This window comes from Dipodomys spectabilis, unplaced genomic scaffold (genome assembly GCF_019054845.1).
Source record: "Dipodomys spectabilis isolate Male_0828 unplaced genomic scaffold, ASM1905484v1 ptg000157l, whole genome shotgun sequence".
Classification (NCBI taxonomy): domain Eukaryota; kingdom Metazoa; phylum Chordata; class Mammalia; order Rodentia; family Heteromyidae; genus Dipodomys; species Dipodomys spectabilis.
In genome coordinates this window covers 7675839-7964196 of record NW_024870834.1, presented here as the reverse complement: position 1 = coordinate 7964196, position 288358 = coordinate 7675839, and the positions used below count along the sequence as shown (strand labels likewise).

The window sequence follows — 288358 nt, the reverse complement described above, 5'->3', positions numbered from 1 at the left end:
TGCTCTACCACTTGAGCCACAGCACTTCTGGTTTTCTGGTGGTTTATTAGATATAAGAGTCTCATGGGCTTTCCTGCCTGGGCTAGCTTTGTACCAAGATCCTCAGATCTCAGCCTCCTGAGTAGCTAGGATGTCAGGTGTGAGCCACCCACACGTAGATTAAATCTCCTTTCTGTGATTTCCACTGTTACTTGTCTTTCTAGTGGATGTTTTGCAGTGAGGGGCCAGGTTTGGTCTATGAAACACCTATACCACCACCGTACTTTCTTTAACTTCCATGAACATCACAAACTAATTCAAGGTATGAGTAGCATGTAATCTTGGGAGGTCTTGGTGGTAAAGACCCGCGGGAACCACAGGGAAGTAGGAGACAACCGGTAAGGAAAAGTCATCAGATTTGGAGATGACCGTTTATAATACTCATGCTCTGAAAGCTTGGTGGGTGTGGAGGGAATGAGGTGGGTGGTTTTTTGGTACATCCAACTGGGTGTTTACTGTTAGTGAGCACGAGAATTGACTGGATGAGACCCCTGAGTGGAGGGCTCTTGGAACTGCTGATAAAACCCACAAAGAGCTGTAGGGAGGGGTCAGGTAAGACAACTTTGCTGTTGATAAATGCTTTAGAAATACAGTACTTATGAGGGTTGATAGGCTTTTTTCCCCCTTTAAAGAAACACCAGCTAATGTGCATGGATAATTATTTTTAAAGCCTTAAAAAAAAACAACCCCTGATGTGATGCTTTTTGCCTATCGTTCTGCACTAAAAGATTCATACTCCGTATTGATTTTTCTTCCCCCCAAAGACATCTCAATTTTCTACAAGCCTGAGGCCTCCTTTTTCCTCTTCTTTCTGGCTTGGCTAGCTCTGGCCTCTGGCTGCCTCTCCAGGAAGTCCATTTCCCAAACATGGATGTTCTCTCTCTTTCTCTCTCTCTCTATATTGGTGAATGTATCTTGGTCTGAGGCCTTGTATTGCTTGGCTATTCTGAGAGGGACGAAGAGCTGAACATGATCACGGGGAGTCAGTACCATGGCTTGAGGGTGTGGTAAAATTAGGAAGAGAAAGCAGGGGAGCTTGGGTGTCTTTTTAGGGTATCCCCAGTGAAGTCTGTCGTCCCTGAGTTGCTCCTCCCTGTGTGGTGTTATTCTGACTCATTGGTCTGGGCAGCCTTGTTTCTCAATTCCAAACATCTAACCCTTTCAGAGAGCTAATTTTGTTTCTTCACATGTCAGATTGGAAAGCAATTCCCCATAGAGTGTGAGTAAAACAAATAGCCAGCCACAGTAAGAATAACAAAAGAAAACAGCCAGCACAAAAAGTCTCCTAGAGGTATTTTTTTTCTTCTTGTGCAATGTGACTTATTTATTTCCTCAACCAAGAGCTGCTAAACACCTATGATGGGGCAGGCACTGGCTCAGCAAGGGAGACGCCTGTGCACGGCTGAAGGCAGCATCTTAGGCCGAGACAGGTGTATGCACAGGTGCCTGTAGGCTACAATAGCAAGGCAAAGCCAAACCAAAGCACTGTCCCTTTGCTTGTTGTTCTCAAGGCTAGCACTCTACCACTTGAGCCACGTCTCTACTCCTAGCTTTTTGCTGACTAATCAGAACTAAGAGTCTTACAGACTTTCTTGCCTGGGCTGGCTTTGAACTATGATTCTCATATCTCAGCCTCCTGAGTAGCTAGGATAACAGGCATGACCCATGCATGCATGAGCCATGTCATTTGCTTCTTAAAAGATATAGGCAATCCCCGGTGCTGGTGGCTCATGCCTGTAATCCTAGCTACTCAGGAGGCTGAGATCTGAGGATTGCAGTTCAAAGCCAGCCGGGGCAAGAAAGTCCGTGTGACTCTTACCTCCAATAAATCACTAGAAAACCGGAAGTGATGCTGTGGCTCAAGTAGTAGAGCACTAGCCTTGAGCTGAAGTGCTCGTGGACAGTGCCCAGGCCCAGAGTTCAAGCCCCACGACTGACCAAAAAACACCACCACCACCACCAAAACAAAGATATAGGCAATATCATTTCTTCCATTGCACAGGGAGGAAACAAGGAGGACACACAATGGTAGAACCTGTGATGTACCTGACCCTAAACCCACATGCTAGCTTGTAACCAGCTTCTTTCCTGTGTCCAGACGATGCACTTGAACTCAGGACTTAAAGCAAGTGAAGGAGAACATTCTGGGCAGAGCACAATCAAGGGAGTCAGGGCATCTTCAAAGAGTCCCTTAGCAATCACTGTGGCCCAGAGGGTTCTAAAGAACCAAGAACAAATATGGAGAGTTCCAACATTTTAGGGTACTGGGAGAAAAAGCAGCTAGAATAGCAACCTGGGTAGGAGCAAACCATGAGAAAGTCATGCCACGGAAGATAAAGAAACAGGAGGGAGCCAGGCACCAACGGCTCACGCCTATAATCCTAGCTACTTAGGAGGCTGAGATTTGAGGATCATGGTTCAAAGTTAGCTCAGGAGAGAAGTCCATAAGACTGTGGCTCTAATGATAGAGTGCTAGCCTTGAGCACAAAAGCTCAACGACAGTGCTCAGGCCAACCCAGAGTTCAAGCTCCAGGACTGGCAGAAAAGAAAAGAAAAGAAGGAATGAAGGAAGGGAGGAAGGGAGGAAGGAGGGAGGGAAGAAGGGAGGAAAGAAAGAGAGAAAAAAAGAAAGAGAGAGAGAGAGAGAGAGAAAGGGAGAAAGGGAGAAACTCAACATCCAAGCCTTCAGGGAGAACAAGGTAGGACTTCAGGCACAGGAATCCCTAAGTCTAGGAATAGTTCCTTAGCAGAGACAAGATGCGTCCTTAATTCATAAACAGACTTCACAGTTGTCTTTTTGCCTTAACAAGAATTGAGGCTGAGTGGACCAGCTGATGAACTCTAGTTTTGACTCAGGCAAGGGATACTTCATTTTCATGAGAAGAAATGAGGACCTAGAACTCTCAGGGACTTTTTCTTACCCTGAATAAATCACTAGGGACCGAGCTGTGAGTAGAGGTTAGATCATCTGGCTCCACGTCTAAAGGAAACACTCCTGACATATGTTCTATGCAGCAGACACAAATGGGCAATCCACAAAGGAGGTACTAACATCCAGCAAATATGGGGGAAAAAACCTGCCCAATTTCACTCATAATCAAGGAATCCTGGATCATACAAAGCAACAATCATACTTACATATTGCTGGGAGAAATTTAAACTAGAATAATCTTGGTTTTAAAGATGATTTTGGTAATAGAGCATAATGATAAAAAAAAAAATCTTGAAGTCAGATACACTCAAGTTTAAAGACAAGATCTCCCATCAATGTGCATTATTAGCTATGGTCTAGGCATGAATCTTAGTTTTTTCTAAAATAATGTTCTATTACTTTACAACTTGCTTATAAGGGTAGAATGAGATTACAGTGGCCAGACTAGAGGATTCAATAAATGTACCAGTACAATCACCTTATACACATAGATGTGTATTTGTATATATATGTATAATTTTACAAATATTCACATTTATTGGCTCAGTAATTGCATATCCAGTCATCTCCTTACAGAAATGATCAGTACATACTTATGTGTGTTTAGCTAGGCACTGATGATTCACATTGTAATCTTAGTTATTCACGAGGCTGAGATGTGAGGATCACAGTTTAAAGCCCAGCCCATGTAGACAAATCCAAGATACTCTTATCTGTAATTAACTAGCAAAACTTGTTGGAAGTTAAAGTGTGGTTCAAGTGGTAGAACACTAGTTGTGAGTGAAAAATCTAAGCAAGAGCATGAGACTCAAAGTTCAAGCCCCAGTATCAGCACAAAAAAAAGGGAAAAAATAAATCTTTATGTATTGGTATATTCATCAAAACATTATTTATAATAGTGAAAAAATGGAATCACCCATGGTTGAGCATAGAGCACATCAATAAACAATAGTTCATCTGGCTGATAGAATACCGTGTGTCTGCTAAAATTTAAGCTGCCAAGAAATACTTCATTATCTGAGAAAACAACCATATTAGTGACACATAATGCCAATTTTGTAATAAAACATACTCACATACGCATTCTATACCTGTAGAAAATACTGGTTAGCAATGTGGTGGGAAGGTAATCATACAAGTGAGATCCCTGGCCCCTGAATTAAACCTATTTCAATTATGTTTGATTATGTTTGTTAGCTCGGTAGCAGAATAAGAGAAACAGAAAGAGATGCTGGGAAAGTGGCTCAGAGGTAGAGCACTTGCCTCTCATGCATGAAGCCCTGGGTTTGATTCCTCAGCACCACATAAGCAGAAAAAGCCAGAAATGGTGTTGTGGCTCAAGTGGTAGAGCGCTAGCCTTGAGCTGAAGAGCTGAGGGACAGCACCCAGGCCCAGAGTTCAGGCCCCACAATCCACAAAAGAAAGAAAGAAAGAAAGAAAAAAACCCAAAAATAATGGCATGAGGTCCTTCTTTCCTGACACGATCAAAACTACATAAATATTTGAGTTTAATGAGCCATTCTCAATGTCTCAGGTTTGAAAAGATTAGAAAGGAAATCATATTTTACAGTTGTAAATTTATCTCAGCATGTTGGGACTTCATACTTAATTTCTATTAATGTGTTTCCATGCCAGCATGAAAATATATATCTTAGACAATCTTCCTCTGTAGTATTTCTTATAGAGAGCTGATTAGACTAAATAAAATAGGAAACGAAATAGGCCAATCCTCTATGGACAAACCCTGAAAAAGAATGCTAGAATTGTTTACTACTTTCTTGTGTTGGATGCCTACAGAGGAATTTTAGTACTAGCACAGATGAGAAAAATATAATCCCGGAAGGAAGGAATTTTTTCCTCCATGTGATTCCCAATTATTTACTTGGGTAGAGTTTGAGAAGATGTGTGTGTGTGTGTGTGTGTGTGTGTGTGTGTGTGTGTGTTGAACTTTTGCATAGCTTTTTTTGCCCAACCCTGGTGCTCTACCATATGAGCCACACCTCTGCTTCCAACTTCCTGGTTAATTGAAGATCAGAGTCTCTCAGCTTTGTCTCTCAGGCTGCCTTCTATAATCCTCAGATCCCAGCCTTAAGAGTAGCTAGGATTATAGGCATGAGCCACAACTGCCCAGCTAGTAGGACACGATTTGAATAAGGTTCAGAATATACACACTGAGCAGGGTTCTATAAATACAGAGACTCCATCACACATTTTTTTGTGCCTTAATTTATAATTAATTATAAATGTTATCTTAAGAATGTGTTCTTGGTCAAATAATTGAACTTTTTAATTGACTCGATTTCTAAACATGTAGGATCAAAGAGATTATTTCTAAAATTCCTCCTAATTCTAAAATTATACAGCAAACTATATAGCTCATATGAAAACCCCAGCCAATTAAATCTTGAAAATTAGCCTTTCCTGGGAAAAGTCTATTGAAATCTGTTGAATCTGTTAAATCTGTTGAAATTATAAACTGCCTTGGGTTTTTAAATTTTGTTTTGGGGGATTAATATATACATTTCTGAGTATTAGCAAAATTTCTGGTTACAAAAATATTATAGATGAGTTACAACCAACATATAAATTAGTTACAACCAAGATATACATTATTCAAGTGGTAAGTGTAGTAAAAAAAAAATCAAAATTCTTGTCACGTTTTGTGGGCCAGCATTTGGGTAAACGCATTTATATTTTGGTTGTGATAGTAACACTCTATTTTTGAAAAAGATTTTCTAGTTTCAGTGTACATTTTCATGCATCGTTTTACTTAAATACTGCAGCAATTTTATAAGTACGGTTTCCACTCTGTTTTTCTCTTTTTTTTTTTTTTTTTTTTTGGGTCCGGTCGTGGGGCCTGAACTCTGGGCCTGGGCACTGTCCCTCAGCTCTTCAGCTCAAGGCTAGCGCTCTACCACTTGAGCCACAGTGCCACTTCCAGCTTTTTTTCTTTTTGCTTATGTGGTGCTGGGGAATCGAACCCAGGGCCTCAGGCATGCAAGGCAAGCGCTCTACCACTGAGCCACCTTCCCAGCCCTGTTTTTCTCTTTATAAAGATCAGAGATTAAATGATTTTCCCTAAATAGTGTAGTTAGTTGAGTAGCAGAACTAGAAACGGAAGCCAGACCTCAGACTCCAAAACTCATCCTCTTTTGTAGCATCTCATTGACTCCAATTGGATGTGGGGGTCCAGGTATCTTTATGGTGGTTTGATATATAGCCTATGGAGCCTAGCTGATTGTCTGGGTGCATGTATAAATAAAGATTTATTAGAACACAGAGTGTCTGTTCACTTATGTATCATCTGGTGTAATTGTGCTATTAAAATTGAGTTGAGGCCGAAATGGAGGCTACAGGGAGCCCACCAAGCTTGAGAGATTTTTTTTTTTTTTTGGGTCCAGTTGTGAGGCCTGAACTCTGGGCCTGGGCACTGTCCCTCAGCTCTTCAGCTCAAGGCTAGTGCTCTACCACTTGAGCCACAGCGCCACTTCCGGCTTTTTTCTTTTTGCTTATGTGGTGCTGAGGAATTGAACCCTGGGCCTCAGGCATGCGAGGCAAACGCTCTACCACTGAGCTACCTTCCCAGCCCCTTGAGAGATTTTCTATCTGGTTCTTCACGGAAGAAGTTTGTCCATTCTTGTCTTAGATCTTATTATTCTATATGTGAAGCTAGTAAAATTTCACAACCACTTGCAAGGAGATTTTTAAAAACTCAATTAAAATTCCTTAAACATTTTAAAGTACACTTACACATTTGATGTATTAGATTTCCTTTATACATTAAAAGGAAATTTTCACATTGAAAGGAAATATAATTCATCAAAGGAAATCTAATACATCAAATGTACAAAGTAATAATAGACCTCTGAGTGCCTATCTTACAAAAAAACTTCCCAAGTGTTTATACTTTCTTGCAAATCTAATCTTTGTATATATGGTTTGTCACTAATTTTATAACTGTGTTGGGTTTTAAGTTCCTTTAAGTGTTCTTATACTTTGTTCAAATGCCAAAAGACTTGTTTATAAATCACAAGCCTAAATCAATTATGAGTTTATTTGGAATAATAAAACTGGCCCATTTAACTAAGAGGCTAAAATATCAAACAAAAAATGAACACATATGAACAGATTTTTTTCTTGACATAGCAGTCATGTTGTACTTTGGCTTGGGGTTGAGATCACAGTTGATGGACTCAAGACAGGCATGTTTCTGCTGGAAGACACATGTTTCTACTGGGATGGAAGTTGAGATTGTCCTGGGAGCCGTGGGAGCCTCGTGGTTGTTCTTCACTAGCACAGACAGTGAAGTTTGCTAAGGACCCATCTCTTCTCTGAAGTATCTTCTTTCTATAACTACCACACCCAGAAGTAAAAGTTAGAAGAATTTTGCAATCCTAGAATTTAAGAGGCCTCAGGGATAAAGGTTTAAATCATTTTATCAGGCAAAGAAATCTAGCTCTTTGACCCAGTAGGTAGGAACAAAGTCTTGCCAGGCTTGTTTCCTATTACTTGGAAACTACAATCTAAGAAGTAATCTATATATGAACATTTAACAGCCAAGTGTCTTGTCTGCAGGGGACAGGGAGAATTAGTGCTCATTCACTTTTCCCTATTTTTCAGCATTGCTTGAAGTAAAATTCTGCATAGATTTCAGTTTCTTGCTATAAGAAATCCTACCTTGGGCTGGGAAAGTGGCTCAGTGGTAGAGTGCTTGCCTAGCATGCATGAGGCCCTGGGTTCGATTCCTCAGCACTACATAAGCAGAAAAGGCTGGAGCTGGTGTTGTGGCTCAAGTGGTAGAACACTAGTCTTGAGCTGAAGAGCTGAGGGACAGCGCCCAGGCCCAGAGTTCAGGCCCCACAACCGACAAAAAAAAGAATCCTACCTTCACTGATGCAGCTTTCTGTTGTTTCCAATGCAAGTCTCTCCAAGGAGTCACTGAGCATTTCTTCAACTTGGCTATGAGTTCCCGGATGTAGTCACTAGCCTAACGGGTGCTAGGGTGCTTTCGGGATGCCCATTTGCTGTGGGTATGCTAGGCGTCTAGAGCTGGCTGCTTCTGATCCCAGTAGCTTCCTGATGTGGGTTTTCCAATGGGGCCAGATGGAAGTGGCTATATAGCTCCCACATCAAAAATTTCCCAGTAGATACATAATTCAGCAGGCATTTCCCTGTTGCACAAAAGGTGAGAGTTCCTGCTGTGACCTGGCTCCATGAATCTATCTGAAGCTCAACCTGGTGCTCAACCTGTAGTGCTTTCCTCAGCCCTGAGAACAAATATGGGAGCCATTTGTTATTTCCTTCTGCTAAAACACCCTAGGGATTCTGACCTCTGCCTGGAAACCCCTACCCCTTCCCCCCCCAAACAAGTCTCTCCATCTAGGAATTAAACCCTTTGAATTCATTAGAATTCTTTATTTTCTCCTATTTTTCCTATATGGTAAGTCACATAGTCTTACAATTATTTCAAGTTCATTTTTTCCATGACTTTATGTTATGACTCTATTTATTTGTGTTTTGTGCTGGTCCTGGAGCTTGAATTCAGGACCTATGCATTGTCCCTGAGCTTTTGTGCTTGAAGCTAGTGCTCTACTACCTTGAGCCACAGCTCTACTTCCAGCTTTTTGGTACTTAATTGGAGATAAGTATCTCTCAAATACTTTCTTGCCTGGGTTGGCTCCAAACCAAGATCCTCAGATCTCAGCCTCCTGAGTAGTTAGGATTACAGGTGTGAGCCACTAGTACCTGGCTTTGCCATGACTCATTTTTAGGAAAATTATTCTATAATCAGCTCTATTTTTCATTCCACTTTAACCATGTTAGGCTCCTAAAGGTCCATGCTGTGCTTTTAACTTCCCAAGATATCTGTGTACAATGCCCTCCAACCACTGATCAATGTTCTAGACTTGCCTTCTCCTTTACTCCTCCTTTCCTTAATCAAAACATCTGTTCTATATCCTGTCAAAGTCCTGTTCCTGTGTGCGTGTGTGTGTGTGTGTGTGTGTGTGTGTGTGTGTGTGTGTACCAGTACTGAGACTTGAACTCTGGGCCTGGGCACTGTCTCTGAGGTTTTTTTCTACTTAATGTTGCACTGTACAACTTAAGCCACAGCTCTATTTCCAACTTTTGGGTAGTTAATTGGAAATAAGAATCTTGGGGTCTTTTCTGTATAGGCTACCTTCAAACCACGATCCTCAGATCTCAACCTCCTAAGTAACTAGGATTGTAATCATGAGCCACTGGTATCTGGCTAAAATACAATTCCTTTATGGATCTAGTCTAGTATACTAATTCAGGCTAGGTTAACTGGTGACAGTGAAAGCAGTGCTTTAATATGGACAATAATGATCATTTTTTATGTCCACCACTGCTGACATATTGACTACACTCTAAGCACAAGAATTACTATTTTAGTAACATCAAAATCCTCCAACCTAGTGAGCTAAGTGATGCTATCTCCACTTTACAGATAAGCAGCCTGAGGCCCCCAGAAGTTTATGATTTAGATATGAAGTGCCTTTCAACAAGTTCATTTGCAGTACAGCAAGGTTGGGAGGTGGGGCATTGGGGAGATGACCGAATAAGGGCTCTGACTTTGTGGGTGGTGGACTCACAATCTCATGACATTATTGGGAGGTCTGAAAAGTGGGAGATGCAGTCTGGTTGCAGGAAGTAGGTCACTGGCAGGGAGGGGTGTCTTTGAAGATCTATCTTTTCTTGGGAATTTTCCTGGTTTCTCTTTTGCTTCCTGGCAGCCATGAGGTGAACAGCTTTGCCATCCCACACCCTTCTGCTGAGATGTCCTGCTCCACCGTATTCTCAAAGGTAATGGAGTCAGCCCACCATGAACCAAAACCTCTGAAGCCATGAGCCAAAATAAATCTTCGCTCCCTGTAAGCTGCTTATGTCAGGTATTCTGTCCCAGCAAAGAAAGGCTAGCCCAAGAGGTTAGCACCATTAAAATCATACAGGTAGTAATTGCTACAACCAGGACTTGAATCCATGTCTGAGTCTAGAGTTTAGTTACTTAACTACCACACTCTTGTGAAAGAAAGGTTTGGGGATTGGGAAATTTTCTAGTAACAGAGGCATTTTACTAAATGAGAGACTTCTGAAATTTCTGGCAAATAACCACTCCTGTGCTAACAAGATAAGCATTTTGATTTATTTCATTGTATGTCAAAAAGAAACAGAACTGGGAACCAAGCTCTGGGGGCTCACACCTGCAATCCCAGCTACTCAGGAGGCTGAGATCTGAGGATCATGCAGGTCAAAGACAGCCCAGGAAAGAAAGTCTTTGAGCTTCAATTAACTATCTCCAATTTACCACCAATAAGCCATAAGTAGAGCTGTGGTTCAAGGGATAGAACACCAGCCTTGAGTGGAGAGCATGAGGGCCTGAGTTCAAGCTCCAGTACCAGCATGAACCTCTCTCCCTACCCCACAAACACACCATCCCCACAGAAAGAAAGAAAGAGAATTGGGAAATCCAAATAATGAAAGAAGGATATAGATATATAAGCAAATGAGCAAAAGTAGAATAATGTGGACAAATCAAGACAGCTAGGATGCTCTTAGGATAAATGTACTTTATTAAACAGCCCATATTATAAGCCTCCTAAAGATTAAAGTGTATAGATAAAGTAGCAAACCGACCTTCATGCAGAATTAGATAAGGGGCTGGTTGTTTGTAATAATGATAAGATGCTTAAAGTTTAAGGTCATTGATTCTTTGGGAAAAGAAAGGTGAGTGTGCAAATTGGGCCTAGTGTTTGCTAAATATTAGGTTCCCTAGGAAACTATAACCATAATGATAAGACAGAAATCTTATAATCCTGGAAACTAACCTCAACAACCTCACGGAGGTCATTTCCACATTAGCAAATTATGTGAAAAATCTAGGAAGGTTCTCAATGCTCCAATTAGGAACAAAGTAGGGCATAAGCCAGGCACTGGTGTCTCATGCTTGTAATACTAGCTACTCAGGAGACTGAGATCTGAGGACTGAAGGCAGGAAAACCCATGAGACTCTTATCTCCAATTGCAAAATGCTAGAGATGGAAGTGTGGCTCAAAGAGTAGAGTACCAGCCTTGAGCAAGAAAGCTAAGGGGTAGATCCCAGGCCTTGAGTTCACAGACACAAATAAGTAAATAAATACATAAAATTAAGGGGGGAATTTAGAAATCCTGCCAGCTCCTTGGGTGTCTGTGTAATTCTCCAACGTTGTCAATAAAGAGGAGGAAGGAAGGTGGGGCCAGCTCCTGTGTGTATAACTCAGCCTGTATCTAGAACAAACCATCCACCAGTTAACGAGCTGGTCTGGGCAGTTCTATTTGCCAGACATTTGTGGACCCTTTCCAATATCCTACAGTCAAGTGGTTCTGAGTTCATTTTGATGAATAACCTTGGTGAAAAGAACTGTAGGCTAATGAATGGATAATCAGAAGGGCTATGAAAATGACCAAATAAAAATTAATGTTCACAAGTGCTAATTTAATTTTATGATGAGATTCATTGTCATTGTTTCTGCCATGGTCACATTTCAACTACCAAATCTGAAATATAAATTTAGCAATTTGCCCTTTGCACAAAAACTTACTGTATACATGATTTCATAGATTTTTTTTTCCCTCAGTAGTGATTTTCAGGCTTTTCATTTGGCTTTCAATATTTATCCTCTCCTCTCTACCTTTCATGCAAATTATAAGGATCTGCTTTGATACTGGGGTTGGGGGGCAGAAAATGATTAGAAGTAAAAGGATACACCCACATACATATATATCCTCACTCATGGGTGGTCATGCATATACACGAATATCTGCATGTTAGTATATAGCATGCACATATTAGCATATGATATATGCATACACATCATATATATCATACACATTTGTATGATCACGTATGCCTACAGTATTTGCACATCATACTAGCATATAATATATACGTATTATACTAGCATTTATCCAGACACAATGACATTATCAACCTAAAATGTGTGTGAAAGTGTTTTGGAAGGGATTCAGTACTCTGACAAAGTGAAGAATAAGAAAAGTTCCAAGTGAATGATTCTTTGGAGTAGAAAGAGGTTAGCTGTAAACATGCTTTTGAAAGGGACTCCGGAGGATTGCCGCTGTGAGTATGCTTGTTCATGCCTCAGGTTCAAGTGCGCCCAATCAGCAAGGTGCTCAATTCGCGGTGATTGGCGTGCATTTCCTTGTTGATCAAGAAAATGCATAATCTCCAGCCCAGATACATTTAACTGCACATTTACCATAAAAATGAATATAAGAAATAGGGTTTTGATTTAAATTTTCCAGCAGCAGTAGCTCTAGAAAAAAAATACCTATATATGTATATATGCAGGAAAAGATTCCATTTGCAAAGCTCTGGTTCTGATCAAACCAAGCATGTTTTTCTGTATACCTAATGTCTTGGAATTAGACAGCAAGCTTTTCTTGCTCAGAGCCCTTGTCAATTTGATTAAGCTCCCCAGCATGTGACTGACCCCGCCTTGGTTAGGAACACTGACTGCCGGGCGTGTGGTTTTGTTTGCGAGCGGGTGCTTTGGCAGAGCCGTCCTAACGCCGTCTAGAAGGGGGCAGCTCACGAGTCAAACCCTTCAGCTGAGTTCTCCGGGCAGGGTTGATCTAGAATGCCAACTCCAGCGCAGAAGCACGTTTCCCCAGCAGAAGGGGCCTCTTCAGGTCCTGAAGCCCTTAGGAAATACGGCACGTCGGGGTCTTATTTTGTAAAGCGGAGTTCGGTGGCGGCTCCGGCTCCTGCACATTAAGATTAAAGATCCTTCAGGAGGAAACACGTGGGCTGCAAGACAGGTGGCCCAGCCCGGTTCCAGACGAACGAGTGTGTGTGCATTATGAGGAGGGGCGGGGCGGGGTGCAATCGCATTTCCAAAGCCAACAACAACAACAACAATAGTAACAAGAACTTCTTGAAACTATTGCTCCGCCCAGGAGCTGCCCCGACGGCCTCCTAGGTCCCCAGCACACCAGCCGGCCTGGAGTCCGGGCCCGGCGTGGGGACGGCTCGGCTTCTCCCCACTCTAATCGCAAGCACGTGTCGGGTTGGGTGGGGAGCACAGAGCCCGCGACCCCGGGCTGCTGCCCACCTGGTGCAGGGGGGTGGGGGGAGGGGGGGGGCGGAGTCTCGTGTGTCTCCCACAGGCGCCAGCCCAGGCGTCCGTCCGGCGAGGAGGCGGTGGCGGCGGCGCGGCGGCATTGCCATGGCAACGGCGGGAGCCCCGCCCCCTCCACTTCCTGGCTCACCCAGCCTGGCAGGGTGGGGCGGGGCTGGCGTTGCTAGGAGACGGGCGATGGGCGTCCGCCGGTCTCTCCTCCCCCTCACCCCCCCCCCCAGCTTCCTCCACCCTTCACCTACTTCTGCCCGGCGGAGTTGGCGGTGGGGGAGGGCTGGGGGGGGCACGGAGCAGCCACGTGGAGACCGGGGCTGGCCTCGGGCCGCCTTCTCCTTTGCACCCTCTTGGGTTGTGCCTGGAGGAAATGGGCGCTCAGCAGAGTCAAATACAGAAAATACTTAAGCGTGGCTCCCCCGGGCCCCGGGCCCGTCCTCCCCGGCCGGACGGTCCGGTCCCAAGCCCCGCGCAGGGCGCCTCCCCCAGAGGGCCGCTGTCCTCAGCTCTGCCCCGGAGCTGGTCTCCTTTCCATCCTGTGCAGTGGGAGCCTGGTAACTTCATCGGAACAAAAAGAATGGGCCGGGCTCCTGCAGCTGGCGGGAGGCTCAGGGCCCGAGGCCCAGTCTGGCTGGAAAACTTCAAGGTCTCTGCTTCTGTAGCAAGTTCTAGGTTCCTCCCCAGGGCGGCCCCTTGGCTACGCATCATCCCCTTGGCTGTGGGAACTCAGGCGTACCTCCCCCCCCACACAGTGCACACACACGGACACACACGTACGTGCGCACACACCGTGCACACGTGCACACGTGCGCACACGTGCACACATGCACACCGCACACACGTGCACACACATGTGCACACACGTGCACGTGCACGTCCACACACGCACACACTGCACACACGCACACATGCACCCCGCACACACGTGCACACACGCACGCGCACACGCACACGCACACTGGAACACAGTCTGACAGGATTGAAAAGCTGGTCAGAGTTGTAAAAAAAAAAAGGGAACAAAAATCTTAGACAAACGGTCTAAGTGGATGTGTTTAAGTTGATGTGTCACTGATAATTCACAGATGGCCCCTGTGTAATGTACAACTGCAGCCACTGCGAAGGATCTTCAAACTCTTACTAAAGAGAGAAAATGAAGCAAGGATTGTATTGACTCAGGGTGGTATCCCATGCTGAGCTAGACACTGTGGGAGATTTTTAAAAAAAGAAATTTTTTTTTTTTCCTTCTAAACTGTGTCTGTCTAGAAGTTTATTTTCTGCTAGGGAACTGCTTTGGGTTGCCATGGTTGTGTGTGCAAGCTATTTACTAAGGAAATATTTCCAGGAGAAAATAGTGAGGGAGAAAAGGAGAAGCAGAATGGGGAAGAAGGAAAGAAGGGAATAACAATGTAAGGCGGTTTAAATCCTGTAATCCCAGCAACTTGGGAGGGAATGATTGGGGAATGGTGGTTCAGGACCTGACCTGGCAACAAGTTTATGAGACTCCATCTCAACTAGCGGCTTAGTGCTTAAAGGTATGCCTGTCATCCCAGCTATACTGGGAAGCACAGATTGGATTCCCCTCCAAGTCTGTGCATAAAGTAAAACTGTATCAAAGACCAACATAAAAAGGGTTGGTGGAGTGGCTTAAGTAGTGCAACACCTCTCTAGCAACTGTGAACCCCTGAGTTCAAACTCCAGTACTACCAAAAGTACATGTTCTAGCCCCAGTTAATCCCAAAGGTAAATGCTGGAACTCAAATTATACAGTGAGTGTCTAACAGCCATTGGCTGCATCCTACCTGGAGGAGATAGGGGATGCAAATACCTAGAACTTCTGCTTCCAGGGCAAGCCTTGTGAAATGGCTCCTCCTGTATTATTAAGGGAAGTCACTTCTCTGAAGGCAGTTGGAGGTCCGAGCCACTAGAAGTAAAGCACCTAAAAAGCCAGAGCAGGACATAGCAAGCGGGTAAAGGGATGTGACAGGATGGGGTAGAACTTCACGACAGGGCACCCCTTGTTCTGCCCAGATACACAGCTTCTCACATCACAGTAAGTCCACTTCCAGCGTAGTCGGGGTTAGAATTGATACCCAGATCTAGTGAGAAAAACCACAGCCATTGACGCTGTTAGCCCCAAGTCAGTAACTAACATCATGTCCCTTTTCTACCCACGATTATCATTACTCCCAGCCAGCCCTGCAGCCAGTCAGAATGGCCTGCCTAGGAAATGACCCAAGGCTTTGTCCTCGAGGAATCTGAACTCAACAACCGTGTAGTAGAAACTGGGCATAGGGCAGCTAGAGCCTTCCTCCCCCTTTATACAGCAGCCCAACCACCTCATGAGGCTCATGATGAGTGGTATTTATTCCTGCCTCTATGGTCACTGCTTTCTTCTGTGTTCATGGATTGCAAAATTCGCTTTAACGTTGATGGGACTCATCTTGTATGCCCTGATACAAAATAGTCTTTATTTAGGGAGCTAGAACCTCCAGACCCAACGGCCTGGAGTTATAAGGATAGGAAACATGCATTCTCCAAGATCAATTGGGGATGACCGTGAACAGGACAGAGTTGGTTCTGTCTGAAAGCAAAGCAGGTATGTTTTTTTTTTTTTTTCCTTTCCTGGAACAGTCATTGCTACAGGAGATGGATGGGGCTTGTAAGTTCCCAAGATCACTTGGTTCTAGAAGCATCTAATTGAAGTGATTCTAGGACACAGGGGAGTTCTTTACAAAAAAAAAAAAAAAAAGTGGCAGATAGGAACTCTTGGTAGCAACACCTAAGAAAATCAAAGGATGGGTACACCAAACCCACCTGGGAGACATCAGGATATCCACAGAGAGGACCATACTGCTAAGGAGTGAAGGTTAATAGAAGAGTAACCGGAACAGAGCTTATTGACTGCTGAGAAGATGATAAACTCTGTAGAGTGTCTGGCTTTGTTCAGGAATGCAGGGCTGAAGACGCCACCAGGGAATCATAAAGAGACTGGGCCACTGTTTAGTTGGTGGGACTCAGGCCATCTCAGCATGCTGCCCTTACTCTCCTGAGCAGACCATAATCACCTGTGCTTGGATATGTGAGATTGTACCGCCCATCTCACTGGCTGAGTCTCTGGGTTGCATTCTTGGATTTCATTCTTGGATGAAATCATCCGCCACTCTCTCTAGAGGCCCACACATCATGGAATCTCTCCAGAGGCCTTTAACCAATAGCCACCAAGGAACCAAGGCCCTTGATCCTACCACCTCCCCCCTTCCCCACCCTCCACCCCCCAGAAACTGATTTTTGCCAGCATGAGTTTGGAAGAGAATCCTTTCCCATCAAGCCTTCTCATGAAAACACAGCCCTGAGCAGTGCCTTGGCTATAGTCTGTTAGTGAGTCTAAAACAGAAGCGCTGGCTAAACTATGTTCTATTCCTTGATTCATCAGCACTATGGGGGAAGAAATGCATCACTCTAAGCCACTAAGTTTGTACAAGTTTGCCGGAGAAGCTTTCTGTAACTGTACTACAGGCTGGAGTATACCTACGGTGTACATTTTTATCTGTATAAGTCTTATCTACCTGGTGAGCTATAATGTCCACCTGGGAGTCCTCTTCCATCCACAGAGTGTTGCTCTGCCACAGTAAGCACACAATAAATGATTCCTAGGCAGTAACTCCATGCCTAAACTCTAAACATTTGTCATAATTGTGATCTATGATTATGACAACAGCAGTAGCCACAACACAAATTGATTGAACCCTTGCTGTTTGCCAAGCCTTATTCTAAGCTACAAATTTTAATCTATTTCTTCCTTATAGCAATGGTATTAGATAGATTTTACTAGGATTTCCTTTCCCTCCCTCTCTCCCTCCCTCTCTCTCTTCCTTTCTTCCTTCCATTCTCTCTCTCTCTCTCTCTTTGTGTGCCAGTACTAGGACTTGAACTCAGAGCCTTACATTCTTGCTTGGCTTTTTTTCTTTTCAGTAAGGGAAAATTTACTTCTGCAGAAGAATACACCATCATCCAAAAATCTGGCAAGCAAGCACACAGAGTAGTCAACCTGCTCAGGTATTTATTCCTAATGCAGCAGGCCCCACCCCTCTGCTCAGATTGGTTGAGCTCAGGTTCACAATCTGCTCGTGATTGGCTATTTGAACAGGGTAAAATGTATTTACGTAAGGGGATTCTGAAATAAGATCAACAGGTAATCTTAAAATATACCCACACTCTCTGCTATTTCTTTCTTTCTGTCTTCTTTTTTTTTTTTTTGTCGGTCGTGGGGCTTGAACTCTGGGCCTGGGCACTGTTCCTCAGCTCTTCAGCTCAAGGCTAGTGCTCTACCACTTAAGTTACAGCGCCACTTCCAATTTTCTGGTGGTTTATTGGAGATAAGAGTTTCATGGATTTCCTGCCCGGGCTGGCTTTGAACCGAGACCCTCAGACCTCAGCCTCCTGAGTAGCTAGGATTACAGGCGTGAGCCACAGGCGCTCGGCTACTCTCTGCTCTTTCTTGAACAATTTGGGGCCTGTCATAATTCCATCTGGAAAAGAAACCAGTTTAAGACAAAACTTTACATTTTACAAAGCCTTTCTTATCCCAAGGCAGTTTCTCTTTTCCTTAAGAACAGCCATTGCTTGACTTTTTCCTTTTTCTCAAGCTTGGTGTGGTGCTCTACCACTTGAGCCAAGCATTTCTATTTCAATGAGAAACGCAAGGCTCCTGGCAAACAAAGATCTTGCCAAGAGTGAACACTTGTGAGCTAGGATTCGAGCCCTGAGCAACCCAGCTTCAGAGGCTGTGCTGTCTCTTAGAACTGAGAGATGAACAGATGAAAAACAGTTTATCCCTTACATTGTCCTTTTCTGAGACACCATTAGACATGCTAACTTCTCAGTCTCTTGCCACTTGTAGGAGAGCAAAATTATACGCTATTTGACATGAAATCCCCCCATTAATATTCAAAATAAGGGTAATGGTTAGAGACTTTGAAATTGGTTAGACACGTGACAAGCTGTCATGAGGATGTAGGGTACAAAAAAAGGGAAGATAGCTGTGTGTCAGGGTTTATACCTGTAACTGCAGTTGCTTAGGAGGTGGAGATGTGAATATCATGGTTCAAAGCCAGCCTTCTTATGTCCAATTAACTAGCAAAAAGCCAGAGCACCAGCCTTGAGCACAAAAGCCAAGTAAGAGCAAGATGTTCTGAGTTCAAGTGCAGTTCTGTTGAAAGAGAGAGAGAGAGAGAGAGAAAGAGAGAGAGAGATGAGGGAGAGAGGAAGGGAAGAGAAAGAAAGAGAAGGAAGAGAGAATATATAGCATTCTCTATGTCTTGATATTCCAAAGAACCACATGGCCTATTCCAGAATATTTCTATAGTTGCTATAAATATTAGCTCTCTGGTATTTATCTGATAGCAAGAGTTAGGAAATACGTTGTGCTTTTCTTGACTTAGAATTGAGAGCAGAAATAATTCATAAGAGAGAAGTGAAGTGGAAGCAATTTGATATTGTCCCTCACAAGCATGACTGTTTCTTCTTGGTCTGCACACACGTGCACACATGGAGAGCTCTGGATATATCGAATTCTTGCCTTTAGAGCCATTTATTACCTGCAGGGATAAGTGAGGTTATATAATGGGCTTTAGTTCAAAGAATGTACTTGCTTGTACATGCAAATATCTGTCTGAATTGCTTAAAATAACAAGTTGCTTAACACGATAAACCCTGGGAATTTGGTTTGAAATGTTCAAACATCATCCCTCATTAAGCTTGCCTACAACAAGTATGCGGAATGAAAGATGGTGCTGTTCCGTGCCAAGCACTTCTGCCCCACAATGAGAGCTCAAAACCAGCTCAGCCCTCATCTCCTACTTTGTTCCTATTACAGGGATGAGAGTCAGGATGATAATTCTGTGTATTAATAGCTTTTTATGTTTAAGTTGCCCTGACCTCTTATAGTTGCTCCGGTAGAGTCCACTAACGACAGGGTCGTTCTTTACTGTAGTGAAAGGGGACACGATCCTTTTAGGTACTATATTTTGTTCCTAGGAAAGACAAGATACCACTGAGCTGTATTTCCTGAACCTCTCTCCAGTTCCCTCAAGAAAAAGGGCATGCTTGTATGGCCTGACATGCAAGGCCTTTGTCATCTTCCCTTTTCCAGGAAGAAGAGGCAGGGTGACAATAATAAAGCCAGCCCCCCATATTCCCACTCCTTGCTCTATTTTCAGTTTCTCAAATTTCCTAGGATTTACAAACATTGTAGGTCTTACATATGTGGTTCCTTCTGTCTCGTCCACCTGCCTTGCCCATTTCTCTCTGAGTCTTCAGGCTCTGGCTAAGTTATCACCAGTTCTGAAGCTCTGGGCATCCTCCTTAGGATTCCAATGGCTCCAGCATGTCCCTCTTCCCACACCAAATTCCCAGTATGTGAACCTTGTCGGGTTCTCTTGCTGTACTGACAGACTCCAGAGAGCCAGGACTTAACACTGCCTGTATGTAATGTCTCCTAGTGTAGTATAGGGTTGTGGTTCACAGAAGAAACTATTTAAAATAATAATACAGACTCTTGACACAAAAGGTCTCAGATGTTGGAGGCTTTAATGAAAATAAATAGTAAAGTCTGCGGAATGAATGTTCTGATTATTCTGCTGCAGCCTTTGTGTCTACACTTTGGGTAGGTGCAAACTAAAATTAATATACTTTTACAAAGTTAATAGATTTTTTTTTCTAAATGAGTGGCCATGAAGTAAAATACAAGCTGTTAGCATAATAGAAAATTTCCTGAAAACAAAATCAGTTTGTGAAATTTGAGCCACATGAAATTAATTTCTATTATTCAACGCAGAAAATTCAAAACCAGCTTCTCAAGTTTCAAACCCCAGTAATGCCTTTAAGTCAATCTGTTTTCAGTTGTGTGTGTGTGTGTGTGTGTGTGTGTGTGTGTGTGTGTGTGTGTGTGTGTGTGTGTGTGTGTGTGTGTGTGTGTGTGTGTGTCCTGGGACTTGGATTCAGGGCCTGAGCACTGTCCCTGAATCTTTGTACTTATAGCTAGAGCTCTACTACTTGAGTCATACCTCTACTTCTGGCTTTTTGTTGGTTAACTGGAGATAAGAGTCCCATGCTCTTTTCTGCCTGGGCTGGTTTTGAACTGCAATCCTCAGATCGCAGCCTCTTAAGTAGCTAGGATTACAGGTGTGAGCCACAGTACCAGTTCCTGCTTTTAGTTCTTATAGAGCTTTATCACCAAGTAGACAATAGCCCACACAGACCTTTCTACCCCTACCTCCCCCCAAACTTTAGAAAATATGCTGCCTTCTTTTGTGCTGGTGTAATAATGAAAGAAAGGGCAAACACCAGAAGATTTTTTGCTTCATGTAGACCTAGTATTAGATAGAAAAGTATACATAAAAGTCTAGAGTTCTTCTAAAATACAGCATTTATGAACAAAGTTTTAAAAACCATATTTATCCCCCCTATCACTCTTTCTTGTCTACCCTCCACACTTTGCTCTTTTTCGCCCCCCCAATTCTGGGACTTGAACTTGATCCTTGGTACTTCTGCTCATTGGCTTGCGTTCTACCCACAAGCCCTGCCTCCAACCCTTCTCTCTTGGCATTTTTATTCAAGATGAATGCTCTCACAATTGAGCAACAGCTCTACTTTTAGATTTTTAATTTTTTGGTGGCTTAATTGGAGATAAAAGTCTCACAAACTTTTCTGCCCAGATGGGCTTTGAATTGTGATCCTTAGGTCTCAACCTCCCAAGGAGCTAGGATTACAGGTGTGAGCCACCAGCACTGTGTTCAAGAGCCTTGGTGAGGTATTTAAGATCATTTAAATATAGGATCATACTATCTGCAAGTAAAGATAATTTGACTTCTCCCTTCCTCTTTGAATTTTGTATTTCTTTCTCTTACCTTGCTGCACCAGCTAAGAATTCAAGCACTATATGGAGTAAGAATGGAGAGAGTAGATACACAGGCCTTGTTCTTGACTTCTGCAGAAATGCTTTTTGGATTTCCTCATTTAGTAAAATGTTGGCTAAAAGTTTGCCGTAAATTATTTTTAATGTTGACTTTCTTCACTTACCATCAAGGGATGTTGAGTTTTGTCATGGGCCTTTTCTGTACCTACTAAGCTCACATGCTTTTTGTCCTTGGGTCTTTCATGTGTTGTATTACATTTATTGAATTGTATATGTTGAGTAGTCTTTGTTTCTCTAGAATGAACCAACTTGATCATAGTGCATAATCATTTTATTTTCTTCCATTATTCTTTTCTTCCTTCCCCCACTTCTCCCTCCTTTCCTTTCTTCCTTCCTTTCTTTTATTTTCCTTTTCTTGTGCTAGTCCTAGGGCTTGAACTTGGGTCCTGGGTGCTGTCTCTTAAGATTTTGTGCTCAAGGCTAGTGGCCTACTACTTGAGCCATATTACTACTTTCAGCTTCTTGGTGATTAATTGGAAATGAGAATCTCACAGACTTTCCTGCCCTGACTGGCTTCAAGTCACAATCCTTGGATCTCAGCCTCCTGAGTAGCTAGGATTACTGGAATGAGCCATCAGTGCCCAGCTGTATGATTATTTTATGTATGTGCTGTTGAATTCACTTTGCAAGTATTGTATTGAGAATTTTTATGTCTATGTTTGTCAGGAATTTGGTGTATAATTTTCTTTTTCTGTAGTATCTTAGTTGGTTTTCATATCAGCACAATAAAAACTTTATATAATGAGTTTGGTAGCGTTCCTTACCATCTATTTTATGGAATAGCTTGAGGAATATTGGTGATAGATCTTTAAAGGGATAGGAGAACTCAGCAGTGAATACATCCCATTGTGGGTTTTTTTTTGTCAAGAGATTCTATGGTCGCTTTAATCACATTGCTTGTGATAGATCAGTTTATGTTGTTTGTGTCCTCTTGGTTCAATTGGGTAGATCATATAGACTTATCCATTTCCCCTTACATTTTCTAGTTTATTGGAATATACATTTTGAAAGTTATTTCTTAAGAATCCTCTAAATTTCATTGGCATTTGCTTTGATAGTCTTTTTTTCATATCTAACTTTGTTAATTCAGCTCCCCCCTCTCCCCCTGGTCAGGTGGTTGGTTTGGTTGAGTTTCTTGATCTTGTTTCTTTTTTCAAAGAACTCATTCTTTGTAGCATGGATTCTTTGTATTGTTCTTTTAGACTCGTTTTCATTAATTTCTGCCATTATCTTTATTATTTCTTCCCATCTACTGCTTTGGGGTTTGGCTTGCTCGTTTCACTAAGAGATTGAGGTGAATAATTAGGTTATTTATTAGTAATATTTTTTTACTTTTTAAAATATAGGCATTCTTGGCTATAAACAGCCTGGATTGTTTCTCAGTAACTCTAGCAAGTTGTTTTCATTTTTATTTGATTCTAGAAATTTTCTTACTTTTCCTTTATTTCTTTGATGACCTTCTAGAAGAATGGATCTAAAGAATGGGATCTCTATCTCTCTCTATAAATATGTCCAGAAAAAAATATATATAATGGAGTTTTACTCATCATCATTTGCAGGAAAATGAATGGACCTGGAAAAAATTATGTTAAGTGGAGTAAGTCAGGCTCAGAGAGACAAAGGATGCATATCTTCTCTCATATGTGAATATTAGTTCTAATTTATCAATGTATATGTAAACACACACAGGGTAATATGCACATATACCCAAATGAATTAACTAAAGTATGATAGAAGCAGGGAAGGATTCTAATGATGTAACTCCTTTGAATAATTTATAGTCTAACAAAATACGTACCAGAAAGCTGGAGCTTGGGGTGTCAGGGAGGGGTGAAGTCAAGGGGAGATGGGTAGACAAATGAAGACAGGAGGCTGGAGAAAGCAGTAGTAACATTCAATGTGTGCGTGTGAAAATGGAGTGGGTCAGTGGGGTGGGGCGATATGGAAGAATGATGAAAGAGAGGACACTGATCCAGACACGTTGTATTCACCAACTGATGGGTTGACCTGAAACCCCTTTCTCTTGCTACTTACAAATAATAATAATAAAGAATACCAAACTAACTAAACTGCTTTAGATACATGCATCCTCTTCACAGCTCTGCTTACTAAGGCAAAGAGAAATTAACAAAATGCTCATGTCCCTCAGCCATAAATGGACAGCTTAGGGGTTTTGCATTCAAGTGGTTCCTTAATCAATAATGAAAATGAATATTAATTGAGGACTTACTATGCCCCCAATGCTGTGTAAGAATCTTTCCAGCACTCAACAACTCAGAGACGATTCTCATCCTTGCTTCCATACAGATGAGGGGGGGTGGGGGAGGGAGGGGCGGGGAGGATTTACTAACTCACTCAAAAATCCCCAAAGCCCAGAACTCCACCAACTCCACAGTGACTGCTCTGCTCGGCAGTTGGGCGCGATTGCCAGTTCTAAACGGCAGAAAGACATGTTCAAAGCTGTGCTTTTGGAGAATTAATCTGGCAGCCGTGTGGAAGATAGACTGTCTTTTCGCAGCCCAGCAGCACCCGTTGGAAGGCCTCACCCCAAAGCTGCAAGTGGCAGCGCTGGGGTGAGGCTCTGCCCCTGAACGCTGGGCCCTCTCCAAGCCTCCCACCAACCCGCCCCCCCCCCAATCTGGCTGTCTGAAGCTAGATGAAGGCCTGGGGCCTCTCGCGCTCTCTTCGTTGTGAGTGCTTTAGCACCTCACTTCCTCTTGTTTTGAACCCTGCACAGGCCCATCTCAGCCGGCAGAGAGTCCCTGTAAATAGAATCTACCCTGAAAACCCAGCAGCAGCCGGAGCTGCTAGGGCTGCACTACTTCCTGTTGAGCAAGGTCCTGGGGAGCAGAAACCACATTGTTATTTATACCCCAAGCTCTTTATTCAGGGAGCTTTACAAAACACAAAAGGGGCAGTCCCCGGCCTTCTGGAGCCCACAGACCCCAGACACCGAAGACAAGGAGAATAGCAACCGCCCGCCCCTTTCCTCACAGAAACCTTCCATTTGGGGCCCTCCACTGGCCCTCATTTCTTTTATCTTTTATTACCTTCCTCTGAGCAGTCTTATTATGGAAATAGACTCCTAATTAACACATCAGGTTCCCTGTTTTTTGGTGTTTTTTTTTTTCTTTTTTCTTTTCCAAAACGTCTCTGAAATGTGCCTGTTCATGAGGCCGCTCGCTCAACACACCCCCTACTATCTTTATTTTGTTCTGCTTTGGGTTCTGGCTTGGGTCATTTGTTTCTTTGTATTGAAAGCTTGTCAGCTCAAGGGACCTGGCACGTATTAATTAGGAGGATGGTCTGGAGCCCGACACAGCTTGATGGAAAGGAAGTCAGCCAGGAGAGTTAGGCAGAGAATCAGAAAGGCACTGAATGGAGCTGGGGGGAGGGGAGGGGAGGGGGAGGGTCAGCTTAAGACCATGACCCAAATTTTAGACTGACCAGCAGTCAGTCTGCCGGTCAGAATTTCCGGTTGCAATTCTTGACTTCAGCTAAACCAGTTTTCAACTTGAGTGGTAAGAGTGTATGTCTTTTTAGTTTTTACTGTTTGTTTTTTTTTCCTTCACATGTATCTTGTCTCAATTTGCTTCTCTCTGCCTGGAGGCCCTTTCTTCTCTCTTCCCTCTACCCCTATCTGAATTCTACTGGTTTTCAAAGCTAAAATAAAGTTTCATCTTCTCAAAACACAAAAAACAAAAAAAAAAAAAACCACAAAAAACCTTCCATAGCTTCTCCAGTCCTAATTAACCTCCCTTTTCCCAGTGCTGTGATTGTATTTCTAGCCCAGATTGAGTCTTGGACTAAAGTCTCTTCTTGATGAAAAATGTCTAGGTCTGCCATGGAACGCAAAAGGACATCAGGCAAGTCCTAGTGGCTTAAGGACGCTCATTGGCTGCTTCAGACCCATCCAAGGCTAGCCAAAGGACAGGGACAAGGTCGGCAGGCACATGCCCACTACTCTTCAGAAGCTATCTTCCTGGCACCAGCCAGGGCAGCCACCTGGCACGTGTGAGAATCTTACTGCGTCTGGGAATTTCAGCCAGCAACGGTTAGGCAGCTGCTACAACCTGAAGACTCTGTTCTCAGAATTTTGGACTCCTATCTAAAACCTCTACTTATTCTGTTTTCTGGCCTTAATACATATGGCGAACACTGTGTGGGCTCTAAGCCAAACCCTCAACAATCCTTTATCCATTTTGGAGTGTCTTTTCTTGGCTGTTGGCTTTCAATGGTTCAGCACCAGTGACTCTCTTTGAAACACTGAAGCCAGAAGCACCTGAGAACTGAGGTTTCCCTGCAGATTCGGGGTCAGTGAGAAGCAGGCGTAAAACATGAAAGCCCAGCTTCTTGCCTGAAGTTGGAAGGAGGCCCTCTGTGTGAACTGTAACTCACACCCCATCGTTTTCTATGTGGTTCCGAAAGGCTTAAAATGGCTCCCATCTAGCTCCACTTCCTCATCCTGCCTTTCCTCTTTCTTCTCCTCTCCCCAGTCTCCAAATTCTTTTTAGCACTTCCTTCATACATCCTTGCACAAGAAATCTTCAACTTTGAATCCGTTTTGGGGAGCTCTTGTATCTCTGCATTGGCAAGATCCCATATTTTAGACCCTTTATTTGGCTAGGTTTGAACTCAGAGCTTGGCTTGCTTGCTTGGCTTGCACTCTGCCACTTGAGCCACACTTCTGGTTCAGCTTTTTGCTGGCTTACTGGAGATGGAGTCCTGCCCGCTTTTCTGCCGTGGCTTTTCTTCACGTGATTTATCCAAGTCTCAGCCTTCGGAGTAGCTAGGATTACATGTGTGAGCTAACAGCACCTGGCTAGACCCTAGAACTCAGCCACCCAAGCCACATTTCTACTTCCAAGACCATATTTTAATCTCTTATCTGAAGTCCAAATGCACACTGAAAATCCACCCAGTAAATTCAATGTCATGGTTCATCTTCCTATATCTCTCATGCAACTTTGGATGCTACCAAAGGTAGACATGGATAGCTTCTAGTCATCTTTCTAGACTTTGCCATCTTTGTATTGTAGCTCAAGAATGCTTCAGGATCACTGGCCCGGCTCTAACCCTTCTCATAGGCTTCCTTAAATGACCAATGGAAAATAATGACCTGTCTTTTATTTGCACTAAACCGATGATTAAAACCTCAAAACCCCAGCCATGTGCCACCTCTTTGCTGCTGTGTGCCTGTCTTCCAACTCAGGCATAAGGCCAGAGCTTGTGATTCAAGAGAGCCAGGGTCACACCTGTCAAATTCCCATCAACACCTGGGAAATGAAAGTCATAGATGACTTTCAATCAAGCCAGGCAAATAGGTTTTGTACAAGATTCTCTCCCCACCCCCCATCCCCCATTCATGGGTCCAGGCACTTTTGCAAACTAGAGCACAAACTGGCAACTGCAATGTAATTTCCTAAAGGGTAATTCTTCAAACTCTAGCTATCTGCCCTAGGGTTCGTGTGAGTTTTCTTTCCAGCTCTATTGTTCTGTAACGACATCTTTTTTTTTTTTCCCTTGCATCTCTGAAAAATTCAAGTTTTCCTGAACACACAGTTTGTAGTGCTTTACATTTCTATGAAACCCTATGTTTACTCATGTATGCAGTGAGGTCCCAGTTGGCCTACAGACTAAATGGGATTCCTTGAAATTCTATTCTAAGCTTGGGCTGCAGGGAGCTGAAGGTAACATTTTGTCCTCGGGAGGGTAATTTAGGTTCCTTCTTTTCCACTTGCCTGCTTAAGTAGGGACTGGTGTTCATGCTTGTAACTCTTCAGAAAGGGGAAATACCTTTTCACCCTGCAGAGCATGCTCAGAGGGAAAGAACCACCTATTTATTTCTTGCTTCCTGGTTGTCTCCTGGCTTGGGGGTTTAGGCACAGGAACTGGTCGGAGGCTTTTGATTTTTATGCCTGCCACTCGGTAATAGTGTATCAGTGCTATCGGCCCTTTACCATGTGGGATTGAACGCCACGTCTGGGTGGTGTTATGTAGGTATTTGCAGAGAAGGCAAGGTGGCTTGTAGGGGACATGCAGGGGAACTGTGCTCACCTCACAACTTAACAATGCGGCCACCCCTCCACAGCAAGGACTTGATACAGAGATGTCTAGTGGGGAGGGAGGAGGGGCTCACTCACATGAACTTCAGAACTCACAGACACAGCCCCAGTGACCTGCCTTTGCCGATTCAGGCACCGTGATTTCAGCCCCACTCTGTCCTTTTATTCAACCGCCAAGCCTAGCTTCGAAATGCCTGAGAGCTTCACCGACACATTTGGCCTCACGTTTTTTCCTAAGTCCTGATGAAAAAAATGTGTTGTGCCCCCTAGGCTATGTAGTTTCTCCAGGGATCTGAGACCATTTTTAGAGAAATAGCCTAAATGGTCTTTAGATAGAGTTATCTAAAAGCCAGCATATTGTTTGGTTTCTCTAGCATTTTCTTCACACATATATAATTCTAATAAGATTTGGCTTGAATAGGTTAATCAGCCCCTCCCCCCACCCCAACTAGGGCAAGGAAAGCTTTTCCTATTCATACTAAAGTTGTTTTCAATAATGTCTAAATTATTTCCATTGGTAGAGCTGAAATTGGTTACAATTTCCCTTTTCAGAAAAATAGATGCTGGGGCCAGGCCTAGGGACTTGTGTCTGTAATTCTAGCTACTCAGGAGGCTAAGATCTGAGGATGGCAGTTTGAAGCCAGCCCAGGTAGGAAAGTCTGTGAGACTTTTACCCCCAATTAATTATTGAAAAACCAGAAGAGATGATGTGGCTCAAGTGGTACAGCACTTGTCTTGAGTGAAAAAGTTAAGGAACACTGCCCTATCCTTGAGTTCGAGCCCCAGTACCAACATACACACAGACACACACAGACACACACACACACACACACACACACACACACACACACAGATACATTCTTCTGTAAAGAAGATCAAAAGGTGATCTACTCATGTTTTTGAAATGTGTGTGGCTTCTGCCTATAATCCTAGCTACTTAGGAGGCTGAGATCTGAGGATCGCAGCTCAAGCCAGCCCAGGCAGGACAGGCTATAAGACTCTTATTTCCAGGGGTGGAGGATGGGGGAAGATGGGAAGGGGTGGGAAGGGGAAGCAAAGGAGGAGGCAACAATGTTTGATAAGAAATGCACTCAGCCGGGCGCTGGTGGCTCACGCCTGTAATCCTAGCTACTCAGGAGGCTGAGATCTGAGGATCGCGGTTCAAAGCCAGCCCGGGCAGGAGAGACCGTGAGACTCCTATCTCCAATAAACCACCAGAAAACCGGAAGTGGCGCTGTAGCTCAAGTGGTAGAGCGCTTGCCTTGAGCTGAAGAGCTGAAGGACAGTGCCCAGGCCCAGAGTTCAAGCCCCCACGACCGACAAAAAAAAAAAAAAAAAAAAAAAAAAAAAAGAAATGCACTCATTACCTTGCCCATGTAATTGTAACCCCTCTCTACAGTATTTTTTTTTTTAAAGACTCTTATTTCCAATTAACTAACAGAAAACCAGAAGTGGAGCAGTATCTTAAGTGGTAGAGCACTAATCTTGAGCAAAAGAGCTCAAGGACAGCACCCAGGCCCTGAGTACAAATCCCACAACCAAAAACAATCACTCCAATCATGATATAACAGCTAAAATCCCATCTGTACACTTGTGTGTACACTTGTGCACATATGTGACTGTGTGGAACATCATCATCCTCTTCTATATGAAGTTTTACAGGTTTTACAAAGCAACTCCAGTGACAGAGTTTAATGGGAATGAAGGAGAGAAGGCTGACAGTTTTTTTTTGTTGTTGTTGTTTTGTTTACACATTTCCAGCAAAGCATCTGTCAACACCTTCCTATTTGGGAAATATACTTCCTGTTGGGTATAATGCTTTGATTGAACATAGCATAAAGATTCTATGAAAATGGACATAACCATCTAAATTTAAAAATACACTGATGGAGTACTGGGCATTACCGAGCATGCCTGTAATCCCAGCTTCTCAGGAAACAGAAGTAGGAATTTTTGTATACTGATCAGGTAAAAGCATAAGACCCTATCTGAAAAACAAACAACACATAAAAGGATGGAGGTATGGCATAAATGGTATAGCACCTGCCTAGTAAACCAAGTCCATGAGTACAATCCCCACACTCATTCACACACACACACACACACACACACACACACACACACACACATACTGATAGTTTGTGGTGTGACCCAGGGTCTGCAGGCTTCTTATATGTAGAGCTTTAGAATGACAATCTTTGCTTAATTCAAAGTAGGATCTGGAAGTGATGAGCATGAATTGCGTTATGAACATCTTGTATCTTCTGGTAAGAAATTGCTCAAATTTCTGTTCATCCTCACATTACTTTATGTGAGTCTACAAATGCATCGAAAATGAAAATGACACCTCGGAGATTTTCCCCTGATCCAAACTCTCAATTGAACATCACTCCTTAGGAGTAAACTAAAGACCAGATCACCAGAGCCAAACCCAACAACATGGTGTTTTCTTTCATATATGCAAATCAAACCCTGCATTACTCTTATCGTAAACTCAGTGTATCAAATATGGCAGAGAAGCTTTGACAAGAACCCAGTAGTCCAAATAATTCTTAGCTAATACCCTCACACTTGAGGCAAGGGATTTCTAAAAACCAGTGGGGAGGAGCTGTAAGACCCTTTTCTGAGACTCACCACCAAATTCTCAAATGTCTACATAGAACTCGGTTGTGAATTCGAAAATCAGTCCTTAAATATGCATCTGAGATTACATCCCTGCCCTGCCCCAAATCTTACAATGGCTTCCGATGAAATTCAGAAGGAAGTAACATCAGATGCCTCTGACTTCTTCCATTCCTGGGCTGATCTCTGCCCTCACCTGGGGCATCTCTCTGCCCTTCCCCCCCCCCCCCCCCACCTGCTTGGCTCTGTTTCCATGGCCTCCTCCAGCTCCAGTTTCCTTACTCTGTTCAGATGTTGTCCTTCTTCAGAGAGGTCTTCCCTGATCCATGGTTGGTTACCAAAGTATGTCCCTTTGAATTCCTAAGTAGAAGTCTTAACTGCCTGGACTGCATTTGGAGACTGTCTTTCAAGAGGTGGCTTGTTAGGGTTCCTTAGGGCAGTCCCTAATCCAATCTATGTCCTTTTAAGAAGAGAGATTATGAGCTGGGAAGGTGGCTCAGTGGTAGAGTGCTTGCCTTGCATGCATGAGGCCCTGGGTTTGATTCCTCAGCACCACATAAGCAGAAAAAAGCTGGAAGTGGCACCGTGGCTCAAGTGGTACAGCACTAGCCTTGAGCTGAAGAGCTGAGGGACGGTGTACAGGCTCAGAGTTCAGGTCCCACAACCAACCGAAAAAAAAAGAAGAGGGATTATAGCACATGCATGGGCATGCACGTGCACACAGACACGCACACAGAGACACATACACTCAGATAGGCAAGTGGACACATAGAAGGCAGCAGTCTTCCAAGGAGATGCCTCAGAAGCAACCAAACCTGCAAACAGCTTGATCTCAGTTTTCCAGCCCTCCAGAACTGAGAGACAATATATTTCTGTTGGTTAAGCTCCCTAGTCTGTGAATTTTATTTTGGTCGGTTGTGGGACTTGAACTCTGGACCTGTGCACTGTCCCTCTACTCTTCAGCTTGAGGCAAGCCATAGAACCACTTCCAGTTTTCTAGTGGTAAATTGTAGATAAGAGTCCCATGGACTTTCCTGCCCTGGCTGGCTTTGAACCGTGATCCTCAGATCTCAGCCTCCTGAGTAGCTAGGTTTATAAGTGTAAGCCACTGATGCCCAGCTGATATTTTATTATGGAAACTTTATTGAACTAGTAGACAATCTTCCCACCAATGTAAGAGCCATTCTCTGACGCTACCTATTTTTATTATAAACCTACACGAGACCTACCTACACTACTTCTTCACCACAGTGAAAGCTCCTGACAACAGAACTTTGCCTTGTTCATGGCCCGATTCCCAACTGGTTCTAATTGGTCCAGAGGAGTGACTCAAGTGGTAGAATGCTTCCTAGCAAGCCATGAAGCCCTGAGTTCAACCCCCAGTACCTCCAAATATATGAAATAAAGTATATCTACTGATGCTTATGTAGTAGGTATTCAATAAATATTTGATTAAAAAATACTCCAGAGATATTAAATGACACACAGTAGACCAGCTGTAAAAAACCAGCACAATAGTAACTTTGAGAAGCTTTGAGAAGATACTTAGGTCCTGTGTTTATATGAAATGAACCAACTTACTCCCTAAATGTGTGGGAATATATATTGAAATGACTTTACATCCTGGCAACCACCTCATAAATGACATTCAAATAAACCTAATAACTAGAGAGGTACTAAGTAGAAGCTGTGAATATGAAATCAAATTCAAGAACATAAAATGTGGTTTTTTTTTCTCTCCTGCTTTCATGGTCATTATACTATATTTAGAATAATTAGAGGGAAAAAAACATACCAAAAAGAAGCTACTATTCAAAAGGCAGTGATACTTAAAAGTCTTTGAACATCTCACTAGAAATAATTTAAGCAAATAAGATTAAAATGCCAGATCAAAGCTAGGGAAAAATATAGAAAGGGAGAAATGGCAGTTGTGAGATTCACTCTCGCATAACGTTTAACACCAGGCAAATAGAAGACACAGGGTACTCCTGAGGAATCCTTTCCATTTCCAAATCCTGTAGTGAGGCACATTACATCACTGTTCTTGGAAATGCAGCTGGAAGATTCCATCATTCATCATCTGCTTGGTTTAGGAACAGAGAACCAGGAGAGAAAAAGAATCATGCATGCAGGTGAAACTTTATGCTCCTAATAAATCAGCAACTATATATTGATTACCTGTTACTATTTGAGGTTCTATCCATGGTGTCCAATGAAAACCCAACAGTAGATGCAAAAGTTGCCTGTGATTTATCTAGGCAAGCAAATTTACATTAAAGAATTGCATTGGATGGAAAGCTTCACTCTGGAAATGTAAGCCAGGGTCATAACTCCCAATAATCCAAGATCATTACATGTAATTAGTGCTCATCAATCTTTGTGGAATGAAGAAATGAATATGAACTCAAAAGTAAGCACATGGCAGCCTTCCAGAAAGGGCTCTGTTTCTTGAGCAATCCATGAGTTGGGTATTCAAAGTTAGGACTTTCTTTGGTCAACAGTTTAGTAGGAAAATGAACAACTGGCTGTTGGCCAGCCAATCTAATGAAACAGAAACCTCCTACCTTGAGGTCAGACAGATATCCTGTATTTGCAGCTGCCACTTCTCCGGCAGAGGCAGTCTGTTATTTTTATCTGCTCTGTGTGTGCTTCCTCCTTCTTTGGGTAATGGCACGTCAGTTTCCCTTTCCACACTCAGTTCACATGGGTCAGATGGACCTGAGTCCTACTTCTACCCCAGGTGTGGAGATGGCACAGGTCAGGCAAGGCTGAGGTGGCCTTGGCCTTCCACTCGGCCACAGGGATGGGCTGGGCATACCAAAACAGGCCCATAAAATGCAACCCCACAACTCATAGGAGACATGTGTGTCTGTGTCTGTGTCTGTATGTGCGCACGTACACGCATGTGTGTTTGTGCGCCTGTCCTAGGTCTTTTGAACTCAGGACCTGAGCATTGTTTTTACTTAAGGCTGGCTCTCTACCATTTGAGCCACAGCTCTAATTGATTGTTATTGAGATGAGCCTCATGAACTTTCTCGCTTGGGCTGGCTTTGAACCACTAGCCTCAGCTCTTAGCTTTCTGAGTAGCTAGGATTACAGGTGTGAGCCACTGGTGTGAGACTCTTAAAGGGAAAATAAGCCTTATCTTCCTGTCAGATTTTGTTTTTAAGCCTGATGTCAGCAGAGATGTAAGCAACTTGACAGGAGTGTAGGGGTGTGGGGGGGGGAGGGGAGAAAGTCAGAGAGACAGAGACCGAGAGAGGGAAAGACCGAGAGAGTGCGAGAGAGCGCGAGAGAGAGCGAGCGAGAGAGAGATTGAAAGAGAGAGAGAGAATATGAAAGAGATGAGAGAGAACGGGAAAGAGGGGGTGGAACTTGGGTTCAGCTGTGCTGGAAACCTGAGACATGTTCTCTTGGTCACACCACCAGTAATTTCCTGCCTTGGCAAATGCGAGTGGACTTCCCATGGTTTGAAAACAGAATAATGTGAATAGCAGTAACCCAGAGCAAGCGGCAGCTCATCAGCAGCTCAGTAGAGCATCCCAGGGTGAAAATCATCAGCTAGAAAAGAAGCCCAAATATGTGCATAAGCCTGTACTGGAAAAGCGGCCTTGCCTCCTTTCTGTGCCTGACTAACTCCACCTGTAAAATGGGAAGAATCATGATACAGTTTGCCTTACAGCATTACTGTGAGAATTGGATCAATATGTGAAAACTTCCTCCAAATGTCAGCCAGTCTTGTGATTATTACTGTTACTCTCTCCTCTCTCTCTCTCCCTTTCCTTCTCTCTCTCTCTCTCTCTCCCTCTCTCTCTCTCTCTGTGTGTGTGTATGTGTGAGTGTGAATGCTTGAACTCAAGACCTAAGTAGTGCTATCCCTTAGCTTTTTCACTAAAGACTAGTGCTCTACCACTTGAGCCACAGTTCTACTTCTGGTGCTTTTTGGTGGCTAGTTGAAGAGTCTCATAGACTTTCCTGCCTGGGATTGGCTTCAAACTACCATCCTCAGATCTCTGCCCTCTGAGCCACTGGTGCCTGGTGATCTGTTATTCCTATTTTAAGCATTATGTTGTCAGTGCCCACATTCTCTTTCTCTAGTGAAGATGCCACTTTAACATCAGCATTGTGTTGATACCACATTGCGATCATTATCCATGGGGCCTATTCATGCTTAGACAGCTTGATCATTCCAGCCTTGGATACGAGACTCAGCTAGGCCTGACATCCGGGACTGTGGAGTATCGATATGGACCTGTGGGGGCTTCTTTCGGGGACCCTGTCCCTAACCCCAGTACACAGAACCCACGAGCCCAGGCCCACACGGGGCTGTCTGCACCCCTGGAATCAGCCGAAGTTCCCTTCTCAGAATGCAATAGGGAGCTGAGTATTTTTAGAGGAACTGAAGGAAAAGGCTAATGGTAGCTTTAGCTTGTATCTTGAGGCTGTTACGCGCGAGAAAATAACAGTGTTGGTAATTTCTCCTTCCTGTTTAAGCACTTTAGTGAAGTGCCTTCCCTGAAATTAAACTGGGAAGTCAGAAAAATCGAGTTCCCATGCCAGACACAGACCCACAGGCCCACTTGGCCCGGGATTTCTAGCACACAGGAGTTCTCTAAGAGGGAGCTGAGGAACTGGGCCAATCTGCAGTGGAAGAAGTTCCCTCTGCTCGGGAAAAGACAAGAGAAAGAAAAATCTCCTCAAACATAGGCTAAGGTTTCCCTCCTCAAACCTCCTATTATGCACCTCTTCCTTACCCCCTACCCCACTGGCAGTAGGGCTTGAACTTGGGGTCTGGGTGCTGTCCCTGAGCTCTTTTGCTCAAGGTTAGCACTTTACCACTTTGCACCACAGCTCTATTTCTGGTTTTCAGGTAGTTTGATTGTAGATAAGCGGCTCACAGACTTTCCTGCCAGGGCTAGCTTTGAACTGCCATCCTCAGATCTCAGCCTCCTGAGTAGCTAGGATTACAGGTGTGAGCTACCTACCTCTTCCACCTGACCTCTTCTTCTCTTTTTATTTCAGTAAAATAAGTCAAGTTTGCTACTATAACCATTTTCAGTGCACCATTCAACAGATTAAATACATTTGCATTAATGTGCAGCCATCATGCTCAGTAGTGGCAGTCTAGGGAAAGTGAAACTTTGGCCCCATTAAAATATAACTCCCTCTTTTGGCCTGAGTGCATCTCCTTAGAAACTACTGCACCACGAGAGACACATGGAGGAAGAAGCAAATGGGCAGGCTGATGCACAAAAGAAGGGAGAAGAGGCAGAGGTCCAAATAAACCAGCTTGTGCAACAGGCCAAAGGAGCAGAAATAAGGAACGCCAGAGGCTGGGGCGCTGATACCAATTGTTGGACCGCATGCCGCTATGATTTTCCCAATGGATCTAGGTTTTCCATCGCTAAGACCCCATCATAAAGACATTCATCTTGCCATAACCAATGAGCCCCTGCTGGTCCTGTGCCCTGGACCTGTGACACTCTGAACAGGTTCTGTTCATGGTTGTGGCCAAATGTGACACATACACAAACTTTTGCTGTTGCAAAAACAAAACAACAACAAAAACCCTCCTTGGTGGGGTACTGGTGGTACACACATAAAATCCTACCTACTCAAGTCTGAGATCTTAGAATCACAGTTCAAAGCCAGCCAGGGGCCAGAAAGTCCATGAGACTTTGATCTCCAATTCACCACCAAAAAAAACCCCATAGTGGGAAGCTGGGAAGGTGGCTCAGTGGTAGAGCACTTGCCTTGCATGCTCGAGGCCCTGGGTTCGATTCCTTAGCACCACATAAGAAAAAAGCCAGAAGTGGTGCTGTGGCTCAAGTGGTAGAGCGCTAGCCTTGAGTTGAAGAGCTAAGGGACAGCGCCCAGGCCCAGAGTTCAGGCCCCACGACCAGACCCCCCCAAAAAAAACAAAACCCATAGTGAAGCTGTGGCTCAAGTGGTAGAGTGCTAGCCTTGAGCTTCATGTCTGCAATCTCCACACTATGGAATATTTTTCTTTATCAAATCAGTGTTTAAATTAGCAATTACTCATTATTCTTGACCCCCCCTCCACGATTAATATCCATGATACTGTATAACAGGGAAGAAGGGCAGTTCCACAAAAGGAGAAGCATGGATAGTTGACTGAGGGGAAGTTATCTATGTAGCAGATTCTTTCTACAAGAGGTCCAGGTCTCTGGAGGCTGTGGGGTAAGGAGAACTTTATCAATGGCCAATGACCTCCTGCCACTAGCTGATTGGCCAAGGAGAGGCCGAGTGCTCACAGAAAGGTAGCTGCTGGAATGAATAAACCCTGAATGTCAGAAGCTAAACCCAAATAGATGTTTGCTTCTTGCATGCAAGATGGTTTGGCAGGGGCGTTCCTATACCAAAATCCCTCCACATAGTCATTCGGAGCCCCAGGCTGCGAGGAGAGCAGGAGCAAGGAGAAGTGCCAAAGCAATAATTCAGGGAATTACTATGAAAGAAATCACCCGACTCCACATCCATGCGATGCTTCCTGAGTAGCAGGCACTCACTGCGCAGGGTCCAGGCATCTCATTCCTTCTGCACCAACAATGCATCAGGAAGAAACCCGGTTTCGGAAAAGCTCCGCTCCAATTCAGGCTAACCCCAACCAGATTCTTCATCGCTCTGCTCTCCATCAGCCTCTTGAGTTATGCTGATGCTGCAGTGCTAAGAAGGGCCAGTTCATTTAAAAACATGTAGAGCAAAATGAATTTCCCCATACGAACTGAGAGCAAAGCAAGAGTAAATGCTCTAGTAGGTTGCAAAAGATTCTAGTCATGTAAATGGCTTTGCCATATTGCATTCCTATGAGCAGTAAATAAACAGTTTATGGGGGAAATGGAATATATTAAAATTTATTCATGGAGTAACAACCAGAAAGAAACAGCCATTAACTGATGGAGTACTGGCCAGTGAAACCCGCAAGGACTCCGGTCTCTATTTGCTACTCCAGAAGCATTTTAATAGAAGAAATGCCTCATCAGATTAGTGGCATTCCCAACCAAACACCTCTGGTATTCTTTGTGGCTCTGCTTGAACTTGTTCTTAGCATTCTGTCAGGGTGACGCATACAGCAGGAGACTGTGATCATCATCATAATAAAGAGTAAACACTGAACACTACGTGCCAGCGCCTCCCCAAATACTTGCATCGGTGAATCCTCTCTTCCAATTCCTCCAAGAGGATGGGATTTGCCATTAGCTCCAATTGATGGGAAAGCGATAAGGCATAAAGAGATTGAATAACTTTCTACGATGGTTATTTTTATAGGTCAACTTGGCTGGCCCCGTGATATTTTGGATATTTCTGGGAGGGTATTTTTGAACATGATTCTGGATGGTTTGGGGGATGAGATTTAAGTCAGCCGATTGCGAGTAAAGCAGATTAATCTCCATAATGTGTGCAAGGCCCATTCTGTTAGCTGAATGCTCGCACAGAACCAAAGACTGCCCTCTGAGCAGGAGGATATCCTGCCAGAGGGCTGCCTTCAGATCTCATCTCCACACTGGCTTTGCCTGGTTCGCCAGTAGACTGCCTTTGAACTTGAACTGCGATTCCTTCTTGGGTCTCAAGCCTGCCAGTCTCCCAAATCGGATCAGATTTTAGACTTGCCAAGCCTCTATGCATATTTGGGCCAATTAACCAATTACTTAAATCAACTCTCTCTCTCTCTCTCTCTCTGTCTCTCTCTCTCTGTCTCTCTCTCTGTCTGTCTCTCTCTCTCTCTCTCTCTCTCTCTCTCTCTCTCTCTCACACACACACACACACACACACACACACACACACACACACAGACAGGTTGGTTCTGAACCATACTGGTTCTGACTCTCTGGAGAACTCTGATTTATACAGGAGTAATGCTGAGCATGGAGTGTGGCCATTGTTTTAGCTGGGCGAACAGAAAATTGTAAAAAAAGAAAAAGAAAATAAATGACTGAAAAATTGGCTACAAGGAGGTCTGGGGAAGAGGCATGGCTAGATCTCTGAATGGGTGAAGACTATGATGATCTTATGTCCCATGAGGATGCTCACAAAAGGGTGGCCTCAACAGAGAAAGATGAGAGTGATCGAGTGGATAAGAGGATCTGTTTTGTGGGTGCCAGTCAGCCAACCTGCCAAGGTGTTCCTGCCACTGCCAATAGCTCATAGACAAAGCTGACATGGTGGCAAGGATGGAGGTGGTGTGTGAACTCAGTAACAGACCTCTGCTCACTAGGACATCTAGTTATAGCTCTCCTGGATGTCTAACCCACTGCAATGGAGACCAATGCTAGGCCACAGTAAGGAACCAGTCTCCTAGCTGGTGGCAGGTTGAATACATTAGATGTCACCTACTGTGCAAAGAGCAGCATTTTTTTTTCTTACTGGTGTAGACATTCATTCTCGCTGCAGTTTTTCCTTCCACGAGTGCAATGCTTCTGCCCAAATCACCCAACATGAGCTTGCAGAATGCCTTTCTACCATCATGGTATTCTACAGAGCGTGTGTTACTGATCAAGGAACTCTTCTCACAGCAAATGAAGTATGGCTGTAGATCCCTGGCTCACACAATTCACAGGATGTTTCCTGTAATGCTGAAGCAGCTGGTTAGACAGAACAGCAGAATGTACCTCAGAGATGCATATGGATGCCAACTGAACCAGAGACAGACTTGGGATGATGAAGTGTATATCCAACTTGGCTGGGCCACAGTGCCCAGATATCGGTTGCACAGATGCTCTGGGAGGGTGTTAGAGGGTGAGATTTACATTGAGATCAGTATATTTTTGAGTCAAGCAGGGTTGGTCTCTATAATGTGGGTGAGCTTCGTTCAATCATTTGAAGGACAAAATAGGATTAGCTTCTCCAGAGCAAGAGGAAATTCTGCCAGCAGCCCGTCTGTGGACCTCACCTGCTACATACACGCCTCCTAATGGACCAGAATGCTCCCTTGGATTGCCTTCATGTCCTAGGCCTTCAGCCTGGCAGCTTGCTACTTTTCTCTATTAGATTTTGACTCTCTGTGATTCCATAATTTTGTGAACCAATTGCGTAAAATAAAACTCTTTCCATAGATAGATACATAGATAGATGATAGATAGCCATTTGGGGTTTATCTTAACAGAATACATTCAATTCTAATTCATATGACTTACATTTATTAATTTATATATACTTAAAAGTAAATAAATATAGCTTGATTAATATACTTGCCAAAGACTATATAATTACCAAATGGTAGAACTGACAATAACGCTTGTAGCTTGGTGTAAGTATCCATACATTTTTCTTTCTTCTTAATTTTTTTTTTCTTTCACCGGGTGCTGGTGGCTCACGCCTGTAATCCTAGCTACTCAGGAGGCTAAGATCTGAGGATCACAGTTCAAAGCCAGCCCAGGCAGGAAAGTCCGTAAGACTCTTTATCTCCAATAAACCACTACAAAACCAGAAGTGGCACTGTGGCTCAAGTGGTAGAGTGCTTGCCTTGAGCTGAAGAGCTGAGGGATAGTGCCCAAGCCCAGAGTTCAAGTCCCACGACTGAAAAAAAAATTCTTTCAATGCCAGTACTGGGGCTTGAATTCAGGATCTCAAGCATTCTACCTCTTGAGTCATATGTCTACTTTCAGATTATTGCTGATTAACTGGAAATAAGACTGTCATAGGCTTTTCTATCTTGACTAGCTTTGAACCATGATCCTCAGATCTCAGCCTCCTGAGTAGCTAAGATTACAGGTATTAGCCATAGCACCAGGCCCAGAATCATACCTCTGATGTATACTGTCCTGTTGGCTTTGATCAGAGCAGTAGGTAATGTCCATTTTGAGGTCAATTCTAAGAACGTTTTTCCACATTTCTTTATATTCACTGACCATATTGCTTTCCTATAGAATACAAATTGTCTATGGATGGTAGCTGCTATAAAAAAAAAAAAAAAAAAAAAAACCAAAGGCTAAGCATATTGGGAGTTTATTTCTTGCAAATGCAAGTTTGACAGGGGTGGGCTTGGTTGTCAGATGACTGCATCATGGAGTCATTCATGGACCCAGGCTGCTCTGCTGCCTTCAACAAGCAGCTTCTAAGGTCATGCTGGGGCTTGACTCTGGTCCAGCCAGCCAGAAGGGCAAAGAAGCAAGTCAAATCATCTACAGGAAGCTTTTATATTCACTACTACTAGAGAACTTGTTGGTTTTTAAAAAAAAAAGACAAACAGCTTAAATTGTGTGATTCTACAATTTGTGTGTGTGTGTGTACTTGTGTGCATGTGTGGATATTTGGTGTGTTTCTGTGTATGTATCAAGTTGCTAATTTTTCTTTCTTTTGTTTTCACATTCCTTGAGAGGCAGATCCTATGACTTAATGAATCAGCTAGACTCAGAGCTGATTTCCATAGCTATTAAGAGAAAAGTTTAGAGACGAGGTTAAGAAAGAAATTTAGGGCTGGGAAGGTGGCTCAGTGGCAGAGTGCTTGCCTTGCATGCATGAGGCCCTGGGTTCGGTTCCTCAGCACCATATGAGAGAGACAGAGCGAGAGAGAGAGACAGAGCGAGAGAGAGAGAGAGAGAGAGAGAGAGAGAGAGAGAGAGAGAGAGAGAGAGAATTAGAGATAAAGTTAAGACTAGATTGTAGAAGGCCTTGAATGCCAGACCAAAGAACTTAGACCTTATCCCGTGAGAGAGACCCTTCGTCTTTCTCTTCTTCCCCCAGGGATCCCATCAGATACAGCAGCTCGTGTAGGTACAGCTTGTGAGCAGCACAAACAGGACTTCCAGTTACCATACTCTATCACAGTCCAGGTGAATGATTATTTATTTTATTTTATTTTTGCTTGTCCTAGAGCTTGAACTCAGGGCCTAGGCACTGTCCCTTAGCCTCTTTGTGGTCAAGGCTAGCGCTCTACCACTTGAGGCCACAGCACCACTTCTGGCTTTTTCTGAGTAGTTTATTGGAGATAAGAATCTCATGGACTTTCCTGCCTGGGCTGGCTTCAAACTACGATCCTCAGATCTCAGCCTCCTGAGTAGCTAGGATTACAGGCGTGAGCCACCGGCACCCAGCTGAATGAATATTTTTTAAGCAGCTAAAATTCTCTTTTTGTTATTTTAACTTAATATAGTTAAAATTGTGTGGGTATGTGTGTGTGTGGTGTGGGGGGGTGGAACTCAAAGTTTTACACTTGCTAGACAAGTGTTTTTACCACTCCTCAGGCCTTTTATGCTTTAGTTTGATTGTAGACAGGGTCTCATGGTGTTTTGTTTTCCTTTTTTCCTCTAGATTGGCCTCAAACTTTAATCCTCCTATCTTCACCTTCTAAGAAGCTGGGATTACAGGTATGTACTACCATGTCTGGCCAAAATTCTCCTATTTAAAGAAATACATTCTTTTCAGTGTTGTCACTAAGACTTTATGACACGGCATACGTCTAGCCCTCATAGAATCCCACTTCCAAGTATACAGAGCCAAAGACCAGAGTCTAACATGTGGAGACTCCAGGCAAGCCATGGTACTCCCATCCACAAGGCTTCCTTGGGGACCTGTGACCTGTGGCTGTATGGTAATATACCTAACTTGCCTGTAGAAGCAGAGGAAGCAATCTCATCAGAAGACTAGCCATTTCCTAAGAACACCTCCAGAAACACGTTGGGAGAAGCCAGTGATAGACCAATGGAAAACAACTAGGCGAAAGTCTTGTGATTTTTGCCTAAGAAAGAACACCAGCAGCAACTGATTTTCCCCCAATATAATGGGCTAAAAACATATATACATCTCTATACAAATAAGAAAAGCCAAAGGGAGTGCGGCTGCCATCCTGTCAATAATTCCATCTGAAGGAGCACTGCTGAGATTGATGGTGATAGCCAGTGGTCACTGTGAGGGGTATTTGTTGCCCCTGTCTATCTACACTCCTAGACATGAGAGTTCTTAGCAGCCCTGCATATGTTTGTTTTTAATTAAAATGTGCTGAATGACCCCGTTAGCTTCTCTGAAATAATAAAGAAAAGCAACGCAAGACAAATGGACTAACTGACAATTCCAAACACTTCATTTTATACCCTTCAGTTAATGTTAATGGAGATTTCCAATATGTTCTCATTGAAATAATAATTACACCAACACACTGACATAATCATCTAAGAGGTAGATACATATATAGTATAAATAACGACAACAGCAAAACCCACAAATGGGTCAATGAATTACAAATTCACTCTCTCAGTCCTCATTTTAAAGAGCATGTATTGAGGGTTTCTTGTTTATTAAGAGCAATAAGCTTATTAGCTTGCAGACTAATGCCTAGGATGAGATCACCCCAGGGTTTTTAAGTATAGGGTTTTTTTTTGGGTAAGACTGCATGCTCTGAGTGTATCGAAGAGCTATGTAGAGAATGTCTTCAACCACATGTTGAAGCAACACAGCAAACAACTCTTCAAAAGAAGAGATCATTTTTTTTTAAGTCATTCCAAAAGCGAGTTTATGTGACAGCAGAGAATCTGGCCAAGATGCTGACAACATTTCATTTTATTCAGTACATACAAAGCTAGCACAGCTGCTGTAGGAAGATGTGCCCCTGGACACAAGGCCAAAGGGAAGCCATGTTCTAAGTGGACGGTAAACAGGGAGTTTATTGGAAGCCTTTTCAAAAGATAATGGCAGGATTTCAGCCATGAGATAACCAGAATTCTGGCCAAAATTGGGAGTCATTGCAACTGTTCAATGTCTTGGGATATTTCGTGGAGATGAATCCCTTGGGTTGAGGAGTCTGTAATGAGTGGAGGAAATAATTCAGTCACTGAATGCTCCTCCCTTCACTGGAGGGGGGTGGGCAGCAGGATATCAATGAGATAAATGAACTCCATGCGTTTGGAGTTTATTTACAACGAAACTGCAAAGCTTCAATCTCATCCATATTCAATCAGAGAAAATTGTGGCTCATCCAAGACAAGACGGGAGCCAAATTTGGGGCAAGGCGAAGGGTGACATCATCTAAAGGGCTGGAAATGAAGTGTAAATTTGAATATCATCTGTCTATAAGTGATAATTAAAGCTGTGAGATTCAATCCATGCCAAGAGAGAAAGTCAATAAAAACGAAGAACAACAATGGCTTAAGCCACGTGTCACTCTTGAAATAAGAGTTTTGTGTTTTGTTTTTGTTTAAAGTTCTTGGGGGTAAGATTTTTCTTTCCTGCAGTGTGATGTCTAAAAACAGACACCAATTACTTCCAAGAAGTTTAGGATCCCATTTAAATGGTGCCTGGGTTGCCTAAATGTTGAACAAAGTAGAGGGTTTTGCTCGAAGATTTGCTTTCATGGATATAGGAAATCATTCCATTTAGTTGGAATTCCATTTAGTCATTCCATTTAGAGCTCTCCCCTGTTAATAGATCACTTTAGTAAATGCTTATCTAAGAGAATCACTAATTCAATTGTAACCTGATTCCCAAGACTATGAAAATTAAAACTCGGATGACAGCTGTCTCCTCTGGGAGAGGGCCTGGCACATGGTGGAAGTTCAGTATAAGTTGCTGCTATCACGGGGCACCTGTGGCTCATGCCTTTAATCCCAGCTACACAGAAGGCTGAGATCTGAGGATCAAGGTTCAAAGCCAGCCCGGGCAAAAAAAACCATGAGACTCTTATCTCCAATGAACCACCAGAAAACTGGAACTGGTGCTGTGGCTCAAGTGGTAGAGCACTTGCCTTGAGCTGAAGAACTGAGGGACAGTGCTCAGAGTTTAAGCCCCACAACTGAAAAAAAAAAAAAAGAAAGAAAAAGTTGCTTCTATCTTCTTAAAGCACAAGCCCGCTAGTCACTTGCACAGAAAAGTTGATTGCTTTGGATATTATCCTCATTCATTTATTTATGTTCCCTCTCATTTAAAAAGGATTTTAGAAAGCACATAAACGCATCTCCGGAATAAATTAGTCCTGCTAAGGAGGAAATAGTATGAAGTAGTCAAAGTAATCATTAACCACTTTCCTATAATACATTCAAAAGGGAGTTTATAGGGGTGGTTGCTAAAGCATCCTACATTGTATGAATCTGTAATACAGTAGGAAAGAGTAACATTTTTCTAGGTCAGGAGGAAATAAGCTCCGCTGTGAGGCTCCTTCAGAGTGAACTTCACTCCAAGTATGTTTAAAGTATCCCATACATGGAAGACTTCACATTTTTTGTTGTTGTTATTGGTCGTGGGGCTTGAAATCAGGGCCTGGGCACTGTCCTTGAGCTTTCTGCTCAAGGCTAGCACTCTACCACTTTGAGCCATAGCTCCACTTCTGACTTTTAGGTGGTTAATTGGAGACAAGAGTATCATGAACTTTCCTGCTCAGGCTGGCTTTGAACTGTGATCCTCAGATCTCAGCCTCTTAAGTAGCTGGGGTTTACAAGCATGAGCCATCAGTACCTAGCCCAATTAATTTCTTTAAAAACTAAAAAACACAAAAAAATACAAAGCTTATCAAAATGACGTTCCCAGATCTACTGCTCAAGAACAACCATGCTTCCTTCCCATTTTAAGTCTTGTGGAACTAAGCAACCTAGAAGCAACAGCTAATGTCTTTGAACTGATTCTTTTAGACCATTCCAATGCTTATGTACTTACGGAAGGTGTTGGTTGGTATGGGTGTGCATGTGTGTTTCATGCCCGTAAGCGGTCACAATGACATGGTATATGCCATTATATGTCATGCTTTTTCAGTCTGACATTGCTTTCTGAAATGGAGACTCGATGTCATGCATGGATCACATTCATTCTGTGAAGGGGCCATGTTTTGTGCAGTGTCCCCTTCCTTTTTTTTTTTTTTTTGGGGGTCCGGTTGTGGGGCTTGAACTCTGGGCCTGGGCGCTGTCCCTCAGCTCTTCAGCTCAAGGCTAGCGCTCTACCACTTGAGCCACAGCGCCACTTCCGGCTTTTTTCTTTTTGCTTATGTGGTGCTGAGGAATCAAACCCAGAGCCTCAGGCATGCAAGGCAAGCGCTCTACCACTGAGCCACCTTCCCAGGCCCCCCCTTTCTAACTCTTGTGTTGAAGTGCTAACTCTCAGAATCTCAGACTGTATTTTGAAGACTAGATCTTTAACAAAATAGCTAGGTTAGAGGTCACTAAAATGAGCCATTATCTTGTGTGAGTGCTGTGCTTACACAAAGGGGGTGGGGTGAGGATACAGATGTGCACAGAAGCTGAGCTTGGGAAGTCACAGAGAGAAGACAGTCATCCCCAAGAAACCCACCCACCCAACCCCTTGACTTTAGCTTTCCAGACTTCAGAACTATGAGAAAATAGATTTCTCTTGCTCAACCATCCATGGTACTTTTTTGATAATCCCAAAACAAACAAACAAGAAAACCAAACCTAGTCTGGGCAATAAAGAATTCTCCAGATTTCAAATATCACAGTATTTTTAGCCATTCTCCTCAACGGTAAACATTTAGATCCACACTAAGCACACAAACATGGTTCCTATTGCCCTGGGAATGACTGACTGGGAGTTCCCCTAAGGGAAACCTCTAGAAATGAACTGTCTAGATGGGTATGGATGCACATTTTCAAATTTGCAAGATGCTGCCTAACTGCTCTCTAAAGAGGCCGCATTAATTCACACTCTCAGCAACAGCAGCTGAACAAGTACCAGCTCCCACAGCGCCTCACCTACATTTGATAATCTCAGACTTTTTGTTTCTTGCCAATGTGATTGGGAGGAAAAAAAAACCTTTAAGTTGCTTGAAAGCTTTTCCACCATTATGTGCGACGTTGAGTATTTAATTTATTGTTTTTTAACTAGTTTTTTTTTTTTTTTGGCGGTCATGGGGCTTGAACTCTAGGCCTGGGCGCTGTCCCTCAGCTCTTCAGCTCAAGGCGAGCGCTCTACCACTTGAGCTACAGCGCCACTTCCGGTTTTCTGGTGGTTTATTGGAGATAGGAGTCTCACGGTCTCTCCTGCCCGGGCTGGCTTTGAACCGTGATTCTCAGATCTCAGCCTCCTGAGTAGCTAGGATTACAGGCGTGAGCCACTGGCGCTCGGCTTTTTAACTAGTTTTATTGTTTTTATTATCTTGTACAAAAGAGGTTTGAGTTCAACATGTTAGTTAACGAGTCTAATGCCTCTTCACCAATCATCTTCATCAATGTTACCATTTCTATCATTCTGGGTAGGTTTTATTTATTTCTTTTTGTTGTTGTTGTTGGTTGCACTGCTTGAACTCAGGGCCTTGGGCACTGTCCTTGAGCTTTTGTGCCCAAGGCTCATGCTCTACTACTCTGAGCCACAACTCTACTTCTGGGTTTCTGGTGGTTAGTTGGAGATGAATCTCATAGACTTTCCTGCCTGGGCTGGCTTTAAATCGTAATGCTCAGATCTCAGTCTCCTGAGTAGCTAGGCATGAGCTACTAGCACCCAGCTTCATTTTGAGTCGTTTTAAAATGCATACATTGTCTTTTCTTATTTTCTCTTTTATAAATTCTCAGTTCATATATCCTTTGCCTGTTTTTCCTGGGAGTTTTCTAGCTTTTTCTAATATATATTCACAATGGTAATCCTCTATCTGTTAGGTAGTCTGCAAATAACTTTCTGCACGTCTTTCACGTCTTTTGCTCTTGTTCATGTGTTATTTTGGCAAAAGATTTCTAATTAGCGATAATCAGATGGACCTCTATTAATAGTTTGCATTTTTTAAAGTAAGGTTTTTATTGTGAAAATACTGTACAGAGGAGTTACAATCACATGAGCAAGGTAATGAGTACATTTCTTATCAAGCATTGTTGCTGCCGCCTCCTTTGTTTTTTCCCTTCCATCCCTTCCCTCCCATCTCCACAACTACATCCACACCCCCCCCTCCGTCCCGCTGCCACCTAAATTGTAAAGTTCGTTTTTCAACATAGTGTCATTGTTGCAATGGATTAACCTGTATCCCTATCTAAACAATTTTTTCCCTTCTGTTCACCAAATTATACCAACATCAAATACAGTGAAAATGGGCTATACCGTGGGGGAGGGACACACAAAGCAACAAAAAAAAAATCACATGATACCTTATAAATATGTTAGAAACAATAGCAAGAAAGGAAAAACCACTTGTGTCCTTATCTTGGGGTTCATTTCGCTTAACACCATCTTATCTGACCTTTTCTGCTTGTCTCAGACATATACTAGTTATTGCAAATAAGGGAAACCATGGGACCTATGTTTCTTTGGGCCTGGCTTACTTCACTTAATATAATTTTTTCCAGGTCTTTCCATTTCCTAACAAATGGGTCAACATTATTCTTTCTGATGGAGGCATAGAATTCCATTGTGTATATATACCACATTTTCTCGATCCATTCATCTACTGAGGGGCATCTGTGTTGGTTCCATATCTTAGCTATGGTAAATAATGCTGCTATAAACATAGTTGTACTGGTAGCTTGCTAATCAAAACACTGAGATACTATCTCACCCCAGTTAGAATGGCTATCATCAAGAACTCTAATAACAACAGATGCTGGAAGGGATGTGGACAGAAGGGAATCCTACTGCATTATTGGTGGGAGTACAAACTTGTTCAACCACTTTGGAAAGTAGTATGGAGGTTCCTCAAAAGACTCCACATAGAGCTCCCCTATGACCCAGCGATCCCACTTTTGGGCACTTACCTGAATGATCAAAACAGTTTGCATTTTTATGTTTCTTAAAAGAAAGCTTCTTATCTGCAAAATTCACAAAGGTGCTTTCCTCTCATTTCTTCTGGTAGTTTCAAAGTATGTTTACATCTTTAGTATATTTTTAATTCATTTCCATGATGGAGATAAGTAGGAATTTTTCTTTTCTTTCCCAATTGAGAGCAAATTGTTTCAATATCATTTACTGAGATATCAAATACTCATTCTAAATCATTAAAAAAAATCACTGAAGCATCCATAGTACATCTTATTTTTAGGTAGTGTAACATTCAGATGAATCTTCCCTAATGTATTAGGAGAAGAATGTACCCCTAGGTAAGCAATCTGACCTAAATGAGCATTTGGAGAGAAGCCAAGCAAATGCTAGAGGGTGTCTGCCAAACACTGGTTTTGATGTTGGGATGCTAAGCCCTTCTTCCTGACAGGCCCTGGATGGCAAGATCAGGTATCTTCCAAGGCCGCTCTGAGCTTGTGATGATTGAGCTGTGTGGGTGGCTCTAGGAGATGACTTGTCCTTCCGTTGTCTTCTCAGGGAAAGTGCTTCCTGACCACCAGAGTCTAGCTCTCAGGAGGGCCAGGCTGAAGCTCTATGTTGTCTCTGGAGAATGGGGTGGAGGGCTTGAGAGGACTCGCTCATCACCAAACTCCTTCCCTGCTTCCCATGGCTTCTCGTGACCAGACGTTTCTATGACTGGTCCAAAAGCCAAAACAACAGTGGCAGCAAAAACTAACCCTGATATTTCACTAAGGAAAAATAACCATCTTGATACCATTCTTCAAACAGAAAAAAGAGGTAGAGGAAGAGCAGCAGGAGGAAATGCTACATTATACATTACACATGACCTTAGTTGTTCAAATAATTTAAATCATTAGTTTTCAAATATTTCTTAGGCTCAAAATGCTTTGTTTAAGCCAGGTTATTATTTAGAGGAACAACACACGAGACAGATGACATAACAGTATCTCTGCTTCAAGTGAGAATCCTCTGGTAGAAACCCAAGGGCTCTCTGGGGATGGCAACAGGCCGAAGGGGATTTCATGGCGGGCTTGTAGTGCAAAGGATACTGGCGGGAAACCCTGCTTGTATGTTTAAAGATACACACAAGTTCAGGAGTTGAAAGACAAAAGTCCCTGTATGTGCTTAATGAGGACATCTCTGGATCCCTTACCGGAACTGCCTAAGTGTTTCTTGTTTTTGTTTTGTCATCTACCCCTTGACTGTGCCCTTGTGTCTCTCTTGTAACTCCTTTACGTTTTCTCTGGGCTAATTCAAATGTTTATTATAAAATAGAAGATGGGGGAGAGAACTTGAGCTTAACCACCTATGTGGATTAAGTGTGTTCTTTGGCCCATCGTGATCATTGGAACATAAGTTATTTAATACAATCTTTGTAGATACCACTGCATGGGCATTTCTTCATCCCTTGCCCTGGAATTTTCTGGATGGAACCAGCATCCTCTAAAACATCCAGGGTGCTCTGTGGGAACCCCAGGGCTCCCCATTGAAAAATCCTCTTTAAAGTCACTGCAAAATTAGCTGCGGTTACACGTGGTAATACTAATCCTCACGCTGAAACCCGCAGTACTATCAACCCACTCATTCTGTAAACCTTCCTCGTACACCTGCTGTTTTCCAGGCCATAGGATGGACCCAAGGATGAAGATGAGGGGAGCTGAGGATGGTGAACTCTGAGTATAAGTTTGAAATGTGAACAGGTCACTATGGGAAGCTAGAGAAGCCATTCAAGGTGTTGTGGATTGCAGGGAAGGTAGAGGAAAGCAGGCTGGCAGATTGGGGTTGGGGTGGGGGCCTACTCAGGGTGCTGAGACTCACTGGGCATCTGTTGCCCATAGCAGGTGCTGAAATGGGAGAGGCAGGGAGGGGTGAGTTATTATTGTCTGGTGGACCTTTCTAAGTTTGGCCTTGGAAGTCCATGGGGAAGGGTTGTAAGCAGTAGATTGACACTGTCATATTTCTGCTTTGGAATGATCACTCTTGTCAGCGTATTGAAATGGGACATGATTAAGTTTAGGAGACCTTGGAGAAGATTCTCATAGTCATCCAGGGAGGAGATGCCTAAGGACTGGCCAGAAGTTGAAGTAAAGTTGAAGCAGAGAGGATTGAGTAAAGCAGCATGGATGCTTGTAGAGGGAGGCAAAGGAAGGGAAAAGGAGATCCCTTTAAGTTGAATAATTGGTTATTCAATAAATCAAGGAACATGGAATAGAGCCTTAGAGCAACAGATGATGATTTCCATTCGGAAGTAGGTTTTGCTTAAGGTACCTATAAGAAGTCAAGGTAGAAATGCTCACAAAGCAACCAGATATTTGGTTTTGGAGCTCAGGAGATAGAGCTAAGAAGACAATTTCAAATGAGAGGATAACAGCAAGTAAGAAGGATCTGGTAACACCTAGAAAAGGGGATCAACAAAGAGGAGAATCCTAAATGGGCAGAGGAAAAGGCCAAGAAGTAGGCTGGGCTGTGTCAGAAGAGAAGAAGAAAGAGGGTTGAGGAGGAGGAATCATACAGAAAGAGACAGGAATTGTCGATGAGCAAATGCTGTGCAGACAAGAGGCCCACAAGGCCCACATAGAACATGATAATTGGTAGTTCATTGGGGATAAGGGCCACAGGCTGGAGTTGTCATATGACAGGACTTTGGTAATGAATGGGCAAGTGAGAGGCTGGAGACAAGCAGAGAATAACCACTCTTCCAAGGCCTGTGATGCTGGAGGAGATATGAGCTGCCTTGAGGTGAACCTGCTTTGACGCTCTGCTAGTAATCCATGGGATGATGGGCCATCCAGTCTTAGTTCTAGTGATATAATAGAAGCACCTAGGGAATTTTCCTCTTAATACCAAAGGCTGGACCATGGATTTAATCGGTCCAGGGTGGGGCAAGAACAAGGATATGTTTTTGAAGCTCTATAAGGCAGTTGAATATCTAGTCACAAGTAACAGGAACCTTGTTCACATTATTCTGTGTGTGTGTGTGTGTGTGTGTGTGCGCGCGCGCACGCGCATCCTAATACTAGGGCTTGAATTCAGGGCCTTAAGCTGTCACTTTGCTTTTTCACTCAGGCTGGTGCTCTACCCACTTGAACCACAGCTCTGTTTCTGGCTTTTTGGTAGTTAATTGGAGAGAAGAGTCTCATCAATATTCTCCCTTCTAAACCACTTCCAACCACATCCCAATGCCATCTCTGCTTTTGTTTCTTTCAGTGATTGCTGGGTAGCCTCAGGCAGTGGGATGAAGTGGCAGGGGTGGGGGTGGAGAGGGTCTCCTTGGCAACTGCTTTGAGGTTCAGTGTCTTTCTTTGCCTGGTGTGCCTCCTTTTATTCTATGAGTGTTGTTTCCCAAAACATGTCCCCATCCCGTCTTCACCCCCCCCCCCCCCCCCAACCCCTGTCTTGCAACATCTGTCTCAAGGCATATTTCCCATTCCTATAGCCACACATTTGTCTCAGCCCCACAACGGTAATATAAGATCAAGATCACGGGCTTGTGGGGAATACAGAGTTGTTGTGGAAGGTGATTGCTTCCTAAACAGGAGATGGGATGGGCAGGATTTGCTCCAAGGTAGGTAAGAGGGACTAGGATCCAGGATACCAAGGGATAGGAGCAGGAACTAAGCTTGGTCAGTGACAGGAAGGAGGGGGGTAGAGAGAGATACAGATGACTATAGCTATTGGGCCTAAGAAGTGGTAGTGTTGGTTGTGACTGAATTTGTATGCAGGGAAGAGCTCTAAGTCCAGTTTTTCCTAACATTATACATGTTTCCTAGAGATCCTGCTGGGATTGACATAGACAAGAGAGAGCAGCAATCGTACCATGTAATGGAATAATCATCTTGGCGATTCACCTAAAGTAACTTTATGTTCCTATTCCTTTTAATTAGAATCAGTTTACATGAAATCTATACTGTAGAGAAGGAGGTGGGAGGTGTCAGTTTTCTGAGGTCCGTATGACTGAGATGTCAGTCCTTGCCAAGATAGCTCCATTTAAGTTCAGTTAATTTGGAAGGCCAGAAAACTCCTAAAGGGTAAATAACTTAAACAAGATGAGAAATAGAGCTGTTGAACCAGGCGCTGGTGGCTCATGTCTATAATCCTAGCAACTCAGAAAGCTGAGATCTAAGGATCCCTGTTCCAAGCCGGCCCAGGCAGATGCATTCATGAGACTATTATCTCCCATTAACCACAAACACTTGAGCTGTGGCTCAAGTAGTAGAGCACCATCCTTGAGAAAAAGAGCTAAGTAGCAGTGCCCTGTCCCTGAGTTCAAGTCCCAGAACTGGCATGTATGCCCGCATGCAAGCACGCGCACGTGCACACACAGAGAAATGTATCTATTGAATATAAACCAACTCTCGTAGTGAGCAGAGCACAGCAGGCCTGATGTGTGTTGCGATCATCAGGAAGTCAGCCTCCATTTACGTGCGTGCTTTACCAGTCCCAGCAATGGCATCCACCTCATGATCCCAAATGGCTGCCAGAGTTCTCGTCTTTGCACTCCTACCAGAGCTTAGAGGCTAGGAGAAAAAAATGAGACACAGAGCTGTAGGGATGACATGTGCTCAGCTAAAACTTGAAAGTTCTCATACCAAGAAGAAAGGATGAGCTGGCTTCAGAGACTGTCTGTGCTGCCTGAAGAGGCACCTGCCTTCTCACCTTCCACCCTCCCTCTGCCCACTCGGCCCTTCTCATGCTGACCAACCCGCACATAGCGCCACCAGTGAGCCACCATGGCCACTGCTAGCACACTTCCGCCTGGCATTTCTGTGGGTGCATGCCAGAGAGCTAGACTTCTCAGTTTCTCCCCAGCAGCCCTCTTCCTATTTGGATCTTGCCAATACCCTCTTTCAGGAGTCTGGACTCCCCCTTCTCTGTCTTCCGTGCCTTCCTTCTCGCTTATTGTGGACTTGATCCCCCAATGCCCAATCCTGAGGCTTTCAAAGATTGCCATCAAAATGTACCCGAATTTGAAACGCCTACCAGTACCCCACCAAGGAGAAAGGTGAGACCACCTTCCTCCTCCCCACCCCTATCCAAGGACGAATTCTCAAGCAACAAGGTTTTAGGAGCTCTATTTTATTCATTTAAAAATGAAAATTTGAGCTAGGCACGTGACTCACGCCTGTAACCCTGGCTACTCAGACGGGGAAAGCTAAGGATCACAGTTTGAAGGCAGCCTAGGCAGGAAAGTCCATAAGACTCTTATCTTCAATTAACCACCTGAAAACTGGAAGTGAAACTGGGGCTCAAAGTGGTAGAGTGCTAGCCTTGAGCAAAAAAGCTCAGGGATAGCACCCAGGCCCCGAGTTCAAGCCCCACGACTGACTATAAGTAAATACATAAATAAGAAAAATAAATAAAGTTGTATCCTCCCTCCATCACTCCCTTTCTCCCTGTCATTTTGTCTCTGCCCTTTGTTGCTTTTTTCTAACACAATTGTTCTTCTTTTACATATTAAATATGTAACATATGCCTTATTAAAGACAGAAAAGCAGAGATGAGAAAAGCAAGTAAATATTGGTGTGTATCCTCCCAGTACACTCCCTTTACACACATGCACATGCACACCCACATAATTTTTATTTTCCTGGAAATAAAATCATATACTCCTATCTGCTAGACCAGTGATGGTCAATGAGAGCAATTTTTCCCCCACAGAAGACATTTGGGAACCACTGTAGACATTTTGGATTGTCAAAAATGGTAGGTAATGCTACTGGCATCTAGTGGTAGAGTCAGGGGACACTTTGGATACCAGTGCACTGGACAGTCCCAACAAGTTATCTAGTCCCAAATGCCAAAAGAGCCAACATTAGGAAACTCTTGTCTAGACCAAGGTTCAGCAATCTGAGCTCTCTGGTTGGCTGCCTGATTTAGAAGTAAAGATTTATTGGAACACAGACACACCCATTCATTTACCTATTGTCTGTGGCTGCTTTTGTTTTACAAGACAGTTGAATAAAAGAAACTATGAGATCATAAGCCTCAAATAAATGTAAGTTGTACACTTTCTCTAGATGTATGTGCGTATGCATGTATTGCCAGTACTAGGGCTTGACCTCAAGGTCTTGTGCTTTCCCTACACCTTTTCACTCAAGTCTGGTGCTCCACTTCTGGCTTTTTGGTAGTTCATTGGAGATAAAAGTTTCATGGAGCCAGGTACCAGTGGCTCACACCTGTAACCCTAGCTACTCAGGAGGCTGGGATCTGAGGATCATGGTTCAAAGCCAGCTCAGGCAAGAAAGTCCATGAAACTCTTATCACCAGTAAATGACCAGAAAACCAGAAGTGGCGCTGTAGCTCAAGTGGTAGAGTGCTAGCCTTGAGCTGAAGAGCTGAGGGACAGCACCCAGGTCCAGAGTTCAAGCCCCACGACTGACCAAAAAAAAAAAAAAAGTTTCATGGACTTTCCTGCCCAGGCTGGCTTTGAACCTTGATCATTAGATCTCAACCTCCTAAGTAGCTCAGATTACAGGTATGAACCACTGGTGCCTGGCTAGATTTTTTTTCTAAGTACAAAGATGCAGGGAACATTAATTTTAATGTGTCCAAAATATTGTCATTTTCACCTTGGAATCGATATAAAAGCTGTTAGAAGCTCACATTCTTTTGTCTTCCCATACTTAGTCTTCACTGGAGGTACGTCTCAATTTGGAATAACCATATTTCAAAGTCTATGTGGCTGGTGGCTATAGGACTGGATGACAGGTCTAAACTATTATAAGCTAATTATATATCACTCTATTTAATGACTATTTAAAGATCCCTTTTTTCTGAGCATTTATATTTCTTCCAAGCTTCATAATTATGAATCATGATGTCATGAACATTCTCATATATAATTTTATACTCCATCTTTAGTTATCTCCTTAGGATCTTAGGATAAATTTCCAGACATGTTTCAAGGAGCACACATACATTTTTAAGTCTTTTAAAATACATTGTTTAGCTGGGCATGATGGCTCACAGTTGTAATCCCAGCTATGCAGGAGGTAGAGATAAGGAGAGAGTTGCTGTTTAAGGCCAAAACCAGGCAAAAAGTTAGTGAGATCCCATCTCAACCATCAGGTGGGTACACCTGTCATTCCAGCTATGAGGGTAATGAGGGGGAGGGTAGAGAGGGGGAAAATTCAAGATCCTATCCTAAAAATAATAAAAGCAAAAAGGCTTAGGATGTGGCTAAAGTGGTAGAAGGCCCGCCTAGCAAGCATAAGGCCCTAAGCTTAAACCTCAGTATTGTCAAATTAGACTGCCATCAACAAGGTCTGAGAACACCAGTTTCTCGTACACTCCTTCCAATGCTGTGATTTGTATAGTCCTTTCAGAATCCATACGCAACAGTGGCTTCTTGTTACTGTTGGTTTAATCTGACTGTAGCCCATTAGCTTTCTTATATTTCAGATTCACTTTTCTCAGGTAGATTGGTCATAAGCTTAGTCAATATTCACATGCCCACAGAATGAGACCATTTTTCATTGAGGTATTCAGGATAATTAGTGACCATTTGTATCAGTCAGCTTTTTTTTTTTAAACCAGGTATATGGTTGTAACAAATAAACTGACATCTCCGCAACCTACAATAACCAATATGCGTTTTGCACATTACACACGAGAACCCATGTGAACCCTTGCTTCTGCTACTGAAGCATGTGGTCTCCTTGGCACATACCTTCTTAGCCAAGTCATGGCACACCAAAGCCAGGGAAGAGGAGTATATACTTCTCCCAAGGGAGACCCCACGAGCCCCAAGTCCTACATGGCAGTGTGTAGGAAGAGAAATAGAGAGGAGAGGATTGAAACAATAATAAAACCTTTTTTGTCAGTCAAACCAATCCAATTACATTAAATCAGTGTGTCTCTGTACCCACTGAAGTCAGACACACCCGACCTGATCCACTACAGTCCTGAAAGTATTCCTGACCCCTTGGGGTCCAGTGCTGAAAGACATCTCAAGGCCAACTGGGTGATCCATGGAAGGAATTTTCCACCCAAAGAAATCATTCCGTTAATCACACATCTAAGAAGTAATGAATCCCTGCAGGTTCTTATAGCAGCATCAAACCACCTTGATTCTGTGTTTGCTTTGGCAGTGCTAAGGGATTGAACTAAGTGTCTCATGGATACTAGACAAGTGCTCTACCATTGAGCCACACAGTCGGTCTAGAACCTTGATTGTACAGAAGACAAGTGAAGATGATATGTCATCATCATCATCATCATCATCATCATCATCATCATCATCATCATCAAGAGGAGCAGAAACATGATTGTCTCCCTTATCTTCCACCACTGGGAAAGGTCCAAGCCAGCTACCAGTCTCTGAAGCCCAGCCAAAAGCAGCCTTACTCAGCTAGAAAGACATTAACGTAAGAAATGAGCGAGAACTGTAATGAAGAATAGAGCCACAGGCTCTGGGAGCCTGACTGGTTGAAAAATTATTCAACTATTTGAAGGCTCATAAAACTGTATCTCTAAAATCCTGACAGTAGACCGTTTCAGAATTGATTTTAAAAATATGCAAAGTACAAGCTCTTCCACCTCAAACTTGAAAGAAACCATTCTAGAAATATGAGAAACAAAAAGGAGCAACATATGTTTCCTAGGGTAAGTCACTTCCTATTTGAATCATTTACTTACATAACGAGCCTTTCTGTACTGATTAGGGGAGCTGCCACTTACGCTTTGCAGCCATGCTTCAGGTGGTGACGCTTCCTTCCTGTCTTACGCAGGAGTGTCCGGGCTATAGATTCTTGTCCTCTTGACCATATCCTTCCTCTGTAGGTCATGACTGGAAGGACTTGATGCCCAGAGGGAAACTTCTCATCCCAGTCTGATGACAAGAAGAAGAAAAACAACATGGCCCTTTACGTTCTTTGGGCTGCTGAGTTTGTTGAGCCTTTGGAAATAGTCAAGAAAGAAGTTAGGGTATTTCCTTCTTTTGTGTGTGTTGGTACTGGGGCTTGAACTCAGGGCCTTGTGCTTTTCACTGGGCTTTTTCACTTAAGGCTGCCACTCTACTACATGAGCCATAGCTCCTCTTCTGGATTTTTACTGGTGAATTGGAGATAAGAGTCTCTTAGATTTATCTGCCTGGGCTGGCTTTGAACCATGATCCTCAGATCTCAACCTGCTGAGTAGCAAAGATTGTAAGTGTGAATCATTAGTGCCTGGTGGGATTTGTCCTTCTTTATCCACTCTTAAACTCTGTCTTGCAACATCTGAGTTCAAATTCCACCTCTGCTGTGAAGCTTTTCCTACCTTCTCCAGTTGAGAGTGTTTTTATTCCTCCGAATACTGACTGAGACATCCTGACCTCCTCTCACTGGCTCTGTCCTGCCTCTATTTTGGTTAACTTTGAGTGAGACTATACCTGCTCTCAACTCCAGGTTGATTCCTACCTCCTCTCTTCTGGGCTTTGCATAGTTGATCTAGGGGTAAGTCTGTGACCACAGCAGGACCGTTCACCTTTGCCCTGTGCAGTGGGGGAGACATTGGGAGAGACCATTGTGTTCTTTAGGCCATGAGCCAGAAGGAAATTGGAAGCCTGGCACTTCTCAGCTCCCTCCTTTCTGCATTCCTTCACACAGCTGATGTTGAGAGAAATAGACATCTCTCAGTGATACACAACTATTTGAACCCTGACATCTACCTACACCTGCAACTCTTACTCTACCACATGTTCTCTTTTCTACTAATTTGAAGTGGATTTAAAAAAAAAAACTTGTCTACAGGAACTCACAGACTCACCCAGAGCTCCTTAAACAAAATGGGTGCTTATGGGAAAGACATCTGGACTATGGAACCTCCAGGGTTTTTTTTCCGGCTTGCTGCTCTGCTCCTCTCACCATAAGTTAATGCTGAATCGCCCCCATGTGTGGAGTTCCAGCTGACAGCAAGGGGGCAGAGCACATGGAAGAATGTGCAGCTGGGTCTGAAGGTACAGCACTGAAACTGGCATGTTTGCATGCCTTCCCATAGATGTGAGAGGCTGTCAGTGGCCACGTCTAACGCACAGACAGCTGGGGCATATTCATTGTCTGGGCAACGCACAGCTAGCAGAATAAGTGATACTCACAGTGTTTATAGATTGAACAAATTAAGTATTGTGCTAGTCAGCTCTCCATCCCTGTGATGAAATACTTGAGATCATCAACTTATAGAGAAGGAAGGTTTTCAGTGATCGTTTCAGAGGCTTCATGGCCTTTGAGTCTGTGGTAAGGCAGCAGAGCTTGATGGGAGTATGTGTCCAGGGAGCTGTTTACCTAACGGCTGCCAGGAAGGAGAGGAAGAAAGGCGGGCTGAGGTTCTGATCTCTTCCTTAAGGACATGGCCCCCAGTAACCTAACTTCTTCCCATCTAACCATCCCACCAGTAACACGAGAGGCCACTGACAGCCTTGTACACATGGGGTTTTGGGACCCATATCCTATCAAACTTAAATGCATGCAATGTGAGGAGGGAAGCGAAGAAAACTCTGTTTTCTGTGTGGAAAACACTAGTGAGCAGAGATCCACAGGGCCTACTATGGTGGTCTGTCCATTTGCCAAACTACGGCTATGTTTTCTAACATTCCCTCCATTGTCAAGTTCCAAGTGCAGGTTGACCAGGAATGGAGCAAGTGTGAGATTCCGAAGGCAGAAGTGAAGCCCCAGTCTTTGAACTCTGTGGGGTGGGGTAAGACACATGCAGGGGCGGGGCTCGGGGCATTACTGCAGACCCACTTCCACTCCTGCTCATCCAGGACAGAGGCCAGGTCCCCTCTCCTCAGTGACCACACAACCCCTCTCCTTCTGGGTGCTAGCTGCTCCCAGAGGCAAGCGCAGCTCCATAGCCACGGTCAGCCACTCTTTCTTCAAGTCGTCCCTGACCTTGGATGGACGTCTAGAGATAAAAACCTTGGCTCAAGCTGGCCTTGCAGGATGCAGCCTCTCTAACACGAGCGTGTCCCATTTCTGGCACCACAGACCCATCGGGGGTCAGATGATTCCTGTGGCGGGGCTGTCCTGTGTGAGACAGGACATCTGGCAACATCTCTGGCCTCTGCCCGTAAGATACGAGGAGCAGCTGAGCCCTTGCATGATCTCTCGAGACAAAGCTAGCCAGCATTGAGAGCGACCTTCATCACGGGCCTTGCAGCCCACAACAGCCAAGGGGCCTGCTGCCGCCTTCCCACAGCACCCACAGCCACAGCCACAGCCACAGCCACAGCCACAGCCACCGCCGGCCAGTGTCTGTGTCAGTCCTCTGCTCCGTGTTATTGAGGTTCTACCCCGGTGGGTTATGATTTCGGTGGGCCAAGACACTTGGCTTTCCTGCACCCTTTTTGGCATCACACCCTTATTTTATAACTGTCCAGTATAAAAACAAATATTACATAGGCTGAGTTACAGTTACATAGCCCTGATTGTACTTATATTCAACCTGCTGTGGACCACTGTTAAATTTCCCTGAGTCCCTAGTGGACAAGTCTGCTGCTTCTACCCAAACGCTTAAGTCTTCACATCACACCATTAGCCCTGTGATCAGAATACGCAAGCGCGTGCACACACACACACACACACACACACACACACACACACACACACACGTACACACACATACATGCAGCCATGACTAGCTTCTTTCAAGACTTACCTGGGTCGAGGGCGTAACCCCAAATACTTGATGATACATGGGGTGGAGTGAAACTGGTTGAAGATCCTCCTTGAGCTTGTTCTCAGCCAAGTGGCACAGTCCACAGCAACAGAAGGTGTGGCTGCTTCTTCCGAAACTCGTGGTGGAAATTCAGTCGCCCGTGTGGCAAGACTGAGAAGATTTGTTATGCCCTAGTCAGAGGAGTGGGTCATGCTCAGGAGAGTAAGCTTGGCCTCTTCTCCTCTCTTCCCCCTTCCCTCTCCTCCCTTCCCCGCCCTTCCTCTCCTCTCTCTTTGCAGCTCTCCCCACCCCACCCACCCCCTACTATATAATGTTATAACACCATAAGAAGGCCTCCCCCAGGTGCAACCCCTCCACCTTGTGCTTTCCAGCCGCCAGCTCTGTGAGTCAAATAAACTGCTGGTGTTTATAATGTACCCTGCCTGCAGTATTTTGTTATAGCAGCAGAAATGGAAAAACTCGGGGGGTGAGGGTGGGAAATGAGGGTGGAGGAAAAAACTCTTATAAAGACACATCCAAAAGAAAGAGAGTGCGCCCTCCCCCAATGAAATTGCAGACATGTGCCTGCTATGTATTTCCCATTCGATGGTTAATAATGCGATGTAAATCATCTGGAGGCCTCAGATGGACCAGTTCCAGGCCCAGCCCTCCATGGATGGCAGCTGTTTCTGATTAGCTGGGAACCCACCACTGGAGACCAATAAGTTCCGCTGGGGGTCGGTGGAGGACAGGAAATGAACCACCCAGCCTCTTGCCTATTCTTTCCATACATCCCTCAAGCTGTAACTCCATCAGGTATGAAAAGATGCAATAGCAACTGGACAAAGTGAGAGGAATCTGAGGATTTGATTTTATTCCACCTCCACATCCCCCAAACAACTTTGTCCGCTAATGGTATATGTTCATTCACTTCCAAATCAAAACACCTGCTTTATGCAAGATGTTTGATAGAGAGGTGACATTATGGATGGCAGAAAGTTGGTATTAAAGTATGAAATACTTCCTTAAGCAAGAACTCTGATTGCCGCCTCCTCCCTCCCTGTGGAAATATCAGGAAACCATTTTGCAGCTGAACAACCAAACCAAAGGCAGTGAAGTTTAAGATAAGTGTAAGGAAAATTGCATCAAACATTCTATCAAAACCCTTGGCAGCCTAAAAAAAAAAAAAAAAAAGCAAGAGTTTCTGAATCCAGTGAGTAGCTGAAGAAGAAAATTCAATTTCATTTTTTCACTTTGTCTGCCAATTTTTTTTTCTAGCACTTCATTTAAAATGAAATCTCTAAAGAATCAATTCAAATTAGCTTTACAGTTTTCCCCAAAGAATCCACTTTCAAATAAATTGAATTGGAGCATGTGACATAATAAGTGAGCATAAAATTCATGTTAACTAGTCCGAAGGCAAAACTTCACATAATCAGGAAACAAATAATCTCACATGACTGAGCTAAAAATAGTCTGTAGATTGTCAGTTTCAAAATTGAGCAAAAATAGAAAGGCTTGTTCTAATAATGATATGGCGTATTTCCCCCTAATGAAATGGCCTTGAATTTTGCAATGAATTACACAAATAGAATTCTTTTGGCAAAAGGAGATACCAGACATGAGTTGTCTTAATAGATAGAGTAGCAACCATGAAATAACTTCAGCTGGGACCAAGTAGCTTTGATTTTGCCCTTGAAAGCAGAGTGAGGTAGCAGGAGCGGAGAGTTGACTGTCCTCTGGGTAGAAAACAGCTTTTCCTTCTGTATTTGTTTGATGTGGTCAGGTACATATTCATTTGAAGTCTAATTATAATGCTCATTTAGACTCTGAAGCTATTTGAGGAAGTGACAATGTTCTACTTGACTTTGTAACTACTTAATAGCCTGATCCAGACAGGACTCCATAAGTGTTTGAAGGAGGGACTCAAGAATGAATGAATGAATCCATCAATGTATTGTCTAAATCAGGCATAACTTAGTTTTGAGATTATATCTGTGTGTGTGTGTGTGTGTGTGTGTGTGCTGCTACTGGGGCTTGAACTCAGGGCCAAAGTGTTCTCCCTTAGCTCCACATCTAGGCTTTTGGTGATTAATTGGAGATAAGAATTTCATGGACTTTCCTGCCTGGGCTGGTTTTGAATGTGATCCTCGGGTCTCAGCCTTCTAAGTATCTAAGATTATAGGCATGAGCCAGAGTGATTATATTGTTTTGTCTGAATAGTTAAGTTGGAAACTGTCTAGTCACTTTCCAATGGGTGGTGGTCGTCCTATTTTTTTTCTCGGTTGAAGAAACACATATCTCTCACTTGTGTATTGATTTCTTCCAATTGCAACAATGTTGGATTTACATTGATTTGAGGAGATTTGGACCAAAAAAGAGAGTCTAAGTGTGATAGACATAGGAAAAAAGGGCGATGTGAGGACACTTTGAGAAGATGATCAAAGACAGAGAACTAGGAAAAAATCTTGATCTTGGTCTTGTCACTAGGACTCTGAGAAATGCAGTTTCTGTGTGTGAGTTGCACAGAGTGGGGTATTTTGTTATAGCAGCCTAATACTCGAATACTCTCTTTCACAGAAGCTATCACCCTTACAATCTGCTTCATTAGCCGACCGCCAGTGAACTCTGAGAGGACTCAAACTACGTGGCTTGCTTTCCCTCAGCCAGGTGTCCCTGAACCTGGCCCAAGTGCTCGGTATATAATAAATGCTCAATAAGTATCTATCAAATGAATGAGTGCATAGCTAAAATCTTTGACTGAGTGATGGCAGTGGGTGGGTATTACCTCCAAAAGGACTTGCTTTAGGCCTGGGCTGCCCCCAGAAGCAAGGACACCTTGGATTGGCTGGGTATACACATTAGCACGCATTTATGTAATTTCATTGGATACTGCCAATTCCTGGGACTTCAAGATTTCAGTTCCTCAGAGAAACACAATTCAATGAAATTTAATCTCATGGATTTTGTCTTTACAGAGACAAATATATCTCTATGGGGTTATGTTTTTTTCCCCACAAAAAAAGGATCATTCTTAGAAGTGTAAATTCAACATTGTTGCCACTGGAAAAAATACACAAGTGAGAGAAATGTTCTCATTTGATTAATGGCACACTTGATTTCAATCTGGAAAACATTGTCGCTGCTTTCTGCAACGACGATGACATGGTACGGATGCCCTGGAACTGCCATGCGGGAAGGAGGCTAGGAGGCTGGGGAGGTGGGGACGGGCAGGGGCGGGGGGGGGGGGGGGGGGGGGGGGGAGGATTTCTGTCAAAGTCTTCAGAGGAATCCTCTTTTCTAGGAAACTCATTATTCACTTAATTATTCATTCTGTTTATTTACTGTATAGTTATTACACATAAATATGGTGCAAATCCCCAGAATCCTCAAACACCAGATGCCAGTTTCCCTCCGCAGTCCCGAAAGACATAGCCAAGCCATCACTGTGAGAATTAAAACAACAACAACTAAAACCCAATTAAAATCGTGCCAGAATGTTCATTTCCAAAAGAAAAACCCTGCAAATGAATCAGCTTTTAGTCACTTTCCTGACTGCTTCTGCAAAGAGACAAACAATACCACCACCACCACCGAAGCCCCTTACAACTAAAACTGGGCCACCACTGGTATTTCAATTGTAATTTGGTTAAACTTTGTGTCCACCCTGGAAAGGGGCATTGCTAAGATAGCTTTATCTTATTTCCGGATAAGTCGCCATCGTACATTGTATCCTTGCTGGCTACGCCCACTTTACGTCCTTCGTCCCATTTTCTAAATCCACTGATTTGGAGAAGAATGTTTTGCCTTTCAATCTGTCTGGCAAAACCCAGCCATGTGGGGAGAGAGCCAAGTGGCGAGAGATGATTGTTTAGGTCTTGAAATCTCGGGGTGATAGGACCGCTCTCTCCTGTTGATCTGAGCAGATGAAGCCCTGCCTGAGCCTTGCACTACTCTGGGTCTGACTAGCATCCTGAGGAAGAGAACATGTGCCTGAGCTCTTTGAAAGGGCACTGCCCAGGGGACAGGGGGCTAGCCTCCATGAGGGTGTGGTACAGAGTAACTCAGCAACTGATGGGAGAGACATGCAGGGGTGTGTATGTGTTCCCAGGGAGAAGCAGGTGTGTGAATAATGGTCTACAAGTCTCCATTCCTGTGGTCCCTATCCATGAAGAAAGTTGTAGTTGAGTGTGTGGCTGTGGCCAGCTCTACGAGGAGTCTTGATAGGGCAGGAAAGTGCATGGAGACTGCGTCTTCCAGGACTCCAGAGGTTCAGGCCCTCAATTCCATTCCTGAAAATGTTCAAATCTTTTGGGGGACTCAGCCAGAGAAAGCTGCTAGTATTTCCTCACATCCAGCCCAGGGGTCTTCCCTCTCTCGGTACCTGTGGGTCTGAAGTCAGCCTCAGGGACAGACTATTGACACTCAAAATTCCCACCTTGGTCACTTCCCAGTAGTGGCATCATTTCTCAGGAGAATTTCAACTCTGCCTCTTTCTTCTACTGCAAGAATCAAATGCGAAAGAGCGTGGAAAGCATGGAGAACCCTGAATTTTAATACCGCTGTTCCTGAGTTCCAGTGTGTGTGGGGGGGGGGGGAGGGGGCACTAGAACACAGTACAGGGCAGGGCTTTGACTCAAAGCCCTGCTTCTTCTGCTTCTCCTTTGCAAAGCAATACCTGGAATCACTTGTCTCTCTCTCTTCAGCAGCGACAGCATCCCTATTTCTGACACCTTACGTGAAAATTAAGTTCACTGCCTCCTATTCACCAATGCCTCATGACCATTTTTCTTACCTGTTGCAAATATTCCTCATCACATAGCCTGATTTCCAGGGCTTTGTTGCTGAGAAGGCAGGGACATTTTCTTTTTCTTTTTTTTTCTTTTGGCTCCAGTTGTGGGGCCTGAACTCTGGGCCTGGGCGCTGTCCCTCAGCTCTTCAGCTCAAGGCTAGCGCTCTACCACTTGAGCCACAGCACCACTTCCAGCTTTTTTCTTTTTGCTTACGTGGTGCTGAGGAATTGAACCCAGGGCCTCAGGCATGTAAGGCAAGCACTCTACCACTGAGCCACCTTCCCAGCCCGGCAGGGCCGTTTTCTAAATCCATTCAGCAATCACATATCTGACTTACCAAGATTGTCTTCTTTAATAATATGTGCAATAAGAACTTTGTATGTCATCTTATTTCGTTATTAATGAAATGTTACTAATCTGTTGCTGCTTTAAGAAGTCTTGTGTATGAAAGCCTGGTGTATTCAGTTTGGAAACCCAAATGAGATCTATTAAATAGTGACACCCGTGATAGCATAAAAGAAACATGGAGGAGGTGAAAAAAATCAATTTCAAATTAAAGTAAAAATCATCTGTCTTATGCTTCGATTTCCAAAGCAGCTGCTCTTTTAGATTAGCATTGATGTTACTTCATTATCAGAGATCAACGTTAAACGTGTGCACACCCCACCCCTTCTTCCATGATTGGAATCTTAAGTGGAGGTGTTCCAATGTCTTCTTTTGGGGTGTGAAGGGAGGAGATGAAGGAGGGACAGCTGAAGAGCAGCAGATGGCTCTAAGATGTCAAGTCATAGCAGATCTTGCCAGGACGACTTTGGACCGTGTTTTCATAAAAAGTCGTAAAAACATGAATTGTAAGACACTGGTAGGGACTAGTGAATTGATCAGTTCTCAAGGTTTGATCCTTGGAGCATGAGTTTCTTTTCTCTCTCTCTCTCTTTTCTCTCATAGTTCCATGGTGCATCAATTAAATCTGAGAAACTGAATAGATATAATGAAGAGTATTTGAAAGGTTCTGTGAACCCCTATTATCAAGAAAAAAATGCCCATTTATCATCTTTGACCAAATAATTACCAAAGCATACCTACGGCATGCTTTGTGCATAGAATACTAACTCATGTATGATGTGCAACAAATAAAATACATTGAACTCATGCATTGAAATCCGAACCCTCACTGTGATGGCATGGGAGTGGAGCCCTGGGGTGGTAAGTAAGTCATGAGGGTGGGGCCCTCATGAACCCATTAGTACCCCTGTAAGTGCACTTGAGAGAGAGCTCTCATGTCCTTTCCACCATGTGAGGATATAGCTGGAAGCTCATCTATGAATCAGGAGGTGTGTCCTCCATTGACACCAAATCCATAGCTGCCTTGATTGGGTTCCCTGGTTAGCAGAAATCAACGCCTGTGGTTTAAACATAGTCTGGAAATTTGTTAGAACAGTCTGAATGGACTTTATAAAGCAAATGGGCCTTGAGCCACATTTATCTAAGTGGATCTCCTCACTGAAATTGGTGACAAAGAGGAAACTGAGGCCCACGAAGAGGGGTTGCTTCCTAAAGAGCATAAGAAGTACGTGCGGAATGAAGAGTCATCAAACATGTCTCCTGATTCTTAGGTGCCATGCCACATGGCCTCAGAGAAATTTCCCTCTAACGATATCTATACCATCTATATCTATATCATCTATATCTATATTCTCTCTCTCTTTTGGATATAAAAGAAATTTTTGCCTCTTAAAACACAAGAAAGAAAAATTTGAAAATGTAACTAGTATATGATCATGAAAATGGTCAAAATAATAAACATAAAACTGACACATTGATATTTTGAGATTAGTAAATCTCTAGAGCAATTTTTTTAAAAAATGACTTATTTTTCACATGTAGTTAAGTACACAGAAACATACCAGAATTGTAAAAGTCACTTTACAGGGTTAAATATGATTGTTTAGACTTTTAAACAGAATACTATGGTCTGTATATGAAATAAAAGCTTAGAAGGAATCTAGACCTTATGCCAGCTAACCTCCATGAACAGAACATTAACTTGGTGAAACCAAACTAGTCCCTGAGCAACCACCTCTCAATGACCATACTACAACTCACGGCAGAGCTGATGTAGAACCACTATGACTGCAGGAGAGCAATGGGACATGGGCCACGCTCCACTGTTTAGTGCCAGAGGGAATCCATTAACTACACCTTCTGGGTTCATTGCTCCTTACAGTCTTCTCAGCACTGAACAAATGATCAGGGTCAAAAGAAATCGAAAGCGTTTTCTTTTCAATGGTCTGAAGCAAAGGGACTTCTTTCCTTGGAATGCATATGTAGAGTCCCTCATAGAGGACTGGGAACATTTTCCTTGTTGTTTTGAATATTCTTAAAAATGTAATCTACAAACAGGTACTTAAACTACATGAGGTCTCTTCATTACCAGAGTCAAATCATACACCAGCCTGTGAGCATACTTCTCCTGCCAAAAGCCTCACTCCAGGAGGGCGTCCTCAAGAGCTCACACACTAAGCTAGGAAGGCCCAGAAAGGTCCCATTGAGTGGTGGTTAATCAAGGTTTTGAACAATTATGTACTACCTTTGTAAGTTTTTGACATGTTAGCTTTCAGTATACACTTAAATAGTGACAAGGGCTTACATTTCCGCCACAGAGACTTTTAGTCAGGTGCTGGTGGCTCACACCTATATTCACAGCTACTCAGGAGGCTGAGATCTGAGGATCACAGTTTGAAGCCAGCCCAGTCAGGAAAGTCTGTGAGACTCTTACCTCTAATCAAGTACTCAGAAAAATCTGGAAGTGGTGCTGTGGCTCAAGTGGTAGAGTGTTAGCCTTGAGTATAGAGGCTCAGCCACAGTCCGCAGGCTCTGAGTTTAAGCCACAAAGGCCAACCAAAAAAATAAAACAATTAGTTAATTAACTTTTAATTTGAGAAGTCACAAAATAATTGTGAGGACAGTGAAGAGAATTCCTTTGTAAGATGTACTAAATTCCCCTATTATTAGCATCTTCCATTAGTATGGTAAATTTGCTACAGAGAACAAACTTGTATTGGTACATTAGGATTTACTGAAGTCTGTATTTTACTCAGATTTCCTATTTTTACCTCATGGCCCTTTTTCAGTTCTAGGATCTCATCCATCAGATTGAATTTAGTCTTGCTTTTAGCTTCCTCTTGGGATCAAGTTTTCTTGGCTTTTGAGGACCTTAACAATTTGAGGAGTACTTCTTAAGTATTTTGCAGAATATCATTCACTTCTTGGAGAGGTATCTTGGTTGCTTCCAGTTTTTGACAACCAGAATAGTTGCTATAAACATTCATATGCATGTTTTTGTATGGATATGATTTCAAGTTAGCTGGGTAAAATACTTAGGAACTTGAGCTCTATGTCATGCAGTAAAACTACTGTTTATTTAGTTTTGTAAGAGATTGCCAAACTACTTTCCAAATGTTAGACCATGTTGCATTTCTTTAGGTGTGAATGAGGGTGAATTACTCCCTGGAACCAGTGAGAGAAAGGAGGAAAAGGAATGTGAAGAGGAGGAGGAGGAGAGGAGGAGGAGGAGGAGGAGGAGGAGGAGGGGGAGGAGGAGGGGAGGAGGGGGAGGAGGAGGGGAGGAGGGGGAGGAGGAGAACAAAGGACAAGATACATGTCAGCTAACATCACTGACGTAGAACATGTGCAATTGGAGTCTGACAAGACATTCTCTTCACAGATGTGGTAAAAACAGTATTTGAAGAGAAGATGCCTAAGAAGTCCCTATATGTGATCAAAGCTATCAAGTGCTCTGGAATTTTGGTGGTAAGAAGAGAAAAATTCTGCTGAATATATGTTTGGATATCAGCCAAGAAGCAGGTCAGACTGACTCTCAAATGACTGAGTGCATGTAATTCTATTTATGGATATGATACAAGGGAATAAAGGAGGGAGGGAGTAAAAGAGGAAGGGAGGGATAAAATAAGGGAGATATAAAGAAGGAGGAAGGAAGGAAAGAAAAAAGGAAGGGAAGAAGGGGGAAGGAAAGAAAAAGTAAAAAAAAAAAGGAGGTAAGGAAGGGGAGGGAGGAAGGGAAGGAGAGACAGAAGGAGAAAGGGGAAAGGATGAGAGAAAGAATGGAGGGAGGGACAGGGAGAAATGAAAGAAAGAATGGAGAATGGGAAGAAGAAAGGGAGAGAGGGAGGGGCAGGAAGGAAAGAGGGAAGGAAGGAAGAAAGGAAGGAAGGAAGGATGGAAGGAAGGAAGGGAGGAAGGGAGGAACGGAGGGAGGGAGGGAAAGAGGTAGGAAAAGATTGGACAAACCATATGCTATGAGCATTGCAAGCTCAGTAGCAGTAAGGAAAACTTGGTAAAGAAATTGATTCAAGCACTATCTCTGACACGTTTGACCCTAGAAAAGTCATTTAAAAATCAAGCTTGGCTTTCTTATTCAAAGTAAAAAAAAAAAAAATGCCCAAACCGACTTCTGCCTTACAGTGACTGTTGCTATGACAATATTTGTAATATATTTCTAGCCCCTTGGTCAAGTTCTTTTTCCTCATAAATTTAATATTATTGCAATTGCTCTTACTGAAGTCACATATTTTAGCCAACTTAACTGTTTTACTCTGAGTTTTCTTTTTCAAGGATCAATAAAGCATAACCTAGGGAATATGTTTGAATTTCAGTTTATGTTTTCATGCAAATTAACCTGATTTTGTCTGAAAATTTTTTTAAATTCACATTTCTGAGTTATTTACTTTATCAGCTTAACCTAAGAGAAATTTAGATTGGGCACTCTGTATTTGATTATGGTAAAATGTGTAGGTGACTTTTCAATCCATGTGGCCAATACATTTTCAATTTCTATCGTAAGTCAGGTTGCTTTGTAAGCTGATTAACCCTCAGGCCACTGAATTGAAGTCTATGGGTTTTATTTTAACTGCCGGACTTCACAGTTCCAAATAAATTCTTCAAAAGTTACAGGCTAAGCAAAGGTTGTTAAGGAATTTATTTTTATGAATCTGAAGTTCCAAGTGTATACGTATAGTGAGCATCAAGCTGAAGGATCGGTGGAGAGTGTTTAGAATTTCTGTGCCCGAGTACTTCCTGCTGATAATGAAGGCCTCTTCAAAGATGGCTCTGTTATACAGACATTTCTAGAACTCAGTGTCTTCAAATAGGGCTTGTAAGAGCCTGTAGCATATTTTAATCTTTTGTCTTTTGAAGTTGGCTTTGAGTAACGAAGGAGCTTGGTTTCTGGCTCAGGTGGCAAGACTATGTTTAGCTTTGTTAAGAGACTGCTAAACATTTTTTTCAAAGGCTGGGCCATTTCCCACTTCCTTAGGTGTGAGTGAGAGTAGAAATTACCCACCGGAACCAGTAAAAGGAGGAAGAGGAGGAGAAAGAGAACAGAGAACGAGGCACATGTCAGCTCCCATCATTGATGCAACACGTGCAATTGGAGTCTGACAAGGACATTCTTTTCGCAGATGTGGTAGAAGAAGTGTCTGAAAAGAAAATGGCCAAGGATGATGAAAGGAAGTTTGGGTAATTTCTGGTGGTGTGTAGGATGAAACCAATGATTGCTGCCCGCCATGTGACTGAGGGTTGGTCCATGAATGTGGGTAAAGGAACCTGCCTTGCTATCCCAAGGCAAGTGGAAAATGCAGACAGCTGTCATGGTTGAGGAAGAAGGATCTGTCTGTGAGCACGCTGGCAGGTTTGAATCATCACCCCTCATCCCCGTCAATCCCCAGCCTCGTCACCATCAGCCCCAACACTGGGCCTGAACTAAGACCTCTGAGCCAGTTTCTTTTATTAAAAAGAAAAAGGGAAAGAAGAATGGCAAATATTTCTCTCGCTAGTTTTGAGAATAAAATAAATATAAAAAAGATCCAGCATCATTAGTCTCCCCCCCTTCCCCCTTCGCGTCTTGAGGAGACAACTGGGAATGGAAAAGCTTCATCAGGATGAGGTGGTCCAAGATGTCATCTAAAATACACTTTCTTTTTTGCATGAATGCATCTTTGTATTAGCTCCTCAGCTCTTCATTCTAAGGCTGTTCCTTTTCTGCCTGCCATTGTGGTATATTTAGTGAAAGGACCACTTGGTGGACGTCTCTCTCTTGGTTGTGTGGTAAGACAGAGGTAGTTGTGAAGGACACTGGTAATGTAAATTGACCTCCCATTGTAGAGGGCTTTGGGCTGGCCTGTTAGAGCTTTAGACATTAGCCAATGGAAAAGGAGGCTGCTGAGAGCTTTTGAGCAGAGAGGAGTAATTTTGTCAGTGCCCTGGAAAGATGAAAGTTTGACACCAGAGCCTGCTTCTTACTCACTCACACATCTACTCATCTTTGGATACACGAATAAAGAGGAGAGAAGCAATGAGTCTTTACGCAAAAAAAGAATGACTGGATAGAAGGGCTGGAAGGGAAAGGAGGATGCTGGCCGAAATATCTGGATGCAATGGAGGAGAAGGTTGTGAATGTTTTACTGGGGCAGGCTCAGAGGGATTTGGTGAATGGCTGCATGTCAGCTGAGGAAGATGGAGACGTGAAAAGACTTGGAGACTGCTGGCTCGGATGATAGTCTGGGTTGAGGGTGGGGTGGGGGTGGGGTGGATGGAGAGATTGCCACGATGAGAAATAGAAAATGCAGAATAGGAAGCCAGTTTTGAAAATGAGAGGAGCCATGCGTCTTTGGACTTCAGTTCAGTGAGTTTGTACTGAGGTGGAGATACCTGATGGCCAGATGAACAGACAGGCCTGGAGTTGAACAGAGGTCAAGATCAAAGGCACAGACTTGTCTGTGGAGTTCTATCCATCAGAGCAATCGCTGAAGTCTCGGCTGAGTGAAATCATCTTTGGAAGAATGTGTTGGAAAATACCAACAACCACTTATGAGGTCGTTGGGGGACAGGACACTGGAAAAGATGGGAGGAGAAAGGGACACAGAAATGCCACACTAGACCCATGCCACGGAGGTTGAAAGGATTCCAGAGGTGCAGCTGTCCGCTCGGACTCAGGAGAAAGCAGTGATGAGGCTTGAGTTCGGGCTGGTGGGTTGAGGCCATTACTAGCTTACAGCTAGCACAGGGAAGACAGTGCTGAATCACAGTGAGGGGACAGAGGCAGGGGACACGGCAGCTTTAGCTTCCTCTGCCACCTGCAATGGCTCCTTCCTGGTCTCTAGAAGACTCTTCTGTGCAGCCCTGGTAAAGGTTAATGTCACGGAGGACTCTGCCTTTGGCTGTATGTGCCCCCACAGAGGATTCTCTTGGTTTCAAATGACAGAAAGCAACTGCAGCTGGCTGCAGCAGAAAGATTTATTGGACGGATGAAGGGGTTACCTTGCAGGACCCCAAGGGTCATGCCTGGGACGTGTATAGAAGCTTCCACAAGAACCCCAGGACCACAAGGCTACTCTCTCCTCGCTTGCTCCTTTTTCACCATCTACTGTTTCTCTCTGCAATCATCGCAAACCAGCTGCCTTGGATCTCCACGCTACGTGGCAGAGAGCATGTCTACCACTTGCTCCTGAGTCAGGTTCCTTGCTCAGCCAGACATGCAGAGCAGTCTGCTTGTGCCAGGGTCTTCTATCCACTTGCTAGGCAGAGGCTCTACTATATGAGCCACACCTTCATCCCATTTTGACATGGTAGTTTTGTGTGTTTGGAGGGGGGAGTTGGTGGGGCTTGAACTCCGGGCCTGGGCACTGGCAAGGCGAGCACTCTAGCACTTGACCCACAGCACCACTTCTGGTTCTCTGGTGGTTAATTGAATAAGAGTCTCATGGGCTTTCCTGCCCAGGCTGGCTTTGAACCATGATCCTCAGATGTCAGCCTCTTGAGTAGCCAGGATTATAGGCATGAGCCACTGGTGCTGGGCTGCCATTTTTTTTTTTTTTTTTGGTCTGTCGTGGGTCTTGGGCGCTGTCCCTGCGCTCCTTCAGCTCAAAGTGAGTGCTCTACCGTTTGAGCCATAGCACCACTTCCGGTTTTCTAGTGGTTTATTGGAGATAAGAGTCTCATGGACTTTCCTGCCTGGGCTGGCTTTGAACTGTGATCCTCAGATCTCAGCCTCCTGAGTAGCTAGGATTACAGGCATGAGCCACTGTGCCTGGCTTTGCCATGGTTATTTTTGAGATTAGGGTCTTACTTTTTACCTGGACCACAATCTTACAACTTACACTTTTCATATTGGCTCGGGAAAGGCACATGTCACGATGTCCAGCTTGCTCGTACTCTCTCTTTTCCTCTTCCTTCCTTCCTTCCTTTTTCTTTCCTTCCTTCCTTCTTCTTTCCTTGTTTCTTTTCTTCCTTCCTCCTTCCTTTCTTTTCTTTTTTGTTAAGATCCTTTTGGGGGTGGGGTGGGGAGAGGCTGGGTTGGCCTTAAACTGTGATCCATCTGATCTCTGCCTCCTGAGATGCCAAGGTTTGGACTTGAATCACCATGTCCAGCCTCACTGACCTTGAGTTGAATAGATGCTCATTCTTGGAACCATTCAACTAAGGTCCGACTAACAAGGTCACAATGAACAGAAAACAGCTTGAAGACTGGCAACTGGGATCTGAAAGTGAGAAGCGGTGGAAAGAGCTTGCAGATTATGGGTTGTGCCTAGGGAAAGAGAGAAGGAGAGGAAGGAGGCAGGGGCAGTGCTTTGCTTTTCCTCTTCATGTCTTTGTTCTGAGAACCTGAATCTTCCTAAGCAGCAAATCCCAAGCGTCCTCTCCCTTCTCCATGAGGTAGCAGCTGTGTTTTCTTCTAAGAAAGAAATGGGATGGCTGCCTGGGTCTACAACCGGCCCTGGCTACACCTGGATGAGTCCTCAGTGGCCAGGTCCATGTTGTGTAGGTGAATTATAGTGGACTGATCCGAAGGCCCAACACAGCCTCTCTGGGGGTCTCTAGACTTGGAGCAGGACAAGCCATGGGCCAGTCCCTAGGGTAGTGTGCGTCTGTCGGTGAGTGTGGAAGGAAGCTGCAGGCGCTGCAGCTGTTGGCTCCTGAAATCTTGCCTTCTTTCTGTTAGGTTCCATCACATGGAAACATAGACATGTTTTCTAACAAATTCTCTTGTGGTCTAAGGTAGTCTGGGTGGTTTTCTGTCGTGGAGAACAAAGCATCTTGCCTGGTCAGGGGTCAAGGAGGTTGCCCAGAGTATCCAGCCTTGCGTCTGCCTCCCACATCCACTGTGGGAGAAGACCCCGTCTCCCCCTTCCTACCCATACCTCCTGGGAGCAATGACACTGATAGGGTATTGCAATTCCAGCACTGGCTCAAAGAATGACACTTTATTAGCATGCTCTGCAATATTTTGTAGTTAAAAAAATCTAAAATCTACCCGAGTTGTGAAATGGTAACTCATCTGAACCATACCTTAAGAATGACAATAAAATTATATTTAAAAGAAAAATCTAGGGGCTGGGAAGGTGGCTCAGTGGTAGAGCGCTTGCCTTGCATGCATGAGGCCCTGGGTTCGATTCCTCAGCACCACATACACAGAAAAAGCTGGAAGTGGCGCTGTGGCTCAAGTGGTATCGCGCTAGCCTTGAGCTGAAGAGCTGAGGGACAGTGCCCAGGCCCAGAGTTCAAAGACTGACAAAGTTCAAAGAAAGAAAGAAAGAAAGAAGAAAGAAAGAAAGAAAGAAGGAAGGAAAGAAGGAAAGAAGGAAAGAAAGGTCTAAAATCTGTGTCATTTCAGTCTTGAGATAAGACTCAATGACTTAATTATTCACTTTATGATGGAAATACTTGCTGAATTAAATCCTACCCAAAATCAGAAAAGGCATTCTATCAGAGGGAATAATTTGTACCAAAAAACCCCCACATAGGTTAACTTAATGATATCATTAATTCATTTTGTGTTTGCAATAATATTTCATCTTCAAGGCTTAATGATTTTTAGTGTTTCTTCAGCTTAGATTGAGTTCAGTTTATTAATATTTGAATATACTCCCATTTTTAAACCAACTTCTAATGTGGGAATAATTTTAAGTATTTATAGGAAAACCATGAATTAGTATAGATAATTCTCTACTTTTCACTCAGTCTCTCCTACTGCAGACATTTTATATGGGTGAAGTATATTGTCACAATTGACGAACCATTACCAACACCTCTTTGGAGCTCAATTCTTGCACTGGCTCTACCTTATGTCTCTTTCTACTCCAGGACACCAAATTACATTTAATTGTTTTATCTCCTTGGACTCCTCTGGCTTATCACAGTTTAAAACTTTATTAAAGCTATCATCTGCTAATAATCTCTATGAGAACAGAACTTGCTTAATATTTCTGTTTTACACATTTACATTCTACTTGACCTTTAAATGCTTAATACTTTAAAGTATGAATTATAGCAAAGATTGTTTCACAAATGTTGTTAAACGTTGTGAATGGCGAGCTGAACCCTGTATGAATGTTGATACTAGTAGCCTGGAATAATTTTAAATAAATGCCCCATGTCCAGTACAGCTATCACTGGTGCTTACAGACAGGGTCTGCAAGGCACAGAGATCTGAATCTCAAGATGGACGGCTGAGGTTATGGAGAGCTTGAATCATGTTTGATGGCAGAACATACCAAAACCAGAAATGTGCATCCCAGGCATTCTGTTTCTCAGAAAAAACCCAGGCCAGGCCAGGCCTTACAGAGTTCTACAAATGCATCTTCTGCCCTCCAGGACCTCTGCTACATCCTGGTTTCTTTGTCTTGTTTAGCCAATCCTCTGCACCCAGAGTGTGGTCATGATTTGAACTCTCAGTACATTTTCTTAGAGAACTTCAGTCTTTGTTTTCCCAACACTTTGCTCATTGCTTGAACACAGTAAGCAATAACAGGAAGAATGTTTTTCCTTTTCAACCAAAGTTGAATATGTTACTGGCAGGATAAAGGGTGCCCCCTCCCCCACCCCCAGCCCTTTGGAGCTGATGAGCACCAGGGATCTAGATGGCTAGCGAAGACTAGGAAACGAGGCAAGTGGAGCTCTCTACTCTGCAGTGTGTGTGGGGGTATGTGTATGTGGGGGGTGAGGGTGACAAAAAGCAGAGTTTCCCCGATGTCTAGGATTCTGAGACCAAGAATATGATTGGCCTTCAAAAACTTGAAGTCATCCTGGCTATTCAGGAGGCTGAGATCTGAGGGTTGTAGTTTGAAGCCAGTCCAGGTAGAAAAGTCCCTATGAGACTCTTATCTCCAATAAACCACTCAAAACCAGGAAGTGGTGCTGTGGCTTAAGTGGTAGAGCACTAGCCTAGAGTACAAAGAGGCTCAGGGACAGTACTTGAGTTCAAGCCCCACGACCAACAAAAACAAAAATACTCCCCCCCCCCCCCCCCCACACACAAAAGTTGAAGAATTTAATCACACGTTTATGGCATCACATTGTGAGCAGAGCAGTCTGTTTGACCGTCAATCTATGGATAACCTCACAAATGCCCACCCTAGTTCACAAATGTTAGGATTCACTTTGTCCATAGTTCATGGCGTATTCAAAGTCTCTGAAGCTGACATGACCGTCTGAGTCTCGATCCACCTCCCTGAAACACAAAACAGAAAAATATTTACACATTATCCTCATCAGTGATTTCACATCAAGAGCACACTAGGATCTTTATCTGCATGTTTCTCTTTTTTTTTTTATTGTGAAACTACTGTACAGAGGGGTTACAATTACATGGGCAAGATAATGAGTACATTTCTTATCAAGCATTGTAGCCTCCTCCTTTGTTTCCCCTTCCGATCCCTTCCCATCCTCCCTCCCCCGCCCCCCCCATGAACCCTCCTCCCCACCCCACCAAAGTTGTAAAGTTCGTTTTTGACATAATGACTTGTACGTCTCACTGTTGCAGTGGGTCCACCTGTATCCCTATTTAAGCGATTTGTTTTTCCCCTTCCCCTCCACAAATTATAGCAACATCAAATACAGTGAAAGCAGGGGTTATACCATGTGGGAGGGACATACAAAGCAACAAAGAAATAATCTTATAAATGTGTTAGAAACAATCGCATGAAAGAAAAAAACATTTGAATACATATCTTAGGGTTCATTTCCCTAACATCAACTTATCTAACCTTTTCTGCTTGACTCAGACATATACTAGTTATTGCAAATAAGGGAAACCATGGGACCTATGTTTCTTTGGGCCTGGCTTACTTCACTTAATGTAATTTTTTCCAAGTCTTTCCATTTCCTAACAAATGGGGCAATGTCATTCTTTCTGATGGAGGCATAGAATTCCATTGTGTATATATACCACATTTTCTTGACCCATTCATCTACTGAGGGGCATCTGGGTTGGTTCCATATCTTAGCTATGGTAAATAAGGCTGCAATAAACATAGTCGTGCTGGTAGCTTTAGTGTGGTCTTGTTTGTGAACATTTGGGTAAATGCCCAAATCATCTGCATGTTTCTGTGTGAGACAGAAACCTATCTTTTGTCTACATTGAGAATAAATATAAGCTGGAGTCATTATTGAAATATACAGAAATAATACTCTAAATTTATTTAGAGATGAAGCCAATTGTATATATTATAAAAGGAAAGGAGAAATAATTGTTCCTCTAGTTGTTCTGCACTTATCTATGACAAAACACACACACACAAACATTTAATCAGAGAAATACGCCATAAACAAATAAGAAATAAGCCAGGCACTGGTGGCTCACTCCTGTAATCCTAACTACTCAGGAGGCTGAGATCTGATGATCGTGGTCCCAAAACTGCCAAAGCAGACAAATCTGTGAGACTCTTATCTCCAATTATTCAGCAAAATGCCAGAACTGGAGGTGTGTCTTGAATGAGAGTGCCAGCCTTGAGTGAAAAAGCTAAGTAAGGCCACAAGGTCCTGAGTTCAAGTTCCAATACAGAAGACAGACAGACAGACACACAGACCCACAGACCCACATATAAACATAGTGCATCTGAAAGGAGAAAGGAAAACTCATGGGTAGTGGTCCAGATTCCTCTAGGAAGACATTCTAAAACAATGTGTAACATACCTTCGATAGAGCTTCTGTGGTTGAGGTAAATTACATTCTGTGGCAGCAACAAATAGCATCGGCCATGACACAGGACTTTTGAAAGCAAAGACCAGCCCAAGCAAGAGAGCCACTAATCACAGTAATAGTTTTAAAGCAGGCTTTTAAAATATTGAATTCTAAAATAAACTTTCTGAATATTTCATGCCAAAGTCTCTGAAGTCTGTAATGGTGCTGGCTAAGAGTGGTGATTATTTTTCATTTCTTTTGAAGTAGAGAAAAACCCCTACTTCTCTGCTCCAGGGCAAAACCATGTTGCAGTGTGTTCGAGTAAAACGATTGTAGACTAAAGGGGTCATTATTCTTGTTACTTCCTTTGGTGAAATATACATGATGATTTCATGCTATATCTTAAGGATAGCATGTCAGATCTCTTCTAACGGATTAGAAGTAATCACTATCACACATTACTGACTGCAGATTATAAATCATCCCTTTATAAAATTAGTGAGTTGAAGGTTCTTAATATTGCCTAAGTATTTTCTTCCCAAGGAATCGGATTAGATAAATGGCCTTTTTCTTCTTTCTACTCCGAATTCGTAAGGTTGAACTATCAATTTCAGAGGGTGAGTCAAGTGAATATCCTAGAAAAAGTGATGTTTCAAATAAACTGCTTCTGAGAACTTTCTGGGTTTTTTGTTTTGTTTTGAGGCACTGGTGTTTGCAGAGAAGGGACTCCAATGTCTTGTTTTCTCTGTAAATAATCTCTGTTGTCATCGTATTTAGCTCAAATTTTAGATCCGATTCAGCTTGCTTGGCTTATCCAAGTTCCAATCAGAAAATGGGCATAGTATGCCCAAGAAAGGATCCAAAGGGGGCAGCTCATGTATATGACCTGGTGTGGCTTTACACTGACGTCATGCAGAGTGGGATGTCTTATTTATATGAAGAAGGAAATACACTGAAATCGTTTATGACTTGTGACTTTTCTTCCCAGACATGAGCAGATCTGGTCAGGTAAAGAAGAAACTCAAGTCTCAAGGCTATAATTGTAAAAGCAAAAAAAAAAAAGCAAAAAAAAAAGGTGGTTTTCAGACAGAAATATGCCGTGAGGATTTCACAGCACCCACACTGTCACAGAAAGGAAGGAACAGATGTGGCTAGTGGGCAGAGCTGGAGGTGTGGAGATGAGCACAGGAAGATGGTGACATTAGGTAAACAGGAAGTGGCTCATCATTTCTGTTTACACAGTCCAAGAATGGCAGCCATATGCAATCAGTGCCAAAACACTCTGCTACTCTTCACTACCCGCCCCCCCCCCCCCCCCCCCCCCCCCCCGCCAGCTCCAGGAGGGTGTTCCCACCTCTAAACCTGTGGCAGGCAACAGCATGCATGACTCTGGGAAATAGATGACAATATTAGGAAAATTCTATCCATTCCCAAGAGGTTCAGGGGATTGAAGAAAGTGAATCCTGTCTACAGAGTCTTCAAAAAAAAAAGTAGTGAGGTAAAACCCAGAGAAGACACCACCCTTGCAACCACCTATCAGGAATCTCAGACTCTGTCTCCCTCCTCAACTACACTTGCCAAACACAGACTAGGGACAGGAGGCATCTGCTGACATCTGAAATGTGGTCATGGGCTGGGCCTGATGGCTCATATATGTAACCATAGCTTCTTGGGAGGCTAAGATCAGGAGGATCATGGTTCAAGGCTAGCCTGGGCAGAGTTCTTAATATCCCATCAACAATAATGACAACAACTATAACAACAAACCTGGGCATGGTGGTACATGTCTGTCATCCTAGCTACAGGGGAGGGGGAAAGTAGGAGGATCACAGTCTAGGTTGGCCTGGGAGAAAGTGAGACCTGATTTGGAAATAATATGGCCATTAACAATAAAAACTGCTTTCTAAAAATGTAGCCTCCCTCCCTCCCCATTCAAGTTAAAGGTGCTTTTTGTTTGTTTGTTTTTGAGACACATAAAAGAGACCTGGAATTGGCTCTGGGGAGTAGGGTCTCCAAAGACCTGTCCGTTCCAGGTAATGCAGTATGAACAAGCGAGGAAGGGAACGGGAGGAGCCCCGCTGTAACACCCCAGGGTCCTGACTGACTGCTCCGTGTTCTGGGTCTTCAGAGCTGCATGTGCTGTGCATTACGGCCTCCCCAAGCCTAGACCCTGGGCCCTGACGGGCACACACACCATGGGGAGATGATGAGCTTGGGGTATCTTATTGTCAGGGGCTGAGGCCTGATTTAGAGATTTTTTTCTTTTCTGAGCAGAAGCAGAAGAGAACAAGAAAAGCAGGTGGGAAGCAAATGGTACCACCAGCCACCAACTCTATTCGCAGACAGCAGGAAGAACTGAAGAGCCACAAACCCTCTAGGAAAGTGTGAGGAGCTTGAAAAGAGAACCCCACAGAGTGTGGACTGGGGGTTCCAGGCAGCACTGTGTGAGCCAGCCAGGGCAGGAAGCCCTCGGCTGACACTTGAGATACCCCGAGAATTGCAGTCGGGACTAGACAATCCGTTCTGCTTAATTCCCACAAGTTTTCTATCTGTGAAAATACAAACATTTCCAGACCCATTGTCCTCAAAAGTAGTTCCGGTTACTATGACGAGTGCAAGGGGAATGGTTTTTTTTCTCTATTCATCTGACTTATTGAACAAGGCCATTTTCTCTTCCTGGTGATGGGGGCTGTGTGGGGTTCAACAGCCCCGGTTGCATTCTGCCCAGTGACTCCACGCTGGCAGCCCCTCAGGAAGCCACGACCACAGCATTCCCTCCCTGTGAGGCTCTGAGGGTGAGCGGGGGTGGGGAGGGGGCGGGGGGGGGGGGCAGCGATTGCTTTACTTAAATGGTGAGCTATTCTCCCAAGGCGTAACTGTTTCTTGTAGGAGAAGATTTCAATCAGAACAATTTTCTTAGAATGTTCCAGAAATACTTACTTCTTGGAAGGTAGTTTTTGTTGTAAAATCATTTGCAACACATGGCCAGGATTCCAAAGGCAGAGAGAAACATATTAGCTTTTGGCAGGGTGTAGGGGCTCAACTCTGTACTCCTACCTGTTTGGGAGGCAGAGATGGGCGGGCTGGGGGGGGGGGTGGGGAGGGGAGGGAATCATGGTTTGAGGCTACCCTGGATAGAAAAGCTGGTGAGAGTCCAGCTCATTCAATAGGTGGGTAGAGCAGAATGGGTCTATCATCCCAGCTCTGAGACAAGTACAATGTCTGGGTATAGGGGTGCATGTTTGTCATCCCCAACAACCCAAGGAAATCCAAGTAGGATATTCACAGACCAGGCTGGCCTGGACACAGAGTGAGACCATACCTTGAAAACAGTCTGTAAAAAATGGGACAGGAGGAGTGGCTCAAGTTAATAGAGCATCTGCCTAGCAACTGTGAGGTCCTGAGTTCAGTCCCCAGTACTAATGAGAGAGAGAGAGGAGAGACATGAGGGGAGAGAGAGAGAAGAGGAGGAGAGAGAATAGCTTATAGATTTTATTCAGTCCCCAGTACAGACAAGAGAGAGAATGAGAGAGGAAAGAGGAAAGAGATGAAAGAAGAAAGAAATACCATTTTCAAGTAGAAACAAGAATGCAAGTTGGCATCTATCTACACTGTAATTGCAAGACTAGCCAACATGGATGGTCATCTGGGCATAAGTTGAAGGTTATCTGTCAGAGGAGACAGAGATGGTTGGGTTATGGGGAATTCTGTCTTCATATGACAGATTCTCTCTTTTAGTCTGAATTTCCCAAACAAGTGGCTTTGTTTCACACAGTCCAAATCCTCAACAGCTGAGCAGGGGCTCCCAGCCTGAGCAGGCTTGTGGGAGGCCGAAGGGCTGCCCGGTGCACGGTGGGGTATTCAGCCGCTAGATGGCAGTAGCACCTCTCCTGCGCTCTACCCTCTGTGACAGCCAAAAATTGCCAGGTGTGTCCTGGGGGAACCAGACCACCCCGAAGAACTACTGAGCCAGAGGAGCCATGGTCTGAGGCAAGCCTTGGGTATATTCTAGTAAAAAAAAATATTTTTTTTCTTTAAAAGACTTTAAAGACAAGTGACTTCCAGGGTGCCTAGGGCGCACGTTTTGCTGGATGGATTATGCAGATAATCATCCTTGCACCTTGCCTGGGCAACAGTGAAGCTTTTTCATTGAGCTTGCTGGGTCTCGGTCAGTACCACGCACCTGTGTGTCCCAGCAGACAGACTGACAGACAGTAACTCTGATGAGTTGCTGGCATGGTCACACAGTGGGTCACCCGCCGCATTAAGGAGAAGCTAATGGGGGGAGGCGATGATGTCAATGAGAAGTTTTGCTAGTGGGATTTTTGTAGTGGGGAAAAGAGAGAGAGAGAAAAAAAGAATCTCTCATTCCTACCTAGAGTCATTTCAAAGAAAATAAGCCGCCATTGTAAGGGCAAAGTGATTTAAAAAAAAAGAAGAGTAAAAATCACCCCACAAGCAAGGCGCTGGGGACCAGGGGCCCCGCAGTACAGGGGCACTCAGGACAGCACCCCATGTGCAGCCTTGTCTCCCACAGAGGAGCCCGCTGCCGTCTGCACTGCCAGCCCCTCTCCCTGTGCTGATGGGCGTCTACAGCAACCACTTGCTTACGTGTCTATTAACTTTTACCATCTGAGAGACGCGGGCTGAGAAGAGCTACTCAGCTTCTCAGGGACGATGGGAGATGCCGAGTTTGCCTCTCCCTGTGGCGAAGGAGTGCCCTTTCCTCCGCATTGGGCTTCCTCTGTGAGCATCGCATACACTCTACCACCAAACTGGACCTCGGCCACTGCTGAGAGCTCCTGCTTGGCCACATCTTGTGCCAACTCGTTTATTATCTTTATTTTATTTAGTTATTTTGGTGTTGAGACTGAAGCTTGAACCCAGGGCATGGATGCTGTCCCTTTGCATTCAAGACTGGCACTCTACCACCCGAGCCACACTTCTGCTCCTGGCTTTTTGGTGGTTGATTGGAGATAAATGTCTCCCAGACTTTTCTACCTGGGCTTGCTTTGAACTGTGATCCTCCAATCTCAACCTCCTGAGTAGCCAGGATTACAGCTATGAGCCAATGGCACTAGGGTCATATTATCTTTCAATAGTTGTACAAAGGGGTTTCATCAACATATCAATTTATGATTACAATGTATCATCGTTCCTCCCAATCTCTCTCAATCCCACGCATCCCTCGAGTTACATCAACTTACGCTATTTTCCCAGGAACATGCTCTTACACATTCTCATTCTCTCCCTCCCCCCATCTCTCTCAAAGTAAGGAAAAAGAAGACATTAAGACCCCAGAGGGCAACCTTTGACCAACAAGGTAGTGATTCAGTGGATAATTGCTTTCTCCGTCTGCCCCTCAGGCAGACAGCTCTGACTTCCTTCTTTTTTGGCTCAGTGCAGGTTCTGATGGGATCAAACTCCAGTTGCTCATAGCTGTAATAAACTTGATAGCAGATACTTGAATTGATTCCCCCCTCACTCCCTGCCATTCTCTGTTTCACACAAGTCCTCATCACTGGCTCTGTTGCCAAGAGGAACCTAGGTTAAAACACAGTGGAAAGTTTATTCTGAGAGATGAGGTTCACACGGAGAATTTAAATAGCCACCAGCAACAGTACGTCACACCGTATTCTCGTTCAGTTAACAGGGATCTCACTATCTGAAATAGATCAGAGTCTTCAGCTATTCGAGAAATGCTTTTTAAAGCAAGTTAAAACATTGTCTTTAAGAAGAATGTTGAAGCTAGGCACTGGTGGCTCATGCCTGCAATCCTAACTACTTAGGAGCCTGAGATCTGACGACTGTGGTTTGAAGCCAGCTCATCAAGGAAAGTCTGAGAAACTCTTCTATCTTCCAATTAACCACCAAGAAGCCAGAAGTAGAGCTGTGGCTCAAATAGTAGAGTTCCAGCCTTCAGTGGAAAAAGCTAAGGGTCAGCGCCCAGGCCCTAAGTTCTTGAATCCACCACTCTCCTTAGAAAAGTGTTGAGGTTCTGGACAACTGAAATGTTAAAGGTAATTTCTCTCTTCACTATCTAATACACATCTTACCTACGAATGTTTAACAAGTCAACAAAAGGTAGACTAGATTTTAAGTCTAGTGAAGAAAGTAAGTTCCTGAATTTAAACTCCTTAGAGGATCCTTTTGGGTGCAGAGGTCCAGCTAAGAGCTGATGATAAGTTTAGACTTAACTATTTAGGATGGACTGTAAATAATAAAAGGAGATCCAGGTCAGACCAAGCAGGCAAAATGACACAAGCAGTCAAAGTCTGCCCTTGGTAGAACCATATCCAGCCACAGACACTGATGCAGTAGGTAGTGTTGGTGGATACTGTTACTTACTTCCTCAACATCCACCCCACCCACTCTGGGCTGTGCAGTACCTAGGTGGCTGGGGGGAGATCGATCCCCTCCTCCAGCAACCTGTCAATCACTTAATCCCGCCTCCATACCACAGTGACTGGCTAAAGACTGATTGACTTAGGCTAACGGGTACATGGCATTCCTCCCCTGGCCTCTAATGATGGGTAAAGGGTTGGTCCCAACATAATAAAGTCCACAGATTCTGTTTGCAAGTTAAGAAAGGAGCTCTTTGAGTGTGGACATGTGGTATGCAAAGGTGAGTGTTGGTTTTACATCTGACTTGTCCTCCCATAAGACACCCACTCCGCATCAGTCCTGTCATCTAGTGGCACACTGATCCAGGCTTTCAAGGGGGGTAATTAACAACCTCAGTCAGAGCTGTGCACATGGGAAGGGAAAGGCTATCAATAACTGGGCAAGCTGTAGTCTAACCAAACCAAGCCCGAAGCTTGTCCTATGTCAAGACTCTTAGCCACTGATCCATTAAATCACCTGTGTTGTTTAAAGGGATCTGCAATGCATTTCCTGCTCTTGCTGGTGAAATCATCCTCACGGACTAGGTATCCTGCCTGAGACCTTGCTATATCTGCAACTTGGTAGCGAGACTGTGGATGCTCAATAAATGTATGTTCCCAGACGCCAGCGCATGCCTGAACTGTGAATAATACCAAACCCTATGGATACGCTGCTTCTTCCTATGTACCCATCCTTAGGATAATTTTTAAGACATACATGAGGCACAATAATAATTATGACAAAAATTAGGATATAACAACATAGTATGATGATTCACTGGCATCATGAATTCCATTCACGATTAAGAAAAATGTGGGTTTGTTGAACAGAAGCAATGAGATACCCTGAAAGTAGATTTGCTAATCAAGACAGCTGCTCGGTGACTGAAGGGTTCATAATGGTCCTGAAGGACCAGTGTGAGCCTCCCAGGCAAAGGGAAGATGCCCACACCTCCCTGGACAGAGCAAGATGAAATGCTCCTCACAGTCATGTGCTTGCTATTAAAACTTATGATCATTTATTCCTGTAATTTCCATTGTTGATTGAGTAATTAAAGCTGGGAAAATAAAAAAAATAGATGAGCAAGGAGGGGACCTATTGTGTGTGTGTGTGTGTGTGTGTGTGTGTGTGTATGTGTGTATGTGTGTTTTGGTCAGTTGTGGGCTTGAACTCAGGGATTGGGCACTGTCCCTGAGAAATTCAGCTCAAGGATCATGCTCTACCACTTTGAGCAGCTCCACTTCTCATTTTCTGGTGCTTAACTGGAGATAAAGAGTCTCACGGACTTTCCTGCCCAGGCTGGCTTTGAACTGCAATCCTTGGATCTCAGCCTCTTAATGGCTAGGACTTCAGGCATGAGCCACCAATGCCTGGCTATAAATTTTGGGAGGGAGGGTAATGATTTCATTTTGAAAGAAACCTTAAGAAAATTCAGATTTCTCCTTAGATCCCAAGATTCTGAATTATTTGCTTCAATTCTATATTCAAAAGGAGGAACTTGCTTATACTCATCAGCAATTTCTGTTTATGCTGTCTTTAAGCATGATTCTTGACCAATATGTGTTTTTCTCTCACTATGGAGTGACTGATTGTCCAGGTCCAAAAAAAAAAAAAAAAAAAAAAAAGGAGTGGGGAATGAGATGTAAAATGCAGTCATAGATGGTAAAATGATTACCCGTAAGTAATGACTCACGTTTCCCATTTTATACATTTGAAGCATGAGGAATCTTATTTCAAAAAGCTAGATATATTTAAAAGGAAGAAAGAGTATAATTTCAGCATGCCTAAATCTCAGGAAGCCACAAGTGTGACAGCTTGTGGGCCCAGAGACAAATGCAATCCACAGACAGCCTGAGTCTCATTTCTGCCAAACAGTCTGATTATTTCTTCTCTGGCACTGATTTGACAGAGCTGTTACTAAACAGTGATGCGATCTTCATTTTGTTTGATTCTCTGGTAGAGAAGTGACAACAAGAAAATAGAAGATTAGACAGCTGTAAGGATAAGGGGTACAGGTCAACTCAAACATCTTTACACTTGCTATTTAAAAAAAAAATCTTTTGCCTGTCATCCTAGCTACTCAGGAAGCTGAGACCTGAGGACTGGGGTTCAAAGCCAGCCTGGGCAGGAACACCTAGGAGACTTTTATCTCCAATGAACCACCAGAAAACCAGAAGTGGCGCTGGCTCAAGTGATAGAGAGCTCGCCTTGAGATGAAGTGCTTAGGGATAGTATCCAGGCCCAGACAGAGTTCAAGACCCATGACCACCACCCACTACCACCACCAACAAAAAAAAATCTTTCCTGTACTTTTGGGTCGTTAGATCTTCCAGTCTTCCTCCATGCAGCGTCTGTGCACCTACTTCAGGCCCAGCTGAGAGTGGCAGGGGCAGTGGCTTAGGAAGGAGCTTTGGGCTCAGGCAGGAGACGCAGCTTTGGAATCTTGGGTAAGTCTTTCAGCTGCCTGGAATTTTCCAGTTTCTCACTTGTCAGGTCGAATGGTTTCTTAGATTTGATTAAGCTCTGAAATTTGATGACGCTAAGTGATGTCTTACAACGAATGCCTTTGTATACAGAAAATTTAGAAGTATAGTCGGGTGCCAGTGGCTCATGCCTGTAAACTTAGCTGTACTCAAGGGATTGAGATCTGAGGATCACAGTCTAAACCTAGTACTAGCAGAAAAGTCCGTGAGAAGACTTCAGTGATACCATGAGTCTTGAGTGAAAAAGCCAGCCGTGAGTATAGGCCTCTGAGTTCAAGCTCCAGGACTGGCATTAAAGAAAAAAAAAAGAGAAAGAAAATTTTAAAAATGTAAACCATTTCCTGTTAACCACTTAAACCACTTTAGCCTTTTAAAAACAGTAGTTTGAGTCTTCGACCATGTGGAACTATAAACATATATAAATGCAAGAGGAAAGAAAAAAGATCCTGCTTTAGCAGTGTGAAATATGAACAGAGATAAGGCCATTTCTATTCCAAATGATCACTTTTGCTGAGATATCCAGTATCATCTTGAACTTGATTATGAGATAAAAGAAATGGGACAGAGATGGCAATCATTTAATCTCTTAAGAACAGCTATTCTGAAGAGCTTTTCACTCTGGGCTCAATAGATTTCTCACAGGTTATGATCTGGCTAGAAAGAAAGCATAATGATGAGGAAAATTATGTTTTCAATGACACATGCTTTTACAGTACAAGTCTGTCCACAAAGAAGGCAATAAAATGAACTCTGACCACGCTAACAGATGGCGTAATGGCTGAGTACAGAGATGCGGCCTCTTGGAAAGCAACAAGTTCATATCCTTGATTGGAGGTTTAGGAATGAGGTGAACTTTCAAATGTAATGCAGGAAAGATGACATACTTCTAGACAAGAAAGCTGAGTGTTAGTGGGTTCAGGAAGGCTTGGAGAGATGGACTAAAAGAATAACGAGCTTCATTTTTGCTAATGCAACAAATAGAGTTGAAGTTGAAATGCAAACTATAAACATTAAGCCATTTGTAAATGCCCTACTAATAACATTGTTAGCCACTGTTTGGAAGGAAGCTTGCTTTTTAAAAGGCAGAGTGCCTCACAGCCAGAAAATACCAATTGTCAAATAGTGCTTATTTTTCTCTGATGTGTCAAATAATGCTTATTTTTCTCTGATGCGAGAGAAGAATTGCAGAGATTATTTGCTAACTTGTTCTGCATGTGTGAATGTGTGTGTATGTGTGTGTGTGTGTGTGTGTGTGTGTGTGTGTATGTACCAGGACTTGAACTCAGGATCTGAGCACTGTCCTATAGCTTTTGTGCTCAAGGCTGGTACTCTACCACTTGAACCACAGTTCCACTTCCACTTCTGGCTATAAAAGTGGATCTGTGGCTCAGTGGTAGAGCTGTTTAAATGATGATTAGTGTTTCATGGATTTCCCGCCCGATAGGCCTTAAAACTTGATCCTCAGATCTCAGTCTCCTGAGTAACTAAGGATTACAAGTGTGAGCCACTGGTGCACAGCTATTTGCTCTTTTCAAAGGGAAATTAAAACACGTAAGTCTAAAGTTGATCTGAAAAACAAATCTGCTATAAAATTCAGAACATAAAAAATGATGTCAAAAAATAAATCATCGGAAATTAAAAGTACTCAAAATCAATGATCAAGAACAGAGTCCAGAAATCTGTATGACCAAACAAGTTCAACCAAACTTTACTTTCATCTCCTCCCCGTCTCCTTACCGTACAGCCAGGAGTTCTGGGAGAGAAACGTTAGCAACATAATGATGTAGAACAGAGAAGATTTGTGGCTCTCACTAATTAAAAACATAACATTTCAAAGGAGGGTACAGGACATGACTGTCACTCTGGGGACAATGATAGATTAGGCCAGATTCTGAAACTGTCTCTCATCTGGGGTTAGCTAAGACTTAGCAGAAATCCAAGTCATTTACTCTTTATATCTTGGTCATAGAAAAAATATTTTAAAATCTTGTGAAGCTAGGTGCCAGTGGTTCAAACCTCACTACTCAGCAGGCTGAGATCTGAGGATCACAATTTGAAGCCTGTTCAGGCAGGAAAGTCTGAGATTTTTTTCCCCAATAGACTATCAAAAAGCCAGAAGTGGAGCAATGGTTCAAGTGGTAGAGCCCTAACATTGAGCCCTGAGTTCAAGCCCCAGGTCTAGTACCACCTCCCACCCCCTAATCCTGTGAAGTACACTCCCCCCAATAAATGAGAATTCAGGAATTTATAGAAATTAAAAGAGTTCCAGCCGTTTTTATTTTAGTGTTAAATAATACATTCAGGGAAAACAGATCTTCCATCCAGCCCATTTCTCATTGATGTGTATCACTGAGCTAATAGCAAATCTGGCTTTCGATCAATATAATTATAATAAATTACGAATGTTTCATTTATAGTAAATTCCTAGCATTTAAAACTTCGAGACCTGTGGGCAATGACCATCGACATAAAAAGTGAATAATATTTTATAATGTAACAATTGCCTCAAATTATCAGAAGTACTCTATTAGTAAGAGTCTTACCTATAATCAGAAAGTCACACCAAATGGAATGACCACAGGCTTTTAACAAGAGACTCTCAATCTAAAGCGATGAAGGTTCAGAGGGCATTATAAGCATTTAGAAAATTATAAAATGCCCAGGAAATGGGGACACGGCCAAAGCAATAACATTCCAGGGTTAAAGCAAGGGACTCCAAGTCAAAGGCCAGAAGGGACATTTGAAGGCTGAATAAAAAAAAAATCTGCACATACTTCTCCATTTAGTAGCTAGAAGATTGGACTACAATAATTCTCAAAGCTGGTATGGAGGCAGGGAAAGGAAAGCCAATGGATCTAGGGGCCATCTCGCAGATTGCATATGACATCCGGGCATCTCAACTCCAGACAGGCTTCTCCCCCCTGCAGCTCAGCACTAAACCTTCCTCCCCAGGAGGGGGGCTCTGGGCCCAAGCTGGTGCAGCAGGCAGGCTACAGACACTGGCTCACAAAGGGGTTTCAAGAATGCGTAAATCACTCCAGGGACATTAGAGACATGGGGGGCTTTCCCTAGCCCTGGGAAGAAACTGCTCTCCTATAAATTGCTACACTAATACCGATTTCAGGGATTCAAATGACTGGCCCCATCCAGCATGACATTTTCTGCCCATTATCTAGTTTCTCCTGCCTCTAGGCAGAGCTACATCATTGATTACACAGCATTTCAGCCACTAAAAAAGGATCACGCTCATCATTAAAGACATTAAGTGTTGATCTGTGCTGGCTAAGTGACTTAAAAGGTTCGTGCCCTCCTAGTAACAACTCAAAGAGGCTATTTCGGGATATTTATTAAACAAATTAAGTATTTACATTATGCTGGAGCACGGAGGCACACAGTCATCGAGAGCACAAGTATAAGACAAAAGCAAGACAGCCTACACAGGGACAGACTGCTCCTTCGGTTTCCAGCAATGGGGGCGGAGGGGCTTCCAGTCTGAACAGGACAGAGACAGTTCTTCTACCCCATTCCCACTAATGGCGTCCTCGCGGCCACCGGCCTAAAGTTCCCCTCACCTCTAGTTTCCTTCTGGAGTACAGTCCACCTCTCTGTAAGAATTGGTCTTCCTGGAGAGAAAATTTAGGAAATCTCTTTGACATCCTATAGACAAAAGGAAATGGGTATAATATACCTAAAATCTTCCCCTAAATGTAGTTTGTTTGTGGGTGGGCTTTGTATTCTTTCTCGGCTTGTTGCTCAAGGCTGGCACTCTGCCACTTGAGCCATACCTTCACTTTTCCAGCTTTTATGTTGATTAACTGGAGATAAGTCTCTGGGATTTGTCTGAGTCGTGATTCTGATTCTCCGATCTGTCTCCTGAGTAGCGGAGATACCTATAGGTATGAGCCACTGGTACTGAATTTCCAACCTAAGGATTTAGTGTCATAACAAAGACAGATCTGACCTATGAAGTGTTTTGTGTAGCCTGAAGTCCACACTATATGGTAATCTCTCTCCCCCACTTGCCCTCTGTCTCTACTCCCCCCCTCTGTGTCCCTTCTTTTAGTATTGGGGGGTCTGAACTTAAGGCTTTGTGCTCACTGAGCAGGCATTCTACCACTGAACCATGCCCCCAGACCATTGTTGAGTTGATTATTTCTGAACTAGAGTCTCACTTCCTGCCTGGAGTTGTACTTGGACTATAACCTCCCAGCTTCTGCTTCACATTATAGTTGGGATGATAGGTGTGTGCCACCACTCCCAGCTTCTTCTAGTGAGATGGAGTCTTGTGGACTTTTCTGTCCTGGCTGGTCTGGAACTATGATCTTCCTGATCCTAGTCTCCTGAGTGCTGGAATTACAGGCATGAGTTGCCATGGCCTAGCTTGTAACTTTCACTTTTTTTTTTGTTTTGCTAGTTCTGGGGCTTGAACTCATGAACTCAGGGCCTAGGCACTGTCCCTGAGCTTCTTTTGCTCAAGACTAGCACTCTACCACTTGAGCCACAGCACCACTTCCAGCGTTTTCTGTTTATGTGGTACTGAGGAATGGAACTCAGGGCTTCATGCATGCAAGGCAAGCACCCTACCACCAAGCCACATTCCCAGCCTGTAATTTTCACTTTTAATGGCTATATACCTTTTTATCCAATAGTTTTATACCATTTCTTGTGTTTTGACTTCTCCAATCTTATTTATTGGTACAAATGTATCAGTGAACATATTTGTTAACAACTTTTTTTTTCTTAGAAATACCTTCCATGGTGGGTGAAAACAATCATGCTGTTTAATGTACGTATATGAAAATGGTGGGGTTGGGAAAGATGGGGGTAATCTGATTGAAGGGAAGATGCATACTAAGATTCATTGTTCTCATAAACTGACACGTTGAAATGAAATTGCCTTGTACAACCACTTCAAGATAACAAAGATAAAGATAAAAAAATACCTTCTATAGTTCATTTATTCATTCACTAGATAAAGAAGAGCTGTGGTGAACTATTGGACGCGGAATCCCTTTGAGTTTGCAGTATAGCCAGGAAAAGACTTAAATTCTTCTACAAGCAAAGTGCAACGGTGCATGTGTTGGTGTCCTGAAAGAGTGATAGAGGAGCTGGGGAGGGGGAAGTGGGCAGAAGATCAGAGCAGCCATCCCCGAAGGAGGAAGGACTGACGTGAGGTGGGAAGAACACTCGGGGAGCTAAGCAGGGAGGTGCTGGTGAGGGGCGAGCTTCCAAGGCAGAAGCAGTGCCGGCCCGGGCCTGTGGCAGGAGTAAGCAAGACACTGCAGAACAAGAAGGCAGCTGTGGCTAGCACACAGGCTGAGGCTGTGCATGGAGCTAATAGGCTGGATGATGGAGGAAATGAAGCTATTCAAGACTGGAATTCCTTAATGGACTCTGGTTATGGTCTGAAGAAGAATGGGAAGCCACCACAGTTCTTCTTCAAGGAAGGAGCTCATGTTCTTAGATATAATTTTGGAAGGTCATCCATGTTGTGCTAGGCAGAAAAATAACCCCTCCTTCCACAAAATATATATTTAAGTCCCAGAACCCCGGGTAATACATAAGAAAGGACATTGAGCATGCAATGGAGTGAAGTTTGCTGTTTTGAAAATAAGCATAGGGGCTGGGACGGTGGCTCAGTGGTAGAGTGCTTGCCTTGCATGCATGAGGCCCTGGGTTCGATTCCTCAGCACCACATAAGCAAAAAAGAAAAAAAAGCTGGAAGTGGCGCTGTGGCTCAAGTGGTAGAGCCCTAGCCTTGAGCTGAAGAGCTAAGGGACAGCGTGCAGGCCCAGAGTTCAGGCCCCATGACCGGACCCCCCCCCCAAAAATAAGTATACTAGCTGGGCATGGGAGGCTTACACCTGTAATCCTAACTACTCAGGAGGCTGAGATCTGAGGATCTGGGCTCAAAGCCAGCCCAGGCAGAAAAGTCTGTGAGATTCTAATCTACAATAAACCACCAGAAAACTGGAAGTGGTGCTGTGGCTCAAGTGGTAGAAAGCTAGCTTTGAGCTGAAGAGCTGAGGGACAGCGCCCAGGCCCAGAGGTCAAGCCCCACAACCGACCAAAAGAACCACAAAAGTATCCTAGATTATCTGACGTAATCGTTAGGGTCATTAAAAGCAGAAGAAGAGAAGAGCAGAGTCAGTGGGATTGAGATACAGAGAGAGAGAGAAAGAGAGAGAGAGAGAATAGGAATGTGAGTGTGTGTGTGTGTGTGTGTGTGTGTGTGTGTAGAAGATGCTAAGCTGTGCTTGCCAAGGGAAAAAAAAATAAGGCAATCTATTCTTGCTTTGAGCCTCCAGAGGGAAATGCAGCCCTAGGGGTGTCTTGATTTTAGCCCAGAGAAAGCCCTTTTGGATTTCTGAAGTGTAAGGTGATATACAGATCCCTGAGTCATTCTATTCTGGGTACCAATGTCAAGGTGGGATGGCTGTTCCTCTTGTTTGTACAGGTAAGCAAGCATGTTGGCAATAACCAGATGAACTTGTATCAGAATGATCAGGACACACAGCAGGATGAAATACAACTGCCAGATGTTGCACACAATGAATGTATTTGACTCATCAGACTACACTGGAGACACATAGAACACATAAGGCATTCAAGAGTAGCACAGCTCCCTGACCTGACACTGGCTATCTACACACCACAACCTCTGCTCAGGAGATAACCAGGTGGATTCCTGACTGCTCCTAGACTCAGCGTGATCCTTTCTGATGACCACGCTGCCCACCACAGTGCTGTCCAGTCCCTCACCTCTGCCTCTCTTCCATGTCTTCATCCCTTCACTAACCTACTATCTAGCCTACCTGGATTGATACTTTCGATTGCTCCTTTAACTCCTGTAAACTATTAGCTCTTTCCCAACTTTCTATAACCTATACATAACTGTATGAAGTGTGATGTGGGGTTGGGTGTTACAGATGTTAGTAATTAAAATGGGCGTGGAACAATGAAATTGTGATTGCTGTGGACACAACTTCAGGTAAAACTGAGGGAGCTCTGCAAGGTCAATCACTCACTCAGGACAGGTGATACATTCGTCTGGCTTTGAGCCCCTAAATTTGTGCTAATTTGTTCTAACTGCCAAAGCAAACTCATACACGGAGGGAAGATCCTAAGCTTGGTTTTGGATATCTTAAGTCTTATAAGGCCTTGACAGAAAGAACATAAAGATTTGGAAATATTCATCTATAATTGCTCTCCTAACAAGTTATATATGCTTAAAATTATTTGACCTTTCATAACCTCAGTTTTTTTTTTTATCACATGTAAAAAGAAAATACATCAAAGGCTGGTGCTAGTTCTAAATCTCAGAGTTTATAAGCTTGCAAAGGTATGAATATACGTTGCACTCAAATTCCTTTTAGTTCTTGGCGAACCTGGAGGAAAAAGTGATATTAAAAATAGTGATCTAAATGAAGGGGGGTGGGGACAGGGAGACAAGATTCCATTTTTTAAAAGTCCTCAAAACATAAAATAATGTGGGAATACCTTAATAAGCAACGTGTTGGATTTGCAGAGAGAAAATGACAAAATTCCATGGAGACACATAAAAGGATATTTGAAAATATGGAGAGACGTGCCATATGTGTACTCCTGGATGGGAAGACTGTAACATTGTAAAGATGCCAGATCCTTCCCAATTAATTTATAGGTTGAATGCAATTTTCATCAAAACCCCAATGGGAGTTTTTGGAACTTCACAAAAACTGATTCTACCATTCATCTGGAAAATAAACAAGCAAGAAGAGCTGAGAGCAAATTGAAAACAAGAAATAGCAGGTTTTTGGAATATATTATAAGAACTGGCAAGGGGGAGTATGTCTTTGGAGTAGGAAACAGGAGACCAAAGGAAGAGAAGAATCTGACAAGAGCTTGTATGGAAAAAAGTTCAAGGAACTTCATGATGAGACCACATCTGGGGGAAAGAAATCCTCAATATAGCATAGGATAGTGAAGGCATTTTATGGAGAGGTGAAGATTATTTAACAAATGATCATGGAAAAACCGGCAAGCCACTTGGAAGCAAAATGTTTGACACCCCATGCTACACACTGAAGTAATTTTCAAACACATTAAAAGTGCCAAACAGTCTTAGGATTCAACCAAGGTAACTTAAGTAGATATTCATATAGTCTCAAGATAGGGCAAACTTTTTTTTTAATATAAAAGGGAAGAAATTGTGAAAGCAAAGAGCGCAGACCAGAACAAATGAAAACTTAAGATTCCTGCACCACAAAGTTATTGGAAAAGAAAACAATAAACTGGAAAGAGAGTTGTAATAAAAAGAGCAAGAAGTAAAGCTGTACTAAGGAAAGTAATTGGGCAAAGAAGAAGAGCTAATTTACGGGAAAGGAAGTAGGAAGAGCTAGGAAGCATGCATAGAAATGTTAAGTATATCAACGATCACTAAAATAAAACATGAGATACCATTTTCCCCCTTACTAGATTTGCAATGCTTTGAAAAATAAATCCTGTTACATCATTAACACAGACACAGTAGAGCATACTTTGCTAGGGGAGTGTAATTTGTGAGGCAGGCAACTGGGCGAGAAAGTTTAAGAACCATAAAAATGATTAACAACAACAACAAAAAAGAATAAGTTCACAGCTTCTAAGAGAGTGGTACCTCAACATCTAGGAACTTCTACAGAACAAATGTGGAAACGCAGAGATGTCTGTTTATTGTAAAGTTACCTATAAAACAAAGTTTACAAAATGATTGAAGAGCCTAGGATATAAGACTCTCGCTTATTTGAACTGCAAAGAATACTTGGCAATAGAAAAGAATAAAACCCAGAATACTAAAAATAATAATAATAGTTCAGTAAGAATATAGTTGGTTATTTTCTTCTTCAGACCTTTTTTTTTCAGAAAATTCTGTAAGAAGTATGTTACTTCAGCAGGTATTAATCTCAGTGTCTTATCTTCAGCATGCGCTCACGCACGTGCGCACGCACAGACACAGACACACAGACACACACACCCCTACCTGGGCCTTCTTTTGCCTACTTCCTAGTGCCTGCAGTTGACAGCTGAGAGAAAATTCCTTTTGGACAAAATCATCTTGACAATGATGGCCAACAAAGGAAAAACATTTAACATATAAAGGGCTTACAGAACATGAGCTTATACAAAAGGAATGGAAGTCAAGTTCTGGGCAGTAGAAGCAATGCCAATGGATCCAGGTCTGTACATTCCTCAGTGGCAGCTTCCTCATGACTGCATGGTCTGACTATTTGACACTCTTTGGTAATGAGTATAACCCCATATGGAAGTTTTCCTAAAAACAGCTTCTAGGTAGAAGGGGAAAAAATAAGTTTTCCAAACTTGGAATTAAACTATAGGTGTAAGATAATCCTGGACTTGGTTTATTGGTGCCACAGTCTCTGAAGCATCATGGAAATAACATCCTGAGATAAGACCTTCTTGTGTCTTCTCTCTTCTCCTGTTGCTTCTCTGCTCCCATGCTCTGCTTTTCTGCTAAGGAAACTGTGTTGATTCATCAGATCCACCTACCACCAGCCCCTCTAGGGCTGGGAGAAAGGCTGCTGTGAACCTGCCCACCCTGCTCCACATTCTAACACCCTCTCCAGAACTAGGTACAGAGTCATGTTCTCCTTCAAGGGACTACAGAAATCCCTCACTCTTCTCATTTTCCAGATGAGGAAATGGAGGCTAAAGAGAAGAAAGTGACTTTCCTAAGTAGAAGAGAAACATCAGGTCTCTGGGTTTATGACCCAGTCCTATGGCCAGCTAAAAAGAACTCCAGGCTTTCTAGATCTTGAGGGCCTTAGTAGAAATTCCATTTTTTTTTTCATAGAAAGAAATGCTACTACTGCCATCTTGAAGCCAAGCTTTCTACTAAAAGCAGTGCTTACGATAAGCCAAGAGGACTTTCCACATTGTCCACTTTCTTCTTTAAATATAAAATTGCCTTTTATTACCTTTGACTAGTTGGACAAAGGGGTTTCAGTTCAACATGTCAATTTATGTGTACAATGCATCTTGACCAGCATCACCCCCTTCCATCAGCCCGTCTACCTTTCTGATCGCTTACAGCTAATGTCAGGACATGAGGTTAAACTGTGGGTTCATTTCACTTTGTTGTGCAGACAGCCTGAAGCTTTTCCCTACCATGAAGGACTCCAGGCTGAATGAGAAATGAAGTTCTGGGCCTGGACTGTAGCCATCAAAACCCCATGCCAATGTCTTCCTCAGAGGGCCACTGAAAAGCACCAGAGCACATTCCAGTAATTCAAAGGGTGGAAGTGAAAGCACAGATACATCTCAAAATATCAGGGCTTCAAAATCGAAGTATACATTTGAAAACTTGCCATTAAAGTTCTTAATTATGTTTTTGCCCCACAGATGCTGGGTTGTGCTTAAGAAAAGAGCCCTTAGCAAATTTTGAGTTTAATAGAAGCACTAATATCATAATTAGAGGAACTGCATTATGAAATACTTTTTAATTAATACCACTTAGAGAGCTGTAGACTTGAGTTTTGAGCAATGGTGAGGAAATTCCCTGAGAATATCCCTAAGATTATAATTTGGACTGATTTGATGGTTTAATTGGAAATGTAACAATCAAGAAAGATGGTTTTATGTGTTAACTGGGCTAGGCTATGGCCAGTCTAGCACCAGACAAATACATATTGCTATGAGGGAAATTTCTGGGTGTGATTAACACTGAAGCAACTGGGGTAAAGTGTTGATTGACTGCTGCAATGTAGGTGGGCCGCAATCATATGAGGTCTTGAGAAGAAACAAAGAAGGAGCAACTCTGCCTCAAAACTGTATCACCAGATAGGTCGATGGCTCATACCTGTAATCTCAGCTACTTGGGAAGATGGCAGTTTGAGTCCAGAATAGGTCTCAAAAGTTAGTGAGACTCCATGTCACCCAATAACAAAGGTATAGTGATATAAACCTGTCATCCTAGCTATGCAGGAAAAGTTGAGATAGAAAGTAGGAAGAAAGGGAGTAATGAAAATAAATAAATGACAGTAGAAACAGGACAATAATTGTGAAGATGGTAGAACTGAACCCAACCTTATCAAGGATAAGGATGCTGAACACTAATAAAACCACAGACTGTTAGAAAGGATAAACATGCTGATCCAACTATAGGCGGTCCACTTGAAATACAAAGATATAGACAGACTAATTATAAAAGCAAAAAACCATCATTGAGAAAGGAGGGCTTACACCAACATCACTGAAGAAATGTGAAGCTAAAAAAGATTTCCTAAGGTTAACAGGGGGGATAATTAATCAAGAATCCTTAACAATCCTAATATGTAGCTAAAAACAGAATTTTAAAACTATATATAGCAAAAAACTGCAACTGCTAAAAGGAGAAACAGAGGAATCCACTATTGTTGCTGGCTATTTTTATACTCTTCTCTTGATAAATGGTAGAACACAAAGACAGAAAATCAGTAACAACAATATGGCTAAAAAACACCATCAACCATCTGGTCCTAAAAGACACTTACAGGGCCCATTCCTGACACCTAACAGACATTTATTATCCATTCAAGTGCTCATATCACACTCACCAAGACAGACAGGGGGATGTCAAAAAGAGGAGAGTTCACAATAAATTCAAAAGGACTAAAATGAAAAAGATAAAATAGAATTAGTAATAAAAATAATTTTAAAAACTGGACAACTTTCCAAAACTATTGAACAGGAAAAATTACCTGTAACCATGTGCATAAACTAAAAAATCACTGAAGAATTAAAATTATATTTCTTAACCTATGGGTAGAAGAATTCCAAACTGGAAGACAACGGAAAAACACAACCTATCAAAATCTGTTGGTTGCCGTTAAAGCAGTGCTTAAGACAGTGTTGTGTTCTGTCTAAGTTAGGGGTGTGGCCCCTGAATTCATGTGCTGAAGGTATGGCCCCAATGTAGCAACATTCAGAGGACAGGATAAGGGGAAGTGACTGGACCCTGAGGGCTTTGACCTCTTCAATGGTTTCATCCTTTGTTGGGTTGGGAATGGGATGGGCTTGGGAGATGGTGGGAACGGTAGGAGGTGGGCCTAGTTACAGGAGGCAGGTCATTGGGAGCATGTCCTAGAAGGGTTGTATCTTACCCAGCCACTCCCTCTGTCTCTCTGTCTTTGCTTCCCGGCTGCCATGAGGTGAGCAGCTTTCTACCACCATGTGGTTCTTCCCATGATGCTCTGCCTTATCAAGTGGAGCCAGCTGACCACAGACAGAAACCTCTGAATCTGCAATCTCAGATAAATCCTCTTTTGATATCTTTCCTGGGTATTTTGTCACAATGACAGTTGGTTAACACAGAAGGAAAGAGTTTTAAATGTCTACCTTTGAAAAGAACAAATAAAAATGAAAATAAGACAAAATTAATGACTAAAACACCCACCCTAAGGCCGAAGAAAAACCCAAGTAAACTCTAATAAGTACAAAGAAATAATAAATACTACAGGAAAAAAAAATCAATGAGCAGAAAATGAAAACACAATAGAGAAAATAAATGAAACAATGGTAGTTCTTTTAAAAGATCAATAGGTAGATAGATGAGGGTACTCACAAGTCTGTATCATGAGTGAAAGACAGACAGATCTTAGTCATTAAAATATCAATGAGAACACATAATATAATTTACCCTAATGATTTTGAATTTAAAAATGAAAAATTTTTATTTTACATTCCATTTCTTGAAACATGAAAAAGAGAGACAGACAGACAGAAGAAAGCTCAATGGGACTTAAGTAGGACAAAATGTCCAAATCTGTTGTTTGGCAGGTATCTGGATGTTTCTTCTATTTTCTGGATACTTAAAATGTTTCATAATTAAAAGTATAAATTAACTGAGGGAAAATTATTTCTCAGGATTACCCAATCAACAGCATATTTATTGGTCATCTACTATGTGACAGATACTGGTACTATGTCCTAGAAATACAGTAGTTAATAAGACAGGTCTCTGTCCCTGTGGAGTGCAGTCTGATGAGGAAGGCAAGTAAACAAAATATAAATAACAACAAAGGAGACAATACACACCTGTATAACTAGGTTGTGAATGTGCTAAGAAAGAAATGAGTACACAACATCACAGTCACTAGCGGAAAGGGTGGCGAGTTTGCTCTAGGAGGGTGTGGGAAGTTGGGGAATCAAAGATAGGCATAGTGAGAAGTCACATGTACACCGGAAACTGAAGTCTGAGAAACAAGAACAACATGGGCCGGAGCCAGAGCAAGCTAGAAAGATGAGATCATAAAGCAGAGGAAAACGGCTGGAGAAGAGGTTGACTGGGTTAGACTTGATTTCAAGGGTGATATGGTGTGGTTGGAGGTGTTAGGGTCTTTGGTCACTGTTTAAGCAATGGATCAGAAGCTAGGAAGAATGGCAGCTGGGAGTCTGGCACACCTTCAGCTGTGAAAAGTGTGGGTTGGTGACAGTGGAGATGAATAATGTGAGACTCAGCACATGTCTGGAGCTGTGTGCTTGGACGTGGGCTTGTCATTTTTCTTACAACATGGCAGTAGGGGTGGAACAAGCCAACCCATCCCCACTCCTCATGACCAACACTACACGACCACGGTCACTGTTACTCCCAGTGGCCACATGGTCCCGCAAGGTACCTGCTTCAGGCACTTCATCACCATCAACCCCAGGGGACAGTCTGATTAATCGTGATGTCACTGCATGACACAGATTACTAACATTCTATTTTGCATTGGCAAGCTGCTCCGTATGGCATTCAGGGCCCACGATGCTACCAAACCACTCCCAGAACACCTGGCACAATTTATTATGTCGGCTAGGATCCAGTCAGGAAGTCAGAGATGATAGTAGTTACTTTAGGAGAGAGAGAAAATGAGAGAGAAAGAGAGAGAGAGAGAGAGAGAGAGAGAGAGAGAGAGAGAGAGAGAGAGAGAGAGAGAGAGAGAGAGGGAGTTTTAGTTTCATACCAGGAATTAGAGGACTAAAAAGGCAAAAGGGAAATTCTGCAGCTAATAAAAAAATAATAAAAAGGTGACCTCTACCTTTGGAGGGTCATTTTATGAAGCCTCTACCATCCTTAGGGCAGAAGAAACAAAGGAAAGAGACCCAAGGTCATGAGAACTCGCAAGACTGCAGGAGGGTCAGAGAAAGCTGGAGCGCAGACTACTGAGGAGGGGGCTGGAAAGCGAATCCGAGCTGTTCAATGGAGTGGAGCGTGAGAAAAACTAGGAAGTCAGACCTGGCTGCTGACAGCCAGCGTGTAGACGTGTTCCTGGGGTGACTGTCAAAGAAGAGCAAGTGGACATGGTCCTGTGTTGTCTTTGCTTCAGGAGAGAAGATCTAGTGAGAAGTCTTCGGTCCCCACACAGAACCTGAAAGGGTATGGTTTGATGTAGGAACAATGGCTTCAGAACAGACCCACAACTGCTTTTTCCACAACCATGCTCTTTTTTTTTGGTTGGTCATGGGGCTTGAACTCTGGGCCTGGCTGGGTGCTGTCCCTCAGCTCTTCAGCTCAAGGCTAACATTCTATCACTTGAGCCACAGAGCCATTTCCGGTTTTCTGGAGATTTATTGGAGATAAGAGTGTCATGGACTTTCCTGCCTGGGCTGGCTTTGAACCTTGATCCTCAGATCTCAGCCTCCTGAGTAGCTAGGATTGCAGGCGTGAGCCATTGACACCCGGCTACAATCATGCTTCTTGAGGCAATCTGGTGACCCTTGTCCTATGCTTCTCTATAAATGCTCCCATTAGTTCTGGAGTCACTTTGTGAGTCACTAACTCTTATCCACAATGCATCATCACCGTATCTGGTAAAGCCTGGAATACATGACTTTGGGTCCACACCTGGGACTGATACAAGAAATTTTACCCTTAAGTTACAACTATGGTCTAGATCTGATTTGTCTGCCAAGAGTCAGGTGCCTGTCCCATGGTGACTGTACTGAGAGGTAAGGAACCCTTAGGAAGTGAGCCCACAGGAAGGAAATTAGGTCCAGGGGAACCATACTCAGAAAAGATGATGGCCCATCTTGATGGCGGGGGTGCTGTGTGATGGACCTTGTTCTTAGCAGCACAGTCTGCTGCAGAGCGAGGCCCCCATGCACACTTGGTCTCTCTGGTGTCTGAAACGTGCAGCTCTCACATGCACCATCACACAGTGCCACCCTGTCACATGATACAGCATGGGGCCGTGGGCGGATGTAGCTATCCAAACTTGGGACTATTCATGAACCATGAACCCAAATAAACCTCCTTTCCTTATATGGAATCCCGTCTCCAGTACTTTATTACAGCAATGACAAAAGGGACTAGGACAATCACTTAGGGCTATTTACATTAACGTCTTATTTTTTTTCATTCAATTTGAGATGCAACAGTTGTGATCTCCAGTATGTGACCACTAACTGTGTTGCTTTCTTGAATGATTTAGAAGCTTATTTATAGTCATAGTGAATATTTAAAATAATGGGTTTGTAAAACTAAGCCTAAGACCTTGATTAAATGCTTGCTTTTTCTTTCTTTCCTTTTTTCTTTCCTTCCTTCCTTCCTTCCTTCCTTCCTTCCTTCCTTCCTTCCTTCCTTCCTTCCTTCCTTCCTTCCTTCCTTCCTTTCCTTCCCTCCCTCTCTCCTTTCCTCTCCTCCTTTCTTCTCCTCCTCCTCCTCCTCCCTTTTTTCCCTCCTCCTTCACTTGCCTATGTTCTCAGGTTACCTCCTTAACGGTTTCAACTACTATTTTCCATTTGGAATAAAGTAACTGAAAGTATGTCTCATAGTAGGAGCTCTTTTGTAAGATACATAACTATTTTCAGGGTGATACGTTTTGAAGAAAAGCTTCATGTTAAATTCTATATACTATTAAGTCATATAAGGCAATGCTACATAAAATTTGTGAAAAAAGATTACTTCTTGTAAATTTCCAGTCCACTGTAAGCCGATACTCTATAAAAGTTAATAAGAGTAGCTAGGTGCCGGTGCCTCATATATGTAATCCTACCTACATGGGTGGCTGTGATGTCGGGATCTTAGTTTGAAGCCAACCCAAGTAGAAAAGGTGATGAAATCTCTTTTCAGTGAAGAGCTGGATGAGGTGGGCCAGGCCTGTTATCCTCACTACTAGGAAGCCTAAAAGAGATGGAATGTGCCTGTATAGGAACTCTCAAAAATTACCAGTAGCAAACAGGAATGGAGACATAGCAGTTAAGAATGCCTGCCTAGTAAGTATGAGGACAGAAGTTAAAACTTCAGTGCTGCCAAAGTAGTAATAGTGTAGTAGTAGTAGTAAATTACTAAGCCTAGTACTGCTAACTCCTGACTATAATCCTACCTGCTCATAAGGCTAAGATGTGAGGATTGTGAAGCCAATCTATGAGTTTTAGTCTATGAGTTTCCACCTTCAACTCACTAGCAAAAAAGCCAGAAGTGGAAGTGTGGCTCAAGTGGCAGAGCATCAGCTATAGCAAAAAAAAGATTAAGTGAAGTCAGCCAGACCCAAAGAAACACAGGTTACATGGTTTCCCTCATTTGTAGTAACTAGAATATGTCTAGAATATTCTTAGCAGAGGACCACAATGGCTCAATGCCTATGTGCATATAACCATAGAAAATGATGCTTATCGAAATGAACTCCAAGAAATGGAAACAAGAGGGTTTTTTTTTTTTTTTGGTCGGTCATGGGGCTTGAACTCTGGGCCTGAGCTTTGTCCCTCCACTCTTCAGCTCAAGGCTAGCGCTCCCACTTGAGCTACAGCGCCACTTCCAGTTTTCTGGTGGTTTATTGGAGATAAGAATTTCATGGACTTACAATAAAAGACCCCAAATAGCAAACATGATCCTCAACAGAAAGAACAGTGCTGGAGGAATATCAATACCAAATTTCAAACTCTACTATAAAGCCATGATAATCAAAACAGCTTGGTACTGGCACAAGAACAGACCTCAGGACCAATGGAATAGAATAGAAAACCCAGAAATGAACCTACAGACCTATAGCCATCTAATCTTCGATAAGGGAGCTAAAAAAATAGAATGGAAGAAAGACAGCCTCTTCAGTAAATGGTGCTGGCAAAATTGGTTAACTACTTGTAGAAAACTAAAGTTAGATCCTTATATATCACCCTGCACCAGAATCAACTCCAAATGGATCAAAGACATCGGAGTCAAGTGGACACTCTGAAAACATTACAGGATGGAATAGGAGAAACCCTAGGTCTTGTTGGCACAGGGCAAAATTTTCTTAATAGAGACCCAGAAACACAACAAATCAAAGAAAGGGTGGACAAATGGGATTGCATGAAATTGCAGAGCTTCTGCATGGCAAAGGACATAGCTAGCAAGATCAATAGAAAACCCACAGATTGGGAGAAGATCTTCACTAGCCATACATTGGACAAGGGTCTCATATCTAAAATATACCTGGAACTCAAAAAATTAAATCCCCCAACAACAAATCTTCAAAGAAACAACTGCCCAATAAATAAGTGGGCTAAAGACTTAAAGAGAAACTTCTCTGAAGAGGAAAGAAGGATGGCCAATAGACACATGAAGAAATGTTCAACCTCCCTAGCCATAAAACAAATGCAAATCAAAACAACATTGAGATACTACCTCACCCCAGTTAGAATGGCTATAATCAAGAACTCCAATAACAACAGATGCTGGAGGGGATGTGGACAGAAGGGAACCTTACTACATTGTTAGTGGGAGTGTAAACTTGTTCAACCACTTTGGAAAGCAGTATGGAGGTTCCTCAAAAGACTCCACATAGAGCTCCCCCTATGACCCAGCAATCCCACTTTTGGGCATTTACCCAAATGTTCACAAACAAGACCACACTAAAGCTACCAGCATGACTATGTTTATTGCAGCATTATTTACTATAGCTAAGATATGGAACCAACCCAGATGCCCCTCAGTAGATGAATGGATCAAGAAAATGTGGTGTATATACACAATAGAATTCTATGCCTCCATCAGAAAGAATGACATTGCCCCATTTGTTAGGAAATGGAAAGGCTTGGAAAAAATTATATTAAGTGAAGTAAGCCAGGCCCAAAGAAACATAGGTCCCATGGTTTCCCTTATTTGCAATATCTAGTATATGTCTGAGTCAAGCAGAAAAGGTCAGATAAGTTGATGTTAGGGAAATGAACCCTAAGATATGTATTCAAATGTTTTTTTTTCTTCCATGCGATTGTTTCTAACACATTTACAAGATTATTTCTTTGTTGCTTTGTATGTCCCTCCCCCACAGTATAACCTTGCTTTCACTGTATTTGATGTTGATATAATTTGTGGAGGGGAAGGGGAAAAACAAATTGTTTAAATAGGGACACAGGTGGACCCATTGCAACCATGAGATGTACAAGTTATTATGTTGAAAACGAACTTTACAACTTTGGTGTGTGTGTGTGGGGGCGCGGATTGGGTGGGGGGGGGGCGGGGGGGAGGATGGGAAGGGATGGGATGGGAAGGGGAAACAAAGGAGGAGGCTACAATGCTTGATAAGAAATGTACTCAATATCTTGCCCATGTAATTGTAACCGCTCTGTACAGGATTTTCACAATAAAAAAAAAAAAGTTTCATGGACTTTCCTACCCAGGCTGGCTTTGAACCGCAATCCTCAGATCTCAGCCTCCTGAGTAGCTAGGATTACAGGTATGAGCCACCGGCGCCCAGCAAGAGGGTTTTTTTAAGTGTACTGTTTTCAGTTATTTCTTTTTTCATTCTTTTTTGTCCCCCTAGGCTTGTTCACTGTTGACACTGCTTTTGATCTGTACCCATTGTCTTGCATATAACTTATCTGATTTGGGGAAGGGAACGGGAATCACAGAAGAGGTGGGACAAAGGGTGAACCAATGCAACAATGATACTCACTAGACACTAGGTTGGAAATGATCTTTACAACTTGGGGGAGGGGAGAGGGAGAGGAAGTGAGAGAAAATGAGGGAGGGGGCAACACTGTTCAAAAAGAAATGTACTCATGATTGCACTCATTACCTTATGTAACCGTAACCCCTCTGTACATCACCTTTACAATAAAATTTTTTTTTAAGAAAAGCAACTGACAGCACAAGGTCATGAGTTCAAGCCCCAGTACTGGAAAGGAAAATTACTAGAAAAATGAAGTAAAAAGGATAGAAAAAGCTCTGGTTTTGCAATATTAATGCAACAAACAGGAAATCTAATTGCAATAAATATTTGCAGGGCAACCATAACATAGAGGAAAAAGTATAAAAATTATACATGTTATTAATTCGTATATAGAAGTATGTAGGTGAGTAATTCCAGGCACACTGTGGGAAGAAAATGATTTCCTATATTAAGTGTCTGTATCTATACTTTGAATGAACACAGTATATATAAATACTTTAGGTTTTTAATGTCACAAGCTGACTTCTTCTCTGTTTGACAGTTGATCTAATCAAGGTAAAATCACTATGTGCAGTGAATAACATATATCTAAAGTGTTTCTGTGCTTTATTTTAGTAATAATAATAATCAGAAGAATAAGAAGTAGTTAAAAAAAAAAAAAACAGCCTCAGCTGGGCATCGGTGGCTCATGCCTGTAATCCTAGCTATTCAGGAGGCTGAGATCTGAGGATCATGGTTCAAAGCCAGCCTGGGCAGGAAAGTCCATGAGACTCTTATCTCCAATAAACCACTAGAAAACCAGAAGTGGTGTTGTGGCTCAAGCGGTAGAGCACTCGCCTTGAGCTGAAGAGCTGAGGGACAGTACCTAAGCCCAGAGTTCAAGCCCCATGAACGACCAAAAAAAACCCAGCCTCACAGATGAGAATAAAAGGAGGGAGTTTAGAGTAATTTCAGTGGGCTCAGTTTTATCTAAAAACAGAGTAAATGCAACTATGTTTTCAAATTCCTTCAATCCTCATAGAAATCAGTTTCAGTAATGTATCCTGTAAATAATAGTTCCATTCATCTTTGGAAGAAAAAATGAATTCTAAATCCATGAACTTTTTTAGGCTAAGGTCTACCTTTGGTGGAAAATAAGGTTCAAAATGCTTTGTCAAAGTTGGAGGAGTTTGGTGACAGCTCTGCACAAAGGTGCCCTGTCACCTGTGTCATTGACAATTACAGTGTGTGTACCAAGCTGCCAGCCACACTTGGAGAAGCACAGGGATGAGTTGGTACCAACACAGAACCAAGGGTATTTGATGATGGAGGCTGTGTGAGTCTCTTTACCATAACTGTAACAAAAGACCTCAGATAACTGACTTAAAATGAGGGAAAGTTTGTTTTTGCTCATGGTTTCAATCTATGGTTGGACCCATGGATATGAGCCCATGGAGAAGCCACACATTATGATGGTAGCATATGGTTAGCATGTGGTGGTGCAAAGCTACTTGCCTTGTTACCGGGAGGAAGGAAGAGACCCGTGTCCCACAATCCCTTTTGAGGATGTACCTCCAGTGAATTTTCCACCACTTTCTGATGGTGCCAGGCTGGGGACTAAGTCTTTAACACATTGTCTCTGGGGGCCATTCTAGACCCAAACTACAGCAGGGGCCAATACAGGAAAGGGAGTTTCTCCAGGAAGACTTTTGGACAGTTTTTAGCTTGAGACAGTAGTAGGTGGATGGCTATGCCATATCCTGAATTAGTAGGAAGAAGCACACTGGGCTATGTTAAATCTGGGGTGCTATTGAGTCACTTGCATGGAGATGGATGGTAAGTATGGTGGGGGGGGGGGGGGAGCTTGGAACCTAGGGAATGAAGGCCTATCTGCAATTCACGAGCATCCAGATACAAAGTGTTTTGAGGAGAGCATATTATGTGTGTAATGTAAGAACTAACAAGATGGAAAAGCTTGAGGAAGTGGTTGAAATGATGCTTGGCTTCTATGCAAACTCTCAGCCATGGACTAACGACACTGTAGCTTCTGTAGGAGGCAGCAAGCATCTGAGACAAGGGGAGGAGAGGCCAGGCATCAGGGAGTCTGGAGGAAAACGAGGCAAAGGGAGGCATAAGCCAGCGACCAAAAACTCACCTTCTTGACTCATGGTCTTGTTTGAATACTGCAGTGCTTTAAAATTGCACTGTGGACAACCTGAGGAATCTGGGTAACTGTCACATTAGCTACACACCTTATCTGTCAGAGACTAAGTCGTAGACCTGTGCTTCTGTAGATGACAGATAGATAAATTGATAGACAGACAGGCAGACAAGTTGGTAGAGTCATCTAGTTAACGTAATTTTTATTGGATAGACAATTCAATATATTCCTTGTGACATTTACTTATCTCTTTTGAATTCTTTTCCAAAGTGCCCTTCAAGATGAAGATGGCTAGGGTTTGACACTAAAATTCTGATAACAGAGCATGCACTCAGAGAAATTTTGCTAAGACACAGGGAAGGGCAAAGGCTACAATGTTCCATCAAGAGCCTCTAGGGGGAAGAAACGTGATTTTTTTTTTCCATGGTCATGGAACACATGTTGCCTTTTAAAGATTTGTTTTATGAACTACAGACATTCCTTAATCTAGGAGACCATGGTGTGGCATAATTATTATTTCTTTTCTTTAAAAGCAATTTTTTTTTAGGCCTGAGACTGGGATTCAAACTTTTGCTCATTGGCTAGCACTCTACCCACTGAGCCACACCTCCAACCTCTGGCATATTACCATCATTATTATTATTATTTCTTTTCCAGATTCTCTGCTGAGAGTTACAAAGCAACATGAAATGAGTGTTGAGCGACAGCTGCTAAGTAATCTCTTCCGTGCATTTTGAATGAGACAGTGGCACCATTTCTGTGGCTAGCAAACAGCCACTTTCATTTTTCAAATGAGCTCTTACGGTTTCTCCCTCTCACCCCGGCGGACTCCACTTGCAGCTAAGTCATTCATCACTTACAATGAGATGCGTGTACCCCTCGAAAAAGTTTGCTCCTTCTGGCAACTTTGGAGTCCAAGGCTTGAATTAGAAACCAACAGCTGGATTTGCATGCATAATTTGATAGTGACTGAGCACCTTTTATAGGCACGGAGGTTTTAATGACTAACAAGAGGCAGCCTAAGTCGGAATTCTGAGGAACACAACTTCCTTTAAGAGAAGAAGAGTTGAAAACTGGTCCTGAAAGCAGGAAGGACAGGGCTGTCAAAGGAAAGGAGCACGCTCAGAAGACAGGCTCAGAGGCTGATCCCCAAGAGATGGGCTGAAGTACCCACCGGCTTCAGCAACCCAAAGGTCACCGCCAAGGCAAGCCAGAGCAGTGTCTGCAGTTACTGGAGCAGAAACAAGATCACAGTGGATTTGAAGGGGATTTGGATCTAAGTAGAGAAGTGAATGCAGCTTAGGCATAAAGCTTTAGACAGAAAAGAGAATGGCAGAGTGGGATCTAGAGGAGGCAGAATACAAAGCTCTGGTGGGCAGATTTTCCGAGTGGGGGTTGGGGGAGACAGCACCCATGCCACATGGACAGGAGGGGTGTGGCCAATGGTGAATGCTCTGAAACAACCTCCATCTCCTCATCCATATTGCGCACGAAACAGGACGTCAGCAGTGCACAGTAAATCCGCTGAGGAGGCAGGTAGTCGAGGATACCTGGTGTTTTGATGCCTTCGATTTTCTTAGAGAAATTTTAGGAAGCAAAAGCCATTTTCTGAGAGTGGCAGGGAAGACTGAGGAGGAGGAGCCTGGAGAAAGTAGCAGAGAGATGAGAGAATTTCTGAGGGAAGATCTCCTTGCGAGAACGGAGGGATCCCTGGTCCCCAGGGCTCCAGCTGGGATGATGTATTGTACACCGTGTGTACTGCAGCTACTCGGCAACCTGCACATGTGGCAAGAAAGATAGAAAGCTGGGCTGATCTAAGGTTTGAGATGATGCCAGGGCCCTGTGGTGAGCTTGTGACAGGCACTGGTAAGAATAGGATGGACCATGGGCTCCAGGCTGGATAGGGAAAGAAGAGGGGGTATCTCAGAGTCTTAAAGTCTGAAAAAAAAAATCAAAGCAGACTAAGGGACTGGAGACCTGGGTCAAACCTACTTGAGTGTTACAGGATCTGCATTAGACCTGGACCATACATACATCGCCACTAGAACTTGTACTTTTTTTAAAAAAGGTAAACAGAGTAACTTTATTTGAAAATAAAAGCCATGAGAGAAAATAGCGAGACTCTCCATCTTGAGAGGAGTGCAAACAGGAGCCCAATGAAATCTTCTTGGAGAGCATCTATTATAGTAGACCCTACTTATGTGTGTGTGTGAGTATGCTGGTTCTAGGGCTTGAACTCTGGGTTTGGGCACTGCTCTTCAGTATTTTTTGCTCAAGGCTAGCACTCTACCACTTAAGCCACAGTTCCACTTCTGGCTTTTTTGGTAGTTAATTGGAGGTAAGAGTCTCGTGGATTTTCCTGGTTGGCTTCAAGCTGTGATCCTCAGGTCTCGGCCTCCTGAGTATTCGGGATTACAGGCATGCGTCACCAGCTCCCAGCTTAGATCTTGCATTTTTAAGGGCTCCACTTTGGTCCTTTGGCTACACCCCTCTCTAGAGAGCAAGGGGTTTATATGCTTCTCCTCTTAGACAATATTCCAGGTACCTGGGACTCTAAAATTACTCCCCCAAACAGCCTTGTGTACCCTTAGTTTCTGTTTCCCTCGAATAGCCTGCCAGCCTTTTGTAAACATTCCCTCCAATAAAATCTCCTGAATTTAAGTATCAGAATAACATTCTATTTTCTGCTAACTAAGAGGATGAATAGAAAAGGATACTAAGCTCATGATAGTAGTGCTGATTACAATTCTGTAGCTAGGCTATTGCGAAGAAAGCAGCAGATGACGGAAGTGTTAGAGATGAAGGTCACTAGCTGGAGAAACTTTAAGAACTGAAGATCTAAAGTACGGAGTGGCTTTGATGATGGCGGGGCTCTGAGGACCTAAGAGACACCGCTGACCCAGGAGGACATGGAGGGCAGGCAGTGAGAGAATGGTCACAAGAGCAGGTCTGTAGAAGAGTTGGCCACGATGCTCTCCCTGCCTGTGGAGGAGACCCCTCCCACAGGCCAGCTAGGAAATGCTCTCAGGGAGGAACCCTATTTTCAGTGGAAACACAGCAGCAGCTGCAATGTCTTACCGTCCAGGTCCGAATGTAGAAAGGGATTCCAGGACGCTCTCAAAAAATCTGGGATGGGAAAAGAGTAGCGGCTGAGGCAGAATACATCAGGACCCAAGTGGAATGGATAAGGGGCAACTGGAGAGAATGGAAGGGCTTCTGTTTCCAGCAAAGATGATGCGGCCAGGCCTGATGGGATTTGTAGACACTGAGGACAAGGGTCTTGCTGTTATTCTGTCACAGACTCAATGATTTCCAGGAGACTTCATTATATGAGTTAAGGAATGGGTCTCAGGCTTCTCTGAGATGACAATGGGAAAAATAAAAAAAGAAGAGAGAAGATATAGGGGGGAGCCAAGATGTGGAAAGGCTCAGCAAGCAGCTCAAATGGCCTTGTTCAATCCAAAGGCATCACGCAGTCCTGCCCTCTAGATTAGATCTGCTCAGCATTGCCTGCGCCTTTCTCCTTTATCAGGACTCTTGTACTATACTGCAGTCTATGCTATTATATATTCATCACTGGGTATTAAATCCATCAGGATTAGAAATCTAGGAAGATTACGACATAACACTAAAGTATATATCCGAAATAAACACCCAGGCCTTAAATGTTTAAATAAATATTTAAATATGTAGACAGTTACGAAAAGTCATACAACTGGAATCCAGTGTTATTGAATGACTTATCTATCAAAGCTACTTGAGAGATCTCCTTTGGTAGTTTCAACAGAGAAACTGTTTCATATGGTGCATGATTTAACTTTGCAGAAATAGATTGTGGAGGCCCATCAGCTGCTCCTCAAAAACAACTGCCTCCATTGTGTCTGCCTCACCATTTCCCTCGTGCTGAACACGGGGTGTTCCAAGGCTTGGGAGGCCTCTGTTTCCGTAACAACCGCTGAAGAACAACGATCAAACCCGGCAAGAATTGGCATCTGTCAGCTATGAATGTGGACCGTTAATTATGCGAGACAAATATGATGTATTCAAGAAAACAGTACTCATTCATTGGCCTTTTTCAAAAATGGAAAAGCACCACATTTAATTTGTGGTTCTGTGCATTTTGAATGGGTAACTCAATGAAGCAATAAATGTATTCCTAATGAATAGATTTTTCTACGTAGGGGCACTCTTGATGGCAATGGCATAACTGAAGATTTAACCTGGTGAATAGAAAAGGAAGTACGGAAACATATACCAATAATTTGAATTGGCCAGAAAATGATGTCTGGGTTTCTTTAAGAATCACTATGGGCGAGGGCTAAATTTTAGGTTGTAATGGAAATGCGGATGTGTAAAGAAATCCGATTGCTGTAATTAAATTACCAGTGTCTAAAGTCTGATACAGACTCAGCTCTCTGTATGTCCTCAACACCATGTCCCTCTATGCTGCTTCTCCTTGCTCCCAAACCCCCTGGCTCCCCTCCCAACACAGTACCCTGGGCACCATGGTACTTGCCTTTTGAATGAAACTATATTCCATCCTCCATTTTTTCAGCTAGTGCTCTTACCTCATGCTTTGACAGAACTTGGTTCCCTGTTGAAGACATGGCCTCCCTCCACCTTTCTCCCAGCTCCTTGGCCCTCCCGACTCTTCTGGAGCATCTCATCCTATTGATTTCCCCTTTCTGCTCATGAACATGCAGCCTTCTCTGTCTACTAGCTCCTTCTCGTAGAGACACAGTATTTGCAAATCACTCCATCTCTTCCTTTCTTCCTCCTTTCCACATCTGCCATTGCCACTCTTTCTCTGCCTCCTTTCTTTCTTATTTTTCAACCTGTGGGAGCCAACTAGTCCAGACCCACTGTGGTGCGGACAGTGAACACTCAACAACCATTTCTTTGTTGTTAAAAAAAAATTTCCTCAGATGCCAGGTACTGGTGGCTCACATTGTAATTCTAGCCATGCAAGAGGCTGAGATCTAAGGATTGCAGTTCAAAGCCAGGCTGGGCAGAAAAGTTGTGAGACTTTTAACTCCTATTAACCACCAGAAAACCAGAAGTAGATCCGTGGCTCAAAGTGGTAGAGCACTTGCCTCAGAAAAGCTCAGGAACTGTTTAAGCCCCATGACCAATAACAGTAACAACAACAACAAAACCCTCAGAATCATCAGAAGACTGAGTGATGGACCTATTTAATCCTAACCTCCTTCGTCCTCCTTTCTCAATCCTCTATTCCCTTGGCCTCATTGGGTTTTCTTAATTCTGTGGGATCTTTGTTTAGCCACCACTGCATGCTCTCCTTTCTTTGCTTATCCCTTGAATATTGGTACTGTCCAGGCGCTCTCTCTCTCTCTGACAGTCTGCTCTTCTGGTTTGGTTCTCTCTCTGTGAGCGCACTCATCTTTCAGTGATGATTTATATGTGGAGGACTCTCCAGTGGATGTCTCCAGTCCAGCTGTTCCTGCTTAGCATCAGAACCACATAACCAATGCTGACCGGGCAACTCTTCCCGTGTACCCCTTGGAAGGGAACCAAATGGGATTCCTCCTTCTGCCCTGGAAATCTGCACATCCTGTGTTCCTTCTGCCAGGGAGTGTTATCTGCCTTGATGCCTACCCTTCTTAATCACACCCAGTGTGCTGACCTGCCCTATACATCAGTATCTTTTAAGTCTACCTACATCACTCCGCCTTTCAGCCATACTGCAGCTAGGTCCCATCCTCTGTATTAGAGTCTTAGAGGGGCTCTCATCTAACTGCAAGCTAATGTCCCTCTCCTGCCTTCAAACCCTCCACACACCTATTTCCCCTAGAACAAGGCCCTTCTGGCTGCACCATCTGCTCTCCGTGTCACACCACCCATCCTCCATCCTGGGTTCTAGTTAAGCATCACTTCCTCATTTCTACAACCAGAGGATTTTACAGATGACTGCTCACCTGGTTCTAGTGCATGTATTAGTAGCCTGAATGACTCTTATTCAGCCTTTAAGAATCAGCAGACGCACTAATTCTTCTAGAAGTCTCCCCTGGGTTCCCTTATCACTTTGTGCTTCTCCCATGACCATACTTCACGAGAATTAGTTGTTTAATCGTAGACAACTCCTGACTCCCTGGGCAAGGCCCGTATCTGACCAGTCCAGCATACTCTGCCTTCTCTACCCCAGGCCAGGACGTATGCCCTACAGCTGAGGTGCTCAAAAATTTTGGCCTTGGGGCTCCTTTACATTCTTTTTTTTTTTTTTCCCCAGGGCTGAGGACTAAACCCAGGGCCTTGCGCGTGCCGGGCACCCTTCCGCTGGGCTAAACCCCCAGCCCCTCCTTTACATTCTTAAAAACTGACTGCAGGGGCTGGGAATGTGGCTTATTGCTTGCTTAGCATGCATGAAGCCCTGGGTTCGATTCCTTAGTACCATATAAACAGAAAAAGCTGGAAGTGACAATGTGGCTCAAGTGGTAGAGTGGTAGCCTTGAGCAAAAAAGAAGCTCAGGGACAGTGTCCAGGCCCTGAGTCCAAAGCCCCAGGCCCTGAGTCCAAAGCCCAAGACTGGCAGAAACACACACACACACACACACACACACACACACACACACACACACACACAAACATATAACTCCACAAAAACAACCTGTAACAAATTCTCTCTCTCTCCCTCCCTCCCTCCTATCCTCCCTTCTCTTCCCCCCTTCCTCCCTCCCTCCCCCCCTCCTCTCTCTTTCTCACTCTCCCTCTATATCTGACTGTCTTTCATGCCAGTACTGGGTCTTGCCTTGCACTCAGAGCCTAGGTATTGTCCCTTAGTGTTATCACTCAAGATTAGTACTCTACTACTTGAGCCATACTTCCACTTCTAGTTTTTGGTGGTTAATTAGAAAAGAGTTCTATGGACTTTGCTGCCCAGGCTGGCTTTAAACTATGATCTTCAAATTTCAGCCTCCTGAGTAACTAGGTTTATAGACATGAATCATCAGTGCCTGGCACAAGTTTCTTTTGATAAGGTTTGTATTTATCAAAATGTATCATACTGGAAATGAGTTAAAACTGGGGATGTTTTTTAATTTTTTTTTTTTTTTTTTTTGGTCATGGGGCTTGAACTCTGGGCCTGGGTGCTGTCCCTCAGCGCTTCAGCTCAAGGCTAGTGCTCTACCACTTGAGCTACAGTGCCACTTCCAGTGTTCTGGTGGTTTTATTGGAGATAAGAGTTTCATGACCTTTCCTGCCTGGGCTGGCTTTGAACTGCAATCCTCACATCTCAGCCTCCTGAGAAGCTAAGATTACAGACATGAGCCACCAGCGCCCAGCTTGTTTTTAAATATTCACTTCAAAACAACAATAAATCCACTGCATTTCAGCGCATTTTTATGAAAACTAATTTCACAAAACAAAAAAATAGCAAGAAGACTATCATGATTTTACATTTTTTAGGTCTTTAAAATATTGTGTAAGTATTGAAAATATTGCATAATAAATTATAGTTATATTTGCATAGCTGCTTCTAAATTCCCTTTGAGCAAATATGGTTATGATATGTAGCAAAAAGTATGGCCTTCCACAGATATATAGATGGAAACAGTATTTTAATAGTCTTTTGACATGATTGCAGATATTCTTGTCAAAGAGTATGGTATACTTGTTGGATATGGTGGTTCACCTTCTGCAATCCCAGCTACTTGAAAAGCACAGATTAGGAAAGTCCAGATTTGAAGCCACGCTGGACAAAAGTTAGTGAAATCCCATCTTCATAATGATAATAATAGTAATAATAACAATAATAAAACTAGGCATAGTGATACATGTCTGGAATCCCAGCTACATGGGGATCATGGCGAAGTAGAGTGTAGCCCAAGGCCAATCAGGGAAAAAGCGTATGACACATTATTTGAAAGCAAATAGCTTAAAGCAAAAAGGGCTGGGAGCGTGGCTTAAGTAGTAGAGTACCTGCCAAGCAAGGGCAAGGTACTGTAGTCAAACCTCAAAACTGAAAAACAAACAAAAAACACCTCACAATACTGTACACTTAATAAGTTACATTTCCTTTAAGGCTGGCTGCAATCAACACATGAAGCAGTATCAATTAACCTCTCATATTTTATTACATTATATGGATTTTTGTCAGTACTTTCCATGGATTTTTCACCTAACCAAGATGTGTAGCTTCTGTAACATCATACACTGGACATTGAAATATAGGTATTCATTCATGTTATAGATCTTCTAAATGCTAACACATTTCCTTACACAATATAAAAACATGCTGTTTGTTAATATCACTACTGAACTCATCACAAAAGTCTTTATTGAGAAACTGTCAAGTTCACCAGAGGAAATACAAGCTTCCCAAATTCTAATTATCACTTGAAAGCTCAAATTCTGTCATTGGCAACAAATTCTATCAGCTGTTTTTTTCCTTGAGATGACAGGCTTATTTCATTCACTTCTGAGAAAATGTCCACCAAATTACCATCGTCCGAGCCACGGCAGTCTGTCAGTCATGACAGTGCTCCGCTAAGGGGAGGCCGGCTGGGAGCTCACGAAGGCAATGCTGACACGGTTTTCCTGGAGATACACATGAGACCATGGAAGGTGATCAGAATGGCATATGAATACTCCAAAGATGAGCATTTGAGGAGCTAATCAATTTTTTTGTTTCATCCAAGACATTCTCATATGAAATGGAGCCTTCTTTCTGTGTGGGAAAGGGAAAAACTACAGTAGTTCGGTCCAACTGTCTTGACACGGCTCAATTCAGTGAAGTAACCCAGACAACTTTACCTGCTTCTGATTTTGTGCCATCCATGCAGATGCCAACAGAGGGGAGCAAGGTAAACATTATCTCCATGATAGGAAAAGGTTTTGGTTATACAAAGTCCACATGTACAGCATGTCTAGGAAGATAACTAACACCAGGAAGCCCATCTGTCACAAGCAATTTGGATCACGGGCCTCCTGATCTGAAATCTCTCTTGAGCATCTTCTGCATGGCTAATCCCACCCCCATTCTTCCCTCTCCGGCTGCCCAGTTGCTTCCTGTCGCTCTCCAACTTCCCATCCAACACATAGTTGTGGTTCAAGCCCAAGAGTTAACACCTAGGCCTTAATAAATATCTCTATGGAACTAAATTTTTCCAGCTTCACTTTTGTTTGTTAATTCTGGGACCTGTGTTTCTGCTCTCTGGCTTCAGGCCCCATGATCTGATCAAGAGCAAGGTAAGCTCTCCTTGGTATTTTGTTTTTCTGGACCACTGTGAGGTGACCTGCCAGGGTGCACCTCCCACTAGTACTGTCTTACAATGTGTGGGGGACAGAGGAGACAATGGGAAGGAGATTTATAGCAATTAGCCTTATAGCTATAAAGCTGCAGTGCTATAGAATTATAATGATCAGAATCAGTTTGTATCAACTGAGCAACTAGAGATTTGGAATCAATTAATATTGCTTAGGAACATATCTAGCTAGAATATAAAGTACAACTGTTTCTGTTGTCTTACAGCTTGTGAGACTAGGTGAAACAATCTTTCAGTCTAGGGAAAGAGTGAAAACAAGATTTCATCTGGTCAAGGGGCAGTTGCTGAAGTGAGTACACAGACTGACTGTAGTTGGCTGTGTGCTCATCCACTGCTATTCACACAGTACTTTCTGAATATGCATCTGGAGTCCATGCAAGGGGGAGACCTTGGCAAGAGCATTGTTTAATTAAAAAGTTGGACTTCGGTGTACACAGGACAAGTTAAACATATCATTTTCTGAAAATAGCTTTCAGCAAATAACAAACTAATTTAGAACCAGAGTAATATGATTTTCAAGTTACCTTATTAATTCATTTCTTAAATCATGAAAGAAGTTTCCTTCTCCTTGTACACTTTTTCCTATATCCCTTTTGTGAGTGTCTTGAATTTGGGTTTTCACATCGGTACAACTCCCTTGCACTCTAGCCAGCTGAGCTCCCTCATGGATTGTATGTGGGAAATAACCTCCCAATGGTTTAAGAATCAGATACAGAATGGAAAAATGTCCTGTGTGCCTTTCTTCAAGGAAAGCCCAGGAAGGTCTGGGAGACTTGGAAAAGATGTCTCATGCTGTCCCAACAGTGCAAGGCAGCACTGTGATGGAATTCTAGGAGATACCACAAGTCTCTGCTCTGTAGAAAAAGGCTGAAGATGGACAATAAGAAAGCAAAAGCCCATGAGGACTCCCCATTCTACTGGCAGGTCCCCGGGGCCAGGAATCCTCAGTGCAGCTACTCCCCTTCTTCACAAACAGGAACATACCTGGTCTCATGGCCACCGAGTAACAGTTCTTCATAGGATCTGGGCAATGCATGCACACTGGTCCAGATTAGAATATTGGTCCCATCACTTACAAGCCAGGTGACCTGAGGCTTAACCTCTCTAATCTTCAGAGACCTCGTGTATAAAATAGAGTCAGAAAGGAGACCCATTTTATGAACTTTTATTGTAAGACTGGAGAGAGATGGTCTGTATAAAGTGCTTAGCCAAATGCTGGTATGCAGTAAGTCTGAAATGACAGCATTACACTTCTGTAAGCACAAGCCATATGTTTCCTAGGAGAAGAAAGGAACCTGGGCCTTAGATATATTCTTAGATATATTTCTAGATTCCATGGCACTTTTTTTTTTCATTCTTCAAGACAGTATAGTTCACACCAGTTTTCTCTACTTTCTTGTGTGTGTGTGTGTGTGTGCGCGCACGTGCGCATACTGGGGCTTTTACTTGGCTTTTTCTTATAGCGATAAGAGACTGGACTCAGATTTGGCTGTCCAGGCTGGCTTCAAACTTTGATTCTCAGATCTCAGCCTTCTTAGTAGCTAGGCTTTGCTCTACTTTCTAATTGCCAATTTACCTCAGGGCCTGCCTCTGTCCCTACTATTTCATTCATACTGCCATCGTGAACTCTCCATGTTTGCATTATTGCCAAATCCAAGGGATCTTCAAGAGCTTACACGTAGCCATCTCCTGGTGGTGTTAAAGACTATGGATCATTCATTTGTTTTCTTCCTCCTCCTCCTCCTCTTCCTCCCCACTCCTTCTCCTTTTTTTTTGGGTCCGGTCGTGGGGCCTGTACTCTGGGCCTAGGTGCTGTCCCTCAGCTCTTCAGCTCAAGGCTAGCACTCTACCACTTGAGCCACAGTGCCACTTCCGGCTTTTTTTTTCTGTTTATGTGGTGCTGAGGAATTGAACCCAGGGCCTCATGCATGCAAGACAGGCACTCTACCACTGAGCCACCTTCCCAGCCTCTCCTTTTTTTTTTTTTTTGGTAGGTCATGGGGCCTGAACTCTGGGCCTGGGCACTGTCCCTCAGTTCTTCAGCTCAAGGGTAGCACTCTACCACTTAAGCCACAGCACCACTTTCAGCTTTTTCTGCTTTTATGGAGGAATCAAACCCAGGGCCTGATACATGCAAGGCAAGTACTCTATCACTGAGCTACCTTCCCAGTCTCCATTCACTTGTTTACTAAAGTCTTGTCTTTCAGCTACCAGTGATACAGGGCCACATCCTTGTTTCTGCTTTTTTCATTCTATAGATCTTCTTGTGTGACCTCAACATACCAACAATTTCAGGCACCAAAGACTTTGGGTCACCAGTTGATTCCATCTGGCTTGTCTGTCTGCAGAGGAGACCCTGCATGTACACTGCATGTAAGAGAGTGGATTCTAAAGGCAGACAAGCCTAGATTCCAGACACTTCCCTGTGCTTACCAGGTGTTTGGCTATGACAATATTCCTTGACTATTTATTTATGTCTTGGTGCTGGTTCTGGGGCTTGAACTCATGGCCTGGATGCTGTTTCTTAGCTTTTTTTTTTTTTTATTCAAAGCTAAAGCTCTCTCATTTGAGCATGCTTCTTTTTCCATCTTTTTGCTGGTTGAGTGGAGATTAAGAGTCTCATGGACTTTTCTTGACTCTCAGATCTCAGCCTCCTGAGAAGCTAGGAATAAAGGCATTAGCCACCTGTACCTGACCTTAACTTAGTTCAGATCACTTCTGTCCCAGGATGTCCGACCATACGCTTAGTTTTGAAGTTTTGATCTCACCTGCTCCCACTCCCATCATCCTTCACTCTCCATGACCCAGACTTAGCACACATCTTCCTGTTCCTCCTCTCTCTTGGCCTGTGTCCCAGCATTCCTTCTACCACAATGTCCATAGCTCCACCCCCCCTGTGTCTGCCAGGATGGCTCCTCTTCCTCAGCTTCCAGCTTGAGCATGGGACTAAATGTCCAACAATGGGAATTAGGTTGGGATAGTTCCAACAGCCAACAACTGACAGATTGCTTAGACAGACAATGCTGGGTTTAAGACATATGTTTCATAATCCTATTTTGGTAGGGAAGAATGAATATATACTCAGAAAAGGATTTAAAAAGTTAGTCTAGAGGTTTCAGCAGTGATTTCTGAAATGTAAATGGGATTGAAGCTTGTTTGCTTGTCTCTATAGCTTCTGTAATAAACATTGCTTCTGTAACTAACACTCCCCCTCCCTTATTTTCAGTATGATACTTTGTTTTACCTGGGCATTTTAGTGGTTCATTAATACAATAGATTTAGACAAGGATGACTGGTACAGAAAAAGCAACTTGGAAAGTAACATGAAGTAAGTAATAAGTAGTAAAAAAATAAGTACTACTTAAGAACATGAAAATGGTCACATGCTATAAAAAATGAGCAGGACAGAGAAAACAAATACTCAAGAGATTAACTTTCAACCAATGTGTGATTTCAGCAAGATTATTGGGTTCTACAGTGCTGGTACTAGGGCTTCAACTTTGGGTCTTGCGCCTGCTTGGCTTTCTTGCTCACAGTTGGTGCCCTATCACCCAAGCCACATTTCCACATCTGGGATTTACTACATTGTATTTTCCTGAATTCAATGTTATTATTAACTTTACCTTCTTCTTTTTTTGTCGGTCATGGGGCTTGACCTCTGGGTTTGGGCGCTGTCCCTCAGCTCTTCAGCTCAAGGCAAGTGCTCTACCACTTGAGCCACAGCACCACTTCCGGTTTTCTAGTGGTTTTATTGGAGATAAGAGTGTCACAGACTTTCCTGCCTGGGCTGGCTTTGAACCACGATCCTCAGATCTCAGCCTCCTGAGTAGCTAGGATTACAGGCATGAGCCACTGGCGCCTGGCTAACTTTACCTTCTTGACAACTGATTTTCTCTTTGCCACATTAGGAAAACAACTGAACTCCTCAGAGCACATCGCTCCTTTCTTCTGATCACGGATCTACCTACCTTGCCACAGGTCCTCTTTCTTTGTACCTTCCCAACAGTCATGTGTCTTTGTTCTGGTAAAGCAACTCTGTGGCTCTGGAGCTGTCACGTAGTTTCAGTTTTCTATGCCTTTGCATTTGTGTTCTCTTAAATGCCTCTTAGCCACATGCATGTGGCACATCTACTTGCACTGATACAGTGTGATTAGCATCATCTTCGAGTATAGCACCAGTACAAGTTCCACCTGCTTTATGGACCTGGATGTGTTTTCTTTGCCTGGTCCATTCTAAGCATCTCACATTGTGTGCTCTGTACATCAATATCATTTTTTTTTGTGATGTAGCAAGTTGCAAGAGAGTGTTTTGAGGGGTGATGCTGGGATTTGAACTCAAGGCCTTCTACTTGCTTGGTGGGCACTTTACCACTTGAGCCACAACTCCACAGAAGATGCCAACATTTCAGGCTCCACCACAATACCTGTTGAATTAGAAACTCCGAGAATAGGACCAGAAAGATGTTCAATGTCCTCGCTCTACTCACCTCCCCTTGGTAAAATATGAGCCATTCTTTCCCAAACTCTACAGGTGATTCTTCTGCATCTAAAGTTTGAGAGGCATTGGTATACGGGCCAAGAATTGGTCACTACTGCCAGAATGCATTGACAAACAATTGGGACACTCCTTAATGTTATTTTTTTTTAAATCCAGTCCTTCCAATCTTTGGCTTTTGTACATGTAAACTCAGATTTCATATACATAGAAAATAACCAGTCATGTCAAAAATGTCCAGAGAAGCTCTATTTAATTGTTGGCTCCCTGAAGAACATTTAACTTCCTCTTCTAAAAGGAGGATATAAACACTAGACTTCATTTGACAGGGCTTTACTTATTCCTGGTTCTTTGTTTCCTAACATCTTGAGATTCCTTAAAACTAAGTTTGTGTTATAATAACTCCTCATTTGGGATGGGAAATGTGGGCCCATATCTTGCCTAGGACCACAGTGTAGTTTAGTGGTGGAGGAAGGGGGGGAGGGGTTATGGATTTAGCCTGAACACCCTCCAAATTTCAATCTGCTACTCAATGTTCTTTTTTACCTGGAGTTTTATCACAGGAATTAACTTGAGGTAGAGACCAGGGTGGGCTCCACCCAACACTCTATTTTGTGATGAGACTGTTTAAAGTACAAAACTCCTTACCCTCTAGCCTCATGGCCTGAAGGACATTCTTATTGGGCCAGAAATGATTTGTTGGCTTTGTAACATAGGCGGCCTTTTTACATCTCCTTCTGTAGCGGCTGAAATCTTGGCCCAACTCCAAATGCCCCACTTGGGTTTTGTTCAGGAACGATTTCTTCCAGCTGCTTTATTTGTTCCACAATTACATGTATGAGCTTCCAGAATGTGCAAGATCACAAGTCAAATGAAAGGCTTCAGTTCTCAGTTTGCATAAAGAGATAAAATTTGAAACCAAGGAAAACAACAAAACTTGGCTAAATGAAGGGCTAAGTATAAATGAGACAATAGTATTCCCACTAAAAGGTCAGCACAGGCTAACATGCTGAAGGAAAACAGACCCTGCAGAGAAATCATGGGATTGTTGTACTGCATTTATGGTCAGTCACACTAGCAAAAGGGGGTCTTGGCTTCTCCTGAAGCACTCACAACTTGAGGGCTCAGAGAAAGGAAAAGCACATTGGTATCTGACAAGAAAAAAGACAAAAGTGGCAATATAATACAGGGTTCCTTAGTGGAAGAATTGGAAGGGAATATCTAAAAGTAAATTTGGGCACTTATGATCGGCCATGGTCTTGGGAACCATGATCCAAAGATTGTTGGTGAATACAGTCATAATGTTCAACATATATATGTGAAAATGGAACCAGGTAGGAGGTGAATGGGTAGAGTTGGGAGACACGGGGGAGAAAGATGGCGGAAGTGATATTCATTAAGATGCATTGTATTCATGCACTGATATACTAGATGGAAAATTCTTCATACAAAGATAATTTAAAGATAGAATGTTAAAAAAATGAAGAGTGCTGGATACTGGTAGCCCATGCCTATAATCCTAGCTACTAAAGAGACTGAGATCTGAGGATCACAGTTCAAAGGGAGCCAGAGCAGGAAAGTCTGTGAACCTCATATCTCCAATTAACTATCACAAAGCTACAAAGAGCTGTGGCTCTAGTAATAGAGCACTAGCCTTGAACAAAAGAGGTAAGGGGCAGTGTCCAGACCCTGTGTTCAAACCCAAGGATTAGCACCAAGAGAGAGAGGGAGAGAGAGAAAGAGAGAGAGAGAGAAAGAGAGAGAGAGAGAGAGAGAGAGAGAGCCAAATTGTATCATCAAATGCCAAAAGGGACTTTAGATACTTTTCTTAAGCAAAAATCTGAGATTAGTCTTATGAATGTCAACATACATACTGGAAAGTATTTAACATGGATGGAGATCTGTCATCACTTGGGCCTCACATACATAGACACATCTTTTGACTATGGTGAGAGCACAGTGGTTGGTATATTGTAAATGGGCTAACTGTTGTATATAAGGAAAATCAAAGGCAAGGAAGCCTTCAGAAGACTGGGTATAAACAGTGAAGATGCTCCATCAGAAGCAATCTGAACCAAGAGCCAACAGTTTATTTCAAAGTCTCTTCGTAAGAGGGAAATACACACAGTCATGGAACCTGTTGGACCCCTTGGATCTCTCAGATCCCCCAGCTGCTAGAAATCCCCTGCTGCCACTTCATAGCTTTCAGTCAAAGGCAATGACCTTGCTCCTCCTGCTCAAGGTTATGCCCCTCTCCCTGGAATGTCTCTGGTCAACAGAAAACAGGGAAAATTGCGGAAGTCTCTACCTCAGAGTGTGTTTAGGTATTTAATTTTAAACTGCACACACACACACACACACACACACACACACACACACACACACACACACACACACATTTTCCTCCCTTTGGGATTTGGATCTATGAGGAGTTTGAGGGCTGGTCTACTGAAAGCAGACCTTGTTCTCTGCCATGCATAGACACCTAAAATATATGAGTTGGAACTGCTTATTGTGCTTTCCTATAAAATTTTTTTTAAACCCTTAAAGACCACTGAAACATAATGCAGACAGGGAATACCTCTGGATACTTTATTCCTGTTCCCAATCTTGAAATGTTATCTTACCCATAGCTAAAGTGGTAGAATCCATAGTGACATAAATGTATCACCTTGACTCATATGTGCACAGTCACATTAAGTACTCCTGTAGTGTATATACACAACACAATTGTTTATCCCCAGGTTCACACCCAGTACACAACTAAAGCTCTGGACCCATTAAACAATCGCTTCCCGGTTTTACTTTCTCTCCTGCCCCTGGCAGCTGCCATGCAGCTTCTGGTCTCCGTGAATTTGACTATCCTGGGAACTTTACCTTAGTCATCTGTTAACTCTTACCCAAACTCCCAAGTTAACATTTGCAGAAGAAAAGCAGCTGGCTTTGGCACTTATACTTCATCTGCTTGCCTAAGAGTTAAGTACAATTTATGATCATCATAATAATGAGTTCAACTGATATAAATAGATTGGGAATAAACATCAACAAGAAACACGAACAGGTTTAGGTTGATGTGGAAATGCATGAGCATACTAAAAAGGTGCCTGTCACAAGTATTCAGTTTGCTGTGGATGTTCTCAAGAAAGCCTGGCATAGCAGCTGGAAGTTCCCTTTAATCTGGGGAACTAGTTAAGAACTCTTCTCATATAAAAAAGGTCACCAGCATTGAATGCAGACCAATGTGCCAGACTCTATGCTACACCATGTGTATAACCCACATAGAGACAACTATTATCATCACCCTCATTTCCTCCTCCTCCCCCTCCCCTTCTTCTTCCTCTTTTTCTTCTTCTTCTCCTTCTTCTCTGGTTAGTTGTGGGGCCTGAACTCAGGGTCAAGGCTAGTGCTTTACCATTTTGAGCCACAGATCCACTTTCAGTTTTTGAGTCGTTAATCAGAGGTAATAGTCTCACAGGGACTTTCCTGACAGGGCTGGCTTTGAACTGTGATCCTCAGATCTCACCCTCTTGAATAGCTAGGATGACAGGAATGAGCCACTGGCACCCAGCTCTTCATTTTCTTTTAAGAGACAGTGTCTAGCTATGTTGCTCAGGCTGGCCCTAAACTCCTAGGCCCAAGAAATCCCCTGGCCTCAGCCTCCTTAGTAGTTAGTATTACACACAGCAGCTACCCTGCCCAGCCCACAATCCTTATTTCATATACAGGATACCTACACAGAGATTAAACAATTTATCCAGGGTGACACTAGGCTGAAGTTTCCAACTCAGTGTGACTCCAAGGCTTGTCTCTACTTTACCTGCCACACTGGTTCCAAAAATGAGTATTAGAATAAAAAAGGTCTCACAAGAATAAAAATGCAAAAATGAGTCTTTGTTTTCCATTGGCATCATACAAAATGACAAAATATGTCACAGCTAGTGTTTTTTAAGATGAATTTCACACACAATGGATGCACTTAAATCCTCACAACAACAGAAAGTAGGTTGTATAGTCTGCAATTGTTATTTGTTTACACAAGAATGATTTCAGCTAATTAAAGACAGAATAGTGAGGCGATATTTGTAAGGAAGAAGTAAAGCCAGGCATCTTAATTATGCTCCCAGAGTACCACAAAAAAGAGGATAAGCTGCAAATAAAAAATAGGAACTTTCAGACTGCAATAAATGCTAAATGTGTCACATCTTAAGATAACTCTGAATAGACACAGAGGCAGAGAGAAAATTTTAAATAATTCAGAGCCAGAAAGCAAGTGACTAATCGGGGAGATCTCATGACAACTATCTGTGGAAACACCCATGGAAAAGCCAAACTACAGTTCTATTAGAAAATAAAGCCCAAAGCCAAGTGCCACTGGCTCATAGCTATAATCCTAGCTACTCAGGGCTGAGATCTGAGGATCAACTGGGGCAACTGGGGCAGGAAAGTCTGTGAGACTGTGGGAAGGTGGCTCAGTGGTAGAGCGCTTGCCTTGCATGCCTGAGGCCCTGGGTTCCATTCCTCAGCACCACATAAGCAAAAAGAAAAAAGCCGGAAGTGGCGCTGTGGCTCAAGTGGTAGAACACTCGCCTTGAGCTGAAGAGCTGAGGGACAGCGCCCAGGCCCAGAGTTCAGGCCCCACGACCGGACCCAAAAAAAAAAAAAAAAAACTACCAAAAAAAAAAAATCTAGAAGTGGAGCTGTAGCCCAAGTGGTAGAGTGCTAGCCTTGAGCAAAAAAGCTCAGGGACAGCACTCAGACCTAGAGTTCAAGCCCCAGGCCCGGCACACACAACACATACATATACACACATATGCAGACATATATATATATATATATACATATATATATGTATATATATATACACACACACACACACACACACACACACACACACATATAGCATTACCTACATGGGTTTGATCACAGAAACTAATATTCTCCAAACAATGCAAAACAAATGCATGAATGTGTGGTTCGCTATTAAAAAGAAATAAAGTTAGATTTCAAAAGCAATTAAAAGGCAGGCATTAAGATTGCCAAATGATCATCAGAAGCAAGCTCTGTGGAGTAGCCTGGAGAAGCCATGGGAAGATATCCTCATCTTAAAGGATTATGTCCACTAGTGACCTCTGTTGCTCATTGTTTCAGGACACGAGATATAAAAACAGCAGCAGAGATCCCAAGAGGGCAGCTCCTAACCAGGAAAGGCTGCCTGCATCTTCCTGCTCCTTCCTCCATCAATGTTTCATGAACTAACATCATTAGACACCAGCTGTGCTCATCAGACTTTCATCGCTGTGACAAATACCTGAGAGAAACAACTTAAAAAGAAGACAGGCTTTATTCTGGCTCATGGTTTCTGAGGTTTCAGTCCATGATTGGCTACTGGGTCCATTGTTTTTGGCCACGCAGACAAAGAACAATGTCATGGCAGGGAGGACATGACAGCCAAGATGCAGAGATATAGAGGTGGAGATGGAGAGAAAGAGAGAGAGAGAGAGAGAGAGACATATAGACACACACAGAGAGAAAAAGAGATGCAGAGAGAGAAATGAAGAGAGAGATGGAGAGACAGGGATGGAGACAGATGGAGAGAGAGAAAAATGGAGAGCGAGAGATGGAGAAATGGAGAGGGAAGGAAGTAGGGAGGGAGAGAAATGGAGAAAGATGGAAGGAGAAATAGGAAGAGATAAAGGGAGGGAAAGAGGGAGAGGAGGATGGGAGAAAGGGGAGGAGGGGGAGGGGTAGGATACCCTTCAACCGTATAACTCCAATGACTTACTTTCTCCAATGAGGCCCCACTTCTCACCACCTCACAATAATGCCAGCAAATTATGAATCCATCAGTGGATGAACTCAGTGGTTGTGTCAGAGCCCTCATGATTGAATCACTTTTCAATGACTAGATCTACAAGCTGGGATCCAATTTTTCATTATTTGAGTCTTTTGGGGGAGGGCTCCCCTTCCCATCCATACCATAACACATGCCTAAGATCCGGACGCTGACCCTGAGATCTTGGGAACCTTCTTACCTCAACACCCTTATACCCATTATGATACAGAACACCTGTAACTGTTCTATACTTAAAATACACCTGCCATGTTGACATTACCACCAGCCCAACACCTGTTTCTCCTTTTATGTCCCTTGTCATACTGAATGAAGCCACGATTCACTCAGAGGCACAGACCAGAGGCCTAGGATTCACCCTGAACTCTGCCATATCCCTCCTGTCTCATTCTGCCTCACCACAGGCCAGTGAGTACAGAAAGCAAGCATCATTTGAACACATCTGCTCACATAGGCTTTGTCTTTCTTTTTATTGTGATTAGGAGCTCCCAAGAGTTTGGCCAAGGGGTCTGACATACAAGCTCAATTATTGAGCTCCAACTTCAAATTTAAATACCATGTTCAATTTCCAAGGTAGAATCATTAGAAAAATGAATAAGAAAAAGAGGTTTTCTTTTTCCTTGAGCATTTTAAATACTGGAAAATTGTAGTATGCTGTTTAGAGGAAGACGAACACTGATTAACATCAAAAATTCTTTTTTGTTGGTGAATAGTCCAGCTAGTTGTCCAGCTTTCTTTTTTCCTTTTCATAAAAAAAAAAAAAAAAAAAAAAGATGGGCCAGGCGCCAGTGGCTCATGCCTGTAAGCCTAGCTACTCAGGAGGCTGAGATCTGAGGATCATGGTTCAAAGCCATCCTGGGAAGGAAAGTCCATGAGACTCTTATCTCCAATAAAAATCACCAGAAACCTGGAAGTGGTGCTGTGGCTCAAGTGGTAGAGTGCTCACCTTGAGCTGAAGGGCTGGGGGACTACGCCCAGACCCAGAGTTCAACCCCCAAGACCCACCGAATAAGAGACGATCTGGAGGCCTCACCCAGCAGTAGAACACTTACCTAGCAACCATGATACCCTGAGTTTAAACCTCAGTTCTGCCAAGAAGGAAAAAAATATATAATACAACATGATGTTATGGGCTATCTATCTATCTATTCATTGAACAAATGTTTCATTTGATTGTGTGATTTGATTTACATCTCCCCATTTCCTATTGTACCCCATCCCACTTCTGATAGCCTTTGTTTTATTCTCTATCTCTAAATACCTGACTTCTTTCTTTTTTTAGAGTTCACATATGAGTGAGATCGTGTCGTACTCTTCTTTCTGTGACTGGCTCATCTCACCTACACAATGCTCTCCAGACCCATGCACAGTATAGAAAATGGCAGGACTGCATTCTTTTCGAAGGCTTAATAATATTCCTTCTGTGGACATACACACCACAGTTTATTCTACCAGTGGACATGTAAGTGGTGATAAGGGACTGTGAGTAATGCTGCCATGAACATGGGAACATTGGTGAGGTGATGATTTCATTTCCTGAAGAATACATTAGTTAAATTTCTCTACCTTTCTCCCGACTGTTTTCCATAATGGTTGCACCACCCTTCATTCCCACCAACAGTGCATAAGTTTGCTCTTCTTCACACCATCACTGCTGGAAATCACTGACTTTCTGACAACAGCCCTCCAAATGGGGTGAGATGGTATGTCAGTGGTTCTGACTTGTATTTCTCTGACATCATTCTATGGACTTTATGGCCATTTTGTGTCCTTTTGGCATGTCTACTCAGGTGCTTCCTTTGCCCATTTCATTTGTTTTTCTACTCCCGTTTGTAGATGGTCTTTATAAATTTTGAATGTCAATCCAGATCTATGGCTTGCAAAAACCAGCTTAATTTCAAGGATGCTTTGATCCAATCAAAGACTTCCTCGTGATAGTCTCTTAAACTGTAATGATACATTCTGGGCAAACCCAGAAACACCTCCTAAGTAATTTCTCCAGCTTGAGATCTACAAGGATGGGGCTTTCCTTCCAACAGTACCTTCCTGGCAGCATCTGATTTGAAGTAGCAAGAGAGATATGAGTTTGAATCCAAAACTTACTAATTGTGGGGTTATAGTCAAGTCACCACTCCTCTCACTGTTAGCTTACTTTCAGAGAAAAAAGAAGGTAATGCTGTTAACATATGGGCTTCTTAAATTCAATAGCAAATGATACTAATAAATAAGGGCTAGGTATTGCTCTAGACATCTGAAATTCCAACAGACAAGACATAGCTTTGTCCTTTAGCTCTCCTAGTAGGGCTGGCAGATACAGACCAAAACTTGTAACAGCATGACAAGATATACACTAAGATCAAGTTGCATGAAAGCAGAGAGGCTGATGGGACTGAAGGTGCAGGCAAGAACCAAAATGAACCAGCCTGATGCCTGGTTCATGTAATAAACATCTTTTTGTTGATTTCTTTGCCACCTTCCTCCCCCAAAGTCCTGGGTTTACAGCTGCTTGTTAGTGACCTGGTCTTTCTCTTGTGTCTCTGAAAGCTCATATTTCATACTGACAATGAAATGTCTGATGGTCTCAGGTTCTGTCTTTTGGTAGAAACTCTAGTTTACCTGTCTTTTGCAGATCAGGAATTCCTTGTGCCTGCTCTTATAATCATACAAACAAGAACCTTATGCAATTGATATTCATGGACTCATTTGGAAACTGGACAGATTGCTTAAAAGGTTCCCCAACTACCTCTCCTTCATTAAGGTTTTGCAGAAAGGCTAAATCCTGAATGGTAGGCTAGACAGGAAAAGTTTGTAGTCTGGAACACAGACAGAAAAAAAATGACATCTTTTGATTCTAACACTTCATGTATTTTACCACTGTAGCTCATTATCTTAGACAAGAGAATAAAAACAAAGTAGACACTAGGAGTAATAAAGTGGAACCCAGAAAGTCTGGTATACGATTTCTAGTCATGGATAAAGAAGTAAACAAATGATTTGGGTCATAGATGCTTTAGATCCTGGGCAGAACAGCTGAGGTAGTGGACAGTGTTTTACATTAGAATTTCTGGATGTCTGAAACTATAGCCATAGATTCTTTTAAAAAAATGTTTGTATGATCTTTAAGCCGTTTTACAAAGGAGTTGTCACTTCACAAAGCAGTTTAAGAAGAGAATACGTCTCAGTCGCTGTGACTGCTTTCCTCATCCCACCCCCCCAAATCCACCCTTTCCTCCAATTTTCTTAATTGTGGAGGATATGCATGGAATATTATGATTGCATTCTCACCCTTTTCTCTCTTCATTCATCGATTCCCCTCTTGATCCTCCCACTTTTGAGTACTTGTTTCCTGGTGTTTAATTTTGTTGGAATATGACTTCACTTTTTTAAAGAATTACATCATCTGAGCTTTCTCCTTAATCTAACATAGTTCAGTTAGTATAGTAGATTTGTGTTTGCTTGTATACCACCCTGGAGTGTTTGTTTATATATTTCTAAATTAATTCTAGCTTCTACTTCCATATATCAGAGAAGTGGGTTTGTTTCTTTTGTCCATTGTGGGGCTTGAACTCAGGGCCTGGGTGCTGTCCCTGAGCTCCTTTGCTCAAGGCTAGTAAGCTATTACTTTGAGCAACAGCACCACTTCTGGTTTTCTGGTGCTTAATTGGAGATAAAAGTTTCACAGACTTTTTTTCTCAGACTGGCTTTGAATTGTAATCCTCAGATATCAGCCTCCTGAGTAGCTGGGATTACAATGTATGCCATGGGTACCCAGCTGAGAAATAGATTCTTTATGCTCTTCCCTTTAAAAGGAATGTACTTACATCCCTAAATGTGGACACAGGGCTTCCTTGAGGCTATCTCTCTTAGATCATTTACCTTTTGGAGAAACCCACCCACCAGCCTGAGAAGACACTAAGCAGCCCTAAAAAGCAGGCCATGGTCAACCAGGCATGCATCGGAGACTAATCCTCCAGCCCCAGGCATGCCTGAGAGACAGGAACTAGGATGATCGAACTCAGCATGTCCAGATCCATGCCCTTCAGATAAATGGGAGATACCCAACACTTATTATTTTAACTAGCTAAGGAGCAGGGCAATTAGTTATTTAGTGATAGATAACAGGCTATCAGGGTATCAGCCATAGGTGTTTTTTGTTTTTGTTTTTTGGTTAATCATGGGGCCTGAACTCTGGGCCTGGGCACTGTCCCTCAGCTCTTCAGCTCAAGGCTAGCATTCTACCACTTAAGCCATAGTGCCACTTGGCTTTTTCTGTTTATGTGGTGCTGAGGAATTGAACCCAGGGCTTCATGCATGCAAGGCAAGCACTCTACCACTGAGCCACCTTCCAGCCCCAGCCATAGGTTTTTGTATTCTCAAAAAACAGTTCTTTCAGCCAGGCACCAGTGGCTCACAACTATAATTCTAGATACTCAGGAAGCTGAGATAGAAGAATCAGGGGTCAGAGCCAGTCCAGGCAGACAAATCCAAGAGACCCTTATCTCCAAATAATCATCAAAAGGCTGAAAGTAGAGATGTGGCTCAAATGGCAGAGGACCAACATTGAGTGAAAAAACTAAGTGAATGTTAGGCCCTGAGTTCAAGCCCCACTACACACACACACACACACACACACACACACACACACACACCCTCTTAATTTCTTCTCATGGAACTGAAAAATACAATATATATAGCAATGAAGTGGAAGACACATTATGACCTCACCTCAAGAGACTAGAGTTTAAAACACTAGATTTACATGATAACAAAGTGTGTGTTCTTCTTAAGCAGCAGTTTCAAACAAGGTCAATGGCAAGGTTGTGATAATGAAAGCAAGTAACTTCTCAGAAAGCTACAAAAATTAGGCAAAAAAAAAAGAGGAAAGCTATCATCATTAGATTAAAATCAGAGCTGTTTTTGCTAGAACTGGATGCCTAAATAATTTATTTCCTTTATTAAAAAACAAAATTTTATATGGATGGTGAGAATTATTCTTTAAAGGTCCAAGGTGTTAAATCTGTAAACAGAAGAAAGGGTATTTTATTCACAAACACTTTGTGTATATCTAATTCCTGCCAGAAATTACCCTAGGCCTAGAGAATAAGATGACAGAAATGATTCTGGATCTTTCAGTTTCCCTCTGTAAAGAGGGAAACTAGTGCTTCTCACAGGGACATGACCTGTGTATAGGCTCATTTCTAGGAGGCTGAACACCAGAGTGGGAGGTGCGGTGTCTGGGTGCACATGATACTAAAATCATAATTCATTCTGAGGCTTCACCAGAGAGCTGGCAAGGAGGTCGACACCACAGCATAAGCCATTCACTCTACCATCAATACTTACTGAGCACCCAACCCGTACCAGGGGTATGAGCTATTGAGGATACACTCTGGGCCCCAAAGCAGGTAACATGGTAGAAAAATAGCAGAGGCAGCCAGACAAGGGGAGAGGGGAGGACGGAGGCCACACCCAGGCAGATGTACAGGTGAGGAACACCCCAGTACGTCTTTATTTGTTTATTTATTTGTTTATTGCCAGGCCTGGGGCTTGAACTCAGGGCCTGGGCACTGTCCCTGAGCTTCTTTTGCTCAAAGCTAGCGCTCTACCACTTGAGCCACAGTGCCACTTCCAGTTTTTTCTGTTTATGTGGTACTGAGGAATGGAACCCAGGGCTTCATGCATGCTAGGCAAGCACTTTGCCACTAAGCCACATACTCAGCCGCCAGTGTATCTTTATTTTTTATTATTAGCTTTTTATTTTTTATTTTTAAATAAGTCTTTAATTGTGAAAAGTACTGTATAGAGGGGTTACAATTACATGAGCAAGGTGATGAGTACATTTCTTATCAAGCATTGTTGCCTCCTCCTTTGTTTTTCCCCTACCATCCCTTCCTTTCCATCTCCACAACTACACTCCCCCCTCCCCAGTATATCTTTAAATAAAGAATCATACCATGTGGTTGGCTTGATTAGTAAATGAAAGAATTAGTGTTAGTCATGGATTCTAAGATTTTTTTTTCTTTATTTGAAAGAGATCTAATTGCCCCTTTAATACAATCTTCCCATTTCATAGCTGAGAAACTCTAGAAGCTGCCCTCTTATATTCATACAGTGAAGAAGAGAACAGCACTTTGGTGCTGTGAATCCTGTTCTAATAGGCTTTTTCCTTGGTTCATTCCTCTTAGGTCTAAAAGATGTCTTTAAGAACCAGGACAAGGCCAAAGTATATTTCTCAATCGATTCTAGAAAGCTTGTGTCATTACAACAGGCTACTGTCTCAGGGCCCATCAATCTAGGGCTTTTTTTTTTTTTTGAAAAGATATAATCAACTGAGAAAAAAATAAGGCAGATATGAAAAATGAAAAATGTCTTTGAAGCGACTGTAGTTGTTACTGCTGGAAAATGTTTGAATTTCAAGTCTAGTAGGCATAAAATAAGCTCAGAGAAAACACCAGTTTTGGAATCTGAATCAATGACCTAGAAATAAATCTCACAGAAGGATAAATGAAATTTTGAAAAGAGTAGAATCAAAGGACATCAAAATGTTATTTCCAAATGGTTTGTAAAAATAATGTTTTTGTGCTACAGTGGAGAAACAAGTACATTTTAAATCTACAGGTATTAATAATATACTGGCATTTTGTTACATGACGCTAGTCACTTGAGGACTGAATTTTCTTGAATGGAGTTTATTACTAGAAATGCCTGAGGACCTTGAGCTAACACAAACTCTTCTCCCTCAGAGTTTTGTTTTGTGTTTTGTTTTTCCATTTGGGGACCACTTCAACCACACTCTGAAATGTTTAAAAGGACAACATTTTATTCTTCTCCCATGGAGAACTAAGCTTAGACATCTCATCTCTTGACCTCTGTTTTTCCTGTCATGTAAAACACTTCTCTTTCCATGGAAATGGAAGTTCATGGCTCTTCTGTGACCATTCCTCATGTTCCTCTCTCCTAATCACTTACATCTTCTGAAGACTCTGCCCGTTACCCTTCTCTTTCCAATTACCTGCTAACACCAATATGGTGCTCTGACTCTCCAATTGCTGATGCTTTCCTTCTTGAAATACAAGTCTCTTTACAGTATACCTCAATATCAAATCAACTTTTAGAGATTTTCAGTAGTTTCTGTGTCAATGTTTGTAAGATCTGGACTTGCCTGCACGTGTCCACCTCCTTTACTTAAGCAATCGGACATATCAATTAGACCTTGGCCAGTTACAATGGCTCCACACGAACTAGCCTCTTCAGTCTCAGCAATATGCTGCGGCCTGCCACCTGATAGGGACCTTTCTTGCCATGTCACTTCCTTGCCTAAGAATCAGTGCATGCCCTATTGAGTCCAATCCCCTAACTCTTTCCTAGAATGGCTTTTCCTATTGCAAGTCAAGTCTATTGAATTGCCCAAGGTGCAGCATCATGAAATTCTTCCTTGGAGAATGCCTTCCCAGCTTGATTGCCTTATACAGTGGATTCTCCCTTCCCCAGTAAATCACAACTGGACCCCACCATCTCTTGTAGAGGTTAGGACAATGTGGGGGCAGAGAGGAGAGGGAGAAGAATCTCCATAGATACCTGCTAAACAGAACTGCATCAGACTGTAGCTCTACCAAGGATGAATTTTAACGATACACAGATTGCGAGGAAAATATAAAGCACATCTCATCTCAACTATAATTTCTTAAACAGGAACAGTAGAAATGGATACCAAAAAGCATCTTTTTCTTAAATCAGAAAAATCACAAACAAAATCCTTTAAGCATTTTTTGGAGGGTAGGTTTCTCTCTTTCAATGCTCTGGCTAGATCTTATCATTCTGAACATAAACATGTCTTTTTGGCATCTGAGAAGCTAAGGATTGATGACAATGGGAAGACTCAATATGTGAAGGATGAACTGTGTCCAGAAAACCGTGGGTCAGAGAGATATTTTCTAAATGGGAAATGAATTCTGACAGGAAGCTGCCTACTGGGAAATGAAGGAAGGCTCTGAAAAGCTAGTAATCATGATCAAATTTTAGTTTTGTGACCAGTGGAAATATACATGTAGAATCTACAATATGTAAGTTATTTGGAAAAGAACTTTATTATGCAGAAGAGAACCCTGAAAATCTCTTAAAATCTGAGCAGTCACAACGTCAAACATGTGAAAGTGTCCCCTATCAGTCTTATAATATAATTGATATTCAAGTACTTTGCTAGGCTTATAAATCTTATCTCTTCCACATCAAGGTTAGCTTCTGGCTAGGTAAAACTAGCAGCAAGTTGCTATGAGAATTGTGCAAAATCTCATGTGAGGAGTCAGGAGGCAGGAATTCCAAGATACCCCAGCACTTTCCTGAGCCTCCACAAAGCTCATACAAAACGTATTAGGTGTATGGCTTATAGTCAGAAGGTTGACGGTAATGGAAAGACCAGGGAGGGCAACAATAAACAACAGACAGAGCCTAGGGGTAATCCAGAAATATTGAACTGTACATTTATAAGAGAAGCACAAGGACCAAATCGTAGAACACTACGCAAAATGGTAGGGAAGGAGAAAATACTCCCTTATCTCCAACTTCCATGGACTACAAGCCAAAGAGAAAAGCAAAGCTTTCTTAGGAGACCTTACAAGGATACAAACTGGCCCTCTGCAAAGTCAAAAGCATAAGACTGGAGCTCTATATCCCGTCCAGCAAGCAGAAGTTAGAGAAGGAGCCTTAGACACTTCTAAACATCTTGGGAGAAGATTTATGGAGAGACTTCTTAGCCAGAGAGGGCAGAAGGGTCCACATTTTTGTTATCTCTGAATCCCAGAGGCTTCTCTTCCCTATTAACTGGACAGAGGATTACCCCGAAAATCAATGGGGACCCAGAAATCTGGTAAGCAATTTGGATTCTGACTCATGGATACAGAACTACTTGGACAGGAAGTGCAGGACACGATCAAGAAGACACTGTGTCTCGGAGAAGACCTGGGAAAGCCGAAAGCCAGAACTGCAGTACTGTAGAAGGGATCACCTCAGGGGAGTACTGAGGAGCTCCAGAGGGCCAGCTAGCTCATGAGGAAAATAACTGCTGTGCTGGTGGGACTCGGCTTACAAACAGTCCTTCGTGACCCAACTTCACTGGACATTTATTTAGAAAATCACTGCCAACGTCTTTATCTTGAAGTGTTTCCCCTGTGTTTTGGAGCAATTATTTCAAAGTTTCAGGTCTTGCATTAAAAAGTCTTCATTTATTTTTGAATCATTGTGTATAGGGTGTGAGAGAGGGATCTAGTTACAGTTTTCTACATGTGGACATCTAGTCTTTCCAGCACCATTAGCTGAAGATTCTTTTTCTCCTACTCTTATTTCTCACTGTTGTAGATGAAGGGGTGAAAGTCTGGATCTTCTATTCTCACCCATTGGTCTACATGCCTGGTTTCTGTGCTGCTACCTGCTGTTTTTGTTATCATAGCTCTCAGGCAGAGTCTGAGGCCAGGTTTTATCATTCTTCCAGCATTGCTGATTTTGCTCAGGATGGCTTTGGCTACTGGGCTTCTTTGCTCTTCCATGTAAATTTTAGATTTTTTTTTTTTGTTTCCGTGAAGAATATCATTGGAATATTGAGGGGGACTGAATTAAATTGATTGATTCTGGTAATATGGACATTTTCACAATATTAACTCTGCCAAATTGGGTACATACATGAGAGGTCTTCCATCCTTTAGTGTTCCCTTCATTTTTTCCTCCTCAGAGTTATTTTATCATGTTAGTTAGGTTTACTCTTAGGTTTTTTTTTTTTAATCCTAAATTCATTTAAATATTAAGAAAAACCCAACAACTCAATGTTAAGTAACACCAACTAAAAAGGCCGCCAACTCGATTTTAGTCACGTTTAGATTGCTGAAATTCTCATGTTCACTCTACCACACCAAAAGACAACAGTAATAGCTGGGTATGGTAGCTCACACTTGGTAATCCTAACTACTCAGGAAGCTGAGATCTGAGGATCATGGTTTGATGCCAGCTCCAGCAGGAAAGGCCATGCGACTCTACTTGCAAACAAAAAAGCTGGAAGTGGTGGTATGGCTCAAGAGGTAAAGTGACAGCTTTAGTAAAATAAGCCAAATGAGAGTGCAAGGCCTGAGTTCGAGCCCCAGGTATTGGCACCAAAAAAAGAAAAAAAAAGACAACAGCAACAATTTCAACCATAACAAGGCAAGTTAGTAATTTGGCTGATGACATTAGGGTAAGAAGCAATCAATAGGCCAATTTCCTACAGGAAATATTACTCAAGAAGGAAAATGTTGGAATTAAACAACATGTTCTAATAATCATTTTAGGGATACACAGGTTAACTGAAAAAAAAAAAAGCAAACTTGCTTTGACCTCTTGGGATGTTCTACTTTGCTAACAACAGAGTCTCTCCTAGCCTCTTGAGCCCCTTCCTTCTCCCCAACTCCCAAGCAATTGTTCCCATTTCTGAACTCCTCATTATCCCCCACCTGCCAGCATTGGGACTCAGTAACATGCTGCTATTTATTTTCCATGCATTTGTTTTTCTGTTCCCTAGGGAAGGAAAGAGAAGGGAAGATGCTTTTTGATAAGACACACAGGCTTGCATGTGTGTTATCTGGGGATATTAACAAATATGGTTAGTGGAGAAGAACAAACCTCGAATTCAAATTCCTAAATGTTATAAAAAGTACTTGATTTGGAAATATTTCTGAGGCAACCAATAAGCCTCTTATTATTTATACAAGTAAACTCTAAAGAAAAAAAATCTTAACTATTCCCATCTAAAGAACTGAAAATTTCACCCTGAATTTGAAAAGGTCTTTAGACTTAAAATTAATAGATAAAGAACAAAAGATTGTCAAATTTTCCTTTAATGAAATTTCTTTATTTGTGACTTCTTCCTTTTCTAAACTCTAGTCTAAAATTATTCTAACACATCTAATGAAGAACAGTTTAGTGTTAGTGGGTAAGAGTGGAGAGCCAATTGTGGGTACCAAACTCAGGGTCTGAACACTGTCCCTGAACTCCTTTTTTGCTCAAAGCTGGTACCTACTACTTGAACCACACCTCCAGGCCTGGTCTTTTAGTGATTAACTGGAGATAAGAGTCTCATGGACTTTCCTGATGAGCTGGTTTCAAACCACAATCCTCAGATCTCAGCCTTCTGAGTAACTAGAATTACAGATGTGAGCCACGGGCACTCATTAATTTCAATTAGTTCTACAAGTTGCATAATTGTCCTAAATAGACAATCAAGATCTATATCTTTATTGAATTCCATCCCATACTTCAACATTCACTCTCCTCTGAATTTCCCAGACCCCCAGATTAACTTGCCACAGGAAGAGCAGAGACAAAAGCCGCTGGACAATGAGGTCACACAAGCAATTAGTATCTCTATGAATGAGTACCACCAGCAAGGCTGGTGTGGGAAGCACAAGTTTCAGAGACTCCTATGGAACCCAGCAACTACCCTAGAACAATTCCTTCCCCAATGCTGGTGTCCATTTTCTTTTTTTTACCATGATCCTCAGATCTCAGCCTTCTGAGTAGCTAGGATTATAGGTGTGAACCACAAGCATTTAGCTCATTTTCTTTATCAACACTAAATGAAGAGTATTAGGGTTCAAACCATACCTCCCCCCCCCCCCCCCCCCCGCTATCATTGTCTATGGGCTTCCCTACAACCTGTAGGGCCAAACTTTCATTTTTGGCTTCTGGGACCCTATGATTTAGGAGGGAAGGGTTCCCATCCAGGGCTCCAGAGGTGCACTCTGCTAATCAGCAGGATACCACCACCTTGCCCTCCCTGACTTCAGATATGTGAGAGAAAGCCTAGAATCTGACTTCCTGAGCAGGGTGCTGGGTGCTGTCAGCTCAGGCTGGGGAGCAGGAGGGAGGGGAGGAAGATGCCCTGGAGCTACTGGAGTCAGGGTAACAACCTTAAGCAGAGTCAGCCCAGATCACAATAAAAGGCAAGGGTGAGGCTCAAAGGAAACAGCAAAGTGGAGCCAAGGGTCCCCTACAATCACCAGAACAGCCCTACCTCTGCATGGGTCAAGCTGTGAATCAACCAAGTCCTTTACCATTTCAAGTAACTGAAGTTAAATCAGCCATGTGTTGTAGCCTGAGTGAAGGCAACAGACTGAGTGAAAACTGTGACATTGTCTACGTAAGTCCTATCAGCAGAGCCTTTCTTTTTTTTTTAAAACCAATTCACAAATCCTTTAGTGTCATGCTATATGCAAAGAGAAAGTGCTTCTTCCTCTAATAGATAACATTAAGAAATTTCACACCTTAAATTTAAAACTTACTCATAGACAATTAAGAATAAGTTAAAACTGCTGACATTGAAGTTTTACATATTCCATGGAAACAAATTTCATTTTTAAAAAGACATATTAACCGTGGTGGATAAATGTTTTGATAATAATGGTTAAAAACACCTACGCTCAAAATATAATACTCCCAATTACTATTTAGGAACGCCTAACAATAATCTTTATTAATTAGTAAAGAAAATCAGAAAGTTTGTTTCTATAGTATTAGGAATTTTCAAAGTTATACGAAAAAAGAACTACATCAAGTAAATGTTTACAAGAGAAAATTGAAGGTGAAAGATTTTTTTTTTCAATTGTGCTGGTACTGAGGCTTGAACCCAAAGCCTTGGGTTTTCTCTTGTGTTTCCACTCAAGGCTGGCATTCGACCACTTGTGCCACACCTCCAGTTTGCGGCTTAAACAGATAGTCTCGAGGACTTGTCTGCCCAGGCTGGCTTAGAACCATCCCATCTCAGCCTCCTGAACAGCTAAGATTATAGGTGTGAGACACCAGTGGCCCAGTTTGAAAGATTTTAATACATATTCTAAAAAATTAAGAAAAGGGAAGGAAGGGGTGGGCGGGAAGGGGTGGGTGAGGAGGGGTGGGTGGGAAGGGGTAGGTGGGAAGGGGTGGGTAGGGAGAGGTGGGCAAGAATGTTGAAGGGAGTGACACTGATCAAGAGGCACTGTAGTCATAAGCTGTTTCGTTGGATGGCAACTCCTTTGTACAACTACTTAAAGATATTAAAAATATTCAAAAAAGGGACCCCCCCCAGGCTCCCACCAAAACTGTATTAATAAAGACCTAAAATTTAAACATATTCTCAATTCAGTACCTAAGCCATTTGGTCTGTAAGAGACGTGCTGCTCTGAAGGCCCTCTGGAGTCCCGACTGAAAAGCACATTGCCAGGCCCACCATGGAGGTGATCAGGATTCTGCACCCTACGCTCCTAACCTAGGAAAACTGCAATGCTTCTGACCATCTTTAAGAAACATGAATGCACAGAGATGATGCATATGTCTGGAAAGTCAGAGCTGATACCTACAGATATCAACAGATTCTGAATTGCCAAATGATTCTGTGATTTCTGGTCTCTGATTGGTGCAATAATGCCTTTACCTCCGCCTTCAGCTCGGCATCTGTGCCTCATGGGGGCCGCAATCTAACCTTACTACCCTCTGGCTGATACTTAATTCAAATCTGAAATTGGGCCTTAATGCCTCACTTGATGCCCTCACCCTCTCCAAACCTCCCTTCTGCCAGTAGACTTTCTATCGCTGCCATGTCTTGTTAGCATGTAGCCTTTTCTAGAACCTCATGTTTATCAAAGTACAAGAAACAAAAAGCTGAAAAAGCATGTTGGCTTGGAGAATGATCTCAAAAAGAACACACTCCAGGAGGGCTCTTTTGCCTCTACAGCGATGCTGCATCCTACAGAACTTCCTTTGCTTTTTCTTTTGTGACAGGATAGCCTCAAACTCATGTATTCCAGGCTGATCCTCCTGCCTCGGCCTCCTGAGGGCTGGGATTACAAGTGTGGTTGCTTAGCTTATCCTCACTCTTTGGATTTCATTTTAATCTATGTGCTGAATAATCTCTGCTTGCTTGATTTAATAAGCATTCATTTTCAATAACTCATGTGAATTAAGAAACTTCCATTCATGCACATGTTAGTATGACTTAGTTAAATCAGATACTTCCCTACTAACATCTGAGACCAGCTCAACTGAAGAATGAGAGTTTTGATGGGTTGGGAAAAGGGAAGAAACAGCTCATGGCTTTTGGCAGCATTAGAGTTTAAATTTGAGGCCAGGAGCTCTCCCTTGGCATTCTCACTCATGGCTAGTGATTTACCACTTGAGCCACACCACTCCTGGCTTTTTGCTGGTTAAATGGAGACGAGAGTCTCAAAGACTTTTCTGCCCAGGCTGGCTTCAAACTGAGATCCTTGGGTCTCAGGCTCCTCAGTATCTAGGATTCCAGGCTACCAGTACCCTGTGCTGCCAGTAGTTCTGAAGTGACATGCTACAGGATATTGGGAAGCTCTGAGACAGGAGAGGACTGATGAAAAAAGTGGCCTTGGGGCTAGGAAGGCAGAGGAAGCACAGTTACACCAAGTTATACATGAACCACAGGAGGCTTCGACGTGCCTTTGGGCTAGCCGGGAGAAGTGAGTGTCTTGTCTATCACTTCAAGACATTTCCGTATAGATTCCAGATTCAACCTCCCAAACATCTGGAAACCAGTCAACTCTTTAACTGAGGACGGTACTTCCTTTGTTCCTTCTAAAGAGGGAAACAGTGAACTAGCCCCTAATAAATAGGTAGTAAACACTGACAGTGTGCAGTTAAAAAAAACGTCCCCTGAAGAGCAACTCTGGCATGATCCAAAGGATGAGGTATAAGAAAGACCTCCTGAGCCGGGCACTGGTGGTTTACTCAGGAGGCTGAGATCTGAAGATTGTGATTCAAAGTCAGCCCAGGCAGGAAAGGCCGTGAGACTATATCTCCAATAAACCACCAGAAAACCAGAAGTGCTGTGGCTCAAGTGGTAGAGCACTAGCCTTGAGCTGAAGAGCTGAGGGACAGTGCCCAGGCCCAGAGTTCAAGCCCCATGACCACCCCCCCCCAAAAAAGGAAGAAAGATAGACCTCCTGTGATAATCTGCCAAATATATCAGGATGAGTTTTTCAGGTTGGAGTGGTGGGCACTTTAAATCAGGCATTATATTTCATCTTGTATCATCTATGGGAGAGTGTGGTGCCCACAAGAGTTTATTCACACACACACACACACACACACACACACACACACACACACACACACACACTTTCCAAAAGGAGAGATATTTTTATTTGCTCTCCAACCCCACCAAATTAAGGTGTTTACAGTAGACATCAAGATACAATGCCCCATAGAGATAGACAACAGAAAGACTTCTGCTAAACACTCTTCTAAAAACATTGTGACCGGGTCCCTGAGTCCCTGGGCCCTGGAGCACAGAGGAGATGTTGCTGGATGATCGCATGCACCCTGGGTTGGCCTGGGGAAGTGGCCCTCCTGTGCTCTCTCCTAAGGGCACTGGAAGTCAGAATTAAGTATTTCTTTCTTTCTTTCTTTTTTTCTTCCTGTGGCTGAATAAAGACAAGTCCACAAATACATTTGATGCTCTGCCTTGGAAATCCATTTCACATTAAGTAACTGATTTTCAGCCAGGTGCCAGAGGCTCATATCTGTAATCTTAGATGTTCAGGAGGCTGAGATCTGAGGATTATGGTTCAAAGTCAGCCTGGGCAGGAAAATCCATGTAACTCATCTCTAACTAACCATTAAAAAAATATGGAAGTGAAGCTTGGCTCAAATGGTAAAGAACCAGCCTCGAGCAAAAAAATAAAAAGCGCAGCAACAGCATCTAAGCCCTGAGTTCAAGCACAAGACACACACACACACACACACACACACACACACACACACACACACACACACACACACACACACACGGTATTGATTTTTTTCCTAGTAACCGATATAAACTAGGAGGAAGAGTACATTCATACTTTCCTCAATCCTTATCTTAATCCATGGAACCCTGTATAACCCCTGCCTGCCTTCTAACAGAAACAAACATTTGTACATTAGTTCTCATTCTAGGTACAGGGTAAGGAAATACAGAATGGCTAACAAAATACAAACATGTTCCCTTCTCATCACATTTCAGAAATATTAAATCCAGCTTATCAAAAAAAAAAAAAAATGATCAACCATCAGATAGCCATGATTCAGTTTGGCGGGGAAGAAAAATATATGGAATACATTTTTAAAAAGGGTACTCAGAAAGATGTCAGCCCCCGCTAATGTGGTGCCCCCTCCCATCTGGAGATCAGAGAGCCTCGCTCACTTATCTTTATAGCGTAACTTCTGATTATAACGTGTGGCAGGCTGGCTTTCATAAGCCCAGAGAAATAGAATTCTATATACTCACACATTGTATTACTAGAATTAAAGGATTAAATGACAAGGATCTGGCATGGCTAAAAGCATGAGTTTTTTAAAATCCCACAGAACGGAGTCTGTGTTCTGGTTAAGGGACCATGAAAAGATACTTCGCTTCTCTCTCAGTCCCTGCTTCTCAAACTAAATGGGGGCGCTGATAACAACCACCTCGGGGTTGCTGGAGAGTAAATAAAACAAAGCATGAAAAAGCACTTGGTCCACAGGAGATGATAAAAATATTAGCTTATATTCTTTATACTGACAACATGCCTGGAGACTTCACAGAGAATCAAGTGTCTTCAATTCCAAGGTCAGCCACACTGAGCAACAAGCTATTCTCCCACATCTGATAAGAGCTGAAAGTTCCCAGAGGCCTTCTTTTACCCTAAGCTGTCAGCAAGCTTCCATCATTCTCAGGGGACATAAGAATCACGAGATTTTCCTTAAGACTTTTGCCACCTGAAAAAACTCAAAGAACTCTTCTCTCTTGACTAGATGGAAGTCAGACTGGTATGTCAGTCAGCTTTCCACTGCTGTGACAAAAGACCTGAGCCAATCACCTCATAAAGAGAGAAGGTTCGTTTTGATTCATTTTTAGTCCATACTCTCTTGGCCATGTTCTCTTCTAGGCCTGTTCTGGCACAGTATGTCATGGTGGCGGGGAGAGGAGTATTAGACAAACTCATGTTGTCTAGGAAGCCAAGGGAGAGAGGAAGGTAGCTGGGTCTCAGTATTTCCTTCCAAGGGCATACATCATCCAATTACTTATCTTCCTCCTAAAGGTCCTACTACATCCCAATAGCACCATAGTCTGGCAACCAGGGCTTCAGCCATACATTGGCCTTGGAACACAGTAAATATCCAAGCCATAAAAATTGGGAAAGGCAGTACGTTGGACTCCCCTATTTCCCACAGATAGAGGTGCTGGCAGAATACAGAGGATATTAGTCCACATTTCTCAATTCTTGGGCAATAGCATTTCCAGCACTGTGTGTGTGTGTGTGTGTGAGTGTGTGTGTGCGTATGCGCATTCATGTGTGTGCAAGCACCAGTCCTGAGGAGTAAATTAGGGCTTGGGTGCTGTTTCTTACCTTCGGTGTTCAAGGACTGCACTCTACCATTTGAGCACTACCTCTTAAAGGCCCCCCCCCATGGTCTAATATCAATACACTAAGATATATATTTCCAGTACAAATCACATACAAACCATAGTGTGAGTAGAAACCCTGCCTTTGCTCGGGGAGGGGACACCATCTCTTGTCACTCCAGGGCCATCCAGTTTGTGCTGCTCTGGCATAGTAACCAATAAAAGCATGAATCAATGATGGTGAGGGGAAAATTAACTAAGACATATGAGTGGAATATTGGAAGAATGTGGTTGTAAGTGATCAAGAAGCAGCACTGACTGAAAGCTTCCTGGAATGGATAACTGGTAGATGGTGATATCATGAACCAAAAATAGTAATACAAGAAAGAAGTGCCAGTGAGTCTGAGGTACTCATGGCTATAATCAGGTCTGTATTGCCTGTGCCGATGCCCAGATCCTGCTAACATGGTGGCAAGATTGAGTCCACTGGTCCTCACAGCTAATGTCTACCTCCTCTCCTAGTGCCAGGATGGGTTAAGAAGGATGTTTAAGTGAGATAGTCAAACAAAACTCTCAGTGTATCTGACCAAAAACTGTATAAGTTATGTTCAGAGATACAGGTAATGGGCAAAAAGATGGATGGGATTAGTACTGGGTGTGCAATATAAGAGGACAATCAGAAGTGTGTATTTTTCCATCTCCATCCTCGGACGTTCTTTTTCCACAATGTATAAAATCTAAAATTGTAAAGCATCTTATAAAAGCAGTGTGTCATAGCTTCTCAGGCAGAATACTTTCTGTCACTAATGGTACTATCAAATGTAAATATAATAAATATTATGCACGAATATGATGTATTAATATAATTATTGTATATAGTATATAATTAGTATATTATTGTATTAATAATAAATATTATGAATAGTAAATACATATGATTATACTGGGCCACTGCTGTCTCAAATTCTAAGGTATTTTGACTCTATGGGAGGGTATGGAAAGGTTTTGAACTTCTGTTTTAATTAGTACCGTACAGCTTTACCAATGGTTGATTTTAGGTGTATCTAGATATTTAGAGTATCTAGAAAGGTTCCCTCGCATAATAAGATGCCGTCATTTTCCACTCTCGATCTAGGAACACTGAGCTGTGGGAGTTCTTCAACTGTCTTGCCAGTTCTTCTTGCCAAGAATGCATATATTAAGTTACACCATGAGTCATGACGGGTCCAAAATTTGGTAATCAGAGCCTAATCATTAACACTTCTATTGAATTGTTTCTATGCTGTAGTTATTAAGTCAGTGTCTTTTCTCCAACACTGTGAAATGTTTCTTATATTTACTTAAATGACTGGGGGGAAAAGACTTCAGCTACATGAGCAGGAGGAGACTTTGAGCTTGGGGAAGGAAGACACTGAAAGATGTGAGGAAGGCGTGAGACGGTAATCCCTTCCTCAGAGACTTGGTGCTCACTGTGGTATGAGAGTTTCACATTCTTACAGGCCTTACGAGGTCAAACCAAAATCCATATACTGGAAAAGTATTCTATTTTGACTGCTGAGATGAATGAATTGCTTCTTATTTATTTATTTTTGTCAATCATGAGGCTTGAAAAGCTCAGGGCACTGTCCCTGAGCTTTTGCTCTCAAAGCTAGTACTCTACCACTTTGAGCCATAGTGCCACTTCTGGCTTTCTGATGGTTAACTGGAGACAAGAGTCTCACAGACTTTCCTTCCCAGACCAGCTTGAAATTGTGATCCTCAGATCTCAGTCTCCTGAGTAGCTAGGATTACAGGTGTGAGCCACTGTCTCAGAATACTTATTTTTAAATACATCCACTGGCCTTTAGAAACTAGTATTTAAATAAAGGTACTTTTTGAATTTTACCAACAGGTTGAGTATTCACTACTGTCCAAACATTTAAAGTAAGGTATTAAATGTGTGAAGCAACAATTCATATACAAAATAGGAAAAGATGGCTGCCATAACATCTTCTTAAATCATATTTTTATCATTTTTACAGAGTTGTCCTTATGCACAATATTAAAAATATTTTATGCTTAAATTATTAAATCACATGAATATCAAAATACATTTTCCACTGCTGTACATGAAGAGTCGGAGGTACGTTTTAAATAGCAATCACTATCTTTACTTTGGGCAATGATTTTAATGCTCATTACAACTCAGTGTCTAACTTTTGAAGAAACTGACCTAGGAGGCAATCATAAATGTAATCATTTATCTTAAATTTCTTGGAGGTCTCAATTCCCCTTTCCATCTTGGCTTTTCTCATTTTCACCTCGTGTCTGATTACTTTACAAGGCATATGTGTCTTTCTTCCTTTAATTGCTTTTCCTACTTCCTTTTCCATTTTTAAATTGCTTGTTGCTAAGCAATGTGCATAACATTAGGCTATACATTCACTATCTTTTTGAACATCGTCTTTTTGGTATTACTTTCCTTATTACTTTCCCCTCATGTGAACCAATCTCAACTGTATTTTCTGTCCTCTTGTGACCCTTCTTTTGCCAAAACATATCCACTCATCTTCTTGGTGTTTGATCATTACTCAATAGGTACTGAATTCAATATCTAGGTGTTATTGTTAAGATCTGGTAGATAGACTTCCATCATATGTCTACTTTTATTTTTAATCCATTTTCTTTGTCTTTTTTGATTTACATGAAAGGATAACTGAAGATATCTTGTCTTTTATGAAATTTAGATCACTTCCTATTAGCTTCCTTTGATCACTCTTGCTGTTACAGACATCAGTTTCTTCCAGTGACTTAGCACAAGTTATTGCTATTTTCTTGACATGTCTTACTTATGTAGTGGTTATAATATTAACTATAGTGTAATCCTATGACAACCATAACCTTTATTCAACTCATTTGCTTCAAGAGTTACAATATAACTATTTTCAATGCAGCATAATGCAATTAATTTATTTTGATATGATAAGCTACCAAAATAATGTCTCTATAAGAGTGAGACAAAAACCCAAATACCTTAATTACTCATAAACACATGCCATAATTTTCTTTTATACATGTCTGAACAAATATTTTTGAAGAACACTAAGAGCACACTCTGCTTTTGCCAAATGAAATTAATTTTCAGGCTAACTTGCACAGCTGGGCTCAGTCTCTTGTTCCTATTATTATAATTGGAGACAATAATTTGTATGGATGCAAGAGGGGTAAAAGGGCTTAGGACTCAGGATTTCTTGATTGTTGCTTGTCTCACTCTGCAAATATCCTTATAAAGTCTTATTTTTTTTCTGATTACAGAATGTGCCAAATGACACTTCTACCCTTCCAACAACACAAGGATGTTACAAGTCACAGGAAACCTGAAGCAGAAGTCATTAAGCACAAATTCTCTGGAACACAGCTGCTCTGTCAGAAATGTCACATTTTGACATAGGGATCTGTGATAATATTAGTATATCCTCTTTTCAGATTCAGAATATTAAAAATGTTTCCAATTTCCATTTAGTCTAAATATTGTGTATAGACCTTCCTTAATATTATTGTATGACCCTGCTGTCGGTTGAAATCTAATCACTAATGTGATGGAGACTGTATTAGGAGATGCTGTCTGTATTCAGGAGATTAAGTGTTGGAGCCAGAGTCCTCCCGAGGGGATCACTGCCCAGAGAGCTGCCTTGTCATGTGCAGACACAGCACGAAGGCCCTATCTATGAACCGGAAGGTGGTCCCTTTCCAGATTCTAACTCTGTTGGTACTTTGACCTAAAACTTACCAACCTCCGGAAGTGTGAAAGATACATTTCTATGTTTCTTGATTTTTGTTTTGCTTTGTTTTTATTTTTCTGCCAGAGCATTCTTCCTTGGCTTTTTTGTTCAAGTCTGGTGCTCTACTGCTTGAGCCACATCTCTACTTCTGGCTTTTTGGTGATTACTTAGAGCCAAATTCTCTTAGAGTTTATCTGTCTGTCTGTCGGTCTGCCCAGGCTGGCTTTAAAATCACATTCCTTTAAATCTCAGCTTCCTGAGTAACTAAGATAACAAGTGTGAACCACTAGTGCTCAGCTTACATTTCTATTGTTTATAAGCACTCAGTTTATAGTGTTTTGTTATAGCAGACTGAACAGACTAATACTCGCACTTATTCTCGCACTTAAAATATTAAGCTGAACACTATTCACCACAACCAAGATATGGAATCAGGACTGGGAAGGTGGCTCAGTGGTAGAGTGCTTGCCTTGCATGCATGAGGCCCTGGGTTTGATTCCTCAGCACCACACAAGCAGAAAAAGCCAGAAGTGGTGCCATGACTCAAGTGGTAGAGCACTAGCCTTGAGCTGAAGAGCTGAGGGGCAGTGCCCAGGCCCAGAGTTCAGGCCCCACAACCGACCTCCCTCCCCCCCGCCGCCCCTCCCTCCTCTGGCCTCACACACACAAAAAAAGGTATGGAATCAACCCAGATTCCCCTCAAAGAACAAATGGGTCAAGAAAATGTATTAAAAAATACACAATGGAATTCTATTTATCCATTAGAAAGAATGATGTTGTACTATTTGTAAGGAATGGAAAGACTTGGAAAAAATTACATTAAGTGATATAAGTCAGGCTAACATGCAATAAAGCTTGCATGATTGCCCTCATTTGTGGTAGCTAGAATTTGTCTATAAATCTACAGGTAAACAAGTTGAGTGATATGCAAGTGGTTATAAATGTATTAACTGAAATATGATAGACTCTAGGAAGAACTCAAATAAGGAATTCCTTAGAATGACAAAGGCAAAACCCAACCAAAAAGAGCAGCAAGTAATGAACACTTGCAAGAGGGGAGGGAAGAGGATAGACAAATGAAGAAAAGTAGGGTAGAATGCTACAAAATTAAGAAAAAGAAAGGAGCTGGTCAAGGGTGGGGTGAGAGTGTTAAAAGGGGTGGAAATGATCAAGATGTATTACATTCATAAAATGTTTTGTTAAATGGCAACTCCTTTGTACAACTATTTAAAGATAATTTTAAGAATATACTAGGGTGCATGGCCAGATGAAAGGGCTCATATGAACTGTTATCACATTAAACCGATTTCTAATTTTTCAAATTGATCCTAAACTACAAATTTGCTACCATTTTTGTTTGCTTTTTGCAGGTGGTTTGTAATTAGTTGAGAAAATAATGTAATAATAAAATGGAAAATTATTAGTTAATAGAAAATGAATAATTTTTTTAAAACCCTCAATTCTATCACATGGCTTCTTTTGTGAAAGAGTGGTTAAGAGTACAGACTTAGAGGCTAGTCATCCTTGGAGGTTTCACGAAAATAAACAAGAATGTTACTTGTGGATGAATGACAAGATGGACCACCAATGCGGTAGGAGAACGCAAGTTCTGTAGCCAGACTATTTGGGTTAGAATCCTTACTTGACCACTTACATTGCAAGCTCAATGAGATCAGAAAGTTACTGATCTCAAACCAGCCCGCTATGAAGTGGAAAAAAATATTACTCAGAGGATAAAGGAAGAATCTTTTCCAGAACCTTTCTTACCCTTGACCCTAAATGGCATCCTCTTCTGAGAATGTAATTCCTTAGGGTCTACTCATGGGTCAGACCCATGAGCTGATACTTGAAGTGAAACTTGTTCTCGTAGCTTTCACACATCTCCTCCCTGTTTCTTTCTGTTTATGTGGCATCAAAGAATCGAACCCAGGGGCTCACTGCAAGCCAGTCAAGCCCTCTACAACTAAGCCACATTCCCAGGCCCCAAACTTTCACCACACACATATTAAGAGAATTATGAGCATCAAGCCACTAATGATGTTGAGATTCTATAGTTCATTTTTAAATGTCAGCATTTATAAGATACTGGAAGTTATATGCTTCAACACCATTTAAATTACTTTGAGGTTTCAACTATCAATTTGGAACATGGACTCTTTTCTGGGGAACGCAAAGACCACAGTTCCAGTGCACAGTTTCCAGGGCAGGGCCACCGCTGGCCTACAGGTGTGGCGAGACATATGCCCAGAATCTCCTGGACAGGCAGGCAGTTTCTCTTCTGCCAAGAGCAATTTGTCTGTTTGCTTCAATGTACTTTATAAATACATTCATTGACTACAAGTGCTTTAGGGCCCCAGGGAAATTCTAGGAGGAGGTAGCTTGCTGCAACATCAATTAAAATGTTGAATTAACTAGAAACAACATAAACATCCTTCCAAAAGAGACTAGATAAACCAAATGTAGAATTAACTTCCAATAAAAATTAACACAGCAATGAAAATGAATCAAGTATAAGAGTGGCATGTATCAGTACAGATGGATTCCAAAAATTGACTGTGGAGAGAAAAAGCTCAGGTGCTTGTTATATATAAAATATTACCATGCATACAACATGCAAATACATGTCAGAGAAGTCAATATCTTTCTGTAACTTTGTATACTTTTTTTTTTTAGGGGGGGGTCCGGTCGTGGGGCCTGAACTCTGGGCCTGGGCGTTGTCCCTCAGCTCTTCAGCTCAAGGTAGGGCTCTACTACTTGAGCCACAGCACCACTTCTAGCTTTTTTCTTTTTGCTTATGTGGTGCTGAGGCATCGAACCCAGGGCCTCATGCATGCAAGGCAAGTGCTCTACCACTGAGCCACCTTCCTAGCCCCTTATACTTTTTTTAAAGAAAAAAATATCAATGCAATAAGCTAAGCCCGTGATTGATAAATACTGAAATATGGTCTGTGATTTTTCTCTAAAAAAGGGAAAAGGACTCAGGGAAGAAAACATAGGCCTTGTACATACTATTACACATATTATTTATACATACTATTTTATTTCTTTAAAAATGTGAAGGAAATATGGCAAATGTTAAAACTGGGTAAAGTTGAGTGAAATCCAAGTGTTATACTGTACTTTCTTCTGCATTCGAAATACATCTAATAGACACAAATAGATCAAGGTATACAACTTAGTAACTTGAAATTAGTCAGGAGTCCTGAGTCCTATTGCTTTTGAAGAACTATGGCAAGTACACAATCCTCAGATGAAGCCAAAAGAATCTTAACACTTAATCAAGTCTAGATTAAATATACTCATTGTTAACTTTTTAGTTAATTATACCGAAATGGAAACATAAGGTTTTTCTGGACATTTTCCTTCCAAGTCTGGATCCAAAGAAAATCTCATCGATTTCAATTAACAAAGATCAAATCTCATTCTAACACAAATAGCCTGTTTTTCTACAATCTTTAATAAATTAATTGACTCATTTAACAAGAATTAAATGACCATGTTCTAACTTGAACATCCAGAGAAAACCAACACAGAATAAGCAATACTCCCCCCACCCACTTCCAGCCCCTGGCACTGGTAATTAAAATCAGAACCTGTGTTATTAACTATGCTTTTTCACTCAAGGCTGGAGCTGTATCTCTTGAGCCACAGCTCTACTTGCTTCTTCAAAAGATGGTTAATTGGAGATGAACGTCTCATGAACTTCCCTGGGCTGACTGCATGTGATCCTCAGATCTCAGCCTTGTGAGAAGCTAGGTTTATTGGCATGAGCTATCAGTGCCCAGCTACAATATGGTTTTATATAACCAGAAAACTTTATAGCCTATTATGTGGAAACACATAATAAGCAAACAAAGAAAAAAAAAGATCCTCTCCAAGACTTGGTATGAACTATGAATGATTTCAAAGCAGGTAGCAGAGATTTGCTGGGGGGTGCACAATGGAGTAAAGTTGCTTTGGGGAGGGGAGGCCTCTCAGATGAAGTGATGCTTAATTGGGGAATTACCTATTCAGACATCTGAAATAGAAGGAGGTCTCTCACAGAACTACCTGCACATGACCACGTGAGCATAAAGAAGTGGTGGTAAACTCTCTACGCCTACAGAAATAAAGGGACATTTACCATCCTGCAGTAGCTTGAAGTTTGGAATTCTTTTCAAAAGATCACAAGTAGAACTTACTTTTTGCCCCTCTATGAATATTTTGCATTAAGCACCACAACTTGGTTATTTAACATGACTTCTTATATTGGAGTAAAAACAGTCTCAAGGTATTATGTCGAAATACAATAGCACAGAAAAGAAAATAACAAAGAACTGTTAAGGTATTTACTGAGAGACACAGGTAAAATGCCATCTTTTCCTACCATATGTACCAACCACTTAGAAAAGACAACAGACTGTAAAATATATTCTTAGGAACAGGTGCTACGAAATGAAGAAAGCAAAGAGGCAGGGATCAAGACAGCAGGTGATATGAACAGCAAAATAATATCACGGGAAGACATTAGACATCTGTATCATATTTCAGCACATGTGCTAACACTCAAGACTTTTCTTGAAGCTGTAATGTATTGTCTTGAAAATAGATATCATAGATAATGAATCTTTTCATTTCAACCAGGGGGGGAAATTGTCTTAGAGTACCTTCATTGAGAACTGCTAGTTATGAGTCCTACCTCAGATGGCTACCCAGGAACATGCAGAAGACCTGAAGCCATTGTCACCAAATAGATGATATGGCTAATACAATGCTGAAACTCACAAGAAAGGAAATGAAACAGAAAATGTTGTGAATGTTTATATTTCCTCCAAAATTCCTATGGTGGTGCAGCTGGGCCTCTGGGAGGTTATTAGGCCATGATGGCTGAGCCCTTACCAATGAGATCATGAATGTCCACAGGGCTTGAGATGAGTCTCCCTTTCCACTTTGTAAGGACACAGCTAGAAGGCAAGCACCATCTATGAACCAGAATACAGGCCTCCCCCAGATTCCAGAGGGCTGGCTCTTGCTCCATTCTAGCTTCCAGAATGTAAGAAACACATTTCTGATGTTTATAAGCCACTTGATTCATAGTATTTTTGATACAGTGACCTAAATGGATAAAGACAGCTGTCTTGTCTTTTTGTTTAGACACCATCATGCCATGATACTTTCTGGGTTTACAGGTCAAATTACTACATTCCAGAACATAGCAACTGGAAGGAGACACAGAATAGTGGAAGTCAATTAGTGATCAAGGACTAAACAACCCCTCTGGGAAGATATGGGGAAAAAAATGAGATTCTCTAAGCCAGAAATACAAAGTCTAACAAAAGCCTATCAGATCAGGAAAGGTGAGTCCAGGATAATTAGAATGATTTTCAAATCTGAAAATCAAGATCCATGAACAACACTGGAGATTAAAAGAGGATTTATGAAGGCAATTTCATTCAATCACAGTTTTACAGAAATGGGCTAAGTATCTTATTCATACAGAGAAACAACATGAAAATAATTCTTCTTTTTAAAAAGACCAATAGAGCCCTGCATAAAATCAGGGGTAGATTTACTACTTAAGCAGCTATGTAACCTGGACTACATTTCTTCAGTTCTCCTCATCTGCACAACTATTGTGGGATGAGGTAAATAAAGCACTGAGAACACTGTCTGCAACATAGTAGGCGCTTTAAAGACACTAGCCAGTCAGGTGCATGTGGCTCACACCTATAATCCTGGCTACTCAGAAAGCTGAGATTTGAGGATCTCAGTTCAAAGCCAAGCCAGCCTGGGCAGTAAAGTTCATGAAACTCTCATCTCCAATTAGCCACCAAAAAGCTGGAAGCAGAGCTGTGGCTGAGTGCATATTACATCAAAAAGCTAAAGAGCAGCTCTTTCAGTTTACGCCCCAGTTTGGGGGCGCGCGCGCACGCACACACACACACACACACACACACACACACACACACACACACACACACACACACACACACACACACACCAAACCAAAGCAAAATAAAACAAACAAAAAAAGAAACACTAACTAGAGCTCCAAATGTCATGCCAAGGAGTCAACAAAGCAGGCTGGACTGCCCCCTGCTCACACGGCTGGCTATGATTGACATCTGGGAGCCTGGTGTGCAGCATTAATGTGCCTACCACTGTGTGGGCTAACAATATGGCTTCTGTGGAACACTTGCTTTCCTTCCAGAAGTCTTGATACACACTGGACATAGAATGCCTGTGTGATCAGCTCACAATAAAAACTCTGGACACTGAGTCTCTACGGAGCTGCATGGGTTAGCAATGTTTTATATCTGTTGTCACAACTTGAAGTTGGGGAATTAGGTATATTCTATGTGATTCTACCTGGGAAGTTTGTACCTGATCTCCCTAGGCCTTCATCCCTTTGCTGACTGTTTCTTTCACTGTGGTAAATCAGAGTCATGAGGATGATCAAATGCAGAATGCTGGGAGTCCTCTTCACCAGCCAGCCATGCTAGTGGTAGAGTACGGGGAGTAGGGGCCTACTGAGACACTTGGACATAAATAAGCAGTTGTTCTATACTATGTATAAAAGTAAACATGGCTGGGAGTCGCTGGCTCAAGTCTGTAATTCTAGCTACTCAAGAGGCTGAGATCTGAGGATCATAATTCAAAGCTAGCCTGGACAGGAAAGTACATGAGACTCTTATTTTTAATTAACTACCAAAAGGCTAGAAAAGTGGCTTAAAGTGGTAGAGCACTAGCCTTACTAGCCTCAAGGACTAAAACCTAGAAATAGTGCCCAGGCACTGAGTTCAAGCCCCAGGATACACATACATATATGGCACTTTAGGTCAAGTTCAAGAAAATAGATTTTTACATACAATACCTTGATGAATATGAGAAATATTCCATTTCTTTTCATAAAATAATGGATTCAATAATAAAGATGAGATTCAATGACATTCATTAAATTACATCCTATTTCCTGATACTATTGCTTTTATGACATGTGAAAATAACTAGCGTACACCTTCTAGGTGATATTCAATACATGAACATTAAATAACATGAACTATTTGACCTCTGTACCTTTCCAAAAGCAATAGAAGGTGCTATGCACATAAAATGCCAGAATGCTGAACTTCAGAAATGCATTTTCTACATCTCTTTCAAAGAAGGGAGCCAGTCTTTTCCAATACTTAGCAAATCTAATAGTCTACCCAAGAAATCAATACTTGGAAAATAGCATTTTAAAAGAAAAGTTGGGAAGAAAAAGCATTTAATAATTCATGGTACTTTCTGTTTTTCAATATTCAGATCAATTCCTACGAACTACAAATGAGAGATAAGACACTCGATACACAGCCACTCTGAAGAGTTACAAAGGTAAATGGTGAACTGCTAGGCCAAATTTTTGGAGCAGACAGAACCCAAAAAGATTAGCAGAAGCGACCCCTGCTGCCCTGAAGGCAGCAGGTAAGACCCAGAGCCTGACCAAGATGGAGCATCCCATAGGATAGCTTCTCCACATTAAACTGAAACCCAAAGGGCCATGAAAGCTGCTACTAAGTAAAATGGAAGGAAAAAAAGACAGGAAATGTTGGGGAGAAAACAAAAGAACAGTCAAAACCTATCCCTGAGGGGTTTTCAGTGTTCAATGGTCACACCCTCCCATAGATCCAAGAAAACTTTCATGAGTACCAAAACTTGCACCTATAAACTAGTCTATATATATATATATATATATATATATACATACAAATACAAATACACATATGTATGTATACATTTATATATATGTATACATACATATGTGTGTGTGTGTGTATATATATATATGTATATATAGTAAAAATACATTACAGAGGGGTTATAGTTACAAGAGTAGGGTAATGAGTACATTTCCTATCAAGCATTGTTACCTCCTCCTTTGTTTTTTCCCTACAGTCCCTGCCCTCCCCACCTCCCCAACTCCTCCCCCCCACATACATTGTAAAGTTCGTTTTCAACATAGTATCCTGTACATCTCATCATCACAATGGGTCAACCTGCATCTCCATTTAAGCATTCTGTTATATCCCTTCCTCTCCCCAAATTACAAAAATGTATATACCAGATGCAGAACACTGGAATCTGGTCTTGCTCTGAGAATGTACCTAGCCATCTGACCAGAACACAAAACCACCCTGAGAAGTCCTTTATTGCAGGTCCAGGAAAACTAGTTTCTTTTCCAAGACCAGTGAGCTCTGGAAAGCTGATATAAACAGAAGTATGCAAGAAGCAAGTAGCCATGAACAGTCCGGGCCAGTCTGGATATAAAGTGAGACCCCAACTCCAAAGTAACGAACACTAAGGGGCTGGTGGTGTGGCTTAAGTGGCAGAATGACTGCTTAGCACGCATGAGGCCCTGAGTTCAAATCCTAGCATCTCAAAAGAAAAAAACATTCAGTATCGAGTGTGGGTGAGAAGATAGAAAGGAATTCACTGATGGGAGATAGTAAACAGACGTATCACTTGAGAAGCAAGTAGAGCTGCTATGACACTCATTCATTTCAGGCCTGCCCGTATGTGCCCCACGTGAACAAGGAAACCACAGAACAGTACAGCAGCACTACATGTAATAAAAAAAAAATGGTCCACCAGTAAGACACATGAATCATGGGATATTTATATACTGGATAAAATGTTCTGGGGGGAAAACTTCCTTTCTCTGTTTTCTTATTTCCCACAGAGAGACCTCTTTTGCAGTAACACCACCAACTCTCTTCCTCAAGAAGTGTCTTATCTAACTGTCCAGAAGGACCATCTGATGGTGAGGACCTATGCACACATATCTTCTGGTCTCCAGTCAGAAGGGCAAGCCTTCCTGGGGGGGAGTCCTGGGTAAACTACACAGCCTATGACTGGAAAGGAAATCTGGCTGAAATTAGAGCTCTATTTTAGCCAGGCCAACCTGTTTACTAGAGCTACCTCTCTTATAAAACTGATATAGTACTGTCTAGCACTCTCTTACACGACAAGTCCATTTCTCATTTGATTCAAGATGGTAAAAGAGGGTACTAGTTGTTGTGCCTTGTAGAGCCCCAGTATACAATCAATCAGAGAGAACAAATGAAAGATGCACAATGTATCACTGCAGATAACTCCTAAAAACAGGATAAAAGAAGAATCAATTCACATTTATATAAGGCAAAAAGAAGCACAATAATTCTATATATTATTTGAAATATATAAATCTGTTTCATAAAAAGCAAAGGTATATATGAATGATGCTAAAAAAATTCAGGATATGGCCAAGTGCTCACCTCTGTGCTCCCAGCTACTTAGGAGGTCGAGATCTGAGGAATGCGGTTTAAAATCAGTCTGGGCAGGAAAGAATCTTAGCTCCATCTGACTACCAAAAAAAAAGCCAGAAATGGAGCTGTGGCTCAAAGAGGTAGAGCAGTAGCCTTGAGCAAAAAAGCTCAGGGACAGTGCTTAAGCACTGAGTTCAAGCCCCAGGTCTGGCAAAAATAAAAAATAAAATAAAAAATAAATTTAAAAAAATAAAAAATTCAGGATATTCTCATCAATGGAGCAAAGGAAAGGAAATGTAACCAGAAAGGTTTAACCATGGGACTTCAACCATAGCTGTGGTTGGAAGAGACTTTTGTTTCTAAATCCAAGAGAACATTTGAATGGGTTTTTGGTATCTCAGAGATTTTCTGTATGTGGCTCTGTACTTACATGCTACACAGGCATCCCAGAGAAAACAAGAAATGGAGGTGAACAGCTGTGAAAGCTGTCTAAAAATTGCTACCTTGTTACATTGAACCTTTGTCTGCTCCACTCAGAACCCTCTAGAGGACAGGCATGGGGAAGAGAGACTGGCTGTATTTGGAGAGAGACACCAAGTGTGATGCTGATGTCTATGGTTTTGTTCTACATAGGAGGGAAACGCATGAAGCTGCAGAATCAGGGTGAGGCAGAAAGAAAAAAAGTAAAGCTAGCAACCCAGGTTCGAATCAGTATCAGCAAATCCAGGAAACGTTTCTAGATCTTCAATTTTTTTGCTATGATGAAACCTAAACTATTGCTTTATTTCTTCTTTATTTTAATAAGAAAGTCTTTTCATTAATTATCTCTGAAGAAGATTCAATAATTGCTCTTGGTAATGCATTTCAATGAGATATAAATCACTGGAAAGTTTAATTTACTGGAAATTTTAAGTCAGTATATTATGACTACATATAGTCTGAAGACAAGAGAAAGGAAATTATCTATGTTATTTCCTGATGTCCTAGTCTAACTCAGAGAACCTGAATCATACCATAACAGTCTCCAGCTCTGTGTTGCTTCATTTAAAAGAATATATATGTATATTAAACTATATATTTTATTAAATTGATGTTTTAAAAATTCCTTTATTTCTTCCAAAAGAGAGGTATTCGAGTGATAAACATTTTCTGCTCTGAGGCCTAATGCAGGTCTCAAAATCAATTTTTCACGTTCTGCATCCTCCAATACAGAAGACCAAATGAAAATTACATTCACCTTATGAATCACTGACATTTAGATATTTGGCTGTGAATATCATTTGACTCTTTGTAATCTAAGGATAAATAAGGTGCTAGAAAAGACAGATGCTCCTTGATTGAAATAACAGATATAATCCAGGAAAGTTACCGTACAAAGAAAGCAGATCTTTACAATTTTATGGCACACATCTACTATAGCTCAGGGGATTTGCGGGTTTCTAATGTCCAATATGTACCCAGAAAGTATCTGTTGAACTGAATTGGGCTGGTAAATATAAAGAAAGATGGGGGGTTGACGGGGACTCAAGCTAAGATAACAAGAAAGCTACTAGCACAAGTCTGCATGTTGGGTTGCCAGAAAACCTGCATGGCCTTGAGGACACTAAGAGCCTTCTTGGACCTTTTATCTTCCTGATTACACAACTAGAAACATAAATATGTAACACAGACACAGTAAAAGTATACAATAGTATATGGTCTTTTCTATTACGAGAATTCTTTTATATTGTTATATGTCTAATGTGGTTCTACATATTACACATTACATATGCATATATATATATATATATATAGGTAGATGTATATCTGTGTGTGTATTTTTTCCAATAATGTAAAATACATAATACAAACCAGACAGGGCAGCGCATGTGAATAACACATCATCTGGCTCCCATCCTCCTTTCAAATTTCAGTCTGACCACACTGCCTCTTGCTTACTGCAATCGAACCATTCTGGTTTCTTTTTGTTTTCCCAGTCCTTCCAAGCTCCTACTTCAGAGCCTTTGCAACTGCTTTTCCTCTGTCTAGATGGCTCTTCTTCTATATGGCAGGCTTTTTTGTGTCTGTGTGTTTTGTTTAATCATTTACGACTCAGTTCAGATATCACCCTGGAGCTCGTCTCTTAACTTCCAGATCTGAAACCATCAGTAATTCCCTATCATTTATTTGTTTTTGTTTCATTTGTTTTTGTATGACAATACTGAGGCTTGAACTCAGGATCTGGATGCTGTCCGTGAGCTTTGTCACTCAAGGCTGATGATGCTCTACCACTTGAGCCATACCTTACTCTGTCCTTTTGCTGGCTAATTGGAGATAAGAGTCTCACAGACTTTCCTGCCCAGGTTAGCTTATGAACCATGACCTTCAGTTCTTAGCCTCCTGAATCGCTAAGGTTACAAGTATGAGCCCCAAGCACCCAACTTATTTATTGTTTTACTTTCCTTATAGGTCTATACCCTTCTGAAACTGCTTATTTCCTCAGTTGTCTGTCTCTTGGCAAGGAAACCATGAACTTCACAAGCAAGGGTCTTGTTTGTTTTGTTGCTCTGTCCTTAGTCCCCAGGAAGGCACCTGGCACGCTGGCAATGCCCAGGCACTTCCTGAAAGGAGTCCTGGGCAGGTGCCCACCCAATTTATAAGCCTTTCAGCCCAAGGCTTCTGAGGATATATCAAGTATATTCTCTATTTTCTCATATTTCAAATTTTGAATACTAGCTAAGATATAAAACTGGGAGAGCGAGAAAAAAGTGGAGTGCTTTATGAGTAGATGATTATTAATACTTAAGATTAGACATTCGAGGTCTGATACCAGAAGGAACACCTCTGAAGTGAATGCTGATTTAATTTATGTGTTTTAATCATACTGATCTGACCCAGGAACAATGAAAATCCTTTCAATATTTTTACTCTAGAAACTAATTTAATGATAGTTGGCTACATTATTTCCTACCCAAATTATCTTGTACACTTCTAACAATAATGCTAGCCATCCCAATATGTCACGGGTATTGAAGCATGAGAGAAAGAAAGAGAGAGAAGCAAAACACAATATGAACATATTGCTGAAGAAAAGTGTTTATAAAAATGGGATCATTTTCTGGGTTAGTAAAAGAAAACCCCATACATTAGGCCAGCTGCTAGGAGTCAAAGCCCCAGGAACAATGTTGTATCTGTGGTTTATAGGCATCAAGCTCTTGTATGGGTCTACTGGAGTCTGAATCACTGTTTTCCTCATCACCCACTTAAGAAGAAAGCCATTCCCTTAAAGAGTCGCTCAAACACAATGTTACCAGCACACTTTCAGAATCTATTCAGTGAGGTATTTTATCCAAGTTAAATTTAAACCTCATTTTTCAAGCTTTACAACTAACAGGCTTTAAAATAATGAACAGTATGGACTGTAAAAAAAAATTGTTCATAAAACCAAAGATCATTCTGTCTGATAGAAGTTTCATTTTTAAAACTTCATGCATTTGAGACAAAAATTACAAAGTCCTGGAAGAAATGGTCATTTTCCATGAAAGCAAACATGACTGGGCTATAGCTTTTGAAGAGAACTACATAGATCCTGTCAGGAAAAGGGGGGCTTGCCATGTGATAAATCCAGAGCTTATTTCCATCTAATGGGTAGAGGAGAAAGAAGGGAAAAATTCTGAGTGTTTGCAAACCAAGCCGGTACACTTTAAGATATTTTAAATGAAGTCGTTAGCTGTATCCATCACTGGGAAGAGAGATCACACGCAAGAGCTGGACAGCCACACCAGGTGTGTAAAGCAGGTGCTGGTGGCTCACACCTGTAATCCTATCTACTCAGGAGGCTGAGATCTGAAGACTATAGTTAAAAGCCAACCAAGGGAGGAAATTCCTTGAAACTAAACTGCCTAATTGGAAGTGGAGCTGTGTATCAAGTGGTGAGCTAAGGGATAGCACCCAGGCCCTGATTTAAAGCCCCACTAATGGCACGCACACACACACACACACACACACACACACACACACACACACACACACACACACACACAAAGTATATATGAAGTTGGGAGCATATTGAGCCTCTCTAAGCTCCGTTTTCTTATCTATAAAACAAGAATAAGTTAACAGCAAAAGTGTAGACCTCATTAGGTTATCATAAGGATTCAATTAAATAATGGCTGTGTCTAGCAGTTGGTAAAGCATGAAAAAGTGACAGATAACTTTTGCCATGATTTTCTACTTTATCATTTGACAAATAGCCCTCAAATTCTTTTTTGTCATTTCAACCCATAATACCTGAAGTACCTTTTATCAGGTCTGGCTTTAGTTCAGTACAGCTGAGATGATTGAAAAGAGCTGGTTGCAATGACAGCATTTGGACTTGGGTGCCCAATTTATAACCTGAAGACAGCTCCTGTTCCATGACAAATTCATTATTACAACTCATTAAAACTAGCCTGCCAGTTAGGTGCCAGTGAATCATGCTTGTAATCCTAGCTACTCAGGAGGCTGAGATCAGAGGATCACAGTTAGAAGCCAGCCTGAGCAGGAAAGTCCAGAGACTCTTATATCTAATTAACCACCAAAAAAGCTGAAAGTGGAACTGTCACTCAAGTGGTTGGATGCTAGCCTTGAGTGGAAAAAAAAAGCTAAGAGGTAGTACTCAGGCCCTGAGTTCATTACTGACACGTGCACGCACACACAAATTAATAAAGACATTAAGTGTATGTTAATATTAATTAATAATATTACATTTAGACTTACATTACAGTGCAAACATAGCTCTTTTTTATGCCATTAAAGGGGCTTGAACTCAGGACCTGGGCATTGTACCTTCATTTTTTTTGCTCAAAGTTGACACTCTACCATCTTTCCCACTTGTGAGCTACAGGTCCACTTCCAGCTTTCTTTGGTAGTTAATTAAAGATAAGAGTCTCGGGCTGGGAAGGTGGCTCAGTGGTAGAGTGCTTGCCTTGCATGCTTGAGGCCCTGGGTTCGATTCCTTAGCACCACATAAGCAAAAAGAAAAAAAGCCGGAAGTGGCGCTGTGGCTCAAGTGGTAGAGCGCTAGCCTTGAGCTGAAGAGCTGAGGGACAGTGCCCAGGCCCAGAGTTCAGACCCCACGACTGGACCACCCCCCCAAAAAAAAGATAAGAGTCTCATGAACTTTATTGCCCAGGTTGACTTCAAACCATGATCCTCAGATATCAGCCTTCTGAGTAGCTAAGATAACAGGCATAAGCCATCAGCACCCAGCTCAAACATAATTTTATATGCACCACAAAACAAAAAATTAATGTTACTTTGTTTATTGTGACTATGATTTAACTGTCTGCAACTGAAACCACACTATCCCTGAGTATAAATGTACCAATAATTATATTAGAAAAGTAAGTAAATAAAAAGGCATAAAAATTGAGAACCAGGTTCGCTAAAGTTAGAAGTTCTTTTTATTTAGGGGACAATACTGAAATTTGAACTCAAGGCCTCATACTTGCTAGGCAGGTACTCTGCTACTTGAGCCATGTCCCCAGCTGTAGCTAGAAGTTCTTTAGTAGAGGAAAGAGAAAGCAACCTGTCGGATGCCTGCTATTATGAGAAACAAACTTTTAAGAATTGGCCAAAATCCTAGTGCATGCATGATCCACTCCCCACAATGGAGAAGAATTACAGAAACATTCAAACCAGCCAATTCTGTGATTTGTTTGAAGTCTAACAAAGGTTGAGATAGTGAGATGGTGTGTAAGAAACATGGACTTCAATTATTTAAGCAATGAATATTTCCCATTATGATGGTTACACAGTTCACAACAGTCTGCTAGGGATTTTTTTTTGTTATTAACACCGTCACATTTTATAGTGTCATGGCATGAGGTTTTTGATATTTTTCTATCAAAAGATTTTATGACCAAATTGTCAGAAATCAGGGAATTTTCGAAGGACATACAATCCAGCTGAAGTGTTTTCATATTATCCACAACCATAAGTCTATGAAAAGGGTTATGGGTACAGATTAGACAGCTCTATTTTTCACTATGAAAATTTATATGCTGTCGAGATCTTCATTGTATTGAAATTGCACTGGGAATGGTCCTTAAATCTGTGGGCTATAATAGACCTGATTGATAGATTCAAAATCCTTTTTCAAGGGTACACTTGAGAAGAAGTACCAAGGGGAAAGGTGGTAAAGGCCCTCCCTAACTGACGGGAGAGAACCCATTGCATTTCCATCTGGTGTCAGATGGCTGGGTCAGTGGCAAAGTCTATCAGTTATGTGATCATGTTCAAGTTATTAGCCCCTTTGTCCCTCAGTTTCCTTACCTGTAAGATGGAGAAGTCACAGCATCTGTCTTACACAGGACTATTGAGAAGATCAAATTAGTTAATGCAAGTAAAGCATTTTGAACAGGAGTGGGTATACAATAAGTATTACACATGTGTTAGCTATTTTGTTTTGTTTTTATCATTCCTCCACACATACTTACGGTCATAGCCCGCCAGCTGGACATAGAATTTTCCCCTTATTCATAATGGAGAGGGAGAGTGGATCTTTCAAGATTAATATCTATCTGTAGTGGTATTGGGGACTCATGCCTGTAATCCTAGCTAGCTACTTAAGAGGCTGAGATCTAAGAATAGGTTTAAAGCCAGACAGGTTGGGAAAGTCCCTGAGACTCTTATTTCCAATTAACCAGCAAAAGGCCAGAAGTGGAAGTGTAGCTCAGTGGTAGAGCAAGAGCTTTGAGCAAAAAAAGCCAAGGGAGAGTTCAAGTCCCAGTACTGGCATAAAAAAAAAAAAAAAAAAAGATTAATACTTATGTGGCTGTGCTCAATTACTCCTGAAGTCATAAACCTTTTTTATATTCCTGCTCTAGGGTAAAATCTAGACACTTTAATAAAAACAATAAACAGTGAATGCTCACTGTAGGGTAGGCATCCTGTTTGTATATGCAGGCAAACATTTATTTATTCCTCTGAACAACTCTAACTGTTCTACAGTGTATAGATGAGGAAAGTGATACACAGAGAGCAACTTGTCCAAAATCAGTTAGCTAGTTAAACTCATCCTATTTCATTCCTCAAATGTATTGCTCTATAAGAGCATGCACTGGGGATGGATCATGAAGTACCTGGGTCCTCAACTTCTTGTGGGAAAAAGAGGACTAAGAGAATTCCCTCAGCTTCAGGGCTGGCCTGGCTGGGCAGAAAGAGCCAATCATATGAACCGCACTGGTATTCAGAAGAAGAAAAGATTACTCAACTCTGGCTAGATTCAGGCTGCCACACAAATCCTAGGGGATCCAAGCTGGTAGGTAAAAGAACAGACTCTCCCAGCAATGGGAAAAAAATGAGGGTTCAGGGGGTACTCCAAGTGAAACACTGATTTTTCCAGCGAGAACAACCCAGAAGCTCAGGAGATGTCAGAGTCCTGCCCTTCACAACATGGAACTGAAAGCAAAGAGCTAAAGTTGGGGACAAGCTCTCATGCTAATTAGGAAAATGCCAGATTCTAGACATGCTCAGCTGAATATACACAGTGGGGTTAAAGAAAAGGCTAGATCTGAGAAAGTGTTCCTTAAGGTCAATCCAAAGGGACAGTTTGACCTTGCCACAATTTAATCCATTCTCCACCTTCAACAGGTAGGTCTCAGTCTGATGATATCACTTATTAACTTAACACATGTCAATGGCCTCCCAGTGTCCTCAGAATTAAATGTCAAACTTCATAATGAGGGCTGGGAAGGTGGCTCAGTGGTAGAGCACTTGCGTTGCATGCATGAGGCCCTGGGTTCGATTCCTCAGCACCACATCAGCAAAAAGAAAAAAGCCGGAAGTGGCGCTGTGGCTCAAGTGGCAGAGCGCTAGCCTTGAGCTGAAGAGCTGAGGGACAGCACCCAGGCCCAGAGTTCAGGCCCCACAACCGGACCAAAAAAAACCCCAAAAAACAAACTTCATAATGAGTCTTATTAGGCCCTTCATGATCTGCACTTACCCACCTCTCCAGGGTGACTAATCTGCATCTGATCCTCTGGCTCCACCCACCCAAATAAAAACAAATATATTCCAGGCAGACTAGCTGCTCTGATCTACCTTCAGTTATACATGCTCTGCTGATGACCTTAGCTAGAAAACATACTTCCTCTAGACCTGGTACTTTCATCCAATAGTTCTCACTTTGATGATGTCTTTCTCCTAAGCCACGTCTTCATTAAGCAGCCTTCCTATCCTCAGGGCTCTAAAGCCATCTTTCAGGATTAGTCCTCTTAGATTCTAAGTACCTATCTCTCCAAGTTGCCTGGAATCTCCTACAGGAGGAGGGCACTGTCTGCCTTGTTTTCTACATAGCCGCAGTGTCTTCAGTTCACATGTTAACAAATATGTGTGTTTAGAATAAACTACAAGACAAGCCTAAGAACAGACAAGTATAGGGCACAAATACCTCCCACAGTGACAGAGGGGCAAAGAGAAGACAGGAGTTCATGTGGCGCTAGGCCTCAGTGGCTACGCCTGTAATCCCAACTACTTAGAAGGCTAAGGATCTGAGGATCATGGTTCAAAGCCAGCCCAAGATGACTAATCCATGAGACTCTCACCTCTAGTTAACTAGACAAAACCAGAACTGGAGGTGTGACTCAAATAGTAGAGTAGTATCTGTAAGCAAAAAGGCTGAGCAATACTGAAAGGCCCTGAGTTTAGGACCCAGTGTGCATGTGGGCACTCTTGCAAGCATGCGCACGTGTGCACACACACAAACACACACACACAAAAGATAAAGATCACCTAGACAATCAAGGTTCTTAGGGTTTAAAAATGTCTATAGAAGATTAAAGTTTCTGTCATTGATTTTTCTAGTCAAAAAGGGGGTGTCTATAGAATACCCAAGTCAGTTAGGGCACTGCAAGCTTCAACTAAGAGTTGGGAATCAGCTATGAAGTACCAGAGAAACTCAGGTGAAAAAGCAAGAATGACAAAGGGAGAGAAAGAACAAAAGGATTCGGAGAAGTTAGACTACTTCTATCTCCTTAGAACTGATATGAACCTGTCCAATTGGATGTTAAGGAAAAAGAAAGACCTAAGAAAAGAAAGCCAGAAACAATGTGATATACTGCTAGAATGTGGCAAAGAGCACACTGTAAACATAGGCACTTTTGCTTTAATCATTCACAAAGCTTCGTCTAATACACGCGCCACGGATCAGACTTGGGGCGGGGGAGACAAATTAATCCAAGACTATTATTCATTTTATGACAGCTTAAAGCAAACAACTTTTAGCAATACTATAAAGGAAGTTGGCAAAATAAATAGAAATGAAGTCCAAGGGATTTAAACATTAAAATTTGGGGGGAGAAGAGAACTTTGCAAAGCAAAACAGACAAAAATACAAGCCTAACCAAACAAAAGCTAAATCATATAAATAGGAATTGCAGTGTGCCCTGGAAGTCTGCCAAGGAGAGTGAGTTTCAACAAAGAATGCTCGGTCGCCCTTTCAGAAAACTTCTAGAAAAGATGAAGGGTACTGCAATCACTCCCAAGTGACACAGGGGTGCGAGCATGATACTGTAGTCATCAGATGCTATTCCAGGCTCTATGGACAAACACTAGAACATTCTACAGATGTGCAACCCACTCCCTCCCAGCGTGCTCCAGACACAGCTTCTTGTAAGGCTTGGGTGGGAATAGCACGGGTGAGAATCGGCCCATCAAGGACTGCCTGCAGCAGGCAGAAACACCCCAGTCAATACTTCCAGCTAAATGTCCTGTTATCCAGAGCATTGCAAGGAAACGATTCCATGTAACCCAAGTAAAACAAAACAATCATCTTTTGAATGCAGAGCCTGGGAACAATCTTCTCGCTTAGGGCTGGAATAGATGTAGGTCGTGAGTCTCAGTCTCTTAGCCTTTAGTTAGCAATAATAATCATCCCACCATGAAAACAGTCCTCACTAACTGTGCATTTACCTTGCTCCAGGCAAGAATCCTTGGTATGAGCTATCATCATCAAGCTCCCCGGCAGACTATGATCTTAAATGCGTAACTACTTTTATAGATGGGGAAAGTAAGACAAGCCCTTCAAAGACCCCCCAGTTAACATGCAACAGACCAGAGACTGAGATCCAGTTGTTTCAGAACCTGATCTTTTTTTTTTTAAACAACAAAGGCCCAACGAAAGAAGGTTGTGGGTAAACAACACCCTTTTATGAACTATTGTTATAGTGTCTACTATGAATGATGTGAGATAAAACTGGACTCAAATGGAGAAAAAAAGGTAAGAGCAACCAAGCATTGTGGCATATTCTTAAAATCCTAGCACTTGACAAGGTAAGGTAAGAGCATTATAAATTCCTAGCCATCCTGGGCTGTATAGCCAAAATCCTGATGAAAACAACAACAACAACAATAAAAATAAAATAAAACCAAAAAAACAGTTGGGTACCAGTGGCTCACACCTGTAATCCTAGCTATTCAGGAGCCTGAGATCTAACAATCTAGATATAAATCCAGCTTAGGCAGGAAGTGCCATGAAATTCCCCTCTCTAATATTAACCAGCAAAAAGCCAAGTGGTAGAAGGCAAAAAGCTAAAGAAGAGTTTCCAGGCCCTGAGTTCAAGCCCCAGTATTGTCACAAAGGAAAAAAAACAGTGTGTGGGGGAATAATTAGATTATTTTTATTTTCTCTATATAAAAAAAAGTCTTGAACTTTATTAGGCTTTTAATGAAATAAAGGAATCCCTACTTTTCAATATCTACAATACCCTATCCAGCAAATATTAGGTAATTTAAATCATTCAGGGGAATAACAAACAAAGGAGGTTCATTATATGTAACATTACCCAAGATGCAGACTTATGTAGAGCCCAATAAGTGTGGGGGAACCTCAGTTCTGAACCCCCTAAGGTTTCCCGGGCTTTTCCTTCAAATGTCTATATTGCTCTCTTTATTGAAATTTCTGTACATTGATATGAGCTTTGCTTTTCTTTCTTACACGACCTATTTCTCCAATGAGACTGTGAAAGGAAATTACAAAGGCATGTTGAAGGCCACAAGAATCTTTAAATTCCTTCTATTTTTGCCATACACGTCCAGTACTTTCTATGTACAATGAAAGATTGAAAAAAAAAAACCTGTGTGCATGATTAATTGTACTGATGAAAGAATGCCAGGCAGTTGCTTAAGAAACAAGAACAACAAAGGAATAAACTACTGCAGACATCACCAGGACTGGAATGATACTGCTCTGTGTACGCTGTTTCCATGGCAACCGGCAACCGGGGAAGATGAATGTTTCATAGTCACTCTGCTCTGCAGTACACGTCTATAAATCAAACTTGCATAAAGAGCACAAGATTTCTGCTATGGGCTGTGCTCAGAGCCAGTCTATTTTCCTGTTACTGTATAATTATGGAAAAGAAGCAAAAAAACAATGAGGTCATTTTTTAGTAGGGAACAAACTCAGAAATTACTAATACACCTGCGGCATATGCTGTCATCCATCCAGCAAGAAACAGGCAGCAGGAGAAGAGGCAGTCTGAGTGAATGCCCTGTCTGCTTCTGTGGGCTACAACCAGCCACTTGCTTGTCCTTCCTGAGAACTGCCTGGTAGGGGCTCCACGCTGCTATCTCCTTCCGCTGTGCTATGGAGAAGCTGGATGAAGGAGTCCCTTAATTAACTGCTTCATGAACAAAGTTTATTGTGCCAGTTCTAGGGCTTGAACTCAGTGTTTGGGCACTGTTCCTTAGCCTTTTCTGCTCAAGGCTGGCACATGAGCCACAGCTCCATCTGTCTTTTTGCTAGTTAATTGGAGACAAGAGTCTCTTGGACTTTCCTGCTGGGGATGGCTTTGAACCATGATCCTCAGATCTCAGCCTCCTGAGTAGCTGGCATGAGCACCAGTGTCCAGTTATGAAAAAATGTTTTTATTGTGGTAACTGGGCAGAAACGGACTTCATACTAAGCATGAAAATGCATGAAAGGGGTGCTGGGAAGGTGGCTCAGTGGTAGAGTACTTGCTTGCATGCATGAAGCCCTGGGTTTGATTCTTCAGCACCACATAAGCAGAAAAATGTAGAAGTGGTGCTGTGGCTCAAGTGGTAGAGAACTAGCCTTGAGCTAAAGAGCTGAGGGACAACGCCCAGGCCCACAGTTCAGGTCCTAGGACCGACAAAAAAAAAATCATGGAGGGGTACACTTCTTTTTATTTACATTGAAAATGGTTCATGACGAAGAAATCAGGACAGAAAAACAATGAAGTTGCTGAGAATTGGAAGTTGGGAAATCCAAGTTTGAGATGCAGCTCCACATGAATTTGGGTAATCCATAGACATCAGTTCAGCCTCCTTTTTCTCAGGTGTACATGACTCTTCAAAGTCTCCTCTATGATCTAATCCCAGGATGAGATAATCTGTAAATCTCATAAATCTGAATCCATCAATAGGATCTAAATAACCAAAGATATTAGTTGTGCTACTCCTAAATAAAATTTTATTTGATAAATTGTAGTCTGACACTCTTTTATCATATGAAGCTCCTTATTAGTGGTATTTATGGTTCTACCACAAGACAGAATCTTTCTTCCAACTGGCTTCAGCTCTCCAAAGACAAGCGATGATGTGAAAATTCAATGACATTATCAGTTTAAAAATCTAAAAAGAGCCAGGCACTGGTGGCTCACGCCCGTAATGCTAGCTACCCAGGAGCCTGAGATCTGAGGATTGTGGTTCAAAGCCAGCCCGGAAAGACCATGAGACTCATCTCCAATAAAACCACCAGAAAACTGGAAGTGGCTCTGTGGCTCAAGTGATAGAGCACTAGCTTTGAGCTGAAGAGCTGAGGGACAGCGCCCAAGTACAGAGTTCAAGCCCCATGACCGACCCCACCCCCCCACCCCCGCAAAAAAAAAGAAAAAAGAAACAGCCCCGATACCTTATAATAGATGAATGAATAAAAAATATGGTACTTACATACAATGGAATTTTACATAGCCATTACACAGATTAATATTATATAATTTGCAGGGAAATGGATGGACCTAGAACAAATCATGCTAAGTGACGTAAGCCAAGCTAAGAGAGACCAAGGGCACATGTTTCTCTCACATGTGGAAGCTAGATCTAAAATACACTAGGACATGATAAATGATATAGGACTCTAGGCCTACACACACAGTGATCTCCAAGGAGGACACTCTTAGGGGAGGAACTCAAAGGTGCAATGCTTCTGTGCTTCTGATCAGATTAAATAGTATTTATCAAAAATTCAAAAAAATTAAGAATTTTTTTGCAGACAATTTTTGTAATTGATTTTTATAATATTAAAAATACTGTTCTAAATGTAGGCAATAAAAATTTGCCTCTCTTGGGCTGGGAATGTGGCTCAGTGGTAGGGTGCTTGCCTAGCATACATGAAGCCCTGGGTTCAATTCCCCAGTACCACATACACAGAAAAAGCCAAAAGTGGTGCTGTGGCTCAAGTGGTAGAGTGCTAGCCTACAGCAAAAGAGGCTTAGGGACAGCACCCAGTCCCTGAGTTCAAGCCCCAGAACTGACAGGAAAAAAAAAAAAAGAATTTGCCTCTCAATTCCTACCTAGCAGGAAACATCCTGGCTGTGGGTGTCCATGGTACTCAGACCTGTTTGGGCTCTCCTGGAGGACACGTTGGCCTGCTGAAGACCCCTGAATAATAATGCTCAATAGAAGTTTGTGGGACAAATAAATTTTGGATGAACCAACTCACAATGACAGCTCTGAGATGTTTCAAGCACCCTTCATCATCATCTTCAGCCTTAGATGTTTGGGCACCATCAGGCCAACTTACCCATATTCCCAGGAAGCACATGCAACTATGTGTCTCTCTTATGAATCTTGACCAAATCCTTGTATAGCTTTATGACCTAGCAATCACTTTTCAGGCATGAAGCACAAGGTAGCATCAAACAGAAGGAGGGTCTCCTATCCCAAGACCCTCGGTAAGTCATGAGGATAATGCTAAATACTGCAAAAGGATTGGATTTCTGCTTCAAAACAGGGATGTGTAAGAGGAGGACAACACCTTAGGAGTATCTACTATCATGTAGGATGCTTACAGCAACTTTGCGATAAAGTTGGGCAAACTGAGCCCTAAATCAAAGTAACTAAGGGACAGTTCTGCAAAACCTGCCTCTGTAACTTTAGAGTCTATATTATGTTGTGTCTCAAAACACGGTCATGCCGGGTGCTGGTGCTTACACCTGTAATCCTTGCTACTCATGAGTCTAAGATCTGAGTATGACAGTTCAAAGTCAGGCTAAGCAGGAAAGTCTGTGAGACTTTTGTCTCCAATTAACTACCAGAAAACTGGAAATGGCACTGTGGCTCAAAGTGGTTGAGCACTAGAGTTCAAGCCCCACGGCTAACAACAACAACAAAAGGACAGTCATGTAATAGATCATTCCTCCTCCATTTAGACTACTTTAGGGCTTAAAAAAAAAAAAACTAATAAGGATTAACCAAACAAGCTCAACCTCTAAACAGTGCAATGTCCTCTCAAGAACATATTTACACTAAAATAAACAAAACAAAAAATCACGGTAATAATTACTTAAGTCAATATGTTTAAAATCTAAACTTGGCACATAAACATAACTGTGACTACCACTCAATTTTCCTAGCACACATTCTTAGCCACACCCCCAAAACCCAGACAAGCAGGCTAAAGGCCATTCCAGGAGAAGTCTGCTGTTACACAACCATGCAATTTCCAGCATGTGGAATATTAACACAGGCCAAATACATCCAGCCAGGAATTTACTAGAAAGGTATTCTGTTGAACGTCTGAGAGATTTGGTTTGTTTCCTAACCTTAGGAAATGAAACTATTTCGGTAGATATTTTTTGGTACTTATTCTTCAAAAACTAATAAATGAACATTTATAAAGAAAGACTCCAGGTTATCGTCTTTTTCTTCTAGGTTCTTATCAGAGTTTTTAGCACCACCAACTGGAAAAAAAGATTCACTACAAATGTCCTGGATATGCAGTCTGTTTTGTTCACTGGGAGAGAATCATACATTTATTTCACATTTAATTTATAGTAAAGTAATTTATATCAGTCACTAAATAAAATTAGAAATGCTTTTCTTTGTCAGTTAAATTAATAACTATCCACCTTTGTTTTTTTCACACAAGGAAGAGGGTATATTTTGGTTAGGAGAAGTCATTAGAGAAAACTAAATCTACCCACTAGAGCTAATTTGATTTATTGTACCATAAACTCATACTCAAAAAAAAAAACCATAAAAAATAAAAAAGCAAAGACTAAGAATCACAATGAAAATTAGAAACAAAGAGAGTAAATAAACTAAATGGTATTGAAGACCATGCTAACTTACAATTTTTTTTTTTTTTTTGTCGGTCGTGAGGCTTGAACTCTGGGCCTGGGCGCTGTTCCTCAGCTCTTCAGCTCAAGGCGAGCGCTCTACCACTTGAGCTACAGCGCCACTTCCGGTTTTCTGGTGGTTTATTGGAGATAGGAGTCTCAAGGTCTCTCCTGCCCCGGCTGGCTTTGAACCGCGATCCTCAGATCTCAGCCTCCTGAGTAGCTAGGATTACAGGCGTGAGCCACCAGCGCCCGGCTTAACTTACAATTTTTATACCAGATATTGGTTTAATTGGAAACCAAAATGACTGACGAATAATTTACTGCCTCAAAGATAGCTACTGCTATCTGGCGTATGGACTTGCCTTTCTATTTAATTGAACCATACCTAGTCAAGGAGACCTATGGAAAGACGGCAAACAATTGAGCCCTGGGTTACAAGTGACCTCCACACAATAAGACAATCTGTAAAAGCAAGTATTCTGGAAATAGTAATTTTCCCTACAAAACAACTTGATTTACAGATACATATCATCTTTGAAAAGTCCCTCAAGCTACCAGTTGTCACCTAAAAAGTGAATGGCATAACACCAGTGGCGCCAGACAATGTACTAGAAAGAAGCAGAAAGAAGGTTCCGTCTAAATAATCAAATCAGGCTCTGATGCCAGCATTCCACTAGAAGCTTCCTGATAGCTTAAAAGCTACTGGATGAGTAGTTTAAATCTCTAAGGTAAACAAATGTGTTCATCAGTTCCATATTTTTTTTTTAAATGTCCCTCAAGTCTGAATTTGTAATTGAAAGCCCGACAAAGAAGATCATCGGTTAATAGGGCCAGACGACAAGAAGGCCCAGCAGCTGCTCTATCTAATTTAGCCCATGATTTGGACATGTACATTTTGATCAAATTGGCTCTTTTTCTTATTGTTGTGCTCATGTGATTGATTTATTCATTCGTATATTCACTGAATACTCTCCCCAACAAACATAGGTCAGTTCCTGTGAGGAGGGAATGCAAGGAAGATCCTTCTATCTCCTCTTCTTGGGAGCCAGGCAATGTGCTATCTCCACAGCTGTGGGTGAGATTTTTTTTACCTGGAGTCACAAGTGGATTACAAAGAACCTTCATGGTAAGACTTGTGTTAACAAGGACATGTGTATCTTTTACTTATTTTTGTTGCTAAATACATCCCTTCAACATGATCCTGAATGTTATGTCTATACTGGCCTCTTTTTTCGGTATGACTAACAAAATATAGCGTGTATTTAAGTTACACAGTGTGGTGTTTTGAGGTATCTTATGTACCTATCCCCACAATCAAGCTAATGGATAATTCATCACCTGACACCATTCTTCTGTGTATGTTTGTGTGGCGAGAATATGCACTTTTCCCTTAGCAAATTTCAAGCACATAATATAGTATCATTAATTATAGATCAAGTTGTACCTCAGCTCTAGAACTTTTTTTTCCATTTCGTAACTGAAAGTCTGTCCCTTTGACCGCTTTCCCTTCTCTCCCATTCCCCAGCCCCTGGCAGTCACCATTTTATCCTCTGTTTCTCTAAATCTGACTATTTCAGACTTCACATACAAGTAACATTATGCAACATTTGTTTTTCTGTGTCTGTTTTATTTTCTTTAGTATAATCTCCTTCAAGCTGTTGCAAATGACAAAATTCTCTTCTTTTAAAAAGAAGAGAATACCATTGGGTGTATATGCCATATATATTATATACCAAATTTCCATTTGCCTGTTGGTAGACACTTAAGCTATTTCCTTAACTTTGCTACTGTGAATAATGCTGCAGTGAAGATAGGAGTACAGACATTGTAAATGAAGGTTCAGTTTACTCTATCATTATTACTAGGAAGTTGTATTCCTAAATAGGAAGATTAAACATTGGGGCAAGGCAAAAACACTTGACCATTGTAGGGCTCCAGTGGGTGGTACATCCTGTAACCCTAGCTACTCAGGAGGCTAAGATCTGAGGACTGAGCTTCCAAGCCAGACTAGGCAGGAAAAGTCCACGAGAGTCTTATCTCCAATTAACCACCAAGAGGCCAGAAGTGGAGCTGAGGATCAAATGGGAGAGTGCTATTCTTGAGCACAAAAGCTCAGGGCCTGTACCAAGGCACTAATTTCAAGCCCTAAAGACCAGTGTACACAAAACCACACTTGACCATTAATAAGGGCCAGGAACATGATTATATCAATATATATGATATATTATATATAAATACATATTATATATAAATAAAATATATTAAAATGTATGTAAATTCTGAAATGTCATTTTCCTATGAGATTTTTCTTTCACCAAAATATAAGTAATTGAGAATTAACTCTAGTTTGAATTGAATTTAGCAACAAAGGGATCTTGGTTTCACTGTAAAATGAGTAGAAATACAAGATGACGTGAAGGGTCATCCCAAGGACATAGTGTATATATTGTAGGTGTTCAATGAACAGGGGCCACAGTCACTGGCTGTGAACTGCACAATGCACCGAGACTGGATAGAATCCCCAGGCAGAATGCTTTATGTTTTGAGAAGCTGGTGGCAATAAGCCCTAAGAGAAAGGACATGGGATAATTGGGGAAGGACATAGTTGGAAAGAGTAAATATGAAGACTGTGGGTAGACTAAGTAGGTCTGCAGACAGGGATGGAAGTGATAAATGGATTAGGTATGGCTGATGGAGAAAGGCCAGATCAGAAGAGAGTGAGAAGATGAGCCTTGAACAAAAGTGAGGAAAAAGAAGCAAAGAGAGAAACAACAGAAGAGGGAATGGAGAAGGAAGAACTGGAAAAGGAGGAGGAAGGAAAGAAACTTTTCTCTTAGCAACAAAAGTGAAGACACACACACACACACACACACACACACACACACACACACTTTGGAAGTGGAGAAAAGGCACTGAAGGTAAGACACCATGACCTTCTCCGAGAAGTGGAAAGCAAAATCATCTCCATGTAGAGAGGAGGGAAGTTTTGTGACCATCAGAGAACAAGCCCCTCCTGGGGGCACAAATGGTGACAACTCTAATGACTTGGCTGGGGGCATGAACGCTGAGGCTGGGAGGGACAGAATGGCCACAGTGGGGGGGGGGGGGCACAAGCAATGATGGGCCAAAACCCTGTGTTAGAAACATGTTCCCCAAGAACCATTGGAGTCACAACGATAGACACAGAAATGATAGTCTCAGCAAGGCAAACTTTACTTCTGCAGAACGGTGCGCCATCAGCCAAAAATCTGGCAAGTAAGCACATAGAACAGGCAGGGTGCTCCGTTTATCCCTGACACAGCAGGCCCCGCCCCCTGCTCAGATTGGTTAGCTCAGGTTCACAAACTGCTAGTATGAGCAGGGTAAAACGAAGTTTGAAATAACACCAACAGTACCTAAGTAATCTCAAAATAAACCTCCACATTCTGCTATTTATTGAACAATCTGAGGTGAGTCTTCCATCTTGAAAATAAACCAGTTTAAGACAAAAACCTTACCTTTCAAAAACCCTTCCTTATCCCAAAGCAGTTTCTCTTTTCCTAAACAAGAGCCAAGCCACCAGACTAAAGCAGCAACCTTTTTTTTTTGGTCCACTGTGGGGCTTGAATTCAGGGTCTGGGCAATGTCCCTTAGCCTCTTTGTGCTCAAGGCTAGTGCTCTACCACTTGAGCCACAGCACCACTTCCTGTTTTTGAGTGGTAAATTGGAAATTAGAATCTCATGAGGACTTTTCTGCCAGGGCTGGCTTTCCTCAGCTCTCGGCTTCCTGAGTAGCTAGGATTACAGGCATGAGCCACCAGAGCCTCACCCAAAGCAGGAAGTGTTAAGAAACACACTTTGATTTAAAAAAAAAAAGTTTTTCTCACATCCGTAACAGGTAACTAAAGACAGATGAGTTAAAGCTGTCATTGCTGGCAATAGAGGTATGACATGGTCTGTGGTACAGACACACTAGACCTCAGCCTAGAAAGGGAAGCGTTCTGGAATTACACAAGGCTTGGAGAAAGAAAATGAGTACAGAAATTGGGGGTGGAAATCCCAGACACCTTGGTGAATGAAGACCACAGATGGTGTGAAATGGGAACGTGACCCCATGCTGGGTTCCAGGCAGGTAGCTGTGAATCCCTACAGCAGGTGAGAGCAAAGTTCACAGATCTCCCAGACATCACACTGGATAAGAGATGTGTGCATGGATTGATTGTAGAACAGATGCTTGTACTAGGGAGAAGGTGCTTTGAAGAAGGCAAATGGAAAGTGAGCTTCAGATCTCTCTTAAAGGTCCAAGTACTGGAGCGCCCACACAAGAACTTAGGCCCTGTAGCAGAGTGCAGAACTGAGGGTTCAGGCCTTGGACAGAGGCCTGAGGTTTACATGGAGATAAAAAAAGGCAGGGGCTGGGAAGGTGGCTCAGTGGTAGAGCGCTTGTCTTGCATGCATGAGGCCCTTGGTTTGATTCCTCAGCACCACATAAACAAAAAGAAAAAAGCCGGAAGTGGCGCTGTGGCTCAAGTGGTAGAGCGCTAGCCTTGAGCTGAAGAGCTGAGGGACAGCGCCCAGGCCCAGAGTTCAGGCCCCATGACCAGACCCCCCCCAAAAAAAAAAAGAAAGAAAGGCAAAATGGTGTCAACATTCCTGGGGTTTATTGGCATCTAAGAGAAAGAGAAGTAAATGAGGAGAAAGAAGGGTGATGGCGAACCACAGAAAGAGTCCAGGACGCATATGTAACAACCAGACCCCACTTCTGAGACCCTAACTTCCTAGCTCCAAAGGTGAGAGTATGTAGGAGTGAGTGATAAGCAGAGGTGTGGGACAGAGTAAGGATGTGTTCTGTGTCTCTTGCTGTTGGCTCAGGAAGTGGGTAAGCCTGGTACCAATGAGCTATCAGCAGGTCCAGGAGCTGGGTAGGCAGAGCAAGAGAAAGAGCAGGAACTAAGGTACATCAAACCAACCCTTTAGAGGATTTCACTACTACTCTGGCTTGATTTTTCTCTAGCAGCAGAAGAGAGAATAGGAGCAAGCTAAGACTTACCAATGTTTAACTCATAGCAACCAATTAAAAGGGACCTTAGAGTGAATCAAAGTATAATTTTACCATTTTGTGTGTGTGTGTGTGTGCACACGCACACTCGCGCATGTGCGCTCATGCACGCAGACACAAACCATTACTGGGGCTTGAATTCAGGAACTGAGCTTTTTTTGTTCCTTAGCTTTTTCTGTTCAAGGCTGGCATTGTATTAGTTGAGCCACAGCTCTCCTTCTGGCTTTTTGGTGGTTAACTGGAGATAAGAGTCTCATAGGCTTTCCTGCCTGGGCTGGCTTTGAACTTTGATCCTCAGATCTCAGCCTGCTGAGAAGCTAAGATTATAGGCATGAGTCATCAGCACGTGGCTTAGTTCGGAATACTGGGTCTGTTTCCCCATGACGTTTTAAAGGAATATTAATGTAGATATCACCTAAGATATCGTTGTTGTTGTTGTGTAGTGAATATGGATTTCTGCTATTTTCTAAAACCTATAATATTATTAAAATTTCCTTCCAGAAGCTCAGCATCTATTACGAAGGAAAAACACAAGAAATTGGCTCCACTTTCTAGAAAGGAAAATGGCATGAATACATTCATGACATGTGGCTATTAATAACACCAAAGATGACTGAATGGGTTAGCAACATTTGGTCATAGAAAGCAACCATGGCGGCAGTTTCTTATGTGACAGTTGAATTAAAAGAAAAATAGCCCCCATGCTATTACAGCAGGAACAGTGAATTCAACCCTACATGTAAATGAGGAACTGGATACGCAGCCATAATACTTGTTATAGTGACATCTCAAAAACTGAACCCAGAGTTGGATGGCTGTCAAGCCCAGCAATTTCCTCCCGAGAACGGTCTTTGTCACATTGACAGACCCACATCTGTATTCATGCTGTGGTGGCTTCTGAATAATATCTGTAGTACACTCAAAAAATAAAGGAGTCTGCAACGCCACTCTCCATAATAAATAATCCCACCAGTGAATTTCAGAACTGGAGGCCTGCCAGACCTTAGAACCCAGCACCCTTTCTTTGGGGATGAGGAGAGCAAACCACAAGAGGCTTGGTGATTTAGAGAAAGCAGGATCCGTGGCAGAACTGGGACTGGAACTTGGATCTCCTAATTTCCCAGCTTGGGCCTTGCCTGGATTCCAGGACCCTTTGATGGCACTGGTGTTGCATTTGCGGAGAAAAAGCAAGCAAGCCAGCAAAACCCATAATGAAACACATTCTCTACTTAGCCATTCATTTACATAAAATGCAGCCAAATGTAATACAAAACTGCACTGTGGGATGGGGCTTTGGGCATGAATATTCCACTGTGTCTGCTCCAGTTAAGTACATAATCTAGGTCTGGAAAGAATATACATCAACAAGTAACTACATAAAAGCATGAAGAAAAAAGATATGACGGATGAGTTAAGGTGGTATGTAGAGAAAATTTCTTTTTGGTGGAGTTGGGAAAGTGAGTGGGTTGAAGGCAGAGTAAGGGCAGCATTCAGGATGAGAAATACCTGAAGACGACAATTTACAACTGCGTGAGTTTCACATAAGAGAGGAATATACAATTTTAGCATCCTAAATGTGAAAGAGATTAAGTATTCCTTCTTATCAGATAATATATCCTTGATAACATAAACTAAGTTGGCGTCACTTAAGAAACCAAAGTAGCACATTCTGTTTGAAAACCTAAGTAATCAAGGACCCATCTTTTCACTTATTCCCTAGTCTATTTTCTTCTCTTCCTCTCCTACCCCCATTACCATATTATGAACTTGTATTTCCCAGTCTAGTTTCTAATCTTCATTATTATCTATCATCAGTTCTAAGCATCATATGGGTAAAAGGACTGTCTCTCAAGTGTAATAAGTAATTTTTATCCATGGGAACAAAATCAAGAGCACTTTGAAAAACTGCCATTTGTGTGTGTGTGTGTGTGTGTGTAAATGACTAGCATATAATTATTTATATGGTTGAATTTACATTCTAGCATTTCTAATTGACACATAATGATTACACAGTAGAAAGGAAAATGGCTAGCCTCCTGTTATCTACCGGCAGGAGACAACCATTGGGGAGCATGCTCTAGATGCATAGTTAAGTCTTATACTGTGGGTGCTTCAAGCGTTTTTCCCCCATAATGCCACCCAACTTCAACTAACGACTCAACCTTTCCACAAATCTCAAATCTCAAGTTTTCACTGTACCACTTCACATATTAAACACATTCACTTCTATCTTCAATTTGTGTACCATTTTCTTTTCTGGAGGCAGATTTCTACAAAATTAAGGGCAGGGAAACAGTTGATGACACAACAATTTAAATACAACTAAGTATCATGCAAAACTAAGAGCATACCCCATCAGCTGAGCTGTGTAACATGCACACATGTATTTCCACATAGTACATACTACATAGAATATGAACCATGCAACTTATGGGCAGGGACAAGACGGGAAAACTGGGGGAAACCCAAAGAAGGGATGACATCCGGAAAGAAATGTACTCATTTCTTGACTGACAAATGGTAACCCCTATGTACAAAACCTTAATGATAACAATAAAATTATATATATATATATATATATATTGTTTTTCTTTTAACTGTATTTTTTTTCTCTTTCCTTTTGTAGTTCTGGGGATCGAACCCAGGACATTGCACTTGCTAGGCAAGTTCTTTGCCATTGAGCTACATCCCAGCCCAATAAAACTATATTTTTTTTAAAATAAAAAAAATTACCGGGCGCCAGTGGCTCATGCCTGTAATCCTAGCTACTCAAGAGGCTGAGATCTAAGGATCGTGGTTCAAAGCCAGTCGGGGCAGGAAACTCTGTGAGACTCTTATCTCCAATAAATCACTAGAAAACAGGAAGTGGTACTGTGGCTCAAGTGGTAGAGCACTTGCCTTGAGCTGAAGAGCGCAGGGGCAGCACTCAAGCCCATAGTTCAAGCCCCATGACCAACAAAATAAATAAATAAATAAAAACAAAAATAAAAAATAAATTAAAAAATTTGTTTTGAGATATTTGTTTGACCACGATCAATCAACACTTCATGTAATCTAAAAATAAAGCCACATACCTATTTACAACATACAGTGTGATATTTTAACATGTGTGCACATATGCTGTATAACCATCAAATCAGGATAATTGGCATATCCATCACCTCAAAAATGTTATCATTTTATACCTGAGTGAAAAAATATTAGTGTATACCAATTGTGCAAAGGGGTCTCGTGATAGTTCCATACATGTATATGCTCTGCTTTGATCAAATTCTCCCTCTTCTCTTGGTCTTTCTTGTTCTCCTTTCCTCTATTTTGACTATTTCATTATTCTGTTTTCATACATGCCTATAGAGTACTTCAATGACAATTGACCCCAGGACCCTCTTCTCACCATTCCCTCACTGATTTTCCTCTCCAAACTTCCCTTCTTTATACAGATGCCATTTATGGCTACACTTTTGAAGTCCAGATTTATTCAATATATGACATGTAAAAGTCCCTACGAATCCCTCAGAGAAATTCTGAGGTCAGATGAAAAACTTAGGCATATTTATCTTCTCCCTATCCAGTAAGCACTACATGAGGGTCATCAGGAAAAGGTACTTCTGAAAGAAACAACTAAACTAAAAATGCATTATCATGGAAGAGAAGACACAAAAATTCATGAAATGAAAATAGAAACCCAATAAGCATATTTCTTTGGCCAGGACAGTAGCACCGCAGGTATACCTGCTGATCATTGTCTGTGTGTGGCTATACAGGATGAGATATACCATCAAGTCTTCTTTTGAAGCATGAAGATACTTACAGATCAATAACCATATTCTCCCAAATGATTACCCACTGTAATAACTGTGATCATATTGAGGTCATATGACTATACTTAGACTCATTCTGATGCACAAAATGATGACTGGGAATCTTTATTTTATTAGAGATTGTCCAAGAAAATGGTATGTAACAAATTGGCTGCTTATAGAAAGGAATTACAGGAAGTTACGTAGTGAGGAATACTAATTTTTGAAAGAGATGCAAATGATTTGAAGAAACAAATGCTGTCTTATAACATTCTTTTTAGACTCCCTGTCTCTGTCATGACTCTTCTACCTAATATGCTGGAAGCACTTGCTTCATTCATTCTACCACAGCTCATACCATTCTGGCCTCTACTATGGCCAGGGCATGAAATGTACATGGTCCTCCCAGAATTCCCTTTTAAAAGTGTGTTCCAGTGGAGCACTGGTGGCTCACACCTGTAATCCTAACTCCTCAGGAGACTGACATCTAAGGACCGAGGTTCAAAGCCAGCCCAGGCAGAAAAGTCCATGAGACTCTTGTCTCCATTAACCACCAAAAAGCCAGAAGTGGTAGAAATGTAGCTCAAGTAGTAAAGCCACCAACCTTGACCAAAAAACATAGGGACAGTACCCAGTCCTTGAGTTTGAGCCCCAGGACCAGCACAAAATAAAATAAAATAAATAATTGTATTCCCAAACCTCTGCTGCCACTAACACCTGACATGGATACTATTTCATGGCATTCTTGTTTTCCACCAAATTTTAATATACCAAAAAGAGGAGCTAACTGTTCTGTGTCCTTTCAATGGCCTCCACGTAATAGTGAATTCTTATACTAGAATTGTCCACGCGACTGGAGCGTACACTGCTGGCTCAGTATTTCCAGGGCACACCAGTCGATGCCAACCCACCTGTGCATTAGGAATCCTGGGGTAGAGAAGGGGCAGGGCACTGGCCTGTGCATGACCACTTTTCGTTGCTTGGCTGGGAAGCAGAAGAAGCTTCACAGAGCTTTTGCCAACTGATAGGTGGTGGGAACAGACACAGATCAGTGCTTGGAATAAGGTGACCTCCAGGCACGGACACATACATCTACCCAGGAAGAAGAGAACGCCAGCCCGAAATACACAGGTGGCTGACGGCAGGCAAAGTCAAAAAGAAGTGCTCAGCCAGCAACTTGTTGACAGCTGAGGCCAAACCAGGAGCTGAAAAGTCCTCAAAACAGGAGGGGAAGGGAAATAACAAAATGCTGAGTAAGGATACAGGATGACCCATTGTAACAAGGAGATGGACGAGACAAGATGTGGGGAGCAAAGAGATGGTAGGGAAAAAATAATGGACGGGGTAACAATGCTCAATAGGAAATGGACTCATTACTTTGTTCGTGTAACCGTAACCCCTCTGTGCAGTATCTTTACAATAAAAAATATAAAAAATTAAAAAGTCCCCAAAACAAAGTACAGACAGTGGTCAGATTAATTCATGAAAATCAGGTGTAGGAATAAAACATAGAAAATGAAGCTACATGTGATTACAAAAACTGATTGCAGCTTAAAGTACTCGTTCCTCATTTATAAGAAATAAGCCATTAAAAAAAAAACCATAAGTGAGAAGTTTACTGCCCTTCATAGCAAGAATAAATGACAATACACCCCTAACATATTTATGTTTTTATTAGCCACAATGCATAAGGCAACCATACCAGGGACAGAGGAGATAAATCTATAAATTCAAGAGCTTGTGGTATCATAGAGAGATGCACACCGTATTTTATTTATCAAGTAACTAATTAAAGCAACATATAACAATAAATATCAACATTTACAAGAAAGTGACAAGCTCATCCAACATAGAAGGGGGAAAAGGGTTTTTATTTAGCAGGATAGTAAAAGAAAATTCAAATTTGGATCATTGGGATAGGGAAAACCAGGACCAGCTTCCCGCCCCCAACCCCCCCCCCAAAAAAAGATGTATAAATGTGATCAAGGGAACTATGCCACAAGAGATACAGGGGTTAGGATTAATGCAAGAAACTCTAGAAGAGACCAGTTGTTGGAGAACCATGTTAAAGAGTTTTAACTAGCCTTATTAGAGTCACTAAAGATTTAAAAAAAAAATAGTACAAAAGTCACAACACGTTCTATTAGAAAGAAAAGATGTTTCTTGTTTGAATCTTGGAATGGTAGAACCAGCCTCTTATCTGAAATTCATTCCACAGTTACAAACAGTACTATCCAGCTCTTAAACTCTCTTATATTTCTACCATTTTTAGTAGAAAAGAAAAATATAAAAAGAGCAGAAAAGAATAAACTAACAGCCGGGTGCCGGTGGCTCAGGCCTGTAATGCTAGCTACTTAGGAGGCTGAGATAAGGGGATCGCGGTTCAAAGCCAGCCCGGGCAGGAAAGTCCATGAGACTCTTATCTCGAATAAACCATTAGAAAACCGGAAGTGGCACTGTGGCTCAAGTGGTAGAGCGCTCGCCTTGAGCTGAAGAGCACAGGGACAGCGCCCAGGCCCAGAGTTCAGGCCCCACGACCGACCAAAAAATAAAATAAAAAAGAATAACAACTCCTGAGTACCAATAAAGCATCATCTTTGATACAATCTGTCTAATTTACTTTTTTATTTTTTTTTGTCTGCTGTGGGGCTTGAACTCTGGGCCTGGGCGCTGTCCCTCAGCTCTTCAGCTCAAGGCGAGCACTCTACCACTTGAGCTACAGCGCCACTTCCGGTTTTCTGGTGGTTTATTGGAGATAGGAGTCTCACGGTCTCTCCTGCCCCGGCTGGCTTTGAACCGCGATCCTCAGATCTCAGCCTCCTGAGTAGCTAGGATTACAGGCATGAGCCACCAGCGCCCGGCCAATCTGTCTAATTTAGTATACAGATAAACAAATTATGGATACTAGCTCTAAGAAGAAAGTAAAGTTACAAGTTTTAAACATTGAAAGGCATCTCCAACTTTGAAATACAAATTTTAAATTGTTTATGATCTTTTTTTACACAAAATATCCTTCAACCAAGAAAAGTAATTTGTTCCTCATAACTCTCTCCTTCAGTCCAAAGTTTGCTTTCATTAATTTAGCACAAGAGGGGCTGGGAAGGTGGCTCAGTTGTAGAGCGCTTGCCTTGCATGCCTGAGGCCCTGGGTTCAATTCCTCAGCACCACATAAGCAGAAAGAAAAAAGCCAGAAGTGGCTGTGTGGCTCAAGTGGTAGAGTGCTAGCTTTGAGCTGAAGAGCTGAGGGACAGCGCCCAGGCCCAGAGTTCAGGCCCCACGACCCAAAAAAAAAAAAAAAAATTTAGCACAAAAACAAAATAATTTGTATGCCCTAAGCAAGCACCCACTAAAAACAAAAAACAAGGCTCTGAGTTAAAACCGCCTAGTACCAACAAAAATAAAAGAAGTAATAAAAGGTTATGAAAAATTGGCAGCTACAATTCAAGAGCGAAATCTAAGAGGAAAAGAAAAGAAACCCAAACAGGAGAAAGGCACATTGAACACAGCACAAAAGAGAGGAGACATGAAGAAAACACACTGCGTAGTAAGTAAAGCAGGCAACTGATAAAGCAATTGACAAGAATACTTAAGAGTCTTATAACACAAGAATTACTCAGCATTTCAAAGGAAATGGTGACTCAGAAATATCAGCATTTGATCCATTCTATAATTTAAGTGCAATTGCCCAGATGAGTGTATATGTGCATATATAAAAATATGAGAGAGATATATTTAAAACAAAAGGTCACAGAGGCTATGGTACTTATGATCACCAGAAAAGGACAAGTTTCAGCTCAACAAAAACTTTGGAGGTAAGCTCTGAATTCATTTAACTCTAGAACAAAGATGATACAGAGAAGCAACTGTTATCACAAGACACAAAGTGAACATTATCAACCCTGAGTATGTACACACACACACACACACACACAACTAAGTGTATATGAGTTTGTGTGTACATATATACACATAGATATAAGCCATATTGCATTTGACCAAAGTACATTCTGTGTATATAAGTATCACAGTGAAACCTCTTTGCACAATTAGTTTGGATTAATAAGAAATAAAACTGGCAAGGCACTGGAGGCTAATACCCATAATCATCTCTATTCAGGAAGCTGAGATCTGAGTTAGAGGTGCAGTTTCTTCAGTTAGAAATCAGCTGGGGTAGAAAAGTCAAGACTGCAAAAAGTGAGGCTGAAGGCATGGTTCAAATGATGAGTGCTGGTCATTAGCAAAAAAAGTAAAAGGAACAAGGGTTCAAGGCCCTAGCGTTAAAGGCCTGGTACCAACATACATGCATGCAGACATACAGGGCACACTGCTTATTCATGATAAAATCACTAAATATCACCACAATATTTAAGCATTCCACTACCTTAAATATTTATGTTTCTTTGGGTCTGGCTTACTTTGCTTAATATAATTTTTTTCCAAGTCATTCCATATCCTTATGAATGGGCAATGTCATTCATTCTGATAGAAACACAGTATTCCACTGTGTATATATACCATGGTTTTTTGATCCATTTATCTGCTAAGGGGCATATCTGGGTTGATTCCATATCTTAGCTATGGTAAATAATGCTGCATTGAACATGGTTGTGCTGGTGGCTTTAGTGTGGCCTTGTTTGTGGTCATTTGAGTAAATGCCCAGGAGTGGGATTGCTGGGTTATAGGGGAGCTCTATATTTAGTCTTTTGAGGAACCTCCACATTGCTTTCCAGAGTGATTGAACAAGTTTACACTCCCACTAACAAAATATGTAGTAGCAATCCCTTGATAATGGCCATTCTAACTAGGGTGAGATGGAATCTCAATGTTGTTTTGATTTGCATTTCTTTTATAGCCAGAGATGTTGAACATTTTTTCATATGTCTATTGGCTATTCTTATTTTTTCTTCAGAGAAGTCTCTCTTTTAAGTCTTTAGCCCACTTCATGGGTTGTTGGCTGCTTGGATTCCTTCATTTGTAATAACTAAAATCATGTCTAGGATAGCTTTAGCAGAGGATTAAAAGGGCTCAATGGCTACGTGCATATGATCATATAAAATAATACTTATTGAAATGAACTCCAAGAAATGGAAACAAGAGGTTTTTCTAGTATACTGTTTGCAGTTGTTTCTTTGTCCCCCTTTGGTTTATTCCCTGTTGTCACTGTTTTTGATTTCTGTACCCTTTGTCTTGTGGATACATTTATCTGACTTGGGGAAGGGAAGGGGAATCACAGAAACAGTGGGACAAAGGGTGAACCAATGCAACAGCGATACTCAGTAGACACTATATTGGAAATGAACTTTACAACTTGGGGGGAGGAGAGTAAAGGGGAGGGAAAGCAGGAGAGAACAAGTGAGGGGTAACACTGAAAAGAAATGTACTAATTACCTTACTTATGTAATGGTAATCCCGCTATAAATCACCTTTCCACTCAAATAAATAAATAAATAAATGTATGTCTTGTTTAGTTATTGTGACACTCTGAATTAATGAATGATGCATCATTATTGCTCACATTAGAAAGCGAAATGACTCTTTGATGCATAATGTCCAAGTCTCTTTGAATCATTTATTACTTGTTTGTTTATTGTTTTATTGAAGCTTGATTTGGTTTACAAAATAAAACACAGTATGAGGAATTTCCTCAATCTTTAGAAATTTCTTTGGGAAAAAACTTGTAGTCATTGAGTAGAAGATGGTAAAGATTAATTTTTTTTCAGTCATTCAAACCACAGAGGATTTGGAGTTCAGTTAAAATTTCCCTTTCTAGTTGCCTTCCTACAGAGTACCTTTAGAGATTAGCTTTCTTCTGGGTGCCTCTGGGCCTGGGAAATGAACTCTATTCACATTGGTAGATTAAGCCAAAGGCTACTCCAGGTTCTCAAAAAGTGAGTTTAGCCTTGCTGGGCACGAGTGGCTCACATTTGTAATCCTAGCTGCTCAGGAGGCTGAGATCTGAGGATTGCGGTTCAGAGCCAGCCTGGGCCAGAAAGTCTGTGAGACTCATATCTCCAATAAACAACCAAAAAAGCTGGAAGTGGTGCTGTGTCTCAAGTGGTAAAGAACTAGCTTTCAGCAAAAGAAGCTCAGGGCAGTGCCCAGGCCCTGAGTTCAAGCTCCATGACCAGCAAAAACAAACAATGAATGTAGACTTGAAAACAAACATTATCAAAGTTTACATCACTAAGTCTCAAAGGCTGATTCTTATTTTCTTATTTTTAAAAACTGTACAAAAAAAATAGGGCTTTGTGTGTTACACATCTCTATTTCTATAACAAATATTTGCTCTCCTTTTTGAGCTTACAACATCACTTAATATTTTTATTTATCATTTATTCTGGGTTTATGATGTTAATATAATTAAAAATATGTAACAGTTTAAACTCTGAGAGTCTATCACACTCTAGTTAGATTGTCCAACATTGTGAAATCCAAATAAATGTTGGTGGGGATGTGGGGAAAAGGGAACTCTATTACACTATTGGGAATGTAAACTAGTACAACCACTCTGGACAGCAGTCTGGAGGTTCCTCAGAAAACTCAATATTCTTCCCTACAACCCAGCCATACCACTCCTGGGCATTACCCAGAACATCATAAGATAGGATTCTGTAAAAACGCACATCCACGTTCACTGCCACACTATTCACAATAGTCAAGTTATGGAAACAACCCAGATGCCCTACAATAGATGAGTGGATCCAAAAAATGTGGTTCCTATATACAATGGAATTTTACGCCACCATTAGAAAGAAGAATACTATGTTATTTGCAGGGAAATGGATGGACCTAGAACAAATCATGCTAAGTGAAGTAAGGCAAGCTCAGGGGAACAAACAGCATATGTTTCACCCTCATATGTGGAAGCTACATCTAAAATAAATTGGGACATAATAAATTATACAGGACTCTAGGCATTAACACACAGTGAGACCAAAGGAAGATACTCTTAGGGGAGAATGCAAGGCACAATGCCTCTGTGCCTCTGATAGAAAATAGTATTTATCAAAATGAACTTTAGGAAACAGGAACAGAGATTTTTTTTCTTTTCTTTTCTGTTTTGTTTGTTCCTTTACCTGTCTTTGGGAGGGTAATGGAGGCACAGAAATGGAGTGTGTCACTAGAGATTTCTAGTAATATTCATTAAGAATAACTGTTACTTGATATACTGAACATCTTTGTTTTAATCCTTTGTCAACTTGAAGTTCAACTTGTTTTTATTTTTGTTTTATTATTGTTTTGTGCCAGTACTACAGCTTGAAGTGTGGGTCTGGGTGCAGTCCCTTAGTTTTTCTGCTCAAGGCTGTTGCTCTACGACTTGAGCCACAGCTCCATTTCTGTCTTTTCTTGGTGGTTAACTAGAAATAAGAGTCTCACAGAGTTTCCTGTCTAGGCTGGCTTTGAACTTCAACTTGTTTTATACTTAGTTTTAATGGCTATCATAGATGTCTCATGCAATTATGTATCCCTGAATGAGAAAAGGCCCTAACGATCTCAGTTTTTAATTCTATCCTTGAATAATGGTTTACAAGATTTTCAAACATTATTATTGTTGTTGTTATGTTATTATTATTATTTTGTCATAGCTAGCAAATGTCCATCTTTCCTTATATAACAGTCACTTATGAAAATTTAGTAGTTATAAAACTTTCACATTAAAAAAAATGTGATACAAGCACAGTAGCTCACACCTGTAATCCCAGTGGAAATGGTGAGGATCATGATTCAAGATTGGCCTGGGCGAAAACTTACAAGACCTCCATCTCAACCAATAAGCTGGGCAGGTGGTGCACACTTCTCATTCCAGTTACACAAGATGCATAAATATGAGGACTATGATCTAGGCCAGCCCAGGCGAAAATGCATAAAGGACTCGGGGCATAGCTCAAGTAGTAGAGCATCTGCTAGCCTGCATAAAGCTCTGAGTTTATACCCCAGTACTACCAGTGAGTCAAAAAAACACAACAAAACACAGAAAAGTACCCTAAAACCATTGACTCTTCATGAGCTTTTCTGAGTCCAGATTAGAACCTTCGCTTTCCAATTTAGTGAGTATAGATGTGAAAACTTTTAATATATGGCATCTACCATTTTTTAATATATTCACATTTTCAAATATCTATATTAAAAGGAATACATTCTCATTTTTCACTTGTTTCTTCTGGGAATGGATACTTTTCTCACTCATTGTTAAAACACTGCTTCTACTAGGAAAGGAAGTATATTTTTCAAAAAATCTCTACAATGCAGTATATATGATAACCACTGAAACATATAATGGTCAGTAAATGTGGACAGCTTAAAAGGCAAATGGTTAAGATTTTCCATTTTCCTTGTTAAAACAACCTCTAGAAGGTAGAAATACATTGCTATTCAATTACCCATCTCTTCAAGGAGTATATAAAAAGATGCTAGTATGCTTAAAAGAATTGACTTTCACTGAATGAAGCAAGTATAAAGTATAGCCCTTCTCTGCCCCTCTTCAGTAGCTTGTACAGGTTTGTTTGCCTGTGAACTGTGCAGGTGCAGCAAATGAATTTCAAATATATCACTGTGGTAGTGATGATGTTGAGTCCTGAGTCAACTAACCTGTTCAGTGATTTCTACTGAGCAGGGCTGGCTCATTAAATTTTCTCTCTAATGAGAATATCTGATGTCTCCCATTATCCGTTCCCTCCCCTTTCTCAGCCTTGGAACTTCAGCTAGTGGGTACATGATAACTTGTTCAAAGCAGAACCTACCTTTTCTAAGCTCCTCTACCTGCTCCCTTGCAGAGGTACATAGCCTCAATGGAAATACTGGTCTCTGGGATATAAGAAGGAGTAATAAATATACAGCCTTTTAACAAGAGTGCAGATCTGCCTCCTTTGCCACAAACTAGCTGGAATTTAGATTTGGTGACTGTAACTTAAGCAGCCATCTTGAAGCAAAGGGCAGCCATGTATAAGGAAGCTATAGCAACAAGAAAGGGAGACCCAGGTCCTTTACAACTATGTTACTTTCATGCAGATGTGGGTTGCCATTCTTATACATGAGAGAAATGCATATACATCTTTGCTGAAGTGACTCTCACCAAACCCTAACTAACACACATGGTGACAGTTCATGGCAGATGTCAGAGATGAAAGAGCCCTGCCATTTTCCCATATCCACAAGAGCTTGTGCTATTAAGATTATCTTCAATCTGTGGATTTCTAAGAGAAACTACTTTTAAGCCACTTGTCCATTTTGTCAGGATTAGTTCAATATAATTTTTTTTTTTGTCTGTCATGGGGCTTGAACTCTGGGCTTGGGCACTGTCCCTGTGCTCTTCAGCTCAACACAAGCACTCTACAACTTGAGCCATAGCGCCACTTCCTGTTTTCTAGTGGTTTATTGGAGATAAGCATCTCACGGACTTTCCTGCAGGCTGGCTTTGAACCATGATCCTCAGATCTCAGCCTCTTGAGTAGCTAGGATTATCAGCCCAGCTGATAATGATATAATCTTTAAACCACTTTATCAGCTATCTGTGAACTGCAGCCTGCAGAAAGCAGCCAGCTTAGAAAGCAAACAAAGGCCATCATTAGTCACCCTCATCATCTTTCTCCAGACAATTCAAGAGCCACATGTACCCTGCACCATGGGAGAACGTCAGTACCCACATTCAAAAATATATTTTCACACTTTTTGATTGATAATGTAAATATACCAAGTGCTCACTGGAGTCACAGCTGACTACAGATTGCCTTTCAGGAGCTATGAAATACTGTGTTGAGATGGAAGTATCCAGCCGCAGAAAATTAGCACAGACTTCCCCATAAAACTATAAACTCACAGAGACAATGGTCAATCAAATAGTGAAGACTGACATCAAGATTTTAAGAGCCTTACCTGAACACCTCAATCACAGTCCTCTCTGACAACCTGGGAGCCACTTGTCTAAATGCCTTTTTGAAATCTTCCAAAGTTAAAAATCCACGATCTATTTGAAAACATATGACATTCACTTACTTCTGTAAACTCTATGAACTATTACTTCAATCCAAATATTTATTTAAATATGCTGTTACAAAGAAAGTAATGATTTATAGGTGAGCTTACATTGAAGGTAACCTGAGATGACCTCGGTGGGAGAATTTAAGAATCTAGTGAAATTCTCCCCTTCAGTACATTCCCAAATTACTCTGAAGGTGATTGCCAGCACTGCCCTTTGGCTGGTTCTTTTAGTCCTGGGGAAAAAGACTATCTAGAGCTATGGCTGCCCTAATACCATTAGGCTTTGAGTCTGTGAATTGCCAAAAACATTTCAGTCATTCACTTAGTTTCTTATTTAGTATTAGATTTATGATACATTAATATACAGAAAGAAATCCTCACAGCAGTCAAGACACAGAGTCTAGAAACCCCATTCATCTTCTCTGGGTGGATCTGTGGGGTTGGAGATCTGTAGACACCTTTTCAGCCACAGCCAGTATGGGAAACAACTCCCCAGCCACGTGTGGGTCAACGCAGGAGCTGTAAGCAGAGTCTCCTATCCTTTCACAAGTGCCCCTAGCCCATATCCACCCATGCTGTCACCACAGTGCAGGTACAATATGTAAGTACAGAGCTATAGTCTATGTTATATAAAAGTGCAAATATTATCTCATCAATAGTCTATGCCGAGAACTTAAGATCACAATAGAGGAAACAAAATTCCCACTAATACCTAAGATATTAGCAAAAGAATACAGTACAATACTTCTCCAAGTATATGTTGCATATCTGACTCCCTGAGTAGTCATTTCTATTTCTAATTCCTTAACAGCAATTTTCAGTATCAAAACATTTTAACATTTTAAAGAGACTTACAGTGCACATCAAAAGCTGTGAAGATGTGTCTTATCTCATTCCGATACAGTTGAGCTTCCTTCTTTTTCCGAACAATATTTACAAATTCCTCAAGTGATAAACCTAGAAGTCGGGGGAAAAAATTCATTGTGAGGATGAGTATCTCTCAAAAAAAAAAAAAACAGACATGAATAGTAATAAGTATCATAAAGAAACCAATAGTCTTAAGTTCATAAATGGTATTTATTCCTAGAGTTAAAAAAAAAATTGTGCAGGGAACTGGTGGCTTACACCTGTAATTCTAGCTATTCAAGAGGCTGAGATCTGAGGATGGAGGTTTGAAAGCAGGAAAGTCAGTGAGACTCTTCTCTCCAACTAACCACCAGAAAACTGGAAGTGGAGCTGTAGCTCAAAGTGCTAGAGAGGCTTGAGCAATAAAGCTCAGGGACAGCACCCAGGTCCTGAGCTCAAGCCCCATGACTGACCAAAATAAAAGACAAAGAACAAAACAAAACAAAAGACATTCGGCTACTTGCTAAGTAAGTCCAACCCTAAGCAATCCATCGTGAAAATGGCAGACACCCTTCTGTTCATGGAGATTTTTCTAAGGGATAAAGGACTGACGACCTTGAGAAAGTTTGAACTTGGCCTCTAACAGATCTAAAAGATGGGCATAAAGCTACTTATTAAATAGGGTTTCTCCTAATTTTCTTTCTTTATGCTACTTTGATCTCTCTCTCTCTTTTTCCTAAACAGATGTCATTTCAGCAGGGTGCTTTTTTTTTACTTCCAACTGGGAGATCAGGTCAGAGAAGTAGTTTCTCAAAAGTCAATACCAATTGCAACCCCCAGATAAAGGTGGAGAGAATATTCCATAAACAATAGAGCTGGCTCTACTCCCAGCCCTGGCTACACCCCACAATGTGCCCAGCAGCTTCGGGCTTAGCTTCCTGTGACTCGCCTAATAAAAGAGCCCAGCAGGATAATGTGAGATTGGATACTGTGCTTACAATGTCTATTAAACTGAATTCTAATGTGATCTTTGCAGTAGGTTTAAGAAGCAGAGCCAAGAATTTAAACATGTAAGTGAGTTGAGCTCAATATGTGTGTGTATATATATTTAGAGAGAGAAGTTCATTTTTATAATGCTTGATTTCCATTTTTAAAAAGCTATCATTCTGTTTTAAAAATAGACCAAATCATGTAATAAACCACATGGGACATTTTGCTTTGTAGTAAAGCCACGGGTGTTCAGCCTATCTTTCCTAAAATAGACTTTTTTTTGTTCTAAAATAGATTTTTTGTGTTTTTTGTTGGTGGTAGTGGCGGTCATGGAGCTTGAACTCTGGACCTGACGCTGTTTCTCAGCTCTTCAGCTCAAGCCTAGTGCTCTTATCACTTGAGCCATGGTTCCACTTCCAGTTTTCTAGTGATTTTTTTTTTTTGGGGGGGGGGGTCCGGTTGTGGGGCCTGAACTCTGGGCCTGGGCACTGTCCCTCAGCTATTCAGCTCAAGGCTAGCGCTTTACCACTTGAGCCACAGCGCCACTTCCGGCTTTTTGCTTTTTGCTTATGTGGTGCTGAGGAATCGAACCCAGGGCCTCAGGCATGCAAGGCAAGCGCTCTACCACTGAGCCACCTTCCCAGCCCTTCTAGTGATTTATTGGAGATAAGAGTTTCACAGACTTTCCTGCCTGGGCTAGCTCTGAACCATGACCTCAGATGTCAGCCTCCTGAGTAGCTAGGATTACAGGCATGAGCCACCAGCAGCCGGGCTCTAAAACAGTTTAAAAATGCCAAAAATAGGAGCTGGGAAGGTGGCTCAGTGGTAGAGTGCTTGCCTTGCATGCATGAGGCCCTGGGTTCAATTCCTCAGCACCACATAAGCAGAAAAAGCCAGAAGTGGCTCTGTGGCTCAAGTGGTAGAGCACTAGCCTTAAGCTGAAGAGCTGAGGGACAGCACCCAGGCCCAGAGTTCAGACCCCACAACTGACAAAAAAAAAATGCTGGGGCTGGGAAGGTGGCTCAGTGGTAGAGTGCTTGCCTTGCATGCCTGAGGCCCTGGGTTCGATTCCTCAGCACCATATAAGCAAAAAAAGAAAAAAGCCGGAAGTGGCGCTGTAGCTCAAGTGGTAGAGTGCTAGCCTTGAGCTGAAGAGCTGAGGGACAGCGCCCAGGCCCAGAGTTCAGGCCCCACGACCGGACCCAAAAAAAAAAAAGCTAATGCTAATAATAATAATCCCCTTAATTTGCCTAGGTTCTCTTATTCAAAGTCAAGGATTTAATTTTAAAAAGTCAAAGATTTAATAAAAAAAAAAAACCAATTCAGATTTATGTTTTTTAGGACTCTCTGGAAACATACAGGGAAGAGAAGGACATGAGTCTGGTTCCAAGGAAAACACTGGCTCAGTTGGGATATAGAGGGTCTTTAGGTAAGGGCCACATTAGCACACTAGGCCACAGAAAGAGACTGGGGGAACACTTGGAGCACAGCCTAGTGAGGGAGAGAGAGGCCTCTTACAGGAGATACTTAGATAAGACCTAAGCATCAATGAAAGCAGTCTGTGCTAAGACCACCAGTTGGGAAGGTGGGAAAATGAAAAGAGGCCACGTATGGCTGGAAAACCTGGAAAACCGTGAGAAGACCAAAGAGGGAGAGAGTGAAAAAGGGAGGGGGAAAGTGGGAGAGAGGGAGGGAGAGAAGACAAGTCTGGTAAAGGAGGCAGGGTCAGATCTGACAGGACCTCTTGAGCCAAAAGGGAATAATCTGGGCTTCATTTAAATTGCAACAGGAAGCAATAAAAGGTTTGAGTTGAGAATTGACATGATCTGATTGCAATTTTTTTTGGGAGGGTGCCAGTATTGGGGTTTGAACTCAAGGCCTGGGTGCTTATCCCTGAGTTTCTTTTGCTCAAGGATAGAGCTCTACCTACTACTTGAGCCACAGCTCCCCTCCCAGCTTTTTTGGTAGCTAATTGGAGATGAGAGTCTTACAGACTTTCCTACCCTGGCTGGCTTCAAACCATGATCCTTAGTTGTCAACCTTCTGAGTAGCTCGTACTACAGGCGGGAGCCACCGACGCCTGGCCTGATCATCTTTATCACAGAAGTGATCTGAAAAACATTACTTCCAGTCCTACAATTTTGTTGGTTCTCTCAGTCCCGGAGAAATGACTACCTACAGACATGGCTGCCACAATAGCTTTAGGCTTGGAATGTTTGTGGTGGGGTGGAAACAAGATGGCAAGCATAACCTATAAATTCTGAGTTGAGGGGTGCTTTAAGGAGAGGAGAGTTGGGTGCTAGTGCTCACGCCTGTAATCCTAGCTACTCAGGAGGCTGAGATCTGAGGATTTTGGTTTGAAGGCAGGCTGGGCAGAAAAATTCCCATGAGACTCTTATCTCCAATTAACCACTCAAAATTCAGAAGTGGCACTGTGGCTCAAGTGGTAAAGTATTAGCCTTGAGCATAAAGAGGCTCAGGAACAGTGCCCAGGCCCTGAGTTCAAGTACTACAAGCTCAAAAAATAAAATTTAAAATAGAAGTTAAAAAAAGATGAAGTCTGGATAAAGAGGAAGACTGGTGGGGAGGAGTTGTGACTGGAATATGACGAGCATCCAATGCTATACAAACAACTAAGGGGAAGCTGCAGGGAGGCAAGCAAGGCACATTTCCCAGCATCCACTGGGGCAATCTGGACTATGTCCAACCAACACCTATCCTGCCAAATACCTTAAGTCATCTCACGATGCCCAATAGTGATATAAGCTATGTAAATAATTGTTAGTGTTAAGGGCAGACGGACAAAGTCCGTGTGTGCATGTTCAGTACTGACACCATGTGCACGTGGCTGAAGCACAGCACCTGTGCTCCATGGGGTGACTGCACTGTACTAAATTAGCATGGGTAGCCCTTCCCCCTCCCTGTAGATGCGAAGGATAGCAACTGATGATGTAGGTCCACTGCCATTGAGTCGCCCAGCGACCAGAGAACATACTTTAAAATGCTAGCTGAAGTTAACATTGAAGTTTAGTCAGCCACACTGACAGAAGAGCATATCCACAACATTAATTTCATAAACCTCAAAAGCAAATAAATTAAGTTGCTTCTGGAGCTGTTGAAATTCTTAAATAATTTCTTTTCTTTTCTTTCTTTCCTTTTTTTTTGACAGTCAAGTGGTTTGAACTCTGGGCCTAGGCACTTCAGCTCAAGGCAAGCATTCTACCACTTGAGCCACAGTGCCACTTCCTGTTTTCTGAGTGGTTTATAGAGATAAGAGTCTCATGGACTTTCCTCCCCAGGCTGGCTTTGAACCACGATACTCAGATCTCAGCCTCCTGAGTAGCTAGGATTATAGGTGTGAGCCACCAGCACCAGGCTTCAATTCTTCATTAATTTCTTCATTGATGATGGTGGATTTTATGGGACTAATTATAATCTGACCCCAGCCTACTTCTCTGGTGGTCTCCCTAGCAAAATCCCCAGTGCTCTGAGCACCTGCTACCTTTGGTTATAGAAGCATACCACCTGAAAAGCACTTTCTCCTTTATTTCTGCTTATATCTCCTTCCAGATGTAGCTTGAGCATCATCTCCATCTTTGAGGCTTCCCTGATTTCTCCTAGTCAAGTCACTTTGCTGTGATGGAGTCCAGTGTCTGTGATTAGGATCTGTGGTAATTATCTGTCCACACTTGCAGGGAAAGTAGTTTGCACTGTCCAGAATTTCATCTCCAAGACTTTGCCTTGTGTTCCACATGTTGTGGACAGCTATTACACGTTTGCTGAATAAGTAATATGCAATGAACAAATAAGAACAAATAAAAGCTGAGCATGGTAGCTCATATCTATAATCCCATCTACTTTGGAGAAAGAGATCAGAAAGACCCAGGCTGAAGGCCAGCCTAAGCATAAAAGTTAGCTAAACTCCATCTCAATTTAACAAGCCAGATATCCTAGCTATGTGGGAGGCCAAAGGTAGGAGGACAATGGCCTGAGGATGGTTCTGGGCAAAAACACAAGATCCTACCTGAAAAATAACCAAAGCAAAAAAGTTAGGGGTGGCTAAAAGGACAGAGCATTTGCTTAGTGAACTCAAGCCCTGAATTCGAACTTCAGTTTGGCTAAAAAGAACAACTAGAACCAGAGACCAGCAGCTCACATCTGTAATCCTAGCTTCTCAGGAGGCTGAGGTCTGAGGATCATAGTTCAAAGCCAGCTTGGGCAGAGACTCATCCCCAATTAACCACCAAATAACTGGAAGTAGCACTGTGGCTCAAGTTCGTAGTGCCCTAGCCTTCAGCAAAAAAGTCCAAGTTTGAGACCCATCAACAACCAAAACTAAAACAGAAACAAAAAAGTAGGAAGATGTTATTTCTAGTTTTCAGCAAAAAGCATTAAGATGTGTTTATAACTTAGAAGAACTTATAACTCATCTTATAACTGCAAAGTAATGCCCAGAAAGTAGGTCACTTTATTCACACAGCCATCAAAATGAACTGTCATTGTAGAAACTCCGACTTTAATATATACACGATAATCTAGTACAAAATAAACAAAATTCAGAGAGTGGGAAAATGCACTTGACTTATGACTGCATCTGATTTAGAGAAATGATGGGGCTGTAGCACAGTCCTATGGTTTGATGCATGAGTGTGTAGTGGTGTAGAGCCTGCTATGAGCCAAGAAACTGTGTGAGAGCACAGCATGAGGCCCTGAGTCCCCGCCCCTCCCTCCCCCTACCCCCAATGTAGAAATGGAAAAGGAAAGGGAACCTGGAGGAAGGGGAACAAGAGAAAGCCGAGCAGAAGTGGAGAACATAATCTAAGAACGTTATATGTGTAGATGAAAATATCATAAAGAAATCTATTATTTTGAACAGTGAATATATGCTAAAAACCAAATACATTATGTATTCGGATGTCACATATGTATTTGGAGCTATAAAATATCCAGGCCTGTATTTCACACTCTTGGAGTATTAAAAAGCAAATGTTCTTTAGTTTTTATTAGGAGAAAATGTATGCAGATTTAAATTGTATGTTTTATTACAGCTTAGAAAGAATCTAATAAATAACACAAGTAACTTGGTACACTGATCGAGTTCTTTTATACTGCTCCCCCGGTCACACACCTTATATTTTATATAAAGTTGATTTTGACTCGAAGGGGAGGGGTCAAAGCACTGAGGACATACTAAATTGTGCTTTCTAGCATGCCCTGCCCCCATGCTGTCTTCCAGAAGGATACACATACAAACCAAATCCCTTTTCTGAAAAGACAGAGGCTTCACTGAGCTTGGCTCTCCTGTTGTAACAATGTGATCACTTCCCAAAGCTAATAATTTACTATTCTTAAAGCTCTGCAATATAAGCACACTAATGTAAGTTTTGTATCTCTTGCTGCTTTTTAAATGGCCTAGAAATAGAATTCCTAGTGTTAGCTCCACCTGCTGTCACAATATTCAAACCTGAAATTACCACCTCACAATACTTTCAATCATTCCATTGGCACCAGGTTTCGTATCCAATGAGAAATGTATTACCAGTATTCTCCCTAGAGTCAAAGAATAGGTTTGGAAAATTCCACTTCCACACACAATGTTGACTTTTCTATGTAAAGTGTTCCACTGATAACAGTTACCCAAAGACTCTATACTGGAGTTACAAATTAATATCACCACACACAGGTGGATCTGTGTGCTCCCCTGCATTTATAAATATGTCTACAGAAGGTATTCAGACACTGCCTGTGTACTTGGACTCTGTATCTGCAGTCTGTACTTTTCTTTCCTAGTAGGAAAGTTCCTTAATAAAACAGGTTTATTTCGGCTCAGCAGGAGCTCATGGAAAAGGAAACTGCTCACTGGATGGCAGCAGAGAAGTAAAGAAAGAAAGAAAGAAAGAAAGAAAGAGAGAGAGAGAAAGAAAGAAAGAAAGAAAGAAAGAAAGAAAGAAAGAAAGAAAGAAAGAAAGAAAGAAAGAAAGAAAGAAAGAAAGAAAGAAAGGAAGAAAGGAAGAAAGAAAGAAAGAAAGAGACTGGTGTTCTAATATCTCCTTCAAGGGCCCACCCCAAAGACCTAACTTCCTTCTGCTAAGCTCTGCCTTCTCAAGGTTCCTCCACTTCCTGGTAGCAGCACAGGCTAGGAACCAAACACCCGAGTCATGGTCTCTGAAGGGTACTTAAAGTCCACACCATGCCAAGCACCGATCTTCTTCACAAACCCTGACTCTGAAAGTCTACACTTCTCACACAACTGGGAAAACACCCCCTCCCATTTTATAACCTATCCCCTCAGTAAAATGGACTTTTTTCATGTTCTCTAATGAAAACAGCTATTTATTTTCACATCTCAAACTATTCAATTCGTGTGATATAGAAATATAGGCAGATGGGTTAGGGATGTTATTTCTTTTTCTACTTGTGTATGTGTTTGTTTGTTTTTTGTCTTGTTTTAAAGCCATTTCTCAGGAGAGTAATCATCTTTCACCACAGGGGTGGAGATATTCAAAGAATCCAATAAAACAATACAAAATTTCTCCTTGAAAGTTCCACTATGTGTAGTGTGTATGTGTGTACTTCACATCACTAAGCTTCAAGATTGGCACATACAGAGAAATCCTCTTGAAAGTGAAGTAGTCTAGTGTCTGTCTAGCACAGTGAGCTCAAATTAGAAACTTTAATAAACCTGGGGAGAGTTATGAAGGAAACAATAAAAATGCTAGGTTACTTGGACTGGAAGTCCAGTCCTCGATCAAGGGAAAGGGAAGGAGCTCATGTTCATTGTGCCATGCATTAATTCCCAAAGACTGAAAAGGCCTAAAACAAAGGACTTGCAAGAATGAAGTGACTCACACCTCAGCTCTTAGGAGGGTGAGATCTGAGAATCAGGGTTTGAAGCCAGCCTGGGCAAGAAGAGACTCTTACCTTCAACTAACAATTAAAAAGCTAGAAGTGGAGCTGCAGTTCCAAAAGCTAAAGGACAGTTCCCAAGTCCGGAGTTCAAGTCCCAGTATCGGCAGTATTGGCACCAGAAAGTAAGTATAATGTAAGCCTGCTCTAGTTGAGAGATCAAATTCAGAATATGACTTTTGGAGGCCATGGAGGGAAAAAGGTATATGATGTGTTTGCATAAGAAGATTGTAAAAGCAGAAGCTGGAAGTTAGATCAGCAATGAGGTTGTCACAGCAAGACAGATAAGGAAAATCACAGGGCTAATAAGTTCTTCCAGCTGCCTGGAGAAAAGCAGAGAATCAAGAAAAAAGAATCTACCTTAACGGAAGAAATCAAGTTTTACTATATCACTGGGAGGAAAATGAGTAAAAATAGGTCACAACAGAAGAGAGAAATCCAAGCCAATAAAACCTTATTTCCATCAAATACGGATGGGAATTGTTACCCTTTTTATTATGTACATCTCCTATTCATAAAGTTCCAAAGATCCCTCCATGTTCACAGGGCAAAGGCCTAACACATTGACAGTGCGATTTAAAGCCTCATTCTCCTGCTTGGCAAACTGGTCCCTAACCCATCCCAATTCTCAACTCCCATCTGATGAGAAGATGAGGCTGAACACAGATTACTTATGGTCATGAGGTGTGCAATTTATAGGCACCAGTGGTAATAATACTCCAAGGTTCAGCTCATGGTAAGATGCTATATTAACTGGGCCTGGGGATACAAATCTGAATGGGGAAATGTCAGGGGTTGTTAGAAAAGGGACAGAAATCTGGGAGCAATTCTGGCCACTGAAGGTGGACACCGTGGGGGTAGAAAACCTATGAGAGAAACCCCACAAGTGTTGTAGAGTTGTATGAAGACAGGGTCCTCACCTGCCATTAGGTAACCTGCCTTAGCCCGGCCAGCTACGTGCTGAGGACAAAGGCCACAGGAAATCTCCAGACCATCCTATGCTTTGGTGGGAGTACAAGGGGGGCAGGGAGGAGTGGGAAGATGATCTGAATCCAAATGCTGAGTTCTGCCTGGCAGAGCAGAGAGGCCCCCAGAGCTGGAGGAACATGACACCTCTCCACATTCACTTACACATTCTAGCCTCCAGTTTTCTCCAAATCTGAATCCCACCCACCTCCAATGGCCGACTCCACACACACATCTGCCTAGGAACTCTGAACTCCTAAGGGCTTTCTCTTTCTTCCCTTCCTTCCTTTCTTAAGGGGCTCCTATTCTTTCTCTCTTCTTCTTTCTTCCTTTTTTTTCTCTCTCTCTTTCCTTCCTTTGCTTCCCTCCCTCCCTTCCTTCCATCCTTTCTTCCTTCCTGTGTCAGTCTTGAGGCTTGAACTCATAGCTTGGGTGCTGTCTCTGAGCTTTTGTGCTCAAGGCCAGCATTCTACCACTTGAGCCACAGCTCTGCTTCTGGCTTTTTTGGGGGTAGTTTATAGGAAATAAGAGTTTCATGGACTTTCCTGCTCAGGCGGGCATCAAACCATGATCTTCAGATCTCAGCCTCCTGAATAGCTAGGATTACAAGTGTGAACCACCGGCACTCAGTTTCTTAAGGAGTTTTCTTGCCTACAGCATTTGTGTAACATCTGACCATAAAAGAACTTTTTTTTTTTTTTTACCTCTCTAGTATATAACATGTTGATTTTAGAAAAAAGTCACCCTAGGTTCATAATATGAAACCAGTCCAAGCATAAAAGCATAAAAGATCTCCAATTAGCTAGTAAAAAGCCAGAAGTAGAGCTGTGATTCAAGTGCTAAGAGTGCTAGGCTTGAGAATAAAAAACAAAGGAGAACACAAGGCCCTGAGTTCAAGCCCTAGTAATAGCACACATACACACACACACACACACACACACACACACACACAGAAAAATCATCCTTAACATCCATATCAGTATCTTATTCCTTCCCATCCTTACATGAAACATATCCATCACTCTCTAAATGGATAATTTAATTAATTAATGGATAAATTTCTGTATGACACCATGATTATGACTTCAGGACATAGTAATCTAGCTAGGTGCCTGTAATCCTAGCTACTCAGGAGGCTGAGATCTGAGGATCATGGTTCAAAGCTAACTGGGGCAGCAAAAGCCATGAGAACCACCAAAAAGCCAGAGTGGAGCTGTGGCTCAAGTGGTAGAGTGCTAGCCTTGAGAGAAATAAATTAAGGGATAGCATTCAGGCCCTGAGTTCAAACCCACTACTGGTATACACGTGTGCACATGTGTGTGCTCGTGCACACACACACACACATACAAATAAACACAGTGACCTTAATTTGTATGCAGTTTTCTAATTACAGAAAAGAATGAAGCATCTAACTGAAATGAGATTACCCAGCTTTTCCTTGGTCTTTGTTCCAAAGGTTGTCCCCAAACCCCAAGACACACATAACTACAAGGCCTTACAAAGACTAGAAAATGAAAATTTAAATTTAGGAGAATGATATATGTAATAGTCAAATAACACATCAGACAAGATAGTAAGAGATAAAAGCATTCGAGCCAATTGACCATTAACCTAATCACCCACAAATTATTTTTTCAATTGAACTTACACTGGATAGCATGGTTGAGTCAGACAGCCCATAATTACCATGAGGGTGAGTCAATCTCTTTGATTTTGCCATCATTCCAAGTTAAAAGGTTAAAAGTCAAGTTCCTAGAAAGTGTTATAAAATGTGATCTTATAAGGAAAAAACATTCAATGCAACCAACTAGTGAAAGCAAAACTGAGGTGATTTGCCCACTGACCCATGGGACAGGGTTTGTGTAGAGTAGGGACAAGAGCTGGGCGGGCAAAGTGGGCAGTGGGTGGTTCAGCACTCACCTGGTTCTCATCTGCAGCATTTAACATACAATAAGCAAGAGGCCCAAGCTCTTAACTGCTTAACTGCTGTTTTTCATGTTAAATGCCCTACAATTTATCCCACAATGCAGCCAGGATACCTGAGACCTGTTTACTCAGAGCACATGGCCTTCTTTTTTTGGGTCTTGGGTTTTGTTTCACATTGCTTTTCTTTATTTACACCAACATGTATTAATTATACAAAGGGATTGCATTGTGGTACCTCCATTGTGGTACCTCCATACATGCACATAGTTTTTTTTTTTTTATCTGATTCACTTTCTCTCCTCTTTATTATCCCTCTTGGATGCATGTCATTGTTGTTGTATTGGGCTTGTATTGGTAGTACTAGGGTTTGAACACAGAGACTCTCTGCCTGCTAGGCAGGCTCTCTCTCTATGGCTGAGCCACACTTTCAATTCTTTATTGCACTAGCCTCAATTCCCACAGTGATGCAAACCTGGACCATAATCCACCTATTTTAAGCTTCCCATTGTTGGTGGGATAACAGGTGTACATCAATACTTCCCAGCCTTTCATCATTGAAGTGGAGTCTCATGGACTTACCTACCTGGGCTGGACAGGGCTGGAATCATCATCTTTCCAATTTCAGTCTCATATTGCTGAAGATGACAGGTACATGACACTCCTATCTATGGTTTAAGAAGGGGTCTCACGAACTCTTCTGCCCAGGCTGGCCTCAAACAGTGACCCTCCCAACCTCCCAAAAAGCCAGGGACCCAACAACACCCAGTTGGGTTTTTTGCATTATTTTTGAGACAAGGTCCTCACTAGGGTCTTGCTAGGTGCCTGGGCATAAAGCTAGACCCTATCTCAAAATATCTACAGCAAAACCAGGCTTGAGTCATGGCTCAGCAGTAGAGCATCTGCCTAGCAAGTGCAAGGCCCCAAGTTCAACCTCCAGCATCACTAAATAAATAAACAAATAAGTAAATAAGAGTTTATTAACTAATTACTAGAAGAAGATTGAAGGTCTGATTGCTTGGGTCTGTGGCTTACTAGTTAGCAGTGTCCCCCTAAACAAACGATGTCCTTGCAATAGATGAATGGATCAAATAAAAATGTGAGATATAGACAGATTTGTGGGCCCCAAAATATAACCTCCTGTGTAAATACACAAGGGCATATGCATACACTTAAGATTAAGTTACTAAAATATAGTATCTGCCAGAGTGAAACTGCATAGAGTAAACCTTAGAACAATTATCAGTTTAAAAAAATGAGAATCAGGAAGCTGAATGAGATTTTAAGAGGGGGAAGTGTGGGGAGGAGGCATTGTGAGAATGAATGAAAAAGGGAACTGGGGATAAATCAAGCCAGTATACTCAGTGTTCACATGTGATAAAAAAAAAAAAGTGGAAAAGTAGTGGCACTGTGGCTCAAGCAGTAGAGCGCTCGCATTGAGCTGAAGAGCACAGGGACAGTGCCCAGGCCCAGAGTTCAAGCCCCACGACAAAAAAAAAAAAGTGGAAAAGTGAAATGAGTCTGGGGAAGAGAACAGACTTTCAGGGGGAGAGCGATGGAAGGGGTGACACTTAAATCAACAAGTTACATTGCAACTCCCTTGTACAACTTTTTGAAGTTTAGCAAATAACAAGAACAAAACTGGGATGTTACTAACATCAAATGGGCTTCACTGGTAAGATCAGAGTTGTGTTAAATGTCCACAGCCTTGTGCTCCTCAAGGATCTGCACATGGTAACTGTTCAAGAAAGGACAGCTAGAATCATCACCTGCAGTCCTAACAAGTGTACTATATATGAGAGTGTTATATAACCAAAGGAGCCTACAAATACCAGGTATGTCATATTTCATTATTTTTCTATATGATTTTATTCTTCTCTGGGGCCCACTTTCCTCATTTAGAAAAAGGGACAAAGAAAAAGGGACAGATGACTGTTTCAGGGCTTTGCTGGTTGCAAACTTCTTTCGTCTTATGTACAGACATTATGAACAGGAATTGTAATAAAACCTTATAAAAGAGGTCATAATGCTGCATACAGAAATCAATCTCAATTAGGGATCTGCTTGAAACTTTTTTCTCCTACAAAGACATTTCCTTGTTCTCGGATGGCCTAAATAGTCCTTCCCCCTTCCCCATGCCCCTTTCTCCCTTCCTTCCTTTTTCTATGCAGATACCAGGACAGGAAATAAAGGTCTCAGATTCTCAGCTGACACTCTACCACTTGGCCACAACTCCAGCCTGGCTTCACACCAGTTAACAGGAGATGGAGTCTCATGGATTTTTCTGCCCAAGCTGACTTTTGAACAGCGATTCTCCAGGTCTCAGCTTTCTGAGTAGCTAGGATTACTAGCACCTGTGCCCAGCTGCCTTAAACAGTTTCTGCAAATATTTGCTTGTTTGGTGACAGGCAATTTTAAAAACATCAGTGGTATCTTTTTTGCTACTTATTCTGACTGCCCTCAAATTCTCCCGGTATGTACTTTCCTTTCACACACCCTACTCTTATTTCTAATTGCTTTGATGTAGCCTGTCACTCTTCTTAATGTTCACAGACAGACTCTATCTTCTAAGAAGACTAGAAGATCTTGAGAAGCAGAACCTGCATATCCAGCTACAGTCCCAAAGCAAAAACTAAGTGCATCCATCTTCAGAATCCTGCCCTTGCCTAAGGGTGGATAAGCCAGGGTCAGCCCAGGACACGAGTCTGGACTTTGCCCCAGAGGCTGCTCAGCCATGAGGCCCTGCAGACACCTGCCATGACCTTGGTTTGAAGTAAGAAGAGCTGTGGATGACACAAGTAGAATTTCCAAGTCATAGCAACCTGTGGGAACTTTGTGAAGCTGCAAATAAATAAATACCCTCTGGGAAGCAAAGATCAAGATTTACTTTCTTCTTCAAGATTAGAACAGCAAGGAGAGAGACAACGTATCTGAAAAGACACATTATCTGCACATGAAGCTACTTCTATCAAGAGAAATATCCTATAAATGGTTCTCATGGCATTAATAGGGAAGAAAGGGAATTGATGGGCTGAAATGGAGTCAGGATTGAAGGGTTCCAATAGAAAAAAGTTTGTGTTGGCAGTAGAGTTTGGGGGTGATTTCTTGCTGGATGGCAACTGAGTCATTCCACTTGGATATTTATGCCTTTGAGGACTACACTTCCATTCAGGTAAATATGAAAAGCTTGCCAGGTGCCAGTGGCTCATGCCTGTAATCCTTGCTACTCAGGAGGCTGAGATCTGAGGATTGTGGTTCGAAGCTAGCCCAGGCAGGAAACTCTGTGACACTCTTATCTCCAATTAACCACCAGAAAACTAGAAGTAGCACTGTGGTTCAAAGTGGTATAGCACTAGCATTGAGCAAAAAAGCTCAGGGACAGCACCCAGGCCCTGAGTTCAAGCCCACGACCAACAAAAAATATATATATATGAAAAGCTACTTGGAGAGCCAGTGACCTGGTTGTAAATCTGTTCCTTTAATCCTGAAGAAATGAATCTGATATTGACATCAAGATCGGAAGAAGGAAAAGGACTGCCAGCCTGGAGAATCACATTGATTTCAGAGCAATTTTGGGACAAGGTGCTAACCAGCAACATTTGACCTCATTCCTCCAAACTAATCCTTCCTCTGATATTCCCCAAATTTCTCAGATGACTAATTTAAAACTTTGAAAGCTTCTGAAATATACTTTAAAATTAATTACTGGGAAAAGAAGCTGTGAGAGTAAGCATGCTAATGATTTGATTGAGAAATGGTTTTGAGAGTCATCCTTTGATATTAAATGCAAGGAACAGCATACTAGAGCAGGTCCCTGAGCACCTGATCAAAGTCAGAAAACCCTGAATAAGAGGGAAGTCTATTTTCAGTATCAAAAAAGTCCAGGTGAAGAAATCCTTCGGCCATAATGAATGGAAGGCACTCTTGTCTGCACACAAGAATGCAGGCCAAAACAAGGTTCCAAGCTAGGCACCAGTGGTTTATACCTGTAATCCTAGCTACTCAGGAAGGAGAGGTCTGAGGATCCCAGTTCAAAGCCAGCCCTGGCAGGAAAGTTCATGAGACTTTTATCTCCAATTAATGACCAAAAAGCCAGAAGTAGAGCTATGACCCAAGTGGTGAAACACCAGTCTTGCACAGAAAAGCTAAGAGCCAGCGCCTACACCCTAAGTTCAAGTCCCTGTACTGACACAAAAAAAGAAATAGGAGAAGTATAGGAAGGAGGAATAAGTCCCATGACTGAAAAAATTGAGAGAAACACTTTTACATAAAGGCAAAACTCAAACCCTAGAGACCTCAAGAGGAAGGACTTTTGTCAACCATGTGAGCATAAGCTATGTTCAGTTTCAAGTCAAACCTCTCTCTAATATTAGGAAAACACACAGAGGAAGAGAGAATCCATGACATACCTAGATATTCATTTACTACTAGCCACCTCTTAGTTTGTATCTTGTGTGAATACACAAGAGGAGCTTTTAAACCAGGCCTAGTGGCTCATGCCTGTCATCCTAGCTACTCAGGAGAGGATATCTAGAGCATCTAGGTTCAAAGCCAACAAGGGCAGAGAAGTCTTTAAAAATCCCATCTCCAAAAGTAATCAGCAAAAAAAAGCTGGGCTAGAGTTACATAGCTCTGGTGGTAGAATGCCACCTAAGTGTGAGGTCCTGAGTTCAAGCCCTGGGGGAGAGAGGGAAGGAGAAGGTAGGACATGAATGCAATACCAATGGAAAAGCCTCTCTATGAAATCAGGTGTAGTATGAAAAAATACTGAGTCTTGTAAACACACTGAATGTGGACAAAAGTTCCAGCAGTGAACCCTTCTATCAGACCACTCTATCTTTCTATCAGACAACTACACAGGCAAAGAATGTAGGAAAACTTCCTGCAGAATTCACCACATTCTGTATCTCAGAGAGAATTAAGGAAACAAAAATTAACCTTCCCAGGCTGGGAAGGTGGCTGAGTGGTAGTGTTTGCCTGGCATGCATGAGGCCCAGGGTTCAATTTCTCAGCACTACATACACAGAAAAAGCCAGAAGTGGGCACTGTGGCTTAAGTGGTAGAGCGCTACCCTGAGCTAAAGAGCTCAGAGACAGTGCCCAGTCCCAGAATTCAAGCTCCACGACCAACAAAAAAAAGAAAAATACAATTAATATGCACTAATAAAAAAAATTAACCTTCCCTCAAAATGGAAAAAAAAACCTTCAAATCCTTAAGGATTTGAAATCAAATCCTCAATTCGAAACAAGAGGCCACACACAAGAAAGGAAATCTGAATGAGTAAGAGCTGCTAACAGTACCTTTCATTCCAATCACCCTGATGTACCAGAAAAGCCACAAAACAGAGAAACTGCATAAAATAACAAGGCAGGGAGATCGCTGTCTAGACAGACTTATCATGGCACCCCCTAACCCAGGGAAACCAGATCAGCCCAGACATTCAGGAAATCCTTCTGCCAAAAGACAGACTTTTTGTACACTGGAAATCCTAAGAAAAAATGGACGAAAGGTTTCACCAATACATTACAGCTAATTAAACATCCAAGAAACAATATTTGGGAGGTGTGAAAATTTATAATAGGTAATTAAAAACCTATGGAAACACTATTAAGTCAGGGATTATGGGGAAAAAAACCTTATTCTTCTACTAATAATGTTCTAAAAGTCGCATTTCATATGACATATCTACCTTGTATATAAAAAGATTTTAGGTTTTTTTTTGGTAGGTAACCAAAGGTGGAAACCATGTTTGATATCTTTCAGTATTGTTAATCTCAGTATTAACTCAGGGCCTGAGCACTATTAGTTTTTGTGCCTTTATATATAAAGTGGGCTCCTGTAGGCTACATACACAGAGTTAGGCCCTGCTTTTTAAAATCCAATCTGACAACATCTGTCTTTTAATAGGGCAGCTGAGCTCATTCCATTACATCATTTTTATGCAGTAAAAAGTATTAATATGAATAGGTTGAAGCTATCACATTGAAACTCCTCTTACTCAAGTTACAAAGACCTCTAGGCTGCCAGTTCCAACAATGGTTTCTCCTCAGTTCTTATCTACCCAACCTATCAGGTGATGTTCACATCACATCATATCACACGCTGTTCATGGCAATACTCACCAATCGTGGGGGGGGGGGGCTTAAACTCAGGGCCTTGAGCTCTCTCTTAGGTATTTTGGCATGAGGCTGGTACTCTACCACTTGAGCCACAGCTTCACTCCTGAATTTTACTGGTTAATTGGAAAGAAGAGTCTCATGCACTTTCCTGCTTAGGCTAGCTTCAAATTGCAATCCTCAGATTTCAGTCTCCTGAGCAGCTAGGATTACACGCATGAGCCACTGGAGCCGAGTTGTCTTGGCTTTTGATTGGACACTTGATTTCTTCTTGCTCCTTGGAGACTGCTAAGTCTCCTTGCCTTTTTCTCATTCTCTACTTAACCTCTATTGGCTACAAATCCTAAGATTTTTTTTCAATCTATGCAGTTCTCTAAGTACTCTCATCTAGTCAGTAATTTTTAAAGCTACTGATGACCCCAAATTCATTTCTTTAGCCAGTGCTTCCCTCTGAGCTCCACATTTGATACAGTCCAATTGCTATAACACAATGGATTGAAACTTCTGAAATTTAGCATACATAGACTCTTAATCTCATCAAAACAATTATCCTCACCCCAGTCCTCCTATTTCAGTAACTGCTACCTTCATCCAGTCAGCTACTCAAGTCAGGAAACACAAGCTCATTTTCAACATGAGTGAACTGATGAATGGCATTTTTGTCTTTATGCTGTGCAACTGTTAAAATTATCCTACTAAAACACATACCACATGTATTAACCAAAATTAAAAAGAATCAAAACATTTCCTTTGAAATTAAAAACAAAAAAAAATGTGTTTTAAATGATGTTTGTTCTTAATTATGATGTTCTTAAACTTTGGTTTTGCGAATGTCTAAAAAAGGGGCAGAAAATGAATCTTAACTGTCGTATTACCAGAAGTACTGGGATTTATTGAAGACATCACAGAATCTGCTTCAATCTACAAAAGAAGATAGGGCATATAATTTTATCAAATGTTTTAACAACACAAGTTTTTAATTCCAGCTGCTAAGAAAAAAGATGTATTTTATGAGAAACCAACTTTATTGAACCCGGAAGGAAAGTAATATGTCTCAACATCTTACTTTTCCTTCACCTTCTCTAAGATACCAGACACTAATCTGCTATAAACTTCAATGGCTCCCAAAACTTTATTCAATTGACAAATACAGTTTAAGTACATAAAATCAATTTGGCTGCCCTATAAGAACATAACTAAAAGATTACTTTTCTGCTTTAGATTTAAAAAACAGTAATTGTTCCAATAAACTCTATGGCTTCATTTTAAATTTTTTCCTGATACAACAATAATATTTTTTTTTTTTGGGGTCCGGTCGTGGGGCCTGAACTCTGGGCCTGGGCGCTGTCCCTCAGCTCTTCAGCTCAAGGCTAGCACTCTACCACTTGAGCCACAGTGCCACTTATGGCTTTTTTTTTTTTCTTATGTGGTGCTGAGGAATCGAACCCAGGACCTTGAGCATGCAAGGCAAGTGCTCTACCACTGAGCCACCTTCCCAGCACAACAATAATATATAAGCTGAGTGCTGGTGGTTCATGTCTACAACCCTAGCTACTCAAGAGGTTGAGCTCTGAGGATCACAGTTTGAATCCAGCCAGAGCAGGAAAGCCCCGGAGATTCTTATCTCCAGTTAACCACCAAAAAGCCAGAAGTAGAGCTGTGTTTTTGCTCAAGCCCAGGATTCCCCTCCCCCCCCCATACACAAAAGGAACATACAATTGGTGTGGACAAGTATATAAATCATGAAGAAAAGAAAGTGGCCATCAATGAAAACCATTGCATAATATTTTGATATAGTCCAGCTTTTCCCCCACTCTGCAATTTAACACATTTGAGGCCATCTGTATATGAAGTATTAACATAGAACCATTTCCCCTCGATTCTTACAAAGCTGTCTAAACCCTAAGGAATCAGAGCCTCAGCAAGTGCTCTCACATTTTTTTCCACTGTCAGTCTTGAATTCTCTACCATCTTGGGTTCCCTGCACATTCCTGGTTCCTCTTGTTCCTCTCAAATGGCTCCACTCCATCTTCCTCCTGGAATCCTATACCTCCTTTTAAATGTTGGCTTCCCTAATTGTTTCCTCTCTTGATTACTGATCTTCCATTCTGAAGAGATCTTCCTGGGTAATGCCAACCAGTTTCATGTTTTGAGCTTCTAGCTGTAAAATGAGGACTCACACATCCATCTCCTGCCATCACTTCTTTAGTTCCCATCACTAAGGGAGCTGGCAAAATCTGAGAGATTCACACAAGAACCTCAGCACCCAGGAGTGAACGTACCCGTATGCTCACAGTCATCTCCGAACTCAAGGTGCCCCAGTCTGCCTTTTTAAATATGTGAATGTATTGCTTTTACAACTTAAGAGCAAAAGAAAAAAGATTTTAAGGGGAAGAGACAGTGCAAGTCACTTCCTACATGAAGTCCTCCTGCTACAAATATCCCCCTCCCAGTCTTCTCTCTTGACATTCTTCTACTATTTCATAATTGTTCAAAACTTCATGGTTTTGTGGATTCCAGTGAAGCAGATTTCTAATTCATCCCTGGGATGAGTCCTTGAGAAGAAATAGCAAACTCAGTACTGGAGACATTTCTGAAATTGGTTATAATTCATCAGTGTGCCCCATAAACAATCTAACCTAGCCAGGGCAGTTTTCCTAAGACCCATTCATACTGTGTTATCTACCCCATCCCTAAATACATAGAGAAAGCTGTACCTTGGAGGGCTTGTACCCAAACAGCATTACAACAGCAACCTTAAAGTCCTCTCTGCTTAGATAGCCTTTGTTATCTTCATCACAGGCTTTAAACACCTAAAGGATATTAAACACCTTCAGTTAGTGTGACAGAAATCAGAAACTCTTATTTTATTACTAGTTGGCACTAAATTTGAATCTTGAACATCTCAATCTCAGGAGTAGGGCCCAAAAGTGTGCTTTTATCACCCAAACTTTATTATCTCTCCTCACCCCCCCCCTCCCCGCCATCCAACACACACACACACACACACACACACACACACACACACACACACACACACACAGGGCTAACATGGAGCCAGTATGGACAGGGAGGAGAAGAAAGGAATCTGGAAGTGGGCCGAAGTGGACATTGGACAGAAGCCAGGGCGCCGACAACTCCAGGACTCTTAAGTATCCACCAGGAGCCTTTTAAAGGCAGTCTAGGCCTGAGCTTAACCTGACTTGAGACGAAGACGGGCAGACTTAATTCCAAAACTCAAGAGTAGCCTTCCAGACACCTACTTCCACCCACTTCTTGCGTTCAGCCGGGCTAACTTCCCGGGTCCGAGGCCGGGCCCCAGCCTCGGATAAAAACATCCCGGCCAGGACCGAACCCAGAGGTTCCGACTCCCGGACCACTTCCCGCCACACAGGGACCCCAGCACCTCGCGGCCACGCCCACCGCCGCTCAGGGTGCTGAACTTCACCGCGCAACTGCAATGTCTCCTGCCATTGGACAGCGTGCGAGCCACGGGCGTTGACTCGGACGTGCTATTGGCCAAAGGTTTTGTTGAGCAACGTTTCCACGGCCCGGAGTGGGGCGCGTAGGTTTCCCAGGCCCGCCCCCATCACTTGGCTCCGCCCCAGCCTGGTTTCTTAACTCCTTGCGTGCCGCCGGGGATGTCTCTCGCCCGCCTCGCGATACAGTCCTTTGGATTGTTTCGATCCACGGCGGGTTAGGAGTAAGAGAGACACTAGAGAAGTGTGAGCCAAGCAGGAAAAGAACGGAATGAGCTAAGCGAAGCGTAGGAGTCGATTCATATTTAAGTCAGCCCATCAGTGGGGATGCTTCGCTCAGCGTAGAACGAAGTCACATCCCGGAATCCGATGCCGGGTTGGACCCAAAGGAACTTGAAATAAATGAATTAAACCCAAAGGAACTTGAAATAAATGAATTAAACTGGCCTTTTAGACTGTGCACCCGACTTTCTGGAAGTCATGCCTGGCTTGAGAAGGGACGTCTGCATTTGCACAGCCGACGTCCTTTCTCCGGGCAAGGAATTGTTTGGGGGGGGGGGGGGGGAGAAGTGTCCTCTTGCCAAACGGATTTCTAACAAAAACACACCTGTTCCCCAGGAGGCATTCGTGGTTCCAGGTCTGGAGGGAACCCCTGTAACTTTTTGATTTTTCTAGCAGGGTCTAACCTCTGCATGCCAGCCGAGCCCACGTCTCCTGGGACACAGATTTCTTGGTCCTTTAATCTTAACTCACCCCCTAAATTCTTCGACAGCCGGGCCTGGCGGCAGCCCCGGAGCCCGAGGCTGTGCACGGAGACTCCGCACAGGGGGAGGGAAGAGGGGAACTTTGCTAATCGAGGAACTGTTCCCACGCCTCTCCCGCCCCACCCCCGTTTCTCCCCTTTTTGGCAAGTCCCCGGCGGGTGAGCCGAGAGCCGGGGGGAAGCCAGATTTCCCAGCGCCCCCCTCTCCGGGGGCGGCGGGGGAGGGGGCGGAACGCCCGGGCACCCGGCATCCGGCGGACTTCGAGACCGCACGGCGGGCTTCCGGGAAGGTGACGCAGCTGAGCGCGCGCACCGAGCGCAGGGTTTGAACGCGGTGCGCAGGCGCAGTGCCCCGCAGGGGGCGGGGCCGGCGGCGGAGGACTCGCGTGCCAGGTACGTGCGCTGCGACTGCCGTGGGTTCTGTTCCCGCCGTCCCAGGATCCGGCTCCGCTCTCCTCGTGGGGCCCTGCCAGCCCGTGAATGGCCAGCTAGGCCATTCTGGGCTACGTAGGACCCCAGTTTCCTGCAGTTAGCAGCGGCTCTGAGGGGCGCGCGCTGTGAGCCCAGCCTGGGGTTAGTGGGGGATGGGGGAAACGGGCGCTCGGATGCCAGAGCTTGTCGCTTGCACACCCACGTGCTAAGCACTCAGCCTTTCTGACCTCAGTTTCCCCATAAAGGGGGAGAGCGAGGCCGGGGTCCGAGATACAGGATTGTAAGGATGAAGTGAGTCTATACCTGGTTATCCGCCCCCCCCCCCACCTCCCACCGGCGGCCTACTTCTCCCATCCCACTTTGTTCAGTAACCGACGTCATCCCCTGAGCTACCCTTCAGGACTCTCCTCGCCCAGAGTTGTAGCAAACATACTCGTCTAAAAGAGCAGATCAGGCCAAGGCACTCCTCATCTTGGGGGCCCTGTTGTTTTAGATTACAATCCAGTGTCTCTGCCAACCTCCTTCATCCTGGATCACTGCTTGTCCTAAATTCTGTCTGCCCTTGCAGCGGTCCTGAACTCGGTTCCCAGCTCCTCCACTTTGCAAGTTCGGTTCCCTCTACCTGGAATGCTCTTCGCTCCATCTTGTAGTTAACACTATTAGTTAAAACAGGACTATACAAAGGGCTATGTTCTCCAGTAAATGTCTTTTTAAGCACATTATTTGTCTACTTAATCCTACCTTATTACTGGGAATCCCACCCCCTTGTGGTGTTAGGAGAAAAAAATAGATAAAACCTACAAACTGTCTAATTCACAGCCACTGTGTTGCTCAGGGAGTTCTCAGGGTTTGGGGATTTGTGTTGTTGGTACAGGTGGCAATCTTCCTGTAGTCCTGGGGAAGAAATGATGATGGTCTCAAGATTCTGCAAATGCTATAGCCCACACACAACCAAAACAGGGATGACAGAGATTTGGCATGGCCTAATGTGAGGATGTCACACAAACTTGAGAAACACACGGGACTCAACCCAGCACTCCAGAGACAGCTAATTTTAGGATAGCAAATTTGAGGCTAGTCTAGGCTCCATAGCAAGATGCATCTCAAACAAAACAAAGTAAGGAAGAAAACTTCTGAGGATACATTTCTCTGACTGGAAGCTGAATTCTTTCTCAACTAAAACTCTGAGGCCTAATATTTGTTTTAGAATGGGGAAGGAATTGAAGGAGAGCAGCTTGAGGATTCCAGTGGTTTGGGCTCCGTTTGGTTGGGTTTTAGTAGTGTTGAGCCTTCTGCACAATTCAGCTACACCGCTCAGCTGTGTCCTCCGCCCAGCCTGAGGCCTCTTAATTGGATTTTGTTACGAAATTCCTTGCTTTAGTGTTGTTTGAGAAGTCAGTGCGCTTCCATTTTTCCTTAAGTGCTGCTTCTGTTCTCAAGTAATTTTTTAAAAAAATCTAAGACAAAACACTAAAATAGTTCTTTTAAAGCAAAAGTATAACAGCTTAAAACAGCATCTGTCTAGCAGTCTCGGGTTTAGTACACTAGAAAAGTCGAAGTTAAACAGAAAGGATAAAAGGTTTTTTAAAAGCTGAGTTGTTTAGGCAGGTGTGAAGAGATCAGTCTTGATTCTCTCCTGTAGAAAACCTGGCTGACTTTGTAACAAACTCAGTTATATGATTTCTTAACCTTTGCAGATTGGAAACAACTGAGGAAAATACTTCCACTGAGGGTTCTGCCAGCTTCTGGAAGCCAGCTGGCCCTTCCATCTTCTGCCTTCTTCAGTGTTTTTCTTCAGTGTTTTGTCATTCCACCCCAGCCCTAAGGAGTCTGAGGCCAGAGAATCACCACAAGTTTGACAACAGCTTGGCCTATACAGTGAGGCCTATTTCAAAAAAGTAAGATTAAAAAAAAAAATGAAGCCGGGCGCCGGTGGCTCACGCCTGTAATGCTAGCTACTCAGGAGGCTGAGATCTGAGGATCGCGGTTCAAAGCCAGCCCGGGCAGGAAAGTCCGTGAGACTCTGATCTCCAATAAACCACTAGAAAACCAGAAGTGGTGTTGTGGCTCAAGTAGTAGAGCGCTCGACTTGAGCTGAAGAGCGCAGTGACAGCGCCCAAGCCCAGAGTTCAAGCCCCATGACCGACCAAAAAAAAAAAAAAATAGGGAGGGGGGATTACTTTTTTTTACTTTTTTTTTTTCTTGTGCTACCACTGGGGCTTAAACTGAAAGCCTGGGTGCTATCTTTAAGCTTTTTCAATTGAGCCACAACTCTACTTCCAGCTTCTTTGGTGGTTCATTGGAGGTAAGAGTTTCACGGACTTTCCTGCCCGGGCTGGCTTTGAACATGATTCTCAGATCATAGTCTCTTTTATAAAGCTGGGATTACAGATGTGAGCCACTAGTGCTTATCTTAAAATGACTCTTAAAATTCCTTAAATTGGCCTTAACCCCAAGCTCTTGTTAGAAGCTTCAGAGTTAACCAGTATTTTGGTTAAGAATTGGGCTCCAGCTTCTTCCCTAAGGGCATCTAAGAATAAGATGTCCAAGGGAGAGTGTGTGAAATGACTCAAGTTATGTGACCCAGCCTCTGTTAGGTGTCAGAAGTACTGCACCTGTTGTAGAAGTTCATCTGATAGGGAATTTGTAGGTAATAAAATTATTTTGCCAGTGGCTTATTGAATGGGAAATATTTCCACCTTTCCTTTCCAGAAGCACAATGACTCAGGAAAGCAGTTACGGGAGGTGGACCATATCCAGCAGTGATGAAAGCGAGGATGAGAAGCCCCCACGACCTCCATTGGAGAAGCCATGCACATCTTCTCTCCCCCATGCTCAGCAGGGAGCCAGGAATGAGCCAAAATACACCTGCTCCGAGGCTCGGAAAGCTGCGCACAGAAGACAGACCTCACCTGTGAAATTCAGCAACACAGAATCGGTTTCACCTCCCAAGAAGCAGAAGAGTGGTTCCCAGGAAGACCTAGGCTGGTGTCTGTCCAGTAGTGATGATGAGCTGCAGCCAGGATGGCAGGAGCAGCAGCAGCCTCAGGCCAAGAACATGCTGGTCAAAGAAGAAAAGGACATCTCCTCTCCCAAACCTGGTGCTGCCCCCAAAGCCCCAGATCTTGGCCCTCCTGCTAGCCACAGGCTCAGAGAGGAAAAAGATGAGTACGAGACATCAGGGGAAGGCCAGGACATTTGGGACATGCTGGATAAAGGGAATCCTTTCCAGTTTTACCTCACTAGAGTCTCAGGAATTAAGGCGAAGTACAACTGCAAAGCCCTGCACATCAAGGGTAAGGATGCACAGTGTTCCGGCACGTTCCCTGCCAATCAAGTAGGGCAGCCTGGGATCGCCTCCAGGTCCTGTGTGTCTTAACTTACTGGAGGGGGAGAAGGGAGAATTCTCTCTGATAAGCAGGTGCCTGAGTTTGACAGGAAACTGATTACTGAGGGTAGGTGGCATTTATTCTCAGCCTCTGGTGATCCTGAGCACAGGATTTAACGTGAAAATTAAACTTGACCAGTGGCACTGCCTCAACAAGACAGCATCGTCCTAACGGCGGCTGTTCGCCTTGCTCCCTGGGACAGCCACATGAGAATGCACATTCTCAGCTTTACCCCAGATTCATTGACTCAAACTTGGGGCCAGCACCTGCAGTTTGCTTTCACAAGCCTTCCAGGGGAGTCTAATGTCTAGTCAGGTTACCTGACTGGGTTCCTGTAACAAAAGCCAGAGGGAGAGCACATAGCTAGATGTTTCAGAGATGGAATAGAAGTTGGCCTTTGGTGGTTCTCCATAGCTACAGATGGCAGGAGCTCTAGATTTTTTTCTTTTCACCAGTACTAGGACTTGAACTCAGGGCCTCATGCTCTTGCATGACTTTATACACTCAAGGCTGACACTATCACTTGAGCCATAGCTCCATTTCCAGCTCTTTTTTTTTTTTTTTTTTCCTAGTTAACTAGGGATAGGAATCTAATGGACTTTTCTGCTCAGGGTGGCTTTGAACTTTCATCCTCAGATCTCAGCCTCCTGAGTAGCTAGGATTATAGGTGTGAGCCACCAGCCATTCAGATAGGAGCTCTAAACTTGAAGGCAAATTCACTACCCACCATTCATTTGGTCTGTAGTTAACTCAGGACCTGGCATTCCTCAGGTTTTAGGGCTCTCATCCCTACACCGGGGTTCAGAAAAGCACGCAAATGTGTGAAGTGACCTAAACAGTATATTCACATGGCAGATTTAACAACAAACCTGATTCCTCTTCTTTCAGATTAACCTTTTTTTCTGGCTCATATATCTGTATATCTTGTGTGTTAAATGTAAATTGTTGATGAATTGAATCCCATATTGTAATGAGTTCAATTGTACAGTTTTTTAAAGAATCTCTTTTCTAGATACTCTGAAGAAATCAGTGATAGTTGTCAGTGCTTTTGTTTTAGAGAGAACAACACAGAAAACAGTGCCAAAATAGTAAGAGGGGATCTAGCCACTGATGGCTTACGCTTGTAGTCCTAGCTGCTCTGGAGGCTGAGATCTGAGTATCCCAGTTCAAAGCCAGCTCAGGCAGGAAAGTGCTTATCTCCATTTAAACACCAGAAAAGCCAGAAGTGCAGTTGTGACTCAGGTGGCAGAATGCTAGCAGAAAAGATAGGAACAGAGCCCAAGTCCCAGGACCAGCAGGAAAAAAAAAAAGTAAGAGGAGAATCTCCTTGTAATAATGTTGTACATCCACTTAGTGAATTTTGATTAAGTTCGCCCCCACCCCCCATGATATCACCCTTCTACCCTTTCCTCTTTCCTTCTTTTTCAAACAGTATTTGGAAAGTTCCATTGGTTGTCTTTGTGTGTGTGTGTGTGTGTGTGTGTGTGTGTATGTTTGTGTGTAATATACTTTGTTCCTCTTCACTCCTCGGTATTTCCTTCCCCCTCCCACTCAACCCAATCCAGAAGTGCCTCATTTACATACATACTCCATCATCCATCATCATCATCATCATCATCATCATCATCATCATTATTTAGGGTCTAGGTACTACAAATGAGTGAGAAAATGCAATTTGGCCATTTAAGCTTGGCTTATCTCCACATGATGATCTCCCGCTCTATCTCTGTATTAGTATTTTCCATCTATCAGTGGTTGCACATTTCAGCTGATTTCTGTGATCAGTGCTGCAGTAAACATGGGTGTTCAGGTACCTTGATTGTATATTGATTCACACTCCTTTAGGCGTATGACCAAGAATGATAGGGCAGGATCGTAAGGTAGGTCTGTTTTTTAGTATAAGGGTTCTTTATCCCCTACATCCTCAATAGCATTTGCTGTTTTTTCTTGATGGCTGCCCCTCTCACTAGGATGAAATGGGATCTTAATGTAGTTTTGGTATGCATTTCCTTTATGTCTAAGGAAACGAACATTTTTGTGTTAGTAGCCACTTGTACTTCTTCCAAGAACTGTGTTTGCAGATCATTTGCCCATTTATTGAATTTGTTCTTATGCTGACTAATTTTTTTTATTAGCTCTTTGTATATTCTGGATACTTCTCTTTATTCTTTGACTAGCTTGAAATATGTTTTCTCCCATTCTGTAGACTATCTTTTGGGGGGTTTTTTCTTTGTAATTGTTTTTGTTTTATTGTTTTGTTTTGATGGAACACCAGGATTTGAAGAAGAGGAGATCATGTCATGAAAAGAGCTTTTAAGTATATTTTACCCTCAGAACAACCCATGAGGTCCTCTGTGGACATCATCTGGGGTTTAGAACAGTTACTGCCCAAGTTCACAGAGCTGTGGCTTAACTCAAGACTTCCTGGTATCTAAATCTATGCAGTTTGTTATGCCAGACTCCCATAAGCTGGAACTGTGAGTGGTCTAGAAGATCTCATGGAGGAAGGGGGACTTCAAATGGTTCTTGAAAGATGGACCAGATTTCAAAAGATAGAGACAATAGTAGGGATTTTGGAGATGTGAAGATTCACAGATCCTGGAATGAACAGGCATCATGTTACCTGTGTTAACAGCTTCAAAGCTCTGCTACTATTGAAGTGTTAGATTTTAGTTTTACATTGTATTTTGTAAAAGGACATGTAATAAATACCATATGATGGCATGGGGACATTTTTTTCATACATTTTTTTAAAGTATTAGTCACTTTGTGGTAGCTTTTCAGTTTCTTATTTTCTGATCCAAATCCTTATGATCCATAACTGTTACATAAGATAATGATGCTTGTTAGGCCTAAGGATTTTTTTTGTCTGACTGAATCCTATTTTTATCTTTTGTCTTTGTAGATATTTTATCTCCTCTATTTGGGACGCTTGTTTCTTCAGCTCAGGTGAGTGTAAAGTTTTGTTGTTGTTGATCTTGTTGTTGATGTTGTTCAGGTGGGCAATAATTAAATGACTTTATAACAGAACATACGTCAGTCCTGTGGAAGGTCCCTGTCCGGAGTCAGCCCCCAAGTACCCTCATTGTGGGATGTATAGGCACTGACACAGAATATGAATGACTGTGGGTCATATCTGCTTTTTTTTTTTTCCTAGTCCTAGGGCTTGAAGTCAGAACCTGGACACTGTCCCCGAACTTTTTTTTGTTCAACACTAGCATTCCACCCCTTGAGCCACAGCTCCATCTCCAGCATTTTGGCATTTAATTGGAGATGAGTCTCACAGGCTTTCCTGCCCAGGCTGGTTTCGAACTGTGATCCTCAGATCTCAGCCTCCTGAGTAGCTAGGATGACAAGTGTGAGCCACCAATGCCAGTTCACATTTGACTCTTGACCATGCCACAAGGAGTAGCCAGAAAGTTGTTTTGGATAATCCAACCTGAAATATGACTTTTTAGAACCCTGATGATTTCAAAGGATGATGCTGGCATCCCTGGGGAGAGCGTGGATGGTGAAGGGCAAGTTAATTTTGATTTGTTTTAGGAAAAAAACACAAGTATTCTTCACATCCCAGAGAGTAGTGAAAGGGCCCGAAGGGGACTTGGGCATGTCCACCTCCTCCCTGGCTAGGCTGGTCTGTTGGTGTTTAGGCACAGTAACAGCACAGATTCTTAAGAGATAGAAAAGATGCTTGTCATTTGAAGCAAGCTAGCCTGCTTGGTCCCTTCTTGCTTGGTTTGCCCTTGAGAATCCTAGTCTCCAGTGGGATGTGTGGTGAATTTGTGGGTACTCTGCTCTCTGAGCTAATTTGGGCTTCTGTGTTCAGAATTCTGTGGGTGTGAGAAGAGGCCACTAAGGTAAGACCAGTGTAGAACATGTGGTCAAGATGTGATTGTTAACTGGGCACCTATAACCCTAGCTACTCAGAAGGCTGGAGTCTGAAAATCATGGTTCAAAGCCAGCAAACAGAACAGCCTATGTGGGTCTTATCTCAAATTAGCCAGCAAAATCTGGAAAGTTAGAGCCATGACTGAAGTGGTGGCAAGCTAGCCATGAGCGAGAAAGCCAAGTGAGAGCAGAGGCCCTGAGTTCAAGTCCCAGGAATGGCACCAAAAAAAGAAAAAAAGTGTGAGTATTATTAGCCTAATGAGCACGCACACCCCGAGGCCTGTGAACCAAGCCCTCTGAGAAGTTCAGCTGAAAGGAAATTCCCTTTCGTACAAGTCCTGGGATCTTTATCTCTAGTATATATCTTTCTACAAGTACCTAGAGGAAAAAGGTCACATCTTTTTAAATACATCTCAGAGCTATGAGAATTTAACTTCAGGGTTACTTGAAATCATCTAAACCCTGTTGACAAGTACAAACCCTGCCCGAAACCTGTGGAGATAATTTCCTTAGAGCCTACTTCCTCGTGCAGTTGGCTCCATTTATGTGAGTGGCTTTAGCAGTATATTTCTTGAAGATAATTTCAGGGTCATTTATGGGTGTTGCAGCATAACTAGGTTTCTAAATAATACATGTAGTGCATTATTATTTTAGAGTGTCTTTCCATTTAAATAACAGTTTCTCCCATTCTGCCTGGTTGAATTACCTGTGACTCTCTTTCTCCTCTGTCTAGTTTAACTACTGCTTTGATGTGGACTGGCTCATAAGGCAGTATCCACCCGAGTTCAGGTGAGTCCCGCGGGTACTGGGACACCCTCATCGGTAGTACTTTCTAACACAAGACTGAAAGATTTCTCAGGCAAAAGCCACCCATCTCTTATGACACCATTGAAATCATACAGAGATTATTTGGGGGAAACCACAGTTTCCAATCATTAAGTCACAAGCATTCTTTTCTACAGATTGTAGCGTTTCCCTCTGTGTTCTATCTAGAAGTAGATAAGGACAAATTCCAATGCAAATAATGGGACTTTGTGTTCAATGGAAGCATGAAGGAAGCGATCATGTCCGAGTTGTGTCTGGACATACACATTCCATGCAGGGATCCAGCATACCAGTCTTTGCTTAGCACATCAGTACTGTGCATCTCTGAAGATCTCTTAGTTTCTTGGATGGTTCTTCCTTTGGGTCTAGAGTTGAGAAAGAAGGTCCTGACCTTCCTGTATCCATGCCATGGGGGTGATGGATTTTCTGTTCTGCCACCAGCAGCCATGCAGACCAGATAAGCATAGCTGTGCACATTGACAGGTGCTTATCTCTGACTCTCACACGTTTATGTATGTGGCAGAATCATAACAGCAAGGAGGGTAGAAGAATACATATACAAGGAAGACATGAAATCCTTTGTGCATGGTGAGATATTAAAATTTCTCAGGCAACTTGGGCACTCAAAGCCTCAGTTTAGCTGCATGTTAACAGAAAACCCAGAATACAATAGCTCAAGCAAAGCAGAAATTAGATTTTCTAGCCTGAGTCTGGAAACAATGTGTGTCTAGAGTAGGAGCACCATGATTCTTCTCCACGAGCTCTCCATCTACCTTTTCTGTCTTTGTCCCAGTGTCCTAGTGTGTGACTTAAATCTTAAGTTCCCTCATGGTCTAGGATGGCCGTCTTTGCTGCAGCTCTTGTCTGAGTTCCAGGTAACAGGAAGGAAGAGAAGAAAGAAAGGGCTGATGTCTCATCCATACCCCTGCAAGCCGCTGGCCTGGCAGGTCCCACACAACACCTGCTTCTGTTCACTGAGCGCAGCTCTGCCTCACAAACTAACCAGCTCTAAGGGACACCGGAAGTAAGATCCTCTAGCTGAGCACACTTTGTCTTCCATAAAATCCAGCTTTGCTAGAAAAGGAGAGAGTAGCTGTCCAGAGGCACCATGACCACTGCCACCAGCTCCTGCAGCATGCCCCTGTGTTGCACTGACCCTTTCTCTCTTCTTTTTGCTTCTCAAAGACCCTGAAGGCCAGTCCTCCCCATCCCCACCTCTGTACAGTATTGGCAATGTGTAGACTGTACTTCCTTTACTCACTCCTCTAGATAATTCCAGTGAAAGACTGGTTAAGAATCCTAAACTAAGCGTGGTTCTTCATCTCCCAATACAACTGCATTTGGAGATCAGCTTTACAGAGAGGATCAAGTCAAGTCTCACTGAGGTCATTGGGGTTGGGGAAGAGTAGAATCCATAAGCCTGTTGTCCTCATTAGAAAAGGAAACGTGCCTCGTGCCTGTAATCCTATCTACTCAGGAGGCTGAGGAATCATGGTTCGAAGGCAGCCCAGGCAGGAAAGTCTGTGAGACTCTTATCTCCAATGAACCACTAAAAAGCTGGAAGTGGAGCTGTGGATGAAATAGGAGAGCACCAGCCTTGAGCAAAAGGAGCCCAGGGACAAGTGTGTAGGCCCAGAGTTCAAGCCCCAGGACTGGCCAAAAAAAAAAAGGAAATGTAGATAAACAGATGAAAGACATCAGGAACACAGGAGACTGCCAGAGGCGGGCTTTCCCACACAGCTTCAGGAGAATGATCTCAGAGTTCTTGCTTCTGAAACTGGGTAGTTTGAGCTACCCAGTATTGTTAACATTTTGTTAGAGCAGCACTTCCAACCTTACACAATATCTACCACCCTGTCCACAGCCACAGTCCCTTAGTTCACATCTAGAATGTGTGCATAGAAAATTAATCATCTTTTATCTTTTTCAAAATGTCCTTATGACCTGATGACATTCCTTGTATCCAGGTGTTAGACGTGTACGTATTTCTGAAGTTTTTTCCTCCATACAGTTTTTCCAGTTGTAACTTATTTTTTCCAAGTAGGAAAAAGGTTAGAATATAAGCCGCCTTGTTGAGCTTTGCCTGCCCGGTTAGAGTAAAGCTGAGGTGGGTGTGAGACAGTTGGGCATTAGCACTGAAGGGGCATGAGCGGTGGTGTGGTTTTCCAGCTGAATGTCATCCTTTCGTGTGACATGTGGCAGAATCATGAGGAAGCGGCTGCAGGTATGAAATCGCTCGATTGCTTGCCGGAGAAAAATTCCATTTTTCTTGTGCTGGAAGCCCTAGTAGCAGCATACTGATTTCTAAGGATCATCTTGCTTTGAGTTAACTGGAGATGATAAAGGATTCCCGCAGAAGCCATTTAAGTTTGTTTCCAAAGACTCTTTTCATGGAGTCTTCAGAATTCAAACAATGGCAATATGTTTTGGGCTCTGGTCCCCTGAAACCCAGCTATGTCTTTACAAATCTCTTTCAGTCTGTGGGCTTGAGACAGGTTCCCTTTTTTGTTATTTATTTATTTATTTGTTTATTTAGAGACACTGTCTTACATGTAGCCTAGGCTAGCTTGGAACTTGCTGTGTTCCCTAGTCTAGCTATGAACTACTATCCTCCTGCTCTACTTCCCAAAGTCTGGGATTACAGGCATGCACCACTGTGCCTGGTTTGGGGCCTACCTACTTTTGCATCCTGGTTAATGCACAGTATACATAGCATATAATATGGCTTTGGGGCATATAGGTGCAGTGTGATATGTATCTGTTGCTTAATCCAAAAAATAAGGAAAAAGAAACATCAGACTATACAATAATAGTTGTCTTTTAGGATGATTGTGGTTCAAGGCCAGCCTGGGCAAAAAGTTCATAAGACACCCCCCTCTTCTCCCCCCCTTTCCCCCCCCATCTCAACCAATAAAAAGTTGAGAGTAGTGGTATGTGCGTGTCATCTCAGCTACCAATTAGTGTAAATTAGGGGTATCACAATACAGGGTGATTGAGGCAAAAAGCAAGACCCTGTTTGGAAAAATACTGAAGGCTCAAGCAGTAAAGTGCCTGATTAGTAAGTTCTAGGCCCAATTGAATCTTAACTATATAAACAAATAGTTATCTATGTGCTCATTTAGACCAAAGAAAGGAAATAACCAAGGACTTTGCTGCATTGCCACCCCTCCCCCACTGTAGCCCAGCAGGCTTCAGGCTCAGGCTGTGGCCCATCACCAGCTAAGCTCTGCTCACTCTCATCTCCTTGCAGGAAGAAACCAATCCTGCTTGTGCATGGCGATAAACGCGAGGCTAAGGCTCACTTGCATGCCCAGGCAAAGCCTTATGGAAACGTTTCCCTCTGTCAGGTAAGCGGTCTGCGGGCCATTTAACGTGGGTTGGAAGGAGTTCTAGTCCATCCTGCCTCCTAGGGCAGAAATCCTCCAGCACCACCGTCCATTGGTGGGAACCCCCCTCCCCCCATGGCTAGAAAGACTTCCCTTCAGTTCACCTGAGGTCTTCCTCCTTGCCCCTTCCACACAATGGTCCCAGTTTTCCTGCTCTGGAAGCACGCAGAACAGATGTCTTCCCTACACATGCAGTGATGCCTTGGTTCGGTCATCTACCTGCTTCCTTTCGTTCTTTCAGGTTCAGGCATTTACTTCCCTCTGTGCTGCTGGGGGGGGAGGGGGCTCTGTCTTTAGTTGTACAAAGGGATTACCATTTAACATGTCAGTTTATGAGTACAATGCATCTTGGACTATGTCACCCTTTCTGTCATTCTCCCCCATCTCTTCCAACACCACCCAATCCCCTAAAAGGGCCTAGTTCCATTTTCATATATATGATATTGAGACTTTATTCCCCACGCCCCACCTTCCTTTTTGATTTCCCCCACCTACACACGCCAAGTAGCAGCTTCTTGGTATTTATTTTGATAGACTGTGAGCTAATTATTCTAAGGAGTTAAACCATGGTTTGAATTCTCCCTCTGCATATACTATACTTCGGTTAATACATTTGTGTACATGACATGCAATTTCTGCTCTTGGAGATACCACATCCAGATTCCTTCTCTGGGTCTTTTCCCCCTCTCCCACAAAATATGAACATTACAACTCACATTTCACATTTTATCATTCTTCTCACTATAAATGATCCCTGTGCAAGAGTTCAATCTAATCAGGTTTTAGCAGTACACATCACAACGTTTTTAATCCACCATGCTTTATATAGTTGTGTTTTCAAAACCTATGTAGGCTAGGGCTGTAGCTCAGTGTTAGAACACTTGCCTAATACACACAAGACACTGAGCCTGATCAGCACACACCTCCTTCCTCCCAGTATGTTTGTGGTTCATCTTAGACACACAGCTGGGAGTTGCCTGAAGTTCCATTGTTTTGCTTCTTTGCTCAGCAGCAGAAGGAGTTAGGTAGAGAGCTCCAGACTAAAACATTGTCACAGGAGTCCTAAATGCCAGTAATTATAAGAAATGGCAACCGTGTCTTCTAAATAGTAACTACCCACACTGGAAAGTTTAGGAAAGCCCTACAGCTGGTCACATGCTCCTTGCTGGCCACTAGAGGGCATAGGAGACACTTCCAAACCTGTAAAGAGCTGCGCCAAGCACCCAGCTTTACTGAAGATACAGAGGGCGTGTGGCCCCATCCTGAACTTTTAAAATGCCTTTAACTATTGTGTGTAAGATGAATTTTTAAAATTTTCATCACACCGTGTCGTCATTGAAGCCAAGGGACATTTGTCACAGAATGAATAGATGCTGACATTTTTCTTGTTTTGCAAATACAGGGCCTGTGCTGGAGAGCGAGGCCTTGTGGTGGTCCGGGATCATTGTACTGCCTGGATTCTGCCCAGCTCTCAGCCTGTGTGTCCCAATCTAGTCAGGCTGCTAGAACAAAAATAATAATCCCTAGATGGCCTTTTGTTGTTTGTTTGGACTAGCCAGCTTAAACTTCTATTAAACATTTATTTCTTCCTCATGTGAAAACTAGGGAATCTCAGATCAAGGGATAAGTTGCTTCGGTCCCTGGGGAGACCCTTGTCCTGGCTCCTCTCGGGAGGAGCACCTCCTCATGGGGAGAGAGTCCATCTTCTGTGGGCGCTCACTGTATTGGATCACCTCCTCTCCACCTACCACTTCATTTAACCTTAGTTATCGCCGTGAAGTCCCACTCTGCAGTTCAGTCTCATTGGGGGTTCAAAATGTGAATTAGACAGGGTCACCGATGTTCGGCTCAGATTGTCATTCTACTTTGACATGTAGTCCTGATTTGTTCATGTCTGAAACAGATTTCTGATTTCTGATTTCTGCCCCAGAAGGCACCCCTTATGTATATTAAGTTAGCATCATCCCTGTTTTGTGCTTTGAGCTGCCCATGAGCTCACCATTTGTAGTCAAACTCAAGCACTTGTCTTACCATGCTCTTTCCCAGCGTGGCATATCCTTTTAACCAAGGTCTTGCTGAGCTGCATGTTAGATATAATGTGTTCTTTTTCTACCTACCCTCCATTTGCAATGCAAATGCAAAAAAAATGTACGAAATATCTTTTTATCTCCAGCACTTACTATCTTTTCAGTGCAAGAATGTTTCTGTTTTGACATCACAGTATGCCTTCATGTTGTGCCATGTTCATTGTTTCTTTAATATGCTCTAAAAACAATCAGTTTCTTATAATAAACAAAATATCTAATTTTAAAACTTAGTTTTACAAGCTGGGCACCAGTGATCCTAGCTACTCAGAAGGCTGAAATCTGAGGATCATGGTTCAAAGCCAGCCCGGGCAGGAAAGTCCATGAGACTCTTATCTCCAAGAAACAACCAAAAACTGGAAGTGGTGCTGTGGCTCAAGTGGTAGAGTGCTAGCCTTGAGCTGAGGGACAGAGCCCAGGCCCAGAGTTCAAGCCCCATGACCGACCAAAAAAAAACCCTAAAACTTTAGTTAAAATCAATTTTGGTTTTTTACACCTAAAGAAAATAGGCTTCTTACTCCTAATTACCATAATTAAAAATACACTGTGTATTGAATTATGCTGAAAAAACTCTGTGTGTGCGTGTGTGTATGTACTTGTTTGTGTTTAAATGAACCTCACCCAGTACCATAAAAGCTCTTTATTCAAGTTATTGTCCACTAGAGGGCAGCAAACATGGTTCTTTAAAAACTGCCTTGCTCTTTTTCTAGTTTAATTTCAAATAGACAGGAATCTTAATTGAGACTTTAAATAAAATGACTTCTTTTTTATCCTAGGCAAAACTGGATATAGCATTTGGAACCCATCACACGTAAGTACCTCTTCTGAAATAGGTGAGGATATGTTTATTAGCAGTGCCCTAATAATAATGATTGATGCATGACTTCTGCAGGAGAAGAAAAACAACCACTAGTAGCGGAAGGAGTGGGTCGTTTAGCAATAGAACTAAATGTAATACTGAGATTCTTTAGTCCAGCTAGAAGTACGAACCTGTGACTGAAATTCCACCTTCTGGTCAAGGCTCTGGGTACTGGGTTTGGAAGTTCTAAGCCACAGTGGTGTGGACCTTGTGGTCGTAGGTGATTGGAAATGTGGAAGCCACATGTCTGTGGGTCTCCCCAGCTTGTGAGCAGTTGTGATTTGAGTCAGCATGAGATGTATTGAGCAGCATACTTGTGGTCAGCCTCACACCATGATACAAAGAAGCCTGGTCTTGCTAAAAGTTGTTAGCTTGAGTTGCCTGCCCCAGCCAAGACGGACTTTTTGGTGATTATCTGAGATGTAAGTACAGACAGGAAAGCCCTTTCTGTTACTTGCTGCTGGACACATTGCACCTAATTTAAGTCACAGTTCTCTGGGAAGCCTCATCTCCTTTCTCAACCAATAGTGGAGCTGGGAAGCTGGCTGCCCTGGGAGAACAAAGCAATCTCCTGGGAAGCCATGTTTAGCTTGAGTCTGCCTGGGATTACTGTTGCTCGGGTGGCCTGAAATGGTGATATTATACTGCATGTGCTTCAAATGGGCTGTTTTGACAATGCCTCTTGAAAAGGAGCTAGCACGGAAGCAGTTCAGGCCTTCCACAAGAGGGCATGTGTCACCCAGATGCCATCTCGTTATAGGTGTTGTCAGTGGATGGGGCAGGATCTACAGACCATCCCCGATGGTAGCTCTCATCCAGCAAAGATAGAACTTGAGAACTGAGCGTGAGTCCACGTACCAAACTCACTCACAAAATACTCCTTTCGTACCACTGAGCTTACAAGGTACCAGTGTTGCCAGAGAATATCAAATGCTTCCAGTAGAGATGGCTTAGCAGTACACATAAGACAAAATGGCAAGTCCTTGGCTCCCCCACTTAGCTGGAGCCCCAGCAAAGAGACACGGCTGCCTCTAGAAGACAAGCAGCCTATCACTTATTTGGAGTGACTTGCTACACCACTAGCACTGGAACCTGCGATGGCCACGCGCTCTGCCTTATGTAATGAGCATGACCAGTAAATAGTCTCCCTGCGCTTTGGTGCTCTCTGTTGTCAAGGACAGTGTCACTTACGCTGTCATCCCAGAGGGGACTGAGCATGGTGGGCCTGCTCAGGACCTGGGCCAGCAATGCTTCACTGGCAAGGAGGGGGAGAGTGTATTTCTAGTTTAATTGTGGCAAAAACCAGGGACTGACACCTGTAACCCTAGCTACTCAGGAGGCTGAGATCTGAGGATTGTGATTCCAAGCCAGCCTAGGAAGAAAGTCTGTGAGAGTTTTTTTCTCCATTTAGCCACCAAAAAGCCAGAAGTGGAGCTGTGGCTCAAGTGGTAGAATGCTACCTTAGAGCAGAAATGCTCAGGGGTAGTGCCCAGGCCCTGAGTTCAATCCCCAGGACTCACCTCTTTCTCTCGCTCACTTGTGCTCTCTCAGTCGTGGGGCTTGAACTCTGGGCCTGGGCGCTGTCCCTCAGCTCTTCAGCTCAAGGCGAGCCCTCTACCAATTGAGCCACAGTGCCACTTCCAGTTTTCTGGTGGTTTATTGGAGATAAGAGTCTCACGGACATTCCTACCCGTGCTGGCTTTGAACTGTGATTCTCACATCTCAGCCTCCTAAGTAGCTAGGATTACAGGTGTGAGCCACCATCAGCTGGCCCTATTAGGTTATTGAGTCATGGCTGTTGACATATAGCTGTCCCCCTCTGAGTGAGAGAAGCAAAGCACACATGAGTTAGAACAGGAGAAAGTCCTATCAGCTGCTAGGGAGAGGGCACAGCAGCCTCCCCAGGCGGGCAGGATGGAGGTCTGTAACAACAGTGACCATGGGGACATCTCTGAGATGACACACAACCTAAGCAAGCATGTATTGCCTAGGTTCTGTGTCCAGAGGACATGGAAATAGCTAAGATTCAGCCCCTGAAGCTTACAGTGTCCTGAGGCACCAGACCCGCCCCTGTCCGGTGTCTGTGGGATGCTGTGCAGTCCCTGGACTATCTGATGATGTTTTAGGATGATAAACTCTTCCCCTCAGAGCTGGGAGCACAGTTAGTTCTGATGACCTGCAGGGTAGGTAAGGGAGGAAGAGAAAGCAAAGCAGTTGGAGGGCCAGTGTGTCCATCTAAGCCAGAGCCAATCAAAGAGTAGAATCGGTAGGGCATCCATCCTTTTTCTCTCTCACCTCACTTGCTGATCCTCCTACCCCCATGTAGTCCTCTCTTCCCACTCCTTCCCTAATAACATGAATGTCACCAGTATCAGCCATTCACAGTGAGGGGACCAACTACCTGTCATCTAGCATGTGTGATTCTCGTCAGCTCTGCCATGGGTGACCTGCATAGTCGCTACTCCTCCCAACCACAATCCTACAGCTGGACAATGAAGATAGCTGTTCCTCTATGCATCGCCCTTGGGGCTCAGCGTGGTGACACACACTTAGAGCAATTAGAATAGTGCCTGGCACACGTTCACTGCATCCACCCTCTTCATGCCTGATTTCCCATTTGGGAAGTGACCCTTTGGCCACCGCACCACTTAGAGACAACGCTGCATGTCTTCCCTCCTTTGGGGAGCGCCCGTTGCTCACCCTTTTCTGTTTTTAACTGTGACCTTATTAGCACACCGAGTCATCTATGAGAAGATTAATATGGTTCCCCTTAAATTAATTCATAATTCTATTTGATGGGATTCACTGACATCAGCGCGTGATTTTCCTCGTAATTGATGCCTTGATTAATGGAAATATTTGTAAAGCTTCTATCATGAATCCCCAACTGGCTCATCCTTAATTATAATCAGCTGCTAACATGGCAACTCTGTGTGCCAATTTGCCCAGATTTCAGGGAGCAAGTCGCGTAGCTGGAAAGAAAATGGCTCGACAGCTGTCAATTCTCCAGCCTTGCATGAAGCTGTTTGCCAGCTTGCGTTAATTTCGCATTTTGGCAAGAGCTGTGCCCATGAGCATGTTTGCTTGGGAAGAAGCGATGGGTCATTGTTTTTGCCCCTGCAGACTCAGTTACATTTGTAAGAATTTAGTAGCATTTTAACCTCCGAGGAAATGATAAAATCAGCCAAGCCAGAGTTACAACCTTGAAAAGTGACACTGTATTTAGGGAGAGAAAACTTAAATTCCTGAAATAATTACAAGACAACTGGAGGAAACTAGATGCCAAAATAAAGCAGAGAACCAAAGGAATCATGGGAGTGAATGGCATTCATGCATTTCACATTTAATGAGAGCACCCATATAATCCCAACTAACCAGGAAGTGGCAGGATAGTGGTTAGAGGCCAGCCCAGGCAAAATGTTCCCAAGACTGTCTCATCCAGCAAGTTGGGCATGGTGGTACATACTAGTGATTCCAGCTAAACATCACAGGAGGACCACAGGCTGCGATCCAGGCAAAAATGCAAGACGGAAAAATAACTAAAGCAAAAAGAGCTGGGGGTATAGTTTAAAGTAGTAGAGCGCTTGCCTTCTAATACAAGACCCAGAGTTCAGACCCCAATACCTCTGAAAAGCAAACAAAAGAAACATGTAATGCAATATATTTTTATTTCATTTACAACAGTTCCAAGCTGGGATTTATTCTCCCAAGTTCCAAGTGAAAAGCTGAGACTCTTGAACACAGACTGGCAGAAGGATGGATTCAAGCTCAGAACTCCCAAACTCCAAATGGATACATCTTCTTAGATACATCCTCTCTCTCCTCTTTTTCACACAAAATGAAATAGGAGAAATGTGTTTGGTGCTGAGCAGCCTGGAGAAAGCGAGCTTACCCAGGCCTGATTGAGTTAACAGGGAAGCAAAAGATCATGTTAGCTTCAAGTCCAAATACAGACTGGTGAAAAGTGTGACATCTTTGGAATGCAAAAAGTCCATGGAATAGGGCTGGAGTATCTCACAAGGCAACTTGAATTGCAACCCACAGTCAGAAATGCATTGTATTTGTCAGTGTCATGTACATGGTTTGCCTGTGTGCTGAAACCAGGCTTCCTGAGCATATACTCTTAAATGAATGAGTCCAGTGTAATCAGGCTTGTCCTAGCCATGCCACGAAGAGGTTGTACCCATACTTTGAAAACACCCTATAAGATGTTCCTATTGCCCTTGGGTGATGTCCAACAGACCTTAAGGGGCCAGCCTTGGGCTGGGGATGTAGCTCAGTGGTAGAACACTTGCCCCTTACAAAGCAACAACAACAACAGTAATAAAAATAATGGGCCAGGCCTGAGGACAAAGCTTTGCTAGAACCAGCTACATGGAGTGAAAATTTACCACCAAATATTCAAGCATTTTCTGAAGGTGGTTTTCCATCTGTCACTGAAACAGACTTCCATAATAGTAATGTTTAGAAGGGCAGGATTGTAAACTTTAATAAAACTTTGGGTAATATATAAGGGCTCAAGAATTCCTCTAGCTATTACATCTGCATCAGAAAGGTACTGCATACTCTGAAAATCCTGTTCCTGCCTTCTGCTCCCTTTCTGTCTTTGAAGGAAAATGATGCTCTTGCTGTATGAAGAAGGCCTCCGCGTCGTCATCCACACCTCCAACCTCATCCGAGAGGACTGGCATCAGAAAACCCAAGGGTTTGTAGCACCTGCGCACTTCATGGTTGTCACTGCCTGTGCCAGGAAGGACCAAAAGCTAGAGCATTCACTTTGTTCCTCTTTTTCTGTTGTTTAATTGCACAAACAATGTCTAGATGGCCTTGAAAAGAACCACATGCAGAAAGAGTTAGGCTTTTTTGGTGTTTGTGGGTTTTTGGGTATTTGTTGGTGGTTGCTGGGGACTGAACCCAGGGCCTCACATATGCTAGTGCTATACCCTGAGCCACACTCACAGCCCCCACAGTATGCTTTACTACTCCCCCAGCCCTGTTCCACTCTCTTGAGGCATAAGCATTGGTATATAACCATTCATCCACATCTGCCATTATTATACTCATAAACATAAGTAGCTGTATGTATGGCAGTTTTTTTTTCCCCTAGTTTCTACAGAAATTGAGGTCGTGCTCATATACTCTCCAGCCAAGTAGACTGAGCAGCATGTGCAAAGAACCTGAGCCAAGAAAGAGGCTGCAAAATGAAAGACTTGAACCCTGAACTAATTCCTTTTCTCAGCAGAACTTACCGCATAGCATTCTTGGCTTCCATTCACCCTTGTCTTTCCAAAACAGGTATCAAAGGAAAAACTCAAGGTGTTACTATTTTTTAGTGTGAATCTCCACAAGAAGAGCTGAATTTGAGAGGGTTAGGATTTGGTTTTGGTTTATTCCAGTACTAGGTCTTGAATTCAAGGCCACTTTTTTTCCTCTCAAAGTTGGTGTTCTTCCACTTTATCCATAGCTCCACTTCTGACTTTTTTCTGGTTAGTTGAAGATACGAGTCTCAGGGATTTGTCTGCCCAGGCTGGCATCATACCTCAACCCTCAGATCGCAGCCTCTGAGTAGATAGAATTACAGGTGTGAGCCACCTGCACCCCACTTGATTTTATATTCACTGTTATTGTATATACTTTTTTTTTTTTTTTGTCGGTCGTGGGGCTTGAACTCTGGGCCTGGGCGCTGTCCCTCAGCTCTTCAGCTCAAGGCGAGCACTCTACCACTTGAGCTACAGCGCCACTTCCGGTTTTCTGGTGGTTTATTGGAGATAGGAGTCTCACGGTCTCTCCTGCCCAGGCTGGCTTTAAACCGCGATCCTCAGATCTCAGCCTCCTGAGTAGCTAGGATTACAGGCCTGAGCCACCAGCGCCCGGCTGTATATACTTTTTTTTTACTTCTTAAATTTATTATCATTAAGTAGTTGTACAGATCTAGTTTTTGAAACCTCTTTAAAAAGAGGGGTTTTTATTAAAGAGGGATTTTAGAGCTACCTATAAATGAAATTCAGCTCTTTCCTCCCTTAAAAGCTGTGAACAGCTTTCTTTGTCCTTTGTTTCACAGCCATTCCACACATCTCTGCCTGCCCTAGCAAAGCGCTGTTTGGCGGTGCTCTGTGTTGGAAGAAATGCAGACATTTGTGTAGCCCCTGCTCACACGGCCAAAGGACATGACTGGGCCAGAACTAATCCAGAGCATCCTTCTTCACACTGAGTTCTCCCGAGGGCCAGTGACACCTGGGGTTGAGTTGAAATCAGAGGCCTTCCAGCCGTGGGGCATGGGCCTGCTCCACCTATGAGCCATGTACCACTCATGTGCTCTATACTCAAGTGTTCCTCTTAGATGTGCCTCTCCACGTCAGTGTCATCCCAACTGATTTAGGGTTGAGATGTCTGCACCCCATCTCTAAAAGCCTCAGCCATGGGGATTGGGGTCCACTGAGTTCACACCCAGTCATCTATGCCTCTGCCATCCCCCAGGGCTTTGGGCTGCCAGCTTGGAGTTGGGCAACTCCTCCATAGTCCCATCAGAATAGGAAAATAGGGAAACTGTCTTTAAGTGCTTACGAATTTGAGGTTGATCCTAACATATTAAGTGTGATATATCCTCATTATAAAAGCCAGGGAGTAAATGATATGAAAATATACCAAACCACTGTAACATTCATTATGAAAATGGATTTATTCATTGAAAATATATTTGTACATGTACTTTCCTTAGCTGGGAGCATTTTTTATTTCTTATTTCCCATTTGGCTAAAGAGCTGCACTGATGTGGACATGATGCAGGAGTCTTGGCCAGGCATTCAGAAATGAACGTGACTTGGATAGGAAGCCAGCAGAGTGTTGTTCCCCGGCAGGATTTCTATGTCCTAAGAACCACGGGAAGACTCTCGGCCAGGAGTCCCTTCCTCAGAGCCAGCGTGTAATCCATTCAAAGGGAGTTTAATGATCACTGGTGTTCCCAGCCATTAAAGATTAGGTTTTCTTTTTGTTTTTCCATTTCAGAATCTGGTTGAGCCCCTTGTATCCACGAATTGACCCTGGAGCCCACAGTTGTGGAGATTCCAGAACACATTTTAAAGCTGATCTTATCCGTTACTTGCTGGCTTACAATGACCCTGCTCTCCAGGAGTGGATCAACACCATCCAGGAGCATGACCTCTCTGAGACGAAGTACGTATGTGCCTGTGCATGCGTACGTGCATGTGTGTGTGTGTGTGTGTGCGTATGTGTATGCATGCACGAGTGCGTGTGTTCTCTTACAATCTCTAGTTGCCTGCTATAGCTTCAGCTTGCAAGTCTAGAACACAGGCCCTTGGGAAAGGCTGTGTGTATTTGTCTATGCTACACTAGGAGAGGAAAGGGTGAAAGCAGATTTGGCCGAGGTCTGTATCTCATTGCTGTCAGGCATTAAAAGTGGCAGTGGGTCTTAAGCTTCCCATAGGGTCACTCTTAAAATGAGTATCTTTTTCACATTTGTAGTTGTGAGTCTTGCTCCTGAGCTGGCTTGCCAACTGTGTCGCTGAGAATCTGTTATACTTAAGGAGGCTCAACCAGGAAATGGCAGCCCTACAACCTCTCAGGATTGTATGGTTTCCATGGGGATTTTTTTTTAAGCTAGCAAGGCAGGTCACTGTGTTTAGTAACTTGCATTTTATTTTTATTATTATTTTTTTTTAGTGTTTACCTTATTGGTTCGACTCCAGGACGCTTTCAAGGAAGCCATAAAGATAATTGGGGACATTTTAGGCTTAGGAAGGTAATAGAACTTTTACTATTTTTACATTGCTCTAAAAATTAATGTATATTCTTGCTCCATTTTCATTTATAATTGTATATATTACTGGCAACCTCACAGTACTTCCAGTAAAATTCTTGGAGAGTAGCAGGCAATCCATAAGTTGATTGCCTAAAAAATAATTCAATAATTACTTTTAAGATGGTTTGGTTTGGTTTTGGAGGGGGTGTTTGTGGAGTTTTTGTTTTGTTATAATTGATTTGGGGGGTTGGTGTTGGTGGGGTTTTTTTGCCTCTATATTGTTCTAAATGGCATAAGTATATGGTCTTCTTAGATTTTTTACATTCCTTGTAATAAAGCTAATTATGCTTACAGTTTACACAACTATTGTAGCTGTCAACATATCAAGAATTTTTAATGTATGTAGTGATACATGTATGTAATTCCAGCTACATAGAATTCATTAAGTAGGTAGATTTCAATCTGAAGCTGGATTGAGACAGAAATAAGAGATTCTATCCAAAAATAACTGAAGCAAAAAGAAGTAGAGGCATGGCTCAAGTGCCTAGCCCACACAAGCCCCTGATTCGAGCCTCAGTACTGCAAAAAGAAAAAAGGAATTTTTAACATCCAAATTAGTTAATACTATATGTTGTTTACAAGCCCAATGCAGTGCCCTTAAGAAAACTTATTTTAAAATGGCATTTGTTGCTGGGGAAAATGAACAAAGAAAAGTTTGTGTCAAGATAAAATAATAAGGAAATTCAAGATGGAGTTTTCTTCATTTTTCTTTGGACAGTTGTCCAGACTTAGTGAATTATCTCCAGTGGCTTTCTGAAAAACTTACATCTCATTCTATAAACAATTTTCCAGTTGATCAGTCCTTATCTGAAATACTCAGCACCTACTTTTTCAGATCATGGGATATTTGCACACATGTAATAATGTATATTAGGGATGCAGCTCAAATCTAAACAAAAATCAGTTTTTGTTTCTTGTGTTTGTGTATGTGTGTATATGCCGGTACTGGGGCTCGAACTCAGAGCCTTGAACTCTGACTTGGTTGGAGATTTTTCTTGTTGTTTGTTTTTTAACACAGCTGACTCCCCCACATCTCCTATTCTGGCTTTTTGCTGATTAATTGGAAATAAGAGTCTTTGGGATTTATCTGCACAGGCTGGCTCCAAATCATAATCATCAAATCTCAGACTTCTGAGTACCTAGGATTATAGGCCTAAGTCACTAACACCTGGCTTCCATTATTTCTTAATCTATCTTTGTTTTTAGTACAAATCAAAGAATTTTGGAAAATTAACACTTGTCCCCTCCTACTATTTTGAAAGACATTACATACATTTTAGTACTTCAAAAGTATTTCCTAAAGAACAACATAAATATGGATGTGAAGTTAATTTCTACTCTAGCATTTCTTAGCAAATTAGGCATTTGAAAAGCAAAGGTCCATCTTCTGAGGTATTGTGTATTTCTGTTTTTATCTTCGAGTGACTGCAGCATTTCTTTTTATTCTCTGACAGCTTCTGAAGGAACATGTCTCACCTATACCTAAAGCTGAGTGCTGGCCTATAGTGGGCCAGTTTTCAAGCATTGGCTCGTTGGGGGCTGATGAGTCCAAATGGTTGTGTTCTGAGTTCAAGGAGAGCTTGGTCACACTGGGGGAGCAAAGCAAAATGCCCGGAAAAAGTGTCACTCCTCTTCATTTGGTGAGTTCTCTTCCTCCTCCAGTTAATTTACTTGTAGTCTCTGGAAAAAGATGGAGAAAGCAATCTTCTTGGCCAGGGATGCTTTTTCCCCCCAATAATTCTGACCTGGAGAGATCAGGGTTAGTGTTGTCATTTTAATTGAGTTAGTATCAGCTCATGCTGAGGGTTGGCTGGCTTGTGTCCTTCCAGCCACAGACTGGCCTGTCTTGTTTCTATTCTTCCTTTCAGGTTGTTAAGCCAGCAGTGCAGGAGAAACTATTTGGTATAATAGTGGCAGCAGAATAAGGAGCTCTATTAATTACTTAGAGGCCTGGGAACCAATTCATTTTTACATTCAACTCAGTATTAATTTGGCATTTCAGAGGGGAAAGTATTCAGAGAAAAATGTAATTTTTTTATTACACATATATACACTTCCTAAGGTTTAATTACTACATGTTCCCTTTTTTCTTCAGTGAGATGAGAGCTCTTATTAAAATGGGAGCTTACAATTTGTTTTACACCAAGTCTTTTCTGTTTGAACATAATTTTATTGTTATTATTAAGGTGTTGTACAGAGGAGTTACAATTTCATAAGCCAGGTAGTGAGTACATTTGCTTTTTGGATAGTGTGACCCCTCCCTTCACTTTAGAGTAAGTCTTTTCTTTTTTAAAATTTTTTGGGGGGCCTGGGCACTGTCCCTGAGCTCAATGTTAGCACTCTACCACTTGAGCCACAGTACCACTTCTGGCGTTTTCTGTAATTGGAGAAAAGAGTCTCACAGACTCTGTTGATCAGGCTGGCTTCAAACTACGATCCTTAGATCCCAGCTTCCTCATAGACTAAGTATTTTCGATTGAGATTTGCATTTTCTTGAAAGCTGGTCATCATTTCTTTTTTTTTTTTCAACACAGTACATTTCGAGGTTTATCTTCTCTTTTCTGATTCATCATCTTAATTAAGTATTAGGTCTATCCTAATTACTCACATCATCTTTTTGTATAGATCTATCCTTCTGTGGAAAACGTGCGGACCAGCTTAGAAGGATACCCTGGTAATTGCTGGGGGCGTGGGCTCAGCTGTGGGTCTGTGTATTTTGTCATAAATGTCCTGAAAATGTTTCCAATATTGTTTAAAAATGTGAAGATGGGGTGGAGGCATGGCTCAGTGAGAAGAGTGCTAGCCAGTGAGCGAAAGTTCAGGTATCAAGTTTGAGACCTAGTATTGGACAAAAAAAAAGGAAGGAAGAAGGGAGGGAGGGAAAAGAAGAGAAGAGAAAGAAAAGAGCCTGAAAATGGGGAGAAGGTTTGCTCTATACTGGGTAAGGATCATAAACTAGGTTTGCTGGAGATGGTACCACTGCGTTGGGCAGCTCACATATGTTCTATGTTCCTCACAGTAGCCCTGTGAACACTCGTTCTACTCATTTTTACCAGTAGGGTGTCCAATGTGTTGCTTGGTAAGATGTTTATCTAAAATCAGCCTCTCCTAGTACTCAGGTGCCTTGGCTAACATCAGACATGGCTAACACCTTGTCTTTTTAATTTTAAGTAGTTGTACAAAGGAGTTTCAGTTTCACAAGTCAGATTATAAGTACAGTGCATCTTGATCAGTAGCACTCCTGATACAGATAAACTTAAGATCTAGAATTTACAATTACTGCTGCTACTGTACCTTCATTGCTAGGTCCTACTTTTCCCCCCAAGGTCTTCATCTTCAAATGCCCAGCGTTTTACCTTGTACATATCTTCCATTCATTTCCCTTAACCCACTGCTGAGCACTAACGTTCTGTGTGGAATTCACAGCACCCTACACAGTGCAATCAAGTGATATGAAGTAAAATCCCCACGAGTGAGTGCTCTTGAAAAAGCAACCTAATTAGCATCACTAAGGGCTGAAAGCAGAATGCACTAAATTGCAAGTAATTCAACCCATTTATTACTTAACAAATTAGATGTAACCATGTTAGAAAAAAAAATCTCAAAATGTTCTGAGTACAGTAGCCTATTTGTTGCTTTTTAATGGCAAAACTAAAATTATTTCATGAAGATGCTTAGACATAATGGTAGTTTTTCCTTTTATAATTTTTCTGCACCTCTAATAAGCTAGATCTATTTAATGTGCATGTGTAATGGGGAAGAATGTGGTATTTTCAATAAAGACACTTTAACTGGTTCAAAAATGGACTATAGCTTTAGTTATTTGCAGTAGGAGCCAGGACATGCCATACTGGGATTGTTTCTAGTCTTTAGATATAGATGACTATGGAGAAGTTTAACATGTTACCTAAGTCACTGATGAATCTACAATCTTCCTTCCAAAGATGCACAAAAATTGGCTTCTAAGCCAAGTGTGGTGGCTCACACCTGTAATCCTAGTTACTTAGGAGGCTGAGATATGAGAATCACTGTTTGAAGCTAGTCCAGGCAGAAAAGTCTGTGATACTCTTATCTCCAATTAACCACCAAAAAGCTTAAACTGGTGCTATGGCTTAAGTGGTAGAGTATCAGCCTTGAGCAAAAAGTTAAGGTCTGGTGCTCAGGTCCTAAGCCCTAGCACTGGCATACACACACACACACACACACACACACACACACACACACACACACACACACACACACACACACACACACACACACACACACACACACACACACACACACGCACTGGTATACACACACACACACACACACACACGCACTGGTATACACACACACACACACACACACACAGAACTATTCCTTCAGATGAAATCTTAAGTTGATTTTCATTTACCTTCACTGCTAAGTATAGATATTCTTCTTAGTGAGGAAGTTCAAATAATGCTTGTTATTTTTATTTTCTTTTTCTTCTTTTAAAAGCCGGGGGCTCTCTTCCTTACAGCATCCAGACAGCAGAGAAACAAGGCTGGCTGCATTCCTACTTTCAGTAAGTAATTGGTCCAGAATGCTGCTATTACTTCTTTAGGAGTAAGGATGTTATTTCTGTCGGTCTATTTTGTTTAAAAAGGGAACCTTATATAATGTCACCTTCTCCCTTCTTCTACATATGTTACTGATAGAAATAATTTAAAAACAAGGTTTTGGAAATATTTTGGGAATAGGTTTTTAATACCAAGGAGTAAAATTTATCTCCATGAAGCTTCTATTTAAATATTGACATGCAGAGAAAACGATAAATAAAAAGATCTCACGGAGGTAGTTCATATTTGCATAAGTAGCATTTCCTTGACTTTTCTGGAATAGGACAAGAACCATTCTGTCAGCCCTGTGGTGGTGTGTGGCTGAGCATGGCCTAGGATAGAGCCCAGCCCACTGTTCCTAGGGAGCCAAGTCACCAGACTCCAGTGAATTAATGAATGGAAGAGTGAAAGAATGTCCTTGGTTTAACCTAATTCTATGCTTCCTTCAGTAGGTCATTTTTGTACTGGGAACTGGAAGTGAAGGCAGGATTACATGTCAGTAGCTTTCCTCTACATATGTGTATCATCCTAGAGTCTTTCTTTAGACCTTTGTAGACAGATTGTCCCTTACCAGGACCTTCTATTGAGCTCCTTTCAAACTCAGATGACCGAATTCACTTGAAGAATGTGGTGGGCCTCCCTCATCCTAATTCTACACTTGCAGGCTAAGCGACAGTGCTAGGGGGCCTAGGAGACAGGCTGCTTACTCCCATGTCACCTTAGCCCTGCAGTGTTGGGAACTTAGAAACAGAATGCAAAGCTAAGACTGAAGCCCTGTGTACTTCTCAACTCAGTGGTGACTACATTTTGTCCCCTTTGTATTTGTTTCATTTAAGTTTTCTACTCAGCACAGTGTGGGACTTTGATTCCTACCGTTAGGAGTTCACAGGTCCAAATAAAAAAGCATAACAGAAATAATGGATCTACTCAAATGTGTGTGTGTGGGGGGGGGGGGGGGGGGGAGGGGCAGAAAGACAGAAGGCAGTAGCCAAAAGGATTTGGGTGCTTTGGGAAGCAATGCTAAATTTCCTTTTTTAAAAAATTCCCACTTTCTAAAAGGATCATACTATTCTGTTGTCTGAATAGTTTACACTGTTATCACAGGTCACAGAAATGTGCTCCTACTATTTTTTAGATTACAGGGTTTTGCTTTTTTATGCAATTGTTTCCTAATATTAGGATTATGGCCAATTTGATTTTTTTTCTTCTGTTTGGCAATACTCCAGGCTTTCTGAATGCTAGGCAGCTGGTATATCACTTGAGTCATATCCCCCAGCTCTTTTTTTTTTTTATTTTTTTAGATAAGTCTCATATTTTGACTGGGGCTGGCCTCCAATTATGATCCTCCTACCAATGGTCCTTACACAGTGAAGGTGACAGGAATGCATCGCCATGCTCAGCTTGTTTTGTTAGGAAGGCATCTTGTGAAGTTTTAGCCCTGCCTGGCTTCAAGCCACTATCTTCCTGATCTCTACCTCCTGGTTAGCTGGAATTACAGGCATAGACCGCCTCCCATTGTGGATCATTTCCTAACTAATCGTTTATCTTCTGTCACTAGTAAGTGGTCTGCTGAGACATCTGGCCGCAGCAATGCCATGCCACATATCAAGACATATCTGAGGACTTCGCCGGACTTCAGCAAAATTGCCTGGTTCCTTGTCACAAGGTAAGTGGCCCTTATATTCCTCATTGCAGAAATTGTTCAGTGTCACTGTAACATCCATCTATTGAGGGGATTTCTAAACAGTGATCTGTAAATTGTCACTAGCTTTCAGCCTATTTGTGTCATATGGGACTCACATCAAGGAGGTCCCCTAGTAATCCCTTTATAGAGTATGTGATCATTGCCTGATTTTTTTTCCTGTCCGTTTTTATAAGATTTGCATACACTTTGCATTTATGTCTGTTACACCTTACTGTGATAATCATGGGGTTGAAAAAAAATTGACATTTCGGGTAAATACAGAAGAACCATGAAATTTTTAAATTAATTTTATCCTTCATTAGTTTCTACATAGGTAATTTAAACTTCAGCAATCAATCTCCTAGGTGCCCTTTTTAAAAACGTCGTTATTAAGATGATTCACTTGGCATAAAATCGGCCCACTGAGAGTCTACAATGTAATGGTTTAACATATTCACAGAATTGTGCAACGATCATCATAATCTAATTTTAGAGTATTTTTATCATCCCTGTAAGGAGCCCCTTGGCACTGGCATTTTTGTGTCTGTATTTTAAGGAAGATAAATTGCTTTGCCTTTTGAAAATAGCGCTGGAACTGGAGCATCAGCACCTGACTCCTAGTCTGAACTCAGCCACTGGGCATCTCTTTGTGACTCAGTAACATAATCACTGTTAGTACCAACTAATTAAAGTATCACAGAAGAGAATTTTTTCTAGAATTATTTTCCCTTTTTATTTGAAGAGAAAAAGAGGATAGATAGACAAAGGATTTTTACTGTCTTTAACCATGGATCCTTTTATTATGATTCCTCTTTAATGCTCAACTTCTATACATTTCTAAATCAAACTCTATAAAACTACTACTATATACTGTGTTGGCACCATTGTAAATAAACAGCTCAGTCTTTGTGAGAAAAGAAAGAGGAAGGAAGGAAGGAAAGAAAGAAAGAAGAGAAAAGAAAGAAAGCATAAAGAGAAATGGCACTTGTGAAGAGATTTTAGGCAAGAGAAGCACTTAGAAACCAGCCAGGCACCAATGGCTTACACCTGTAATCCTGGCTATTCAGGAAGCTGGGATCTGAGGACCATGATTGGAAACCAGCTCAGGCAGATAAGTCCGAGATACTCTTATCTCCAACTAACCAGCAAAAAACTCAGAAGTGGAGCTGTAGATCAAGTAATAGAGCACCAGCCTTGAGCCAAAACACCAAACAAGAGCAAGAGGCCCTGAGTCTTCAGCCTCTGCTCATCTCTCCTTCCCACATATCTTTGAAATCCTCAGAGCTCTCTACAATGGGTTCTCCCTCACTGCTGTGTTCCATCCTGTTTAGGAGAATGTGCTCAAACTTTAGTATGACCAGCTTGTACTAGATGAAGTGATTATGTTCACCACGGAACAGTGTTCTGCCCTAAAGACTTTCTCTGAGCCTCTCCAGTCCTGGAGCTGCATAGGCCCTGGATGGTATGAGGTGCCAAGCTCATACATGGGCTAACAAACACCTCCACAGTTGGAAATTGAGTCTGATGAATTCATGGGCAAGAGTGTAACCCCTGGACTGATGTCAGGTTACTACTGACAACCTCGTAGACCACTCCGAATTAACTGCTTCACCTCCAACCCCCTGTGTCTGGCAGACACGGTTCCTCTGTTCATGATAAGGCTGTCATCTGTGGTCTCCTGTGTCCCCCTGAGGGTCATTTGTTAGAAGCCTACTCCCCAATGCAGCCAGGTTGAGAGGTGGGATGAACAGGTGGTGATTGGGCCACCCTCACAAATGGAGAGGTGCTGTTATTGAGGGATTGGGGTAGTTGGCAGGGAATTGAGCTCGTGATAAAGGAGTAGATTCCAACCCTCCTGCTTTCTCCTCCCATCTCCCTCAGGTATTCCACTGTAGCATGACAACAGGGACTAAGGCTCTTGTGTGCCCAGCATCAGGCTAACTCTACTGCAGTGGCTTTGTATGCAAGGCTCCTCTGCCCAGCATCCTTCCCCTCCTCTCCCAACAGTTGTCTTTTCTCAGAGGATCAGTTTAAAACATGTAGCAACTGAGGAATATCTGATCTCCCTCCTGATGATTAACCACCATGAAGCGTCTCTACCTTCACAGTCTTGGCCCCACCTCTACAAACCAGTTAGAAACCGATGCAGTTGAGAGACCCAGCCATCCTCTTCAGTACTTCACGGTACTCAACATGCATTTCATGAAAACTGACGGCATTGTAGGCAGAGAGGACACAAGGGTGATACAGTTCCACATTCAAGAAGTCTCAAGAAGCCAGGCACTGGTGTTCCTGCCTGTGATCCTAGCTGTGCAGGAGGTGGAGATCAGGAAAATCACCTGGTCCGAGCCAGCCCAGGCCAAAAATGTTGACAAGACTCCATCACAGGCACAGTAGCCTATGTCTGCCATCCTAGCTAGTGTGGACAGTGTAAAATAGGATGCCAGTCCAGCCTGGCTCAGGTACAAGTGAGACCCTAACCCTAACCAGAGCAGACAGTGGCAGTAGAACAACAGCCTAGCAAAGTACAAAGCCCTGAGTTCAAACTTCAGTACTACCCCAAAACTGCCCCTAATGAGACACAGACACAGGATCTAAGTGAGTGGGGATGCGTTGGGATTTAAGTGGGATAAGGACCCACTTGTATTCAGGGACACTAGTGATGTGCTGTGATACTCAGGGCACTAAGACTAAGACTTCATTCTAGTTGAGGATGAACAAAGTGCCTGCCTTTCCACAGCTAGCAGATAATCGCCTTCCGTGCATCAGGCTCTGTACCATGGGGAACAAAAGATGTAAACTGACTCTAGTAGAGCTGATTTCAGGCCGAGCAGAGTAGAGGAGGCACACCGTGTACAAGTAAACATGAAAATGACAGGTAAGGCCAGCTGCAAGTGTGATGTGTTGAAGCATGTCCAGAGCAGTCAGAGAAGGCAGCCTTAGAAGGTTAATGCTCAGGCTGAGGCAGATGGACAGGAAGGTCCCAGCCCTCCCAGGGAAAAGCACGGTGGGCAGCAGAACAGCTGATACAGGCCCTCTGCTGGAGAACATGTAGGATGCTAGGATGCTGGTACAGGGGTATAGGGACTAGGCCCGGTCACAGAGAGCTTGGCAGTAATCATGTCATCTGGGGAAGCACTGAAGGATGAGGGCGGACGTGTGCAGCCAGGCTCGGCCACGTGGAGAGATGACAGCCTTTCTCTGTGAGGAAGAGCTGGTAGGAGGAGGCCCCACAGGAGTTCTAGAGCAGGCAGAAGCCGGGGAGGCAGAGGGGATAAGGCTGAGGGGAGGGAGATTGACTAGAATAGCAGGAATAGCATGGGTTTGGAGTTAGGTAGAACCTAGTCCACATTTCAACTGAGCCTCTTGCCATTTGAGTCACTGACTCTCTCCAAACCCATTTCCTGAGATCTGAAAGCAGGAAGTCTGGTATGAGGGCTCCAGATCACTTTTACATACACTTGCCATCAGACAGGGGTAGCTTCTCAACCTACCTCAACTTGTCTCAACCTACCTCAACCTGCCTCTCTTGTGGAAGCTTAATTCCGAAGATCAGTCACAGCTGTTGGATTAAAAAAAAAAAAGAAGAAGAAGAAAAACATCTGCTATAAGAGGATAAGAGCATAGCCCTTCACAGGGACCTCCCAACCCATAAAATCTATACTTATACCTACTATATACCTACAAGCCTACTATACCTACTGCATACAATACCTACTATACCGACAAGCCTCGCAGTCACCTCAGAGTATATCATCAGGCCCTTGATCCAGTCTCCTGGCTCTCCTGAGTGCCTCAGCCAAAGTCCCTCCGTCACTGGGGAGATCACTATCAAAATGTCAGACCTTGCCGGCACCCAGGGAAAGAATGTAATTGGCACTCTGCAGGCAGACAGTAGCTGGCTTTCACCTACATGTCTTGTTCAGTTCAGTCATTACTGTTGTGAGGTTGGCTTGTCCTCTCGCCAGATGAGAATAAAGCTGCAGGGTTGAGACAGCACCACATATTACTCGAAATATGAATTGCCCACAAAGGCACTATAGGAATGGAGGAATTTCGGCCTCCTGCACCAGTGGAGTTCATGTTTGACTGAAGCCAAGTACCTTATTGTATACATTGTGTAATTCCAGCCCTTGCTTTCAGACCATTCTATACCAGAAGGTTCTCACTTAAGAGCCATTAGTTTGTCTTTCCCTTCAGGACGTAAACACCCCCCTCTCTGAGAAGCCCTCCTGGCTTGCATAATACCTAGGACTTCCTGCATCGTCATTGTGCTTTTGGCTGTTTGTGGAATTATCTGGCTCCCCTACAGAATCTGAGGCCATGTTCTTGTCTGTCTTCTGCAACACACCCAGTGTCCAGTGCCTATTTGGTACTCTGTGTGTGTGTGTGTGTGTGTGTGTGTGATGGGGCTGATCATGGGCATCACTGTGGAAGTGAGGAAATGGTTTCATATAGTAAGTGTGACTGCAGGCACCATGCTCCATCTTCGGGGTGCTAAGGACCCAGGTAGAGCAAGGAGCTGCCCAGTAAATAGGAGGGTCAGGTAAGGCCTGGTTGATGAGGTAACATTTAAGCAGAGACCTGGAAAAGAAAGGAGAGTGTCATGAGTATGAATCGCTGGGGGATCTCAGGGGTGTAGGGTTTGCCTGTGTTTCCTCTGATTGAATGGGGAGTCCAGAGCAGTAGTTGGTGGCCACACTTTCCCCCTTTTAGAGGCTGAATTGCCAGTGACACCTCCTGGGGTCCCCCAAGGCTTTATTAGTCATGGGTCTATGGAAAGCAGTTCTACATCAGTGCACGTGATCATTCAAATTGGTTGGAATCATTGAGTGCTTTGTAAGAAGATTGCTCCAGAAGCCTTTCTAAAATAAACAAGGCTTTAGTGGAGTCTGTTTTGGCTTATTCTCAAATAGTGTGCTTCTCCAACAGGGCACCGTTGGCCTCTTCTTTGGTGTTTCTAACGCCCTGTGGTTCCTCATCTCATTCTGCACACTTGGCTTGATCTAATGTCTTATCTGTTTTCCAAACTGAAGTGTATCTCCCATCATTGAGCAAAAAACAACCCTTGAATATCGTTGGCGTCCTGAAGCTCCAGCTCCAAAGGCAATTTAAGAAGTGTGTTGTACTTACCTGGGGGCAGAGGAGGCAGTGTGATTGCAGGAAGGACTTAGCCCTGCCACTTGGCTGGGCCTAACAACCATGTGTACTTGGGTATGTAGACTTGTTAAAAATAATAGTCTCAAAAAAGATTAGGAGGATCCCCCACATGATCTGATTTCCTTCTTTAGAAATCTCCTCCCCTTCAAAGTCTCTTCTTATTGCAGCGTGTAGGGACCTTATTCCCTATTATTTCTTGGCCCACAAGTGGAGGATATTAGCTTCCCCAACACAAGAATTTTGTTTTATCCAACTGACACTTTGCCAGTATGAAAGCTGCAGCCAGTGATAGTCAGAGACTGGAGTCTTTTAACAATGCTAGCCTTCACTTTTCCATTTATTCTCTTAAATACAAGCAAATCACAATTTTTTTTCTTTCCTCTCCTTCATTATGTGTTGTGATTGAGGTTTTGACTGGAATATTTTTCAAAAGTCCTGAGTCATGTTTTAGTATAGAGTTGCTATAGTGACAACATCACTGAGAATCATAAAACTCACACTAAAACCATCCTTAATGAAATTTCTGTTTTATTAGACTCTCTGAATTAGAAGCTTTTGTTTCACTCTAAGAGAAACTGAGCCTGTAATTGTCCAATTTTGTTTCCTACCAAAATACTCATCTTACCTTTTGATAATTATCTCATGCTTACATTTGCTGCCAGACTGACAGATACAGGGCCTAATATAGTTCATGCTTGTAGAGGCTCAGAAAATTTAAAACGAGTGACTGAGAACTCCCTTAGACTCCCTTTAGACTGCTCCTTGGATTTTTTTCTCTCTATTATCTGAAATAATGAGGCTACTCCTTCAATGTCTATCTCCAGTCCTCCCCTCTGAATGAAACTTCTAGATAAGCAGCCTCAGTTCATTATGTTTACCTTTAGGTCTGCATCCATTGTTGACCGAAATGCCAATGTTCAGTGCATGATTGTATTTGAATTGGAACTCTTGTAAAAACTGTATTGTCCGGGGCTGGGAAAGTAGCTCAGTGGTAGAGTGCTTGCCTTGGATGCATGAGGCCCTGGATTCGATTCCTCAGCACTCCATAAGCAGCAAAAGCTGGAAGTGACACTTTGACTCAAGTGGTAGAGTGTTAGTCTTGAGCTGAAGAGCTGAGGGACAGCACCCAGGCCCCAGTTCAGGCCACATGACCAGCCAAAAAAAAAAAAACAACTTTGTATTTTCCAATAGGTAATATGTACACCCAGTATGAAAAGGTATGCATAACTGGTCCTCCTGCTCCTGTGCCCTTAGCTGCCACTGTACTCTTCCACTTGAAACCATCATTACTCACTTCCTGACTCTAGTGGCTTTAGCCCTATTAACATGTCAAGCCCAGGGCCCTCAGGTGGAAATACCAGTAACCAGCACTATACTTCTGAGGATATAACCTGAGATGGGGTCCAAATATCCAAATCCCAATTTGCGTTGCCACTTATTAGTCTGACCACTTAAATTTGGAAACTCATTTATAATATGGGCTCTGTGTGTGTGTGTGTGTGTGTGTGTGTGTGTGTGTGTGTGTGTGTGTGTGGCGCGTGCATGCGAGTGCCCATACTCAACCTGCAACTCAGCACCTGGACACTGCCCCATAGCTTTTTTGCTCAAGACTGGCATTTTATCACTTGAGCCACAGCTCCTCTTCGGGCTTTTGGGTGGAGATGAGAGCATCTAATGAAGGACTTTACCATGATCCTCAGATCTCAGACTCCTCCTGAGTAGCTAGGATTATAGGATAAGCGACCAGCCCCTAGCAATATAATATGGGCTTTTATCTGATTTATAGAATGCTCTGAGGATGATGATGGAATACACATGAGGAGATTACCCACTAAACTGTGTGATGTGTTTAATGTTAGTTAATCATTTGATTTTTAGTGCCTCACATTCATTAGGCCTCTTGAGATTTGCAAAAGCAGGTTGGGCAGCCTTTGTCTAGTTTGCATCTGTAACACTTTGACATATAATACGAGCCACATTTCTCCATAGATAACAGCTCTTTCTAACCTCAATAGGAGCTTACCTTGACAATTGGTCAAGATTATTCTCTTTCATCAAGACAAGTACAACCAACCAGATGTCAGTGTTCAAAGAAACTTAAACTAGCTCCAATTTAACACTTTTCAAATGTTTTACTGGCTGGCAGTTTCTCTTTTGTTTGGCTGCTTGCTTTTATGGCAAGTTATTTATGGTTTTAATATGATCTTTTCTTCCGTCTGTTTTGATCCTACCGTGAAATTTTCTCATGGTTGATGAGCAGCTTGTTGTTACAGGAATTACTGGGACATGATGACATATACAGTGTTTAAATGTTACCACAGCACCAAACAGGCAAAAAGATAAAGCCTTAAGAAGAACCGTTGGCTAAGAAGACATGAGTGCCTACGTGTAATTGGCAAACCCAGTGAGAACAGTGATAAAAGCTGTGCATTGTGGGAGGCAGGAAGCAAGGTGGATGCTAACACGTGCTGGCGCGCTGTTAGGGTTGCCTAGCAACTGACAGGCAGCTTGAGATAGTCAAGGATGAGCAGAAATGTTGGTGCTGCCACTTTGGGAGAAAATGAGACAAGTGCTTGACTACAAGATCGCTGTGGCTTTTTGAAGAAACATGAAAGACATTCTCCCTCCTCTGCTTTTCAGATTCGCTGTGTAATTCTTCTCTAGTGTCTGTTCCTTTCATTCTGAGACAGTGGGGTTTTTCTCCCCTTCTTTGTCGGAGTTTTCTAGTGGAAATCAAATTGAATCTCACTCTCTCTTACACACACACACACACAGATACACACACTAGACAGACAGATCTGTAAAGAGAGACATATTTCTAGGTGTAATTGGGTAGATTTTGTTGCCTGCCATTTCCAACTCCCAAATATTGAGATTCTTTGGTTTGCTTCATGTACAAATAATAGTTATCAGGTGTGCAGCCTGAGGATGACTTCCTTTGTATGGTAGAGATGGTTCAAGGTCAAGCAGTACCTTCTCCTTTGCATTCTGGTGCACAGGGAGTAAAGGCAGAGTGTGCCCCTTTCAAAGTTTGAACAAGCAAGTCTCATGAGGTATCATTCCCTGAGACCCCTGCCCTGGGCCTGCAGTTCCTTTTTATTGGGGAGGGGGGGGGCCTGAACTCTGGGCCTGGGCGCTGTCCCTCAGCTCTTCAGCTCAAGGCTAGTGCTCTACCACTTGAGCCACAGCACCACTTCCAGCTTTTTTCTTTTTGCTTATGTGGTGCTAAGGAATTGAGCCCAGGGCCTCAGGCATGCAAGGCAAGCGCTCTACCACTGAGCCACCTTCCCAGCCCCTGAAGTTCCTTTTTGTACACTGTCATTGTTAGTCACAAGGTGCACCTGTTGGCTTGGGATGATTCTCTCCTTGGGAGTCCTCCTGCTCCTGGGACTAACCTCCAAATAACACCCATAAATAGTAGCAGCATGTACATAATGCTTAACCTGAGCCACAACACCACTTCTGGCTTTATCTCAGTGGTTTCTTGGAGATGAGAGTCTCACAGACTTTTCTGCCTGGGCTGGCTTTGAACTGTGTTCCTCAGATCTCAGCCTCCTGAGTAGCTAAGATTACAGGTGTGAGCCAGTGATGCCCAGCCCTTTTTTATTCTAACTCATTCCTTCCAGTTAGGAGCTAGGGGCTAATATTACCACTATTTTAGGGATAGGAAAACTAAAGCACCTATCAGGTAAAAGAAGAGGGCTAAGCCTCAAGCCTAAATACTCTGATATGAATATTTCTTGCCTAAGCTTTGTGTGTAGACACTGAATCAGACAGGTGTGTTGCGGACCCTGCTCTCAAGAACTTGCATTGTAGTTGGCATAGCTCTATTGAGCCTCTGCCATGGGCCTGAAACCGCTGACTAAGGCCCTGGGGAGAACACAGCTCAGAAACCCCCTGCAGCCCCTTCTGACCAAAGCAGCAGGTGTTCAGTCTTCCCTCCTCCCTGCTACACCTCCCGCCTCTGGCCTTGACCTTCCCAATCGCTCCTGGCCCTCCACCCAGAAGGCTTTCGTTTCTTGCCCATCATTTTACCATAGGACTACCCATCTGAGATTTTAGTTTCTGCCAGTCCTGTCGAGCAAGCTCAAGTGACTGGGTAGCCTTATCACCTATGGTGAGGTAACATATTGTGATCAGGGGTGAATGGCGGAACAAATCCACTCAAACCTCATGGCCAGTGAGCAGAGGGAAAATAAGGAAGGGTCTGGGGTCCCAGAAACCTCTTGGAGAGCTTCCCAAAAGACTTACTTCAAAGATTCCACCTCCTTCCAGTAGGACAGCCTGGTACCAAGCCTTTAGCACGTAGGCCTTTGGGGCACACTTGTCCACATCATAATACCCATCCAATAGCTGTCTGTCAAGCACAGGCATCGTTCCCTGATGTGTCATCTAACTATTCCACTCAGGAGTGAGCTCTTTTCTGATCCCTCCTCCACCTTGTCAGTAGATACTTCCATAGATGCCCAAACTGCTACAATTCCCCGGAACACACCTACTAAAAGTAAACTCCTGATCGTGCTCTCAGTGGTTGGCAGATCTAGCTGTTAATATCCTAAAGCCCACAGGCCCAGCACGGTGCCTTGCAAAGGTCTGGAATATAGAGTTGAAAATGTAGGCCAGAGGAGTAAAAAATTGAATGAGTGATCATAGGAGGATTGAAAGCGATGTGGAAGAAGAGAAACAGCCAATGACTCAGACTCTGGGTGGCATTTACTGATGCAGAATGTGGCTGAGTTTGATATGAACTGACTGAATAGGTAGAAGCATGAAATTTTTGTCAGCTGCCTGGGTTGTGACTTGTTAGGAGATGGATGGCTACAGTGGAGAAGCATTTTAAAGGGGAACTGAAGGCTGGGTACTGGTGGCTCACATCTGTAATCCTAACCACGCTGGGGGCTGAGATCCAAGCCACAGTGTCACTCTACTGTACCTGTAGGAAATGGTGCTCCCCCTTGGAGCACAGCTGACATATATCCCTTCTTGTTCTTAATCTCCCAAGACTACCCAGCTTCTGCAGAATTGCTTTCATTTTAACTATGTTCTTATATTCCTGACATTTTATCACCATCTCTAGTAGAAATTAAGGGAAGCGTAAGAGTAGTGTCATCTGAATTACGTGTTAGGGAACATATATTTATATATTTGTAAAGGAAATCTTGATTTCCTTTATGAAACAAAATGACTGCACTGGACATCATGCTAGGATTATGGAGTGAGTCACAAGACTGCTCTGGTGAATCAGCTTTAGACTAATCTATATCAAAACATGTAAGATGGGGGAACTTGCCTTCCAGAGAATTCCATCATTTAGTAAACTATACCAGGAAAAAAAACAGAATCACCTTCTATAAACTTAACAAAGTGTTGATGATGGTGACAGCTAACATTCATTAAGCATTATTTATGTGCCAAGGATTTACCCACCTACCTGGCATAATCCTCCTATCATCCTTATGAGGCAGAAACAGTATCACCATGCTTTGTAGGTAAGGAGCCTGCAGATTGGCACTGTGCAAATGTGTGTTCAGGATCTACCTGCTCTTACCCTCTGTTCTACTTGGCACATTACGCATGTCAGTAGACTTCTCCAAATTCTGATTTCAAAGAGATTTAATTCTCAAATCCAAATGTACAAGTCTAAGATCTATGTATCATCTCCTTTTCTTGAATAAATTAGACGTTTCTTTTCTGCTTAACATCTAGCGGATTCAGTGTTCGGAGATAAGCAGAGGTTTGGAGTTTACAGGTAGACAGCTTCTGATAGAGGCAGAAAGTTGGGGGAGGGGGAGCAGAGTGGAAAGGGCTCCAGTGGTCTATATAGGAATGAGGAAGGAAGGTCCTGGTCAAACAAATGATGTTCCAAAAATATGAGAGCCTTGGAAAACACGACGTGTGTGCAGGTAGACAGTCAGTTCTGCCAAAAGTCTGGCATAATTGGAAATGAAATTGAAAAGGCTGGATACAGCCACTTATGGAGAGTCCCAGATACCCAGCCATGGCATTTATGAGGTGATTAACTGGAAAAAAGATAGGGATGCTTTCTGAGAACCACTGAAGGAAGCTGGAGAATGAACAGCCTGAATGAACAGTCCATTTGGACTACATTTTAGAGGAAAGGATCCTGAACTATAGCACTGTAACAAGGGGTAAACAGACAATTAGTAATAATGTACATAATTGCTAATGGTGCGGAGATGCCTAAAATGCCTGAATTGGGGGGGGTTGTGTTTTGTTTTGTTGGGGGTGTTGTTTGTGTATTTTGCCTTACCAAATTAGACTGAAAAAAAGGGAATTTTAGGATAGAACTGATTTGCAGAGGATGCACTTGATAAATTCTGGTTTGGGAGAACTGGGTTTGAGGTTATGGTGACATCCAGAGAGAGAAATCCCTCTTGTGGTTGGAGGCACTCAGTTGGATATTTGATGGCCAGGAAGAACTGGAGCATTTTGAGTCATCCTTGGGCCAAGGAAGAGTAGAAGAAACAAAATGAGCCAGGGCAGAGCCTGATACAGAAGGTACAAGGTGAGGAGAAGAGAAGCTGAATCCAAGAGGCTGGGGAGACCACAGAGTGAATAGAGAGAAACTAAGGCAATGTAACTGGGTTAGGGCCAGGATTTTCCCACCATGGCCACAAGGGTACTTGAGGTCTCTGTAACATTACTTGGTTGGGGTGCTGTTCTGGCCAATGTTAGTTGTTCAGCATCTTTGTGGTCTCCCCCTTAGATACCAGCTGCATTCCACTATATAGTTGTGACCACCAAAAATGTCTTCAGACATTGTCCAGTGTCCCCAGAGAGCAGGAGGCAAAAATCCCCAGTAGTTGAGAAAAATAAGAAATCTACCAAGGACCACTGGGTTGGCATTCACACAGACTGTGTGAGTGGAAATCAGACTAGAGAGACCTGACCAAGGAAGGGAAGCTGTGTGGGTGGATGATTCACATACTGTTTCAGAGGAGCTAGGGGCAGGGGCCATACAGACGCCTGTGCTGCAGCACTTTCTACTTTCCTGGTGACAATTCTAATGTCTACTTTAGCTAAATACCTTTGGAAAACCATATTTGACAGAGACTAAAAGATAATGTGTGCCTATTACTGTTCATTTTTCATAAGAATAGTGAAGTTGCTCTCTTCTAATACCATATCGACTATTTTTTTTCTGAAGATTAGCAAGTAGTTTCTTAGGTTGGCATTTAAAACCAAAAGGGATTGGCTGTTGCATACCCTTTCTGACTCCAAGAGGTGTCTGAGTAACAACAGGTTCTCTGCCCTGCCAGACGTTTTCTTGCACTGCTGTTAGGTTCTGGTGTTAGAATTAGCTATGTTAGAAGGGAATGCAGTGATTGGATTGAAGGAATATATGACAGCCCCAGAGTGCTTTAGAAAAGAAACTTGTATTTATAAGAGGATTAACTAGGAAACCATGGACACAAGCAAATCAGATTTTTTTTTTCCTACCTTACCTGGACTCAGAATAATGGAAAATAAAGAAACTGCCATTGACATTGAATTTTGAGTTCTCCAAAGGCAGAAAATGGATAAGATCAGATCTGTAGAGAGAACAAGTTGATACTTCAGCCCCCAAGTATGTAAAGGGTAGATAGAGCCCTGAACTGATAGCACCCATCCTAGGCGTCTAGTAGAGGCAGACTGTGGGGAAAGTGCTTTTAGGTTTACTGTGTCTTGTGCTGAGCAGTGAGCTTCCTGGAGGCAGAACCAAGGCCTAAGCTCTAAATGTGGGCAGTGGAACACAAACAGGTTCAAGGCCAGCAGCTGCTGGGATTCAGGGAGCAGCAGCTCTGAGTTGAATGGATCCAAATTTTCTTTCTTCTTGTGGAAGGATCATTTACATTTCTCCTGAGAATTTCGGCATTAATGTCTTTTACTCTGTTTTTTATTTGGCTAATGGTAATTTTCTTTTCATTTTAATAGCTCTGTGTATTTTATGTAGCCTGTCACTTGGCAAAGACTTTTGTTTCATTTGTCTTTTCATTTTGGGTTCCTGATTTTATCTCATTAAATTTAGATTTAGGGTATAGTTAGGAAAAGCCATCTCTCCTGACTTTTCATAAATTTACCCTCATTTTCTTCTCGCTCTTCTTTCCAGTTAGATCTCTAGTCCACTTATAATACTTCCTAATTTACATGTGAGATATAGACCAAATGTTTCTTTTTATATTTTATTTACTATTTATTTTTACCTTTTGATTTCCTATTTTTCTTTGCTTCTCCTTTTTGCTTCCATTGGTTCATGAGATTTTCATCATTCTTTTTTCTTCTATTAACTGAAAGAGCATAGTCAATTTCTCATAGTCAATTTCCAAGAATTTAAAGTTGGCAGGGATGTGGCCAAAAGGGAATGCTACTATACTGTTGGTGGTAATGTAAACTTGATCAAACACTCTGGAAAGCAGTATGGAGGTTCCTCAAAAGACTAAACATAGAGCTCCCCTATGACCCAGTGATCCCACTCCTGGACCTTTACCCCAATGAACACAAATCAGGCTGCATTAAAGCCACCAGCACAATCATGTTTATTGCAGCATTGTTTACCATAGCTAAGATATGGAATCAATCCAGATGACCCTCAATGGACAAATGGATCAAGAAAATATCATACACACACACACATATGCTTGCTTCAGAAAGAATGACGTTACCCCATTTGTAAGGAAATGAAAAGACCTGGAAACAATATTTAGTGATGTAAGCCAGACCCAAAGAAACATACGCTGCCGAGTTTCCCTTATTTGTAATTATTAGAATGTGCCTTTAAATTTACAAGTAAACCCAATGGATAGTAAAAGACAAGAAAAAAATTACACTTAGACATGACTAATTAAACAGCACTCTAAATATTCACACAGTGAGACCAAAGGAGGATATTCTTAGGAGAGGGTCACAGGACTCAGTAGCTATATGCATATGATGCTTATCAAAAGGAACTTCCAAGAAATGGAAACAAGTTTTTTTATTGTACTGGTTTATTCCCTTTTGTCACTTTTTCTTTTTAATTTCTATACCCTTTTTCTTGTATATAAGTTTATTTGATCTGGGGAGGTGAAGGGGTAGCACAGAAATGGCAGGACAAAGGGTGAGCCAATTTATCAGTGATACTCACTAGATACTGGGAGAAAATGAGGGAGGGGGTGACACTTCTCAAAAAGAAATGTACTCATCACCTGGTTTATGTAACTGCAATCCCTCTGTATATCACCTTTGTAATAAAATGTTGTTTAAAAAAATTAACGTTATCTGGGCACTGGTGGCTCACGCCTATAATCCTAGCTACTCAGGAGGCTGAGATATGAGGATCATGGTTCAAAACCAGCCCAGGTAAGAAAGTTCATGAGACTCTTACCTCCAATAAACCACCAGAGAACTGGAAGTGGCACTGTGGCTCAAGTGGTAGAGCGATCACCCTGATCTGAAGAGCTGAGGGACAGCGCCCAGGCCCAGAGTTCAACTGACAGAGAAAAAAAGAAATAACGTTAATAGATAGTTTTCTCCTTTCCCAAACAGCCAAGAAATGTAGAGTTCTGATTCCAATTATCTTTATAACATTCTCCAGTGCTTGTGTTCCATCTTATTCTTAGGCTTTCAAAGTATAATCGTTGTCTTTATTATTCTCACAGAGTGGTTATTTCCAATTGCTTACAACTTTACTGATCTCTTTGCTTCCTTTTCTTCCTCACAGTTCTGTCCTTTCAAACAAGTTTGAACTTAAACTACATCCTCTGTAGTTATTTCATTGAAGCCCTCTTCTTAGCACTAATATCTCTGGTTTCTAAATAAAAATAAATAACAATGCCTTTGCCTCTCTTATTTTTGAGTGATAATTTAACTGGATTTGAGATACTATGTTGACAGTTATTTTCTCCCAGTTCTTTAAAGGATTTTTTTTTCACTGACTTGAGCTTGGTTGTTGCTGTCAGAAGTTTCTATTTAATTGTTCCTTTATGAGAAATCTGGCTGTTTGCTGTGACAGCTTTTAAGATTTCCTTTATGTCTGGTGTTCTGTAGTCTAATCAGAATGGATAGATATGTGTGGGTCTCCTTTTATTTTATCTAAGCAGGATTGTTATACTCCTTCAGTCTGAAGTTTGGGTTTTTCAGCAGTTCACTAAAATTATCGCTATTTCATAGTAAATTGACTCATTCTTTTTTTTTTAACTTCTCTTTCCTGAGTTTCATTAGATGCTAATTAGACCCTCTTTTCTATCTAATGTATCATATCTTCCATATCTTTCCATCTCTAAGTTTCTTTCTCCCTAATTTCTTCACATTTCCCTTCTACTTCTTTAGTTTTTAGTTGTGACTAAACATTATTGTATTTTTGTTTTGTTTTGTTTTAGTAATTTTATTTTTCTAAGATACTATATGTTTCATTGTTTAGATCTCAAATCAGAACCAGATTACCTGAGCTCAAATTCTTGCTCTGTCATTTACTATGTATGAAATCATTATGCAAATCACTTCCATTTGTTTGTTTGTTTTCAGTCTGGTACACAGTGATAATAGCCTAGATATCTACTAGTTTAGAATGAGCATTAATAACGAGATACTAGTGAGAGGATTGGCACAGCACCTGGCTGTATGGTACTGTTGTGCTAATTGCTATTGTTTTTCATGCCTTAGGATTTTTTACTTTCAGAACACTAATATACTTTTTGTTAATTTACTAATTTGTCAATCATCTGGACATCTTGTGAGTTTAATCCTATTTTCTGTTGTCTTCTATTCATGATGGATTTAGTTCATTTTGTGTTTTGAATTTGGGGTGATAAGGATCTTTCATTAAGGCTTTACATACAAAAATTCTCTGTGACCTGAGGTAACCTCTTTACCTCAAATAGATTTGCTTCTGTCAGTGTGTTAATGTTATGACACAAGGTGGGGCATGTATGCTTTTACAGTTGAGAGATCAGATGGAAGAAAAAGAATGTCCAGGGCTGGAAAGGTGGTTCAGTGGTAGAACGCTTGCCTTGCATGCATAAGGCCCTGGGTTCGATTCCTCAGCGCCACATAAGCAAAAAGAAAAAAGCCAGAAGTGGCGCTGTGGCTCAAGTGGTAGAGTGCTAGCTTTGAGCGGAAGAGCTGAGGGACAGCACCCAGGCCCAGAGTTCAGGCCCCACGAGTAGACCCCCCCCCCAAAAAAAAAAAAAAAGAATGTCCAGAGAGGGTGAAAACAGAAAGAAAGTCAGTCAAAGTATTACAGAAAATTATATGAAGTCACATGCTACTAAGTGTTTGAGCAAGATGAGGTCAAAGAAGTATGGAGGTTTTAAATGACCAAGTGATTTCAAGTCAAGTCTTATGTAGATTGATGTCTAAATGAGATTTGGGTTTTTTTGTTTTTGTTTTTTGTTGTGCTATATTGTACTGGAGGTTATAGCCAATGTAATAGGACAAGAAAAATAAAAGGCAAAGGTTGTAAAGGAGGAAGTAAAACTATGTTTACAGATAACATGATTGTGAATCACCAAATCCTAAGGAATTTTAATAAAATGCCATCAGTGGGCATCAGCAACCTAGATAAAACAATTTTAAGATAGATAAAAAAGACTTCTGAAAAGTACACATAACACACTCCTGAAAGAAATTACAGAGACATGACAAAATTGGAAGGTTTGGTATTCTTGAAATATCAGTTGCTTTCAGAGTCATTGAAAGATTTCATTGAAGTCTCAGTCAAAAATCTCAGTGGGCATGTTTGCAAAAAATGCATTTAGAAATACGATATATTTATTTAGACTAGCCAAGACAGCTTTGAAGACCAAGCAATTCCACAGTTTACATGAGTATGCAAGCCAAGATGGCATTGAAGAAGTGGGATGATAGTATTCTACTGGAGGTTATAGCCAACTCAGTAAGGCCAAAAAAACGTGGGGGGCGAAAAAAAAAAAGTGGGGGGGGGAGGGGTTGAACTTGCAGCAGGAAGAAAAAAAACATTTGTAGACTTATACATGACTTTCAGGATTCACTGTCAAAAACATGGAACTGTGTATTCATGTAAGAAACCTGTTAGTACGCAGAATAGACCAATAGATATGAAAATCAGATGTTTTTGAGAAGGGTATTAATGTAATGTGATGTTCCCATTAAATGGTGCTGAAGCAGAAACTAAGATTTAAAAAAAAAATTCTGAGCCCCTATCTCAGACAATGAATTTTAGCTCTGTGATACACTTAAATTTAAAAAAAAAAATAAGCTAAAACTATAAAACTTTAGACTGAGAATATGCTCATGACTTTGAAGTAGGATGTAAAGTATTCTTGATGATAAAAGACTGATACATTTTGGGGGACTTCATGACTATCTTTAAAATTCAGTTCCTGAGAAGATAGTATTTTGTGATGAAGAAGAAAAGTCTGAAGTAAGACCTTGTATTCAGAAGCTCTAAAGTTAAAAATTGCAACTTGGGATAACTCCCTTCCTCTTCTCCCTCCCCTTCCCCCAAAGGAAAAAAGAAAAGCAAGAACTTCCAAACTATAAAAAGGATTGTTTAAACCAAGTCAGCAAACTTGGAAACAGTTGCAACATAATTGAGGGAGGCAGAATAACCCAGTGTTCAAACATGGACCTATATCGGGAGGCAAAGTAACCCAGTGTTCAAACATGGACCTATATCGGGAGGCAAAGTAACCCAGTGTTCAAACATGGACCTATATCGTATCCAATCACAAAGGGAAATTGAGGCAGTTGGAGTCAAGGGCTCAAGGAGGCCTGAAAATGGGCAAAGTGTGTAACTACAGAGGTACTCAAAATGGCAGAGGGAGAATTCAAGACAGATGTCATTGCAAATAGGACTCAGGCAACCCCCTTGGCCTTGAAAATGGAAAAACCAAAGCTCAAGCAAAATCAGGGAAAATCAAACAAACTTTTATCTAGATTCTCCAGAGGAATTTTTCAAACCCTATTAAAACCTCGATTTTTTCATCTACCACAACCCATTTTGGACTCCTGATCTCTAGAAGGCAATGAATTTATATTTTTAGAGTAACAGTTAAGTACTGTTTACGCTGTGTATCAAGGAAAAAGACATAATTTTTAAATAGATAGTTCACAGACTTACACATAGGTGGTTTATAGGTATTTAAAATACTTAGCATCGCTCCAAATCAGAGAGATCCAATTTAAAGGAATACATTTGGTCTGTAGAATACAAAATCCTTCATAGATAGTATTTACCCATCGTTCTCAAAGATCCAAGATAAGAGTAACTCATGTGTTTTTGGTGGCAGTCTGAGTTGGAAAGATGCTTTAGAGGGAAATTCAACAGAACTTTTCAAATCAAAGCTTCTGTCTTTATGTACCCCCCACACACATACCTATCTTTAAAAAAAAAAAAAAATAATGAGACTATCTTTCCAGATCACTTGTACAACTTTATTATAGTCCATACAAAGGAACTGCCCGAGGCTAATACATGAAGACCTACAGCAGATGCAAACTGGAAGGGAATTTGCAGTGGCCGAGTGTTTGCAGAGAGTGTTCTGCTGTAGGGTTCTAGAAAGAGCTCGAGCAACAGTGACTAGAGTCCATCATTTCTTTCCCATCCCCTCCACCTCCTACCCCCGCTGCCAGGCTGGTCTTCAGCATCCAAAGCTCACAGAACGGACTGCATCTGCCAGGCTCTGTTTCCCAGTCCCGGCATTCCAGGATTTGGTGGCCCAAATCTCCATCAGTAAATCATTTCTGAATTCTTTGTGCAGCTGCTGCCTGGACTGTCACATTGCCCGTCGCAGACCCACACTCCCATAACCAGTCGTTTTTAGGCTTCATAGCTCTTCTAACAAAAGCTTCCCAGTGAATCCAGTCAGTGGTTCTGACAGTGCTCAAACTGGCACTGACCATGGCAGCTGCCACCATCACCCAAGATGTGTGGGGTGCGGCCACAGAAATTGTTCTTCATAGCACCCCTCTCCCTTCTTGTGCAGCTGTTTGCCTAGTGTGTTGTCACGAACATTGAGATAACCACCCTTCAGTGGCGAGGCTGAGCCACGTTTCCAGGATTCTCTTCCTTGTATGTTACTGACTATGATAGGCCCCAAGACAAATTCTTAGGGACATTTGGAGAGCAAATGTGAACCAGCTGTCACTGACAACACACACAAGCGGGCACATGCCATCATGAGGCCCTGAGTGCTGGCTCACCCTATCGGCATGAGCAGCAGCTGGGCCTCCCTCCCTTCCCAGGGTCCTCTACGGCCTCTCAAGCTCGTGGGGGCTTCGCATGGGTATACATGCAGCCCTGTGGTGAATGGCCTCTCAGCCTCCATGGCAGAGGTGACAAACTGACATGGGTTTCTGTCTTCATGGACTCCTGTACATGCTGTAGTTCTTGCTCTCTCTCTCTGCCTTCCTCAGGCTCTGGCTGCCCTATGGAGCTCTAGCTTCAATGTCAGGACAAAGATAATAGTCCTAGACTGTTTAACTGGCTCCCACACTGACATAATGTCAAATTCCTGTCGCGTGCATGCATACATTTTATAGGTCATCTCCTAGCTCTGCCTTTCACACCTGTCCCCTCACAACCCCCTCATACCTACAAGCCACTATTTTTGTCATTCATAGTGTGGGCTGAGTTTCTGATGATCAGTAGAACTTGGGACATCTAGACTTCCATACCTCTGAAAATGCAAAGTAAATGCAAAACCTCACTTCTCTTCAGCAACAGAATACCACCATGGCACTGCAAGGAGAAAGCAATTCAACCCAAGAGGAGGCAGAAGAAAGATGAAAAACAAGGACAAGAAAATGAGTAGACAATAGGTCCTACATGGAGAACAGAGGCTGGAACTCCTGCGGAGTTCCCAGAGATCATGGTGTCACTGTGCCTCACAAAGCACATTGGTGCTTTCGCTGCATGTACAGATAGACCGCCCACACTCTGAGCAGGCAGCCATAGAGTCTGGAATTACATTCCCCATCTTCCTGGCAGCCTCAGGCGTCAGTGACTCAAAGTATTACTCAGAATGTAAAAAAAATATTGCAAGGAATATTGATTCATCCCCTAGACAACCTACAAGTGGCTCTCAGTCTCTTGAGTATTCAAGATAGAGTTATTGTTGTTTTGTTGTTAGCTTTGTTTTTGTTTTGTGTATGGTACTAGGAATCGAACTCATGGCCAGGCCCTGACCACGCACACACACACACACACAGAGGAATATAGGACACTAAAATATGTAATAAGATAATACAATTTTATCTTAAATTTTACTGTGATACAAAATACAACCAGAAATTCTGGGTACGTAAAGGGTTATATAAAGGGAAGGGGTTTCAGGCATAAATATGTCTAAGGAAAGATAATTATTTTAATAGTTGCCCTCAGTGGGGCTTGGGGGGAGACATGAGGAGGTAAAGCTATCCCAAATTTTTATTAGATAAATCCCAAGGACTGTAGCACAGCAGGATTTAAAGTCCCTTCTCCAGACTTGCCTCAGTTCTGCTAAAAACTGAATAAACGTGATTGCTGCTAAATATTTTTTTGACCAGTCCCCTCACAGCTGTGTGAGCCTGACCCAAACTAAGACGCCAACTTCCTCAGCCTCTCTGTGTCTTTGTCTCCACAGTGCCAATCTGTCCAAGGCCGCCTGGGGAGCTCTGGAGAAGAACGGCACCCAGCTGATGATTCGCTCCTATGAGCTCGGCGTCCTTTTCCTCCCTGCAGCGTTTGTGAGTTCACACTCATTTCCGGGTGGCCACGTGTGAAATGAATTGGACTTTTGGGTTCTCTTTCCTTAGTCTCAGTGAGATCAGCAAGTAGCAGGGTTTGATATCTAACGCAGAACCTGGGCTCTGTTTCTTTTTGCGTTATTTATGTGTAATTATCTGTAAGTGGTTCTGCAGTGGAGTTTCAATTCAACATGTCAGTTTGTGAGGACAGTGAATCCAGATCAATGTCCCCCTTTCATCCTTCTCCCCTATCTCTCTTTACCACCGAGTCTGTGTTGATGAACTTCTTTTTTTTTTTTTTTTAAATTTAATTTAATTTTATTTGTGAACATACTGTACAGAGGAGTTACAGTTACATGGGCAGGATAATGCGTACATTTCTTACCAAGCATTGCAGCCTCCTCCTTTGTTTATCCTTCACATCCCTTCCCAGCCTCCCCCCTCCCCCCCTAATCCCAATCCTTCTCCTCCCCCCCCCCCCCCCCCCCCCCCCCGCGCCAACATTGTAAAGCTCGTTTTGGACATGACAACTTGTACTTCTCATTGTTGCAACAGGTCCACCTGTATCCTTAAACAACTGGTTTTTCCCCATCTCCTCCACAAGTTATACTGACATCAAATATAGTGAAAGCAGGGGTTATACTGTGGAGGAGGGTGATGAACTTCTTATAATCTTGTCTGGGTGTGGCAAGATGCCTAATTAGAGGTTGAGAAGTGACACTTGTGACAACATGATGTAAGATTCCCAAAAAATGGTCCAGCCAAGCACAAGATGTTTAGTTAGTGGCCAAAGGTAATTGGGAGGCGGGAGGGCTTGGCAGGGGATTGCTAGAAGATATTGGATTAGGGTACAGGGAGAAGCGAGGGAAGAGCATTGCACTGGGAAAAGAATTGTCAGGAGTGAGGCTGGAAAGTAGAGAAGCATCGGACAAGGTCGCACATGCCCAGGGAGCCCTCGGGAAGGCAGTGTGTTGGAAGCACAGCCAGTCTGTCAGCCAGCTTAGAGGTTCATAGTTCTACAACCAGACATCAAGGTGTCTGGCTTGCACACAGGAATCAGGTTGTCCGAGCTATGTGTCTCATTAAACATTAGAATTAGAGATCCCTTCCCTGTGCTCCCCTGTACCTTTTCAACACTCTGGGTGCAAGCTTGTGTGTGGAATGCAGTCTGAACTGCCCACACAGTGAATGGTTAATACTCGCCCCACTTTTCCTTTTGTATCCCTGGCTGTCCTCTCTGGGGCCAGCTCTGAGACCCGAGTATCTCACTGGCCCTTCAGAATCTTTCACCTTTATCACAGCTCCTGGGAGACAGTAAATTCCAGTGTGAGAATAGCAGTGTTCAGTAACTGGCTGTAGTTACAGCAGCTGGAGCTTTAACCTAGACTGAATTATATCTATGAGTCACAACACACATAACGGAATGCATCCCGTGCACTCGCTTGGCATTTGTTGTCAGTATGTGCAAAATTCTCTTCACTCATAACTGCTCCTACCTCATTTCCAGTCATGCACATGGTATAAGGAAAGAAATATTATTGCCCTTCTATGCTCTCCCGGCCCTTCTTACCTATGGGAACTAATTTTTAATGGCAGATGATTTCCTCCTTTATATTAGGAAAGGGCAATAGAGAAGAAAAGTGATCTCATGCTGAGCACAGGGTCCTTTTGGGAAGAGGAAAGACCACAGTAAAATAGAGATTGCACAGTTTACAAAGACCATCAAACAATAATATAGAGAGCATGGACTACCTTCTGTGCTGTGCCAAGAGGCCCAAGAGCGAGGCCAGGAAGTTAATATTGACTAACGGCCCCACTTGAGATCATGAGTATATCTTTTTAAGTCTTTAATTAATAGATGTATCTAACGCATTACAGGCCTGGCCCAGGAAGGACACTCACTGATTTTCTATTCTGTGTCTAGAAAGCTAAAGAGTGAGAGATTAAAAAGAATGAGAAGAAATGGATGAAATAGGGAAAGAGAAAGATAAACAGTTAGTAGAACATTGTTATATTCCAATCAGCTAACTATAAGAGAAATTCCTTGTGTCCTTTCAGTGAATGGGCTTACTGAAGGCACTGTTCTCACCCATGCCTGTATGTATCAAATAAAATATATAAATTTGTGGTTTAGAAGAAATATACCATGAAGGGACCATTCTCCAACAGTCTGGGCCTTTCTTGACCTACAGAACCTAGCACTTGGTTCTACAGTGGCCCCCTCCATACCACTGGTCAGCACCCATGAGACCACTGCCTAAACCCCAGCCATTTTCCCATTGCCTGGGTTGTCTGTGTCCTCCAGCAAATCACAAATGACTATGCAAAGTGCTGACGTGAGGCATTGTGGGTAATACCCACAATGACCTTGTCCCACCTAGGAGCTAATGATCATAAAAGTCAGATATAATCATTAAGACAAGAAGCATCCAGAATGTGAGTTGAGGGCTAAGCCATGAGGGAGACGTGAGCCTGAATAAGCAGAGGCTAGAGGCTAAGAGAAGCCTTTAAATGTGTTTTACAAAATAAGCACACAAAAGGAGAGAATTTAGAAAAGATGTTGGAGAAATTCATGAAATCAACAGAATTGGTGAGGCTAGATGCTCATGGCTTACACCTATAATCCTAACTACTCAGGAGGCTGAGATCTCAAAATTGAAGTTTGAAGCCAGTCCTGAAGGAAAGTCCATGTGACGCTTACCTCCATATTAACACCAAAAAGCCAGAAGTGGAACTGTGGCTCAAGTGGTAGAGTTCTAACCTTGAACAAAAAGGTCAGAGATAGTGCCCAGGTCCTGAACTCAAGGAAGAACCAAGGAACCAACAAAGGGATTATTGGGAGCTGATCTAGGGAGGGCAGGGCCAGGCCAACTCCTGGAACCTGAATAGTAGACAGACCTCTCTCTCCGATGTCTCCATTGACATCCCTAAGAGACCAGCTGCTCTGGACTTCGTTTCAGTGACTTCTCGGGCTGAGGTCTGCCTTCCATGCCTCTGGGCCCTCCAGTGCATCTCTGCCTAAGTGCTCCTGTCTCCAGAGAAGGGAGGGTTATGGGAGTTCAAAAGCCACCCTGAAAATAGTGATGAAGAGTAAGCCAGGATCTTCATTCTCCTGAAAGACGGGGCCAAATGGAGGGAACAGGCACATGTTCCTCAGTGTGTGATGAGAACGGACTTGTGGCATGTGTGGGAGAAGAGGAAGCATGCATCTTCTGGGGAAATTGAGAAGGCTCTGCACAGAGATAGATGATCTTTGACCTGGCTCTGGAGAGCTGAGCACATGCTCAAGTCCACCGTTGGGTGAAGAGGCCTCCAGACAGACATAGCCATAGCCAGGCCAGTTTGTGCAAGAAGGAAGAAACAGTTCCCTCTGTCTGGAACAGGGAGGAAGTGGGCACAGGCCAGAAGAGATTGAGATCCTGATCTAAAGATTGGGCGGCAGCACTGGGGCTGAACTATGCTCTACTTGGATAGTCAAAAGCCAGGTTTCTAAGGACAATTTGCAGAGAATTTCAACCTTATAAATTATAACTGATGAGTATGACTTACTGTCAGGTACTTGAGCATATAGAACCATGCCAGTATCATCAAAATCATTAATCATTTAAAACCATACCAGTCAAACAGTCTGATTACTCATGAATTACTATTGTCATTCATCTGGCTATCCTTTTTGAAGTGTATCAGCCTTGACAACTCTTTTTTTGTGTGTGTGTTTGTATATGCTGATACTGGGGCTTGAACTCAGGGTCCGGGCACTGTCCCTTAGCTTTTTCACTCAAGGCTGATGCTTTTCGACTTGAGTCACATCTCCACTTCCCGTTTGTTGCTGGTTCATTGGAGATAAAAGAGTCTCATAGACTTTTTCTGCCTGGGCTGGCTTCAAACTACAATCCTCAGGTCTCAGTCTCCTGAGTAGCTAAGATTACAGGTGTGTCTAGTCTTCTATCTCTGCAAACCTTGCACACAGCCATTAGGGACTCCTAGACTGATAGCCAGTACTTGGAGATGAGGGAGCCCTTGGCTTGGGGAGGAGAGAGCTTACTGGGCCTCTCCTGCAGTGGTGGGCTCCCTCTTGTCTGTGGTCAGAATCAAAAATGTTTTAATCAGATCTCCAAATGTCAAATCTCTACAAGACTTCAATCTTCAAGTCTCTACTTTTTCTCTTCCCTGTTTGGTCTCTTTCTTATGAAAGATGGTATATGCTGGCTTCTTAGGCCAGTGGCTCTGGCTGGAAGAACTAATAATCATGTGCAAGAGCCACAGCGGAGAACCTCCAGAGAGAGGTCCTCTCCACACACCACCTCCACCCTCCTGCCTGCCTTCCCCCAGGCCCATTGGTTGGCCTCCCATCATTTCCCAGGAGGCCACATCTGGGCAGCAATGTTTCTCACCGAATTTCTTAATAACCTGTTACATTATCCCACCAAGCTGCTAAGGACCATCCTCCCACTGCTCCACATCTGGTTGCCACATCCTACCCCCGCTTCCCTGTGTAGAATTTCATGGTCTCTCTCTCTGGACTTCGTGGCCCATCCTTCCCCTTTTCCTCATCACAAGGGCCTTGTTTCTGCCCACGTGTCCTGCTCTGTAGTCCACTGCCCCTCTCTCTCCAGCGGTTTCCTTAGCCCACAAGCTAACATTCACATTCCTTTGGTGACATTAGGGTCGCTAAGAGCTGGAACAGCATGCCTCCTGCTTTCTCTTCCACCCTGCCTGTCTCCCACACTGCTGGACATTTTGATGAGTGTAGACCATGGTCCACCAGCCCCTTGGAAATCGTGTGGTCTTAGGCTACTGTTCTTGGCCTTAGCTAGAGACTGAGGAACTTGGAAAGAGACAGAACATGAGAGCACACATTGGAGACAACCCAAGATTCAAAGGAAGGAACCCTGCAGGACAACTGGAAGAGGCAAAGCCCTCAGGTCTGTCGAGCCAGAATGACAGAATGACAAGAGGGATCTGTGTTCAGAATGGATCCGTGCTCTGCAGAGGCTGCAGCTGATGGTGGCAGCACCTAAACCATGAGAGCCAACCAGGTTAAATGTATAGGCAGAGGCCGATCCTCCATGCTTTCTGTCGCATCAGGGTGTGTGTGTGTGTCTGTGTGTGTGTGTGTGTCTGTGTGTGCGCATGTGTCTGTGTGTGTGTGTGTGTCTGTGTGTGTCTGTGTGTGTCTGTGTGTGTGTGTGTGTGTGTGTCTGTGTGTGTGTGTTTCTGTGAACCTGTCCTGGGGCTTGAATTCAGGACCTGGGTGCTGTCCCTGAGCTTTTGTGTTCAGAGCTAGCACTCTACCACTTGAGTCACAGCTCCACTTCTGGCTTTGGGGTGGTTCATTGGAGATGACTCTCTCAGGTTTGTCTGCCTAGGCTGGCCTCAAACCTTGATCCTCAGATCTTGCCTCCTGAGAAGCTAGGATTACAGGCTTGAGCCACCAGCACCTGGCTCAGATCATAATCTGGATGTCACTTCCATGCTGTTGTTCACTGTGCCTTCCTCTTGGATGGTGCTCATATGCACTGCCCAGTGTGAGCCTGGTTGGCATGCCCTCCTCCATGAACTTTTCCTAAATCCTAGTTGAAAACCTACAATGGAGGTTTTGTCCTTCCTGACAGTCATGCCTGTCTGTAATTTCCTCTCCGTGGCTCCTTCTGGGGAGCTTGGCTGTTGTCACTATTTTAGCTCAGGAACCCTACTTCCTCACTTAGGGCTGTACCAGTGAGATGGCTTCTCAGACATGTGCCTCTAACAAGTCATCTAGGTCCGTGACGGATCAGAGCATGCCTCTCGTGCGCTTTCAGTGATGGAGCTGAGAGATAATGAATGCTTTGGCTCCCAAGCCGAGCAGGGGAAAGCCAGCAATTTCTCCTGGGTGATACGTGTCCACCCTCTCACCTGGTGTTTTATAAATGTATTGTCTCCAGTGTCTTTTAAGTAGCAGTGCTAGGAGGGTGCCTTCCTCTGTTTAGTGAAATGCCAAACTATACCACTGTGATATATAAATAATGATAATTAGGAGACAGCCTCAAATGATTTGACATTCAGATTGAAGGGAAAAGTGGTACTTTTTTTTAATACCCTAGAATTTAGATCAGAAATTATATTCAGGGGATAAAAAGGCGCATTGGATCCTTTCAGATATCAGTGGTTCAAGCCTTCTCGTGTCTGAGGTCAGACACCAGGTCACATGTCAGGGTGTCAGGTCTGGACTATCAAGAATCTTCGGTGACTGAGATGCAGTTGACAATAGCAATGAGGAGCTAAAGAAGAGTAGGTGACTGCTCCATAGAAATAGTCATCGTGGGTATCAATACCCCTTCCCAGCCTCTAACCACTGCTGTCCCAGGAATTGCAGAGTTCTGACTCACCGCAGCTTGTCCCATCTTCATGTTGCCTCTGACATTTACAGTTTCTTTCATGGCCCTAGTTACTGGTGGTGAATGTGAGACTACTTGTTTGTTTAGTGGAAAGAGCATAGAAACAAGAACTAGGAAGACACCGTTCTATCACTGGCTTTGCTGCTTTCTATGCTGTGTGGCCCTGGGCCTCTATCAAACCTCCAGGTTTGTTCCTTCTATAAAGCAGGAGCTACATCACAGATCACCCTCTGAATGTGCTCACAGTTATGCTAGTTTGCTTCCTGGAATCCTTACATATAGCAGTCATTGTTCTGAATAAACAAATGTATCTTCCCATGAGCCCTCTGCATTAGACTCTGTGGTTATCTTCATTTAATAGATGAGGGGGAAAAAAGCCCAGAGAGGTTAAGTAACTTGGCTCACTAGCAAGTAAATGATGTACAAAAGCAAGAGATAAGAGTTTCCTCGTGTCAATCCAGCATGCATTGGGGTAGGATGTGAAGAATCCAGACTGCTCCGGAGGAAGGGAAGGCCAGGCAGCCCCCACGGAGTGTGGGAGGTGTAGGGAAGAGGTCCTGTTTCCTATCAAAGGCCCCAGAATTCTCAGTCTCCAAGTCCTGTTCTCTGCCTGACCCTCGCATGCCTCTGTTTATTTCTTTCAGTCAGTCACTTTCAAATCCATGTCTTTTAATTTGCATCAGCACCACTACCATCCAGCGTCACCTCACTTTGTAATTAATCTTGTATAATTCTAAGACTTAGACTTACATTCTGTCACACTTGGTTCCCTGTCTCTAGATATATCCAGTTCATTCCCTAAGCGACTACAGTCTGCCTTGCTAGAGAGGCGGGTCTTCCAAAGCCTTCTGCAGCTCCTCACTGGGTGCTGACTCAAGGTCAGAGTTTGTTAGGTTTAGCAAATTGGCCACTGCGAGGGGTTAGTGAGGCAGAAATTACAGGGTTGCAAGAAATAGGTGTGATCACCATCGGTTCCCGGGGCTCTTTTCTTTTATTCAGCTTCAGAAATGATAAGAATGAAAGCATGAATGAATAAAGGCATGGATGCTACTATCAGCTGTTTACCAAGCTTAGTAATTTCTAGTATGTCAGAGCAATGCTAGAAGTCAGATTGTCTGAAGTCGGGACAGTAAGCTACTGTATGTGCTCCTGCATGGTGCCTATGATCAACCTCCCCTCTCCGAGTTACATCATCCTGGGGGCTTAAGAACTCCTGTTCTTTTTGTGGCTTCCAGCATTGTAGGGTGTGAGGGTATTATGGTCCTCTGGGCGGATCTGTGTTTGAGTGGGTGGACAGACATGATGGGAGACAGTGGGACAGACCAACAAGCAGAGCGACGGGATGACCCAGAAGGGCCCAGAAAGATGCCCAAGTTGGGGCTTGGGAGAGGGGACAGCTCTGACAGGGTTAGCACCTGCACTGCACATGCCTGAAGAGAGACGGAGGGAAGTGTGCACACATCGGCGGAGATGGAGGCCTCCCTCCCTCCCCCACCTCCCCAGATTCATACCTAAGATTAAAACCTTGTTCTGGAGTTCTTGGAATAAACCTTCCATTTTGGTCGGTCTGAAAGAATTTTCATTTTTAGAGTCCTAACATTATATTGGAACACTTTTATTATACATGAAAGCAACTTTTACTTCTTACTCCAGAGCAAGCAGTCGGTTACTATAGCAATATCCAAAGTATTTGGAGGTATTTTTATTCGGTGAGTCCTACAGACTCGCTGCCAACTGTACACAGCTTTCAGTAGAACTGGCTTATCATATCCAACATTGTTTCTCTGTTGCCTTTGTTAAACTCTTGCAAACTTTTATATAAACCTCTCACACTTTTAGGAAAGAAAGTGATTTCAAGGGTTTTGCCTGTGGAACATTGAAAATAGCTCTGAAGTCATTCGACTTTGTAGAGGTCATAAAGACACGATTGCTTCTTGGGATCTTCTGGGGATTGTTTGTTTGGTGTCAGGAAATGGTGTTCAATCATAGGCCCCTCTCTGTGTGTCTTCAGGGCCTGGACAGCTTCAAAGTAAAGGAGAAATTCTTCTCTGGAAGCCGGGAGCCAACAGGAAAGCCTCCCTTTCCTGTACCATATGACCTGCCCCCGGAACTGTATGGGAGTAAAGGTGAGATGGGGAGAGGGGTCGAGGGAGGTTGTGCCCCAGTGCAACAAATAGCTGGGAGACCCCACTCTTCTTATGGAGCCCACTGGAGGCTCAGGTTTCTAGTGGCCTCTTTGCCACTGTATCTGGGATCACAGAAACCCCTTGGCAATTTTATACTTGTTGAGAATCCCAAGGAGCTTATATTTGCAAGAATTCTTGATGTTTACTCTGATAGAGGGTTCTTTTTACTTTGTGCTAGTACTGGAGCTTGAATGCTGAACCTTGAACTCCCGCTTGTCTGCTCAAGGCTCCATGCTCCACCACTTAAGCCACAGCTCCACTTCCAGTTTTTTGCTGGTTAATTGGCAGAGTCTCTTGGCTTGGTCTGCCTGGGCAGGCTCTAAATCACTACCCTCAGATCTTAGCCTCCCGAGTAACTAGAATTACAAGCTTGAGCTCCTGGCACCCAGATACATTAGAAATTAAAACTAAGAAACATTTAGATGTTTATTGACTTTTTTTAATCCATGATAACATTCTATGAACCATTCCCAAAAGTAAAAACTGGAAAAAGCCAGGGAGGTGGCATTATTTAGTGCTTCCCCATGCCTCTTGACCACACCGTCACAGCAACCCGCTGGCCTGCCACAGCTGCTCCCCCTCAGCCCGATGACGTCACATCACATCACCTGACCTCTGCTCCCTGAACAGACATGCACATGAAAACAACAGCATGATGCGTCCTCTCATCTTGAAATAGTTTTTTGACTCACAGACGGCCCCCTCCAAGGGAGGTTGGACTGTGACTTTGCTAGGGGCAGTGACCAAGTATGTTTCTAGATAAAATAGTCCAGTGGAATATCATGGCAGGTGTTCTGAGAGCCAGGCTTTGTGGCTTTGACGTGGGTCCAGGAAGTAGAGCTGTACCTGAAATAGAGCACCCGCCTTGAGCAAAAGAAACTATGTAATAATGCAAAATCCAGGAGAACTGGCACACAGAGAGAAAAAGAAAGAGAGAGAGAGACTCTGAACCTACAGATATTATAATAGCTACAGTACAATATGCATACATGCTAAATCTGAACAGAAGATGTTCTTTTCTTTCTTCCTTTTTATTTTTGTGCCAGTACTGGGGCTTGACCTTGAGGACTAAGTGCTGTTCCTGAGCTCTTTTGTTCAAGAATAGCACTCTACCACTTGAGCCACAGCTCCATTTCCACCTTTTGTGGTTAATAAGAGTTTCATGGACTTTCCTGCCCAGGGTAGTTTCAAACTGTAACTCTCAGATCTCAGCCTCCCTAGTAACTAGGATTACAGGCATGAGCCATAGGCACCCAGCTAGGATGTTTTGATTGAGAAGGTTTAACATCAATTTCTTATCAGGGCTGGCCCTGTCTGGAAAGCCCTTTCTTCATTAGACACTGCTGGCTGGGCCCTGGCAACTTCCTTGTCCTTACTCACACTTTTAGGCTATCTTGGTGAACCAAACTTCCTCCTCTGGTGGCCCCATTTCTTTCTAGCTCGTGTTGCTATGTAGGACCAAAGCTTATCCTGTCTCCGCTGCCCATGTGCCGTCCACTGCCTGCAGGTGACTTTGCTCTTTCTGATGGCTAACAAGGTACCTCTCCTCCAGTGCAGCCAGTTGTGTATGCCCATACATAGCCCTTTCTACTAGCAAAGCTACATTGTGTTCGATAGAATTTCTGAGCACCCTCCTGCCACTACAACATTGAGAAAGGAGAAGCCTACTTAAAAACTAGACCTTGTTCACGTGCCAGCTCCACAGAGTTCCAAGTTGGGCCTTGGGCAACTCGTTGCTTTCTCCAGCCCTTCCTGTCCCCATTCACAAAATAAGGAAGTATGCGTGCCTTCTTTACAGGGTCATTGGAAAGACCATAGGCTTGGCAGTGTCTAGCTGAGAATTAGCCTTAGTTGCTTTTATGATCATTGTTCTTTTACGATGTCTGATGCAATTCCTGACACATAATAGACGGTGAATTCGTTTGTATGCCTTCTCTTTTCCATTGGTGACCAGTGATTTTCATCCTAGCCCTCAGGAGGCTGAGGCAGCCCAGGCAACCAAGTGGGAGCTTGTCTAGTCTAAAACTTCCTGTTCCCTCCTGTTTCTGTTCCGCTTTTTGTCTACTCTCCCTTTCTCTGTTCTTTAGGTTCCTTCTTTTCCTATTAACCCAGGTTCTTCTGAGTAGCCACAGCAGAGGTGAGGCCTGCTGTGATGGCCTGGGCAGTTCTGTGGTGTGGGAAACTGGTCTTTACACTCCCTGCCAAGATGGAAGACATTGAAGGCCCTTTAAAGTACCCCGAGGTCCCTTCCCCTCCAGTAGATAAAGCACTGCCAAGAACTCAAAATCTACCACTGGACCTTAGACCACAGAAAGATAAATCTTTAATTTGACCAGCAAGCAGAGTGCCATTACTGATGGTGGTAGTGGTGTCCTTTCTTTGAAAGATACATACAAGAGGAATGGGAGCATCTTAATTTTTATCAGTTCTCTTTTCTATCTTGCTCCAGTACATAATTCAAAATGTAGGTGACGCCTGTGACTCAGTTATCGCCATTTAAAACAGAGCCAATCTCCAGGGAGCTGTGTAGACCATAGCAAGGCGTTTACCAAATTAGAGGAAAGTGAGTGGGGAGGAACACTTGAAAGCACTTCATCATAAAAGCAATTTCCAAACCAGGACAGCACTTAAAAGATCTTATTCAGTATTTCCTTAACCTGAAGACTACACAAAAAGCTTAGTCAAGGAATCCACTGCTATGAAAAGTTAGAGCCAGATATACCTGCAAAGTGCAAGGTAAATTAAATAGGTTTAATTAGATAGCCAACAAAGAGAACACCACATGATATTTGGGCAGGAAGGTAAGTTTATTTTATTCCGAACTGCCTGCCCCCGCCACACTCCCCATCCCCTACCACCCTACAATCCCCCCCCCCACCACCTGGTGGAGACCACATGGTCTCCAGGGACTACATACCCCAGTGCTAGGACTTATCTAGGCCAGGGACAGGAAGAGGTGTGGCCACACTGGATCCTGAAGTGACCTCGGGGCCTGGGTCCCTCCTATGGTCAGATGGGAGGTGTGACCGGGGGTGGGCTAGGATGTGACCTAGCAGGAAGGGGAGGTGACTGTTTCCAGGTGTGCCAGTTACCTAGGTAACACAGATACTGAGCAGAGACTTAGCCATGGGGTAGGGAGGTATCTGCACCAGGCCTGCTTGGCCCAGGTCAGAAAATGGTCAGTTAAAATGAAGCAAAAACTAAGACTCTCCTACTGGGCTCCCCTGCTGTATGCACTGGTTGCTGTTTATGGGTTCTCTCCACAGACACATACTGAGCACCTACTGTAAGCAGCCACGGCGGCCTTGAATATAACAGTGAACCAGACGGGCACAGTTCTTTGCCCACATCAAGTTTAGGTTACTCTTTTGAAAAGTTGGGCCAAGCCATATCCAAGTTAGCAGCCCTTCCCTGTGCTAAGGATGGACCTGGACCAGTCACAGGCTAGATGGGCCTCTGCCACCGACCCTCTGGCTCCTGGAAAGCAGGCTCACCAGCATTCACACTTCCTAAGTAGCTAGTATTACAGGTATAAGCCACCAGCACACACTTTATTTCAAATGTTTTCCCAATGTAAGTGGCTGACCTAGGCATGTTGGTGTCTATCTATAATCCCATCTACTCAAGAGGATTGAGGTTTAAGGCCAGCTCAGGCAAAACATTAGCAGGACCTCATCTTAACAATAAACAAAGAGCCAGCGTGGTAGGGCACACTTGTCATCCCAGCTGTGACAGAAGTGTAAGTAGGAGGATCACAATCCAGGCCAAATAAAACCAAAACACTGGAGATCCTATCTAGAAACTCACTTAAGCAAAAAGTTTGTGGTACAGTTCAAATGGTAAAGGTAGAACAGCTGCCTAGCAAGTGTGAGGCCCTAAGCTCAAACTCCAGTACCACCAAAAATAGATTAAAAAACATTTTAAAAACTTTCTTAATTTTTTTTGTCAGGGCCTGAACGCTGTCCCTGAGCTCTTCAGCTCAAGGCTAGTACTCTACCAATTGAGCCATAGCACCACTTCTGTTTTTTGGTGGCTAATTGGAGATACAGACTTTCCTGCCTGGTCTGGCTTTGAACCACGATCCTCAGACTTAGCCTCCTGAGTAACTAGGATTACAGGCATGAGCCACTGGTGCCCAGCTAAAAAATTTTTTTAATTGAAAACTTTAAAAAAAAATTTAAAGAGGTAGAACCAGGCTGATAAACTTCAGGTTAGTAGAAAGACTCCTTCAAACCTTCTTGGCACACAAGGTAGGCCTGATACGCATAGAGATACCTATAAAGGAGTTCATCAAACCTAAACTGCTTTAAGCATCTGGCCTGCCTGGCCATTCTCCAGTTATCTGACTGACTTACAATGGTCCCTCACACTCAAAACAGCCAAGTGAACTTCAGTCTAGATGGGCAGAACTGCATAGCGTGGTCCAGATTGTAGTTTTCTGAGAGACAAGGTTGATTCAGTTATCCTTCCATATAAAATGAGGAAGAAGTTGAAGTTACTTAAAATTGCTACATTTTATTTTTTAAGGATTTGATTTGGAAAGATCCAGAATGAGGGTTTTTTTTTTTTTTTTTAAAATGAGGCAACCTAAAACATTTTTTTTTTAGATTGATTTTGGTCCTTTCCCTTTCCGTTTTGGTTCCACATATATATATATATAACAGGCTGGAGTAAACTCTTGGCTCAGCTTTTAGGACTTTATAATCAGGAATCTTAAGGAAATAATTTATTCAATTCCCTGAAAATAAGTAAGTGCTCATTTTGAACTTGCTGCATTCTTGTCCACATTAATAGTGTGGTTCTTTATAGAGAAGGTTCAAATGACCCTGATATTGAAATTATAAATAATGGTGTACTTTTGCTAAGTTGATAAACCAGAGTAGCATGTTTTAGAACTTTCCCTTGTATTTCAAGTTGGAGTGTTACACATTCCTTGTTTTTAAAGTAGGCTTAAGCACAATGGAACTTTTTCTTTCTGGTACTGGGGTTTGAACTCAAGGCCTCATACTTGTTTAGGCAGGTACTCTACCACTTGAGCCATACCATCAACCTTATTTGGTTAATCTCAGATAGGGGTCTCTTTATTTGTGGACTATTTTTGTTTGGGGGCTTTTGTTTGTTTGCCAGGTAAGCCTGAACCACAATCCTAATATTTAGATTTCCCACAAGCTGGATGGCCAGGGGTCACCACCACACCCAGCTTTTTTTTTCTTGACATCGAGATTCTCAGTGAGAATCTCACCATCTTTTTCTCTCCATCTCCACCTCCCTTGTGGTGAGGGCTGCAGTTGTAGACCACTGCGTGGAGCGTACCTCCCAGGCTAATGAGCTTATCTCTTTAGGATGGCCCACCCCCATCCCAGACTGCCCTTGTGAAATGTGAGGAAAGTATTAAAAGTGATTGCTCAAGCCGAGTGCTGGTGGCTCACGCCTGTAATGCTAGCTACTCAGGAAGCTGAGATCTGGGGATCGCGGTTCAAAGCCAGCCCAGGCAGGAAAGTCCATGAGACTCTGATCTCCAATTAATCACCAGAAAACCAGAAGTGGTGCTGTGGCTCAAGTGGTAGAGCGCTAGCCTTGAGCTGAAGAGCTCAGGGACAGCACCCAGGCCCAGGGTTCAAGCACCACAACAGACCAAAGGAAAAAAAAAGTGATTGCTCAGGTGACAGACAGTAGCTTCTGGTTACTAAATAGAACAAGAGTTTGTACTTTAGACCTACCTGATTGTTTAACAAACAACAACAACAAAACCCTGTTAAGGCCTACAGGGTACATAGGCTGATGACAGAGCTCACGCTCTGTGAGTTGAGAGGAGGTAGTAATTATAATTTCAGCTAATACCCATAAAGTGTTTTCTATGTAGCGGAGCTAAGAGCTTGTGACACGAATTAATTTCTTGTGTCTTCCCAATCCGAAAATATTCTGTAGTACAACCCCTGATTTCTAGATGCGGAAACTAAAATGCTCAGGTTAACTTGATCAGGGTCCCACAGGCAGGCTCTGGCCTCCACATCCCTTTTGCCATGATCCTTTTCTCCCTCCTCTTGGAGGGCTAAGTCCTAGAGTTAGGAGAGGTACAAGATATTCTTCTTCAACCACAGGAAGATGGTACAGAGATCAGAACCCTACAGGCTGCCAGCCTGAGCCCTGCCATGACTAAGAGGCCTTGCTCCTCAGCCACATCTTGCTTCTCATTCCTCTTCCTACTCTCTCTCCTCTCCATGAAAGCTGTTCTCTGCACTACTACCACGCAGATGTGGCCACGTCCTCTCCTGCTAATTTCTGCCATCTTATTCTAGGGCGTGGGGGGGGGGGGGGGTGGGGAGACAGTGTTTTATCCCCTCTAGCCTCGGATCCTGAACTCTGGTTGCACCAAGATCACCTTTGGAATGTCATCCAAACACATACTGCCAGCCCCCAGCCCAGACCTGCAGAGGAGACATCGTTTCTGGACATGGGTCCTAGGAAAAACCACATCACAACCAGCCATGTGCTGTCCCCCTGGTCTGTCTTCCTGGGCTATAAGCACCATGAAGCCTCTGTGTTTGGCTCCTCTCCCCTCTCTCTTTGTACCTAGCAAAGTCCTGGCATTAGCCAGCACTGAACAAATATTTCAGATGTGTAACTAGATTGCAAGATGAGCTTTTCTCTCAAGGGACCATTTAGGTGGATTGCTTACACTAGCTTTCCCTCAAGCCAGTGGTCACAGTAGAACTACAGCCACCTCTTCTCTGGGCAGCCATTTCCTAGCTTTCCCTGCGGGGGAAGGGGTGGACTTTGTGCCTTATTTTGTGGGAAAGGAGTGAGTGCCATGGTGATCTTGAAGTTTTAAGCAGGCTGGTAAACATCTGGATCACAGATCTACATTCCTGATAAACAGACCTAATAGCTCTCATACCCCAGGAATCAGGGTGTCCACTGAGATTTACAGTGGAGGAGAAAAAGAGTGGCCTAGCAAACACAGGGGGAAGTGAAATCCAAGTTCTTTTTTTTTTTGGTCTGGTTATGGGGCCTGAACTCTGGGGCTAGGTGCTATCCCTCAGTTCTTCCACTCAAGGCTAGCACTCTACCGCTTGAGCCACAGCGCCACTTCCGACTTTTTCTGCTTATGTGGTGCTGAGGAATTGAACCCAGGGCCTCATGCATGCAAGGCAAGCACTTTACCACTGAGCCACCTTCCCAGCCCATGAAATCCAAGTTCTTTGGCCTGGCCAGCCACCGCTCTGCCCCCCCCTCTCCCCCATCCTGTTATGAACCAAGCCCTCAGCAAGTTTGCTAAGTTAATGGAAAGGAGTTGGGTTTCTTGCTCTCAAGTCTTCCCAAGGCCAGTGACTAGTAACAGAGTTCTGATAAGTTGTTGCCATCTTTGCAGCTCCCCCACCCCACATCCTGAGGCCTGCTGCTATGAGATTGCTCTGATCTCTTTTTCCACACAAGCAGAGGCAGAGGCTCCCCAAGGGGACAGAAACTGACACCATTGTTTGTCCTCTGAGCTCCATTGTCTTAGTGGATAGATTGATTTTATTTTATTTTGTCATGGGTCTTGAACTCCAGGCCTGGGCACTGTCCCTCAGCTCTTCAGCTCAAGGCTAGTGCTCTACCACTGGAGCCACAGCTCCACTTCGAGTTTTCTGGTTAATTGGAGATAAGAGTCTCACAGACTTTCCTGCCCAGGCTGGCTTTGAACCTTGATCCTCAGAACTCGACCTCCTAAGTAGCTAGGATTACAGGCGTGAGCCACCAGCGCCCAGTAGGTTTTTCTCTTACTGGCTGAGTCTTGCAGCAGTGATATTGAGAGTGTTTTTTGTTTTAACTTCTGAAGCATCCATTAAACAGAGGGAAGACAAGCTCCCATTTAGGGAGCTCCCACAATGAGCCAACGGTATTCACATATTCTCATTTATGCCACATGGCAGTCCCCAGCCATCTCCTGCCTCACAGAGGAACCTCGGGCCCGAACCTAAATGCCTTCCTGAGGTGCTCAGAGGGATGGAGGTAGGATTTGAACACGAGTCCTTTAACAGCACAAAGCATTCCATGAGTGTAACTCCATTACATGTGAGCTGCTGAGGCAGAGACATGGACCTTGAGCATGAAGCTGTCACTGCTGCTTGTTCATTCGTTCATTCGTCCTCCCTCCCTTTCTTCCTTCCATCCTTCTTCCTTTTCTTTCCCTTTCTCTTTCTTTCTTTCTTCCTTTCTTTCCCCTCCTTTCTTCCTTTTTTTCTTTTTCTTTCCCTTTTTCTTTCTTTCCCTTCCTTCCTTCTTTTTTTCTTTCTTTCTTTTTGCTTCCCTGCTTGCTTGCTTGCTTTGTTTTGGTGCCCAGCCTGAGGTTTGAACTCAGAGCCTGGGTGTTGTCCCTGAGCTTTTTTGCTCAGTGCTCTGCCACTTGAAACACTTCTATCTTTTTTTAATGTCATGATGATGATGATGATGTAATTGTGCAAAAGGATTACAGTTCCATAAGTCACCCCCATGAAACATCTTTCCACTTCCTGGCATTCATTCTGATAATCAGCTTTTTCCTGGTTAATTGGCGATAAGAATCTCACAGATTTTGCTGCCTCAGCTGGCTTCTAACCAAGGATCCTCAGTTCTCAGTCTCTGAGTAGGAAGGATTACAGGCATGAGCTACCAGCACCCAGCTTGTTGCTATCTGAAGCTTCCTAAAAGAAGCAAGGAATAGCTGTCCTCTGTTGGGTGTAGGCACAATGTCTTGCACGCTACATGGATCGCTGTCATTTATTCCTCATGACAGCTCCTTGGCAAGTAACAGACTGGTAGAGGGACTTGCCAGTGTGGCAGTGCCAAAACTCACCTAGGTTTCTACTGGTCTGCTTCCTCATGCTCATATAACCCTGTCTCCTAACATGAGCTCTTACGAAAGTTGTCTGCAGGTGTTTGATTCAGAGAACATGCTGCCTGGCTACGTAGAGATTGGAGTACACGGAGTGAAGGTTGCCTGATTCTGTTCAAATAAAGAGTATGCCATGTGCTCTTTCCCCAGATCGGCCATGGATCTGGAATATTCCTTACGTCAAAGCACCAGACACACACGGGAACATGTGGGTACCCTCCTGATATCCAGCGCTGTGAGGTCAGGCGATGCTGAGCCCCTCGCCCCGGGCATGGAAGAACGTCCAGAACACTGGACATTGTTCTCACTGGATCTTCACCTCCCCTAAAAGTCCTATTTGCACCCACAAAACTGTTTGCAAAGGTCACTCGGGAACAGAGATGTCGGTTGTGCTTTTAATGGTTCATTCTCAACATTCTCACTGAAAATAAGTGTTGTTTTCTTAATTTCTTTTTCTCTGCTTTGGAGAATAAGCTATTAAACTGCACCGAGTTAGAAATGTATGCGGGTGTGACATGAAACCATCCTCAGGGTGCTGAAGATGCCATAATAGCTGTTCTGGACTGGAGCTTGACCTTGACCTTGACCTTGTGCTTGGTGCCTCCACTGGTCTCTATGCAGCCATTGACAGAACGTTTCAGAGAAAGAATGTGATCCTTGGTTCCTTCCACCTCGCAGCCTCCTGCGTGTGTCTCCTAGGGGCTTCTGGACATTTCTGTGGATGTTCATATCCCTGGATGAGCTGCTTCCATCTCCTGAAGCTCACCTAGCTTTCAGCCTCAGCTTCTCAAAGTTCTCATCCCTGTCAGGCACCCTGCCCTGCTTCCTGCTTCCTGTTTATGGATGGTCCCATCCGACCCCACCCCTGCCATTTTCTCAGCCTTTCCCTACACTGATAGATGCCTCCGTCCAGCCCCAGAAATTTCCAGAAAAGACAGATCAGAGTCATACAAGAAGCACATAAACATTTTACTTGAAAGAAATCCTAAAAGATGACTTGATTTTGTAAGAAACTTAAGGCTTAGGCTTCCTGACCCCCAGTGAATGTACCAGGACTTCAGACTCTATATCAGAGATGCCAAGAAGTCATGGAGGAAGCTAGAGAATCCTGTACTGGCTATAGCAGCCCACAAGCTGAGCAGGTGTCCACTGCTCAGCCAGGTGACCACAGGGATTGTAGCAAAGAAACAGAATCCATGGAGGAGGGCAGGGGACTGCATGGTGGCAGTGGTAGCTTCCAGGCGCTGTGTGGCCTGAGCTGTCAGTGTCTCTGCACCTCTGCCTTGTGGCTGCTGGACAGGGTAGTGGTAAACACTAGCAAGGGTAACGCGAGCCACTTACACATCCAGTGTGCATGCATGCTGGGCACACATACAAGCTGCAACTGGTGCTCAGTGCTGCTGGAGCTCACGCACCAGGGGTCCTCCTGATCTTGCTGCTCCTTTACACAGATCAGTCTCTCCTGCCACACTCCTGTACCCAGCAAAACCGTCCAGGTCCACCCAGGCAGAGGCTCTGGAAACAAGGCTGGGTGAAGAACACATGAAGGCTGTTTCAGGGGCTGAGACCCAGGAATGAGACCAGGGCTGGAGCAAACGTCTCCTGAAGCAGGACATCCCTTCTGTCCTGAGCCCCCATCTCCTCCCTCTCGGGCCTCATACAAACACTATCCAGTGCCTTTTTCATGCCTTCTGATAAATAAACCACACAAAAGCTTCAACCTCTTGCTTCTTTGTAGACTGTCAACAAAGACTGATCTGCGTGTGTATTTCTACATGTGGACAAAAGGAATTCCTGTCCTTTTTTCCATTAAAAGGGGGGATGCTGTGTTCTTTGGCAGTGCCCCCTGCTATCCTGCTATGGAGGTGGATGTGGGAACCTCAAGTCTAAACGAGTTTTTTCACACCAGATAATGAGTTGCCACCAGACCTGCTGAATGATTGACAGCTGCAGAGACCGGAGGAATGCTGAAGTGGGAAGACTTCATGTCTCCCCATTCCTTATGGAGCCCCACAGGGAGAGGAAAATGGCCTGCCTTGACACCTGGGGTGAGGGAGGAAGATCAACTTTTAACTTACTTATTGAACATATTCCTGAGGAATCTGTATGTTAGTTTTGTTGATATAAATAAGTCAACCTTGAAGTTCACTGGATTGGGAAGCTGAATATCTCCACATTTTCCTGAGTTCTACCTATAGTTCAGTTCCAGTGCTAAAGTGTTTTATACTTAATCCTCACATTTACCTTCTCTTGCTTGCTTGCTTCCTTGTCTCCTTTTTTGTGCTAGTCCTGGGGCTTCAACTCAGGGACTGGGCCCTGTCCCTAAGCTATTGTGCTCAAGTGGCTCTCTACCACTTGAGCCACAAGCTCTACTATGGCTTTCCCTGCCCTCACTGGCTTTGAACCTTGATCCTCAGATCTCAGCCTCCTGAGTAGCCACCAGCTCCTGGCTTACCCAGTACTAGTTTTATTTTTTTTTGTTGGTCATGGGGGGCTGAACTCTGGGCCTGGCGCTGTCCCTCAGCTCAAGGTAGTGCCCTACCACTTGAGCCACAGCGCCATTTCCAGCTTTTTTCTGCTTATGTGGTGCTGAGGAATCGAACCCAGGTCCTCATGCATGCGAGGCAAGCACTCTACCACTGAGCCAACTTCCCAGCCTGCAGTACTACTCTTAACACAGTAACCATTATTAGCCCCATTTTACAGATGAAAAAACTAAGGATCGGAGACAACAGGATGTCCCACATGAAGAGACACCTGTTCAGAAGCACCCTCTCCTGCACCAGGCCACACCACACAGACCCCGCTCCCTTTCCCGGGGAACTTTGGTATAAGGTAGATGTTTTTCCTTTTATAGAAATTATTAATGTTATGTGACTACCAGTTTATGCATCAAACCTGGTATGCTTAAGAACCTTGAAGGGCTGTAAATGTGGCTCAAGTTGGTAGAGTACCTACTTTACCAAGCATGAGGTCCTAAGTTCAAACCCCAGGACTGAAAAAAAAAAATTGGATTTGACTGATAAGTCTTTTTTTCCCATGTGAAATTAAAAGTTTATTTTTCTCAGGAAACTCATATTGAAACTTGACCAGTTGTAGGACTATTTGAATGACCTAGATGTAACAAATCTTGAGGCCTTTTTGTTCTGGTTATGAAAGAATTGCAACTGTAACCCCTTCTTTAAGTTCACAAAAGAGAACTTCGCATTTTAAGAGTGCCTCAAAATGAAGTAGGCGTTCTTTATTTACATTCCTAAAATGCAGCAATTATATTGATGGATTAATGATATTAATCGTACATGACAAAGTGCAGCAAAAGTCAGCACAGGAACACAATGGTTGGCAGGAATAAAACTAGCTTGATTCTAAGTGTAGGGGTAAATCTAAAATTCAATCAATTATGTGCTAACTACATGTTGTGCATAGGTCAGATCCTAGGATGATAAAACCTTTAGAAATTCCCCAGGTTTTAATAGGCTGGTTATTTCAAGCAACTATTCATGGCTTAAGAACTACAAACTGCCATTTCTTACTATATTCCCATCAACACCTAAGTTATGTTTTAGGAAACCAGTGCTTGTATAAGAAGACTACAGGACATTACTGCCAAGGCCTGTTCTGTTGGTTATGTTCAGCCAATCAGGATACTGTGATCCATCCCCATTCACAAGTTGACGGGGGCGGGGAGGAAACCTAGTCAGATTTATTTGTCCAAAAATCACCCTGCTGGCAAGGGCAGAGGTGGGATTTGAACCTAGGGAGTGTAGATCCAGGGCTATGTTCCACATCTGGGCAGCAAACAGATATTCCTGACTCCAGCCAAGAAGCAGATTTGGTGGACTGAAATTTGTGTGTTCCTCCATTGTCATGGTGAATCCTGGTCAGCATGACAACTAAGGAACGGTATGTAAAAAATCACCAAACATCACATTTGTCTGCAAGACTGAATTGCTGAATTATTCAGACCAAACCTCACTGCCACACTCCTTTTGAGCTAAGTGTAGAGGAGAGCAAAGAATTGCATGATAGAATGTTTTGTTAAATTCCCAGACTGACCCACCAGGCCTTAAGTCCAGGGCAGAGAGAAACAAGGCTAAGTGTTGGGAAGATGCTAGAGATGAGGAAGACTGGGGCACTGTAAAAGCAGATACTTCATAAAATGAGAGGTGAGCAGATGGATCCAAAGCTTTACAAATCTCAGTATAATCAATTCCATCTCAAAGCAGAGTCTTAATTAGTTTCTGCATGTTGACCTTTAGTTCTATGAGAAGCTCCAGTGGATGAGCTTGACCCACATGGGTGGTTCATGTAGCCAAATGTCTCCATTCACTGTGTCTTGTTCCTTTGTAACAAGGTTTTCAAAGAGCCCCATGGCAATTTATTAAGCAGAAGGCACCTGGATCAATCTCCCTTTTTTTTGTTGTTCTTAGTATTGGGGCTTGAATTTAGGGCTTAAATTTGGGGCCTGGGCACTGTCCCTCAGCTCTTCAGCTCAAAGGGAGTGCTCTACCACTTGAGCCACAACACCACTTCCAGTTTTCTGGTGGTTAATTGGAGATAAGAGTCTCATGGACTTTCCTGCCCAAGCTGGCTTTGAACTGAAATCCTCAGATCTCAGCCTCCTAAGTAGCTAGGATTTAGGCGTGAGCCACCTCTACCCTGTTCAATCTTGCTTCTTTAATGCACAAATAAAGACAAGTTTAGAGAAGAAAGGCAAGAGAAAAATTGCACCCCCAAAGCATTTATTACAGGCCAATTTGATTATATTTTCATAAATCATTGTCACACTGTGAGGCCCATAGTCTTCAGCTTATGAGAGGGAAAAAACATGTTTCCAGATCATAAACAAGAGTTGTGTCTGGTCTGCAGTGCTGGGTCTGTTCTGGCTAAGTCAGCACACATTCTTTCTGACCCCAAGGACCTGGATGCTGCTGCTGTTTGCCTTGGCTGGCTGTTTATTCATAGGTTCTTTAGACTATTGTGAGCTGACTTGGTTTGATTGAGTTTACTATAATTTAGAGACCACTAATTTTTCATTCAATCGTATTTTATCAATATTTTCATGAGAGCTGGCATGTAATCCTGGGTACTCAGCGTTTTCTTATCCACCTACCTCTGTCTCCTATGTATCTGGGATTATACATGGCTTATTAATTGAGATGAGGGCCTAACTTTTTGTCTGGCCTGGCCTCAAACTTGATCTACCCTAATTTTAAGCGATCTAAATACTGTGAGATTGGCTTAATGAACCCTGTGCAGATGCCAGAAATAAATTCATTCAAAGTTTTCTCCTCAATCAATGGGAACCTTAACTCTGATCTCACCATATAGAAACAAACTTTAAAATGGATACTAATAGACACAACAATAAATAGCTTAATATATGAAGAACACTAAATATGAAAGACTGACATAGGGCCTTTGCCATAGTGAAAAACTCATGTCAGAAAGCAGACTTAGGATCAGGTGCCATTGGTAATCCTAGCTACTCAGGAGGCTGAGATTTGAGGATCATGGTTCAAAGCCAGCCTGGGCAGGAATGTCCTTGAGGCTCTAATCCCCAATTAACCACCAGAAAAGCAAAAGTGGCACTGTGGCTCAAAGTGTTAGAGCACAAGCCTTGAGCAAAAGAGCTCAGGGACAGCACCAAGGTCCTGAGTTCAAGCCCCATGACTGAGGAAAGAGGAAAAGAAAGAAAAAAAAGAAGAAAGAAAGAAGGAGAGAGGGACAGAAAACTGCTAGGAAACTAAACAGGCAAGCCAAAAGTAGAATTGCACTGCATGTATCTGAGAAGGAACTCGTAGATATGTAAATAATCCCAATAACTCAATAACAGACCAATTTTTAAATGGATAAAATATTTCAACATAAAGTTTATAAAGAAAGATGAAAAATGGCCAACCAATATATGAAACATCAGTGAGATGTAAACGTAAAACCACAATGAGATAGCACTAGATATCCACCAGGATAAAGTACATTTAAAACTAAGATGATGGATACTGCCGAGAGTTTGGAGGATTTTGAGCATCAGGAGGTTGGCACCCAGAGGTTAGTACACTATTTTGAAACAAATGTCAGGAAGTTTCTAACGGAAATAAATACTTACATATATTCTCTGACCGTGCAGTTCACTACCAGGTCAGAAGCCCATTCACCAACAGTACAGGAATGCTGCACTATGTTAGGAGAGAAAGACAAAGGCTCAATAGCTATGTGCATCTGATCATACAAAATAATTCGTATCCAAATGAACTCCAGGAAATGGAAGTAAGAGGTTTTCTGCTTGTTACTGGTTTTGTTCTCTTTTTGTCTTGTTTGTTCCTTTATCTGTCTTTGGGAGGCTTCGGGGAGGCATAGAAATGGAGGGACAAGGGGTGAACAAATGCAGCAGTGGTGCTCACTACATACTATGTGGAATATGAACTCTACAACTTGTGGGTGGGATGGGAGGGAAAAACTGGGAGAGAGCAAGGGAAGGGATGACATTGTGCAAAAAGAACTGTACTCTTTGCCTGTCTTATGTACCCCTCTGTACACCGTCCTTATAATAACAAAAAAAATTAAAAATGAGCGTTCCGATGTGTAACATTCCTGGTTTCTATCTAGGGTGGATGGTGGAAAGAGGAGCAAGATATATAATAAACATCATACAGTGTTCACTGTAGACTGGGGAGGGGGGAGGGTGAGTTGTGGGTGGCACTGTAAACATACTTTATTGGTCTGTTGCCAGTTTTCCATAATCAAATGCCGAATGAATGAAGGTAATTGCAGTATTTACTCTGGGAAGATTCATACCCCCAAAAGGCTGGGTAGAAGGGGGAACTCGCCACAGGGGAGCATTTGCCTTTAATACAGCAGGCTATCTGTTCCTAATGAGGGTCTTGGGTGGATGGGCTCGTGGGGAGAATCTCATCTCCCAGATGCTCACGTAGCCATTCCTTTGCGCGTCGGTGTTGTCTCCCACATGCCCTTGGCGGGTGACTGGAGGGGCCACGTGGAACTGGGGACGGGGTGGGGGGGGTGAGGGGGGCAGATGTGTGTGTGAAGAGCACGGAGCGCCCTCTCCTGTCCTCCAGGGAGCCCTACAGTCCAGATGGGCACCTCCTCCGCTCTTTGGGGGTCTGCGCACTGGGGGGGGGGGCCCTGCGGGCGGGGACCCGTGTTGGGAGGGGGAGGGTGGCGAGGACGGTCCCCGAGGCCCGGGGTGGGGCGGTGGGGAGGGCTCGGCCGCCGGCAGCTGCGGGGCTCCACCTGTTGCGTCTGAGCGCGCGGGGCTGGGAAGCCAAGCGCGTGGGCACCGCGGGACGCCCACGGACTGGGCCCCCAGGGCCGCCCAGGGGGTGAGACCGGGCAGGGCGCCCGGCGGATCGCCGGAGAGCCCGGCTGCTGGTCTGCAGGGCACCGTGGGCGAGAACTGAGGGGCCAGGGGCAGGCAGCCAAGCCAGGGGGTGGCCCAGGTGGAACTCCCGGTCATCCGGGCCGCTCTCCAGGGAGCCGGGCTGGTAAAGCCAAACACGTGGGGGGGGGGGCGGGGAGAAGACATCCAGTGTGGCGCCCAGGGGACCAGGGCGTGGTGGCCCGGGCAGGCGGGAGAGCTGCGGGAAGGTGAGGCTGTCGAGGGTGGGGAGGAGGCCGCTCAGGGGACGATGCCCGGGGAGAGGCTCCGGCCTTCCTTCGCTCCCGTGATGCAGCCTCCCTTTCTGGTTTTCTGTCTCCAGCCGCTTCGCCTGCTGGACGCCGCGCCGGGCCGGAGCCAAGCGGAAGATCCGAGTCCGCAGACGCCGCCCGGCACCGTGCGGGACCTGTGCCAGCTCCCCCACCCTGCCCCTCCCGTCCCCCCAACCTCGGCCGCCCGCTGTGAGTCGTTCCGGAGGCCCGAGTCCGGTTCCGCCCGGCCGCAAGGACTCGGCACCGCGCACCCCCCACCCCGATCCCGCGCAGCGCCCCCCCCCCCCGCCCCGTCCGAGCCTTCCAACCAACACCTGGGGAAGCGCCGGCCGCCGCCGCCACACCCCGAGGCTCCGCTTACCCGCCGGTGCCCCGCCATCCGCGGCGTCCGCTCCGGGCCGAGTTCGAGTCCGCCCGAGTTGGCCGCGAGGACGCGCCACGCCCCCTTCCCGGGCCGGGGGAGGCGGGGTGCACGCCGGGCGCCCGCAGCCTCGTGCCCGGCAGAGGCGCGCGGGGCGGCGGGACGCTCGGATCTCCGGCGAACGTTCCGGAGGAGCGCGG

At 42.8% G+C, this 288358-nt stretch overlaps 2 protein-coding genes across 5 annotated transcripts; one reads left to right on the top strand and one right to left on the bottom strand.

Moving 5' to 3' along the window:
* Window positions 1–75222: 75222 nt before the first annotated feature.
* On the bottom strand, window positions 75223–212078 carry Efcab11 (EF-hand calcium binding domain 11). Of its 3 annotated transcripts, none has more exons than XM_042692674.1 (6): window positions 211935–212078; window positions 211389–211484; window positions 209547–209592; window positions 191780–191881; window positions 190820–190910; window positions 75223–75411 (listed from the first exon to the last, which is right to left on the bottom strand). In XM_042692674.1, exons 1-6 carry the CDS (start codon window positions 212007–212009, stop codon window positions 75330–75332), a joined length of 492 nt encoding a protein of 163 aa, XP_042548608.1. In that variant the 5' UTR covers window positions 212010–212078; the 3' UTR covers window positions 75223–75329. The 3 variants fall into 3 exon arrangements, with proteins under 3 accessions (XP_042548608.1, XP_042548610.1, XP_042548609.1); XM_042692676.1 differs by lacking the exon at window positions 75223–75411 and adding an exon at window positions 114857–115295; XM_042692675.1 differs by lacking the exon at window positions 75223–75411 and adding an exon at window positions 115359–115425.
* Window positions 212079–213277: 1199 nt separating this feature from the next.
* Window positions 213278–280627, top strand: Tdp1 (tyrosyl-DNA phosphodiesterase 1). Of its 2 annotated transcripts, XM_042692862.1 has the most exons (17): window positions 213292–213306; window positions 215043–215243; window positions 216058–216641; window positions 219640–219683; window positions 221356–221411; window positions 224698–224794; window positions 227694–227728; window positions 232389–232481; window positions 234782–234949; window positions 235457–235535; window positions 237050–237235; window positions 238221–238269; window positions 240078–240144; window positions 241737–241844; window positions 262604–262706; window positions 271095–271209; window positions 280277–280627. In XM_042692862.1, exons 3-17 carry the CDS (start codon window positions 216065–216067, stop codon window positions 280348–280350), a joined length of 1851 nt encoding a protein of 616 aa, XP_042548796.1. In that variant the 5' UTR covers window positions 213292–213306; window positions 215043–215243; window positions 216058–216064; the 3' UTR covers window positions 280351–280627. The 2 variants fall into 2 exon arrangements, with proteins under 2 accessions (XP_042548797.1, XP_042548796.1); XM_042692863.1 differs by lacking the exon at window positions 215043–215243 and having other exon boundaries at window positions 213278–213306.
* The last annotated feature ends 7731 nt before the right edge of the window (window positions 280628–288358 follow it).

Bases quoted from the DNA above. Each gene is read 5' to 3' on its own strand.
- Efcab11 (XM_042692674.1), bottom strand. From the start codon at position 212,009: ATGTTTTTATCCGAGGCTGGGGCCCGGCCTCGGACCCGGGAAGTTAGC. The intron at 209,593-211,388 runs GTACAGCTTTCT...CTTCTTTTGTAG, and splicing joins TTGGGTACAAGCCCTCCAAG to ATTGAAGCAGATTCTGTGAT. The intron at 190,911-191,779 runs GTAAGTCTCTTT...GTTTTCAAATAG, and splicing joins CACAGCTTTTGATGTGCACT to ATCGTGGATTTTTAACTTTG.
- Tdp1 (XM_042692863.1), top strand. From the start codon at position 216,065: ATGACTCAGGAAAGCAGTTACGGGAGGTGGACCATATCCAGCAGTGAT. The intron at 234,950-235,456 runs GTACGTATGTGC...ATTTTTTTTTAG, and splicing joins CATGACCTCTCTGAGACGAA to TGTTTACCTTATTGGTTCGA. The intron at 237,236-238,220 runs GTGAGTTCTCTT...CTTTTTGTATAG, and splicing joins GTGTCACTCCTCTTCATTTG to ATCTATCCTTCTGTGGAAAA.